The sequence below is a fragment of the Miniopterus natalensis genome, chromosome 10, assembly GCF_054644295.1.
Source record: "Miniopterus natalensis isolate mMinNat1 chromosome 10, mMinNat1.hap1, whole genome shotgun sequence".
Lineage (NCBI taxonomy): Eukaryota > Metazoa > Chordata > Mammalia > Chiroptera > Miniopteridae > Miniopterus > Miniopterus natalensis.
The window spans coordinates 71422914-71711271 of record NC_142090.1 but is presented as its reverse complement, the minus strand read 5'-3'; the positions used below and the strand labels follow the sequence as shown (position 1 = coordinate 71711271).

Sequence of the window (288358 nt, the reverse complement as noted above, 5' to 3'; positions counted from 1 at the left end):
ATGTTTCTCTCTCTCTCTCTCCCTCTCCCTTCCTCTCTCTGAAGTCAATAAAGATATATTTAAAAAAAAACAACAAACAAAACAAAAAACCCACTTAACAGAATTATCACTACAAACTCATTTGAAAATTGGTGGTGAAAGTTTTATCATTCAATACTAGAAAGATTACAAGGCTTCCTCATTTTTCTCTAACATAAGTGATTTCATTGTACACACTGAATCTCATTGGCCTAAAGTACATTTGTATAAAAATGATCTCCACCAATGACTAGGCAACATTCATGTTAAGTGTGGTTGAAAAACCTAAGGTGATCCCACCCCAACATGTACTACATTCTGCTGGATACAGCTAAATTTAGCTTTACTTAGAAAGCCTTATGCCATCCTTACCAATGTTGGCGTACTCCACCATCCTCCCCAGGACATTTGCACTGGCCACTCCCCCGTTCTGACATGCTCTTTCCTCAGATACTCACCTGGCTTGCTTCCTTACTTCTTTCAGTCTCTGTTTAAATATCCTTTCCTCAGAAAGACCCTTTTGGACCATCATAATATAGCAGCCCCAGCACTGGCTGTCAACTTATCCTGCTTTATTTTCCCCAATACCATTTATTACTACCTGGCCCATACTTAGTAATATCTGCTTCTACTTTCATGTCTCCTTCCAAATGTAGTTCCCATGAGGACAGGGACTTGTTTTATCCCAGTGCCTTCACCAGTGCCTGGAACATTGTAGGAAACATCTGATGAATGAATGAAACTGTATGTCTCTGAATCACTGCGACTCAGTTATCTCTTGTTCCAACATTGGCACTTGACACAGTTAATCACTAAGACATATACCCACTACACCTCCCTACATGAGTTTAGGTATCTCTAAAGAGGAAAGCATCATAACCTACAAAGTGGGTATTTTCTCCTGTTTCCCATTTGTTACCTGTTTTTGAAAACAGTGCTTTCCCTCTGCATCACGTGAATTGCTATTCTCTGAGCACCTTTTTCTCAAATATTTTATGTGATAGCTCGGTAAAGAAGATGTCAGTGTGTCATTCAAATCTCCTCTTTACAAGCATTAGTACAGAAAGAATTCCAGCCCCCAAACACACCCCATGATAGCACACTCCACCCTTCAGCTTTGGAAGGCTGGCCAGCTTCCGTCTTATCAGAACGTCATGCGAGAAAGCCAGGTGGTGAAAGAGAATGCCAAGAGAATTTCAATTCTTTTTCCGAAATGTGTTCACTTATATTTGCCTGTGCTGTGAACACATCGAGTCCCATTAAGGCAAAATATCAAGGATTCAATGACTAACTTCTCAGAAAATTGTTGACATGACGGCTACATTTTGAAAAATCAAGAGCCTCCTTCTAAAGAGCATATCAAGGAGCAGATTCAAAAGCATGTTCAGTGAAATGACCAACCTCTTTACCCTCCTCTGGAGCCCTTTCAGAGCAGCTCAGCTTATCAGTGAGCAGAGCCGCTAGGAACAAGCACACAGAGGGCAAAAGAGACAACTCATTTTCCTGCGAAAGTGGCGATAGTGCAGAAGTGACTCGCGCTCACTCACTCGTACTGTCATCCTGAGCTTGAGAAAATAACTTCTTTCTCCCTCAAAGATAATACTCTCTATGTGACAAGTTACAACTAGGCAGTGCTTTAGAAAATAGTATTCTGAGAATATTCAACGTACAGAGTCCTTGAACAGCTTAATATATGTAGAGATTACGAAAGATTTCTCGCACTGCTATGATACACCGTTCATTTGGGACAAGGCACGTGGAGGAGTCTGTGTTTTGCTGCAATGTAGCACATATTCCAGGATATGTTCTTCTAGACAAAGACAGAAAAATGTATAATCAACCAAGTAAATGTTTTAGAAGTTCCATTGGAAAAGGGAGAAGGCACACGTCAACCAAGTAGCACAGGCTTGTATGACATGCTGTGAACGGTCAGCAAGAGCTCAGTGGAAAGGAACGTTCGCCCGTCATGTTCCGTGTTGAACTCCTTGACATGCTGGCACGCAGACCAGGCGTTCTCCGAAACCTACACCTTGACACTTTAAAGTCCATCCTGGGCGGTGCCATCAGATAGAAGACAGCCTCGTGTCAAAGCACTGCCAAGTTAGAATTTCCAAAAACACCTCTCCTCCCCCTCCCCCATATCTTCTTTGGAAAATTTCTAATTGTAAGAATGTCTCTGGCAAGGAAATCATAAGAAGTTTGAAAATCTTTGAAATGACTGTAGTTGCTTGTGATGAAAATGGAATCATCACCTTACTGATTATTTCTCCAGATGACAGTTTGTATTCTGGGAACCCTGGGATATACACTATTACCGTAAATGCTCATCTGACATAAAAATACTTTGGGCCTTCTTCTGCATAATTTCTGTCCAGTAGCATGCACTTACTAGATGAGACATTTTAAATTATGCACACATGTCCACCCCAGGAACTGTGTAGGGAGACACAACATTTTTAAAAGTGAGATTAGCTGTCAGTTTTCAAGGGAAAGATTTTAAAACCTCTTGCTTGAGATAAGAGTATAAACCTTTGTAAGACTGGTAGCTTTTAGAAACCCTGAAGCCTAAGAAAGAAAAAAAAAAATACAACTATTAAAATGCACACACACTGCTGGCTGGCGCTGTTGTGACAGCCCGCAGTATCAGCGTCAGTCAATTATCTTCACAAATGCCTCTTGTGCTAATGAGCACTCACAAAAATCAGCAGACTTTTCTGGCAGGGAGAAAAGATCAGTTTCATTGCTTGCAGAACTAATTCAGGGTACAAAAGTGAAGGCTCCACCATCGCTGCCTCTTTTACTGCTCCTTTTGTAAGGGCTTTTGATGTGTGCTGAAGAGCTGGGCCTGTGTTGGGGCCTCTTCATCTCCAGTTCATTGCCTGCCATTAACATACATATCCATATGAAAAGTTCCGTAAGTCACCAACAGCTGTCCAGAGAGTTTGAGAAGAGGGGGAAAAAGGACCGATTCCTTCTCAAAATGCTGACAATACTATTTAGCTCCTTTTTGGCAATGATATACCTAACTTTTTAAAGCCGCCTTTCACTCCAAAAGGGACTAGGCATAATACAACATTGAAACACATAGTGGTGGTTGTTGTTTTTTTTATTTTGAAACAGTCATTTGCTGTTTTCGGGGAGGGGGGGGCAGTCTGCAGTTACCAGATGCAAAGGAAATCCATCATTCATGATACATATGTATATGGCGTGGACACACACACTCACTCTATATTGTTTTTGCAGGATACTAAATAACCTCACATATTCCATTTAACCCAGAGAAAAACTCCCTGCAGCAGATGCTCGTGAGAGGTTTTATGCCCACTGCCTTCTTCAATTTATGGCGCTGACAGTTATCTATGGTCGATTTGTTATCAATGGACACTGCGGTAGTAAAAGAAAATACTATCAAAATTGTGCCATACATCTTTTTAAAAGATTTAATAACTTTTCTCTAGACGATGTGATGAAAACTTTCAGGAAAAGAGAAAGACAAGTCAGAAGTGTATAGATCATGGTTTCGAACGTGAGGGATCTGCATTACACATTCTCAAGTTTGATGAGAATCGTTAAGACAGCTGCACAATCGATGATGTTGAGATATCACCCATGATAAACAATTTCTAAAGAAAGTGATAAAGGCCACATAATGCGCATCTTACAAGAGGGAAGCAGCCTTCCATTAAGAAGAGGTCCTAAAGGCCAGAGTCAGAACAAATAAATAGATTTTAAATTAATAAAAAGGGGTACTTCCTAATCATCTGGCCTGTGGTTTAATTTTGTCAAACTTAGAAAGAAAGAATGTGATGGATAAATGCGTCCCCCAACCTCTCCCGCCCCCCAGGCCCTGGAGTTCATGACCCTGGGGCCATCTCAAGGGACACATTGCACCCAACATTTGCTAGGCCTGAGCTGGAAAATGAGAATAGGCAAATGTGTCAGTTATCAAGGTTTGACATAGTTTATAAGGAGGATCCTTCCTTCCTTTCTTTCTTTCTTTCTTTCTTTCTTTCTTTCTTTCTTTCTTTCTTTCTTTCTTTCTTTCTTTCTTTCTTTCTTTCTTTCTCTCTCTCTCTCTCTCTCTCTCTCTCTCTCTCTCTCTCTCTCTCTCTCTCTCTTTCTTTCTTTCTTTCTTTCTTTCTTTTCTTTCTTCTTTCTTTCTCTCCCTCTCTCTTTCCTTCTTTCTAAATCACAATCAGAATGCTAGAAAAAGCTACTAGCTTTCAATTCTGTAAAGACAGTATTCGTGTCAGGACCCTCCCACCCTGCAGAAACAGCTTGTGCTATATAAAAACCAAGACTTTAATCCCACTTGTTGCTCCCCCCACCCTTTTTTCCCCCCTCTCCAGTTTCTATTCTCTTTTCAGCAGCATCTCTCCCAGATCAGTCTCTAAAAATCTTTACCTTTGCCTATTTTGATCTGGAAATTAAACTTTATTTATTATGCATCCTGTTTGTTGTCACTGAAGAACCCCAGCATTCATTTAAAGGGGTCCCGAATGACTTCTTAAACACATTTCTCTCTTTGCTGCAATTAAACAAAGTGGAGCTGTGATTAGTCCTCCACAGGGGGGAAAGAAAAAGACACCCTTGAATCAAAATGGGGGGACCTGGCTGGGCATTATTGCCTCACAATGCCCGAGTTTATTGCTGAAACCTGCTTATCCCCCAGCTCTGTCCTCCATGGGAACTTCAGTCAGGTGGAAAAGTTCTTCTCTTTGCCCCAGCAGCTTCAAGTATCGCAAGAGCCGCTGGAGCCCTAAAGCCCTTCCTGGTAACTGAGACCTTTAGGATCATCTTTAGGGGAATTTTGCACGGGCTTCTGCTTTTTGTTGCATTTAGAAGGAGAGTTAATGATGAGCTTTCACTGGTTTCTCCTTAAAAAAAAAAAATCTGAGCCAAACGTGCCTGTTTAAGTTAAGTGCCACCTCCCTCCAGCCCTTGGGAAACCACTCAAGAGGGCTTTGCTTGGCTCTGTGTTCATGACACATAATGAAAACAATTTGACGCTGTGGAGGGAAGCACTGGGCAATTACGGATGCAGCAGCCACCTGCAGCAGGCCCGGCTGGGCCGCGGGTTCATGAATATTGGATGCTGTGATGCTATTCTGAAAGGCCGGGCAGGTGAAGGGCGCCGGGGGGTAATGAGTAACTCTGCTGGAGGCTGTGTCGCCGGCCGCTCCCCGCAGAGCCCGCAGTGGAACACCAAGGAGCGCCCTGACCCGCTGCACCGCCCGGGGCAGCCGAGCCCGCGAGAGGCTCCGACAAGTCACGGTGGGCACCCTTTACAAGCCCTTGTCTGCCGATTTTACACACGATGTCCAGCTTGAAAAGCCCCGGCATCAATCTTGTCTGATTTAATTTGATGAATTAAGTGTGGATAAGTATTAAATGAGAATTTTGTAATGGAGGAAACTTGTCTCCACTCTTTAATCCAGTTAAGATAGTACGGGAGAAACTCTATAAACTATCAAGCAATGGCTAGAGAAAGCAAAGTGAAAAAAAAAAGAGAGAGAGAGAGAGAATTGTTTTTTTACTTTAGTGATCGTTCACACTTATGTAGAAGTTAAATGAAAATACTACTCATGTTTTGGGGTTTTTGCATGTGAAATATTCACAACCTTTGTACACAGATATAAATTCATATTTTATAGAGGGCCCAGAAATATAGGAAAGAAATAGGGATTGCAACATGTTTTACATAATAAAATCTGGTGTCTGAGAATTATTTATGGATAGGTGGGATATTTTGAGTATCATTTCCTTTTTCAAATGTTATTTTCCCAACAGGAAATGTCAAGATTTGAACTGAGTATCATAGCACAAAGAGCACATTGCCAGCATTTCAGACTTTATGATTCTTTCTGCTGGCATACTTAAGGTTTTAGGACAAAAATCATATTGTATGTGACCAAGATACAAACAGTGTAAAAATTATTTTATATGACAGTTATATTTCTATAGAATGAAGTGGTATGAACACACACTGGTTATCTTGACAGTTGATGGAAATTCAAAACAATGCCATCTGAGACTCTATTAAAATTCTTTTTTGGAAAATTTGTGTGTGTTTTTAGAATGGCAGAGTTTGCTTTTGAGGAAGAGCCTGGGAAGCTTGTACATTAGATTTCAGCCTGGCTAGCTTTGTCGTGGAGAACATGCTTAGAAAAAGATACAAAAGATTTGCAGAAACCCTGGCCACAAATTGGCACAGAGAACAGAAATCCTGAACAGAGCACAGAAAGAAAACGTAGCAGACTAGACATTCCAAGAATAAAGTGGGGCAACAGAGGACCTGCTGGAGTGACAATTTGAAAATTATAAAAGATACTCTTTAATTTTTGTAAGCGGTAGTTTCATATGTATGCTCATAACATTTCATAACATTAATTTAGAGCTTGTGCCAGAATGAAATAATGTGGTGATATGTTAAATTTTTCACTTTAACATTCACCTTGCAGTAGAATATTGAAGTACCACTGCTTCCAATTGTTGACAATCCCATTTGCACTTCAAAAATTACAGAAATAGCCCAGCCAGCGTGGCTCAGCAGTTGAGCATCGACCTACAGACCAGGAGATCGCAGTTCGATTCCCGGTCAGGGCACATGCCCGGGTTGCGGGCTCGATCCCCAGTAGGGGGCGTGCAGGAGGCAGCTGATCAATGGTTCTCTCTCATCACTGATGTTTCTATCTCTCTCCCTCTCCCTTCCTCTCTCTGAAATCAATAAAAAACACATTTAAAAAAATTACAAAATCAGAATCACAAAAATAAAATATTTATACAATCTGGGCCTGAGCCACTTCAGCAAATGGCAGTACATTACCTAAATTCTAATATTATTTAGTTTTGGCATTACTACTTCATGTGCCCACTGGAAGAGCTGGCTCAGCTTGCTTGAATATGCCATCTATCATCTATTCACATAAGGTATGATGGCAGTCCTTTTTAAAATACTGTTACTTTTCATTAACAGAGAGAAAATGATGACAGATGATCTTGATAAATCATGTCACTGTGAGCCACCTCTCTCCACAAACAGGTTGAATTGAAGACAAATACTATAAAATAGCAAATAGTGTTAATATAGCAATATTAATAGAAATTAACATATATTCAAGAAATTCCAAAATATTTAATTTTGCCTCACTAGGTATGTTTTTTCTGCTTCATAATGTATGTTAAAGGTGCCCTTATTTAGCAATTTTATAAAGACCAAATTATAAACATGCAGTAAATTTCAGATTCTTATAATTAGGTTTTTAGCTTAAGAGATGTTAAACTCTGTATGTAAACGGCATTATTTAAAAGCCTGTCTTCTAAAAGAAAATTGCTGTTTGACAATTCTATAGAATATCCAAGAAAGGTAATTACACCACTCTGGTTGTTAAAGATGCAGGTGTTGAATAAAGTCACTGCTCCAGCTTTTGCAGAAAACTCCAATGAGGAAGAGAAGAGACATGATGACATGACTTCATTGTCAAATCTTTGCACGCAGAGAATCAGAATATTGGTTCGCATTGCCTCCCTCTCCTCTCAGAGGTAATACAATAATGATCAGAAGAAAAAACTCCCAGCCAATCCACCCGTGCAGAGAAGCTGTGATGAAAGAAAGCAGACTGCTCTGCAAAATTCCTATGGACACTGCTATTTTCAAATCAGATGTTGAAATAAAATATCAACCACAAAATGAGGGGTCATTTCAAAAATAAATCAAAGGCCATATAATAACGCAGGGATGCCCAAAATGACCATAGTAAAATTTTTTCTTGGCTGTCTCAGTTTTACAGAAATGCTTAGGTCTTTTCATTCATTTATTTACTGAAATACAAGCAGCGCTCCTAGAACCAAATTTAATTTTGAGAATCACAAGTTTAATTAAAACCTTAACTAAGTTATTTAATTCCATTTTCATGTCTTTTAAAAAAAATATGTTTTTATTGATTCATTTAGAGAGAGAAGAAGGGAGAGGGTAAGAGAGAGAGAAACAGCAATGAGGGAAACAGCGATGGGCTGCCTCCTGCACGCTCCCTACTGGGGATCAAGCCTGCAACCCGGGCATGTGCTCTGATCCAGAATTGAACCCAGGACTTCTTGGTTCATTGGTCGATACTCTACCACTGAGCAATACCAGCCGGGGCCATTTTAATGTCTTTTAATATTAAGAAAAGTTGGGTTTGGGGAAGCCCTAGATGTCTTTTATTAAAGAGTCAGTCATGTTTTTACTGACAGTGGGCTGTAGGGCACACATGTGCATGCTCACAAGCGCACACAGACATGTACACACGCTGAGTGGTCAGTGTTATTGGACTGGCGTCCGAAGGGACATCGAACCCCTCGGTTTAACAGCAACCACAAGGTTTCTTCTGAGTTTGAACACATATAAAGACTGAAAGACATTTATGTCACCCTTTCGCATTTGGATGAAGAACAGAAATTAGCAAATTCTGGGTCAATAGAAAGACAAGGTGAGAAAGGACAAGGTGAACACAGAAATGTTAAGCGTTGGGCACTTTATTCTCTCCCTGGCCTTTCCCGGTGCTTTTAAAACAGATCTTTAGGGTGGCGTCTGAATTGGAAATGAAAAGGTGAATGCCACAACACATATTTTGAAGTCCCTAAACTATTCCTGTATTTCTAAAAGAAATTTAAGAACAAGAAAGTCACACCATTTTTCTCTTACTCCTGCAGAAATCATACCCAAGCAAAATTCTCATGCCGTTACTTTTACTAAAGCCTTTTGTCTCTATTGTCTTTCCCATCAGAATGTTTCCTCTTCTACCAAAAAGCTGAGGTCCCATCTCTTCTACTCATCTTTTCCCAATGCCGTCAGCCACTCAGCTCCTATAGAATTTACTGGTTATCTCTTCACTGATATGGATTTATCATTATTTCACTTAATGCAGACTGATTATTTAACTTTTTCAACCATATGCATAGAATACAGTGCAAATGGCGCCCCCGAGAGTTGTGCAGTACAGTGACCCCCCCGATTACATAGCTCTCTGCTCCTTAGTATAATTCCTAGTTCCTTAATGGCACAGGGTATATTTTTCACACTCCTAACCTGCTGGGCTTCCTTTGTGCTCTTCCCATAGCTGATGATCAATGGAAAGAAACTCACTAACTTGAAACTACTCCGTTTTCCCCCTTCTTTCCATTTTTATACAGCAGCCTAAGTCCACAAAGCCCTTTCCACAGATGGCAGCTACTGAATCCCACCACAGTGTCAGAGGCGCAGGGAAAGGCCCCCCCTCCCCGGCCCATTGCACACATTGGAAGACTGAGGCTCTGAAAGTGGCAGTATGTAAACTTGAACTCTGCTCTTGGCTCAAAATCCAGTGCTCTTGCTACTCTCACACCGCCTCTGTCTGTGATGCCTGTTTTCACAGGGCTGAGCCACAGGAGCTTGGCTCCAAGAAGCGGAGAGTGGCCACACACGGCCAAGGCAGGGCTGAGGGGGCTGCTTCTCCTAAGCCAGGCAGGGAGTCTGAGGCGAAGGCGGCTACGAAACGGCTGCTGCTCTGTTGTCTTTCTCGAAAACTGGCCCAAGGCTGGGCTGGGCAGGGTGGGAGGGAAGGAGGGAGTAGGACACCATTATGGTTGATGGGCTGGAGGCTTCAAGGGGCCTTTTGAAGCAAGTAGGTCTTAGAGTTCCCCAACTACCTCTTAGTGACACCTATTACTGAGACAGGAAAACTGCCAGGGGACTGTAGACATAATGGTGGTAACTTTAAACACTGGGCAGTTTACTTTCTCATGAATAGAAACGCTGTCTGAGAAACCTGATGGGCAGAAAATCTGAAGCTGCTTCTATGGTACTTACACAAAGGAAACTGGCTTTTGGCTAATGATGAAAACACGTTGGTTATGATTTCTCCTTTGAAGTCTAGCTTCCCGAAAGCAAGACTTCAGGAAATAGCATGTAGGTGTCATGGAGTTTTTATTAACCTGTGTAGGGCAGTTGGGCCCCAGGATTTACTCTAAATCTTTTTAGGACAGAGCAGCTGCACCATTTCATGTGAACAACATCCTTAGTCTATACCACACCAACATTCTAGAACATTCTTTGGGTTTTTGGAGAATACAAGTCCTACTTCCCTGAACTTATCTCGCCCCACCTTTGCCCTTGATAAGTATAAGTCAACCTCACAGATTATTTCTGTTCCTTACACATATGAAGTTGGTCCCTGCCTTTAGGGTCTTTGTACTCGATATTCCCATGGAGGGGAATGCTTTCCCTGGGTGACCTGGTTGGCACTATCTGTTTCTCCAGGTCTCAGATGGAAAATCACTCCTCAGAGAGGGCCAATTACAGTTGCCCCTCAATTGTCACAGCATCTTATTTCATATTTGTGGTAACAATCATGAGTACTTGAAATCTCTTGTTTACCTTTTTAATGTTTTTCTTCCCACTGCTCCACGGGAGTCTTGTCTACCTTCTTATTTTATTTTTTTTTAAAGATTTTAAAAATTGATTTTTAAGGAGAGAGGAAGGGAGAGAAAGGGGGGAGGGGGAGAGAGAGAGAAACACAGATGTGAGAGCAACATTGATCAGCTGCCTCCTGCACCCCTCCTACTGGATTGAGCCTGAAACCCAGGCACATGCCCTGACTGGGAACTGAATGGGCAACCCTTTGGTGCTCTGGATGATGCCCAACCAACTGAGCCACACTGGCCAGGGCTTGTCTGCCTTTTTAAAAGTAGATTTTATTTTCTTTAGAACAGTTTTAGATTCACTGAAAAATTCAGCAGATGGTACAGAGAGTTCCCATGTACCCTTCACCTTCCCTCTCCCTTCCTCATATATAATATCTCTTATTATCACCATCTTATATTAACATAACACACTTGTTACAATTAATGAACCAATCTTTTTTTTTTAATTTCACATTAAATTTATATCACATACTTCAAATGTAACCTCAACAATTCCCAGAAATCTCACTGTTGATGCCTTTATAGGCACTAAGTCCATATTCACCAAGTTGTCCAAGACAGAATCCTAAGAATTGTATTTGATGTCTACATTCAATACCTCACTGCTAATTTATCAGTATATCTACTTGGTTATTCTTCTAAAATTTGTAATGAACCAATATCGATACATTATTATCGACTAAAGTTTATAATTTATAGAGAGTTCCTTAGTTTTTCCCTCATGTCCTTTTCTGTTCCAGGACAGGACATTAGCGTTAGTCCTCATGAAAACACAGGCTGTGTTAGTTTCTCTGCTGTGACAGTTTCTCAGACTTGACTTATTGTCAGCCTTTCTGATTGCCCATGCTGAGAACAGTGCCTGCCACGTACCAGGGACTCAAAAATCTTTGTTGAGTGTGTGAGAATGGATTAACAGCTTGAATGAAGAAGTCACAGTTAGTATTACATTACCTTGCACTTGTTTAGCACTAAATAATTTATAGAATGCATTCACTTACCTGATTCATCCTCCTGATAATCCTGTGAGGGGGGCCAGGGATGGAGGTTATGCCCTCTGAGACCGAAGGTGCAGAGAGGTTAGTGAATTGCTGTTAGTGTAGAAAAGCTGAGATGGTCCTCTGGGTTTCTTGACGAGCCTGTCCTTTCTACTACCCCAGTGGAAAGGAAGGACCTAAAAAGAAAATAATAATTGAGTCCATTTTATCCCCGGTGGTGGGTAAATCCAGCCCAAAGCCTCTGTAATCTTCAATGAAAAATTATACAACAAAACTTGAATAAACACAGCAGACAACAGATAGATGGATAGATAGATACATAGATGATAGACAGACTCATGCTTGACTCAAAAATTTAGGTCAATTGACTTTATAGATGTACTTTTTAAATAAACAACTAAATTTGTATTTGTTGAGTGAATATTTAATGGTCCTTCATTGTAAGTACATTGCTGAGGTTTAATAATGGAAGATATAACTTATTAGCCTAAGGCAAAGCTTTAAGAAGAGGCACCATAGTAGAACTGGTAAAACATGGTATATTTTCTAGTCCCAGTAAAGGCAACAGTTAGTGGGATATCAGTTGTAGAATTACTTAATTTCTGTCACTGTAGAATAATCAAAAGTTCAAAAGCTGAAAATCTAATGTTTTTTAAAGGAATTACTTCTTTATTTTGAATGGTGGTATGGAGTCTTACAGCTGGTAGGGACTTCTGTAATTTAACCCTCTCATTTTACAAGTAGGGATGAAGAAATTGAAAGAGGTTGAATAATTTCCCAAGTCAACACCAGTTTGATGGTAAAAGTTGAATCTTGATCTCAAGTATTTTGGCTTCCATTCCAATATTCTTTCACTTTATCAAATTGTGTCTCTAATTCCTGAATCAAAGGATCTTGAACTGAGTTGTTATTCTAATAATAAAGCTTGGCTCTTTGATGTAAATGTAACCATTCATTTCCTTCTAAATAGTGGTAGATTGATCCTTAATGATGAGCGAATTCGTTTACTTCTACTTATCAAAGCTGTGTTGGATGAAAAAGGGCATGGTTTCCAATTTTTTATGGAAAACTATAAAGGAGGAGTAGCATACCTGTTCCAGCCAACCTTTCTATTGAATTTTCATTCTATTCCTCGTCAAGATTAAAATTAGCAACCTTTGTGGATGCTTCTGAAATAGAAAAAAAAATTCCAGAATAATGAAGTATTTTAGATACCGAATCAATACTTGCCATATTTGAATGACACCTTGATTAAAAACACCATTATAAATAAGTAAGGAACATGAAGGGTTCTCTAGGTGTTACCATCCTCCTGTATCGTAGGAATTTATATTGCAGTAGCCAAGCCTCTGTAGGGCTGGTGAGTGTTATTTTTCAGCTCCATGTGAGATGCATAATGCCTCCTGACCTGATTAAAAAAGCTTATTTAGAGGCAAATGCTATAGCTCAAAATGTTATATGGCATTTGGTGAGGGTGAACAGGTTTATGTCATAAAAATGGGAAAACCCTATTGATTCAGGGGAAAAAGACAGAGGGAAGATTTTTGTTGTTGTTAACAAATTAAGTTAGTTCAGTCTTCTGACTAAGCAGGTTATTGAAGACCAGTATGTCCAGCAGAGATGATAACCTGGAGAGAAAATAAGAAACTCCATACAGAAGAGCTGTGATAAGACTCCTGGGGTGATATCCCAGCTTTCTCTTACCCAATCAGCCAAGGTGAACATGAAGGATTATCAAGAGAGCCTAGGTCATGATTATGGGAAAGCAAACCCTCAATTATGTAAGGAAGTGGCAGCTATTGGGAGAGTTATGCTGTGACCTGCCTTCCTATTTAATGAGCTGATTTATTTATAGGTAATGTATGTTATTTTTTCCTCTAACTTACAAACACAGTCACAGATTTGTTCATTTTTGTTAAGAGACTACAAGATGCAATGTGAGGATATTTGTTCGAGGACAACATTTGAGCTGTCTACAGCCAGAATCCTGCAGAACCCCTGTGGTCAGATAAATTAGTCAGTTAGGGAGTCAGCATTTATTGAGCTTTTTCTGTCTGTGGTTTAGGAAGTAAAAAGTCGGAGGTATATTTATTGCTGACTAGAGTTTACAATTAAATCTTAGATTATAAACTAGGGAGCCATCTCTCATGTGACTTTAGGCAGAGCATTTAACCTTCAATCTTTATTTGTTGCAAAAATAAAATGAGAAAAGAGATTTGCCTTTAGAAAAATCATAGCATAAAATTCAGACCAAAGAACACTTGATTTTTGGTCAACATTTACTAGTTATGTGATATTGGGTAAGTGATTTAACCTTTCTATGGTGCCAGATATGTATAGGTGCTCCGCAAATGGTAGCTATTGTTAATAAGAACAGATTAGTTTTATCAAACATAAACTAATCATAGTTGTATATAAGATCTAAGAAATTTATGAGGTTGTTACTACAAAAAGTGTTTCCTAGAATGATTCATGAAAGCAATGCATTTTATGTAAGAAAGAAAGAAATTTGTCTTTATCTATGAAAAGTGTAAATATGCACATCTAAAAACAGAGCTGAGAAATAGTGTGGAGATAACAGTATGATGTATCCCAATGGTAGAGGGGTGTTCATGGCTGATTATTTGAAATAGCAAAGGTTTAGGAAAAAACTAAAATTTCTGTAATAAAAGTTATAATTACTAGTTTATTGAGTGTTAACTCTATTTCAAGTATTGTTGTAAGTTTTTAAAAAATTAATCATTTGTGCCCAGCTGGGCGTGGCTCAGCGGTTGAACTCCGACCTGGGATCCAGGCGATCTGGGTTCGATTCCCCGTCAGGGCACATGCCCAGGTTGTGGGCTAGATCAATGACTCTCTCATCATTGATGTTTCTATCTCTCTCTCTCCTTTCCTCTCTCTGAAATCAATAAAGATATATTTTAAAAATAAATAAATAAATAAAAATAAAAATTAATCATTTGTTTATCATAAAACCCCTGTGGAAGTAGGTACCATTATCATTCCTACTTAATATGTAGTCATATCAAAAAACTGTGTATACTTATACTTATATGTCTTGAAATATTGTTCAAGTAAAAGTAAGCATGATTCAAAACTCCATTACACATAAATATTGTAAGATTAGATTTTAAAAAATAACCCAACAATAGATTTCTTACAAGAGACTCAGTTTAAATATAAGGACATAGAAACAGTAAAAGTAAGAGAATAGAAAAATATATAATGTTCAGACACAATATATAAAAATCAATTGTATTGTTGGTATATCTATATAACAACAATAAAGACACAGAAAATGAAATATTAAAAATGATATTACCTATAGAAAATAAAATATATCAAGAGCTTGGTAGGAAATCAAACAAAAGATAGCTAGAAGTTCTACACTAAATATTACAAACCATTGTCAAGAGCAACTAAAGAACACCTAAATAAATGGAAGCTATACCATGTTGATGACTTAGAAGAGGGAATAATAGTATAAAAAGGTCATTTCTACCAGATTGACCCATACAGTCAACACAATCTCAATCACTATCCCAGCTGAGGTCTGTGTGCATGTGTGTGTACTCCTGTGTGTGAGCATGTGGGTGTGAGATTTGAAAAACTTATTCTAAAATGTATGCAGAACATAAAGAGTTAAGAACAGCCAACGTAATTTTACAGAAAAAGAATGCAACTTGAAGAACTACACTTCCAGACATTGTAATGACTAATAAGTTAGAGTTTGTGCAAGGATAGACAATACACCAATGGAATATATCAGAATTTAGAAACATTCAAACACATAGGGTCACCTGATATTTGACAAAGCTGACACTACAGTGTAATGGGGAAAGAATGACAATTATTTTGTTTTCAATAAATGGTGCTGGGTCAACTGGATATCCATTTGGAAACAAATGAATGTTGAACCTTTTATCTCACACCATCTACAAAATTCAATTCTAGTTGGATTGTAGAACTAAATGTGAAAGGTAAAGAAATAAAGCTTTTAGGAGAAAACTTAGGAGTATATGTCATGACCTTGGAACAGGCAATATTTCTTAAACAGGGCACAAAAAAACACTAATCATAAAAGAAAAAAAAGAATAAATTCAATTACATTAAAATTAAAAACTTCTGGTCATCAAAAGACACTATTAAGGAAAGGAAAAGGCAAGCCAAAGTTGAAAAAAATTATTAGCACTGCATATATCACATAAAGGATTCATACCTAGAATATAAAGGACTCCTACAAAGTAACAATCACAGAGTTATTGCAATTATATGAAATATCTATAAAAATTCCAAAACATAATGCAAATATTTGCATCAGAATTTTTTCATCCTGAACCAAATCGAGCCCCACTGCGGATGGACTAGCCTCTTAAATACTGGCTACAGAAGATATATCCTTTATATGCTCTCATTCACTATGAATTACCAATCAAGGAGAACTGACTGGCATCTTTAGATGAAGCCTCTGCCTCTGGCTTCTCTCTCCGTAAGGACAAATTAATTCTCAATTTCTTGTGTCAGGTGCTGTGTTTAGCCAGTGCATCATTCACACGTTCAGGGCATGATTCCATTCAGCTCTAAGTGATTCACATTAGAAATATGTGAGCCACACCTCTGTCCATTCACTTCTGTTTCGGATGGAGCCTGTGGCCTTTCTTGACTCATTCAGTGTCTTCAAGTGTAAGGGAGGAGAACTGTGGCAGGAATTCTTGTGATGGTGGCCAAAGACCATAGAACTCAATGTACTCACTGATAAATAGCCTTACTCTGGGGGGCATACTTTTCTGGTTGCCTATCTTCCTCTAAGCTTGCTTCGCTTTTCTTTTTTTCTTTTATCTTTTCTCCTCTTCTCTCCTCTTCTCTCCTCTTCTCTCCTCTTCTCGCCTCTTCTCTCCTCCCCTCCCCTCCCCTCCCCTCCCCTCCCCTCCCCTCCCCTCCCCTCCCCTCCCCTCCCCTCCCCTCCCCTCCCCTCCCCTCCCCTCCTCCTCTCCTCTCCTCTCCTCTCCTCTCCTCTCCTCTCCTCTCCTCTCCTCTCCTCTCCTCTCCTCTCCTCTCCTCTCCTCTCCTCTCCTCTCCTCTCCTCTTCTCCTCTCCTCTCCTCTTCTCTCCTCTCTCTTCCTTCCTCTCTCCCTCCCTCTCCCTCTCTTTTTGAGAATATGTGAGTTGCTACTTTCCAAAAAATAAAGCAAAGGCTACCCACTTCTGAAAGCAAGGTACCCATGGACAGTGCACCTTTATAATGAACTTTGCCCCTTTTGGTACAAAATGATTGAAATGCAAAGACTGGAACCTCTACATGAGGTTTAAACCAAGTATAAACCAACAGGGATTGCCAGGCCATGTGTGGTCTGCCCAGCTTTATAATAAGACTCATGATCTAATAGCAAAGCAAAAGGAGTCAGAGAGAAATGGCTCCCATGGGCTCCACATCATTCATAAGGAAGCTAGACATGTACCTTTCAGCCAGGTGGTAGCAGGGCTATTCCATCATGCACAGAGTTGGCCTGTGGCATCTGAGAAGTGGTGGCATTTGGCCTCACCATTCACCTGGTGTATTAGTTTCTTACTGCTGTTGTAACAAGTTACCATGTACTTAGAGGCTTAAAACAACACAAATTTATTATTTTACGGTTCTGAAGGTCAGAAGTTTAAAATGAGTCTTAAAGAGCTAAAATCAAGACGTTGGCAAGGCTGGTTCCTTATAGAGGATTCACAGAAAATCAATTCCCTGGCTCTTCCAGCTTCTAAAGGCTGCCAGCATTCCTTGGCTTATGGCACACCATTATAATCTCTCTTTCTGTGGTCACAACACCTTCTCCTTTTACCCACTCTTATCTCCTGCCTCTCTCTCATAAGGACCCTGGTGGTTACCTTGGGCCCACCCAGATAATTCAGGATAATCTTCCTATCTCAATATCTTTAATTTAATCACATCTGCAAAGTCCTTTTAGCCATATAAAGTAATATTCACAGATTCTTGAGATTAGGATGTGGATATCTTTGGGCACCATTATTCCCATGATTGGTTGCCTGATTCAAGCTGCCCTGTCTAATTGAGGATGAGAGAAATTGTCTAAACAGAGGAGAGGAAAGCTCAAACTGGCTTAAATTGACAAGAGGTAACCACATTTTCTTTCCTCTATTCCAATACCTTAACTAGTTCTTGACGTACAATAGGTACTCAAAATGACAAAGACTGCAGTTATCCCCCAATATGCATTTCACACTTTGTCCTATGTCAATAGAATGCCCTAGTTTAGTTGAGCACAAGGCTGCTTGTCATTAGGTGTTTTCAAGTTCTGGCTAATGGGAGCAGGAGAAATATGTATAACTTCCAGATTATGCTCCTGGAGTGAAACAATGAGCCCCTCCTCCCTTTCTCCTTCCCTTCCTGCTGGCTGTAATTGAAATGTGACAATGGGAACTGAAACCATTGGCTTCCTCCATGAGATGGAAGCCATGAGCAGAGAACCCACAAGGTAGACAGAGCCTGGGTCCTGGACATGGTGGAATTAATTGTCCTATCTGCCTGGGACTGTTTGTGCTCAGACTATTTACGGACAGTTAAAGACCAATAAACCTCTCTTGTTTGGGCCTTTGTTACAGGAGCCAAACTTGTGTCCTAACATAGTTTTCAATGCATGAACTTGATATTTACACAAACTAATTCTCTCCACAGCTTTGCCACTAAATGGATATATGATCTTGCACAGACCAGTTTGCCTTTCTGAACTTTAGTTCCTTTAGCTGAAAAATAAAAATGATAATAATATGTACCTCATGTGTTGCAAGTATTAAATGAGAGTGGACATGTGGCCATCATTTGTGAACTCTAAGGCACTTTATAAATATAAGGGTTGAAAGATTAAAATGTAATTTCTGATTCTTCCTCAAACGTGCTTGGCTTTTTAACATTTTATTGTCTAAAAGTCTCTACCAATTTTCTCATTGACTTTCACTTATTTAATAAGGTCAGCAATATAATTTGTAGAATATATGTATACTTTTTTTCTTCTAGGATTTAATAAAACTATTTGTATTTTGAAGAGAAAAAAATGAGACCCATTAATTTTTATTTTTCTGAATTACCCTTTGTAAACATGTTTTTCACCACTAACCTTTCCTTCTACCCTTTTAAGTTCTTAGCTGGGGCTTCTGTAACAAAAGGAAGATTAAAAGGAGAAAAGCATACAAATTTATTTAATAAAGTTTTATTTTAAAATAAATATGAGAAACGAGGACCCAAAGACCCAGTTCGAGTTGAACGTTTATATACTGAATTGGGGAAAGAGTAGTAAGTTATGAAAACGTGACAAACAATGGGCCAGGGCAGCTAACGATGGGAAAGTAATTAGGATAATTAGGGTTAGATTAACAAGCGCGTTTGTACAGGTTTTTCTCTATTTGACTTCCCATCTTTGGTGATAAGACCAGACGTCTTCCGTGGAAGAAAGATGAACGGGGAGGAGGTCAGAGCATCCATCTTGCATCTGTAGTTTTTTAAGCACCTTTAGCTCAAAATAATCTTTATGCCAAAGTGGCATATTTTGGGCTGGTGTATTCTGTCACCCTTCGCCAGGCTTAAACTATGCCCATTCCTCTGTCAGTGACTATGTGTAAGAGAGCATGGTTACCCAAGTTTGGATTTAAATGAAAACCTAGAAGAAGGAATGTGAAAGGCGGTGTGCTGGGTGGGATTAGAAGTCAAGTTACAGGAACCAGAACTGGTTGCCCAGAGTGGAAAAGTGGTAAAGAACCAACCCTTTCCAACACGAAGAAAGTCTAGAATACCCTGCCCGGGAAGCCAGGAGACCACAAATACTGATGTCCTCAGTGATGCCTTCTGTCCCCCAGCTTCAGATCTCTGAGTCGTGGATGAAGCCGGGGTTTAAATTCCACTTTCAGAATGTGCTTATAGCAGAGCTGGAAGGGCGCAGACGGGGCAGCGAGCAGTCTGGCTGCTAGACATGTTCTTCCAGGTCCCAGTGCCACTGGGTTTGGACCACGGACTGGCCTTGGCCAAGCAAGGGTCCCGCGTACCCCTCAGGTTGGCTTTTTGATTACTCTCTATGTATCCTTCATGTTCATTCTTTACCACTCTACCCTCTATGGGCCCAGAGATGTGGGGGCACAAAAGGAGCATTTGAAGCCAGAGAAATAGGGTGACACTGAACTCTTACATGGTGGCACTGGCAGTACTTAAGTAAAGGCGTCATCCGTGTTAATAGGACGGGAGGCTGAAGTGAACGCACGGTTCCTTTTGTTACACTTTGGTCCGCACGTAAGACTCACACTTGCATTTTTTATTTTCTTAACAAAGCTTCTCCACTGACAAATTTTACCATGCTTTCGTGCAAATTTGAAAACAACCCTTAAACGGAATTGAATTTCAAGTTTGCCATTCCGGGGCCAGCCAGAGCTTTCTACTTCTGCGGTTGGCGTACACTGGGCACCTCGTGGGAGCTGGTCCCCGCAAGGAATGATAAGCTGGTGCGTGCGAGCCGCCCGGCCCGCTGTAATTACAAACCGGGAGCTCGTAACGGGCGCATGAGCCACTTCCTTTACGAGTGCGCAGCTTTAGTCACAGCTTTTGTCATTGCAAGGGCCCTGTCTTCTGGCTCTACCTTTAATAATGGTGATAATCGTAATAACTGTAATAACGCAGCATTACTTTCTAATTACAAAGAAAACTTCTCTTAAAGAGCTCAGAGCACTTCACAGACATTACCTCATTCGTTCCCATAACCTCTGTGCTGCCTGCCGGTCGCCAGCAAGCTCATCCCAACGAGATGGCCGCGCTCCCCTTCGCAGTGCTCTCGCAAGGCCAAGGCGGCAAGGCGAGCCTTCGCACCTCCCAGGCTCTGGCAGACACTTCCAGCTGCTTCTCAGCAGTCTTTACGATTCAGTTTTAGATATCAGGAATGAGACACAAAGCATCACATGCCGGCTGCACCTTGAGAGAAGAGAGACTTTTCATGGTTTTGGAATATCCTTAGATGGTGCCCCTTCTAAGGACGCAGCGCTCTATATTCTGGATGAATGGAGAGCCTCGTTACACAAATCTCCTCGCTGCTAACGACTTGCCTTTGCCGCTCTTTCACGCAGTGGAGCCCAGTGTGTGGGTCAGCCTCCAAAACAGGGGTCAGCAAACTGCCCGCCAGGCCAAAACCGGCCAAGAATGGGTTTAAATGTTTTTAAATTGTCACACGTATAAAATGGTCATGTAAACCCCTATGTAAGATCTTGATGTTGCCTCTTAGATCCCAGTGTCTAAAATATTCACTCTGTGGTTCTCTACTTTAAAAGTTTGCCAACTCTTGCTCCAGAGAACAGGATTGAAACATAGCCCGGACACCAGGAGGTGAGCAGAATGGGTGGTTCCTGAGGAAGGTCAGGGCCCGGTCGGGAAAGATCCCGATGCTAAGATTCACAAGTCAGTAATTAACCTGAGAGAGAAAGGTAAGACCTGGCCATGATTTGCTGGTGCTTTATATGCCCTTTTAATTTCTCATAAGGATCATTTCTTGGGTCCTAACTACACTTTTTCCAGAAGAAGTTATCTCCAACGCGGCTACACTGAATGACAGTTCTTTGTTTCCTCTTGAGGTTCAGATCTTCAAGCCATTCTACTGTCACATAATTGCTGAGATAATGACACTCGTGTGTATTTTTAACTGTACGTATTGCTTGTATCTCAGCTATTTTTTTTACTAGAAAAAAGAATTAAAAGCATAGCTATGACACACCTTGGAGATGTTTACTAGTCTTCAAAGTCAGTGAGTGAGCAATGGGTGTGGTAGTTTTGACTTACTTATGGTGTTTTGCTTTCCTGATCTCTCAGCTTTGGATTATGTGACAGCCTAAATTTTAAGGCATTTAACATCCGAAACCTGCTTGGAGGCAGTTTGATGAGAACCCACAGGAAAGGCAGACTGGTTGATGGGCCCACTCTTCTGTTCCATTTGTTCTGTGTCTGAGGCTAGCACTGGCTTTTCTGGTCTCCTATGTACCCCCATATACCCCTCACCTTGGCATTTTTATTATTTTTTTCCTTCCTGTTCATTTCTTCCCATTATCCCCCCAAACAGAATAAAGTGACAATGTTTGAACAAGGTAATATTAGACACTGGTGTTTTCTGTTGGCTGCACCGTAAGTAGTAAAAGGAGTTGTCTCTGACAATGAAGGAACAAAGGCAAGGCTGAGTACACGTTTCCTGGGCACAGTGTTCTTAAAATGTGAGTACGTCATAACAACAAGCCCAGCCGTATGTGTGAGCCTGGATATTAAATATCATGGACAGACTTTACCTTGTCTTGTCCCATCTTGTAATACAGAGAAGAAAAGATGAGGTGATATGAGCAGTTGCTGGAAGAGTAGTCAACAGAACAGACCTACTGTATGTGACTTTGAAAATCACGTGGGCTGTAAAAGAGATTAGTCACCAGCCGTGGTACCTGTAAACCAAGAAAACATTTGATGGCAACAGATAACAGAAGATAAGAGGCAAGTTGTAAAATTAATTTTTGGAAGTCACTATTAAAGTTCTATTTGAAACACTGAAAAGTAACCTCTGGTGTGACTCCATAAGCATAGGAAACAAAAGAAAAAATAGATAAACTAGACTTCATAGAAATGAAAAGTTGTTGGCCATCAAAGGACATTATCAAGAAAGTAAAAAGACGATGTACAGAATAGGAGAAAATATTTGCAAATCATATCTGAAAAGCGATTAATATCCAGAGTGTATAAAGAACTCCTACAACTCAACAAGATGAAGAACAAAGAACTAAATTTAAAAATTGACAAAGGACTAATATACAAATGACCCATAAGCACATAAAAGGGTGCTCAGCACCATTAGTCATTAGGAAAATGCAAATCAAAGCCACAACGAGATGCCATTTTATACCTCCGAGGATGGCTATAATAATAATAATGATGATGATGATAATACTAGAAACTAACAAGCACTGGTGAGGATGTGTGGAAGCCAAACCCTAGTGCTGGGAAGAGTGTAGCCATTGTGAAAAACATTTTGGTGGTTCCTCAAATAGTTCAACATAGAACTGTAACATTGCCCAGCAATTTCATTCCTAGGTTTATATCTGAAAGAATTGAAAGCTGGGACTAAAACAGATATGTGTACACCTATGTTCACAGCAGCACTATTTGCAACAGCCAAAAGGTGGAAACAACTCAAGTGTCCATTGACAGATAAAGAGACAGACAAAATGTAGTATATACATGCAATGGAGTACTATCCAGCCATAAAAATGAACGAAATTTTGATATACATTACAACCTAGATGAACCTTCAAAACATCATGTTTACTGAAATAAGCCACATGTAGAAGAATAGATATGATTCCACTCACAGGGGGTACCTAGAATGAGCAAATTCATAGAGACAGAAATAGAGGTTACCAGGAACAGAGGGCGAGGGAGAAGAAATGGTTGATTAATGAGTACAGAGTTTACATTGACGATGGTGAAAAAGTTTGGGTATAAACAGTGGGGATGGTTACACATCACTGTGAATGTATTTAGTGCCACTGAACTGCATACTTACAAATGGTTAAAATGCAAATACTGTTATGTATATCTTACAGTTTTTAATAATAATCTTTGATATTCACTTTACTCCTTGATTTTTTGCTGAAGAGCTAACATTTTGTTCCTATTTTGCACTTTCCTTCTCATCATTGGGAAGGTGGTTTACTAACTTCAAACTGACAGCCAAGCTGCCCGAAACAGCAGCTATGATTCTGCATTCCTCTCCAGGAACCCGAATCGTGTCTGTCATTGTAATTTCAGCACACGTGGACGGAGCTTGTAATACACATATTATAGAGCAGAGCTACAATTCATCTTAATGATGGTATGAGAAAGAACATCTCGGCAGGGCACCTTAATGAAATGACAATTGGTTGAAGACTTAGAAGATTAAAAATACCCAAGACTTTCAGAAGCCATATCTATTCTCATTTGGATCCTTTAAGGGATAGTGTACAATGTTCTCAGCTAAATAACAAGAAAGCTTATAACAAATAGAGTAAAGATCTTTTAAATATATTTTTCAAGGATGCAGCCATTAGAAATGTCTAATCAAAAGAGCTAAAAATATGAACCAAATTCTCAAGTTGGAATATATCATATAGACACCTTCTGGTAGAAACTTCACAATGTATGGCGTAAAATACTGCAAAAATACTTAGATTTTCTTAAAATAAAATCTTATAATTTCCCCCATGGAGCAGATATTCTTGGTCAAGCTTATGTTAGACACAGTCCATATTCTATCTTTCAACTCAGAGCAGTCTTATGAGGCAGGTAGTAGTAAACCCACTACACTGATGAGAAAACTGAGGCTCAGGGGTGTTACATATATTAACTGAAGCTCATATTAGATAAGGATTCATTGTTATCAAGTCATGACTATTATTTAATAGCAAAAAACATGGCCATATTGTCCCATTTTATAATCACATTGATCATTACCACAAATAGTAAAAGTAAACTCAGGCAAAGCCTTCTTTTCTAGGTCCAACACATCAAAAAAAGGTGGGGGGGCAACATATTTGATGACAAGAATTCTAATTTCTTCCCCTGGCTCCAGAATGGCCTAGTTTAGTCCCTAGAACACGTTCCATAATTATAGCATTGCTGCTGGGTTTGTGTTGTCCTCTGAGTGGAATCTAGACATGCTCGATGTAAGTAGGATGTTGTTAGGCCAAGTTATCCTAAACTCAATAACAGAAGCTAAACAATTTGCTGTAAGTCAAACAGTAATTCTCCAAAGATCTTTCAAAGGGAACTTTTTGTGTGTGTATCTTATTAGTTATTTTGTCAATACACACACACACGCACACACACACACACACAGACTGACAGCAAGGTAAGAAACTGGATTTTGATGGCCATTATGTTGTCTGGTAGACCAGCTGAAAAATAATGAATCACTGTGGTCAAAGGGCTGAGTACAGTATCTATCTCAACTTGCTAAATGGCTGAAAGAGATCTTACTCAGGCCTTTAGCAATTTTGTAAAGATTATCTCTACAACATGGTTAGTAATAATAGTTAAGTGCGATGGTTATTTATAAATGTTTGGGACCAAAAGAGTCATCATACAAATTGAGAACTGAAGGGTTGGCAAGAGATGGTTTAAAGTAAACCTATAGCTGGTAAGTATAAACTTAAATAAATGTTGGTTAGATCTCAGCCAGTAGGAAGAAAACAAAAACCACACAGGCTGACCTAGACCAGTGGTTCTCAATCAGGGGTGATTTTTGTACCGCAGCAGACATCTGGCAAAGTCTGGAGACACTTTTGTTTGTCACAACTAGGGGAGTGTTGTATGTACCATCGGCATCTCATGGGTAGAGGCCGGAGATTCTGCCGAACATCCTACGATGCACATGACAACTGCTCACAACAAAAAATTATTTAGGCCTAAATTCCAACAATAGTGCCAGAACTGAGAAATCCTAATGCAGAGCAGAACATTCTGGAAGCAGCTGGCTGGTGTTTAATCAGGTGGTTGAAGAGAGAGCCACGTGTGAATACACCTTATGGAGTATAAGCATACCCGGGCCACGTACCAACTTTACCTCTGCTCTTTCCGTTCTCTCTGGCATCCTAAATCCGCTTATTAGGTACGGGGCTCTTTGTCATGTTTCTATTCACCTTTGGATCAAAACCTTACTCTAGAAAGTTTCTACAAAACATCAGCTCAATACAAGATGGCTTAGCATTTCATGAGCATTCTCTCCTAGAAGTGGACAGATTTTCACAGGGGATGAAACATGAAAATTCACAAAGAATAGCTCTCTAGTTATGGCTAACTGTGAAAGTGATGCTGGGTGTGGCATCACCAAGTGGTAACCAATAGAAGGGGTACATATCAAGGGACCACAGTCATTCACAGATTATAAACAGTCTTGGAGTAACTGACTTCTAAATAACAGTAACATCACCATTCTGATGAAAAGAGTAACTACGTCTTGTAAATGACTTTAAAAAAAATAATTATGGAATACTATTTATTTTCAAGATTTCTATCAAAATTAAAACACTGATTGGCTCCTTTAGCTCTATCAAGTGGACTACTGTTCAAAGCAAGTTACACCGAATCCTTGGGCTCTTATGCCTCAGGATGTCACTCTGTAATATAAAATAAATAACAAGGGATAAATATGCACATATATAACTACATAAACACATATACAAAATATATAAAGCATTAAAATTAGAATCAACATAACATTGGTACATAACAGAAAAGGGAACGACACATACATCAAGTATTTTGTGATCTCAGGGACAGAGGGTTTCAGCATGCCTCCTGCTGAGCCCTGGGGCAGAGGAGGGAGATGGAAGCTGGAGTGGCTCTGCCTTTAGGGTTCTGGATGTTGACTTTACACATAGAAGTTCTTTTGAAAAGGGAATTCAATAGAAAAAAAGGTGTGAGAATCACCGTTCTAGGGTGTTTCCAGTGCAAGCGATGTTTAAAAGAATTTGTAAAATATTTATTTATTCACTTGAATATTTAGAATAAACATGGTGTGAACTTCAGTCCGATGGAAGGCAACTAAGCAGCACAGTTTTGCATGTCTGGCTGGTTGATAATAACTGGAAAAGCCCCTAACAAAAGACTCAGCTGCTCCCTTATCTGTGTCATATTCCAAATGAGCTCAGTTATGTGTCTATGTATCTGTCTGTCCAAGACTTGGCTCCTGAAGGACCCCATCATATAGGGTTGTTTCTGGATTTCTAGCACGAGCACAGCAACAGATATATTGCCAAGTCTTCAGAGTATGTTTGCTGAACTAAATTGTTGAATGACATAAAATAATTCTGTAAGGCCATACTTCTGCCTACACATATAATCCAAACAGCATTAAACGATATAGCTATTTCCTCCTCTGTTTGAAAGACTTATTTATTGGCCAGGACCAAATATAATTTGTTTCTAGAAAGATATACTCCCTCCCCCCTCAAATTCTCAGTACTACACTACAAACATAACAATTTCGCTTTCCCTGGATTTAATAACTAACAAAACCAGAAACCACCATTCCTCAATATGAACAGCATACCTACTTCATACATACAAATTTGCATAGAATTATGCATGCAAACCCCAAGTAATGGGCAATATTCTGGACATCTCAGGCAGGTTAATGGGAAGCAAAGCAACTTCAAAATTTTAAGTGAAATCCGCACAGGCCTAGGTGATTTCAGGGAATTACAGGTCAAGTTTCAGATTCATGTGGGCTCAAGACCCTGATGCACAAGGCTCCGCAAAAGGAGAAAAGGACCACTGCCAACAAAATAAAAAATAGGTGGTACAAGTCTATACAAACCAAAACGAATGAGTTTCCCACAGTTCTAGAAATATGACTACTTCCTTTCCTTTTAATGTTTGTGAGAATCCAAGGCTGAAGTCAAAGTATCCCGAAAATGTATTTCTTTGAAAATAATGTTAATTAGAACTTATTATTGACTTATGTTATACGACCATAATTGTCTAAAACAGTAACCTGAAGTTTATATTAACAGCAACAGAGACGAAAACATTATGTAAAAAGGATCACGGAGACTAGCAACAAAAAAAAAATAAGTAATACAGAAGAGAAAGGATAGTCCTATTTTCTATTAGAAATACAGTGCAGCTGGCCTCCTGTAACTTGGGATTTCTGTAGCAGGCTCGGGAACGGGTAACCCTCCACTCCTCTGGGCTGTTGCTCCACGCTGCTTTCCTAGCCTTTGTCTGCGTTTCACTCATTCCCAGCTTCTTTCTCCACTCTCCCCTTTATATAGTTTCCTTCCATCTCTTTCTTGAACTAACCTGTTTTGTATTTCTGCTCATTCAAATTCCATCCTGTAGTCAACACACACACACACACACACACACACGCACACACACACACACACACACACACACACACACACACACACACACAAGACACACAAGCATTCCAAAGTGTTCCTACCCGGCTCGAGATCACTCATTCAGTCTCAGTGCAGATTTTAGTGTTTCTTTGCAGCGTGAGGAAGCTGATTTCCTTGTGAAAGTCAGGCAAGGATTTTAGTCCATGAATAAAATATGCAAAAGGGACACATGCCCAGATAGACAGGAAAACAAACACACAAAAAGACAGCACATTTTCAAAATAGGTAATGAAGATACATATAGGAGACATATTTTTCTCCTTATAAAAATTATATTCTTGTTGAAAATTTAGAAAATATAGAGAAGTATAATCAAATTTAATTCACCTGTAATCTTATCACAAGAGCTATAATCAATGTTCACCCTTTGTTATAGTTCCTTCCAACCTTTTTCTCATTTCTTCATATACATGTATAAACACATTAAAAATAACAAAATTGGAAGTTTACTATGTGTGTGTGTATATATATTCATACATACACATATATTTAATTATATATTTAAGTATTTAGTCAAAATTCTATAGACAGCAATTTTTAAACATTCTAGAATAATTTGGCTTAACAAATGAGATTTTTTAAAAAGAAAACCAAAATAAAGCACACTTCCCGAGGGAATTTGCTGCACACCCTCAAAGTAAAGACGTATCACTGCGATTGGTTGGGAAGGTAGAGCATCCACCTAGACTGGTGTCACTAACGAGATTAAGGCCATGACTTGAATCTCTGAACAGATGGGGTTAGGGGCACACTTACAGAAGCCCTACTCCATGGCTCCAGAATATCCCACAACTGTGACCAGTGGCTTCATACGTACGCACCGTGCTCAGGAGACGGGCATCCTGAGAGTGTGCGCGGCTGGGGGCACCCAGCATTTCATAAACTTGCCTGGCACCTCGGCCCTTAATTTAGAATGACTTACTTTTCACATCCTGGAGAATTACCATTCCACAGGATGCGCTTTAGGAAATACTGGACATAGCACTGAAACTTCCCAGGGTGATGTCGTGTGAGGAACATAGTGATCTGGCTCACACAGATTCAGAGACATAATGGGAAAGAGCCTGGGCTCCAGAATCAGATAATTTCAGTGAACCCTTAACCTTCGTGAGTCTCATTGTCCTCACCTATGAAGGACATTAACACCACTTTGCATGTAGTTGTGAGGATCAGAAATAATGTGAAGAAAGATTTATCATATTAGCCTCACTAGGTGGTGGATGCCTCCACTGTTATCGTCACTGACTTTTTCGCCACATCTGCTCTGTTCCCCCTTACGAGCCCTCTCCTCAAGTCCAGTCCTCAAGAGAGACTGTTTTACCAGAAGCTAACCTCTCAAGAATTTATCAAAGCCTAACCAACCAGAGGGAAGGGAATGCCCAACTCCAGCCCCCTTTAGCCATCCCGTCTCACTCTAGGGGTTGGGGACTGAAAAGCACTTGTGAGACCTAATCATAGGACTATCGAAGGCCTCCTCTCCTCCATGCCTCACCTCCATACCTCCAAAGGCCTGTTTAGTTCTTCTATCCAACATGCCATGCCCAGCCTTAAATAAAAAATTACAAGGTACACTAATAAGCCAAAAAAATGCACTTTATAGAGACAGAGTAACCATTAAAAACTAGAGTCAGATATGGCGAGGATGCTGGAATTATTAGGCTGGGAATTTAAAGCAACTATGATTAATATGCTAAGGGCTCTAATGGGTAGAGCAGACAGCATGTAAGAATGGATGGGCAGTGTGAGCAGAGAGATGGAAATTCTAAGGAAGAATAAGAGGTAAACATTAGAGATGAAAAACACTGCAATAGAAAAGAAGAATGCCTTCAATGGGCTCAATAGTAGACTGGACATGGCTGAGAAAAAAAATCTCTGAGCTTCAGGATACATCAGTGGAAACCTCCAAAACTAAAAAGGAAAAAAAGACCAAAAAATGGAACAGAATATCTAAGAACTGTGGGACAACTACAGAAGGCATAACATATGCACAATGGTAATCCAAAAAAGGAGACAAAAACAGAAGATATATTTGAAGCAACTATGACTGAAAATTTTCCTAAATTAATGTCAGACACTAATCCACAGATTCAGGAAACTCAAACACCAAGCAGGATAAATGCAGACAAAAAACAAAAAAAACAAAAAAGCCACACACACACACAAACAAAACAAAACAAGATGGATATTATTAAGTGAAAGAGGTCAATCTGAAGAAGCTACGTACTGCATGATTCCAATTATATGAGGTTCTAGAAAATGCAAAATCATAGACACAGTAAAAAGATCAGGAGCTGCTCTCTCCAGCTCCCCATTTCTTTATTATGCAGATGAAGCTAGCTTCTTCCTAAAGAATTCCTCATTTTTCGGAAAGAAAAACAAAGGAGCAATTGAACTAGAATTACAGGATTCCCTGTGGTTGGCAGTAAATATTGCTACATTCATAAGTTTTGTCCTGTCGTAGCACATACCTAATGAATGATGACTCATTACATATTACAAGCAACTTCTGTTGGAGAAGCCCTCAAGTCTCAGCCAAGGCAAGAGTGTTTCTCTTCTCCTGAGGAAGGTAGGGCACCAGCTTAAAGAATGAATGTAGCAACCTTCCTGCTTTAAGGACCTAGGGCCTTGTCTTAACAGCCCCCGTCTGCCTCTGTCCTTTTTGGCTTGACCTTTCAAAGAGTTCCTAATACCTTACTACCAGGACCAAATAGGTAAATGTCCATTGACCAGGTCAACCTTCTTTGCCTGGTTCCTCCATTCCAGTTGTAGCCAATACTGGGCCTCTAGCACACAGCCACTGGGGAAAACTCACTGGGGTCACCTGGGTAAGGGATGCAGCCAGCAGAGGCCATGGTTAGCTGACAATGTGCTGACAGTCCTTAGAAATTCTGGAATAAACACAATTAAATAATTTCCTTTACCATAGGCTTTAATGTGCTCTCTGTCTTGCCAAATGGAAAAATGTAGAGCCTGGAATCCAATGAGATAAGTGTTCCAGAGAACACATATCAGGGAATGAAACTGGAGAGATATCTGAAAGGCTTTTGCAAACTCAGGTTTGATACACAAAAGAACTTGGGTTAGAGACATTGATATGCTAGAGCCTATTCCAACTTTGCTAGATTTGATTGTTAAATATTCAGGAATTTTGTGGGCTGGTTGTTAAAACATTGTAGCTTAAAACCAACTAACGTGGGAGTATTTACACCATAGAAACTGGCAAAGGCTACAAATCAGGCTTTGTCTTATTCCCCTTCTGAGGTAGTCTACCAGTACAACATTGGTGACACAAAACCTGAGAGCTATCGAAAGGAAAGCAATGGGAATGGTTATAATTTCTGCATAAAGTTATTTACTTCAAGGTATATCAATATCAACTATTTATATATGTAAATTAACTTTAATCCATACCATAGGGGCAGTTAGTTAGCATTTAAAGCAACCTACTAGCTGTAGCAAGGGTTGTAACACTTTAGATATTATTGTAGAAATCTGCTCCAGAGGTTATTAGCATAAGAAACATTAGAAATAACTTCCCGGTGGTGGTGGTGGTAATGAAATAAGTCGTGCTCAAGATATGTGGTAGGCTAGAACAGATCATAAAAATCCAGCAAGCCCCAAAAGCCAAACACTGAACCGCCCTCCAAGACTAGAGTTCCATTTGGTCCACTGCTCTTCCTGCCATCCCACCAAAGGAACCAGTTACAAAGCTTAACCAGAAAATATTCTTGTCTCCATCTTGGAGTCAATCTTCCCTGCAAGGTGTGTGTGTTAGTGTTTGAAGATAGAAAGTAGAGATGTGGTCATTTTATAACAACAAAGTTTTTAAACTGTTTTTGTGCCTTCTTGTTAATAATGGATGTGTTTTTGGCATTGGACTAAGATCTGCTTTCATTGTAATACACCATCTGGTAACAATGGTATGAGGGGGACACCTTCTTTGAGCAGCTACCAATTTATACCAAAAAAATCTGATTGTTTCTGACATTCATTTTGCCTGAGGTCAGTTTGTGACAAAAGTGAATAGAATTGACAAGAAATTTGGGGTTTCAGCCCCTTATTTACGGGTTGATGCCAAGTTGCCCCCAAAGACCTTTGTTTCCATGATGCCTTATTTTGTTAACCTTATATATCACCTAAAGATTAATCCTGTTATTAATTAATCATGTTATTTTTCTACTCTAAAACTCTTAATCAGATTGATTCTCTTAATCAAATTTTCAAAATCAGTCATAATCTAGTTCCAATCTAAATTCGTAATTTAATGTCTCTTCTCCCTTCATTCTAGTCAGACTGCTTTAAACAGTCTTTGAAACATTTATGTGCTTTTCTTTGTATGTTCTTTTGTTTCAGGATGTGGCCAACTGAGTACACAGCCATGGTGGAATGGGTGCAGACAGACCTGAAACCTGAGGGCAGGAGAGGGGAGAATGGATGCTGAAAAGAGAGGTAGGATCAATCCAAGGAAAAAATTATGCTCTTCTCAATTTTTCTGCTTCATAAAGGAAACATCAAAATTTTCATATGAAATCCACACCGGGAGGAAACCATTGTAGATAAATTCTTACAGCTGGGGTCCCATTATGAACAATCATTTAGAATGTATGCTCCAATAAAAATGTTATGTAATTACAGTCGATCCTCATTATCCATAGATTCTGTATTTGTGAATTCTCCTGCTTTCTAACATTTATGTGTAACACCAAAATCAATACTCCTGCTGCTTCTGTGGTCACTCACAGACACGTGCATGTGCAGAGAAGCAAAAAACTCTAGTCCCCCAAAGTGCACACTCTCAGGTGAGTCTGACCAAGGCAACAATGCTGTTTTCTTGTTCCAGCTTTTGTATTCTAATGGAGTCACATTCGTGACCTCTTTAGTGTTTTTTTTCTGTTTTTGTTTTTTTGCATTTTTTGTTAGTGATTTCACTGTTTAAAATGGTCCCTAAGCCTAGAGCTGAAGTGCTGTCTAGTGTTCCTAAGCACAAGGCTGTGATGTGCCTTATAAAGAAAATACGTGTGTTAGATATGCTTCATTCAGACATGAGTTACAGTGCTACTGGCTGGGAGTTCAGTGTTAACGAGTCAACAATATACATTAAATAAAGTGTCTTTAAACAGAAACACACATTAAACAAGGTTATATATTGATAGGGTGATGGAAATGTGACCAGAGGCTTGCAGAAAACTAAGCCTGTATTTCTCCTAGGAGCAAAGGCTCAGTATTTGTTGGTTCCATGTTCCTGGTGACTATAGAACAGAGCTACCACAAATAACCAATAGCAGCTGTATTTCCACAGACAGCCTCTCCGTGTCCCTACAGAGTTCACAAAAACAATCACATTGAATGTTCCTGAGAACCCCAAAGGTCCTTTCACAGTCTACTAGGCTCGGAGTCCTACTTTTCCAGGTTTGGGACGCTGCTATGACTGAACTGTGTCCCTGCAAAATTCACATATTGAAGCTCTACCCACCAATATGCTGGTATTTGGAGATGGGGCCTTTGTGCAGTAATTAGGTTTAGATGAGGTCTACATCCCTCATTATGGGATTAATGCCTTCATAGGGAGAAATACCACGAAGCCTGCTCCCTTTCTCTTCACCAGCATGCATGCACCCAGGGAAGGCCACGTGAGGACACAGTGAGAAGGCAACCATCTGAAACCCAAGGAGAAAGCTCTCTCCAGGCATCAACCCAGCTGGCTCCTTGACTTTGGACTTCCAGTCTCCAGAACTGTGAGAAATAAGTTCCTGTTGTCTAGGCCACCCAGTCTGTGGCATTTTGTTATGGAACCTGAGCTATCTAAGAATGAAGCTGATCCGCACAAAAGCATCTTTACAAGCTCTGAATGCATATAAGAATTTATTCTATTATTTCACTAAACTGTGTAAATTCCTTCTCTTGTTCCTTCCCTGATCAGGGCCTAGGTGGTGGGGTCACCAGAGAGATAATCCAAGCCCAGCTAACAAATAACCATGTCAAAGTCCATGTAAGGTCCGGGCATAAATGCAAAGTGAAATCGTCAATGCATAAGGCAAGGAAGCCAGGATAGAAGGAATTGTAGGTGATAGGCAAAAACCAGTCCAGGACTTGAAGAGTGCTGGAGTTTCCCAGTTTGTCTTCTAGTGGAAAAGGTTAAACGTACAGAAAAATAAGTTTAAATGCTGAGCTAGATTCCAGGAGAGAGGATTCTAGGGGTGTAATATCCGTCTCTTTACCCCAAAGAAAATTCTCTTCACATTTCCACTGACCTAGGTTAAAACTACCCACTAAACAACAGAGGTACAGCTTTCTAAAATAATAAAATTCTTTTTTCCTGATTATAAAAATTAGATTCAATCATTTTGAAAATTCAAACAATACAGGGAATCACAGGTTATCACTCTAAATTCCACCCATAAGAGATAATTATTGTTTGCATATTAGTTGTCACCCTACAACTAATCTCAACAATATGTCCTAGTTATAGAGCAAGATAAACATTTTAAACATAGGAATAAGATTTACTGGCATTTATAAATCATAATTTGTGTTTAATCACTGTGGAAAAACAATTAGATTTTTCCCATGAGCAAGACTGCGGTCAATAACAGCATTTGTGCACCTATGCATGCTTGTTGAATTATCCTTTCTGATTAAATTCCCAAATGAATTTTTTCTGAGTCAAAGTGAAGAATTTTAGAGAGATATTAAAAAAACAAAAATAATCCTTTCATGAACCTGTCCAGTAGCATTAAGAAAATTTAATGTAGCGCAGATACTGAGTTTAAACAGGTTTTCCACACTTTTCACCTCTTTGGGTTTTCTGGCCAATACGAAGTCTGTTACGTTGGCTGTGGCAGTAAATTGACCAGCATTTACAGCGCAAGTCAATTTCTCTCGACAGTGTATGTGTCGATATTTTAAAGGGCTGAATTCCTACCAAGGGCTTATTTGATCAGCAATCAAGTTAATGCAGAAGCTGTAAATGCAGAAATTTTAGTAGCAATATGAAAATAGTGTCACAGGAGATGCCTTATACTCTTCTAAATTCTACCCGTAATTGCTTGTGAAAACAATAGTGTCTTAGCCAGTTTGGGCTGCTATAACAAGATACCTTAGGCCAGATAGCATAAACAACAAATATTTATTTCTCATGTTTCTGGAAGCTGGGGAGCCTAAAGTATAGGCGTCAGCAGATCCAGTCAGCATCTGGTACGTCCAAGATCAAGGTGCTATCAGACCCAGTGTTCGTCCTCACAGGACAGAGAGGGGGCTCCTCTCCTCCTTCCTTATAAGGACACTAATCCCATCATGAGGGCTCCACTCTCATGATCTAATTAATTTCCAAAGGCCCCACCTCCCAATACCATCATTAGGGCTTCAACATATGAAGGGGAGAGGGGGGGCAATAACATTCAGTCACAACAATATGTTCCAAATATTTACTTTATGTAATTAAAGTTTTAAAATTATGGATTGCTCTATTCTCTTAATTTCAACACCTTACCAAATATCTCCCCCTGGATATTATCTCCACTCTTTGGACCCAATAAAAAATAGTAATGATAATAAAGAATACTGAGTGTTTGAGATTTCTCAGGTGCTGTTACAAAAACACAATCTCACTCATCCTCTGCATGGTAGGAATTATTTCCTCATTTTTATAGATGAGAGGGCTGAGGTTCTTCAATAAGCGATTTGCCTAAGGCCACCACCCAACAAGTACATGAAGGAAAGAGGAGCTATCACTATTAAAACCCTACTATACTCTAGGAGTTTTATATACATTTTTTTCATGTAATCCTCAAAGTAATGCTGTGAGGTAGGTGTCATCTCTAGTGCAGATATGGAGAAATAGGCCTAGAGAGTTCCCCACCCATCCCCTGTTTTCTAGCACGTAAGAGAGTGCGAGGCTCTCAGATGCATGAGCTAATGAATGGATGAGCAGCAGTGCTCCTCAGCAAACCATGGGCTTCCGTATGGATATGAAATAGCCATTTAATTGTCTCATCAAACTTCTTATTTCCTTCAAGAAAAAACTCTAAGTCTAAGAAAATAAAATGCAGGTGATTCCTTCTGGTTGCTTTCAGGTCTCTGAAAGCAGTCTCCTTGGTAAAGAGTTACAACGGTGTTATATGGTGGTGGGAGGGGGGGTGCACATAGCAAATATATTACCTTGGATGTATCTTTCTCTCAAATTTGACCCCCAAATAATTACACATCATTTACAAATTTCAAATGTTATCTTACTGTATCGTGTCTCCATAATAAATAAAGACTAACGTTTAAAAGCAGATGAATAGGGCAAATAATTTCAAGGCCAAATACGTGTCGCTTGTAGATGAAATTTGCAAATCTATTCATTTAGTGTGCTCAATCAGGAGGACGGCGGATACAGAGTTAGTGCCCTAAGGGACCTTTTCCTGAGAAATAATTAATTGGCATGTGCTGTGCTTTGTTAAAGAAAGCAAACACCCCTCATGAATATAAATTTAACGTCTTTTTGAGCAAATAAGTCTAGATTTTTCAAAACTACCTCTCCCTTCTTGTTGGATTCTGCATTTTTGAGAAACATAAAATTCTAAAGAGTCTATGTAAGTTTTCGCAAACAAATGAAAAGCTTCCAGAACCAGCTTCTGTCCGTGGGGTTGCATGGTTAGAGACGTGACCACAGCATGTAACTCATGAGCAAGGTATCAGAACGTGTCAGAGACGAGCAGTGTCTGAAGGACATTTGATTCACCTCTTCCATTCACAGGAGCCAAAGGCGGAGCTACCCACAAAACTAGATGCTTAGTTTCTGCAGGGGAGGGAAACGCGGTGTTACAATGCTGATGTTGAACATGTTGAACGCAGGACACCAATGAGGGCAAAGGGACATCCCACCTGCTGTGTCCTCGGATGCTCTGGGAGCCTGTGATGGCAAACATAAAACCACGAAACCTCTAACTCTTAAATTCTGGGCATGCTCACATTTTATTAGAATACTTAGAACAGTTATTATTTTTCTCAACATCGTGGGAAAACTCATGATGTTCAAGAAGTTTTAAAGCTGAGAGAGTCTACAAAAACAACTTCTAAAATGCTCAAGGCTTAGATCAGAGAGAGGAAAGGCTTGGGAGGGTGGAGAGAGAGAGAGAGAGAGATAAGGAAATTAATCTTCAGAGTGTATTATATAAGGTAAAATGCTTGATAGTTATTATTTGCCCAAACTATTCAAGATGAATGAGTCTGTTTACTGATAGGGGGTGGGGCAGAGACAGAGGAGGAGAGGAGAGGAGATGGCTCCATCCGTTTTAAAGTTAATCAGTATCCACGGTGATATATTTCTCCAAAATATCCAATGGACTAAGCTGGGGCTAAGGGAGGAAAGAGGGCAGCCATTTTACCCCTGCACCCCCACGCCCCCCACCCCCATTCAGATGAAATATACAGAACATGAGAAAGGGCCGCTGGCAAGTAGCCACAGGAAGAGCACCTGGAAGATTAAAGCTGCGGCCGTAACATTAACAAAGTACAGACCACACTGAATTAATGAGCACTGGAGATGGACGTTCGGTGGAGTCTTAATTTATTTCCCTTTTCTAGCTCACCCTTTAAGAAAATGACAGTGTCTTCTTATCGATTTTACACTCAGAGATCAATCAGAATTGCCCTGACTCAGACAAAATTTACAGCAGTCTCTGACACCGCCCCGAGCATGTGGACCCAAACAGACATTACAAGGAAGCAATAGATCATGTTTGTATGTAGAGCTTGACGTGCTTAAAAATAAGCTAATCTGTAGTGGAATTTCCTTCTTTTTGACAAGTTGCTCTGCCCAGCTCTTCGGCCCCTTGTTATGAATCTCTCTCCAGGCTCCACTATTAATTATAACATGCGAAGAGGATTCATGTATTTAGGCCCTGAGGGAGGTCATCTGATCTGCAGTTTTAGATAAAATATAAACTAACAGATCACTCCTACTTAAACAATGTGAAATGTCACTCTGAGGTACTCCATAAAAAAAAGAAAAGCTGGAGGTGTTCCGTCAAGAGCTATGATCAATTCTGACAACCCAACAATATCAGGGCTAAATGATGGGCCTGTACATTCCTAAACAGTCCCCAGTGGAAATTGCTGTATCCGGAAGCTCTTTTGTGCAAGTAACTAGCTGCATTAAATGCAATAATTACAGAAAAGACACTGACTGGCGCTCAGGCGGGTGTTGGCTAAGCTGACTTGTTTCCACACCACCATTTATCTTGTAACTGGGGCTGCGTGTGCCCTGACGTGACACACTGGAGGGAATCTATGGGGCTTCCACTTCCAAGCCCACGAGAGGCTCTGGCTCATGGTATGCCAGTGGAGAGAATTATTCTGGGAGGCGTTTGCTCAACAGGGACAGAGGAAAAACATGAAAACAGTTGGTTGGGGGAAAATGCACTTTGTGTGTGGATTTGGCTGGGATGGGGCTGTGTCTGCCAACAGCTCAGCTACAGGGAAAGCCCTTGTTGGATGGATGAGAGACCTGCTTCCTTCCAAGGCACATGGTAGCTAAACCTCCAGCAGACCCAGGCACTGAATAAAAGATAATGGAATAGGTCAAGTGATATAGTTTCCTTACAACTAATTGACCAATAGCATATAAGACGACAATTTTCCTCCATGTTGCTACCAGGAAGGAAACGAAACCATTTAGATAGAAGAATATCAGAATAACAGAGTGATTTGGAGCAGTTTGGGAGACCTCTCTCAAATCACTGTTTGATGTATTTGAACATATTACAAAAGAATTAATGCTAACTTTAAAATGCATATGTCTGCTAAATGAAATAAGCCAGTCAGAGAGAGACAAGTACCATATGATTTCACTCATGTGTGGAAACTAATAACAAAATGAACTAACAGGCAAAACAGAGACAGAGTCAGAGGGCTGGCTGACAGTTCGGGGTGGGGGCACTGGGGGTTGGAGAGATTGAACAAAAAAGAAAAAATAGAAGAACACATGGACACGCACAACAGTGTGGTGATTGCGGGGTGGGGGAGGTGGAGGAAGGTATAGCAGGGATAACTTGTGATGGAAGGAGACTTGACTTGGGATGGTGAACACACAATACAGTGTACAGATGATGTGTTGTAGAATTATGCCCCCGAAACCTATAGAATTTTGTTAACCAGTGTCACCCCAGTAAATTCAATAAAAGGGAAAAACCACATATGGAAAGCAGCATAGTTTTCCTCTATAGAGAGGACTGTCACAATCCTCAGAGTTTGATTCTTAAAGTTATCTTTTTTGAAAAAAGAAATCTGCCCACTAGAACATATCAATATCTGAAATATTTAAGTTGTTAAGAAGGTAAGTCCACAAAGCGCTTCTCTACTTCCTATAAAAGAAAACTCCATTACATCAGGGGTGTTTCACAGATGGGATTTTTGTTTTTATTTTTGTTTTCTGTTGGTGGTGTTTTTCTCACCCACACATGGACCCTGACATTTTATTTTCCCAGGAGATAATAAATATCCATAAAATCATATCCAATAGCAGCGAATGTAATTAAAAATTATTTATTGAGAAACTCCTTCTATGCCAGGTTCTCATAGACCCTGGGATACAGATGAAAGTTATGGCCACTTCCTAAACTGAATCTAGTGGGAAAAAGAGACGTGTCAACAATTATCTTAATACAATGTGATGTGCTCCATAAAAGTGTGCAATACTATAGAAACACAGCTGAGAGGGACCAAAACAGCCCAGAGAAGAAAGAGGCACTTAGGAAAAATAATGAAGGGAAATAACATTTCATTTGAACGTTGAAGGATGAGCGGAAACTTTCCAAGGTGACCCGGGAAGAATGGAGACAAAAGGTATCCCTGTCGGTGGGAACAGCACGAGCGAAGGGAGGAATGGAGGCGTGCAAGTGTGTGCCCAGGTCCTGCAACACAGAGGGCTGGTAGAGGAGCAGCTGGAAGGGAGCTTAGGTCAGCTCAGAGGACTCAGAAGTAAGGCCGTGGAGAGCCCCTGTGTGCATGAGCGTGCGTGTGTGCACACGGACCTGTTCAGCAGGGCGTTAGTGTGACTGTTCCCTGCAATCCTGACTCTGGCCAAGTGCTGCAGCTGGATGGGTCCATCAGGCACCTCAATGCAGAGGCAGTGAGGACTGGGCCGTGATGGTTCAGGCACGGGGTGACCAAGCCTTCCATCTAGGTATGTTTAATATATTTATATGTGTCCAAAATTCTTTTTCTCAATCTGGGCAGATTTGTTTCTCCTGCTCAGAATTTTACAGATACCCATTTTCTCCCTGTGAGTAACTTGGCTGTGCTTGTTCAAGATGAAGATAACAGACCCTGGTCTCTGGGAGAGGCGAGGGAGTGCCGTGGCTGGGTACCCAGGCTCTGAAACCGTAGTGATCAATTCAGTGCTTAGCTCCAGCTCTTATCTGTGGTTTGATTTGGGGGCAAGTTACTTAGCCTTGCTGGGCTAGGGTGGCTGGCGTCCATTGGAAAATGGTGATAATAATAGTGCCTACCCTTTAGGTTTTTTGTGAGGATCCAATCAGTTAATGCATTATGTGCATTTAGAATAGCATCTGAATCTCTCTTGTCAAATTTGAAGAGGGATTTCAAAATTAGCATAATGGAAAAACTGTCTAGATCTAAATATTATAGTGTGGTCAAATATATTGATCAGTGATTTTAGGAGGGGGTTCTCTCAAACTGTTCCAAATAATTTTCTTTCTCAAGATGGATATTCTCATACTTATGGGTACCTTGCCGGTAGATCTAAATATCTTGACCTAAAGATTGCCCTACAAGATAATTCAGATCCATTTTAATACAGTTGACCCTTGAATAACGCGGGGACTAGGGGCACCAACTGCGAGTGCAATACCAAATCCACGTACAACTTAAGTCAACTCTCTGCATATGTGGACTCTCAGCCTCCAGTTGACCCTTGACAAGTGGGTTTGAGCAAGCAGGTCAATTGAAAAAGATCCACGTGGACCCTTGCATTTCAAACCTGTGTTGTTCAAGGGTCAACTGTACATATGAAAGGTGTTATAAAAGACCATAGATCTAAATGTGAGGTTGCTGAATCATAGCAAGGGAGACCCAAAGAAAAGAGGGGGGGTAGAAACCAGCAGGGCACACACAAGGCTCTTAGATGCCTCCCTCCACATCCAAGTCAGGGATGCAGTTGTAGAGAACACGAATCTCCAGAGACAAAATAGTCCAGAAGACAAGACAAGAACACAGAGAGTCAAAGTAGATCACTTTGGAAAGGCAAGAAAGACAGCTGGTTGCACAGTATCAGCAAAAAAATAACCTGAAGGTGGTATTTATTTAAACACTGAACTGTGACTTACTCATTGACAGTAAGGTGAGAAACTAAGGCCCATGCAGCACAAATCCTAAAAGGTTTCTCCATAGGAGAGGGTTAAGGAGTGGCCTTATTCACTCTTTGTCTTTAAGATTTTATCTTTTTCTTTTCTAGACTGAGAATTGTGATTTAACCAGATGTTATTTTATGCTTTTCACCTGACTAGGAGATCTGAAAGGTGTACCGGGCTAAATTTTTAGTCTCTACTCTGCACCCCAGTCTAGTGCTGTTTCCCATGCTGCATGCAGACCGTCTTTACTATTACCTACTTCTGCTCCCAGTCCCTTCTCTAGGCCAAAGACAACGCAGGAGCAGTCACACAGTGGCAACAAGGGTCTGTGAAAACACAGCCTGGAGGAGTTCACATTTCTTTGGCTGCAATAGTCTCTCACTTCCCTTGTTCTCTAGAATATTACAGATTATCCTACCTGGCTGTGAGTGAACTTGGATTTAGTTCCCAGGTATAAACTAAGATCATTTGAGAACCTCAAACTCTATTGTATACCTCTTATTGAGTATAGCATACAATAAAGTGATCTGTAAACTCTCAAACTCTAAATAAGCAGATGTAAGTCACATGGCACTTTCAAGGAAAGTTAAGTTGAAATCAAGAGACTTGCTTTCTAAATTAATTTTTATTTTGAAAACCAGCTGAACTAGAGGATTTCACATTTTGAAGTTTGGTTTGAGAGTGAAACTAAGAGATAATAGTTGTCTAGCTCTTAACACAGTGCTGGCACATGGCATGGATTCATTAAACATTTACTAAATGAAATGAGTCTAATATATAAAATAGCAACTAACTCTATTATGAATTATTATTTTACTTTTTATTGTTAGCATTAGGTCTCTAGTAGTATACTTGAAGATATGTCAATATCTACTATCATTTGGAATAAAACAAATGGTTATAAAAAGGATGACACAATGATATGGGTATTGGTCAGGCCCGAGACTCAGTTTCCTTTCTGTAGTGTTCGGTTGCAAATAATCAAACACTGTGGTTTCATGTTATCATTCCAAAGTGATGGCTAGTAACCATAACAACCATCTTTGTTATGATGTATCCCTCTGGCATGTAACTCACTGGTCTTGCTTTGGTTTTTTATATACTAGGACTGTCTTTTTTGTTTTGTTTTTTACCTCGGTGGTTTTCTTACATTCATTCATTCATTTATAGTTGTGATAAAAAAACACTTAACAAAATTTACTCTCTGAACTCTTTTTAAATGTATGGTTCAGTAGTGTTAAGTATAATCACACTGTTGTAATACCATCACCACCACCCATCTACAGAACTCTTTCATCTTGTCTAAATGAAACTCTACCCATTAAACACTAACTCCCCACACCCCCCTCCCTCCAGGCCCTGGCAACCACCATTCCACTTTCTCTCTCTATGATTTTGACTGTTCTAAGTATCTCACATAAGTGGACATATAGTATTTCTCTTGTTGTGACGGGCGTATGTTCACTTAGCATAATAGGATACCACACCCATTAGACGGACCACAATCAACAAAACAGAAAATAAGTGTTCGTGAGATGTAGAGAAATCAGCACCCTTGTGCCCTGCTGGTGAGAATGTAAAATGCAGCTGCCGTGGAAAACTATGATGGTTCCTCTAAAAATTAAAAACAGAATTATAGGGCCCAGCAATTCCACTTCTGAGTATATACCCAAAAGAACTGAAGGCAGAGAGTTGAACAGATATTTGTATAACTATGCTTACAGTAGCTAAAACATGGAAGCAAACCAGTGTCCATGAATGGATGAATGTATAAGAAAATGTGGTACATGCATACAGTGGGATATATTCAGCCTTAAAAAGGAGTCAGATTCTGACACATGGAGAAAACTTGAGGATGAAGATTGATTTTTACAGATAGTTGTGCCACTGCGCCCTCACCCATGGTTTAGGTGGTTGTGGATACCAAATGAATTGTACACTCATGAAATAGTGATAAGGCACAATCCAAGGATGTACAGGCTAATTAAGGCAAGTACTTATTTTACCTCTAACTGTTTTACTTTTGCAAAAGGACTACACAAATGTTTTCCTTTGCCCAGCCAAATGGTGAAGGAGTTATTCTTCTTGCCTCATGAGAAATAGTAAACTGCATTTCCTCAGTTAAAACCAATTCATGCTGTATTAACGAAAACTACAGTCTGTGGTGAACACTCTGAATAATAAATGCTTGACAGTTTCTCTTTTATTGTAATTTATGACTTTTTGGTTTTATCTTATATGTTTATGTACTCTATAGTGTATATATAAGTTTCATTTGTTAACTTCCGAATTTTATAAAGTTACACAGGAGAAAGAACTACTGAACAGATAAATTAGCATACAAAAGTGAACATAACTTGCTCCCAATCACAAATTTAATAGTTGTTACGTAGCATGTAACCATACCTAGTTTAACTTAACTCACTGCTACTGTGTTTAAATTGTAAGGATCCATAAAGTGATGAGATGAAGTTATATTAATTCATTCTTTTAAAAAAAATTTAACCCACAAATGTATATTGAGAACTTCATGTGCTCTCAATTTGAGTCAGCCACAGGAGCCTAAAATGTTCATAACCCTTCCCGGAAAATCCTATTTTCATTTATTTGTCTTACTATGTTCATTTGCCATAGGACATCGTTACTTCATCAATTTGTCTATATGCTATCTTTTCAGAATGAAGTTCTAATATTTTACTCTGCCCCTTGGCCATTAAAGCAGTCTTTCTGTGGCAAGAGATAGCAGGAGAAATAATGCTTCTGAAATATTTCCCAGATTAAGTTCAACTAACGTCATGTAATTTCCTCTCACGTGAAATGTTTCCTGCTTACCAATTACGTTTGTTTGCCTTCTTTAGCAACCTAATTGCTACTCGCTGGTACAAGGTAAATAACCCAATCGCATAGATTTAAAAGGCACAAAGGGTGAAGAAAATACTTTAAATGTACCAGTTTGCTCCAGCTCCCGTTCCCAGAGGTTTGCTTTCCATCTCTCTGCCCCCCTTTCATTTGTCCTGTGGTGATTCAGGCTCTTCTGGAATTTTAAGGGAAACTCCCATATGGACAACGTTCATTGACCTGGTCCGTGCTGACAGTCCTCCGTGATGCACACACTCAGGAATTGCTTTAACTTATGAATCAGATGTTTTAAAAAAAAACGAGTGGGGTAATAAAGTCTAACTATTCTTGGTATTGTTTTATTTTACATCTTCTTACTGTACAATTAATACGTATTTGTTGCAGAAAACACAAAAAAAGAAAAATAGGAACTCAAAATTACTTTTTATGCATGTGTTTGCATATGTTTAAATATATTTATCTTTGCTTATATCTATAACCCTGTTTTTAATGAGATAACAATATGAAGCTATTGAGCCCTTTCAAAAATAGTAAATCCTCTTTCTTATTTGATGAACACTTTATTTTTTATTATGGAAGGGCTACAATTTATTTAACCAAACTTACATTAAAATCTTTGATATTATAAACTATTAACATTGGAGGCTAAGTTTTGCACCTAAATCTTTACTATTTCCCAAGCCCGCTTTTCTCAAAAGTAAAAATATTTGGTTGAGGAAATTGTTGGTGATTTTTTCAGGGGACTCTCTGCATCTTTTTTTCAATAATAACTAAAGGACTGACCTGGCGATTGTGGCTCAGTGGATAGAGCAATGGTGCGCACTGGAGAGTTTGGGGTTCGATTCCAAGTCAAGGGCACATACCTGGGTTGCAGGTTCGATCCCCAGCCCCGGTCAGGGTGCTTGCGGGAGGCAACAATTGATGAGTCTCTCTCACAGGGATGTTTCTCTCTCTCTCTCTCTCTCTCTCTCTCTCTCTCTCTCGTTTCCTTCCCTCCCCTCTATTTTCTCTAAAAATCAATGGAAATAATATCCTCTGGTGAGGATTAACCAAAAAATAATAATAATAACTAAAGGACTGATAAACTGACCCACTAAGTGTCCTTTTGAGTGTTTTGTCTTCCTGTGAAGGCATAGTGAAACCCACTGAGAACTTTTTGACTCCTTCTCTGCTTCCGACTCAGGGGAGCCCCAACTTTCCTGGGAGATCAAAATGGCAGAGCAAACAACATGTGCTTTGAAATATAGATTAACTATGTAAAATTGCCATTTTGTAGGTCAAAATTGGTTGGAAATTGGCAATTTCATGTTGTTCAAAGTTAAGTCACTTTATCCAATAAAGCAAATGGCCTTTTCTCTGGCCCACCTTGCTTAGAGTATTTTGCTATTCTGATGCATTTTGGTGCCCTGAGCAATTTTTATTCAGAGGTTTGTGATGGAAAACATGGTTTGTCACATCAAAAGTAGTTAACTGACTTTTGAACAGTGTAGGCATTAAGCCAAATAAAATGCACCCCCCCCCCCAATTTAAATAGGTTCTGGGTGTGTTCTAAAAGATCCTAAGTTGTGTCAAAGGGGAGCAACAAAGATGCTCAAACTTAGTTTAAAGACGTGCATGTTAGTTGAGAGGATGTTCTCATTTCATTCCAAGGAAGAAACTATTTCAAAGCATCTGGGTGTTCCGAGCCACCTGAATAGACAGATGCCAGTGGTTATACCCTTGGTTCAGAATTTACAATTATGGAAATTCTACATTGGCATGCTGTGCAGGCCAACATAAAAGTACAGTAACATATGCCTATGAAGAAAATATAGAACTTTCATGCATCAAACGAGCAAGGGTTGACAGGCAGTTCCATTTTGATATGGGTCATGCTGCTGATAACTACAGCGCTTTTTAAAGGTTACATTTTAAAGGTTACATTAATGCTGAAGTTGTGCATGAAGATGAGAACCCTGTGTAACCATAAGCTTTATATTTCATTCATCTCTTGTCATCTTAAAAATACAGTTCGTGATACAAATGGGACATAACATTTTTAAGAGCTCACTTGGTATGATAAGGACTTACCCAACCAAAGCACCATTTTTTTCTGCGTAGTAATTCCATTAAGGGGGGGATTCATATGACCTTATTTCTTTCCTATCTGCTTTCAATCATACCACAATATTATGAAGCAAATTGCTGCTAACAGTGGGGCTGTCATATTCAGGAATGAAATGGGTAAGCCCACAGAGGCAAGTGATTGGCACACTGCAAGTTTCTTTTGATCAATTACACCACTCAACAAAATACTCATGTTTTAAAGGGCTCTACAAAGTCATGAACTCAAATGCGCCCCGTTTGTTCATTGAACGCAAGGATGTCCTCATGGAGATTCCTTCTAGAGCTTACGGAAAAAACAGATCAGAAACTCAATAGCTATGGATCATAATTCCTGCCTGCAAATAGCTAGGTCACTTTCAAGAAGACATTGAATCTCATAGGGCCCTGGTATTCTTATCTATAAAATAAAGATAAAATGTCCAACCTCACTAAAAATAGGTATTACTAACATCAACCTGATGAGGCATGAATCGTGAGCCTTAAAATCTGTATGTGTTAATAATTTAGAATTTTCATAAATTTCCTCCCCCTTTTTTACTTTGATAAATTTTTAAAAGTGATTCATTCAGTCAACAAACATGTTTTGAACATCTATTTTATACTAGGCTGTGCTAGGTTTTAAAGAGAAAGCAGGGAACTGGGCAGATATAGCCTCATTCTGATGAGCTTTCATTCTGATGAGGATAAGAGTAAAACATTGAACTAAGAGAAAAACAGAAAGACATTGAGTCTTTGGTTTCATTTCTGATGCCCATTACTCACCAGTAGTCCCCAGATCAAAGTTTAAGATTCAGTTATTGAGTTGCGTGGTTTTCAAACTCTGTTACTTGGGGTCCTACAGCTTTTCAAGTGGGAGTTGAGGGCAGGATTGGAGAGCAATGAGCAGGGTACATGAGACCCCTGGCCATCCACTTCAGACTCCACCATAGCAATTCCACTTTCAACAATTTCATATACTGTAAATGTTTTATTTGGGGGATAATAGCATTTTGCTATTTGTTAGAAAAAGAAACAAACTCTCTGGATTTTTTAAAAAAATTATCTTTCAGATAGGGCTATTGAGAAAGAGAGTAATAAGTAGACTTATTTACGGTGTTGAAATAGTAGCACAGCAAGTGTTCAAACCCAGGTCTCCTAAGAACTAGTCTACTTTGCCATTCAATTGCTTAGGCATCCACTCAGCTACCTGTGGAATAACTTGTAATTTTTAGCTTTTGAAAATTATAATGTTAGAGCTATAAAAATGTTAAGACTTATCCAAGGCAACCTCCATGCTATATAACAGACTTTTTCAAACTGTGGACTGTGAACCATTAGTTGGTCTAGAAATTGATTTAGTGGGTGGCAATCAGCATTTTTTTAAATGAAAGAGTAAAGAATAGAAAACATCAGAATACATACCATGTGGAATAAGGGTAAGAGTTATTTCATGAAACTTGTATATGATGTGCAAAAAAGATATATGCAATATACACGTATATGTATATGGGTATATGTATGCATACATATGTGTGTATATAAGGTCATGAATAAATGTATTTCTTATTGTGGGTCATGATCAACAAAGTTCAAACACCACTGATACATAGGAATGCTTTTACCATTATTCTAGGAAAAAGACCGATAACAGCCATGGAACTCTCATTTCATCCCTAGGCAACCATTCCTTGTCCTGCTACTCTGAGATAGCCATAAAGCATTATGTCTTGATCATGTTATATTTTGGCCCATTAACCATTCCTCATTTCTTCAACAGATCCCCCTGTGATAATTTCCAGACCTTCCTTCATCCTGGATGTTGTCAATGGCTTTCTTAGAATGACATGTCCTTAATCTAAACTAAACTAAACTGCTGGTTGGGATCAGCTACATAATGAAAATGAGGAGCCTCTTGTTCAAATATTATTAAGAATTTTAGAACAGCGGCTGCAGAACATTGAACTAAGCATGGATACTACAAGGTACCCTGGGTCTTTTGCTGCTGGTACTTTAAGGAGCACTCCTCTATTATTGCAGCTCTGACCACAGGAGCTTGTTATTTCCAGGGTGAGCAGTGACTGCAAAGGTCCCTTGCCTGCAGAAACTCCACCTGGGCTCCTAACACACTGGGGAGAACTCAGCATGCTTTGTACATTCTCTTTTGCCTGGGCCACCCCACCCCCTTGCATCTCTGCTCCTCAGGCATGGAGGTCTTTGATGTGAAATTTCATGCTGAATCTCATGGTAGCCAGACCCATGAGTTATGCGGTGCTCAGGGTTCCATCAGCAGCAGTGCTCAGCACGCCTGGCTATAAAGTTAGATTTAAAAGCACTCTGTTCAAATAGTGGGGTTGCTCATTAAAATGGCTCTAAGTTGCTGAGATATTCCTAAAATAGATACTTAACAAAAATCTCAGCAAGTCTGTGAAAACCCAACACTATATGAAAACTAAAATATGTTACTTAGAAAGAGTGCTGTGAGGAGTCTACTGCACATTTATAAATAAACCAAAATAAGATAATTTCACCCTAAAATAATAGCATTCAGGTTTTTATCTTAAAATGATATCATGAGTAAGAGTCTCAATCTTTTCTTTTAGAAATATTAATCTAAATTGCAAATACTTTAAAACACAGGCCAGTTGAAATTTTAGATTAAATATTCATTCAATGTCAAAATGTAATCTAGGGACCAAAGTCAAGTTAACTATATTCTTTTAAAAATCATTATTATAATATTTCCTTTATAACTATTAAAATGACAAGTAGAAGAATATTGGCATGTGAGATTTAATGTGTTAAATGCATTGGCACATTTTCTATAATGGACAATTCTAGGCCAAGCAAGTCTTCATTTAACATAAAATTCTGTTCTTTTGAATCTACAATTTTTTGTTTTCCATTATCATTTAAACATAGATTGCCCTCTAGTAGACTTATTCAATTAAAAGAAGATTCTTCTAAATAGCGCTGCATTCTCAAAGAAATCTCTGTTGTAGGTGACCTCAATAGATGCTACCAGACTATGAGGGTCTTAGAGAGGAGCTGTGACTCATTATGTGCCCCCAAAGTGTTGGACTCATAAAAGGTGCTCAGCAAATGTTTACCAAATGACTGGATAGATGCCTCCACCCAAACCTCCAGCACTGAAGATTCTTCTTGCTGGAAAATCATCCCTCTGGTTCACTCACATTTTTGGATATGAGAAAAGTAAATGTCCATTTTGGTTTTGGAATGGTGGCTTCCCAAATTACTAAACATGAGTAAATGGCATCACAAAAATTTCTCTCCTTAAAGATTCTCTTGTACAGTACATGTTAAACAGAAGGGCTGGCTGCATCATTCAGGTCCTAGGCAGAAGTAGTAAGTTCTATTTGTCTCTCCTGGCTCTTGCCATTTCTCTCTCTGCTGTTCAGCTAACTTAAGAAGAGCCATGGAAAAATCTACCTTGAGAGAGAGAAGGGAGGTGTTTAGGTGTTTCTACATGGGGGTCTCCATCAAAAGCCTCTTGTTGGGTGGAAATGTGCTTACGTTGAGATACAATACCACCTCCTACACCATTATTGACAATAACGTTTGCCGCCCAGAAGCCTAACTGTAAGGAATCCTTCATTGACCATCAAGAGTGAACTGAAAAAAAATTGTAAAAACATTTATACTGATTCCAAGGCAGGGATGTACAATAAACTTTGACCTCATAGAAAGCTCTGGAGAGGTCGAAACCCTATGGTACATGATCAAGCACTTGGGAATTTGTTAATGATCACACAGCTCCTTGTTGGTTTTAATTTTGAAAATACCTTCCCCTCCTCTCCCCCCCATCTCCCTCTCCCCTTTTTTCTCCTTTTTTCTTGTTCATTTGGAAACCAGTATATACTTCCAGAGTCTCTGCGTTAGAATCCCAGACCCACCACTTACCAACCATCTGATCTAAGAAATGTTGCTTAATCTTTTGGAACCTTAGATTCTTCATTTATTAAACAGAGATGATAATAGTATCTACCTCATAGAGTTATTATGACTATTAAATGAATTAATAAGTGCCAAGAACTTAGTGCAGTTCCTGGCTCATAATAAACCCTTAATAAATATTGAAAAGTTATTATTACTAGGATATCAAATAGTTACATTCTCCCTACAATACACAGAACCAATGAACTAACTCTTTACTTAGAATTGTTGATCCTTTCCTACAAACTTTATTGTCTTCTCTATGGAATACCATTTTGAAGTGCTCTTCAATTATAAGAACAAATAATTTTCTTTTATTTTTTTTAAATTTATCTTTATCATTTCAGAGAGAGGAAAGGAGAGAGAGAGAAACATCAATGATGAGAGAGTCATTGATCGGCTGCCCCCTGCACGCCCCCGACTGGGGATGGAGCCCACAACCCGGGCACATGCCCTGACCAGGAATCGAGCCCCAATCGCCTGGATCCTAGGCCAATGCTCAACTGCGGAGCCGTGCCTGGCCAGGCAGAACAAATAATTTTCTGAGGGTGCACCACAAAGAAAAGCCACTCATTAATTGGAAACAAGAGGTAAAAGTTATTTTTTTGCAGGTATGTTTTATAATTTATCTTCTTGTAGAGAAGTAGTGAAGGTCAAGTGAGCTCAGAGAATTTCTGTTTCCTTAGCAGCCATCGTCATTACCAATGATGAAAGCACATCGCATCATACACGTTAAAAAAAAGTTTAATATACAGAAGGGGTATGCATGATCAATCTAGTTTGTTCCTTCGTCCTGTTTGGGGTAAGTGGGTTCTATAAGTTATGAGGAGAAGGTGTTGAGGGAGCATAAATGGTCTTCATAGTTCAAGGAGTTGCGTAGTCATAGAGCACAATAGGACAGCCACATCGCAAGAGATGGGTTCCTAAAATTATAGGCAGTCTGAAGACTTTAAGTACATTATTTTTTGCTCATAAATGAAATAATGTATTAAATCCACTCAGAATATTTACTAAATAAAGATGTCATAAATTCTTAAACAAATTATCTTTTTCTAAGTGAATATTCTTCCTTACCATCCCCCCAGTCCAAGGCAGAGTGAGATTTGAGATATCAAGCAAGAAAATACCTCAGTTTTTGCTTAAATCAGTATAACAAATGTCTCATGTATAACCTCAAAGAATATTTCATTTATGTTTTAATTTACTTGCAGATTCCTTGAAATGGAATCAATAACTCCCATTTCCCCAATCTCATTCCAGTCACACACACACACACACACACACCCCTGCCCTGGAAAAAATGACTTCCGCTCATTACAGAAAGAAACCTGTTAATAATTCTTAGTGCATTGACTTTGAAAGACCATTGGACATCAGCAATCAGACTCCAATAACAAACTCAGAGTACATTATCCAGCAGAGGTGAGCAGATGGACTGGACATTTACTATGCCTATGGCATTCAAGAGTCTCTCTTTCCAAAGAAAGGAGAAACAGTGGTAGGACTCTTTGTGACCACTGGCATTCATAAGAATTCTTCCTTCTGCATGTAGAAACTGATTCTGAACATCTGAGTTTCTTAAGAGTTTGACATGTAAACATGAATGTAAGTGCCAAATCCATACCACATATAAAGAGATGAAAGAGTGGAAGATTAAATGACTACTGGTTACATTATTTCCTCAATAACTACTTAAAACATTCTGGGAAATTAGGTGTTTAGATTCTGTGTAAGTGTTTGTTACCCAACCAGCTTTCCTTCCTTAGTTCAGAAAAGAGATATTAGAAGCTGGAAAACCAAACTCTTCAGGGAGTAGAGTGCAGGCTCTGAAGGCAGACTGCCCAGGTTCAAATCCCAGATGCATCACTTATTAGCTGCATGACATTGTGTCAGCCTTTAAATCCCCTCAGCCTCAGTTGCCTCATTTATAAAATGGGAATAATAATTGTACCTTCCCAATAGGATTGTTGGGAGGGTTAAACGAGACGAGCCAGTTCAAAGTGCTTAGCACAGTGCCTGGCATGTCATAAGGCCAGGCTATGTTGTTAGCTGTTATTATTATCATTCATTTCACCATCCCGGGCTCAGTACTGGTCTAGAAAGACAAGTGATGAGAGTGGTAGCTCATGACCAACCTCTAACACTGGCATCAACAGCAATAAATGTAGTGTGTGCTAACCCCTGAGTTTTCCCCTTTTCCTAAATCTCCCTTGCCCCTTCCAACAAAAATAAAATTGTCTTAAAAGTCTTTCCACAAAAATTATTTAATAAAGTCCCTCCACAAAGTGAGAGTTTTTCTGGCTCATGCTCCCAATGAACAGGACACTCATTTAAAAAACTCTCATATTTTAACAAATTAAACACCCAAACAAATGTCATCCTCTTATCTATAAATACAGGGCTACATTTAAAGTCAGGACATTGAATCATGGGTCTAATTGTTCCAAAAGAATATATGTTGCTGATACAAAAAACAACTATATTAGACCTCAATATCACAGTGAAATTGGTTGATGCAAACAGTTTCATGAACAGCAGATAGTAAACACATTTCTTTGCTTTCAAAGAGTAAGAGGCTGTGCTGTAAATAAGTCATTACATTGCATCAAAGGTACTAAAATCAACAATCACCTGATCAACATTGGCAAGCCTCGTCTGAACTCCATTTTTTCCCTAATTAAATGAGAGGAGAGAGTGAAAGGAATCTTTGCAAAATGTCCCTCATACAATAGAGTTTCTAACTGTAGGGGGTAGAATGATGCATCCATTTCCACTTACTGTATTAGGGAATGACTAAATTACCTGCAGTCCCTTTCTGCACATACACTTATGAGTAATGATATAATTTTCTAAATCACATCAAAATACATAAACAGGGTTCAGCACAGTCCTATGCTTCATCTTTCTGAGAATTCATGTGGATGTTAATTTTATAGAACATTTCTTAAGAGAGTTTTAAAAAGGAGGCTACCTTGGCCCGTTTACAATGCAGGCTGAGGTTCTGTATTACCCACATTTTTAGCTTTGAACGTATAGCACAGGCATGTTTTGCTGTGTTTTGGCATCTACATTGAGAAGCTGAGATCTTAAAATTCATGATTTCTCAGCATGATCACAACTTCCTCTTATAAAAATTAAGCTGGCATTCCAAGTCCTAACACCGGAGTCACTTAAGGCTCCTTTTTAAAATGTTGAGTGACCCTAACACTAGCAATGTGAATTTTATTTAAATTGATTTCGTATCTTCATTGCCACTCCTTAAAAAGAGTCTTGTCTTATTACTGGAGATAATGTATGTGTCAAAAAAGAAGCCTCAAATGCACTTCCTGTGCACTTGACAGGGTGACAAAATATTTCTCCTATCCTTTCCTAATTGAGCTGCAGTACAAAGGAGGACATTATAATAATATTAATAATAGTTACATGGATATTTGTAGGTACTGTGTAACCCTTCAGTCCATTTTCCCAGACAATAGTGGCTACAAAGAGGCTTCAAAATAGAACATCGCACAATATGAATGCCACTTTTTTCTATCTTACATTTTAAAAACATCATTGAAATCAGAAAGTTCATTTACAAAGGACTGGCAGTTGCAATCACAGCAATAATGTAGTGCTGAGAAAAAAAGGGTAATTGGTTTGGTAAAGATCGCTTTCCATTACACCATAAAGCACTACACAATAGGAAAGGTCGCCAATTAAGCAATCATGAATACCAAGTACTGAAGCTGATGAAAATAGGGCAGTGGTTTAAATAGATTTGCAAGCAATTTACCTTTTCACAATGTTGGCAATCTGATGCAATTTGCTTGCAATTTTGTCTGCTTTCAGTAGCACTCGAAGCTGACACTACACAGACCAAATGGCAAAGAGGCCCTGCATAGAAAATGTAAAACTATCTTGGCTGCATCAGGAAACCAGAATGGTGGTTCATCAGGAAAATTACAACAATTAACATAAGTGCTGCAAAAATCAACATTTTAAATGTCACACTCACTAGTCTGTCCAAAGACTGTAAAAGTACCATCCCCATTGCCGGACTAACAGTAAATATGAAGCAATCACCACCAAACCTTGGGGCTGATGGCTTTACAATTGATGTGACATTCTCTGAGTGATAAAATAGCCTCTCATTTTACAAAAGTAAGTATTTTTCTTTTTTAGACTTAACCTGGATTATGTCAACACAAAATTTACGTGTTTTTTCCCCCAACTTTTTCGACAAAGCCATTTCATGCCAGTGTGGGTATAGTTGGTCTTGACATTTAAAAAAAATAACTTTATATTTCAGAGAATTAGAGCCAAGTTGATAAAAAATAATCCCTCCTCAAATATTGATCTGGTGCTTTTAAATGTAAATCATGCCCCAGATTTATGTCGAAAGCTGTTATTCTGTGGTGAGGTACAGTGTGTCTGACCAGAGCCTATTTTATTATCTTAGAGAGGGCTCCAAAAAAACATCCGTGGATACTCCCTTGAGGACCGCCTGGAATTACAGATGCCATCACATATCTATATCAATGTATTTCCAGCTAAAAGTTAGACACCTTGAAAATAATTGATAACTTCTGCTTTGGCGTTCATGTTTTGAGAAGCTATAAATTTGTCAGGCTTCGGGGAGAATTGGCTTATAGTGTAAACCTAATGATTTCTCAGTGAACTGGGAGGATCCAGTGGTGAGAGAACAAGAGTGGAGTGTCAGGAAATCTAAGTTTAATTTTCATCTCTATATTGGCTGACTGTGAGACTTATTTTAGGGCTGTCTCTACAGAGGGCCCATCTTCCAGTTTTGAATGAACAGACTGATCTTAAGCTTAAGAACAAAGTTTGATTTCCCCCCCTCCTGAACATCCCTGCTTTGCTCAAGTTTAAAAACCATGATTTACACACCAGTAAAAAAAGGAGGAATATCAGACATGCACGTGCGGGATATGCTCACAGTTAAGAACAAACAATTTCATTATGAGCTTTGTGAAAGGATCCATGGTGATAACAGCCATTCTATCCCTATTGGCTTTTGCAGCACAACAGGGCTCATCTCTTACTCCTTCCAGGCCTGTAGAAAGTAATTTCTTAAAAGGGAATTCAGAGTTCACCTATAGAGCCATATTTGTCCAAAATGATGGGACCTAGTGTATTGTGGTGACACATGACTCTGGGATTCTTCCCTAAATGACCCCTCATGTCATCACTAATGAGTCATTTTATTCTGCTGAGAGTCGCTTCCCCCAAGTACCTTACTTCCTACTACGTTGTACTAAGTATCAGTGTCAACTCCAGGGAAAAGTTTTATCAGCTGCCTCTCACCATGATCACCTTACTGAACATCAATGAGCAGAAATCTGCTGACAGGGTATCCAGGGCTGTCATCCAAGGACACTGAGGGTGCTGCCCAGAGGACTGGGGCTCCCAGTGTGGGCCACACTAGCTCTTCAGGAAGCCATTCATTGCTCAGTTGAAAGTTGAGCGTTAGCCTCCATGGAGCTGCACAATCCTCTTATGAGGAGTCACATTTTCTGCAAAGTGACCCTTGGGGAGGGAGGTCATCCTGACTCCCGCCCTGGTTTCAGGGGGCCAGTGAGCAACTGCTTTGTGAAAGAATGCATGCATCTGATATCTGTTCGCTGACAGTCTCAAAGAACAAGCCACCACAGGAAGGGAGTGACCTGTTGCCATCCGCAACAGGACAGAGATGATTCGACGGAAGGGTGGCATCCGCAGTCTCAAGAGGAAATTAAAGGCTGGGACTAGCAATGAAACGTTTGCGATCTCACCAATACAAAATATTCAAAAGTTTGTAAGATTGCTTTCAGAGAAACAAACATTGAGAAGAATTAGCTCTTTTTTCCCGTGTGTGCGTGCGTGCGTGTGTGTGTGTGTGTGCGCGTATGTAATTCAGCATGATCAAAGGAGAGGTATACAGGGGGTGAGAAGAAACTGTAATTTTGATAAATATAATGACCTGTGGGTTTTTTTCTCAGTTGTTGATTGGTACCACTGAAAACAATTATTACTGGTTAATTTAGTTGCTGGCATAGTGCATAGTAAATATTTTTGTTGTATCACTCTTTATTAACTGCAGAAAAAGCCTTTGGATTTTATCAAGTTAGTCAAAAATCACACACAGCAACGATCGGACCGTAAGCAGAAAGTGTCAGAATCACCTAAACTCTTTCAAAGTCACTATGATAGTCCACGTAATCTATCTCACAGAAAGAGAAGAACACAGTGGAATCCAGTCCTCAGAGACTTAGATCTAAAAGATAAAATTCCCCGAAGAGGAGGTTTCAGAATCTTTCTTTACTAGTTTGGGTTGAACTACACATCTGCAATGGTTAGACTTGCCCAATCAAATGGAATAACACGAATAAAATATCATGTAAATTCTTATAAAACTACTCAACTGGACTTGCCATCATTAAGTAAACAAAATGCACAAAAACCATAGCCCCCTTTCAGAAACAATGCCAATTATCCAAATAAATATACTTAGTCCTCAAAGTATTTTAAGAAGAAAATGAAATAAAAATATTTATAAATAAAATATGAAAAAAGATTTCCTGGAGTGGCTGTTAGGCAATCACTTTGAGCTGAGATATAGGTTGAATTTTGGCTCTGCTATTTACGAGCTGTATAGCCTTAGGAAAATCATGTAATTTCTCTGAATCCAAATTTGTCATCTGTAAAATGGAGACAATAAATCTTACAGAGTCTGTGAGCAGTAAGAATATTGCATGAGAAGTGGCATATACTAGACATTTAAATAAAGATCTTCAGCTTTAATAATTGTTTTTGTGGTGAATGATTAAGATGATGATGGTTGGGAATTTAACGTAGTAAGTATTCAAGAGCTTCTATTTTAGTATCTTTTCTATGCATTTCGAATGCAGGCAATATGTCCATGAATAAAAATGGGAAATAGCTGCTACAACCAAATGAGGTTACCTGGATTAAAATATATATTTTTAAAAATATATCTTTATTGATTTCAGAGAGAGGATGGGAGAGGAAGAGAGAGATAGAAACATCAATGATGAGGCTCATTGATCGGCTCCCTCCTGTACAGCCCTGACTGGGGATCAAGCCGGCAACCCGGGCATGTGCCCTGACCGGGAATCAAACCAGGAACTCCTGGATCCCAGGTCAATACTCAACCCTGAGCCACGCGTGGCCAGGCAAAAATACTTTTAATGTGCAGTAAAATTCAAGGAACTTTTATTATTTCTTTTTCAAAATGAAAAAAAATCCTCAAAAAGTATTTTTAAGTCAAAGTGAAATCACGTTGCAATTCTTTGTCTTTTGGTGAATTACTACAAAGTAGTTTTTAAGATTCCAAAAGCTTGGCATATGTTAAAAAGTGTAAATTGCTTCATATCTATAAAATACACAAAGTAAGCAGAAATTTGTGTTCTTAGAGTACTTTCCAGAAGCCAGTATGGAAGGTTCTAGAGAAAATCATTGGAAAACAACTTGGGGAGAGAGGAGAAAGTCAGACACAAAGTCCAGTATGCTCCAAAGCATCTCTGACTCTCCAAGCAGGGCTTCAGCACAAACTCAAAACCAGAACAAGCTAGGGCCATGCCTAGGTCAGCAGGACACACAGTGTCCTCCAGGGATCATTGCTCTATGGCCATTGGACAATTCTGAATGCTCTGGGAATTCTGGTTGGCTCTGTTAGGAGGAGTTCAACTATTCTTTACTTTAGTGAAATAGTGGTAGATGTTCCCAAGACCACCCCATCTCTCCAAGACACTGTAAATCTCTATAACCAGCCTCTCTCAGCTCCCAACTGGTCTCTGGTGGCTGTCTCAAGACAGCCAGAGACACAAGTGGGTCTTCATGGTTCATGGAGCTTAGTTCTAGTGCACACATTCACCCAAAGACCTATCACTGCTCTACAATATCTCTGATCTGAACCAAATTATATTCACTCAAAAAACATTTATTGAGCCCCTATTATGAACTAATACGTAAGTAATTCATTGCCTCTGTCTCCAAGGAGCTTACAGTCTAGTATGCTGTAAGAAAACTCTACCATATGCAAATGAAATGGCAAGTACCATGAAAGAAATGCAAAATAACATCTGTTAAAAATAGGTAGATAATACAAGCAAAACCATAGTATAGAATGTAGTAATTTCACTACATTTTCCCCTTTGTTTTAAAGTAGGTTGACTGTGTTATAGAAAAGTTGGTGTTGAAGACCATACTTAAATGCTTTATTAGGTAAGCTTCAGATGAATAGGGGAACTATTTCAAGATGAAAGAAAGAGCATAAGAAGGAAGGAAGGAAGGGAGGGAGGGAGGGAGGGAGGGAGGGAGGGAGGGAGGGAGGAAGGAAGGAAGGAAGGAAGGAAGGAAGGAAGGAAGGAAGGAAGGAAGGAAGGAAGGAAGGGGAAAGGAAGGGACCCCCCTGGGCCAGAAAACTCAAGTTCAGTTTGGCGAGAGCTCTATCATAAGAGCACTCAGAATTCTATATCTGATCCAGTTTGAGTTCACCTAAAAATCCTGCCTCCGGGGTAAGGAGTTTTCCCATTTAGAACTCCACACATCAAGCATTTCATAAAGCTTGTCCTCAATCACTGAATTCTAGCATGCATCATAATTGCACCTCACATATGCTTGGGAATAATATTCCTGTAGTTGAATTATCTTGAAAGGACAATTTTTAAAAGTCATAAAAGGGCTGATTTTTCATTCTTTCTAGGTCAAATCACACTCTACTAACATCTGATATTGTACCCCTGTATATTCTTAATCTGTTGGGTTGAATCTAAACTTGGCCCCAGAGAATCCACCTCATATAAAAGGCTGCCACACTGCAAATGAGGATTTCACCAGCTCAGGAAACTTCAAACTGCACTTTCCAGCTTTCTGCCAGTCCAAACAGGAAGTTACGCTTTGTGCCCATCCACAGGTCAATGAAAGTTTTTATTGACATTGGAAAACCCTGTGTGCACTGGACTAATCAACCAGGTAAAATCAGATCTTTTGGTTTCAATAGCCTCCTGTAGCTGTCTAGAGCCACCGGATATTCTGGCATGAAAATTCTACTTGTGGAACACTCAGTTCCTTTCTCTTTTTGCCCTTTTAATACCTGATCACGCAGTATCAGGCCACTTTACAGTGCACTGCCCTGTTTCAAAATCAGCTGAGAGCTACCCCTTATTTAAAGCAAACAAAACCAAGATCTGTTCTTTGGAAGCTATAGATTATTACCCTGCAGTCCCCACAGATGGTGACTTGAGGATTCTAAATCTTTCAAACGAAGATCTTGAGGCCAGGATTACCACATGTCATAGACCTAACAGTCCTAACGGCCTCACTGCTGTTGAACTACTTTCTCTCTCAGCTCCCCAGTTTGGTGGGAATAAAAATATTGCACAGATGGGACTATAACTGACCGTAGCCTGCTCCATTGTATGTCCAACCATCTCTAATTACAGCAGCACACAAGAGGAAGAGATTTGAGAGGGCAGGTGACGGGAGAGGAGAGGAACCTGGTTTGACTTAAACAGCACAGGATCCCTCACCATCAGGCCTGATGTACATCAGCCTGACAGCTAATTAGGGTAGACATGAATTTTTCCAATGTAACAGATGTTCGCTAATCAGGCCAGATTTGGAGCCCTTGCGCCAGCAACATTTCATGCACAATTTAACTATCTAAAAGGAATAAACTACTTAATGCATTGTACTGAAGGCACAGCTGTTTCACAATCAGAAAATTTGCTGTCAAAGATGTACTCTTTAAAACTGACATGTTTTTATATAACTCTGATGGGGTGTTTATAATGTATTAATAGTTGTCAGCAAGAGCTGCTGTCATCATCAAGAAGTAAAATATTTCTGAAGGTATATTAAAATGAACAGACTCCTTTCTTTTCCTCCAAAACCCATTCAGCTCATTTAACTAGGTTCAGTGTGGTCTGATGGGTTCCAAAATCTATTTGAAACAAAGAACATCAATGTGTTATTTCAATTTATTCTAAATTTAAGACAAAAACTATGCCTGTGCCTTGCTTTTGGTTTAAAGGTTTAACATAATCATAGGTCCATATTTGTTTACAAAACTGGATTTTTTTAGTCATTCTAGTTTTATGGAATTACACTGGGGGAATATCATTACCACACCAAAAATGTTTTATTGGGTAAAATGAAGGTTTGACATCTTCATAAACACAAACTAATTTGGTTAAGAATGAAATGGGATTTCTCTCTCTCTCTCTTTCTCCCTCTCTGGACCTCATGTAGTAACTGACCCTCTATTATAAGGAAAGACTCCTAAATATGAACTTGAAATTTTAACTCTTTTCTGTCTTTTCACAGTTTAGTTTTGCAATTTCTTACTCATATTTTTAAAATGGTAAAGGAAAACAGCATTTAATATTCTATAAATATTGAAAAGTTCCCATCATTTAAAATAGGGATTTGTACATCTTAAAAGTCTGTATTTGAAGTAAATGTTAATATATGCTGGTCACTTCAAATTCTACAATAAAAACAGGTTTTAGGGATCTAATAATCTGTACTGTCTACATAATTTAGCAAGTTGCTTATTTTAGTAACATTTTTAGCAGTCTTTTCCCACAATTTTGTGATACACAATTTGTGTTTATTATTTTCAACCAATAATGTTAGCAGCATCATGAACTATGCTTTACCTGGCAAGAGGGCTACAATAGGTTATGTTTCTATGGTGACTAGGTAACTATTGACCCTTTTTTTCATGTGTTGATCAAAAGGCTTTGTGGCTCCTGAAAGGTCCTATATTGAATTAATAGCATCAATAACTCATATCTCCTGGCATATTCCAGAATAATGTCTTTATATGTGGTCTCAATGAAAGAACTATTTTCAGGGCTGATAAGGGAGTCTAGAGTTCTCTGCTATGACTTGAGTATCCTGTTTTTATATGTTTTTGTAATGTGATGACTTATCCACTGGAATCTGGCTATAGACCAGCCGTTTAGAGAGTCACATTTCCAGGTGATGACACATCATGACACACCTAGAAAAGAGAGTTTTTATAGCTGTGTTGCAAAGCAAATTAGCCCTGAGAGATGTTACATACAAATGAACTTCACAAAAGAATAAACATGCAATGCCTTGATTTTATCACTCACCCTTTAGATATTCTGTGTAAGTAGGTTGTTTGCCATCATCAGTCCCAGTATCTTGAGGACACGAACCTCTGAATCTTTAAGACAATTTCGTAACCACCAGCAGTTTTTAAAAATGGGTACATGTAGAACTAAACTGTAGAAAAAGCTTTTAAAAATAATAAAGCTCCATATTAACACCCACTTAGTCTTTTAAATAATTCAACTTTGCATAGAAGTATTTTATAAAATAATTTAATTTTTAAAGATTATTTATAGATTTAGATTTCACTTAGAATAAAATCTGTAACCTTTACCACACCCTACAGAACGCCAAGTTACCTGGTCACTTCTACTTCCCAACACAATTGCATGTTGCTTGCTCCTTGCTCACCGCGATCTAACCAACACTGATCTGCTTTCTGAAACTTGAACACATAAGTCTTCCTCTTCACAGGGCTTTTCTACTTGCTTCTCTCAGTCTAGAATGTCCTCCTCACTGCTCTTGGCAAGTCTGACTCCTTGTCTTCACTCAGGAATCAGTTTAAATAAGACCTATTCAAAGAAACCTTCCCTGAAAACCTTAAATAATGTTGCCACTCCCCAGTCCCCACCATATCACCCTGCTTATTTCCTCCATAGCATTCATCAAAAAAATATTAACTTACTTGTTTATTTTCTGTCTCCCCACCTCCTCAAACCCTCTGGAACTGTGATGTCCAATAAAGTAACTATTAACCGCATGTGGCTATTTAAGTTTAAATCAATTAAAATTAAATAAAATTGCAAATTCCACTCCTCCATTGGTCTCAATAGCACAGGTAAAAAACATTATCATGGCACAGAAAGTTCTATTGGATAGTGCTGATCCTAGAATACTTGAGAGTTAAAAAGCTCTGATTAATGCCTAGAACAGCAATTAATCCATAATAATTCTCAATTAGTTAAATGGATGGATGGATGGATGGATGGATGGATGGATGGATGGATGGATGAAATGATTATACATAATCATTTAGAAGTATTATATTCTACCTAATTTAATTCTATGGTTTCCATTCAATCTTCTGTTTCTAACATTATTTTAATAGATGAGATGAGATGAAGTATATTGAGACTAAAGTATATCAAGCATGATTTCATCTATTTTGACAATACTCAAGAAAGGAATTTTCATGTTGACCAAACTAGAACCACAGGACCATAAAGGTCCCTTCAGAATGAAGGCCTTAGATCATAGCTATAGTAGAAAGAGCAGGAGTTTGGACTCGGGTAAATGCAAGTTCAAATTCTCTCATATTTATTAGCTCTTTGTTTGCTTTTTGTTTGTTTGGAGAATGTGCCTAGTCTCCTGAACCGCATTTCCCCCACGGGTAAAAAGGAAATAGAGTACCAGCTTCACAGGGCTATTCTGGGGTTAGATATCTTGTGAATGCTTGGCTTATGGTAGTCTCACACTAAATGGCAGCTATCGCCATACGTTTCCTTGAGTAAATGGCATGATGGCAATTAGATTTTAGGAAATTCTGGTCTACCTCTATCACCTCTTCTCTGACACTGTTCTTTCCCTTGGAAATTTTAGAACTGAAGCCCTACCTATAAACACTGTCAGGAACCTTAGAGGCTCAGCATCACACTCAGGATGCTTGGGGGCAGGGGGTCTGGAAAGTGTTAGAGCTGTGGATGAAGGTTGTGGTCAGTGGGGAACATGCTAAACATAGAAGCAGCTAATTACCAGACAGCTCCTGGAACAAAATGTCTCTTAAAAATTTTTTATTTTAATCCCTGAAAGTATGAAAGATTTTTTAAGGCTTAATAAATACATAATTTATATACAGTATCTACTTCATCACTTAATTTAGAGAACCAGGCAACTACTGTTAAGCTTAGGAAGCAGAAAAAATGAACCCTAAGGGAAAAACAGGGAGGAGGTCCCAGTTGTATGTTTTCTGTTGATAAAAAAGGTAGGGTAATTTACATCAAGGTTCTTCTTCTTAACCTATGGATGTCCAGCTGCTCCAGCAAGAAAATATTTTGAAAAGAATTAGTAAACAGATAGTCGTTCGTGCATTAAAAAGAAAACCGTGATAAACAAGAGCCAGAATGGGTCCACTGAAACCACGTCAGGCCAAACCAACTTCTTTTCTTTTTTAAACATTAACAGTGCCATGCTTGGCGATTTGGAGAACGGTGGCAAAGTAAAGCAAACTTACCCCACATACTCCTAGATGGAAATACAGTGCTCAGGACTATATTCAGCACTTGTCAGAGCATTTCTGAAATAGAGCTTTACCTGTGGGTTATGTATTTTGAGAGAGCATCAAAGCTCGTGTGAAGAAAGGTCAAATGATGAGAGGTTGCAACCATGACTTTTGAGGGCTGCTGAAGGGCCATGCATTGCTTATTCCACTTTCAATGGGTAGTGAGATAGTGGACAGTGAGCCTGGGAAACAGTACGCATGAAGAGGTCATGAAGGAAATCTGAAATGTTCGGCAGGCCAGCTCATGAAAGAAGTAGATCATTATTTACAGCTTTGGGGAGATGAAGCTAGAACAAAGGGGTGAATGTTATGGAAAGCCTGATTTCAGCTCAAGGTGAGGAAAATCTAATAATTTGTGGTAATCGCAAAGAATAATTTAGCTCAAAATATACACATGGAGTGATCTAGCCCAAGATATAGTGAACCGTAGATATAAATACATGAACTGTAATAAGAGGTTGATCCAGATGGCCCCACAAGTCCTTAACCAGGATTAGAGGCCTTGAATTTGAAGGAGGGTTTCCTTAGAGTCTGGAGAGGTAGGCAAGATTTCCCAGAGGGGCAAGTGCACTTGAGGTTTCTTAAATGGTTAGAGGTTTTGTGCTTTGAAGACATGCAGGTAAGGATCTTCACCAATGAAGAGACAGCAACCTGTTCACTTTGGTTTGAAGCAGAGATATTTTTGGTCAAAGCAGAGATTTTTTTTTTTAATTGAAGCTAGGTGCCTCCTAGCTCAGAAGCAATTATTAGGTCACATCTAGGCTGTGATTTTCTGAAGAAATGTTATTCCTAGACATAAGACTCAACCTAATGGTTGAGATGGGAACATATATGTGGAAGGCTGAAACCTCAAGTCTTTGTCTATAGAATCAACGTGCATGCACTCTTCCAGCTACATTTTAAATGAAATCACAAAATGCTAGAAATAAAAGGGGCCTTAGTTACCATCACTTCTAATCTACCCACTTTCTAAGGAAAAAATAAAAGAAAAAAAGTAGGTTCAGAGAAGTTTACATTTTTTACTCAAGGAGCTCCTGTATATCTGATTCATGATAGATACAAGCCCTCCTTATTCCAAAAAGTTGATATTTATGTGGTATTTTCTATGTCGAGAGCACTTCACATGGATTATGTAATTTAATCCTCACAATGAATCTATAATCTGGGCATTAGTATTAATGCCATTTTGCAGATGAGAAAACTGACACTCAGAGAAGAAAGGCTACTAGCTCCAATTGTACATCTAGAGTAGAGGAGCCAGGATTTAAAGCTGAGCTATCAGTTTCTGAGATGACATGTTTTGGAAAATGTTTCTATTTTATTATTAATTTTTTGTTACAAAGATAATTTGAGTCCTACAATACAGAAGAGTATTAACAAAATGTTAATCTGCCTCTGCTCTCCCCAGTCACTCTTCTTGGGGTAAATAAAGTTTCCAATTTGGTGCATAGGATCTTAGACTCTTCTCTAAGCAACACCCAAATGCTTGACCACTACGTCATGTGGCCTCCGTAGCTCAGTCTTCTTTCTAGTATACTAAACTCCCTCCAAATAAAGGAAAAAAGTGAGAAAGGGAAATTTTAGACATGGCATGGTAAATAGTATAATTGCTTGTAAGACCGATATTTAACAAAGTATACAAAACTCACCTGGCTCACGTACATGGGGATAAACACTTTTCTGGTAGGGTTTGCTCTGATGAATATGTGTAATTAAATTGAAGTGGGAAGTTTGTGTATGTGACTGTGCTAAGGAAAATCATTCCTTTTTCCCAATAACAAGCTATTGTCCTTGTGTGAGAGTCAGGTTTGGATGCTGAATTTTACTCTGGAAAATAAATGATCATGGGTAATTGTAGGAAACTCTGAAACTAAGTATTTTCTAGTGGGGATTCTAGGAGCTCATCTAACTTAGTATATAGTGTACAGCTCTCTCTCATCCTATCAAGAAGCAAGGTGCCCCTGTTACTTTTCAGGGGAAAGAAGTTTCCATTTGTCATGGCACAATTGTATTCAAATACCTGTTTCTCTTCTGAAGAAGTGACAGATTGAAAAGGAAGGAATTAGTTCATTGCATATAATCTGATGTTTAGGAAATAGTGCATAATATAATCTCATAAATAAAAACATATTTATCCAGAGATCTTCCTACTTTGATTTATCACCCCACATTGCTTTTAAAATCTTAAATAAAAATTGTCACAAAATTATTCTGTTGATACAGCACAATACCTGCAAATTGTGCAATTTCTAATCTTATTAGGTAAAAAGTTTTCCTGTAAAACTTTTTATAGAATAATGTCTCCCTTCACCATTTCAAACAGCTTAACAGCAGATCAAAATACAGGCTCAACATGAGCACATTGAGATGCATCCGAAATAGGAACATTTTTCTTGCATCTAAAAATAAACTGCAACGATTTCAATTTGTGGAACAAATAAAGTGGATCCAGGAGGGAGAGCCTGCAGCACTACCTACAGTGTGACTGACTATGCCTTTCATTTCTTCCTCATAAATTTAACAACGCAAATTTAGCAATGGTTTCGCCCAAGGACTGCCAATTTAGGCACCAACTTTCTCGAAGAAATAGCCTGATTAGAAAATAATTGTACTTTTTATCTCCTTACTGTGACCACACCTGCACTTTCCACTTCCTATAAGGTATGGTGACAAAACTGCATCTTTCAACTCGGCCTCTTTTATCTGATGTAGTGGATGACAGGTAATCTAGCTGAAAGTTCCGACAATTGCACCACCAGAAAAACACTGGCTGATGAAATCTGAGCAGTTATCACACTAACCATCACCTGTCAAGCCTCTTGCTTCAATTTAAGGGCGCATCAATTTTCTGAAGAGGAAATCAAGGGCAAAGAATAAAAGCGCTTCAGATAAACACTGACAAAGGCCCTTTCTGCCTCTTTTTTTTTTTTTTTAAATTTATGATGGGATGTACTATCATAGGTTGCTCTGCGAGGTTTTATCAACTGTCCTGATACATCCCAGATAGCTCAAGATTCTTTGGCCATTGATGAAGTGCTATACTTGCACTTACTGAAAGGGCAGAAGATTTCCAAATGAAAATTACTTTCACTAAATACCACAAAGATATAGAAGGCACAGAGAGCTAGGAGATGGAACAAATGACAGCTGCATATAACAATGAACCTCTCAGTTCTCCAGGCTGGCAGACAAGACTGATTAGAGTAAGAACATGAAATAATGTTTTCTTAAAGCCAGGGAGCATATTGTGTAAAGTGTCAGGCACAAAGAGTTCAGATGTTCTTTGTGGTGAGCTGGGAACACAGGGCTGCCACTTACACTTACAGTGTGTCCTGTCATAGCTCCCAGATCAAGATTTTTTTCTAAATGTACCTGCTTACTATGTGCAAAATACACACGCAAATAATGGTATTTGGTGAGAGGAAAGATAAGGGGTAGGGAAGTACAAGATGTAGTGAAATAGGTTTTGCAAGGGACTTGGAATTTGGCCCTTAGCAAAACAGATCTGTTTTCCTTTGGGGTTGAAAGTTGCAGAATCAAGGTGCTGGGCCTTGTCCACAGTTCTTCTGGGATATCAGGAGAGAGTCTTTTCAAGTGGGAAATAATATGCAGAACAAATACTAGTTTTGACTGGTCTTAGGGCCTAAGATTTGACTCAAGGCTAATTCTGTGACATTTTCTCACTACTGATGACTCTGGTAACTCTTCTCTTCAGTGGAAAGTATATACTTGGTGTGCGCTGGATGCTTGGAGTTCTTGAAGGGAGTGCCAATTGCACACTCTTTAGGTTTTGTCAAGGTGTGAACCATTTGGAAGATAGACAAAGCAGTCAGAGATGAAAAGATCAGCTTTATTAGCATAAGTGAGTTTGGAGAGCCTGGCTTTGACCCACCTGCCCCAGCAGGCTTACCAAGCAAAGGAGGGGAGAGTGGGCACAGCCTGCTGGCAGGCAAGTTCCCAGTAAAGGAGCCAAAGGGAGTATAGGCCACCTGTGTGCCACTGAACCTCTTTCCAATGTTCCTAATCAAATAAGTGGCCTCTCCTTCGGTGTGAAGTGAAAAAGAGGGCAAGGTATAAAAATGAGGATAATATTTCTGACAGGATGGAAATTTGAATTTTGTGGACCAAAGCCCTTGACTCCCCAGTGTGTTTATTTGTTTATTGATTTGTTGGTGGACTTGTTTAAGGTGGTGATAAAAGGAGAGTATTAGGAAGCCTATTTTGCCTTTGAGTTCAAGCCACATTTTCCAATCTGGTTTCATAAGTAGTAAAGATGATCCTTAGATATCTAAGTGTATTTCTGCTGTTAAATCTCAGAATAGAAAGTAATGTCATTGATTTGCCCAATAGTTCTGAATTCTGCAGATATCAACTGCACATTTCCCGGTGGCCTATGCGAGTGAATCTGTACAGTAGAGATTGAATCTATTAATGGGAAAATTTTACTTTTGAACAGGGGTGCTTCAGGTCTGGCTCAGCAATAGGTAGTCTTTTATAACAGTCATTGTACTATTGACCAGTGATGTACAATTGACTAATGATGGACGAAATCATAGAAATCACCTCATTTGTGAGTATGACCCATCAGAGGCAGTACTATTATTTCCTGTCATCTTAGAGAAATGTTTCTGGGGAAAATGAAAGAAAAGCAGGTAGATGAAGCAAAAGATGTGCAAAGGCCAGCCTTTCCCATTTACTACTAAGTTACCTGGAAAATGAAAAACAGCACAGTGTTTAAGAGCAGTGGTTCCAGAATCAGGCAGATCTGGGGTTAATCGCTGTCTCTGACTTTACTAGCTGTGTGGCCTTGGCAAGCCAGTGAACTACTTACACCTCAATCTCTCCATTCTGCAATGCAGGTAATAACGGTAACCAACTTGTAGGGCTGTCATAAGAATTGAATTTGATATTGTATTTTAAAAGTTTAACACAATATCCGGCATGACGTAGGCCTACAGCAAACGTCAGCTCTTATCACTCCTAGTTCCCAGTAATGTGTTGAGAGGACATCTGATCCTGAACTCATTTCTCCTCTAATAGAAATAATTCCTTTTCCCTTTTTAAATCTTGCAGTTTGTCCCCTAAATTATAAGCTCTCCCAAAACAAAAAAAAATTAAAAGGGGTACAGCCTAGACTCTGGTTTACCAGGAGAAAAACAATTTTTGCTTTTGACCTGTTTGTTCAACAAATTTCACATTTGCATTTTTCATGAATCTGAATCCAAACCACAAATACGTTTTGGTGTGTTCTCCGAAATACTGGCACTGTTTCATTATTATTCAAATACAAAAGGGAAGCATGAACTGCATAGGACCTCATAGTTATAATCTTACAGCATCCCTCCCTTCACAGCCTTCCCAGCTTAGGGTGCTGCCATAAAATGCTACTTCTTGTATTTATCTATTTCTTCTAAGAAGCTCGAAGCACTTGTAGGCATCTCAGTCTGTGCAGTATTCCTGTGACCAGTGCCTGAGAGAGTAAATAAAGTCGGAAATGAAAGGGGTGCGGAGACAGTTGACAGTGCCCAGGCCGCTCAGTGAAGCCAGGGCGCCGTGGGCCAGCTGCCGCTGAGCAATCGGCCTGAGCCCCACTGCTGCTGTGCTTCCCACATGTGCCCCAAACACGCAGCTCTCTGATTCCTATATTCCTGCAGCCCTAGGAAAGGGCTCTTCCTGCCTGTGCTTGTCACCTCGTCAGACTGACATTAAGCACTTCAAAGGCAGGAACTCATTTTACCTGTTATTTCCCCCAGTCCACCATCAGATTGGCGAGAAACATTTTTGGGTTTTGTTTTTTTTTTTTTTTGGTCTCTTTTTGCATGATAAAGAAAGCAAACTCACAAAGGTGTGAATTATTGGATAGACTTCATCATCTCTATGAAGATTAATTCTTGAGATTCTTGCCTGTTGTTTTATTTTTTTCAAAAAAGATAGGAAGGGAGACTTTTTTTCATTTTTCACTTTTTGTTGGAATTTTCTAAATATCTTTTGTACGGCAATCTTGCATTTCCTGCTTAACTCCAGTCTCCCTATCCCAGCCGTGCTAGACAAGAGTAAAGGGAGGAGGCAATTATGTTTAGACAGAACTGGACTCAGCTGCCACACCACTGGGCAACATTCCTAACAGCACTAACATTTGGTTTCTTGTCTGAAACTTAAGTTTGTTGGGGTGATTAAATAAGATAATATGATGCAAGTGCACCCTCCAAAAACATCTCAGGAGCGTGCCGGTCGTCTGATCATTTCCCCTGCATCTGCTCCTGTTCTGTCTCTAAGTCAGGTATCAGTGTTCATTCTGATTGCATTTACACTTGCCTGAATCCACCTGAAGGCAACATTTCCAGTTTTTTTTTGTTTTGCAGGGGGATGTTTTTTATTTATTTGAAGTGGCATTGCTTTCCTCCAGAAGTCATACAGAGGCCCAGTGACCCAGGGGTGAAACCTATTAAAGGGAAATATTTATTTTGGAACATGGTGTTTCAAGTATGACTTGACCCCAGGCAGTCTTTTATAACAGTCATTGTACTATTAATTTTGCCATAATTATTGACAGAAAAATAGGCATCATCTCATTTATGTGCATGAGCCATCAGAGGCAGTGCCATTCTTTCCCATCTTAGAGAAATATTTAGATGGTGGTAACTAAGGACAGGGTGGCAGAAGGTCTTTTGTCCTGTTGAATTTGCAAATTAACAAAGACTTGGGAATCATTGTTTTACAGCAATAAATACACACTCTTGGTCAAAGCCAGCAAACATGAAGATTCAAGTATTTCAGTTTCTCAGTTATGTAAGAGAGCAAATTGGCTAACTCCTCTCCCCTGGACAGTGTCCTCTTTGGCAGGTGTTAGCAATCCTAAAACAAGGGAGGAAAATTGTTCTTTTTATAGTGAACATAAAAAACAAGACAGCTTTTCTCTGTGGCTTTGCAGGACACTCCACCCAGTAGAAGTGGAAAGTAGAAGTATATATTTTTTTCCATTCTATTTCCAGCTATGTCAGGAGAACTGAAAATATAACCCAAGGTATTTCTTCCTATTACTTCCAATTGCTGGGCGTGCATGCCAGAAAAAAAGAATTAATCTGCATTTCCATTTGGAAAGTGCCTTTATTTTAATATAGTTAATTCCTCCATTTTTGAACCATAAATTTCCCATTGTTATTCAGGCAATTCTACTTTCCCTCCTACAAGTCATTGGGAGCTAAAAAATGTGGGTACAGACATGTACTGGGTTTCCTTCACTCAGTAAGAGGAACTGCTGTCCTGGAAATATGATGTGTATGATTTCTTATTTCTTCCTTAATCATAGAGGCTTCTGCTATGTTTGCACATGTGCCTGTCTCCCCCTGAGCCTGTTACACCTGCCTGCTTCTTATTTTTCACCTCAGGTTGCATAATTAGCTCTTTTTTATTATTCAGGGAAATTATTATATTTTTGTTTTCTAAAGCCCCATTTCAAATAAGAGATGCTAATGGTGCTCGGAATTGCCTAAGCTGAGCTCTTGAGCACTTTAACACAAGCGGTATAAAATGTGTACATAAAAGGGGTTTCTTGGCTACAGATACTATTTGAATAATCATTACCCAAATCATTATACTGAGTACTATTAAACTGCATTAATAACTGTCAAACAACTTTAAATGTTTAATACTAATATAGTCAACCAATCTATTAATACATGTTTAGAAACTTAAAGATTATGTTTTAAAATTTCACACATTTTATGACATTGATCAAAAGTTTCAGTTGCGTTTCCCCATAAAACTAAAAGATTTTTTTATGAAGAGAATCTGAAATGAAATTAGATACCTACAAATACAGGTTGCAATTGATTATTGGAGAACCATTTTTCTAAGCCCTCAATTAAAGACTCAGAAAGTTAGAGAGAATTTTTCAACACTAGTTACTGGTTGAATTATATTTCACTTAGTATCACAGCCTTGCTGTTCAGCTGGTGGAAGCCATCCACTGACTTTTAAATGCACAACATTATATGGTGGATATGAGGGAGACTGATTATTTGTGATTTAATTAAATCCCAAAGCTGTTGTGTTCCATTCTAAATAAATTCTTGAATTTACTTTAAGAAAAAGATTATTACAAAACATAAAAATTTTTTTTTTAAGTTCTTTAAGGGCTGAGTTTGTCTTCTACTGTGTTATCTTCTACCCACTCCTTCTTTGGCATGCAGCAGACACTTAATAAATGTTTCTTGAAAAAATGGAAACAAAAACCATAATAGCTCCTGATTCCATTATACAAAAATCTAAGGAATTAATATTTTAAAAAGAATAGCATTAGCCCTGGCCAGGTGGCTCAGTTGGTTGGAGCATTGCCCTATAAACCAAAAGATTGTAGGTTCAATTCATGGTCAGGGCACATACCCAGGTTGCAGGTTCGATCTCTGGTCGGGTGCTTACAGGAGGCAACCAATTGATGTTTCTCTCTCTCTCTCCCTTCCTTTCTTTCTAGAATCAATAAAAACATGTCCTTGAGTGAGGATTAAAAAATAAATAAATAAATAGCATTAAACTATATGCTTATGACTTTTCATTCATCTGAATGGGAGAAATGATACAACTTCCTTTTAAAATACAGAGTTAGTGAATTGCCTTCTTCTGGTTGAATGGAATGATACATCTAAGCTTTGATACTGATTTCATCATAAAAATCATTTGCACTATGAAGAAAGACATTTTTACCTAACACTTAGAGATTATTATTTTTAACTTAATAATAATAATTTTGAGTTCCAATATCCTGCTTTCAACTTATAAAATTCCTGTTCAAAGAGCAACCAGACATACAGAAAGTGGTACTAAGTAAAATTACAGTAGATATGAAATTAAAGAAAAAAATAGACAAAGCACCCTAGAGGAAAAAATAAGAGGTCTGGTTTTAATTTTTACTAGTTTATTGTTTTATGTCTGAACTAATTTCACGTTAGTCCCCCTTCCGCACACACACTCATCAAATTCATAGACAGTGAGAAAGTAGTTGGTAGTTTAACAGGAATTACTAACCAGTTTATTTTTTTCTGGGATGCTATTTGTACATATTGAGTTAAATGATGTAAGTTATGAACATGAAATTGCCTAGAAAGCACAAGAACCTTGGCAAATATTCAGAGTCAAGCACAATGCTTTAAAGTAAATGATTTAATGACAAGTAGGGAATTACTGTAAAATATAATGCTGGCAAAAGGCAGCGAACAGCACCTGCTGGCTGGGCTAAGAAATCCAAAATGGGTTCTGGGAAGAGGGGACAATGCCCGGCTGCCGTGGCGGTTGCCTGTTCCGCCTATACTGTTATTACTGTTCACCAGTCCTGAAATCTGAATGACAGTGGCCTGAGCCCTTTCAAACAACAGAAAGAAGGTCAATTTTTGTAATGAGGAAATGGAAGTGGTGGCGCCGAAGATCACTGACCCTTACAGCTTCTTGCGCGATGGAGGAGCAATGAAGTGCATGGGGAAATTATGGTGTAGGAAAACAGTGACACCGCCGTCACAAAGCCCAGGACCAAGGAACGGGTAACAAATGCACTGGAATGTGCATAAATCAAATACATGCCATCAACCCTGGGTTTATTCCTGTTCTCAAACTGTGAAAAATTGGGCCCAACAGTTCTCTGAAGAAAGGGAAAGGCAAAGGGCCAAAAACGAAGTTCAAGAGTCTGAAATAATACTTTTAACCAGGGAAAATACGTAAAATTTTTAGCAACTCGGACCAGCTGGGCGTGGCTCAGCAGTTGAGCATCAACCTATGATCCAGGAGATCTCGGTTGGATTCCTGGATAGGGCACATGCCCAGGTTGTGGGCTCGATCCCCATTAGGGGGCATGCAGGAGGCAGCCGATCAATGACTCATCATTGCTGTTTCTCTCTCTCTCTCCCTCTCCCTTCCTCTCTCTGAAATCAATAAAGATATATTTCTAAAAAAAATTGATTATAAAATTTTTAGCTTGATGATCTAGGTACTGACCAATTGGAGCAGATGGTGGTCAAGGTGTTGGAACAGGACCCATAAGGCCTGCTGCCTTGCGAGGGCTATCTTGTTCATTCCCAGGTCCAGGGTGGGTCTAGGGACGCAGAGAGAAGCCAAGTCAGCTCCCACAAAGAGGTGGGGGTGGGAGCTCTTAGGCCTGGACTAGTAGTAGTTGTTTACCAACTGGTGCTAAGTTATTACAATATTTTACATCCAATACAGGCCAGCAGAGCATCAGCACTACTCTTTATTTTATTTATTTATTTTTTAATATATCTTTATTGATTTCAGAGAGAGGAAGGGAGAGAGAGAGAGAGAAGCATCAGTGGTGAGAGAGTCGTCATTGATCGGCTGCCTCCTGTGCACCCCTGCTGGGGATCGAGCCCGCAATCCAGAAATGTGTCCTGACCGGGAATTGAACCCCGAACGCCTAGATCCTAGGTCGATGCTCAACCGCTGAGCCATGCCTGGCCAGGCAGCACTACTCTTAACCCTGCTTCAGCCCACCTTGGTGCCTATTCACCCAACACTTTTTGCTGTAAAGCAAGGGAACAATAGCTTGTCAGCAGGGCTCGCTGGAAACTATTTTTATATCTGATGGCCCTTTTGTATCTCCTGTCCTTTGGCATTATGTTGCCAGATCATCCTCAAATCCATAACCCAGGAGTTTCTTAATAAGGCAAGAGATGTGCCAAACTCACTAATATAATAAATGAAATTTATTTCACTGCATAATAATGATGCGTGATTATCTGGTGATTCAAGGAGCTCAGAAGATTTTTAAGACGGCATCCTAGACTTCCCTTTTGGCAATAAAGCAGAATTGCAATTCTGACCAGGTTAGACCAAGCCTAGTAACAACATTTATAGATTTGAAAGCTTTGCATTGTTATTTAACTTTTATCAATTTCGTAATGACAGTTATTTTAAAGGACAAAATGTGAAATATTAGCAAAGAGAATATAGAACAAAGATTTGAAAGTATCGAGACTTCAAAGGCACAAAAGACCAAATGTCAATTATCTTCTAATGATCTATCACGAAAAGATGGAGCTACAGACAGTGGCTAAGATCTTAAGAGGCACCTGAAAGGACAAAGAAGCAATAACAAAAACAGTGACTTCTCTGAATTTTTTCCCCCCACATGTGACAATGGAGGTAAAGAAAAGAAGACACCCAGTCACCAAGAGGAAGCCAGGATACATGGCAGCCAAAGAACATGACACACTCAGTTTGCACAACACAGGGGGCTGGAATATCATTCATAAGCATCTAGAAAATACTTAATGACACAAGTTGAGCTTCCAAGCAGGAAAGTTTTCATAGAAAAAAAGTTTTTCAGGCCATAAATAGATGAATATTTGAGCCAAATTTTCAAAATTAGTTACTAAAGCACTCTTAAAGTGGCACCATTGAGCTGGACTGTCTTTGACCTCAAGTGCTGTAGGAAGGGCAACAAGCAAATGCACAATGACAGGAGCTGGTGGCAGAAACAGGTGGAGAAATCATGTTTATCATTATTCTACCTTGCAATGTACCAAAAATTGAATTTTTTTAATAGTCAAAAGGAGATAAACGGAAGTCTAAACTTCTCTTAAGCATCAGCCTTCAAGGGGGGTCTTCTTTGAGGCTACACATATAAGGAGGCAGGAGAACATGTCCATAAATTTGAAAAACTGTATCCTTCATACATATCAAGTTGACATCTTGAATTAATCATAAGTGAAAATAGTTGTAAAGGAGGTAATATTGACATTTTAAAATACGACTTTACCTCACTCTTTCCAATGAATTCAATGGGACATAAATGCCATAGTAATTTTACACCCACCATCATCTATTGAAAAGTAGATTCAACTAAGTCTTCTTAAACAGTTGGAAATATTACATGATTCTTTTTTCCCATTGCAATTGTTTCCATTCCTCTTTCCCCATATAATTTTATCTAAATAAGTGTTTAGTATTTAAAAGTCTTTTATTGATTATGTTATCATAATTCTCTGCAACAATTTATTTACTTAAAATTTTTTTACTTATAAAGTTTCCTTTTATCATGAGGTCCTAAGCATTAAAAATCATTTTTCTGGATAGAGGTTGGGTTTTTTTTAAGTATTAGTACACAATTAACAAATGAATATAAATATTTCAAAAATATCTGATAAATGCCCAGCCAGGCGTGGCTCAGCGGTTGAGCGTTGACCTTTGATCGAAGAGATCGTGGTTAGATTCCCAGTCAGGGGCGTGCAGGAGGCAGCTGATCAATGACTCTCTCTCATCATTGATGTTTCTACCTCCCTTTCTCCCTCTCCTTTCCTTTCTCTGAAATCAATAAAATATATATTTTTTAAATCTGATATTATTAAATATAAAAAGTAAATTTTGTTGGAAATGCATTTAACGAGATGGGGGTGATAACTTGGTATCTTAATCAGAGGAGGCCTCTTCCACACACTAATAGATAAACTGTCCCTTGCAGTTGCACTCTGGGAGTTTTAAACACTGAATCTGTTGGGAACACTGTGATGATGTCCCTAACTTTTTGTGGAATATAACCCCAGCACTGTATAATTGAGCCTTCTACTCCCCAACACAGTTCCCAGCACCCAATAGGTGCTCAATGAACGTAATTGTCTTGGTCTTCTTTCTCATGCTTTCAGTTCTCAACCTTGCTGGGTGACTACTAGCCTAACAAAAAGCCATCCCACCTCCAAGAGCTTCGTTTTAACAGGAATCCTCTCAGACACACAAGGACATTAGAACCTTTCTTGATGTCACAACATTCCCTTCATAACAGGAAACAAAGGTGTTAAAAAACAGGCTTCTAGGTATAGATGCACATTTTATTAAATGGCTTAATGCAATATATATATATATATACATATAAATCTCTAAGCTCAATGTTATTGAGAAACGATGACGTTCTATGTAAGGGCATTTAAACTATGCCATTTAATGCAAAAATACGCTAACTTTAAAAGCTATATTTATTTTTCCAATGTTAAATGCTTACAGTATGTCAAGTAAGTAGAAACTGCTTTGGGCATACAATACCTGGAACACTTCAATCATTTTAAGAAACACAGATGGTGTTTTAGAAAGAGTCTACCTTCCTATTAGCATAAGTAGGCTGCGTTTTTTTTTACACGTAATGGCTTCTGTCTCTACCCCCTGCCCGAGTGTACCACCTACTACTGAACAGCCTGACTCTACACTTCCCCACTGGTCTCCCATACTCAGCTCACATGGAGAAAAGCACTCTCCCCAGTGGGTACTTTTTCTTTTAACAGATATTTATACACACACACACACACACATATATATATATATATAGCTCATTAGCTTTTTTAACCATAAATTATTTATCACTGTTGGTTTTTTTTGCTAGGATAATTCTGCTTCTCTTTCAAAGAAATGTGCAAATTGTTTAAAACTTATTTTAAAATAAATATAATCTTGTTTCAAAATAAAGATTTTAGAAGTCCTTGGTAAAAGCAAACTATTTCACTTTAAATGTTAGCAAGCCTTAATATAGCAACCTAGAAGCAATTGCTATTTTATAATCTCCTGAATATTGAACTATTTGTTATGCAAATTAATACTCATTACAATATGCCCACTCCTAACCATGGAGTTCTTTTCTGCTTACACATTTTACTTTTGCAGCTTTCACCAGTCAGTCTAAAGGGGCATCTTGATATTTACTAATCCCAGGCACAAACAGATTTCTGCCAGACACGTGGTACCTATGCTTCATGTCTTTGATTTTAAATTAAAGAGAGACATGGCAGATTTGCAAAACTAGAGGAAAAACATTTCAGTAACAGCTAGAAGTTTTCTGCAGAAGACTTTTATTCTCATCATGACCTGGGATCACGCTAGGACTCTGTCATCCACAGCAGAATGTGGTGGCATATGAAAATATATTAGGTTGAACCATATGGAATTGTCATTTTGTGGATCAAAAATGGTCAAATAGTGCAATTTCCCATGGTTCAGTGTAACAGTTGCTGCATATGGTCTCTTTCCTCAACAGAAGCTCTATTACGTAGAACCTCCATGGGAAAAGACTACAGCGATGCCCCCTCTCCCCAAAGGAACCATTTCCTAAACTTGGTAAAATTTCATAATACAATATTTTATGTAGTTTCAATATATTCTACCAAATCATTTCACACAGCACAAACTTGCTGAGCACACATTCTGTAGTTATTCAGTCCTGCACAGCCCTTCCTGTACCGGGAGGAACAGGCCCTTCCCAGACCCAGAAGCCTCACTGAGGGGTGAGGGATGCCCACCCTGGGCCAAAGTTTGAGGGAGTCAGCAAAGGAGAACAGGCTGAACATACAAAAATCTGTTGATCTGTCTTCAAGATTGGGTCATGATCGCTATACTGATCCAAAATAATTCTGCCTTAAATTTATATGAATATGCCCACAACGTGAGCAGGCTGTATTATTAATCCCATTTCACAGGTTAGGAAATTAAAGCTTCTATCAGATATTAATTTTTATTAATCAATTATTAAGATTAGAGATAGTGAGGCAACTAACTCAGGGTCGCTAGTGAAGAAATGACACACCTAGATTAGATCTCTGCTCTGTCTCATAGTCTATTTCCTTGGAAGACAGTATTTGAAAATTCAGGATATTTAACAGAATGTCCTTCCAATGTCTTGCCCTGGTCCCCTTCTCCTTCCCTCCTCTACTTAGTCCCGTGTCCACATGCTGATGGGGTAAGATGACCAGGTGGGGCAGGCTGGGTGTGACTCCACAAAGAGTCCTGCACTGCTTCACTTCTCCCATAAGGCAAGGGATAAAAATAGGGGAAAATGCATACTTCTCCGGAGAGAAGAGAGGGGCAAATAGAAAGTAAGCATGTCATAGATCTCGCAAGAATGATCTAGCATCTCTGTATCACTGTGGGGCAAAGAGAGGGGGAGGGAAAGACCCCTCCTCCTAGGCAGAGAGAGCTGTAGGGTGGTTTCTGGGCTTTATTTTCACCATAGCAACGGGAGTTGAGCATGCACTGTGGACAAAGTCTGCTGATATAAAAGCAATCTCTCTCTCTCTCTCTCTCACACACACACACACACACACACACACACACACACACACACTCATTGGCCTTAAGAAATTTACAATCTGCAGAACAATGGACAAACAAATGAGACAAATGCACGTCAAAGATATGGATGTTTGCAATGATAGATGTCATAGGAGATTAGCTCTAAAAATCTGGAGTAAAAATTGACCCTCAAGAAACCAGGAATCCTAAAGAGATGCTTAAAACTTCATATAATTGCCAAACGCTGGAGCCGAGTAAGATCGATACAGAGCACTTCACTTTGAGAAAAAGTGCTTACCTGTTTGAGGTGCCAAGTGGCCTGGAAATACCTAGCAACACTTGACTTTAAACTCTATTCATCTAGCTCCACTGTAATATTACAGTCAATATAAATAACTTGAGTTTGTGTAGCAATGCTCTTCTGTGGACTCAAAGAAAAATGCATGAGAAAGTGGAAGAATGTGTTTTAAGAGATAAAGTCCATTATCTCTTATCAAGAAAATGTTATGAAAGTGCTTTGAGATGTGGGGGTCGGACCGTGTTTGAGTCTGAAGGTAGTGGGGAAGGGTTTGAGGACTGTGATTTTGGAACCTCCCCTTCCAAGAAGCCAAGCATGAGTGTTTTCAAAGAAAAGAAGAGAAAAGATTCTCCATTTCGGTTTAACTGATTTGAAATAACGGGTGAAGCCAGACTAAGCTTTGAACAAAGAAAATTTATCTGCTAGACTTTTTTATGAGGATACATAAAAGATAAAGTTTATGGTACAAAACTGGCAACAGTTGATGAATTGAGGGTGCACAAATACCAAACGTAATGATTCTTGTTTGCGATTCCATTGCTTCGCTTTATCAGCAGCGCCTGGACCAGAACAGTCATCAGCTTGAAAACAGGCGTTGACCAAAAAATTATTCATTTTTGTAGATTCTTTTAAATTTTGAAAATGAACTTTATGTTAACAAACTCTGACTTTATAATTTTTTTAAATGTTGTGGTAAACATCTTCACTCCAAGTGACTTTTTATTTTTGCAACGTTGCATAAAATTTTTGTCATATGTCATACTTAATCAAGTTAATTTTTAAGCCTAAATCCTAAAACCAAAAGGCACATATCATAAGGTATAACTCTCTGTGTACATAATAGTTTTTGTTAGAAACCTCACTTATCCCCGAATCTTATGTCCCTGACTGTTCGCACTAAATCTCTTTCTCTGGAGAATATATATATATTGTATTTCTCTGGAGAACTCAGACTAATACAGTCATCTAAGAAAAATGGTAGACTATATATTCCAGGAAAAACACCTGGTACATTTGCCAGTCACACATGGGGAATGTGTCAGGAGGTGTTGAGCAGTTAAGCACCATGTGGCAGAGGAAACAGGTTTAAATGCCATGGTTGCCAGAAGAAAGAGACTTAACAACAGGGTGATTAAGTACTGCAACCAGATGACAAGGGTGGATGTAGGACCCAGATCTGACAGAACTTGGAGAACAGGCTAAACAGCTGCTTTTCTTGAAACCTGGAGAGAAGTTCTTGCCTGGAGGTCAAATTTGGGCTGAACCAATCCATGAATTTCCTTCTAATACCAAGATGGGTTTATCTGACCATGCAGAGGAACTTCTAGGAAGACTTCAGTGGGATTTAATATAAGCAGAAGGAGGAAACACTCGTATGAAGAAAAATCTAGGACTTGGACTAATTGAGAGCTCATTTCCTAGGAGCTGAAGCCCATTCATACAATGATTGACCATATACTCGACTGTTTTCTAAAATCTGCTGTTTGTGTCTTGTGCTTCACTTTCAGGGTCCTCTCAGATTGGCAGAGAATTGATACTGAATTGCTGTTCCTTGTGGAGAGGCAGGGTTAGCATTCCCCTCGGGTCTTCTAGAATTTGCATAGAATGGCAAAGCTGAGGATGAGAAATACCCTTGGCCCAGCAATTTCCAAGTTCTATTTGTAGGACAGTAGGGTTGTATTTTAAATTTTTCTAATAGACTAGCTCTCCTAACCACCTTTGTCCATTATTCTATTCATGCAATCCATCATCAATGAATATATGAATATTTATGCGTAGCTCTAATATGTATAGCACTTGAGCAGGCAATTCCCTTAAAGACTGCTGCAGTGTTCTGTGAACAAATATCAGTGTGTTCCCATGACCCTCTTCTAGGCCAACCTTTAACCTGATTCATTGAAATTATTAATTTCAGGCAAGAGATAGTAGGGAAACAAAATATAAGGCAGGCTACCAAGACAGTGAGTTAGAGACCCAAGTATGCCCCAGAATCCCAACTGCTGTAACCAAGAGAGCGAGGTTTGCAGACCCTGCTCGGTGGAGGGAGGGTAAAGGAAGGGGGTCGAGGTGGGTACAGCAAACTCAGCCTTGACAGTGACTGGTCATTCTAGGAAATTCTCAGGACTTCTTTTACAAGCTTAACATTGCCACAGCCCAAAAGCCTAAGGTTTATGACTCCCAACATTTTACTTACATACTTTAATCGGGTTTCCAACAATTATATGTCTTATTAAGAGTTACACGGAGACATCGGGAAGGGGTTATATGTGTGTGTTCTGGTCGTACCTTCCCTCTCCAATGCTGGGGAGCAAAACAGCAGTTCGAGGGAATGAATTAGAGCATGCTTGGTAAGGGGAGAAGTCCAATGAATTATTCCCCTTCCGCATGCCGGGTCAGAGGAAACAGGTTTAAATGCCATGGTTGCCAGAAGAAAGGGACAGGGTGCTTTAAATAATGCTTTAGTATAAGTTTGTCCCAAATATTTCTTGGATTATAATTATACTAAAAGTTTTTATTTGTTGGCTAGCTGATAGTCAAATTCCATGGACAACTGAAATTTCATGGACATTTCATGACTTTGCCTTTAATATATACTATCTCCTTGAGGAAACTGACATTCTTTTTTCAGTAAAATTACTACATAATTTTCTATTAGACTGAGAGCTAATATTTATATGGTATACACCAAAATAGCCACACTGTTTGCTAAAATATTAATATCTTCCATACGTAGAAGATAGGCAAGGGGGCACTGCTCTGAGCCTCCTAAGTGTCCTTCCAACCTCTCCTCCTTTCTCTTGAGTCAGCAACTAAGGGGTTAACGCTTGGGTGGGGTCATCAAGACCTGACATCTTTCTGACCAGTCAGTACCTGGATACACAGGCTGTTAAGTATTTTTCATATCAGCCCTTAGTAGGACTCACATTTTAAAGCACAGAAATGATTCCCCAAAGAATTGAAATATGGACCTAATTTCATTCGTGTATATATTTGAATAAGCATATTTTAAAAATCAAGAACATTTCGCCGCATTTTACAATCACGTCTTCTCCAGATCTTTCTCCTTCCTAAGTAAGCAGGGATGGTGCCTCTTTTTCCGAGGTTGCTTTTGCTACCATAACAATTCTGCAGCTTTCCCAAGGGATTAGCCATGGTGCGATTTACTTTTCAAGGAGGGCCCATTTATCTTCCCCCTGACAAATTTCAACACATGCACAGCTCTAGCATGAACATTTCTGCAGATTAATCCCTCACCCTTCTCAAAGAGAGAATTATTCTTAAACAATCTATTTCAATACGGACTTCCTGGTGTGAAGTTAATTTCCACAAACCCTGTGAGCGTGCAACCAAAACACCGTCTCAGTTATTCACTGGGGACAACAGAAGCCCTCTGGCTTGTAGGTTTTCATTCTCATTGTTTAAATGTAAACAGAAAAGAAAGATGGGTCAAAGCTTGCTTTTTAAAAAAATCTGTGTTTCCTGCAAGCTCTTGGAATGGTTTCTGTGTACAACAGTCTGCGGTCATTAACTATCGATAAATATTTATTCAGCATCCACTATACAATCACTACATATACGTAACATGCTGTTTTACATATACATGTAATCGGACATAATGTGCTTTTGAGAAAGAGCTGGGCAAAATCAGCTGTGTGTTCAGATCAGTATGCTAATGACCTAAAGGGACAATGGTGCTTTATAAAACATGCCCATACTTTATTGCAAGAATAAGCGAACACTTAATTATTAGGAGCAGCTCAAAAATATTTAATAGGGTGAGTAGAGAGTGATATACCTTGGAAAAATTATCAGGCACCTCAAATTCATGATGGGGAGAAGCAAGTCTGAACAAATCAAACAGAAAGAGAGCTAGGGGATGGCCACAAGCTGACTATGAATCAGCAATTCTGCGCTATTGTGATAAAAGCCGATATGATGCCGCACAGATCAATAGGAGCAGAGCAGGCAAGGCTGGACCATATTTCTTCCTCTCTTCTCCCCATTAGTCAGAGGGAGCAAAGTGCCCTGTTTTGGGTGGCGCTGAAAGGGCTGTGCCGAACCCTACCGCATGCAAAGAGAAAGTGGGATGGGAAGGGCTGGGGAAGGAGCCTGCCCAGGAAAGGCGAAAATGCCTTCAAGAAGGGGCCCCACATGATCCGAAGGCTGGTTTTAAGTATGTTCCCATTTTTAAGATAATTCAGGCCAGTGACTCTGATGATGGAAGTTCAAGTAAGAAAAAAATAGTCTAAAATAAAGCTCATAGATATTTCTGCACACCCTCTCAGCCTGGATCCCTTGAACTACATTATCAGTCTGAGTTTTTGTTTTTGTTTCTTTTCACGTAACAGTACAACATTATGAATCCTGGACCCAAACCCTTGGGACAGCGGGCTTCGGGGATCAATCCTCAGAGAAGACTCTGTTTCTTAACTCTGTACCCAGAGCCAGGGTGAATACAGACAAGTATCTGCATGCTCTCTCCCTGGGGGAAGCAGTTCCAAGTCACCCTCTGAGCATCCCTTTGGTGTCCCTCCATCAGCCTCCAAACTCCCACACTCTTCTGGCCTCCTGCTTTGCTCTCTGGCTCACTGCAGATGCAGCCCAAGCTCTAGGGTTCTGGTGTTTGTTTAACTCTCAGCATTCTCACCACCTTCTTTCTGGTCACCAAGGATGTTCCTTACTTTCCATTCAATTCAATCATGCATTTAATTTATTTTTTAAAAGTTTATCCAGCATTCTTAAAAGTTCTATACTGGGAAAATTTCTCTGAATATTTAGCTCACCTTAAATAGACCCCCTTACAACGAAATTTGAAGGAAGGGTCTTCAGACTTTAAAAAGCTCTTAACATGTTGAAAAGAATAGCAGATTTTTTAAACTGAGATATCCACAATTGTACAAAACAATTATAAATGTCATAAAGTTAAGCAGAATTACCTAAGGCAAATTAGGTTGTGTTTGTCTGTTTTTAGTTCTAAGAATGCTATAAAGATGAAGGAAGGAGGGAAGAAGGGAGGGAAGGAGAAAATACTCAAACAATTACATAGCCACTCAACAAGGGGCTCTGTTCTAAACAAACTGTTCAATAGATAAATTGATCACAAAGTAAACTTGTTTTAGAGCATATGGCTATTGGTAAATTGACAGAGTTGTTCTAGGCAGATGTCTCTGTTGCATCTCTTTCTATACTAACTTTCATCTTAGTTTATTTAAAAAAATACATTTGTACAATTAAGTTGGACTGAAAGATATGTGGGTCTGGCTCACCTTTCTATTAAATGTGTCATTTTCTTCATCAAATACAAAAGATACTTGGGAAACCCCACAAGAAGATGACTAATAAAAGAATTGAAATATTTTACTTTTATTTGGTTTATATATCTCATAATTATTACCTATTTGATATTTCAAACAAATCAGCTAACTTCTGTAATATTTAATTTGATTATAATATTGTTAGAAATACATGATTGCAGTAACCAGCATCATAAAACAACTGGCCAGGTTTCTATGCTGTTCAATGATTCTGGCTCCCTGATTTTGAAATTGCATTTGTGTCCTCATGTCGAAAGCCGATTGACCACTAGAGACTTTGAAATCTAAAAATACAGAATCCAGTTGTTTTCATAAAGCCAAGGTTGCCTGCCTATGAATTGACTATCATAAAGTTGAAGAAGGCACCTTAGGACAGCACATGGATTTTTTCACCCATAAAGTATATTTCATTAAATTGGACACTGCCTGGCACATTATGTATATTATAATTTAAACAAAACTATTATACTACCACAAAACTGTTTCTCGAGCCACTTAACCAGTCAGCACAAAATCCATGGAAACAAAACAGAAGTCATTACAATAGGAAATAAAAGAACTACTTAAAATGCCACAGTTGTGTGTCAAAATGTTTTTCCCCCAATGGCAATATTAGAGACCTAACATAATTTTCTCTAATTTGTTTAAAAAGACTTTAAAAAATAATTTCCTTCTTATCTACTCTGGTATAAATAAAAAATCATTTACAAGTAACATGCAGAAATCACATATTAGTTTAATAGGATATTCTTTTTTGTTCATTCATTAAGTATTGGTTTGTACAAGAAGTTATTCTTTTCTGCCAAAGGAAGCTATGTAGAGACGTGGAATTTCCAAGTTACAAGACACTTGCATAACTAGTGACTGTTCAAAACTATGCACTTCCAAATAAGCAACATAATTATTAGACTACAAGTAACTTAATGTAAAAGACAAGAACAGACCATAAAAATTCACAACACTATCAGATCCTTGAGGGCTAAGACTGGGCTTCCTTGGCCATCCTCGGCATAGTACCTTACACACATTGGACATGTAATGCATATATAATATTAACAAATTCTGTAATGTTTAATTACATTACAGAAGAACCAGTTCTTTAAAGCTCACCATGTACATACACATGAAAGTGTGTACATGCACGCACACACTCACACTCAATACACACACATGCCCGTTTTGAAGAGGAAATAAAATTGGATCCAGATATTTAAAAAATACACTCCCTACCTCAGCTTCAGCTATCCTTTCAAAGCTAAAGCAAGACTGAGGAACATCTCAGCAATTTCTAAAAGAAATGCAAACACCCCACATTCGTCTTTCAAAAAGTGAGTCTAGAATTCTTCTAGCAATAAATCCCCATTAAAATAGCCTCAGTGCAGCAAAAATCTTGATGTGATAAAAGTTTAATGGAGTCCATTTCATAGTGAACAGAATTCCTTATTTTTTCCTAAGGCAGAAGCACCTGTTGCTGCTCCATGTTTCACCTCACTGCTTTTTTATCTGGGGAGGGGTATGCAGTGATGACCACAGCCACAGGTCTAGGGACAAATCTAAGACATGTTACCCCTTTCTTACAGAAGACCTAGACATAGAAGATTTTAGCACTGTGTTGTGAGACTCTACTTTGAAAATGAAAGAATGTCTATTGAATCTTCAATGTGATAATTATGTTTTTTCTACCAGCTCCACAGCAGTGAGGAAGTGAGTACCTCTTAAATTCAATGCTTGTGTCCAAATGACTCATGAGTCTGGAGACAAGAATCTCAGTATCTTAAGAACCACTTTTTGAAAGTCTCCCTGAGGCTACCCAAGTGTATTAATAGCCAAGACATGTGCTGGGATACTGTCAAATGAGAATTTAAGGTGAAAGGGACCTTATTTATCTTACCTGAAAAATGATTTTAGAAGACTAGTATTTAGCTCCATTTATTGACTTTTTGAACTTTCTAACAGCTGGTAGACTTCTTGGGCCTAGTTTTGCAATCTTCTGCTCTTTCTTCCAACCTTCTAAACACTATATATTTGTAAGATTATTATTTCTTTGAACTGAGAGTGGGAAATATTTTATCAAGAAACATTTTCAGTTGCCTACAACTTGGTGAAAAAGTACTTATTCTTCTTGTTGAAATTTTGCACTGTTACGGTATTTGGAGAAATATTGATTAATATGAGTATATTTTAAAACTGCCTAAGGTTCACCAGTCAACTTCTAACCTTTCTTTAGTTTTCTGTCTTATAGCAAGATGTACTAAGGAGTGATTTTTGCCACTTCCCCATCTTTTCCTCCACTTTTTTAAACAGACAAACAAAAATTTCCTAAATTTTTTCTTTTGAGAAAAAACCCTTAAATTTTACATTTAAAGGCCCCAAGCGATTTGAAACAACTGCCAGCACCAAAACCACAGAAAAATAAGAACTGTGGGCAGCTTTAAATGTATTTCAATCAATTCAAGCACACCTTTCCGTAGTTAACAAATACACATAGTGAGCAATACCTGTATAAGTAGGGAAACTGAGGTGAATCATTCTTGGGTATAGGATCTCTAGAAATCCTAAGCGTTACTATTGCATTCATCAACTGATTTAATTCTCATCATTCCCAAATAAAATAATTTTAATTTCTACCACTAAAAAATACATTGTACACAATACATTTGCACAAACAAAATAGACAAGTAATAATGTATGAACTTTAATCTTGCATTTGTTTTTGTAATTACATTTAAATACTGTATTAATTAAAATATCTGACATTTACTACTAAGTCATTCATGTCACCCTCTATATATCAGGGAATGCATAGGATATGGAAATTAAGAACGCACCCTGCTCAGCCAGCATGGCTCAGTGGTTGAGCATCGACCTAGGATCCAGGAGATCGAGGTTTGATTCCCGGTCAGAACACATGCCCGGGTTGCGGGTTTGATCCTCAGTCGGGGGCGTGCAGGAGGCAGCTGATCAATGACTCTCTCTCATCATTGTTGTTTCTAACTCTCTCTCCCTCTCCCTTCCTGTCTCTTAAATCACTAAAAATATATTAAATTAAAAAAGAATGCACCTGTTTTTTCTCTTTCTATATGCTACCTCAACAATCTCACGTGAGAAGTTGTTTCCTTAGTGTCTCAGTTACCATTTGGTGCACAAAAACTACTACTACAAAACGTGGTGAATTTAAACAATTCTGGTTTTCCTGGTTTTGTCTGGGTTCGCCCATGTGACCACATTAGCTGGACAATCAGAGGGGCTAGAGGGTCCAAGATGACCTTACTTGCCTATCTGACACTTGGTTCTTGTTGCCACCTGTGAAGCCTCAGTTCACTAAATAACTTCCCATCCTCTAGTGAGGTTCTTCACTTGGAGGTCTCAAGATAGCTTTCCAGGAATGCAAAGGCAGTTACTGAGCACCTCTTAAGTCCTCACCCCAAGAATTCACACAATGTCTCTTCTGGCACACTCTATTGGTTAAACAAATTACATGATTAGCCCAGATTTAAGGTATAGAGAAGAAGACTCTGATTCTAGACAGAAGGAACAGCAAAGTCATATTGCAAAGAGGCCTGGAACAGAAATTGGAGGAATTTGTGGCCATTAAACAATCTATCACACCTGATTACAAAGGCCAGCTTCTCAATTCATAGGACAGGTGGATGTCTCATCCCAGGCAGTTGAAATGGCAAATGTCCAGTGTCTCTGTGTGTCAAGCATTTGAAAAATACCTTGTGCAATACTTTAAATATTAAATATTCCATTCAAATTTCAAGAAGAAAGAGTTGTCTAGAACTATGGTAAATAATTTTTCCTGATCAAACCAGAACTTAATGTCATTAGCCTCAAAATTCATGTTTCAGTCCATTAATTCCTGTTGTGTGGCAGCAACCTTGGTTTTTGTAAGAAAGGGGCTCAAATTTTGTTCAGGGGCTCAAAATTCAGCAAGAGCTCACCAAGGGCTTACTGGGCCACCATTTCTAAACAGTATTTAAATACTCTTTTGAACAAGTACCAAATGCCAAGAACTGCAGTACAGGCCTTGTGTGGAAAAAATAGGTAAGGGCATCCCGAAATAATAGAGATTTTCCCTGGATGCTTAGAGAGAACAGAGGAAATGAATCTTATCCACCCTGATCTGGAAGACAACAGAAATAATGATTTGACTGCCATAAAGATACATCTTCTTTTGCTGTTATCACCCTTTTTACTATATTTTTCAAATGTCAGATTATATCCTAGAGAACCTACAAGTAAAAGCATATATTTTCCTTTCAAAGCAATATAAACAGAGAAGGTTGGGTAAAATTCAGATCTACTTTATGTTATTAAAATTCCAGTGACAACATCTACATTTTATAGCCCAGTAAGCTTTCACTAGCTATGCCTCGATGTATGTAAGGATAGATAAATAACAGAATTAATGCCATTTATTTTATCTAATTCAAATATCTCTATTAGTTGTGTTATAAATAACACTGGTCATTAATACTTGTCTACAAACTGTAAGTATCTTTTAATTATAACTCATTATGGTAAACACCTACAAAGCATAGTTTCCTGTCCCCTTCTAGGTAGAGAACCTCTAGATTACAGAGAGGTTCATTTCCTTCACATATGCATATGTCTTTGTGCACTGAAAGTGAAAGATTCCTTTCAATTTTAAATGTTTCCCTTGGACAATGATCAGTTTTTTTGTGAGCAGTATTTTATCTTTTAATTTATTTTAACTGCTTGAAATGGACGAGCTGCAGAGTGGGAAGTGTGTTGACATTCATCTGAAGTCTTATCTTTATTAAATCACTTGTATTATTGCACTACATAAACAACTTAATAAACACAGCAAATACTTATCTAACTGGAGTCAGTAAGTCTATTGAGCCAGCCAATTTACTCTTAATTTTCTGAAAAAGATAAAACCTCCTGGATCAGTTGAGTCACTAGGGAAATTAAGTCTTCAGTTATCAAATCAGTTACCAAATCCAAAGTACCCCCCATGAGTACTTGGAGGGCTTTTGATTCTTTCTTTTCTATAGACGCCCAATGGAACCGGATAGTGACCTTTCTACTCATTCCACTTCACAAATGAAACACAGTCAGAAAGATTTCTGTTTCCACCCTCCCCCCTTACCCCAATAACTTTCAGTTGCCCTTTGCCATACTTGGTATTGTCAACAGATTATTGAGTTTTCTTCAATATTCATAATCACTTGCATAATGTAAGAACAATGAGATTGTGTCTTCCCCAAATGAAGTCAAGTGGAAGGCTTAGAATGTTCTTTGTTGCCTAAATTTGTGCTGTCAAATTTAGTAACCACTGACCACATTAAAATTAAAATTAACTTAAAATTTAGATTAACTTAAATGACATAAAATTTAAAATTCTGTTTCTCAGTCACATTAGCCACATCTCAAGTGCCCAGTAGCCATATGTGGCTAGTGGCTACCTAATTGGCCGTTACAGAAATAAACCATTTCCATTATCACAGGAAGTTCTATGAGACAATGCTGGTCTAAATAACATAAAAAATAACCAGTAGTCTCATCTAAACACCTCCTTAAAAAAAAAAAAAATCTAAGGCTATAACTTGCAATCTTATTTTAAAGTATGTTGTTTTGTGTGTTTTTTAAATAAAACTAAAGTACTTTTTATTACATATTTTTTAATGCAAAAAGTATATTGAAGCTTCATTTGACCCTTTCCTCAATAAAATTCCCTTCATCCCTTGAGGGAACCACTATCCTGAAGTTGATGAGCACCTCTCCCACCCATTTTAAAATATATATTTTCTAAAATAGGGTCTACTAACATTTTAAATATTTTATTAATAAAAACAATCTGATTAAAATTTTCACTCAACATTTTAATCTAGAAATGTTTGCATGTTAGTAGTTTAGTATTGCATTACAGGCAGGTCTCAGATCATTTTGTATTCCACTGCATGAATATACTTCATTTATTCAGGCATATTTGACCTCATACATATTTTTAAAATATTTTCCTTCACATAAATAGCCATTGATGTGGTTAGGTGATTAGTATAGAAAAAAAAAAAATGGAATAAACATTATTATTTCATTTGACAAATATATCCTTCGCTTCTATCCCTCACAGGCAAATCTCCACTACCAAATGAAGGCCTAGGTAATCAGTAATCAGGTGTTGTTAAACATAAAAGTTTTTCTATTTCTCTTCCCCAATACTGTTTATTTAAAGGACAGCAAACAATTGCAGAGATTAAAGGTATAAGATCATGAAAACTTCCATTGGAAATAAAGTCTTGATAATGTCACCTTCCCGTAGTTTTGCGTGCTTCTTACCCTCTTTGCTCCACTCAGGACAAGAATACGATCTCTGCCATGTGGTGAAAGGGGCGTGAATGAACCACAGGTGGCAGGCTGGAGGAGTAATCACCCAGTGACCAGTGATCCAACTCACCCTCTTAGAGAACAAAAAACTACAAAAAAAGCCACATATTTATTTTTAATATTCAAATTAGTCACCTGAGTCCTTGTACTATCCAGGTTAGGCTCTGCCTCCCAACTGTGACATCAGATGAACTTTCTTAGTTTGAAGAGGTGTCTCCCTGAGAGTACTGGAGAAAATACTGAGCCTATTCTGTTTCCAGGTGTCCCCCTGAGCGTACTGGGGAATATTCTGAGCCCACCCACCTCAGGACCTTGTTCACCTCCTCAGTTTCTGTCTCCAATATTTGGCAGCCAGATTAGAAATAGGCCATTCATACAATCAGAGGCTGTTTGAGTTATTGTATGCCAAGTACATTACATATCATATTTTATTTAATCATTATAAAAACCATCAGAGGAATATATTATTTTTATTTTGGTTCACTTATGACAAAATCAGTGCTCAAGAAATTGAGAAAATGGCAAAGATTGTGCATCTAGGAAATAAGAGGGCCTAAATTTGAGACGCTTGTTTGATGTCAAAGCTCTTTACGTGACACCAGTTTTTCAATAGTTATTGGATGAAATATTGTATTAAATAATCCAGAAAAATTAGATTCTAGCTCCAGTTTTGACCAAACTAGCTATGTGAACCTGGCAACAATATTCATAATCATAGCTCTTTCTAGTTTTTAATTTTAAAATGCCACTATCAGCTAGTACATCCATTGTCTCACTTATACAATTGGAAGATGAAATTCAATGATTTCTAAGGCATCTTCCAAGGCAAAAATTGTATGAGGCTAAATGACAAAATCATTAACAAGTGCTGATTGAGATACATTTGTTATTATAAGGCCTCTACCAAAGAGAGACAGAAAAAAATTCCCTATTCTCAAGGATCCAATAACCTAAAATACCAATAATTCACAAATATAGAAGATTAAAAAGACAAACAAATGTATGACATATCTTTAAAATCTAGTAAATGCTATATGTGCAAATAAAAATAGATACAAATTATAATTCAAAATTACAGTTTTAACTCACAAAAAAATGTTTTTAACTCCATGAAAGCAAGAGATTTTTTTTTCATTTGCTCCTCACAATTATATACCTAGAACTGATTCATGTCAAATGGTTATTTAAAAAATATTTGTTGCCTAACTGAATGAATGAGTGAATGAATGGGCATTATTTAATAAGTTGGGGCCCGGGGAGGAGCAGCAGCCACCGGACAGCCCAGCTTTCAAAGGCTCTCAGTGCCGGGCACCCAGCACATACCCTCCCGACCACCCAGATGCCCAAGTGGAAGGTCAGCTCAGCCAAAGGAGCAGCTCGAGAGGAAATCAGGAGGCTCTCAGCTAAACCTGCTCCAGCAAGAGTGGAAACAAAACCAAAAAATGGAAGCAGGAAAGGTTAAATCTTCAGGTAAAAGAGTGAAACAAAAGGGAATAAAGGAGCAGAGAAAGCAGGCCAAAGTGTCTAACCAAGAAACTAAAGATTAACCTGCAGATAATGAAAGAACTAAAACTGAGGAGAGTCAGCCTCTAACAGAGCAGGAGAAAAAGAAGCTAAGTCTGATTAATATCATGTGCCACGCATGTCTTATCGGTGCTTTCTAGCTCTCTTTTTCTACAACCCAGAGAAATATTTTTATCCACTATTTTGTAAATGTGAGTTTTTTAATAAAAGCACTTTTAATAAGAAGGGAATCCCACCTCATCCTATTTTTTGTTTAAATGCTTTTTTTTTTTTTTTTAAAGAGATGAAATCAATTGCTTGTTTATTTTTGGCACAAACAGAAAACGGTGAAATGTTGAATTATAGGAGGCTTTGACTATCTTGGGTGTCAGGTGAACATTCCATAGATCTGGGGGGATTAGTTTTTATACCCTAAAACACAAAGCATACTAAGTAGCAATCAGGTGTCACAGTTGTGCACGTAATATGTTTTGAACATCTTAAATTAATTCTATTCCCATGTTATTTTTAGTAGAATTGTTCCTTAAAGAAAACCACTCCTTGACCTCAGCTCTCCCTGTCAGAATTGTGTCCTCTGTCACATCACTGGTCATAGGAGTCCAGTTTTTCTAATAACTTTTAAAATGTGCTGTGAAAGATTGAAATTCTGGTTATGTATTATATATGATACTATATCGTGGATTAGTGGGATTCATAATATAACAGCTTATCAACATTTGAAGATATTGTTTCTTGATAGCCTCATAAGGAAAATTTGCCTCCACATTTGGAGCTGGAAAGTCACTGAAATAATTGTTTAGAAAGGAACCACAATTACAGGGCTTTTTAGATTTTCAGTGCATGCATTTATAATTGTGCATAAATTGAAATGCCTGTGCACTGACCCTCAATATAACCGATAGAATCTCATTTATGAAAGAAAAGAAAGAAACAAACAAGATCCTTTAAATCTCAGTTCAGTGCTTCTTAGGGCCCTTTGCAACAGGAAGAAATAGTCAATAAAAAGTATGAATTGTCAAGGTCAGTGTATAGAGGTTAAGAGACTGAGTTTCACATCTGTTCATTTACTTCCATAAGGGAGATAAGAATATCTACTTAGGCAGTTACGGCTTGTATGACAAAATATTACAGACTGGGCGGCTTAAACAGCAAACACACTTCTCATAGCTCTGGAGGCTGGAAGCCCAAGATCAAGGTCCTGGCAGATTCAGTTCTTGGTGACCGTCGCTACTCGAACTCAAACACACCCGTCTCCCCCTCTGAGTGCCCTTAGACGTGTCAGGCATTTTAAACCATAGAAAGCCCTTCAGAACTAAGCAAGTGGGTATAGGCTTTTCAGACGATTAGTTTCCCACTGCCTCTCAAGGGATTATTCGTTTGTAAAGATCAGGTTCAATTTGGATTTTCATAAATTGGGTTTTCTTAGAGCAGGTGACACGTGCACAGCAGCTGTGAGGAGAAATTGGGATGCTGTGCCAATCTAGCTCTTTCTGCTTATTAATGGAGCATCATGGATGTCATTAAAGAGGTCTAAGAACACATCTGGGGGCCAGCCGTTAAGTATTTATTCCTTTACTTTTCACAATTGACCATCGCACAGCCAGTAACCTCAGGCTGGGAGACTGAGTCAAGTTTGAATGCAGTATCCAAGGAGGCTCCAGGCAGCTCTGTTGGCCAGTTAACAAGATGGAACCTTTACCACATGGTCCCAAGAAAAACTACATGTGAGGAATCCAATGTTTTTCTCAACACAGTCTGTAAAAATCTGAGACTCCTTGGAAGCTAACTCACCTCTGGACTGACATCTCTCCTGCTAAGGTGAAAATCTGATTCAAGGCATCAGCTTTTTTTTTTCTGGAGGTGGGGGAGACAAAGTTCTAGCAAAGTACGTCAGCAGAGTGCTTTCGGTTAGAAGAACAGGAACACACTGGAATAGTAATATACATTCATCCCATTCCCCCCTTATCTACCCCTCCACAATGAAACTCACATTTATCTCACCTGCAGAACTCCCTTTACTTTAAAGGGAATCCCACCTTTTCTAGGAATAAAAGGAATGAGGCAAAGAGGCACGGTCATGATGAAAAACTGGCCTAGACACATGATTTAGTACCCAGAAATAATGCAAACTTGACAGCACTGGTCCATGCATTTCCAGTTTAGGCCAGAACAGCAAGATGAAGTTCTAATAGTGTTCCAATTCATTTTGACCTGTAACAGATTAGCAATTGGATTTTGCAAAATGTGTGCCACACTACATTGTTATATCACCGTAAATCAAGGGATGATGAACTAACCTGATGTTAATTGTGGATATTGCTACCAGGCCTCGCTTCTTTAACAATGTAGAACTATACTTTATTTTCAATAGCTTTTCCAATATGCTTAATTGCATATCATAACAGAGCTCTTTGTAAAATTCTAGGGCCTTACCTATTAAACGTTCTTTCATTATTATCTACATTCAGTTCTCACGCAGAAAATCTTCCCATTTACTACCCTCAAATAAAACTTTAGTAACTGTCAGTTTTCCTCATATAAAGATCTTTACAAAGCCCGATAAACTCCTCTCTCTCTTCCCTTTCATTCATAGAGAATTTAATCTGATAATACAACTCAGCAGCTATCCACTTTAATAAATACTGAATGTGAAACACAGAAACATTGGTTGCTAGAATATTCCTAAATCCTTTGATTAAATAGAACCTAATATGAAAAGCATTTTTGAAGAAAAAAGAGAAAGACACAATCCCATTATTACATTATTTCCAGGCATTCCAAAAAAAACAAAAGTCCCATGACCTACTTTATTAGCAGTTTTCCAAATCAAGCTTATAATGATTTCTGGCCTCTGCCCTTGGGTGCTTTCCAAGGTATTTAGAGGACTATATCACCTTGACTGCTATGTGATATAACTATTTAGCATGCCTATGAAATTAACTGTTCACTCCTTAGCCTGGGGCTTAATGGGATCTGGGCTTGATATCATGGGCATTATTTAATAACTCAACACTCACCCCCTCTGCTTTATAAAGTTCACACGTTAACAAATGCTGACCACTGGTTGTTTTTGCTGAGAAGTCCCTCTTTTAGCCTCACAAAGAACAGTCTTCCTATTCATGTAGCAAACATTTGTTGAGTATCTGCTGTCTGTCGGGAGCTAGGTGCTAGAATATGATGATGAACCAAACACACCCACTCCTTATGGGCCTTATAGTGAAAGCCTTTCCAGAAAATTGCATATCATTCATGTTCTTTTATTTATTATTATTATTTTGTAAATATGTCTTTATTGATTTTGTAGAGAGGAAGGGAGAGGGAGAGAGATAGAAACATCAGTGATGAGTCCTTGGTCGGCTGCCTCCTGCACGCCCCCTGCTGGGGATCGAGCCCACAACCCGGGCATGTGCCCCGACTGAGAGTCTAACCTCTATCTCCTGGGTCACAGGTCGATGCTCAACCGCTGAGCCACGCCGGCCAGGCTCATTCATGTTCTTTTAAAGTTTCTATATAAATTCACTACTACATTTAGCTCATTCTAATTCATCTGAAATACTGGGCTTTTTTTTTAGTCATCTCAAGTTGCTGTGTTTATAATTCAGTACTGTATTTCAGTGGGAGAAAGGCTCAAGAAGTCCAAATAATTCAGTTGTTGTGAAGATGTTGTATTATATGTGAAACCGTATGTCTAGATGACGCTTTTCCCAGACGACCTAAATTTATGAGACAGCACTGAATTCCGTGTTAACACCGTCGCGCTTTGGAACCATCATCCTGTCACATGGCTTTGCCTCATTGTGCCTTGTGAATTGGAGGTGGACGGGAGGCGGGAGAACATTAAGAAAGTTAGCAACTTTGTTTTAAGGTATCACACGCATGTTTTGCTATGTGTCCCCACAGCACTCAACGCATAAATCTATACGTTGCATATGATTTTCTATAACCTGCCTTTTCCTTTCCTATTTCCAGTTCCTACCCTGTAATTTCTAAGTACACATAATTACTACTTCAGGTGTTAAATTCTTCATTCGAAAGTATCTATACCCGAGCCTTCCAAAACAAAAGACATCAGCTAGTTAAATACAATTACCAGATTATAAAATGTGCACATTTTAGCAATAAGCATGGTCTAAGAATATTCAAACATAGACTCTCCTCCTCAAGGAACTGAATTAAAAGGCCTAGTGGTGAAATCGAGCTTTTGCTTCAATAATTTTGACTTCAGGATACACCTTTAATAAGTGACCGATCTCCAAATGTTAGAAAACAAAAAATAGATATAACAACAACAAAAAAGTGTTACTATGTGAATATTCACAACCTCTTCCCATCCTTGTAGGGAAGATTCTCTAGCTTCCTGATTCTCAGCTCAATATTCACTTAATCAAAGGGAAACACAGTTTTTGAACTTCAACTACCACTAGGATTTTTCTAGGTGTTGCAGATATTGTTGTAGGAAATAAAAATAGCTTCCTGCCCCCATGAAGAATCCTTCTAATGGAAGAGGCAGATAAACCCTATGCTCTAGTCACCCACTCAGCCACGTGAGCAGGGACCCCTGCATGGTCCTAATGTTGATAGGCAATGCTGAACTTGCCTTTGTTATGAATAGTACACATTTAACATATAGTCTGATATAGCACCTTTCTTACCACTGCATTCTACCGGTGGTCTCCAGGTAACATTTTATTGGCAATAATGTTCATACAAAAACCACCGAGATTTAGCAAATTCTGTAAATGAAAATAATAGTGAAAGAGCATGGTATCTATTCTCATAAAAATTATTTAGAGGAATCAATCAATTACATCTTTGGAGGGCAATTTGACAGTGTTCTCATCTGATATCCAGCCTTTACCAGTTGTCTACAGCGGGCATCCATTCTGACTGATTGGCATCTGTGCTGTCACGAATTGTTAAATATTCAAATATTACCCTGGACAAGCTTGCCAAATTTTTAGTTAAATATGCCCTTTGACCCAACAATTCCACTCATGAATATAACCAACAGATATACTTATACATGTAATAAATAATATATGTAAAAGGATATTAATTATATTATTCAATATAGTAAGGGATTAGAAATGACCTAAATATCCAACAATGGAGGTCAGGTTAAATAAATTATGATACATCATATAATGGATTGTTATGCAATTTTTTTAAAGTATGAGACAACTCTGTGTGTAAGGATATGGAAAACTCTTAAAAGCATTGTTAAATGAAAAAAAAAATCAAGGTGGAGGACACTGTGCAATGTGCTACCATTTGTATGTACATGTACACATACATATACACACATATAGTTGTAAGTCCATTGACTGTGCCTCTGAATATACAAAAATGGGTAACTGGTTGCCTGCAGAAGGGGGACTAGGTTGCTAGCTACTGGATAGTAGAAGGGAGGCTTACTTTTTATCTCAAATTTCTTCGCTATATTTTGAATTTTATACTATGTGCATGTGTAAATATAAACCTGCCTATACCATTTTTAAAAATAGATCATGTACTTTATTTTTTTAATCTCTTTTATAAACATTAAAAAAAATCTTAAATTACAGTTTACATTCACTATTATATTGTTTTAGTTTCAGGTATACGGCACAGTGGTTAAACAATCATATACTTTACAAAGTGTTCCTGCCCTTATTTCCTTTATATCAGAGAAACATTTAATTTTATTGTAGACATTAAAATGAAGGACATAAAAATCAAACATTCTCAAGTAACTTCCACTCCAATCAGGAAGTGCACCATGCATATATATGCGGTGGGTATTTTTTCCTCTTTGTCTTAGAATTCTAGTAAAATGTACTAACCTGTATATTTTACATTCTTCCATTATGTATATAATTCAGAAGACTGATAAACAGCCCACATGTAGTTTAGGACAAGTTCCCATTTTTTTGCCTTTGGGCTAAATGTTGTGAAATAGGTTGAAAAGCTGCTTGCAAAGCCAGTACCCTCTATAGTAAAAGCTGGTTCTTAGGGGCTCTGAGTTAAAATCAGGCTCATTATTCGTCCAACAGCACAGACATCACTTGTGAATTCCTACACACTCATGGGCATACAGAAAATACTCAAACCTGTTGAACTTGACCCTTTGTTTTAAAAAATTCAGAATTTCTTTAGAAGGTATGAAGGTAGATACTTGCACTGTGTTTTTGTTTTGTTTTTCTTTGGTTTGTTTTTCTTTTTAAGAAACTTAGTTCAATTATTTTAAGGGCAATGTCTTTAATTTTTCACTTATTGTCAACTGCTGATGTATATTGACGTAAGTACAAATAGATTATTTTCAAAGACTGTCAGGGAAGATTTTTAATCTATAATATACAAAGAAGAGTTTGCATCTCCAGAAAAGTAATGAAACTTTGGGTCAAGATAAATTTAGCATTTAACATCTGCTGAAGATTTAAATCAATGCAGATAGCACTAAATAAAACAAAACAAATGCAAGGGAAGATTCAGAAACATTGATCACGGCCAAAATACGCCCCAACACTGTTCAGAGGTTGACTTCAGTAATATCTGTGGTCATTGACTAGATCAATGAAACTCATTCTTTCAAGAGCATCCAATTATAGTTACTGTGGATTGAGCATTCTAATAAATCAGCATACTTTACATAGAATTAGACAAGGCCAACGTGCAAGTTAATAACAGCACGAAAAATCTAGGATCAACTCCAAGTACTAGAAAAATAGGCTTGTGATAAATTATTTCATTTAAGTTTGATTCATAGATGCAAACATTTCAAAGCCATGCCTTTCTGACATATAGTTTATGGCAGCTGTATTAATAGAGTTTGATTAAGCATTTAAGAGACGAGATCAATATACCTCTGTCATATTTACACAATAAAAAAATGGCATGTTCAGTGAGTGCAAATCAACATGAGTTGAGGTACTATATTATTCAGAAAGTTAACAGTAAGTTTTCACAACTACTTTGGTCATTTGGAAAATAGGCCTTTATAATAGAATTCAACAACTTAGATGAAATGTACTGAAACATGAGCAAAGTAAGAGAAATATCAGAAGCAAAATAAATCAAGTCAGTTAATACTGGCTTGAGAATTTTTTCCCCCAAGAAGTATACATTGATTATGGGTAACAAATATTTGGTTGACAGTTAAGCAAAATGCTAAAAATAACAAATGGCTTAGAGTTTTGGGGTCACTGGTGGTAAAAAAGGAATTCAGACATTGAACCAAATTTGCCCTGAAACAAAATGGGCTCTCTTCGAAGATGCATTAACAGTTATAGTTCATTACTGTGTTTTATTAAAATTGAAATCTGATTTTTATCCACTCAGACTGCTGAATGTAGACCACCAATCCTGATCCCACAGTGGACTGAGACACAATGTGCTGATAAACTTAATTCCTGATGATTTGTAGCAAACATTTCCTGAAGTAAAAAGCAGCTTCTAGAAGCTCATGGAAATCTCTGTTGCTCCTCTAGGATTGGAGGCACTGGAATGCTCTTAGGAGCTGAAGGGTTTGGACTTGAGGGCTTGAACTGATAGACACATTCTTGACCCCCAAACTCAAATTTGTCCAGTAAGGCTGGGTCATAACTACATTGAGTCTTAAACTTAGAAGCTGGAGCATTTGACTGGAGAGAGTTAGAAATGACAACATACTCTCTTGGCTTTGCCCTGTGTAAGCAGCAAGGCGGAATCAGATATTGGGAATTAGAAGAAAAGAGAAAGTTTTTAAAAAGCAGCGCAGTGAGTGCAAAGATTATGAACTTTGGAGCCCAAGGGTTTGACTCTACTGACTATATCCCTGACTAGCCTCAATATTCTCATCTATAAAATGGGGAATAACAATCATACTTTTCTAGTATTATAAGACTATAATGAAAGTGTATAGAAAATATCTATGAAAGGACTCAAAAATACAGGGTGTCCCCCAAAAATGTACACACACACTTTGAACAATTATAAAGGCAGTGTTTATTAAAATATATCTCATTTTCACCCTGGCCGGTTTTGTTCAGCGTTTAGAGCTTCAGCCCCCAGACTGAAGGGTCTGGGTTAGATTCCAGCCAAGGGCACGTACCTCAGTTGCAGGCTCCACCCAGCTGGGGTGAGAGCGGGAGGCAACCAGACAGTGTGTCCCTCTCACCGCGATGTCTCTCTCTCTCCCTCCCTTCCACTCTCTCTGAAAAAGCAATGGGAAAAATATCCTTAGGTGAGAATTAAAAAAACAAATTAAATTAAATACATTTCATTTTCAAAATTGAGCTATCATCTGGTAAAGTGTGTGTACATTTTTGGGGGGACATCCTGTAGGAATTATTTAGAAAGGGCCACATGTTTTCTCACACTACAGCTCACAGGTACAGGGGAAATGGGGTTTCATTACTTTGTCTTAAATATTCTTCTAGCAGGAAATGTGAAGGAGAGCTAAACATAGTCCAATTTGTTTTAAAATCTGGTGATTTCAAAATTTTAAACCAATGATTCTCATCCACAGCTATTTTTGAGCTTTTGCAAATGCCAGTGCTCTGTCTCACTCTACACCAATGAAATCAGTGTTTAGGGGGATAGGTCCCAGGCTTCAGTATTTTATTAAATCCTCACCTGAGGATATGTTTTTATTGATTTTTTTTTAAGAGAGAGAGGAAAATGGTGGGGGAGAGAGAGAAACATCAATGTGAGAAATATCAATTGGCTGCTTCCCATAGACGCTCTGACTGGGGATCCAACCCGCAATCCAGGCAAGTGCTTCCAGCAGGAATTGAACCTGCAACCTTCTGGTGTACAGGGCGATGCTCCAACCAACTGAGCCACCTGGCCAGGACTAGGCTTCAGAAGTTTTTTAGCTACTCAGTTGAATGTGATATGTCACCAAGATGGAGAACCATTGATTTATACAGTCTTTTGGGGGCACTTTTTAATCATTTTGAATTACTATGATTTACTTAAACTCTCAAGATTTAACCCTTGAGGATGGGCACAATGGGTGCCCCAAAGTCTGGATTTTGCTAGCAAGATTGCAAGGGGGCAATAGCTGTTGAGTAGGCAACCAACACTGTCTGCCACATTTGCTAAAGATATTTCCAGTGTCCTCTAGTCTCCAAACCTGGTTTTCAAGGCTATTACTAATCCTGCTCTCTCCTGCTTTGGAACAATTAACTTCATAACAGAGTCTTGGAGGTAAAAGTTTGCAAACATGAATTAAGGAGGAAGCTAAAGTGTATCAGTCTAATATTTGCAAAATGTATTCCCTACACAGTATTTTAACATCAGCCAAGGACATCTTTAGCCAAAACCATGACAGCTGGAGCCTGTGTGCTTGTGTACATGTTAAGTAAGCACACATAAGCACAACTTCGTCACATTTCTTCTTTATTCTGCTCTCATATTTCCTCTGACAGAGGGGCAGTGTGCTGTTTTAGCTGTAATAGTTGCTATAGAGTAATATGCATTTAGAATGGGAGTTAAAATTGCAGGGCATCAGACTCGAGTTGTTATTCTGTCAAGCATTAGGGAAGAATGCCAATTATTAAAAAAACCCGAACAATCAATTAAAATTGATCCTGGTTTGCTCTCCATTGATTCCCTGGCTGAAACTTGGACGAGAGGGAGTGCCTCTAGGAGACAATAACTATAAAGCAGAGTTCCTGATGTCCATATTCCTGGGTGCCGCAGTATATCGAACTCCTTTTGTAAGTGGCAGGTACTTCAAGATGCAAGATCATTTAAATGTAAAAAATTCTTATGTGGGGAAAAAAAGCAAGAAAAAACGATGTTTCCTGAGAGCCAATATTCCACAATAGCCCACTCTATTAGTAATCTATCACTATTATTCATATTTTCAGAGAAATCTAGAGGTAGCATTACTAGATGAGAAAGGTGCAAATTGATAGGAGCTAATATTTGACTAGATTAATGTATAACTGACATACAAATTTTTTTGTAAGGAGCCCATTGCTGCTGTCAGCTGAGCCTTTAACTCCGATGGCTTCTCTTAGGCTTAGCTCTTTCATCTCTGATCCCCAAATTCCACGAGGACCACTTTCAGATATTCTGCCTTAACTTCCACATTCTCTGTTGCACTACTCTGACTCTCCCTGGGTTGATCTCTGTAGAATATTTATTGCAGGCCCTACCTTTAGCCACCACCCTTCATCCCTCCTTATAAAAGCTACTTAACATCTTGTTGCTAGCTTACCTTTCATTCAAAAGGAAGGCGTCAGTGTGATTACAGTGAAGAGCCCTTCAAACCTAGTAGCTCAGGGATCCTTGAAGTGTGGTCTTTGGACCAGCATTATCAGCATATCCGGGACTTTGATAGAAATGCAAATTTTTGTGCCCCATCTTAGGCCTACTGAATCAGAAACACCAAGGATAGGCCCAGCAATATCTCTTTTAATGCATGGTTCTGGCGCCTGTTAAAATTGAGGCCCTCTGCAGTGTAACAGACTTTGCTCTGAGATCTATCAGTGGCCATCCCTTTCCACTTGGGGGTGAGTGCGGATGGCCTGGTAAGTATTGCTCTTGTGCTTAAGAGAGATGTTGTTGGCAGTTCCCCAATGTCATAGCCACATGATAATTTGGCTACAATTGCAACTCAGCAAATCTTTACCTTAGACTGAAGATCAATGGCAAATTAACAGTATATTCCTCTACCTCATGCTCCAAGCAACATTTGGAAGGTGATGCAGACGTGTCTTTGTCTATTAAGTATCATTTGTCATAGGATGGACAACAAGTGGTTAATGAGCTGGCTTTTGTGGAGAGCTGGTATTTCATGATTTGTGTGTCTCCAGAAGCTTCCAGATAATTGTCCCTAGAACTTTCCTTGAAGACTGCAATATATATGTAGAGCTGAAATAGTTGGCCAGAGGATGGGAATAAGACTCGAACAAGACTTTTAAGTAACTCAGTGGTTCCTCAAGTACATGCTCTATGAACTAAAACAACTAGGGCTGAGCCTGAAAACAAGTATACAGCTGTGCTCTCCTCATTTACAAATAAAGCATGACTTTGATGAAATGCTGACAACAGAAATCCAGCCAGCCACATCTTTAGATGGCAGCCTTTGGACCTGCACAGGCCACCTTAAATTTCCAAACATAATAATCAGAGAATTTGGGGACTAGAAGGAATCCTAGTAAATATAATACAATCCCTTTATTGCACAGACTAGGAAATCAAGGCACAGAGATGTTAATGTTGCTGAGGTCTTACAAGTAGATGGTGGAAAAGCTGATACTAGAAACCAGGAATCCTGTCTTCTACTCAGTATCCTTGTACCACCCCCTACCAAGCCATCTGAGACCTGCCAGGACTCAAATCTGCTCTGCTGAGGGATGCTCTTACTGACTAATGACTACTATTCTTGAAGGCAGCCTATCTATCATGATTGAAATTAGAATAAAAGTTCTATCTCCTATATTTCCTGATTAACGACCATCTTGAAGGGTGAAGGTGACAGACCAAACAGGGAGCCCACTGGACCTTAGTAATTTCACTTAGGAATAGAGCCTGAGGAAATTATCCAAAATGTGAACAATGGTTTATACTTTTAAAAATTATAAAGAGCACAATTGTTAGACAACAGAATAAATGATTGCATAAAGTTTTCAATTTCTGTATGATGAAATGCTATGAAAGTATTAAAATTATATTATAAAGAATTTTAATGATATAGCTTAACTATGCTCAAGAATAATCACAAGTGAAGAAAAGCAGGATATAAAATACTGTAATACATTTCCAATGATATTTTAAATTAGATACATTTCTATTTTATATTATATTTAGAAAAATCCTGGGGGGAAAAAATGAACATATTAATAGTGTTTGCTACACTGTTCAAGAAGAGAAAGATTTTATTCATTTCATTTTACTACATGAAATGTGTACATGGCCTATATTTTATCATCTGAACATGTATTATATTTATATTCAGAATAAAAAAACTTATAAGAAAGAAAATGTGAGCAATTATCTTTACATTGGAGTTTCCTTAAACTCCCTTACAGGGAAATAAAGCAAATGTATTTCCAACTTCCATGTCTATATCTCCACCATAAAGCAGCATCATTTGAAAAAATAAATTTAAATTACTTTCAAGAATGTCTTTTATAAGTTTACTGGAGAATTTAGTTAAAGTTTAGCTTTTGAGATAACTCAAATTCCCAAACGCAGATGGATGAGTAACTACGATAAGATAAAGATAGTCTACAGGAGCTTCTGATTAACTTTAGAAATTACATTCCTCTGAAGAGGCATGCAAAACTTTATTATTTTTAATTTAATTTAATTTTAATTTTTTTATCACCTTTTATCCCCTCTATGCCCTCTACCCCCTCTACCCATCCCCCTCCACCCCCACAATCACCACAATGTTGTCCATTTCCATGAGTTCTCTCTTTTTTTTGCTCAGTTCCTCCACCCACCTATCCCCACCGGAGCTGTCTGCCTGCTCTCTATCTATGAGTCTGTCAAAAGAGGCGCGTAAAATTTTAGAAGCCATACACTATAATTATCTATACTATTAAACATGATTTTTTAATTTAGTAAAACACCCACAGTATTTTAGCAGTTAGTTCAGTATCGAAATGCTACTGATAGGCTTGTCTGGTGAATATACAGGGGTGGGCAAACATAGGTTTACAGTTGTGAGTACATGAAACACAGAGTTTATTCTTGTATTATTATTTATTAATTATTGTATTTTTCCATATAAACAACTGTAAACCCACTTTTGCCCACCCCTGTATATGAGTTTTGTGTGTTTATAATTTAAAACCCTCCTGTAATATTTTAGCTGGCTACTAAATAACTATAATATAGCCAAGGTTAACTGCCTAGAATCACCTCTGGAATTAAGTAAAGCATAAACAAATTACAAAATCCTTTTTCTTCAGGTAGCCTCATGTAACTGAAAAGGGATTAGCTCCTGAGAAGGGTGATTCTGGAGAAGTGGGGAGACCATTCAGGATAGAAAAATCTTCATATCCTGAAACCCATTCCCATCCAGGAGTATGGGGAAATGGGATCAGATCGGTTAGTCTGGCGAGGAAGGGAGTTCAGAGAGAAGCTGGATTCAGAAAAAGGCAAACGTTAGAGCAGGAAAAGATCAGATTATGGTAAGGTCACCCTGACTGAAAAACAAGGGGCAGCTCAAGGAAGCAAAGGTGAGTCTTAACTTCAGGAACTCTGTGAGTAAAATACAGGAAACCTTGTTGCATACATTCCAGTCATCTAACACTGATTGAATGCCTACTCCGAGCAAGACCAAATGCTGATGCTGTGTGTGTGTGTGTGTGTGTGTGTGTGTGTGTGTGTGTGTGTGTGTGCAGGCAGTTTGGACAAGAAGTGGGGAGGTAGACCAGAAAGACTGCGCTTCCTCAGACGCTAAAAGTACTGAGCGCGAGAGGTCAAGTTGGAACTAAAGAACTAGGAGACTTAGCAGGCTGATGCCACTACCCACACTATGCCGAAGACCTGCAAAGACCGTGGCATGAGAGCCCCGAGGTAGGTGAAATCGTTAGGTGGAATAAGCAAGAGGCAGGAGAGTATGTGATCACAGGCTACCTTTGTGTAAGGAGGAGAGAGGGGCATTCTGTGTTGGGGGGGTTGTCATGCACCTATAGGTGTATTTGCTAAAAGAAACCATGGGAAAATAACCCCCAAAACAATTAAAAATAGTTACTTACATGGGAAGAGAAAGAAAAGGAGAGAAAGGAACTAAGACAAAAATTATATTCCTCTGAATTGTTTTATGGTTTTGACTTAGGAGCTATGTGACTGTTTTACATAATTTAAAGTAAATTTTTTAAAAAGGGAAATTCTTTAAAATTAAAAACTTAATAAAAATAAATCTAGTTATTTATTAATATGGTAGTATAGCCATATTATTTCAAATGACTTTAAAACCAAATATTTGACTGTACAGTTCTAGAAGTATTGATCAAACAGGCAAAAGGAACCACAATGAAATATTAAACTGCATTCAGTTGAAGAGTTCCTTATAACAGCTGTTAGCAAAAATGTTACATATGTAGATACATATTTACACACACACATGTATAAATACATATAAAAATGAAGAGAGAAGGGTAAAGCAAATAAATTATCACAGATTAGCCCAGCCGGGCGTGGCTCAGCGGTTGAGCATCGACCTAGGGTCCAGGACATCGGGGTTCGATTCCCCATCGGGGCACATGCCCTGGTTGTGGCCTTGATCCCCAGTCGGGGCGTGCAAGAGGCAGCTGATGTTTCTATCTCTCTCTCCCTCTCCGTTCCTCTCTGAAATCAATAAAGATATATTTAAAAACAAAAACAAACAATAACAACAAAAAAACCTTTAAAAAAAATTATTGACAAAATCCACAACCAGCAGTGATGTGGGAAGATGAGCAGTTTACAATCAACCACAGACTCCTTAGCTACCTGTCAGTCTGGACAAGAGAGCATGAGAGATTGGGGGATAAATCATAGAACATGGAACTTTTAATGGCAGAGAAAGGAAATGAAGTGGGAGGAGAGAGTGACAGAAAAAACACTAGTACAGGCTAGATTAGGGCATCCTCAGAAAGGTGTGGGGGGGCGCAGGATGGATGCAGTGGGTGACAGGGATCTGAAACAAACCTCGTGTTCTCCACAGCGCTACAAAGGGGCATGGGTTCCATCCACTCTAATTCTCGGCCAGAAGGTTACTTAAAACCGGAATCTCACACAAAATACAGCAGCCTGAATATGCTCAAGTAATGCATGAAAACACCCAGCCTGTAAATGAATAACCATCTTTGATGATCTTAACCACGAACACTGTCATTGCACAGTGATATCCAGAGGAAGGAGCAGCCCACACGCAGAAAGCACAGAGACACCCAGCACCACAGAACGCAATTCACATTGCGTGCTTCTTACTTAGCCAGCGTATTTCCGAAGTTTTTATTTACCCATCAGCATAGCTCCTCTATAGAACGTAGCTTGTCTCCACGTGATTGGTACCCTAAGTTTCACTATACTCCCAAATAGATTATTTCTTTTTATTTAGGCAGCTGCACAGGCTTTCTATTTTTGTTTTCAATCATACTCTAGTCCTTACCTCATCTTATGCATTAAAAGATTATGTGGAAACTATGAGTTTGTTGCATATGCATATTTTTATTTAAACAAATTAAATCTGAGTGAAAACTGGATTATTTTTATATGAGAAAAAGGTAATAGCCATTAATACGAGTGATTGCCTGATATATATGTTACCAGTGATCACTGCTGATTTCTTCTGTGGTTTGTTTTATATAACACTCTGTAGCATGTTAGGAAATGATCTAAAAAATGTCAGTTTTCTATAAGGAAGGCTGGCAACACCAAAGGAAGGCATATAGCAACTTGATAGTTCCCTGTGCATCATTAGCAAGAAGCAAGACACCATAGAACAATAACTAGGAAGAAAAAATTCAGATTAAATAATTAGTGTCAATTAGCTCCAGCAAAATCATTCTATAAACAATTGGTCTCCAGCGCCCTGCTTAATTATGTGAGACTTCCATGTTCCTTACCAAGCCTGCTTTGATTCATGTTGACTCTTGAGCCTCCCAGGGGTATAATTAATTATTGTCTTGTAAATAAACCCTTGGCAATTAATGGAGGCAGAAAACAATCAGTACCTTTTTAAAACTAAAGTATTCAAGGAGAGAACCTTGACTATGTAAAAAACCTTCGCAGTATTTTTTAGGGGAGACCCATCACACACTTACAATAAATGGCTGGGAGTTGTGACTGAAAGCTGACAAATGCAAACGCATCTCCTCTACTTTGCATATCAGGAAAGAAAACACTTCCTATTGTGTTGCTTTTGAAAATGTTTGGTATTCACTAGACACCATTCTAAATTGATCTGAGACCTAATTAAAATACATTTTCAAACACCCAATTTAAATAATCAAACAGGTTTTTTGGGTTTGTTTTGTTTTTTTTTGAGGGTATTGTAGCTAGTGTATTCACAACCCACCAGAAACAAAAAGAGACAAATAAAAATAGCATTATTCCTTTGAAAGGTATGTCTTTAAAAGCTAGCACCTGGTTTTGTCCACTCTTAAATGGTATTATAATCTCCTCCCAAGAATGGTAGATGCCAACAAGGTTATCACCCCCAACAAACACAGCTCAATATTTTGCACATCAGTTTCTTTCATACGCGTATTTAGGTCCTGTCATTATTTATGTGGTATTGTTTTGTCCTTAAAAGCATTATAATATCATATGGGAGTTCATTTTCAAAAGAACCCTTAACGCTTCCAATTTAATAGGACAGTAGGCATACAAATCCAAATATCGGGAAATTCCAGATCATTGTTATCAGTATACAACTGTGATGCTGAAATATTTTAGGAAGCTTTAGGTCCTGTCTATAAGACCTACTGGCATTTGTACTCATGGGCGCAACATAGAACCTAATCTCTAAATTCCTGCAGCCAAACTTTTTAATAGTAAGATTGTATTCAACACAGTCATATTTCCCTTGTCACGCCCTTCCTTGCAACAACCATTGATATTATGGCTGAGATCATGGCCTCTAGATCATTGCCTCCCATAAATCTTCAGTGACTGGGAGAGTCTACTTCTAAGTGAGAGTGATAAAGCATGATTATGTTGAATTCCATGTATCAGATAACAAATAAATAAGGTGAAATGATAAATCATAGTTTTTAGTCTTTTCCATGAAAATGTTTTATTTTTTAATAAGCTGTCAAATTCCATTCAGTACTAATGACATTAGCAAATTTAATTTTGTAAAGAAAATTAATGGAAAAAATAAGTAAAACCAGAAGCCAAAATGATAGCTCCTACACTTTTAGATAAAGGCTTACTCATGTCTAGAAAAATTAAGATCATTGAAAAATAAATCTGAGACATGTAAGTGATATTCTAACTAAAACACATAAATAAAAAAGAGTGGATTAAAAATTAACCATGTTAATTTCCAAAATATACAAAGAACTCATATAAATCAACAAAAGGAAGACAAACAATCCAATTTAAAAATGGGCAAAGGACCGAAATAGACATACGGTTTTGTCCAAAGAGGACATACAGATGGCCAATAGACATATGAAAAAATGCTAAATGTCACAAATCATCAGAGAGATGCAAATTAAAACCACAATGAGGTGTCATCTCACACCTGCCAGAACAGCTACCATCAACAAACCAACAAACAAGTGCTGGCGAGGGTGTGGAGAAAGGGGACCCTAGTACACTGCTGGTGGGAATGCAGACTGGTGCAGCCACTATGGAAAGCAGTGTGGCATTTCCTCAAAAGATTAAAAATTGACCTGTCATTTGACTCCACTTCTAGGAACATATCCTAAGAAACCCGAAACACCAATCGGAAAGAATATATGCCCCCCTATGTTCATAGCAGCGCTATTTACAATAGCTAAGATCTGGAAACAGCCCAAGTGCCCATCAGTAGATGAGTGGATAGGAAAGCTGTGGGGCATTCACACCCTGGAATACTATGGTATTCCAGCTATAAAAAAGAAGGATCTCTTACCCTTTCAGAAGCATGGATGGACCTGGAGAGTATTATGCTAAGTGAAATCAGCCAGGCAGAGAAAGACAAACATCACATGATCTCACCTATATGTGGAATCTAATGAACAAAATAAACTGGAAACAAAATAGGTCCAAGAGACACGAAAGCATGGAACAGACTGACAGATCTCAGAGGGGACTGGGGGGGAGGGGATGGAAAGAGATTAACCAAAGGACATATACACATATATTCATAACCCATGGGCACAGACAATAGTGTGGGGAAGGCCTGGGGTGGGGCAGGGGCTGGGTGGAGGGGGGCAAAGGGGAAAAATGGGGGGACATCTGTAATACGGTCAACAATAAATAAAAATAATATTTTAAAAAATTAACCATGGATTGAGTTAATGATTTCAATAGTTTTTTTCCATGTCAAATCAGATTTTAAAACATATATGATTGGGGGAAAATATTCCAAAAAAGAAGTTTCCTAATAAGTTGTATTATAGTGCATATTCCAAAAAAGAAGTTGTATTACAGTGTATATTCCAAAAAAGAATATAGTGTATAATAAGTTGTATTATAGTATATAATAAGAATTAGTGTATAATGTATAATAAGAATTAGTGTGTATAATAAGTTATATTATAGTGTATATTCCAAAAAAAGAAGTTTTCTAATAAGTTGCATTAAAAAGTCAAGATACATTTTTGTCCCAAAACACATTTAAAAATTTATGTGAAATGCTCAACATGTCTAATAAAATAAAGTATGCATAATGGAAAATATACTCCAAAAGAAGGAAGAGGGATGCTTCTGTGTAGAACTCCATGGTGTCAGAGGTACAACTTTGAAACTCAAGGCTGTGCACAGTCAAAGACAACAGCAGGCACAATGACATGTTAAATCATCCACGTGATGTATAGCTTAATGAACCCCCTTGTGTTGATCACGCTTGACATTAATCAAGAGCCATGAACAGATTCCCTTATTTTCTCAATGCTGCTCTGATAAACTGCAATTTCATTTAACCTTGGACAGCAACTTTAATAGCTTCCTCGGGACAACTGTCGATACCTTCCTGGGTATACAGTGATTAAACTGCAGCCCAAGATGCATGTCATGAATTTTCTTCATTTGAAATTAGAATTTTTATTCTTAACAACTATTTGCATAAACTATGCTGAAGACACCGAGATGTGTAAAGATTTGCATTTACCCAAAGTCTAGCTTTGCCACGCTGTATTATAAAATATTAATTAATATCATATTCATGAGCATGTTTACTGGTATGTTTGTTTTACTTCTTTCAAATAACCCTTGCCCTGTGCAGAAGCAACAGAAAGAAGAAATTCAGAGTCAAAGTTAACTTTGAAGCAAACCCCCTCAACTGTCTACTGCATGTACCCAAGATACACCCTCCAGGTACCTGGGAACAAATGGGCAAGATCTTCCCACCAGGTCCAACTGGGAAGTGAGTGATGCCTTCCCTTCATTAAAACTGTACATATAATGGCCACATAATAGAACAAGATCTGACTGAAGATGAATTGCTAGATAAAGCAAAACCATCCAGTTTCATGCTCCTTCCTTGCTCTTAAATGTATTTGTTTGCTAAACATACCTGATGGCTGGTCTATTTCCTAAATTTTAAAGACAACAGCTGGATGAAAAATACAATTATTTTATTTACACATAATGATCCATAATGCTAAAATACTTCTATCCAGCTAATTCTCTTGAAATCAGATTATATAGAGTTTTCAGATGTAGGTTTCATTTAAAAAATTCATAACATCTCTAACATCAGTAGGAGCATTGAATTAAGAGTAAGAGGTCAAGATTTGTCATAAGATAAACAATGTTAGACTTTCCTTCTGAGAGGAGAAAATTAATAAGCCAATGGGTACATAGAAAGAACAGAAAGAGGGGTGGCTGCGGGGGGAAGGTGCATAGGAAAGGTACAGATCTGGTCACAGAACATATGCAATCCTCTATTTTGTAAGTAAATACTCATGGCAATCAGTGTGATATGGCCAGTATTTTCAAAATTTGGAAATTGACATCAGTGTCTACAAATTGGTTTGCAGATGTTCACAATGATAAGTTTTTAATAAGGTACCCCAGATTATATATAATCTTATGAATTGGTTATTTGGGGGTCAAATAAGTCTTAGTGGAAAAAGCATTGGATTAAAAGTTAGGGAACTTGGTTCTAGATCTAAATCACCTCCAACTATCTATGTGACCTTAAGGAAGTCATTTAATCTCTATCCATAGATAATCACTTGATCTCTTTGGGACTAAATAGCTATAAAAAGAAGGAATTTAATTTTGTTATCTTTGAGCTTTCTTCTGGGATTCATAGTCTATGGTGTATGACTAATTTCTATGGAAGTGTTTGATTTTTAGTTTGGAGTTGCATTTCTTTACTGTGAAAGAGTTGAAGGCCTTAAGGTAGAATTCTAACTTCCCATTGGGGGTATGTGTGAATTCCACTGTTCAGTGTTTGATTTCACACATGCTCAAAATCTAGATCATTTGTGCCTCTGTTTAAGGCTATGGCTAGTTGGTTGGCAATATTTAGAAGACTGCAAAGAACTGAATTTAATACAAATTTCTTCTAAAGCTCAACTGCTATCCTAACCAGAGTTTGTTTGTTTGTTTCCTGTCATTTTTTTTTATGCAAAAAGACTAGAACTGTATCAAATGGATTCTTCACAGTTCTTTTGCTAATTTTTAATCTGTGCCTAAAATTCCTGTGCTGCTAATGAGAAAATGCAGCACCAGGGAATCCAGGGAGTTTATATTAGGATAACAAAGCTATTCTGTTGTAATATGATCAGCGCATATGCCAGTCGGACTCCCAGCAGAAATTCCCTAAGAACAGAAATCCCTGAGTCAAATGCTAAGGAACGGGGCCTATGCAAAGTGGCAGAAGAAGGGTTGTGTGCTTGGAAGACAATCAGGACTGCACACGAGACAAATCACGGCTTTTCAGGGCACGGGCAAACAGCCTATCATGAACCAGGCAGGTTTATGCATCAGCCTGGTCAGACTCCAATGTTCCTGGCTTTCATTCATGTCCTTGAATATACCAACCTTTGCCTGCCTTGGGTCCTTGCACATGCTTTGCCTCTGTCTTGGATTAACTCCTTCTCAATTTTCACATCTCAGCTTCAATGTCATGTCCCCAAAGAGGCCTCCGCCTGACAGCTTCTCCTCTCCCCCCAATCATGTGAATTAACTTACCAAACAAATAAGATGTATTTTAAAGAAACAAACCAATGAAGTGTTTTCCTAGAGCCCATATAATTATTTGAATAGGGTACTAAAGACTAGTATCTGTAAAATAAGGTCATCCATTTATAAAGGGATGATATTAAACCAACTCAACACATATTCACTGAGTGGAACATGTGAATTAGTCCTGCCTTTAGGATAATATATTATTATAAGTAGAACATTAATATGTTTTGGGATAGAGGAATGTGCTTTGTTCCCAACATAAAACAACAAAAAACAAAACACAGACCGGCCGGGCGTGGCTCAGTGGTTGAGTGTCGACCTAGGATCCAGGAGACCGGGGTTCGATTCTGGGTCAGGGCACATGCCCGGGTTGCGGGTTTGATCCTCAGTCGGGGGCGTGCAGGAGGCAGCTGATCAATGACTCTCTCATCATTGATGTTTCTATCTCTCTCTCTCCCTCCCCTTTCCTCTCTCTGAAATCAATAAAGATATATTAAAAAAAGATTAGGATTATCACTGCTTTATAGCATATTAAATTAAGAATTAAAAATTAGAGGTGAAATTCATAACCTACCAGTAAGAGGAGCTCATTGCAGGCTAGCAAAGTTTAAATGTCAACCACACCGTTAAAAGATCTGAAAGAAAACCTGCTGGAAAAGCTGTCTGCTGGTACAATTAAATTTCTTCAAGACACAATTTTTTTTCTACTATGATGTTTACCCAAAACCTATATTTACATTATTAGATGTGTTAACTTTTATTCTGTCCTTTCTTACTGTTGACACTATTGAGATTTTAGCATTACCTTAACTTTGTTAACAAAGGAAAAGCATTCTTTGTAGAGTGCTTACATTTCCATTCTTGCATGCTTAATTATAAGAATCCATCTATTCTTTCATGCTTTACTGTAAAAATAATTTGAAAATAATAATTTCAACTTATTTTTCCTTCGCTGGTTTTAAATCTTTTCATTTAAAATCTCTAATAAATTATGAGTTCTAAAAAAGGAATCTGACACCCAGAGAATGGGTGTTAAAAAAAGAAAAGAAAGTGATCTATCAAGCCACAAAGAGAAATGGAAGAACCTTAAATGCATTCTGCTAAATGAAAGAAGCCAGTCTGAAAAGGCTACCTACTATATGATTTCAACTATATGACATTCTAGAAAAGGCAAAATCATGGAGACAGTGCCAGAGATTACAAGAGAGGAAGAGATGAATAGACAGAGGACAGAAGACTTTTAGGGCAGTGAAACTACCCTGTATACTGTAATGGTAGGTTCATGTCAATATACATTTGCCAAAACCCATAGAATGTGAACTATGGACTTAGATCGATAATGATGTGTCAATGTGGGTTTATCCATTATAACAAATGGACCACTCTGGTGGGGATGTTCATAGTGGGGGAGTCTGTGGAAAGGAGGCAGAGGGGGTACATGGGAAATCTTTGCACTTTCCCTTCAATTTTGCTGCGAACTTAAAACTTCTCTATAAAGTCTATTTTTAAAAAATGTTAATGGGTGGAAAGAGGTAGAAGAGGGTATGGGGGGATAAATGGTGATGAAAGGAGACTTGACTTGGGGTAGTAAACACACAATACAATATACAGTTGATACATTGTAGAATCGTACACCTAAAACCTATATAATTTTATTAACCAATGTCACCCTAATAAATTCAATTTTTAAAATTTTAAGGAATCTCAAACAATCATTCTGTTCCTTGTTTAGAGGATTTATCTTACTTTTTACCTTTATATCTATCATATTATTTTATTAAAAGTGAATCAAAAATGGTTCTGCTTCTACACTACTCTCAACAGAGATATAATGAAACTGGACCCCTCCAAATCATTATGTATTTAGTGGAAAATAAAATAAATGAAAGGGAAGGAAAGAAAACCTACTATCCATCAAAGTAAATGTGTCGCTCACCTTTTAAGGTGCAATAATGTGGCCTGGTCACTAAGGATCCACTTAGTGTCCTGGAAGAAGTAATTAAGTAAATGGCCCTTTTGGCCCAAAGAAGCTAATAGAGCTGCCTTTTCAATAATAAAACGTACCATTTCATCCTGACAACATAGCAGTTAATTTCTAATCTGAAAAATAGGAGCTGCCAGACTTGGCTGTGTTGTTCCTTTCAGATACGCTGTTGATGACTCAGAATTATAGTTTTTTAGCCAACTTACCTGTATTCAATTTTAAACTCTTCACTGAGTTTAGATGAAATGGAAAACATGAAGACACAAGAGATCTGTTTTTCTAAACTTCCAACTCCATTCTCTTCATGTCCCACATAATAATTTTCTGCTATTATGTGTCCATGTAATGAATTCTGTTTTTAGGAGCAGCAGCCATCCCTGAGTTCTGGTTGTAACTAATGCAACTTTGGACAAATAACTTGAGCTTTGGGGGCCTCAGGCATACTAGATGAGTTATTTGGTTATTTTCAGATTTAAAATGATCATAAGTCATATTAAATCCTGAGGATTGTTTCTGGAACAACATTCTATACTTTTTCGGGTGATTGATTTCTTCTCATTCTTAAGGTTTGTCTCATGCCCTCCAGAGAAGACTTCCCCTGACTACCAATCGATAGTATCACACACATAAATACATACATAGGCACACACTGAAAATGTATATACATATACATACATACACAGGGGTGCACACAGACACACGCACACTTAATTGCCAACACCAATTACTCCTGGGTACTTTTCCTTCATGACACTCATCAAAATATCTAATTATGTTGCTTACCTGTTTACTTATTTCTTTTCTGCCTCTCCTACAAAAATATAAGCTTTCTGAAGGCTGAGAATCAACCCATCTTATCCACAGATGTATTACTGGTATAGTGCCTGGCTCATAAAAGGCCCTCAAATATTTAGTAAATACATGAAATAAACATAAAGCCATACTGCATATATTCTAAAAACAAATTTTAAATCTCAGTCTATGAGGAGTCTGTCAGCAATATATACATGCACATGTGTATGGCCCTGTATAAAACATTAAAACCATTATAATCACTGTTTATTGAACAGTTTTTATGTGTCAGCACTAAATGAGTGTTCTGGATGGATGGATGAATGAATGAATGAATGAATGACTCCCAGAATTTCAGTGTGCCACCATAATCAGGTAAACTGAAACACAATTCCAAAGACTAAGCTGTCATCAAATCTTGTTGCCTTAATTTAAGCTTAAGTTTCTTATCACAAACTCATCAATTTTTACTTTTGTTTCCTTTCATGTACATTATGGTATAAATATGAACAAAAATTTACAAGATACCTAATTAGATAGTTTTTCTTTTAATTTATCTTTATTGTTGAAAGTATTACAGATATCCTCCTTTTCCCTCCTATTTACCCCCCGACTCTCCAGTACAAATGGGCCATTCTCTTTGGTTGCATATTTAAGTCTAAAACTTCTATACTTCTAACATTTTTAAATTATGTAATAATTTTTTTTAAATATTCACAGTGTATGCATAAATGAGCAAACCAAAAATGTCATGAGGCCAAAAGTAATCTCAGAAATTATATGGAGACAATTACTATAGAACCATCAACATTATGTAATTTAATATTCCGAGCTCATTCTCATGTAGGTGCAAACAAAAAGAAAAAAATATAACAGTGCAATGATGAATAAAGCAGAGGGCACTCTCATTAATTCACTGATTTTTTCAGCCCATCACTAAACTGATCAATAGCTGAACACACAGATTCACTGGTTACTTTATGTGCACTTTAAAAAAATCATTAAAAATATTTTTATTGCCTTATATATCAGCACCATTTTGGAGAGTAAAGAGAGACACCTGGTTCTTATGCTTTTCATATCATTCTTCACAGGAACAAGTCTCTTTCTACCCTATTTTTGCTTCCAATGAGAACGCAGCTGTCTTTTATTAGAGATGTTTAACTTACTGGACCTATATATGTGGAGTTTTACATGCTTAACAGGAGATTTTAATACAGTTTTAGCTCCTGCTTGAGATAAATCAAACTCAAACTGACAAATAAGCAACTGTGTCTGCAAGAAGTGGGGGTTGTCTGATTTAAAGCCCCAAGAAGCTTTGAAAGCCTTCAATCTTAGGTTGCATGAAATACACATTTTATTCAGCAAGACATGATAGATATTTTATTGCAGGGTAGTTCTTTTTTAAATTCACTAGATGCAACTGAGAATAATTTAAAGCTATAGTATATTAATAAAATTAGCCAGAAATGGCCAAAGAAAAACTAGTAATATAAGTAGTATAATTTATCAATTGCTTTAGAAATTTTACCTAACCATTTTCCAATCTTAAACACTTTACCTGGTTCCCTTGTTTTCATATTTCTCTTCTATTATACTTGGTGTCAAGCTCTTTTTTTTAATACAGTCCAAACATTTTCCTGATTATTACTGTGCATGATTGTATATAAATGCAAAGCAGTTTAAGATTATGCAGGGGAAAATGGTTGATGCACGCATTTCACTTCATAAACCTAACTTATTACCATCCTGCTGCTTGATGAAAAATTCAGAGTATTTGTTGCAATAGCTTTGTTCTTCAATGGGGTTATTACTTTTGCCTTTCCAGATTAATTACCTGTAATAATATTGTACCCTTCTTGTTGTCTACAGATGTATTAATCCTCTATGATCATCTGTTTTACCCTCTTAAAAAAATCACTAGAAAAAATTTCTGCTTGACCAAAATTTTTAAAATATATTTGGTAGGTAACATAGTAATAACTGGATTTAGGCTAAAATTATCAGGTAATGTTACAATCTCCAGGCAAAAGTTAGTTGAGGAATAGTATCTAAGTATCTCCTCTTGGTTTACATGTTAATTATCTTTCAATAGAGAAAGTAGCAGACACCTCCTTAAGAAGTTGTCAAGTTAGCATCACTAGTGACGAGATAAACTGGCATCATGTGGCATGGAGTGATCTGCTCGAGAAGGACACACCACCACCTGGATAGTTCCCCTGACAAAACCGCACAACCTGAACCTAATCACAAGGACACAAACAATAATTTAGGGGTGTTGCACAAAGTAACTAGTCTGCTCTTTTCAAAATATCTTTAAAAAAATCATTAAGATTGATGGGCTGGTCCAGATTAAAGGAGACTAAAGAGGCATAGTATCTAAGCACAATATGTAATTCTGGATTGATGCACAGAGAGGACAAAGGCTTAATGTTTTGTTTTTCTTTAAAGGACATTATTGGAACAATTGGAAAAATCTGAACATGACCTGTATATTAGGGAATTTGTACTGTATTAATGTTGTTTCCTGAATTTGATAATTAAACTGAATTAAACTAGATTAATACTTAAGACTATAAGGACATATATGTTATAAGTATTTAGGGGTGAAGAGTCATAACATCTGTAACTTATCCTCAAAGAAGTCATCATGATAGACGATAAATGATAGATGATAGATAGATAGATAGATAGATAGATAGATAGATAGATGATAGATAGATAGATAGATAGATAGATAGATAGATAGATAGATAGATAGATAGATGATAGATAGATATAGATGATAGATAGATGATATAGATAGATAGATGATAGATAGATAGATAGATAGATAGATAGATAGATAGATAGATAGATGATAGATAGATAGATAGATAGATAGATAGATAGATAGATAGATAGATGATAGATAGATAGATATAGATGATAGATAGATGATATAGATAGATAGGTGATAGATGATAGATAGATAGATAGATAGATAGATAGATAGATAGATAGATAGATAGATAGATGATAGATAGATGATAGATAGATAGATAGATAGATGATAGATAGATAGATAGATAGATAGATAGATAGATAGATAGATAGATAGATAGATAGATGATAGATAGATAGATAGATGATAGATAGATAGATAGATAGATGATAGATTTTGTATAGTATCATGAAAAGAAAAAGCAAATGTGAGAAACTATTGATAAATGAGACTAGGTGAAATGTACATAGATGTTCTAAAATTCTGTAAAGTTTTCTATAACTTTTCTGAAGGTTTAAAAATTTTCAAAATTAAAAGTAAAACTAAGAAGAATTTATGCAGATCATGTCTCAGTGACAAATGCACCAGTATTCTTGAAGAAAAGGGGAAAAATCAAGGTTAAAAAACTTAAGTATTCTACAATCGATTGGATTTGCTGCCCTTCCTTCAGCATTATACTATATTGTCAATGCTGATTTATTTTTATGTATTTACTCTTCTGTAAGGGCCTCAGACTTTTCCATTTGTTCAGTATGGTATATGTGTCCACGAGTCTAAATTAAGGCACCTTCCTAACAGCTGATGTTCCTCACTTACTTTTGCCATAGTTAGCCAGCTATAGATTGTACTTTAGAGTCACAGACTTGAACATGAGACACTTTTCAGATTATCTTTTCTGACTTATAACTCAGCTTAAACATTTAAAAAACTTTTTCTTTTACAAAGGTATCACTTCCAAAATAATAAATTTTAATATAAAAATAAAGTTTGGTTATCAATTTTATGTCTTTACAGAATCTTCTTTCACCGCCACCCACCCACCTCTCCATCTCAATTGTGTGTGTTTCAGAGAATTTTAACATGATGAATTCTAACCATTTAGAGGGAAGCCAGTGACTATTCCTGGTCTGTTTCATTCTTCATCCTGAACCCTCACCCTGACGTAAGATGCCAAAGCAGAACACCTTTAATAATTCTACTTATTCACTCTTGTCTTCGAGTCTAACTATTGTCACTTCTTTGCTAACTTTCCTGTAAATCCCTATAAGTTGCCTTAATTATGAAATGCAAATATTTTATTCCAGCAAAATCTCTGTTATTTTCTTCTTTTGCATTTTAAGGTCAATAAAGAACAGATGAGAAATCTGCAAAGGGGATTAAAATATGTTCTCTCTTCCCAAGAGCTAATTATTATACTACGATGTTTTACTTGGTAAAGGCAAGGGGAAAGAGCTTCAGTTTGAGTTGATTTCATCATAAAGATGAAAACTGCCCCAAACAGTAATAGTAATGACAATTAGGAGACTCTGCAAATGACCAGTAAACCCCAAAGTAACCTACACTTTTCTATAAACTTCAATCTCCAACAACCAATGTTTGAAGAGATGCCCTAATCCTTAAAACACTACAACGCAACAGCTCTATTGTTACACTAAGTAGTTCATGCTCTATAGATCTTAAAAACAAAACAAAACAAAACAGTGTTTTTAATTATCTTAATGCTAATTTTTCAGATAATGACAAATCCAAGAAAAGTTATCAGCACAGTGTCTGGCACATGATCCCTGTTGATGTTAGATATTAACTTTTGCTATATTTCACTCTATATTTGCCCACCCTCATAAGCATTTCTCTTTCCATCCCCTTGCATTTTTGATAGCTCAAGCTCCAAATGCACATTGCAGAAATCTATGTAACCCTGATATTCAGCAAGTCCCATTTACCAAATTTAGAGTCATAACTTGGATTCCTCATGTTTGTATAAGCTAGCTGCATAACCAATCACTCAAAATTTGCAATTTGAGTGAACAGTGACCTTTTGGCAAGCTGGCAGCTCTTTTGCTAGTATAACTCCTCTAGAAACTTGGCAGGCTTTCTATGTGTCAGATTATAGTCTATTCTATTTGGCATAGGACTAGTAGATTGCTGTAACAATAGCCTCAATATGTTCACACCTTTCTGAATTCATCACCTCCTTCAATATAAGCCCTTGGATAATTCCCTCCCACTCACTCTGGTCTGGACTTGGCCATGTGATTTACTTTAACCAATGTGACATAGCAGAGACTTGGAAAGTGCTTGCACATTGGGACTTGCCTTCTCTGGCTGATCTCGGAACCCTGCCATCACCACTGTGGGAGCAAGCTCAGGCTAGCCAGCTTGATAATGAAAGACATGTGGCCCAGTCCCCTTGTCGTCCCTCTCTGCATAAAACCAACACCTGAAGCTGGGCCTCTTCTCTAACTGTCAAAGACCACAGATGCATGAGGAAGCCCAACCAAGAGCAGCAAAGTTCTGCCCTACTGAACCCAGCTTAAATTTTCCAATATACATGTGTCATGGGTCATAAGTGGTACAAATGATTGTTTTAAGCCACTGAGCATTGGGATGCCTTGTTTTATAGCAACAATAACAGATAAAGAAATTGGTACCTAGAAACAGGATGCTTTCTGTAACAAAAACCAAAAGCATGTGGCATTGGCTGTGGACTAGGCGGCTGATGAGAGGCTGGAAGAGCTCCAAAAGTCTTCATGAAAACTGGAGAAATGGTGAGCACACTGTTAGCAGAGGCTATGAAAGTGATAAAGAAACTGCGATAACAGGTTAGAAAAATAATGACCTGAGTTAGGTCATTGTGGAATAATTAGTAAAAATGTTGCCTGTATAACTGATAAACCTCTGGATTTGGCTAGGGAGATTGCCTCACAAAAAGTTAAACTGGTCAACAGACTTCTTTTAGGTGCCTATGATCAGGTACTGGAAAGGAGAGATGAACTCAAGAAAATTCTGTTTGTAAGCAGAACTTAGGGGAATTTAGAGGGGTCAGGACATACTGGAAAGAAAGCAAACTCTCCCTTATCTTCAATCTCCCCAGTCAGGGAAAATTGTCAAATTAATAATAAATGGCTTCAGGGTAAAGATCAAATCAAAGTGTGACTACAAGTCCCTTTTTAAGAACTCTAAAAATCTGAAGGGCACGCATAGGAGACACTCTGTTAGAAAAAAAGTGGCTTTTAAAAGTCTTAAGGGTGTTTCTCCCAGCAGCCTGAACTCCCAAGTCAAAAGAAGCCTGTCTCAATAAGAATTGTGAATGTAGCTTCTGGACCTAAGTCAGATTCATAGGAAGCTCTCAAAATGTTGAAGTCACTTGTGCATTCTGAGAAAAGCACCATCTTGGATTGAAAGAGACCACGTCAGCTCAAAACAAAACGAGGCCTCTGGGTCCCAACCCTCTGCAGGAATGAAGGTTGAGGAAGATATTCATCTGCATATGCAAGTATTTCTTATAAATAAGGAATGACATCTCAGAGGACAGAGCCAAGAACTGTGAGGAACAATGGACCAGGGTACCACTCCCAGAGAGCTGTAGAAAACAAGACTGAAGAAACACTCCCGGAAGCAGAGTGTCAGGCTAATCAAGGAAAATTTCCTGACCCTCAGGTATGGGGATCAGGCAACATATGCCTGGCAGGATTTCAGAACTTCTGTCGACTGCTATGTGTCCCCCAATCTTCCCCATCCAAATGGTTCTCTCTACTGTAGTTCTCACAGTCTTGTCTTATATTATAACTTATCTTTTTAGTACAACTGGATTAAGAGTAGCTGCATCCAAAAGTCACTTCCATACATGTTTATATATCAAGAAATCCTGGACTTGGAGCCTGATGTTGTGACTGGATGACATTCAGAGCATCTTAGAAAGTAGGAAACGTATTTTGCATGTGGGAGGAATATAAATCATCAGGGCAGAGGCCTTCTGTGGTGAGTTGCTGTAACAGGCTTTAATTATTCACACTTTACTGCATCCATGCCTTAGTTAACCCTCCCATGCCCTGGACTTGGCCATGTGACTTATTTCAGCCAGTGAGACAACAGCAGCATGGAACCAACAGAAGCTTGAAAGTACCCACGCATGGGAGCTTGCCTGTTCTGGCTCCTCCATGGGAACAAGCACAGGCTAGCCTGCTGCATGATCAAAGGCACGTCACCAAATCACCCCAATTGCCCCAGCCAATGGCCAGCAACCCCTGGAAGCAGAGCCAACTAGATGACCAACCGCTGACCATTGATATGTAAGTGAAACTAGTCAAGAACCAGTCAGTTGGGCCCGTCCCAGTTGCCAACCAACAAATGGCAAGCTAAATAAATAGCTGTTGCTCTAAACCACTAGATTTGCAGTGCATAATATAGTAGCAAAGAATAATGTTCCAGTTCACATCCGGCAAATTACAGCCTGCAGGCCAAATCAGGTCGCCCCTCTGCTTTTGGACAGCCTACAAATTAATAACAGTTTTTACATTTGCAAATGATTAAAAATAATAATATTTTATGACATGAGAAAGTTATATGACATTCAAATTTCAGTGTCCATAAATAAATTTAATGAACACAGCCACACCACGTGTTTACATATTAGCTATGGCTGCTTTTGCACTTCAATGGCAAAGTTGAATAGTGAGGACAGGGACTCTATTGCCTGCATGATTTACTACCTGGCCCTTTCCAGAAAAAGTTTGATAACCTCTGTATAGCTACAGTTCACAGTTGTTTACATGTGGTCAAAAATAGTGCAGCCAAAGCCCTGGCTGGGTGGCTCGGTTGGTTGGAGCATTGCCTCATACACCGTGTGTTCCATTCCCGGTCTGGGCACACACCTAGGTTTCGGGTTCGATCCCCAGTCGAAGTGCATACAGGAGGCTATCGGTGTTTCTCTCTCACATCCGTGTCTCTCTATGTCTCTCTACCCTTTCCTTTCTCTCTAAAAAAATCAACAAACATATCCTCAGGTGAGGATTAAAAAAAAAAAAAATAGCACAGCCAAAGTTTGGCATTAGGAGAGAAAGTGGGTGTTCCATCTCTTGGCAGCCCAGGCATAAGCTCTGGGCTACCGTCCACACCCATGTGAGGCCACCCACACGGGGAGTTCGGTGAAATCCTATCAGAAGCACAGGGGTGACCACCATGTCATACATCTGAAACCAATGCAGAGTAATATTGAAGGAAACTGTAATTGAAAAAAAAAACATTTAAAAAAAAGAGCAACGGTCCACTATGAATGACAGAGCCCTGCAGAAGCGAGTGAAAAATAGAGAGAAAGAAACGAGGCATAAATGACCTGTGCGACCATGAGAAAAATGTTTGCTGTCACTTGCTCTTGTCCCCTCTACAATATTGTAGCTGAACCAACTGAAGACCAGCAGAACTCCAGCTTCAGCAACTCAACAGTTATCTACTGCAAGAGGAAATCTCAGTGTATATCACAACAAGCAAGTAATAACTGTCTAATCTCATTGTAAACATTCTGCAAGTATAGGCCTGGTGCAAGAGAAGACAGTGAGTCAGAAACAGGTGACTCATGTAATCCTATGGCCTTGCTCTCATTATTTCCACGGTAGTGTCTTTGCTCACTCCTTTACCCTTCTGTTCCCTTTCTTCCTGACTCTTCCTTTGGATTGCCCCGAGGAAACAAAACTTATGATTGAAACCTCTGAAATTTGAGTTTGACCAGAGGTGAAGAAGACAGAAACCAGGATATTTACTTGTGGGTGCTCTGTGTCCCCTCATACGTTCACTGGACTCTGACAATCCAAAATTTTAGATATGAAAATGAGAGCCAGCGAGAAAGGACTGGTAGATATAAAATGAGAGAAAGGAAAAGAGGAGGGAGATGAGAGAAAAAAAGGCAAAAACTAAAAAACCCCACAAAACAACAACAAACGCCCCAAAACAAAAATTACCTATTCTGACCTCTTTACACATGATCAGAAATTGTACAAAGGAATGTCAGCGCTGAGGGGGAGGGCAGGAATGGCATTCTCCATATTCCCCGTTTGGGAACTGCCTCCAATCTGTAAGTACAACAGAATGGCTACAAATCACGGCTAAAGTCACCAGCAACTTGGAAGTACACTGACCACTTAGGTGCCTGCGATGTCTTTTAAATTGGTACAGAACATCTGTCAAAAAGTGATAAGCTTCTGACTGAAATTCCAATTAGAGCTGTTTGCTTATTTCTAATGACAGGCCAAGGTGGAAGAGTGGGAGAAGCAGTATGCCTGGGTTCCTGCAACCAGGGGGCACATTTGTAGAAAATCTAAGAATTAAAAAAAAAGTGAATAAAAACCAGTCTACTTTCTGTTATGACCATGCACAGAAAATTCCAAATGATGTCCATGATAAAATATTCCATCCTGCCCCAGAGAACCATCTGACCACATTCATCCTCTTACTTTACCATTGCTCATTTTAACCAAAATGCTAAAAGGTTTTCATCTTTTCATATCCATTGAAACTCTAAACCTAGCCTCACTCATACATCCAGAATCATATACAAATACGAACACTTCAAAGCATGGACCAACAACTGAATTTTACTTATGGCTTTGGGGGCGGGCGGGGAGCTGAGAGAGGAGTTAAACATGTTCCTAAAAAGGCATGAGGTAGGACAACGGTGTAAACAACTAATACTAATTTAATACATCTAGTTGATAAAATGATAATTAAAGGGGCTATATCTTAAAGTATGTATAGGGTGAACTCTAACATTTATTTAAATATATTATAAAAAACACAAAAGTAATGAAGTGTGAATGGGACGTGTTTTCTAAGGGTATTTCATTTTCTTCTAAATTTATTTTTTTTATTGTTGACAGTATTACAGATGTCTTCCATTCCCCCCCACGCCCCTCTTCACCCAGCCCCTGCCCCACCCTTTACACCTTCCACTATGAAGATAACATATTTCACCTCTTTAGCATCTGTGGTTTTCAATTTTATAATACCTATTATATCAAGGGAAAATTCATGATGGATTACAAAAGGCTTGCATTTCCAGACTACATATGCCATCTAAAGTGCTTACCGCGGCGTGTTTTTCTATAGGAACCCTCTTTGTGAAGTTGCTTACGGTGAACTTCTGCAATGGTGAAGTGGAATAAAAGGCCTAAATTGCTTCAGCACAATTCAGCGAGGCTTCATCCCACTTACTGAAGCGTACTTTTACCGACCGACAAGCCTGGGCCAGGGCTAAGTGATGCACTTACCACACTGCGTGGTGAAAGGTGCTTATACTGAAATGCTCCCTCTCTGCTTTCCCAGACAGCAAGGGTAAGAAACAAAAGCGGGCTCCTTTCCCGAAGGCTGAAATGACTGGGAAACTGCTGGATGAAGTTTTGCTTCTCCCTGATAATGCTTCCCCCAACATCAGGAGAGGGGAGGGCGGGGGGAGAGGAAAAAGAAGGAAAAAAGTAAAATAAAAAGAGTCAATTTTGTCAGGTTTTTATTGTCCCTTGATTCTACGTTCAAGACAGGGAACTAAACATCAATCCTAGACAATAGAAGAAGTAGCTGACCTGTTGAGAAACATGTTATTATTCGCAGTATATGTTAAGTAGAATTCTCAGCAGGTGCCATCTATGTGTATTTTGCTATTTTAGAATAGCTTCTGGAAGTATCGGATGCAAGCGATCTGCCAGAAGATAAATCTAAGCCAGGACCCTACCCTCTTATCTATGAAAGGCCTAAAATACTGTTCCAGCTCTGTAGACTTCTCATCAATGGACAGTCAGAAATACATTATTTTCCAAACAATAACATGCATGGAAGATACTATAGAATATCCTTGATATTCCAGAACTTTGGTTTCCAATTTTTTTTGGATAACACATTCCATCAATAAAAAATGTTCAAGTGTGAACTGCAAATAGTCATATGTTTATTTACTTTTAAATTACATACATGTACTCTATCACATTATATACGTCTAAAGCACAAAAATAGGAGTTTTGATAGAATAAGATAATGAAGAATAAAATATCTTAAGATATTTTATTGGTCAATGGTATTTTAAAAATCATGATTCTCACTAAAGGCATGATATTAATTAAGTTATTAACATAATAATGTGCTTCAACTTTTCAATCAGGATATGAAAGCCTGATTCTAAGTTCAGTTTATTTTGACACATTGTTTTTATATTGTAAGATTTCCCATAAACATATGTAGATCCCGAAGGAGAGAAGTGCATCGTTTGGCATCACTTACTAAATCATGACACTCACTTTTCAATCCCACTCAAAAATTATACAAAGATTTTGGCAAAATTCAGCTGGTAAATTCCCATCTTCTCTAATTTCCAACAGTTGTTGCAAACTAATCACAAATGTGTTCAAAGACATGGAAACTCTCAAGTTGACTTTAAAACAGATTTTCAAATTTGGTTTCCTAATTTTTAAAGTGTGCCAAAATAAGCATCTTCTTAGATGACACATTTTATGCAGGACCATATAACAGTGGAAACATTTCCCAATAACTGTTTTAAAAATACTCCTTAAAATAAAAAGAAAATTTTGCCCTGGCCACTGTGGTTCAGTAGTTGGAACGCCAATCTGTGCAGCTAAGTGTCTCGGGTTTGATTCCCGGTCAAGGGCATGTACCTGGGTTGTAGATACATCCCAAGCCCAGTTGGGGTGTGTGCGGGAGGCAACCAATCGATGTGTCTCTCTTAAATCCATGGTTTTTTCTCTCTCTCTGTCTCCCCCTCCCACCCTTCCACTGTCTCTAAAAATTAATGGAAAAAATATCCTCAGGTAAGGATAAAAAAGAAAAAGAAAATTTTTACTAAGTGTGAAAACTGCCTCTATTTTGTTGGAACAGAGTAAGTGAATGTGTGTATGTATGTTGATTTTCTACTCGGTAGCATCATAGTTATAGTTACTTATCACAGAAAGGTCAGCAAACCTGGAACCTTGTATTTGTAAATGAAAAATGCACTGTTTCACTTTCGTTTGACAACAACTCCAAGTGTTTTGTCTCAAAATAACTACTGAGCTTCTGTAAGGTGTGAGATGTCCACTCCCCATCTTAGTACTAAACATTGTGAAGATTCTACTACTTAGAAAGAATAGTACACAATACTTCTGCTTAGGAGAAACATGTGTAGACTGCCACGCTCTGGAAGAAATGAAAGAAGACAAATGACAACTCCTCCTTGTGTTGGAAGGTCCCCTTTATTGGAAAAATAGCACGCCCTGTGAATCATGTGACCCCCTAATATACAGGATATGAATAGTCAAGCTTAACTTCTTTATAAGTTTTAGAATAAGAAAATCTATAAACAAATACTCTAATATTTTCTTAATACTTGAAAACAAATTTCTTGAGCGTGTTTCAAAGTAATGCTTCTGAGCAGTGATTCTGAAAATACTACCTGGCATTTGAATTACACTAGGATCTTGTTGATATAGCAGATCCCTGGGCCTCATCTAAACCTACTGAGTTAGAAAGCCTGTGGAAGGTGCTAAGATATTAGCATTAGTAGCAGGTAGGTTGGTTGAGTTATTTATCTGTATAACCAGCCATCCCAAAACATCATGGCTTAAAAAAAAGATTGATTTTTTTTCTTACAGTCTGTGCTTGTGCTCCACATGTTGTCAGCAGATTTGACTTACATAGCTGCATTCAGCTGGGAGCTCTTCTAGGCTGAATTATCCAGGGGGTCTGCATTCCAGTCCTCCTCCGTGTGGCATCTCCCTCTCCCATGGTCCCTCGCCACTCAGTAAGCTAGCCTGAGCTTCTCAACAGGGCAATTGGTTTCCAAGACCATGGAAGCAAAAATACGCTGGGTCTCTTACAAACTACTTCCAAAAGTGACTGGGAGACTCTTCTGCTGTATTCTATTGGTCAACACAAATCACATGGGCTGCCCAGATTCAAGAGGAAGGGAAACAAGACTCAACCTTTTGATGGAAGGAACAGCATGCATGTACAGTGACAGAACTGTTGGCAGCCGCTATTGGAGACAAGCTTTTACACAGATGACCTTACAGTTAAAATTTGAGAATAGTTCTCATAAGGTGATAAATCCAGCAAAGACTGTTGGATTTAACCTAAGAGCAGTTTTCAGCATTCATAGTAAGTTGTTACATGGCTTTTGCATCAAACTAGCTATTACTGGTAATAGTAATAACCCTAGATAGAAACATTTGTACACACACACACACACACACACACACACACATATGATAGAATATTCTGGAAGTGGAATTTCTCATGATGCTAAATTATATTGTACTATTTAGTTTTTTAACTATTCTCTCCTAAGACATGGTTTTATCCTTGCAAAAAAATTAATTGTAAGTAAATAGAGTATTTTGGGGGGAAATTTTATTAGTGAAAGAAAATACAAACTATTTCAAGGTCATGGTTTTACCTTAACCAAATCAGCCATATGTATTGGTGAAGATGGCAGTGGCCACCTGCCCTCTGTGCAAAACCCTACCATTTATGGCCAAATAGCAGCTGAAATTCTACCATGAGAGGATTAATCTCTTTGGTTGACTTTTCAAAGACAGGACATGGGGCACTGGACAAGAATAGAAAAGACCAGAGAGAAGCCTCTAAATCAATAAGGGTTAACCCAGATTACAAATACAGGATATACTTGGCTTCAAGAATTTCATTCAAAGTTTGCCTTACAGATCTTGAGACCCGTGCTTATAAATTTGAATCACGTAGGTTATGGAGAGGAGTGTTAAAGACTGAGCCCGGCTGATTGTCTAGCATCTGCTCTCAATTGGTTTTTGTTGCCCTCTACTTGTCATGAATAAATTTTATAGGAGGAAATTAAATACATCAGATCAGATGTTAAAAACTGAAGACCCACAGGCCAGATTCAATGACAGCTGTGTTTAGTTTGGTCTGAACATTTTCTTTTTTAACTAGAACTAGTTGCAACTTTAAATTAAACAATAAAAACGCAGCACTTCAAATTCTTATTTGAAAAAATCATGAACTTGCAATAATGGACTCCCATTCCCACATGGCAATGCAGGACTGGAGCTGGTTATAGACCACCCCCTAAAGACTGGGTGTGTGCTTTCCAGTTTGCCATAGTCCCCACTGCTCTCTAGTAACCTCCTCCAAAATGCTTACCTCACTTACATTACCTACTTGGTCTTTGGAAGTAATTTAATTTTTTACCCCCATAGTGGTTTTTAAAAACTCAGGGACTTGAAAGTGAATGGAAGATACCATTTAAAAAGTTATAAATATAAAACATCTACTCTATGTAAGACTTCTCTGCTCTACATCCTCATACATTTTTGATACAGAATACGTGCACTACAAATTGAAACTTTTAATTTGTTCTTGTCACCAAAAAATAGCTAATATCACATTATGAATAGAATTTTTAGATTACAAAGTCAAGCTAATGAACCTTTTCATGTAGCATCATCTATTTTTTTCCAATTGAAGAGAGAAAAGGGGGAAAAATACCCTGAAATTATGCAAAGGGCAAAAGGTAGGAATGCAAAATACATGGAGTTTTTTAAATAAAATAACTATCCTACCTAGAGGTCACTATCATCATTATGAAATCTCAAACAAAAACTCAGGAATTTGTCCACTTCTATGATGGTTAATTTAAATATACCTGGGTGCCCAAATGTTTGTTTAAACATTATTCTCATGTGTCTGTGAGAATGTTTCTGGATGAGATTAGCATTTAAATTGGTAGACTGAATAAAGCAGATTGCCCTCTCCAGTGTAGCCCAGCCTCACCCAATCCACTGAAAGCCTCAATAGACCAAAAGGTGGAGTAAGAGAATTTGCTCTCTCTGCCTCACTATCTTCAAACTGGGACTTTGGGGTCTTTCCCTGCCTTCAGGCTCAGACTTGGACTGGTTCTCCTGGTCCTTAGGCCCTTGGACTCAGACTGAAACTATAACTTCAGCTCTCCCAGTTCTCCAGCTTGCTGACTGCAGATCATGAGTCTACTCAGCCTCCATAACTGTGTGAGCCAGTTCTTTATAATACATTTCTCTTTATATATAAAAATCTGTCTCCTACTGGTTCTTGCTAATACACTTTCTTATTATTTAATTGCTCCTATTGGCATTAATATAACTTCTGTGCTTGCCAGAACTGTCTTACCAACATACAATTAATATTTTATCTAAAGGATAGTAATAGCAGAAAGAGCACTCAAACTGGACTAATTAGGAAGACCTAGCTCTACCCCTTCCTGCCTGCAAGACCTTAGGTAAATCAATTTATCAGTGACAGGGCACAACTGGAAATTCAATATTTAACATCCAACAAAGGATTGTGTTTTAAGATTTTATAATTTATTATTATAAATAGAAACTTTCTCCCACTCTAATTTGTGTGTGAATCTTCAAAACACGTTTCACCCATACCTTTAAGGAACTCAAGGCACTTACTGATCTCTTCTGACTTCTTCTAGAACGAGATTTGAAAAGCATAGTCTGGGTGGAGGTTCCAGTGACTCTTAGCTGGAATAACCAGTCTTTAGTATTGTCAACTCTGTACTGCCTAAAGAGTCATTTGGCTACATGTGACTTTTACATGTCTGTCAACTAAATCAGAGCTCCAAATGAAAAATCTGGCTCCTAGAAACATTATGGGGATTTGTGAGTCACCCTGGAGAATTTTGGGTCCATAAACCAATGAAAGATTACTGTGACACATAAATAGAATACGTTCGTCTGTGACAGATATAATCTTGCTCTGGTATTCTTTGTGTCACACTGTAGAAAACGATACGCGTTGTTCTCAAACCAGCTTTAGGAAATGTTAAAAGATGAGCAACAAAATTAAATATGGAACAAATCTACAGGATAAATCACTGGGCCACATTCGGGAAGGCCTACACCCAATCTCTGTCAATATCACTAACTCTGATCTTTGAGTCAGTCCTAATGCAAGTACTTTGCAATGCAGATCACTTCAACAGTTCCCATCTCATTCACCCATCCAGCGACCTGTGACACAGTAGATTTTACTGGGAAGAAAACCAAGACTTACCGAGTCGAACAGATGACAAAGTTGCCTTTATCCAAATCCAGGTGTTCTTCCACTGTGCCATCTCTTTAATCTATAAAATAAGAACATGGCAACTCTTTTTAAAGTTTTGGATTGTTTATTCAGTTACAGACTGTATTATTTATAACTTGGATGGATCAAAACACGAGTATATAAAAAAGAGGAATTTATGTGTCTCTGGAAGACGAGGTAAAGACCGCAACGGAAATATTTAACGTATTTTGGAAAGCACATTGGTATCGAGCACCGCAGAAGCACTGCTGAGCATGGCGGTCCAGGCAAAGCATGTGGCATGCCACAGCCCTTGGGAATACTTTTTAGGGCATTTTTTGAGGTTTTTCTAAAAATTGTCAAGGAGAGTTTCTTGAACAAGATGGCGGTATAGATAGCAGCTGCCCCCGCCGCCTCCCGCAACCACATCAAAATCACCACTAAAATACAGAACCACCGTCACTCAGGGCCTCCTGCAGTCTGGCTGCACAGAAGCCCCACAGCCAGGGAGCTGAAGAAGCACCGAGACCGGGAGGGGGGGCGGAGATGCGGGCGGGTGGTGGCTGAATCCAGCAGATGCGGCCACGGGCCCACACCCGGTGCCGCGGGGTAAACCCGGGAGGGAATCTCGGCGGTGGGGGTTTCCCAGAGAAGTGAGGGTCCCAGCCCACAGCAGGCCCCCAGCCCATGGCTCCAGGGCCAGGAAGAGACGTCCCCACAACCTCGGGCTGTGAAACCAGCGGGGACTGTCCCTGAGGGTCGGAGGCTGCGGGAGCCCCAGCAGCTCCTCTAAAGGGCCCGGCGCGGACTCACTCGGACGCTCCCTCTGAGCCCAGCGCCGGGCAGCAGCCTGAAAGGACCTGGGACACTCGGGGAGGAACTAACCTGCCTGAGATCCGGGCGAGAGGCGGAGGGCGGCTTCCTCCCAGGCAGAAGGGCCGGCGGAGGCCGTGGCTCCTTTGGCGAGCCCTCCGCGCACACAGCCGGCAGGCAGGCGCCATGTTTGAGTCGCCAGCGCCTGATTCACACCTCTGGCCCCGCCCCGTGATTCCCAGAGGCCCCGCCCCTCCCCACCTGCAGCTCATCCAGGCCATTCCCAGGGGCTTTTCTGTGCAAGTGGCCTCTCAAGCCTCATGCTTAGGACTTTCCTAAAATCTCTCAAACAAGCAGCAGCTGCCCCGTACGGCTTGATAAGCGGCCCCAGGCCTGGCACTAGCGGCAGCTACATTGGCTCATAGCTTGGCCTCTCCTGGGGACCTCCAAGCCCAGCACAAGTAGCAGCCAACTATGGTTTGCTGTGTAGCTCATGCTGGGTGGCCCTGGGCAAGGCACTGGCACAGGCTGACTTTGCACCTCCTGGGAGGCCCCAGAGACAGTGCACCTGGTGGTCAGACTCGACCATGCTGGATTACAACCCTACCACATCCACGAGTGACACTCAAGGGGCACACTTTGTGAACACCAAAGCCCCACTGAAGTAAATCCTGCTCCATAGGGGTGTCTCCAGCACAGCAGCTCTCTGGCTGTAGTTGCAGCTGGTCCTCACAGCCGACTGGTCTGGGGGTCAGTTCCTCCCAGTGATGCCAACAGCAACCAAGGCTCAACTACAATAGGGCAGTGCACACAGCCCACACAGGGGAGCACCTAGAAGGCCCAGCTCAGGTGACTGGGGAGGCTGAGCCACTGGGCCCCATAGGACACCCACTACACAAAGCCACTCTACAAATTCCAGGAGACAGAGCAGCTCTACCTAATACATAGAAACAAACACCTGCGAGCAGCCAAAATGTGGAGGCAAAGAAACATGTCACAAAGGAAAGAACAGAAGAAATCTCTAGAGGAACTAAATGAAATAGATCCAAGCAAGCTAACAGATACAGAGTTCAGAATTATGGTTATAAGGATGCTCAAGGATATTAGTAAAACTATTGCGAAAACAAGTGAGACCATCAATGACATAATACAGGACCAATCAGAAATCAGAAGGCTACACAAACTGAAATGAAGAATAATTTACAGGGAATCAACAGTAGAGGATGCTGAGAATCAAATCAGCAATTTGGAACATGAAGAAACAAAAAACACCCAACCGGAAGAGCAAAAAGAGAGAAGAATCCAGTATGAAGATAGTATAAGGAGTCTCTGTGACAACTTCAAGTGGCCAAATATGGTATTTTTAGGATGCCAGAAGGAGAAGAAAGAAGGCAAGAAATTAAAAACCTATTTGAAAAAATAATTACAGAAAACTTCCCCTACCTGGTGAAAGAAATAGACTTACAAGTCCAGGAAGCACAGAGAGTCCCAAACAAGAGGAACCCAAAGAGGCCCACAGCAAGACACATCATCATTAAAATGCCAAAAGTTAAAGACAAAGAGAGAATCTTAAAAGCAGCAAGAGAAAAGCAGTTACCTACAAGGGAGCATCTATACGTCTGCCAGCTGATTTCTCAACAGAAACCTTGCAGGCCAGAAGGGAGTGGCAAGAAATACTCAAAGTGATGAAAAGCAAGAACCTGCAACCAAGATTACTCTACCCAGCAAAGCTATCATTTAGAATTGAAGGTCAGATAAAGAGCTTCTCAGACAAGGAAAGGCTAAAGGAGTTCATGACCACCACACCAGTACTATATGAAATGTTGAAGGGTCTTCTTTAAGAAGAAGCTAATGAACAAAAGAATCTGACAGACTAAATAGATCCAGAGACATTGACCCATGCAACAGGAGGTCCTATCTCAGAGGGAAGAGGGAAGGGGGGTGGAGGGCGGTAAGAGATTAACCAAAGAAGTTATATGCATATATGCATAACCCATGGACACAGACAATAACAGGGTGAAGGACTGGGGAGGGAGTGGGAGCGAGGTGGAGGGGGTCAACTGGGGGGTAAAATGGGACACCTGTAATACTTTCAACAATAAAGATAAATTTAAAAAACAGTAAAAATAAAAATAAATAAATAAGTAAAAATAAAAATTGTCAAGGAATTGCTTACATAACAGTAGCATACATAAGTGCCTGAAATGCTATCCATATTTTCTTATGTATTTCTGGAAAGTAATATTGAAATATTACATTAGTCTTTGGGGAAGTATTGTATATAATTCTAAGGTTTAATCAAATCAGCCTGGTGTCCCCCCTTTTTATTTGAATTAATGAGAGATTTGAAGTGTTGCCCATCTTCTATCTTGTCCAAACCCTAGGTCAGTGATCTGACTTGAAAGCCAAGCTCTCTGGGTCTGTAACCAAAGAAAGAAGCTTGTCACCTTGAATGAGATCAAATTGGCACCAGCTGCAGCCTCTTTCACATCCCACACTGCTCTGTCGGTGTATCGACGACTCCTGTGCACCACTCTTCATAGCATAATTTGTAGCTGCTGTGGCTTTTGACCATCACAGAGAAATATCAGAGCTGGCATATTTTGAAATGGTTTCTTTTTCCTCCTCATGCCAGAAGCACAAGGGGGGTTTTCTCCAATATTTACTATGGGAACCTGATGGAACACCTGGAGGTAGGTCTTGCAATATTTTGGGAGACCTTTTTTATGACAGAGTTTCCCTGGAGATTTTAAATCTCAGACTTTTCCATACTGAGATTTAATTTGTCAGTTAGTTTGGGTTTTCCTCCCCCAGCACTGGTTTCTCCTCGTGGATCTCCCTGGGAAACTGTTAGCTCCCTGTATTTGCCCGGCTGTCTCTCCATTCTTGGGAGCAGCAGTCTGACCTGTGTCCTCCCCTCTCTTATGGATCCATGAAGAGTTGTTAAATTTTCAGTCTGTTCAGCTTCTCACTTAGGACTGAGTGGCAACTTCCAAGTTCCTTACACGTGGAACCAGAACTCTCCTAGACATTTTAGTCAATTAGAAGAGCATGTATTTGAGGTACTGCCCTTTGATGGTGAAAATCCCATGACTACACGAAACAGTGAAGGTGGTCAAGGAAGACATATTTCATCATCTGCTTCTGTGCAGTCCTTGGGAAGTCTGGTCAGAAAACACCAGAAAACTCTAGAGGTCATGTGTCAGGTGGTTCTGAGTTCCGTGTGTCCCCGGAATGAATGCCTTGAGAGGGGGTTAACATGGCAACTTGGTTCCAGCACATCCGCTCTCTGCAGCTGGTGAGCCTCAGACCCTTCAATCACGGTGAGGGGACTTCCCAGCAAAAGCTGCCTTAATGTAAAATTCTTAAGAGCAGTATTCAGAGTGTCTGATCACTGAGTCCTGCCTCTGGACAAAGATGGTGAGAATGGAAGACAACTTGAAGTAGAGCCCCTGTAATTATTAAATGGGACAGGCTCCTGTGGGTAAGACATAGAAGGATATGAACCACACAAGGGCCTGGCAAATCTCCAGTGGTCACCTAGCAAACTCATGGCAGCTCCTACTTAATGGTCTGCACTATACTTGTATACTGATTAACATGAAAGTCAAAAGGCACAGTGGTGTTGGCTCAGGTAGGCCCTTGACCACAAGTTCATCAACTTGGTTGCAGTAATTGTCAGAAGCCACAGGACACTGTCATCAGTGGGTGTATTTGATGGGCACCTGGGCAGAGTGTTCCAGCTGGGGTTTGAGATGGAACTAGGAGCACTTTCAGCCCTTCCCATGGTAAGATCTGGCGCCAGCCTCTTACTTTGTTCATTTTATCTTGTATGATTTCTTCCTGGCTCAACTCTGCTCTAGCCTCACCACCTTCTTTCTATTCCTTAAATGGGCAGGCTACTTGGCACCAGCTGTTTGCAGCTCTCCCTGATTTCCGCGTGCATAATTCCCTTCAGGCAGTCAATAAATCTCAAGTCGCCTTCTCAGAAAGGTCTTCTGCAACTAGCACGATGGTGCTCCCATCTCCCATCTCCCATCTCCCATCTCCCATCTCCCATCTCCCATCTCCCATCTCCCATCTCCCATCCCCAGTTATGGTCAAATCACTCTTTTATTTTTTTCATAGCATTTGTCACTCTCTAGAAATTATCTCTATTATCTTTTTATTCCTTCTGTTTTCTTTGATGGCATTCCCTACCAGAATGTAAGTTCCACAAGAGCTGGCACTTAGGAGGAACCTGGTAAATGTGTGTTTGATGAATGAATAAAAAGAATTCCCACCCAGAGTAACCCTCTTTAACTCCGGGCCAATGCCCCATCCTTGCTTTTCTCAGCTATCACATTGGAACTTACATGCTCAAGCCATTCATTTCTCAGACAGAAATCTAAATTTAAACAGGTATAATGTAAATAGACTCCGGTTCTCTTTCCGATGGGGAATGCCATGGTCACTAGCCCAGCCCTGGGTTCTGTAGACCCTTCTCCTGATCAGGATAGAGAGTCTGGTAGGCTGCTCTGAGATCTGGAATTCTGTATCCTCAAATGACCTTGAGACTCATCAGTGGTCCCAGGCCACAGTTATGCCTTTCCCCCATTGATCCTAACTTTCAGGACTTTTTGCTACTTGTTTTCTAACCATTCCCCTCCCCCTGGTCTCTCTGGTTTTGATATTTATTATAGTTATGTAAGATGTTACCTTTGAGGGGAAATGGGTGAAAGGTACATAATTCCAACAATAGGACATTATTGAAAAGCCAAAGCTATAGAGATAGAAGTTCAATGGTTGCCAGGGGTTGGGGAAGAAGGAAGGGTAAATAGGCAGAGCACAGAGGATTTTTACACAGTGAAAATATTCTGTACGACAGCATACTGATGGGTATATGTGCATACATATGTCCAAACTCATAGATTGTACCAACACTAAGAGGGAATCGTAATGTAAACTATGGACTTTAGGTGATTACAATATGTTAATGTAGGTTCATCGACTGTAACAAATATGCCACACTAGCGGAAGATGCTGATAATGGGGAAACTATGCTTGTGTATCTTCTCAATTTTGCTGTGAACCTAAAAAAACTGCTCTAAAAAAACAAAGTCTTAATTAAAATTAAAAAATAAACCATCCTAGAAAAGATGGTCATGTCATACAGACATACATGTCTGTTGGTGCAATGGTCACAAATAAAGATTTTTCTTATGGATTCCTTTAGTCATTGGCTACTAGAGGAATTTTCTGTGCCCTTAAGGTCCACTGTTATGGAAGGACTATGTTTAACAGTTACCTTTTTGCTGCTGTCTCAGTCCTTCAAAATAATTTTGTAGGCCATTAAAATACCATATCTATGAATTGGCTTCCATTAAAGCATTTGGCACTATTCTTAAGGATATTCTAAGCAAATTTCTCCTGTTATTTAAGAAAAGAATAGAATTTCACCTCTGCAATCAGCAATTATACATATTTAGAATTTAGAATATTTTTGCCCATTTATCTAAATTATAGGCACTGGAAATAGACTCATGAGAGAAAATTACATGATCAGTAACAAGTCTAGTAATTTTTTAAAATTCAAAACTACAGTATTATCTAGCACTGAATATTTGCAACATGTTCTTGGGGAGGGAGACCTATACAACATAATATGATCAAAACACACTTCCAGATTAAAATCTTCATTTAAATGATCCATGTTGCCTGACCTTCCTTCAGAAAGTTCAAGGCTTTTTGTGGAAAAGCTCTTCTTAGAACGCCCTAAATTGAATAGCCACAGCTGAATAGCAGTTTTCTCCATTCCACTCGGAGTCATGTTGGCCTGCCTTCGCAGATGTCATCAGCTCGTGTGGCTAAGACTCATGCCTATCCTTCCCTACGCCATGAAAATGTAAAGCCAAAGCCACCTTTCCAGGACGCTTCCCTCTTTGGAGGGGCTGGCCTGGCCCCTTCCCTCCGGACGGGCAGGACCATCCTTCTCGGGAAGAAAGGTGGAAGGACACATGAGGAGGGAGACAGATTCCATGCCCAAGGCCTACATGCGGACGGGCAAGTTTCTCTTTTCTTAGCAATTCAAAGATCCTGACTGGCATCACCTCCCAGGACTCCAAATGCTTCCTTTCTTGTCATAATCCTCTTAAGTTCTTTTTTTCCATTCCCTCGGTGTTTCTCACTCTTTCTCTGCTGGGCTCGGTGCCCCTCCTCCACCCTGCAAGCCTCGCCCAGGCACAAGGAAAGCGGCCTAGAAGGCTTTCAAGTTTATGGCCCATTATAGGTGAATGCCGGGAGGTGTTTGCCAGGACTGCGGAACTAATCAGTTATCTTAACACTAAGGACAGTGGGGCTGGGGCCTGCAGATAGCTAAATGTCACTGCTGATTTTAATTGCAAGGAAAAAAGAAAATCAGTTTTATGAATCACTGGTCAGTGCTTTGAACACCCCTGCCCCTCTAAAAAAAAATTTCACAAAATCAACCACCAGAGCAGACCAATTAAGGAGTTGGGGGGAGGAATCTCTAAAGAAAATTCTTTGCTCAGTGAACAAAACTAAAGGCGAGGTAAATCAATGCTACTGCAGAAATTTTTCATGAAACAAAGAGACCTGCTCATGTTCAGATGAAGCTCATGAAATTGACGCTCAGGTTCCATATTCAGAGTTCATCACAAACCGTGGAATGTGGATTAAGCTGCTGTGAAAGGCAAATACAAAGCCACGCTGACGCAGAAATTTTAATCAGGAGCAAAGATTACCATAATCCCCAAACGGGCCTACTTTTGAAAGAAGAGACACTTGTAGGACAAACTTTCTTAAAACAATAGGAGTTATGTAAAATTAGCTAGGCTAATGTTTGGTGAGTCAGAACAAGCAGTTTGTGAAAGGAATGTGTTTTAACATGAGGGGCAAAACTAACTTTTTCTGTTCATCTGTTCAGCATGGTCCAGTTTTTTTTTTTAATTAGAATGTGAGCCTTTTGAAGGCAAGGGGTTCTTCATGCTTCAAGGCTTCTAATATGCAGGGATTACCTAATTAATAAAAAATTAAATAATTCACTCTCCTAATATATCCTTGGGCACTCTTTTTTTTCTTTTCTTTTTTTTAAACTTTTATTTATTGATTTTAGAGAAAGAAAGGAAGGAAGAGAGAGAGAAACATCGATTTGTTGTTCCACTTATTTATGCATTCATTGGTTGACTCTTGGGCACTCTTACAGTATGATTATTACTGTAAAGCTCCTCTTCCATCCATTTTTCCTGGAAATTGGGAGATATTCCACATAAAGAGAGCAAAAAATGAAATCATAGGCAATTATAGTAATTATTGATTAACAATAATCACACTATTCAACAATGATAACAGAGCATATTACAAGAAAAAATAAATTGGTTATTTTAAAAACATATGGGCTTTTTCTAAGAAGCAGCAAGATGTTTACAGGTTTCCCCCCTCGTACTAGAATAGGGGCACAGCCACAGGACAAACAAGCTTCTTCTGTTGGGAGCCCTGTATGGAATTGTAGGAACATTAAGGGGTACTCCTCCAAAGAACATCCCAAACAATTATGAGAATGTTCTTGGGTGAAAAAGGCAGTATCATAGCAAACAAAGGTAAATTTTAATAAAGCTTTTTCTAAAGGAGTAAGTAAGAGCAAATTGTAAGACATAATTTGTGAGCAACTAATACTGGAGGAAGTGGGGGGTCCTCCTCCCCCCTGGGTGCTCTTGGGGGTGGACTTCTTGTGATATCCTGAGAAAAGGAATTTTCTGAGACTCGCACAGGAGAGCCAGTGATTTTTATTTGCATGGAATGAAATCCCTGTGTTTCCAAAGTCCCATTTCCCTTAGTCCTGTCGTAGAAGTGTAGTGTAGAAGCAAAGGCAGGGTCCGGATTTCCTTTCCCTGCTGGAGCCGGGGCCAGTTCAGCATCAGGCTAGCTGCAGTCCATCAGTCCATTGCATGTGGGGGTGCACATGGCCATGCGCCATGTGGGCAAATGCCAGGAAGCCAAGCAGGAGCCATGAGCCTAGTGTGCCAAGAGGAACAAAGAGCCAAGAGCACCAAGAAAGTAAACTCCTTTGTTTAGGGCAGGGGTGGGGAACGTCTGGTCCTAGGGCTATGGCCTGCGAAATCATTTGTTCTGGCCCTGACAAGCCAACCGCAGGCGGAACTTGAAATTCAATAAATCTAGGACCTTTTTTCATAGCTAATTTTTAAGTTGATAATTTTGTATGGCCCTTAAATGAGGTTATAAATATTCAAATGGCCCTTGGCAGAAAAAAGGCTCCCCACTTCTGGTTTAGGGGGTTAAGTATCCCAAACCTTTGTGGGCTTGCAGTGGCCATGCCCATTCTGGCCAATGACCTTTGTTCCCAGGTGTGACTGACAGACAAGTACTTTCATTAGTCCCCCCAGCTTTACTGGGCATGCATCTATCTTCCTTTTGTCCAATCCCCCCCCCCCCCAGTGTTTTGCAGGGAACATGCCTATAAAGTCTGGACTTCCCCTTGCTCCTTTCCTGTTATTAATAATTAGCTAATTACAACGGTATCAAAACTAGTATATTACCAATACAGAACATGTTATGAGTTTGGACAAGAAGGTAATATTGCATAATTTTATAGGTTATAGTGATGATAATTTAGAATTTTGCTATTTTATTCATTTTTGTGACAATGTCTGCTATATTTATCAGCACATTTTAGTCACCTTTGCAGAGCACACGAGACTCTAGGATAGATGGAAAAGTGAACTGGAAAGTAAAGAACAAAGTGTCTTTAAATGGAACTTAATTCCTTGTTGAGCTAATACACATAATACACTATAAAGAGTAGACCACTAATACTTATGTGATAATAATACCTTACAAATAACAATCTTGCATTTATACAAGGCTTTCCACTTTCCAAAGTGATTTTACATTTATTATAGCTTCTTTGATATCCCCAAATAGCAAAAATTCATCTTTGGCCCCTGAGGAAAATGTATTATTCATTCAGAAGATTCCTGGGCTATCTGGCTTTGTTCCAGAAATCAGCCCAAATCAGCAAGTACTCCCAACTGTGAGTTTTGCTCTCCTCATAGCTTGATAAAATAGCAATCCGATGGAGTAGGAAAGCAGGTTTAAATTGCTATGAATCCATGAAAGAAAAAGTTTACTGAAATACATTTTCTTGGCTATATAATTCTGCAAATCAACAAAACAATGTATTTAGTGGAAACTGCTAGCAATCTACCAAAATCCACTTTCCTTCCTTTTCTGGGCACATGACTACTCAGCTAGACCACATTTCCCAGCATCCCTTGCGTTAGGTGTAGCCATAGAATGTGAGGAGAAGTGACAAATGCCATTGCTTGGCCTGAGCCTTAGAACAATGGGAATATTTTGTGTTTTCTTTCCTCTTTCCAGCTGAAGGAAACTGGGTAGGGGGCAACCCCCCTTGGACTGAGTGGATGGCAATAGTGCTCCAGGGGGTGCTTGTGCAAACTGGAGGAAAGTACAGTGGCTGGGTCCCCAAATGATCTCCTAGAGCCAAGCTGCCCTGAACTGCTCTTGTTGTCAGGGCCACAAATAAGCCTCATGTTCTTCAAGCTATCGTATTTAGCAAGTGTTTATTGTGTCACCTTATCTTTACTGATAACGAATATATTTTCATTGAAGATGTTGCTTTTTCTCATGATGATGAATGTCATATATTTGTGCAGACATAGGTAATGGATAGGGGATATAGGTCATAACTGTTACCTGGGGCAAAGTTCACACATCCATAATGGTATCCAATTGTGATTAATGTTAACCAATTAAGTTAACCATCCATGAATGTTAATAAATCTTAGTAATATTAATAAATGAATTTCAGTCATCAGGAGCAATTAAATACACAGTTCATTAAAGGAAACTAAGAAACAAAGGGAATAAAATGTCATCAGTGTTTCACGTATTGAAGAGATTTGGACCTTATCTGAAAATTGTTAACATTTGATGTGTTGTCAGAGTTAAATATTCAGTCTTGGGATTTTTACAATGACCTCCATGTTTATCCAGAAAATAGCTTTGGAAGATGTAAAGCATATTTTATATCTCATGTCTGACATGCACTCATTGAGGTCATTTTCAGCCTCATTCATTTATTAATGGGTCTGCAACAAATAACAACCCTGATTTTTGTGAAAATGCAAGTCTTTGAAGCTGCTCATCTACTAGAAATGTTTATATTTGCTTGTGAAATCTGCTTCCGGTTACTGGGGAGAGGGGAAATACTGTGAATTTGTTAAGCAGAGAGGGGTTTTGTGTAAAAAAGTAATAGAAGTTGAAAAGAGAAAGATTCTACTATATAAGCCTCGCTCATAACTGATGACTAATATTTATTGAGAGCTAATTATGTGCAAGGCACTCTTCTAAATATTTTACACGTATGAACTCTTCTCATCCTCACAACCACCTTGTGAGTAAGTAGCAAGTTTAAGATCCAGCTGAGAAAGTCCTGCCCTCTTCTCCACAACCCTGCTGTCTCATAGAGACCGGCATAGGAAAAAGAACAATAATTAGTAACTGGTTACGTATTACTAGATGTTTTCATGTGTATTATTAAACTGAATCCTCACAACCTCATGAGGTAGAAAATATTATATCTATTTCACAGATTAGAAACATTTGAAGGATTCCATCACTTGCCCAGTTTTACAAAACAAGAGATTGGCAGACTTAGGGTAATGACCTCACTGTTGTCTGTCTATGAGTGTGTATTTTTTCTTAATCCCTTTACCTTTTCCATGCAGCCCCCCACCTTCTCTCCTCTGACAGTTATGAGTCTGTCTCTATTTTGCTTATTAATTCCTGTTGTTTATTAGATTCTACATATAAATGAAATCATATGGTATTTGTCTTTCTCTGATAGGCTTATTTCACTTAGCATAATGCTCTCCGGGTCCATCCATATTGTCAAAAAGGGTAAGATTTCTTTCTTTTTTATGGCTTAATAGTATCTTAATAGTATTCTATAGTGAAAATGTCCCACAGCTTTTTTATCCACTCATCTACTGATGGGCACTTGGGCTGCTTCCAAACCTTGGCAATTGTAAATAATGCTGCAGTGAACATAGGGGTGCATATATTCTTTTGGATTAGTGTTTCAGGCTTCTTCAGGTAAATTCCCAGAAGTGGAATCACTGGGTCATAAGGCAGCTCCATTTTTAATTTTTTGAGGAATCTCCATACTGTTTTCCATGGTAGCTGCACCAGTCTGCATTCCCACCAGCAGTGCACGAGGGTTCCCTTTTCTCCACATCCTTTTCAACACTTGTTGTTTGGTGATGTATTGATTATAGCTATTCTGACAGGTGTGAGGTGGTATTTCATTGTGGTTTTAATTTGCATTTCCTTGATGGTTAGTGATGTTGAGCATCCTTTCATATGTCTATTGAGCATCTATATGTCCTCTTTGGAGAACTGTCTATTCAGGCCCTTTGCCCATTTTTTAATTGGATTGTTGTTGGTTTTTTGTTGTTGAGTTTTACAGGTTCTTTATAAATTTTGGATATTAACCCCTTATTACATGTATTAGTGAATATGTTTTACAATTCAGTGGATTGTCTTTTCACTTTGCTGATGGTTTCCTTTGCTGTGCAAAAGCTTTTTAGATTGATGTAGTCCCATTCTCAAACTATTTCAAAAATTCAAGAGGAGGAAAGGCTCCCAAGCTCATTTTATGAGGCCAGCATTATCCTACTTTCAAAACCAGATAAAGACACTACAAAGAAAGAAAATTATAGGCCAATTTCCCTGATGAACATAGGTGCTAAAATCCTCAACAAAATATTAAAAAACTGGATCCAGCAATACATTAAAAAGATCATACATCATGAATAGGTGAGGTTTATTCTGGGGATGCAAGGTTGGTACAATATTAGCAAATCAATTAATGTGATACTACATAAATAAAATGGACAAAAATCACATGATCATATCAATAGATACAGAAAAACCATTTGATAAAATCCAGCACACAATATGATAAAAACTCTCAGAAAATGGGAATAGAGGGAACATCACTCAACATAATAAAGGCTATATATGGCAAAACCACAGCCAACATCATACTCAGTGGGCAAAAACTAAAAGCTTTTCCCTTAAGATTGGGAACAAGACAAGGATGCCTGCTTTCACCACTCTTATTCAACACAGTACTAGAAGTCCTAGCCATAGCAATCAGACAAGAAGAAATAAAAAGCATCCAAGTTGGAAAGGAGGAAACAAAACTATCACTATTTGCAGATGACATGATACTGTATATAGAGAACCCTAAAGACTCCACCAAAAAAACTACTAGAATTGATAAATAAATTCAGTAAAGTAGCAGGATACAAAATAAATATTCAGAAATCAGATGCATTTCTATATACCAATAAGGAACTATCAGAAAGGGAAACTAAGAAAACAGTCCCATTTACAATTGCATCAAAAAGAATAAAATACCTTGGAATAATTTAACCAAGGATGTAAAAGACCTGTACTTGGAAAATTATAAGACACTAAAGAAAGGAACTGAAGAAGATACAAATAAGTGGAAGCATATACCATGTTCATGGATAGGCAGAATTAACATCATTAAAATAATGTCCATACTACCCAAAGCAATCTATAGATTCAATGCAATTCCTATAAAGATACCAATGACATATTTCACACAATTAGGACAAATATTCCAAAAATGTATGTGAAACCACAAAAGACCCCAAATAGCCAAAAGCAATCTTGAGAAAGAAGACAGCTGGAGGAATCATGCTACCTGATGTCAAAATATACTACAAGGCCTTAGTAATCAACACAGCATGATTCTGGCATAAAAACAGACATGTAGATCGATGGATCAGAATAGAAAGCCCAGAAATAAACCCAAACCTATATGGTCAATTAATATATGACAAAGGAGGCAAAAACATGCAATGGGGTAAAATAGTCTATTTAATAAGTGGTGTTGGGAAAATTGGACAGACACAGGGGGGGAAAAATTCAAACTGGTCCACCTTATTACACCAAACACAAGAACAAACTTAAAATGAATTAAAGTCTTAAATGTTAGATTTGGAACCATAAATATCCTAGAAGAAAACATAGGCAGTAAAATCTTGGACATTTCTCTTAGCAATATTTTTTCTGATATATCTCCTTGGGCAAGGGAAATGAAAGGAAAAAAACAACAAAGCTATTTTAAGTATCGATTCACTATAAGAATATTTATCATTGGTAGATTATGTGTTACCCACTGTGTTATACACTAAGATTATAAAGATAAGGTCTCTTCCTTAATGATATTTCAATTTAGAAAAGAAAGTAATCATGAACTAACTCTACATGCAGTATAAGAATCCAGAGAATAGGGCTGACAGTCCCCAGTCGAGGGAAGGGCAGGATGGGAGAAGAAAGAGACAAATTGAGGTGGGTACCAACCAGCAGGGCCTTAAGGATGTGCAGATTCCACTAAGTCAGAGAAGAAGTGAGGCATTCCAACATGAGAAGAGCACAGGTTAAGGCCTGGGGCTCTTGGCATGTTCCACTACAAGGTAACATAGGTTACCGATGGTTTAATGACCTCAACCACCCTCTTCCTTGGGTATCAACCCTGTTCATATTCTTCTCTTCTCAGCCTCATCCAGGTTGTCAAGGCCTTACCCTTCACCCCTTTATAAACAACTCAAAAAGGGAACTCAGTAAGGGGCTCAATGCTCTACTTCATGCTTCATGTGCTCCTAATTTTCATGCACCCACAATTCCATTTAAGAAGAATTCCATTCCTTCCATCTGTCAAGTTCCAGAGTAGGGGAATCAGAGAGGCAAAACTTTACTAGTGGTGATGCTTTGCCAATCAGCTCATAGGCTCTATAAGGGTCTCATAAAAACTTAAATGAGAAAGGCATTTGGTATGGGCCACAAGTTGGCCTACAAGGGTTGCTGGAAACCTGTAAAGGCAAGGCTGAGGCAGCTCTAAGCTCAGGCTGGATTCAGTGGAGTAGGGCCACTGCCTTTGCTCACACCCCAATTTAGGTAGTGATGGCATATGTTGGCTTCAATTCTACAGCAATAGATGCTCTCCACAAACATCCCTCAACATCATCAGTGCAATGAAATTGGATTACCTAAGGCCCCGAGGCCTCCATCTTTGGCTCTTTGGTAAACTTGCTGGCACTAGTTCTATTTACACTCTCCAGAAGATCTTCATCCTCACTTAAGAAAAATCACTTTCCTGATCACTGTGTGAAGCTTTGGATGCCTAGTTTAAACCCTCTATCTGAGCATCTTCTTATCAGCTACACTAATGGATCAGATGGTAGGTCCTTAACTAGTAATTACCTCATATATTTTAGATTCTTAAAATGTAACAGTGATTGAATATAATACAAAACCAATAATTATTAGTACTAATATTAAATGGACAATCTTGGAAGATTCTTCAATTTATTTTCTTTCTTATACTCTGTAAAAATGAACTTAATTCAAACATGCAAAATAATTATTTTTCCAATTATACCCCAATCAGGTTATTTATCATTCCTTCTATAGCATCATGTATAGAAGTCAAAGATTTATGGAATCTCTTTAAAAAATAAATAATTCATTGAATGCATTAACTGAAGTATTGTGAACTCCATAAAAATCAGCTGTACCAGTTTTTCCTCTTGCTCATATGATTTGAGATGCTTTTAGTTCTTGAAGTTTTATGCTTCTTCATCAATGGGACAGGTAAAGGGTCAAAAATGGAAGATACAAAAATGTAAGTGAGGAAGAAAATGACATAATATTGTGCTAAACTGGTAGTGAGATTGATTTTTAAATGATGTTTATTGAAAGATAAATTAATAAATTTATTACTTTAAATTTTAAAATGAATGACTGCAGAATAAATTGTGCTGTTTTTAAATGCTCTAATTTGTCTTTTCAAGATATTTCAAGTTCAGTGATAAAAGCATGACACAATGTACATAAGTCAAAGTCAACAGCCATTTACCTGACTACATAAACTGGCTTCCTGCTGCTTTGAGAACATAAAAGGGTTAAAGTGGATTGTGATGAAATTGTACATTCCATTTGAAATGACAGTATTGTGGTTAATGTGAAACCACAGTGTTCATTGACTTCTATGGGTCACTTTATAAATTCAAACTATTGGTCTCTCAGCAAAAGACAGATGGTAGAGTGAAAATAGATCAACACTCCCTCTGTGTCATTGCATGAGGCAGAAAGTTTCGATATTTTCCTCCAAAGGTCTTATGAGTTATTTGGCCAGGACTGCAAAATCATAGCCAGAGATCTGGCAGTAATTCAAAGTAGCTTTAAGAAGGATTATACATTGGGACCAGGCTGAATTTTTTGAAAGATTGTTTTTTGATCCTGAGATATGCTCAGTCACTTTAATCTAGTATCTGTGTCTTCGAATTTGATTGTTGTAGTTGTTGCCACTTCATTATAAATAAGAAAGGTATTCAGTCATGCTGAATGAGGATATTTATATGCAAATAGAAGATGTTTTGCTTTGGCAATACCACTATTCCTGGGATTGAAGTGTATATGATTTTCCAAGTGCTCTAGAAGCCACCAAAAAAAAAAAAAAAGTAAAAAGGGAAATCATGATTTTAAAAGAACAAAAGACACTATCTATTTTGAATATTAATTTCTTCCTCTTTTATGCCCAATATTTGATGTTCTAAAAGAAAATAATTAGAAGCAGTCTGCCTTACAAAAATGATTCCATATGTTCCCCCAAACCATTATTTTATGATTATTTATTTTAAATATCATCATCATAGTTCACCAAGCATATTTTATTCATGAACCTCATGTTTTATTAGATTGTTTTCTAAACAACATGATAAACCCTAACTAATGTTGCAAATTAACTCAAAATCTGATCTTCTAAAAACCTAACCAGAAGTGATAGTTAAAAGTGGTATGAAGCCCTGGCTGGCATGGCTCAGTGGGTTGGACCATCGTCCTGTGCACCAAAAGGTGGCAGGTTTGATTACTTTTGCACACACCCAGGTTGCGGGTTCAATCCCCGGTTGGAGCTCATGCAGGAGGCAGCTCATGTTTCTCTCTCTATTCCTTCCTCTCTCCAAAAAAATCAATATACATGATACAAATTATTAAACCACAATAAAAATTTAAATTGGAGTTCCTTCCAAGAATTTCAGATATCAAGTTCATCATGTTGGATGTTCATTTAATTCATCTGAGTATTCACTTAGTATTTTCTATGGAAGGAAAATAAAGAGGCCTAAGATTACTATCAAAGGATTTTCAAACCAATGCAGTAGACAGATAAAGTTCTAAGGGATGATTAACTTTAGCCTCCTAGTAATCCCGCAAACACCATGTTTTGTCTCATACTTGTATATGTCCCTTAGACCTCAAGTTGATTCCAGATCTACTTTCAAGGGAAGTAAATATTTCACATTTCCATCAAATATTCTTTCTTAAGAGTTATCCCATGACAAATTGTTTTAAAAATTCTTAAAGCTTAAAATCATGATGAGATATCACCTCATGCCTGTTAAAATTTCCATCATCAAAAAGACAAGAGGTAAATCCTGGGGTGGTTGTGGAGAAAAGGGAACCCTTGTGTACTGTTGGTGGGATTGTAAATTGGTACAGCCAATATGGAAAACAGTTGCTCAAAGTTAAAAACAGAACTACCACATGCTCCAGCAATTCAATTTCTTGGAATATACCCAAAGGGAATGAATATGTGAAATGTGATAAATATACATATACATACATACAGATATATACACACACATATATGTACATATAGATATATATATACACCATAATTTCTTTATCCAACATATATGTATATGTATAATATATATACACAGGCACAACACACATAATATGGACTATTATTAAGCCATAAAAAGGAAATTGTACCATTTGTGAGAACATGGATGAACTCTGAAGGCATTACGCTAAGTGAAATAAGTCAGACAAAGAAGGACAAATCCTGTACGATCCCACTCACATGAGGAATCTAAAAATACAAAACAAACAAAAACAACCCACCAAACTCATAGAAAAATAGATCAGATTTGTGGCTTCTAGAGGCAGGGGTGGGGAATGAATTGGATGAAGGTGGTCAAAGCTATAAATTTCCACTTATTCGATAAATAAGTACCAGGGGTGTAATGTACAACATGACGGCCATAGTCAATACTGCCATGTGCTATATAGGAAAGTTGTTAGGAGAGTAGCTCCTGAGAGTTCTCATCACAAGGAGAATTTCCTTTTCTTTTCTTTTTATTGTATTTACATAAGATGATGGCTATTAACTAACCTATTGTGGCAATCACATCACAATACATTCAGGTCGAACAATCATGCTGAACACCTTGAACTTAAACAATGATGTATGTCAGTTATTTCTCAATGAATCGGGGGGGGGGGGGGGCGGTTGTGCACACTAAGCAGACATTTAGGAAATTCTGCTTGCTGATTAAGGCTTTAATAAAATTGCATATTAAAAATTAAGTTTAAGAGAAAAAATTCTTAAAGCAAAGCAAAGTATCTATTTTGCAAATACAAGTAATCAAATGTTGATCTTTAGTAGCTGAAATTTTAGAGTTAAAATGTTGGAAACATCACATGATCTCGCTTATATGTGGAATCTAAAGAACTTAATAAACTGATGAACAGAATAGATTTGATGACATGGAAGCATAGATCAGACTGATGAATGTCAGAGGGATGGAGAGGGGCAGGTAGGTGGAGGGGGAGAGAGTAACCAAAGAATTTATATGCATATATGCACAACCCAAGGACATGGACAATGGTAGGGAGAGGGACCGGGGAGGGGGATGGGACAGAGTGGAGTGGGTCATTGGGGAGAAAAAGGGACATTTGTAATATTTTAAACAAAAATAAAATAAAATAAAAATAAATAAAAATTTTAAAATGTTGGGATTCTTATGGAATCTATCGTTAAGATATACATTTGCATTCAATGAAAATATCCCACATTCTATTTCCTTACTTGCAAAAAAAATTACTTTTGTACTTTCATAATCACAATAATCCATTACTCTGTTTATATAACAGAGAAAAAGCAATTGTTTGTCACACTCTTAATTACTAGGTGTTCCATACTGCATTAAAATGACAAATACACACTTTTGGGAATGATGTTACTAACCTATTTACAATTTTTGAGCCTCTGTATTAATTTTTGCTTGCTGCCTGCTACCATATATAGTAGCGGGTTGAAATAAAAACATAAAAGGACTCCTGGGAGGTAACCACCAAACAAATGAAATTCAGCCAGTTCCCAATGTCCCAATTAATGCATTCCCTAGACTTACTTATAAAACCTCATGGTAGCCCAGCTGGTCTGGCTCAGTGGATGGAGCATTGTCCCATGCACCAAAAGGTCGATGCTTCGATTCCCGGTCAGGACACATGCCTGGGTTGCCGGCTTGATCCCCAGGAGGCAGCCAATCAATGACTCTCTCATCATTGGTGTTTCTCTCTCTCTCCCTCTCCCTTTCTCTCTCTCAAATCAATAAAAAACATATTTTTAAAAAAACTCACAGTAGCTTCCATTTCAGAGATGGAAGGACAGTAGGAAAATTGTCATCTGAAGATCCAATCTCTGAAAGTGAGGCAAATATCAAAGTGAGACATGCTGGAGAAATAGTTCAATCCTCTGTAAGACCATGCTAGAGGCAAAATGCAGAGAAAGTGCTGGCAACCTGTGCCTGCTGGATTCTCTGCAAAAATTAATGCCCAGCATGTACAGAACAAACAATAAAGCCAGTCTGCCTTGGGTACTTATGATGGTTTATTCCTCTCAACCCCTGCATGAAATTGATACTACTGTGTTTTCCTTTTATAGATGAGAAAACTGAGTATTAGAGTAAAGTAACTCACCCAAGATGACTGTGAACAAGAGTCGATATTCAAATCACTCTACTCTTAGCCAGCACACTCCACCTTCAACGTTTCAGAGAGGCATTAGCCATTGTGGTCACAATATCCTCTCTGAGGCATTCCAGTGTAAGGAATCCACAAGAACAGTGGCTAGACCAGCTAATGAAGAATTACTATGGGATCATTTTGCAGATCCCATATGCCTCCTATTTACAGAGATACTAAAAATGTGTAGTCAGAGGGAGTAGTATAGTGTAGTGATGAAGCATGAATTTGCAGTCATGTTTCTCAAGTGCCTCTGGTGAACTGGACCCCAGATAATGAACCCCAGTCTGCTATTCACTTGAAAATTGGTATGCAAAGCCAACAAGCCAAGGCCCCTAGCAACTAGAGGCCCATTCATTACGATTAAGAATAATATTAGAATATTGTCCATGTGGTAGAAGAACCTAGAGACAGTGAGAGGCCTCAAAAGGGCTACCGCCAGAAATGGTGGGAAAATGTCATCGTGAGAAAATTCCAAAAGGGTAATGCCAAAGCAATCTGCCTGGGGTCACCTCTCAAAGAGAGTAGAGCAAGTTCCAGATGAGAAGTTTGCTCCTGGATAGTTTAGGATGAACTGGCCTAAACCAGGACTGAATTTCTCTGGATACTCCTAGGTGCTTTTCCTTCTGAGAGCCTTGTTCACATTTGCATTATGTCCTTGATAGCACTGTGTTATAAACGTGTACGGATTGATCTCCCCACTAGATTGCTGGAGGCTAAGGACCACACCTTTTCATTTATGGATGTTCAGCACCAAGCTGTGTGCCTATCACGAAGGGGTTCTCTGTAGTTATTGAATGAATAAATGTGTAAATAAACCAATCAGAGCAATTGAGGGGGAAAAGCTTTACTGACCCTGCCACAACCAAGGGTAGCCCCACAGTTTTTAAGGATTAAAATATGCCACCCAATTTGTGGCATAAAGTTATTACTGACTATATATTCAAGTTTTGAAACATTGTTTTACTTCCTATTCATCAGAACTTATGATAGTGCTAAAATGACGAAGTTAAAATTATACTAGAACAGAATGAAATGCCTATAGCCTATAACAAATTATATACTATCTTCAAACTTCAGTTTTCTCATCTGCCAAATGGGGATAATAAATTACCTGCACTTTATCAAAGGCTTAATTGGATTTTATTTATATAGCAATTTAAACTTGACAAACGAAAATCCTACATAATTATAATTATTACTAAATTTACTTCCTCAGAACATGAAAAACTAGTTACCTGTTATTGCATAATATATAATAAAGACACATTAAGAAACTAGCTCAGTTGTAGAGTATATAATGGCCCATAATTCATTTGTTTATACAAATAAATGTGGCTAGATATAACAAGATAATTATTTAATAGAACAAGTTTAAAAAAAAAAAAAAAAGCCCTAGTTACCCAGTGGTAGAAGACAACGAATATTAACAGAGCTAAATATCCTTTTTCTATGAAGAAGGAAAAGAAAGGAGAAAGGAAAGAAAGAAATAGTATTAGCATTTAAAAAATGCCTGTGACATTGCAAACATTTTGATAATATATTTCATTTCATTTCATCCTCACAATTACCCTATGAGGTGGAAACTCTTATCAGAAGAAACCGACGCTTAGAGAAGTTAAGCTACTGGTTCAAGATCACATATCATTAACCGATGGAGCTTACTCAAACCCGGGAACACTGCCTCTGTTGCATTCTGCCACTAAGAAGTCAAAGGTGGAATAAAACCCAAAACATGTAAATATTTCCTTTGTTGTTATAACTTGTTTTATTTACTTTTTCATAGTTTGATTGGAATTCTGAGCCCATAGAACTGAGTTTTTGACAATATTAGCTTTAGCAGTCCAAAAAGTAACAACTTGAAAATAATATTTATATTTGGGAAGCCTTTAAAAAAATCACACATGTACCTGTTAACTGCTTTGGACATGAAACAACAGTTTGAGGGTGTTTCCTCAAACCACATGTTTTTTTTAAGGTATATCTTCAAATTAATTTTAATTTTTATCATTATAATACACTCGAATGGTATAAAAAGTAAATACTATTAGAAGGCTCCCCATCCCATTCCCACATCTCTCCACCATTCCCCCCTCCCCAAACCCTATAGCTCAAAGCAACCACTTTTTAGTAGTTAAGTACATACCTTTAAATTGTAAATACATAATATATTACCTGTTGATTTCCTATTATGGATGATATAGATAATGACTGAGCTATATTATGCCACCTCACCTCTTTTCCAAAAAAATGCACATATATCTTCCTCATCTACCTTCATCTACATATACTATATTGATATAATATAGTATATCAAAATTTTTACTTAAAGGAATAATTGGTAAATATTGTTTACTATTGAGACAACAGTTATATTCTGATTATATTTCCCCTTTCCCTAAACTTTTTGGTTTTCCTAGAGTTATTAATTTCATTGATTTCACATTGGTTTAGTTCATTATGTACTTACGGCTATTTTTTCCCCAAATACTATAACAAATTTGTCAGAAACTCATCAATTTTTCTAAAGGTTTATGCACATTGAATAATCCATTACTTTTGCTTTTTTTTTCTTGAAGTCTTCTTTCCCATAGTTTCTTTCAGCCATTATTTCTTCAAATAGGTTCTCAATTCCTTGCTCTCTCTCTTCTCCTTCAGGTAGCCCTTATGATTCAGATGTCGTTACACTTGATGTTGTCCCAGAGGTCCCGTAGACTCTCCTCATTCTTTAAATTGTTTTTCTTTTTGCCTCTCTTATCAGGTGTTTTCTGCTACCTTGTCTTCCAAATCATTGATTCAGACCTCAGCTTCATCTTGCCTGATGTTGATTCCTTCTAGTGTATTCTTCATTTCAGATATTGTACTCTTTATTTCTGACTAGTTCTTTTTATGGTTTCTATGTCCTTTTTTATGGTTGCTTTTTCTTTGTTGAAGTTCTCACTAACTTCCTTGAGCATTCTTATAACAATTGCTTTGAACTCTGTATCTGGTAGCTTGCTTGCCTCCATTTCATTTAGTACTTTTTCTGCTCCTCTCATAGCTTCTTGTTTCAATTTGGATTGGTTGCTCTCTCTAAACCTAATACCCATTTGTCATTCTTTCCTTCACCTCTTCTCTTTGGTTGGATGGTTTCCTGGATTCCACGACTACTTGTTGCTTAGTTTACTTTCTGGTTCTACTTTGCTCCCTCATATTCTTTCATTATGATTTTGATAAGTTTCTAGAGAGAAGACAGAAAAGTACACATGCTCAATCTAATATATTTAACTAGAATTTTCTAAATGACTCTTCAGAGACTATTTACATTGAGGTAGCTTTTGACAGTAGAGTTGTCTTTATTACTTAAAAAAGCAACAACAAAACATAGTGAGTATAACTGCAACTTAAAATAATCACCACCAGCAGTTAACATGTAACTGAATAAATTATGTATATAATGTGATCATTATGGCTACCTACTATTCACTTACATAATTTCCCAGTGGCCCGCAGTTAGCTGAAACGAAGACAAAGTACTTTTAAAAATTTATCTTTATTGTTGAAAGTATTACAGATGTCCCCCTCCCCCCCCATTGACCCCCTCCACCCCACTCCTGCCCTCCCCCCAGGCCTTCATGACACTATTGTCTGGGTCCATGGGTTATCCATACATGAAAATAAGTTCTTTCGTTAATCTCTCCCCACATACTCCTTCACCCTCGTCTTCCTTCTGAAATCCCTCAGTCTGTTCCATGTTTCTATGTCTCTATATCGATTTTGTTCATCAGTTTATTTTGTTCATTAGGTCCCACATATGAGTGAGATCATGGATACTAATACAAAGTATTCCATGCTACTTTTCAGAGTCTATGTAAGAAATTTTATGTTTGTTTCTGTATAAAGCAAGCCCTAGTCAACTTTATTCTTTCCCATACAATTTTTTTCTTTCAACACATAAAGTTTTTGTTGCAATCAGTGGCTGTTTCCTCTGCTGAAGAAATATGGCAGAATCAACCTCATCATTACTAAAAGTAGAAAACTCAACTTCATCATCACTAAAAAAGAACATGATGACATATGTATTCATAAAATAGTTATAATTTTATTTTAGATTTTTGATCAAAAAAATTAAATAGGGAGTTAGACATTAAATATGACTATATAAAGAGGTCAAAAACTGAGCATATCAAGATAAAGCAATAAATATATTCCACATTTCTTTTTTTGATTCTGGGATTGGATGTATTACAGCATTTAGAAGTTTTCATATTTTAGAAAAGTTAATTTACTATATATGATGTAATAACAGAAACTGATCCAGCATTCTAATTATCAACATTTCTACATTAAAATGTATGACTATTAATACAAAATGGAAACATAAAGACTATAAACAGCCTCACATCCATTCAAGTCAGGTTTTAGTGCCAAACTTACAACTTTCCATTTTCAAATTGAATTGCAGATAAGAGATTGTGAACTATAATTACAGAAGAGATCAAATTATGATTACCTGTAGCTCTCTGCCTAGAAAATCGCAGAGAATTAACTAGAAAGTTATAATAGGAATTTATAAAAGTGATTTTGAAAAAAAGATAAAGCAAAATATAAGAATCACCAATACAAGAGGAGGCTTTTAGTTTTTATAGGTAAAAGTTTGAGGAAAGATTCCCTGTAACTACCAGCGAAGAACTATTGAACTTATGCCTCCCCCCCCCACCCCCAAATAACATTAGGTTGAGTCTACTGTACATGAACCAGGGGAGGGGTATGAAGCAAGGAGACTGAAATAACTATTACTTAAATAAATCTATCATGTGCTTCTAGGTACATGGTATTATATAAGGAAATAACAATGCCCTTTAAGAGTTTAAAATCTATTAGAGTAATGGTGACATTTAGTATAGGATAGTGAGGTAATTAAATGAGAAAAGACATTCTACACTACAGGGCTCTGAATCCAGTTTACTTTGGTCCCATTCAGGATTTATGTAACCTACCCTACTTGCTTCTTTCCTGTGGCTTTTTGATTGAGACTGTCACCCCTTACTGAAGACATGCAGGAAAGACCTGGAGAGGAACTGCTAAACTGTAAAATCTTGAGCATACTCGAAATAGTGCATCCTTGAGTCGACTGTTCTCTACCACAGCTGCAGGTTAGAATCATCTCTCAAAAGTCTTTTGGGGGAGCTTTCAAAATCCAAATGCCCAGGCCACACTCCAGACCAATTAAATCAATCTCTGAAGATTGGGCCCATATAACTGGATTTCTGAAACCTTCGCAAGAGAGTGTGAAAAGTACAGTCAAGGTTAAAAACAACTGAGACTCAAAGGAGAAGCCAAAGGATGCAATGGCCATGTGTCAAGATTATGCATTTAACTTCATGGCAACCGAGACGGCACCCTTAGAGATGCCTCATTACAATGCTTCCTGGGTATTTGGATAGAACATAATGGAGTAATTCAAGCATTTTTCTAATGTTCTATGCTGTGGAACATTTAGCAGTTTAGAATTAGAACAAAGCTGAAAGAAAAAGAATGGGCAAATCTAAGAATTACTTGAAGCTCAAGTTCTGACGTAAACACAGCTAGATTTAGGTTTATTAACTCCCATCGTTCTAAAATCTACAGTACAGTAATCATAGGTAACAGACGAATCTTCCAAATGACAAAAGGACTTCTAATTTTTCCCCCAACAATTAAAAATAATAAGTCTTCAATTTTTTTTCTTATTTAGTGTTTTATTTAGCTCTAATTCTAGCTACTCTGCTCAACCTCTGTTTATACGCACACGTAGAATCTTATATTCTTGGTTATTTATGTCACTAAGTTTCCTAAGGTGAGTTTAGTTGGGCATGGTGTTCTTTGGCAACATACTCTTAGATCTAGAAAATGAACCTGAATTTCCTAATGGAAACTGCCATCAGAATTCACCTGTCTCTCCCATCATTTGTGTTTGGCGTATCTTCCTTGGAACTTAGTTTGCTGTTTGTTGGCTCTAAAGTCTGTTTCTATGGAACTGCCCAACCCACCTGTGGAGTCACCTAAATTTCTGGAGCTAGAAATTAAAATTAGTACTTTTCCATCAGGACTATTGGGATGATTAAAGATTAATTCAAACACACACACACTCAAAAGCCATAAAATGAAAGCCTAAATGAACATTATTCTTGTCTCCACCAACCCCATCGAGCTCAAAGCTGCAAAGTTTAGCCAGAACCAGCCCAGTCACCAACCAATAGGAAAACCATTTGATTCTCTACATTCTAGTTCCTGTGACAGATGCAAGCCATTAATATCAAATTAATAAAATTTGCTACTTCCAAACACAAAAGACTCTTTGCTGTGTCCACATGTCTTATTTGGAAAGTCAACAGATTAGTCCTTATTTGGAAGGAAACCTAACCAGGACCTTCCAAGTGGATTCCCCTTTCCTCTTCCATTCACTAACTACTTCTCTCTATGCAAATGCTCACATGTGCGTGGCAGAACATAAATTACGGCGAACAGTTTGACACCATTGTTTTATTAACAAATACAATTCATAGCAAAATAGTTAAATAGGGACACACAGTAAAATAAACATTCCAGTGACCTTTTAAACTGAAAAGTTCTGCTCTACAAATAAAGGGAAGAGCAATGCAATTACACGATAGTGCTTGTACAGACTTGCTGAATATGCAATGAAGCCTTGACCAGCCAGCCAGTTGTCTCATCTCTTCCATCCCAGAAAATGTTGAAAGGAACAGGACAGCTGTAGTGTCCCGACTTTGAGACTATTGGTGAATGGAATGACAGATGTAGAGCCAGAGCCCCAAAGTGGGCAGGACCTCATCCCTGACAAACAAAAGAGGATGACAGACTTGGAGCCCCATTTACTTCAATAAAAAAAAGAAAAGAAATGAAGCCAGCTGTCTTTTTTATATATAAGATACTGGTATACAAGGCAGTATTTACTGATGAGGTCTCAGAACACCATTTTACCTGATAATCCAAGCAAAACACCAACAATTGTTTTTCTCTAACTTATTACTATTACCTTTTAATTCTATCTATGTCTTACTAGAAATGTATTGCATGCTATTGCTCCATTTTCAGCTCTATCAAATGTGTCAGATAATTGGGGCTGCTCTGGGTTTGTCTTAGGTTTACCCATCAAAAATCTGAAACATAAAATTTTGATCCTCAAAATGTTTCACGTTATGTGTATCTTCTTATAGTCCACCAAAGACCCCTAGTTGTGTATTCTTGCAACTCCCTACTGACCCAAAGTAATGATTTGTACAACTCATTAAACACATATTCCATGCTCAACCGTATGTTGTGCTGGTGAGTTCCTGCACTTTCGCTCTCCTACTCAGGAACTACAAATATTGTGAAATCGGCATCTATTGCTTATGTTTGCCTGGAGCATGTACTTGATAAATGGGATGATTCACATACCTTATCTCATTGGATCCTCAGGACTGTCTTGTGGAGTTGGCAGGGCAAGTAATATCCCTATTTTATAAATGAACAAACTGAGGTTCGACCAGCCTGAGTGATATGTCATCTAACCTAATACAGAGAGTCAGTCTAACTGAAAACAGAAACCAGTTTTCCCCCATTTGTAATTCAGTGTTCATTATATTTACAGCTTCTCCAAATGTATGGAAAGGCATATCAATTGTACAAGTATTTTTATCATCAATTTCTTTCAGTTATCAGTAATAACAAACATCCCAGGGACAGAGACAATAACTGTGAGTAGTTGTCAAAAAACATATAATTTCAGCCCTACATTTCTGAAGCTTAGGTTCTGATAACTATTCATATTGCACTTCTTTAATATAATTAACACAACCACCAACACTTTTGCTTTGCCTTGACAAATAGGTTTAGAAGATGAAGACTTTATTGAAATATTGTAGAAAGACATGTTTAAAAATGTGAACTACATAAGAATCAAGAAAAACATTAAATTACATTTAAATAGTCAAAGTAAAGTGATTCTGACCCAAGGAGGTAATTGTATGAATAAAATGTAATGTTCCCGTTAATTATTACATAAAACTGTATGAATTTCACACCTAAAATTCTGAAAAATTATCCACATTTATTTGTAAGATGGCTTTATGCTCCAGGAATTTCATGCAGTTAGCAGTTGACTTTCTATAGAAGAAAGAATAATACTAATGAGTGAATATTAAGTATAAGGCACTAATAACACTACAGAGGTAAATATGTAATTATATACATTTCTAAAAGTAGGATAAATCACACATTAAGTTATGTCATAATTCAAGGACTTGTAAGAGGCAAGAAGATGTACTTGACAGTCTTTGGATAATTAGTTTTAATTAACATGCCAATATTATTAAAATATGAGAATATTTTAAATTAGGAATGTAAAAATATTCAATACAGCAAAAATATGAATCTTTAAAGCTGGAGGAGGGCAACCGTCGGAAAAACGAGAGGTTTTAGTTCTTCTGCCTACCCATAAAAGCTAAGTCTAGACATTCATAATTACACCAATTAATTGGCCATTTTGGCTAAATTATGTAAATTGTCTACATACACTTCTCAAAGTACATAACTGCCAATGCTATTTTCACTTTGGTCAAGTCTACACTGGCTACTAAAATGAAGTGGATAATTAAGACAATTATTCTGATAATTTAGATCAAACATTAATTAAGGTAAAAGCAGATTAATGGGGGAGGGGAACTTGAATTGGAATATAAATGTTTCTCTTGTGTTCCATAAGCAAGTCAAAATGGTTTTCTGTTTCTTTTATTGTTTTTGAAATCTGATTTCAAAACACTTACTATATGTTATTTCTATAGCAGTTCCTTAATCAGAATCTCGGGTTCTTAAAATTCCCAAGATGCCACGTAACAGAATTGTTTATACCAGCATTGGTTTAAATCTCATTTCCTAAGTTCATAGACAATATTGATAAAATTTATGGACATTTCAAACTCAAAAAAAGTCATTGAAATGCTTTTTAAAAATGAACACTAAGAATAAATTCTTATAGGCATTATAGTTAGATAGAAGAATGCCCTTCAACCAGAAGTGTGCTGAAGCACTTAGGAGTGAAGTGCAATGATGTTCATAATTTACTTTAAATGAGTGGGGAGAGAAGTATACACATGTGGATGACTAAAAAAACAATTATATCCTTTATCTATCTACCTATCTATTTAGATATACTATGTCGATATCTTTCTTTCTGCCTATCATCTATCATCTATCTATCTATCTATCTATCTATCTATCTATCTATCTATCTATCTATCTATCTATATCTATCTATCATCATCTATCTATCTATCATCTATCTTCTATCCATCATCTATCTATCTATCTATCTATCTATCTATCTATCTATCTATCTATCTATCTATCTATCTATCTATCTATCATCTATCTATTGAAAGAGAACCTAAGTAATTGTCATAAAATGGGAACAATGTTAACATAGGTGAAAGGAATGTTGGTGTGTTCACTGAAATTAAATGTTTCATTGTACTTATTTCAACTTTTCTGTAGGTTTGAAATTTTCAAAGTAAATAGTTGGGGGAAATATACATTTTAAGCTTTACATAGAATAACTAATAAATGTTTAGTACCCATCAAACACCCATGAATTTGATATCCCTGAGACTGAAAGTTCTGCAGTACCTCATTTCTTAAAACCATACTGTGAAATCTATACTAAAGGTTCTTTCCAATAGGCCCTAAGTGAGCATTTTTAAAATATTCCCAAGGTTTCCCATGCAGGGTATAGTTAAAGAGCATTCCACTTGAGATCCTTGCCTGAAAGGCCCTATAGAATTGCAAAGTATCATTATTAAGCAAATGTTCCTGGGCCCTTGGGTGGTTCACTTAAAACACATTTCACTGTATTGAATATTCAGTGCCAAAAGCACACTGTTCAGTGTTAAGATTTGCAATTTAAACCCAATTGGGAAAAGCAAAAGGTTCTTGTAATTTGCCTATACTGCATTGCATTGATGTAGTAGCTTTCATTGATAATTAAGTTCCAAAAATATGAGTTAGACTGTGAACAATAAAGGAAAGCTAACCTTTCTATTATAGCCTTAGCTCTTGACTTCTTGTATTTAAGATTACAGATGCTCCATTAAATCGATTTTGTGTTTAATCTCCTCTTGAAAAACAGTGAATGCAAGTCCCCAACTTTCTTCCCTTTGAGAGAACCCGAGTATTTGACAATGAAAACGACAAAGCTCAAACCAGATGATTAACACCGCCCACCGAGGATAGGAGAAGTTTGGCCGGTCTCTTTTTGAGTATTTTTCCTCAACTCTCAACTTCCCTCAACTAACTGGACTGGAATGTTAAAATATATTTCACGCTAGATTTACAAATAATTTTTTTGAGGAACCCGATTTGAGAGGGCAGGGGGCACGTTTAAAGTGATAAGATTATGTTCTCTTTAAATACATAGATAGGTGGTGTTTTTTTTAAATCAGAGAGTTTTTCAACAGTAACGTGGCTTTAAAAAATAGTCTCCTTGCAATCTCTTCTCTACTTAAATCTAGTTTTTTGCCCTGCTTTAAAATTACTTACATCCCTCAGTAACATGTAAAACATGCAGAAATATTCAGAGCATTGCACAGGAAAAGTACCAAAAACTGCTAAAGACGGTAAGACAGGAGACTGTCACTATATCGCAAGGGAACTGCTCGATTCCCTTCGGCTCTGCGCCGCAGCGGCGGGCCCGGCTCCCGCGTCCGCCCCGCGCCGGAGGCAGCCTCCCTCTCGGGCGCCTCTCCGGGCCCGTCGCCAACTCAGGGCTTCTGGCCGGGAAACGCAGCCCGCACTCCATGCGGAGCTTGCCTACGAGGGAGGTAAAGCTACCTTGGCCAGGAGGGCGCAGCAGGGCCCCGGGGTCCCTGGGGGCCCCGGGAGTGGGGCGGGCGAGCGCGCGGCTGCGGTTCTGAGCGCGGCGCCCGCACCCGCCGCCTCGGCATCACGTGGGAACCAGTTAGGGGTGCAAATTGCCGCTCCCGCCCCAGACCAGCTTAAGCAGAAACCCGGGGGCGAGGGCCCGGCGATCTGCATTTTAACTAGCCCTCTGGGCGATTCTGGTGTTTTACCGCCGACAGAGAAACGAGAATATAAATTTTCTAAAGATTCTTTAACGGTCCGGCCCAGCCCTTACCTGGACGGGAGGCCAGCAGGGCGGGAGCTACAACTATGGCCGGGGGTGGTCCCAGGCCGCCTGACCTGCCCGCGACCCCTCCCGCACACACGCCCCGGCGCTCGCAGCCCCCGCCCCCCGCCCGCCCCGCCGCCCAGCGGGAGTCAGGCCCGCGGCCGGGCGCGGGTCCCTTTCGCCGCCGCAGCCCCGCCCGCCCCGCGGCCCCTCCGTCCGCCCCGAGGCGGCCCCTTCCCGCCCGCGGGGTGTGCGCGCCCTCGGGGGTGGGAGAGGAGGAGGGCCGGGGGAGGGGAGGGGAGGGGAGGGGAGGGGAGGGGAGGGGAGGGGAGGGGAGGGGAGGGGCGGGCGGCTGAGCGCGGGGGCGGGGAGCGGGCGCCGCGCGCCGGCCGCCGCCCCGCCCGGTCGGCTGAAAGGGGCTCCCGCGGCCCGCCCGGGAGTCCGCGCGGAACCTCCGCCCCGGGGCGGGGTGGCGCCTCCCCCTCGGCGGGAGCCGACGCACCTCCCAGGCCCGGCGCCGCGGCGGCCTGCGGGGTCCGGGCCGGGCGCGGAGCGGAGCCGGGGCGGCGCGGCGGGAGAGCGCGGCTAAGCGGAGGGGAGGGCCCGAGGGTGGGGCGGGGCGGGGCTGGGCCGGGCCGCGGCCGAGCAGGGCGCCCGCGCCTCCGCCTCCCGGGCCGCGCCTGCCGGACGGGGACGCGTGTGACCCCGCGCGGGCGGCCTGCGCCCGGGGCCGGGGTGCGAGGCGGCGCGGGCTGGCGCTCCCGGCCGGGCGGGGCGGGGGGGGCGCGAGCGGGGAGGAAGGGAGTGCAAATATTGTCACTGCGGGGCGCGGGAAGGCTCCGCGGAGCTGGGGGGCCCCCTCCGGGCTCGGGGGAGACGGCCTGCGGGACGCCCGCCGCCCCGGGCTTGGGAGGCCTCCCCGACCGCGACGCGGACGGACGCCCGTCGCCCAGCTTCTTCCCGGTCCTGCAACGAGCGGGGAGAGCCGGCCGCCCGCGCCCACCTCCTGTCCAGTCCCCGGGGCAGGGTATTAACTACGCGGACTTCTTGGGGCGCTTCCGCGGCGGGAGCGCGCGGGAGGCGGAGTGCGGGCGCCCGTCCCCGCTCTCCCTGCTCTGCGCCCACCCAGCCTCGGCTCTAGCCCTGCGGTTCTCGCTGCGCGTCCCCTGACCTGCCCCCTTAGACGGACCTAGAACGGACGCAAGGTCTTTGGTGAACTGCAGGACACAACGCCCCGGGGCGACGTGAATCCGAAAGCGGCCGCACCTCTGAAGGTGCGGGGCCAACAACGCGCGGGGCCGTGCGGGTCCCCCCGGCTCCCTGCGCGGGCGGCGGCCTCAGCCCGCCTGCTCCCGAGCGCAGCGCGGTGGGTGCTGATGCTTTAAGTGACTCTGGGCCAGGGGGCCCCCCAAGTTTCCCCTCCAGCTGTGTTAGGAACAGGGACATACCAGGGCTTTTCAAGTTAACAGCGGGCGGTCATTTCCTTCCGCAGACTTCTAAACCTACCATTTTCCCACCTATTTCTAACCGTTTTGGAATTTCTGTGCTTAAATATTAGGTAGCTAAAGGGGAAGGAAATTCCAGTCTCCGAAGCTTAAACTTAAATAGTTTTGACTTGTTGGTAAATCAACAGCAAATCGCCTAATAAAACTAGTGGTAAATATCTATCTGAGGCTTAGTTTGAAACTTTAAATACCATACGTTAATTGGCCTATTTTCAGTTAAATCTGCTAAAATCTATTAAAAGACTGAAATTGAGCCAAACACTCTTTTTAATGACCTAATACCAGCCAGTCAGTAATATCACTAGTGCAGGTGTCTTCTAGCAACAACAACATGCTTCTTTTGGTTCGACTTTGGCTCTTCATAGTCTGCTGCACACCTCTTCTTAGAGTTTTATTTGATTAGTGTTGCAAAATTGCGGAAAACACTTTTGTCTTCCTTTTGTTCTCTAAGCTCAGGGGATTTCTTGAACCAAGGGAGCAAAGGGTTTTTGAGGTGGGTTCATTAGTCCTTCCGACATTTTTATGTAGAAAGCTTCAACTAAACTGACCTTGGATGGTACTAGCAAATCGTTTCAGTTTGCAGCAACTGCTTTTTCCAGCGTTATGGGATGGGGGTGGATATTTGCCTATGTTAAAACGGACATAATCTAGAAAACTACTTGAAGCAGCATCTACAGAAAAATGAGAACTTTCTGTCCTGAATCGCTGGCCTCCGGAAGGTAATGGGCATTCCATTTCAGGGCTGTAAATGCTTAGGGTAGACTCCAAAGTAGCAGGCTTTGGTTCTTCCAATGTTTGCTTTCTGCAGTGTTGATCAAAGACCAACGTGTTTGCTTTACCAGGCCCCATTGGAAAATGTTTTTAGAGCAATTACAGACATGATAATAATCAGTTCATCTTGTTTCCTTTACTTTAAGGAGCATTGGAAAAAAAAAAATTAAAAAGGAATCCTTTAAATAAAGACAAAGGAGAGGGAAAGAGGCACTGCATTGGCTATTGGGGGTTAAGTGCAGACACTTCAAGAGGAAAAGGTTTGGTCCTTACTCTCCTGCTCCTGAAGTCCTGCAATCCTGGTTCTTGTTTTGAATTAAAATGGGGCAGCCTTCTTTGATGGCCAGCAGGGTCCTTGCTATTTAAGATGGGGAATCCTCAGGCAGCATTGGGGGAGGGGTGATGCTAAGGGCTGGGGAGAAACAATGTTCGGGTAGGAAATTGCCTTCTCGGTATCTGAGCAACATTTGTTACTTTTCCATAATCCATAAGCAAGAATCAAGATATTTCTTAAAAAGTAACCTCTGCTGAGTACTGGAGTAGATACTTGTCAACCCTGAAATAAAAACGTGCCCCCTTTACCGCCTCGATGGGCGTTTCTGTCTGGACTTGGAAGAGGGACTTCGCACAGAGTAGGGCAGACGCCTTTGAACCCAGTGATTAGCGCCTCACGTCAGGATTGCCCTAGAGCTGATGTAGATATTTCAACCACCGTCTAAAGTGGGGGTGGCGTCTGTTATGTGTCCCACTCTCTGTAGGCTTATATCCTGCCCCTTAACCCAGCAGCCCTGAGCTCCGGGAAAGAACCTAAGGTGGCCAGCGCCGGTCTATTTAAAGGGGAGAGGACTGCATAGACGTGACGCCGTAAACAGCAGTAATCCAGTGTGTAGCTTGGGTTGATGAAATTAATCACTGTGATCCCTTCTGTTTCCATCTAGAACTCCCCAGTCCCCAGCAAAATCCTCTGGTCTTTTCTGGAGAAGGAAACTGGGCATGTGCGGCCAGTCGGGCCAGGGCCATTTCGAAGTCTTGCAAAACCCACTGAAATCAGGATTGGAAGATATTTTAAAATGACCTGGCCGAAGCTTTCCTGTAGGGATGAGTGGGGTGGGGGGACCCTAATCCTAAACTAGGTGGGCTGCGGGGGCGGGACTCACGCGATGGCAGTGCTGGACTAAGCAGATGCCGGGTTCAAAGCACACCTTTTGCTGTGGCCAACACATGTCCAGTTCGGTTCCCAAGGAAGCTCTCCGGGCTGATTCAACTTGACCCAAACCTGTGACTCATTTTCGGGGGAGAGTGGGGCCCGTGACTCCCTTCATTTTGGAGGCACTGGAACGTGTGGAGCTGTGGGCAACAGCTTGTGTGTGTATGTGTGTGTAGGTGTCAGAGCACACATTCACTTTCCAAACATCTTTTGAAGCTGTCTTCTCATTTGTAACTTACGAACCCAGTAAATGACAAAGAGCTTGATAGTATTATCAGATACCTAAATGCACTGTCAGTTTCCCTCCAAAATTAGGTTTTCCCTTTACTCTTAAAGTCCTTTGCTAAGAAATGTGTGAACTCACCATCCAGATTCCCCTCTAGGAAACACTGCGTCAAGAGAAATGAGTTACATCTATAATATGAGTAACGTAGATTTTTTTTAAAAAAATAAAAAGTTAAAGTGAAGCTCACAAAGACATCCCCATATACTTTGCAACCTTTCAAGGAAGCAGATATCTTTCACCTCCCCACGAGAATTATTTACCCTAATGTCCTCAAAGTGGCTTCTGCTCTCTCCACTTCTTAAGGGGAAAAAAAAAAAAAAAAACAAACACAACAACCACCTAGTTAAAGCCCTGCACCTAAGTTTTGGTTGGGATTCAATATTCTAAGCAAAATATGCTCAACAGATGATAGTAGAGATGAAGCCAGAAAACAACTCCAGCTATTTAAACTGCCAAATGAGACATAAAGCTGCATTGTAAAAATCATCTGGAAAACAGGTTTTCCCATTGAAGGCGCTGCGTGTTAATTACTGGGAGCTGGGAGGCTGGAGACCCGACGCCGGCGTTCGCCCCGCCGACGTAGACGGAAAAGTGCTGAGCCGCAGCCAGAGGGCTCCTGCTCCGACGCATTGCCATGCATGCCTGGACATTAATATGTGTTCATGGAGGGCTCGTACAGTACGAGGTGTTATTTCCTTATAAAGAAACACCAGGTCTCGCTTTCCATTCTTCTTACAAAATTATTCGCATTATTTATGCTACATTGAGCGATCTAATTTCTTCGTGATAGTCAGCTAATTGCTCTGGCAGGTAATTAGAAGCGGTTTACCACGCAAAGGGCTTTTGCATTGCCCCTCGGATTATTAAATTGCGCTGTAAATTATACCATATTTGCTGGGGGAAAAAATTCTTTTGAGCAAGTTCCCTTCCTGCGATCCGAGGTGAAATCGGCTCCCCACCCCCCCCCCACAGACGCACCCCTCCCTCGCCACCCCCGCTGCCACCACACCCCCTGCTTTTCCTGGACTCAGAGTCGAATGATTCTAAAGCACGCGATTTTGTTCGTGTTCACTGGGCCGAAATAACGTGGCCATTATGGCCTGAAATGGGCCAGGTTTGAAGCGAGCTTCCTGCGCGCCTGCAATATCCAGCAGGCATGTGGGAAAAGAGCGGCTTAAATGGGGACATCTGTTCAGTGCTGCTCATCTTACTCTTACAGCCAGGTCAGGTTAAGAGAATAACCTGTTCGCCACCTTTTTTCTTGTTAATAAGACTATTAGAAAAAAAGCGAGCGCACACATACAAACAACACTAATTGAGCTGCCCTATAAGCAAAGAATGAGACACACGAAGGTAGCCGCTGAGTTACAGGAGGGACTGTAAAAAATAACCCATTGGGCTATTTCGGGGAAAATCTACACAACTTCCATCAGAATAAATAAAAAAAAAAATACGTGAGCTCAAAAGTGCTCTATACAAAAATGGGATTTTAAGAACTCAACAAAGAATGGTTTATTTTCAGGTTTTTAGTTTAATAAAATTGACCTGAAGGTATAAATGCCAGGGGTAATTTTTTTCCCTTAAGCTTTCAAGTACTCTTAGGCCCCACACTTTTCGTGGTTGGTGTTATTTTGATCTGTGTTACCTCTGAGGGTCCCTTGACAAAACCCAAGTGGGAGCATCCTAGTTTGTTCCCTGACTTTAGAAAAGCGAACCGTGTCCCCTTTTCAAAAATATCACCCATTTGTAAACCTTGTACAATGACATGAACACATGTGTGGTTAAAGCCAGAGACCCGGTGCAGCTCCTAGATTATTTGTAATTAAACACAATTCCCAAAGTAACATTTATCTTCCCCGAAACTGCGATTGCAATTGTCAACCGTCTGGAGGAGACCACGGGGTAATCTGGGAGCATTACCTCCTCTAGTAACAGAACAGAATGAAAAGAAATCAATAGCGTTGAGGATGAGAATTTTGTAGTTTTTAACTCTGCATGTTGGCTGTGAGAAAGTGATATATAATACCAAAAGAGAAAACAGCCTAAACAAATCCATTCTAGGAAAAAATCGGAGAGGATCTTGTCCGAGTGTCTAAGTCTCTCTCTCTTGCCTTACAAAACAATAGACACACACACACACACACACACACACACACACACACCATTCACCCCAAGTGAGCGAACTCTCTTCCTTACACGTTTCCTTCATTTACATGATGAAGGAGGGCTCTGAAGTGCTGTAGAATTAATTATCAATTTCATCTGTGGGCTGGTGGAGAGCTGAATATGAAATATACCGCAGAGGACACGCCTGCCTGTGGAGCTAGCACTCGATCATATCAACCTACTACGAGGGCATGACCACTGTGCATGTAGACAAAAAATAAATAGAATTTTTTCTCCCTTTTAATAGAGGGAGAAATACCAAGTTAGGTAAATATCTTCATATTTTTCCTACCTAGACCTATGAATTTACTGATATATTCATATGATTGATACCCGGAGAAAATCCGTGTCTTCTGAATATATTCAACTGGAATGCCCTCACTCAAGGGAGTCAAAGCCCGTAATATCCTAAGTTAGATGATAAAGTCTAAACCGTCTCTAACTTTGGAATGTTTTTCAAGTGGAGGGAAGAAAAAAATTAAAATTAAGCAGTGGGATACCGAAGAAAAACGTGGAGTCAATGAAGAAAAAGATATGAAATGCTTTTTCAAGTGGTCCTACGTATTAAAAAAAAAGGGGGGGGTCACCAAGGCAATGCTTTGCATCCACCAGGAGAGCTTGTGCGACAGATCAAGTCACTATTGCTGTGCTGTGGTCAACAAATGCATCCAATTAAGCAGTTCCAGGAAAGTAAGGACTCGGCTGTAAAAGTGGCCGGGCAGTTTGAAACCGAATAACCTCACTAATAGGGGCTATTGTTCAGCGTGGAAGTTCCCATTTTCCAATCAGGAAAATACAGCCTTCTCTGGGCTCCGGCCGACTGATCCCTTCCCACCTACGGCTCAACAATCTGCCACCAGCGAGAGGCTTTTATTACCTCCCTTCCCAGGAAATGTTAGGCAAATTCCTAGCAAAGCCGCCCCAAAGCAGGAGTGGACAGCGAAAGGGCACCCCCTCAGGAATCCACAGGTCGGGTTTTCTTCTCAGTAGGAAAGAAACTTTGTCCAGGGAGCTGCGGACCAAGGGACACCCCCATCCTGGCCCTGCCCGCTCCTCCCCGCAGCCGCCGGCGGCGCTGGGCTCCCTCCCCATCCTTCTTCAAGCTTTATTTAGTAGCCAAAGCAACCGCGCGCCGGGTCCCCGCACCGTGGCCAGGGGTTGGGGGCGTCCCTGCTTTTCCCGAGAGGCGCCCGCCGGGATGCGCGGCAGCGCGGGGTCCGCCCGCCCGCAGAGCTCGCGCGCCCCGGCCCGCGCTCGGGAACCCGCGACGCGCGGAGCCCGGCTTCGGCGTACCGGGCAGACGGCCGCGCCTATATAGTTCACGGGCATCCCCTCCCCCTCCCCCGAATTTGTTTTCTCCAGCGCTGCGCGTAGACCCGACCGCATTTACGTTGAAAACCGTATTTGGTGTAGATGGGATGCCAGACACTTGAAAGCCTGGATAACTTTGATGTTTTCGACTATAAATCCCTAATTGTACTTAATGGTTACAAATGGCTTTATTTACTCGTCGCTGTATCTACACATTTTAATCTATTTAACCAAACAGCAGAGGCATATTTCACTCCCCACTCCCTGAAAAGGAAAAGCAGGGACCGAGGCCTCTAATTTGCTTTTAGGACCTTTCATTTCTTCGGCTGCGAAAGCGTAAGAGCTCCAAAGCGCAACATTGATTAGTCTTCAAGCCTGCCTGGGGGGGGGGGGGGGGGGGGGGGGGAACCTCTCCTTTTCTGCTGCATCTAAGGAGATGTTGATGTATATTGTAGCTGCAAGGTGTTAGATATACTTGAGCAAGTTGTTCCCAGGATGTAAATTAGGTCCCAAAAGCTGTTGTCCAAATCGAAGAAACAGAGAAATTAATCTGGGAGACTATCCATCATCACGGGTAATAAAGAGAAGGACATGGATGAGACAGATGATATGATTAAGGGGCTGTGGTCGTTTTAATTAACTTTTTGCTGTCCTGTAATGATCAAACTGGTCACCAGACCCGGTCAATAAGCATGTTAATATCAAACAAATAAAACCAGGGATGATTAAAAACCTCCTGGTTTATTAAATTTGAAATTCAAATGAAATTTATGCTGCAGATGCATACAGAATGCTAATAGATTTTAGCTTTATGGAAAGGATCCCACAGGTTTGCAAGAAACGGCAGAGTATCCGTCTAGCCCCTCCCTGCCAGCACGTGAAACTTCATTTGGAGTGGGGGAAACTTGAATTGTTAGAAGGCCTGCCCTTCTTGCCTTCCTCCCCCTTTCCCTTCCAGAACCTCCCTATCGTCATGGTATAATACTCAGGGGTAATGATCAGTATCACAAAAGGTAAACTGAGCTCTGATGCAAGGGGAAGTGCTTTGCTAGACAGGCTGTATCTACGAAGAACTACAGATGCTCCCTTATGGGGGGGATTTAAAAAGAATGGAGTCACTTCTGGAAAGTGGAGAAAGAGGTGCCATTAAGACTAGTTTCATTGAAACCTGAAGCAACATTATTGCTGTTTTAATGTTTGGTCAATTATATAATTTTTCTTTGTCTTTCCTTTTTATCTCTGCTGTCTTGTCTTACGAGGTAGGACCAGTGCTAACCACTTACTGGGGGGTGGGAGTGGAGGGAGAGTAGTACAAGAAAAAAATGCTCTTTGACCCATACTAATACTATGAAATAAATAGCAAACTTTTTAAATGGAAGTGGAATAAATATTTATATAATCTTCTAATGAAGAAAGATCCACATACAACCCTCTGTGAAAATCCCCAAATGCTGCTGGCCAACTTTATGCAAACTGAAGAATCCAGTATATTCATTAAACCCCCACACACTCTGTGACCCATTGTCATAGGAAGAATTCATGAGATTCTAAAGTGAATTTATAGAAAAAAAAACTTATGAGTAGGTATCTCAAAATAGTAATTTTTCAAGAAACAGTGGTTAATGCTTCTACTTACTCTCAGAATCAGCATTTAACTTTTTACTAGTCCTACCTCACTTCCTTCCAGAAAAATAGGAAGATAAAATGATTAAATAACTATTCATAGAAGGGAGTCTTCCCTAGAAGCTTTTTTTCCTTCTGCACCTTTGAGGGTGACGGTATTGATTAGAATTAAACCCTAAATCTGAACAACTGTGTATTAGGTCCTTAAAATGAATATCATTATAGAAGGAGACCAAAGCAATGAAGTTAATTCCCTTTTATTTGTTAAACGGAGTTCCCTCCTTCCCCCACCCCTTCCTCCTTCTGGGCTGGCCTGTCACGCCTTCTCAACACGCTAAAATCATTCAGAGTGGCTTGCAGGGAGAAACACGACATTTATGGTAAGCGTCAGCCTTCAGAGAAAGAAAGCAGTTCATTAATTTACTTCACACTTACTTCAAAGTGGGAGAGTGTACCTTACCCCCTTAATCAATAGATATGATGTACAGTCAATATCCCAACAATGTTAAAAAGGGGTCAGAAACACGCACCCTCACACCACAACATCAGCCTCAACTCTGCTCAATGAAACTTACACAAATTGCTACCTGACTTTGGATTTCAGTAAACCCCAGGAGGATTTTTTTTTTTTTTTTTTTTTTACATATCTAGAAGCTGTGATACACTTGAGGAGTGTTAAAAACACACACACACAAATGTTTACCTAGTCAAAACAAAACAATTCTCCCAGCTAGTAACATTTTAATCAATTCTGCCTTAAAATTAGATTTCTGAGAACATTTATATCTGCTTAGAAATATGAATTACTTTTTTTTTTTTTTTTAACAAATGAATATTCAATAGGGCTCCAAGGGCTGTGGGCTTTTTTGCTACAGTGGTGTGGTGCTTTCTGTGGTTTAAGATGTTTCCTTGTGGTGGCAGTGAAATTGTAATGACATTTCTGAAGGCAACTAATAACAGAAATGGGAAGCAAGTGACTAAAACCCAATGAATTTGAACTGAGTGTATCTATTAACATGCACACACATTCATAGATATCTGGCCCAAACTCTGTTAGACACAGACGCCTCCATACATGTGGTCCAAGATTTGTCAAAACCTTGTCTCTATTCTCAGATAAATAAAACCCACACATATCAATCAAAATCCTAATTTTTCTCTCAGAAAGAGGCAGTGGGGATTTCCTGTGAGGGCTTCTAAATTCCACAAAACGCTCCTCAATTTCTCACCCAAAGAAAAAACAATGCTCTCTCACCCCCTTCTCTCTGTAATCCTTTTGTGTTGAAATTTACTCATCGCAACGGGACAACCTCCCCCCCCCCCCCCCCCCCCGAGTGAGACTGGCACTTCCAGAGACGAATCCCCCCTCAGGAGGAAAAAGAACAGAGAAGAAAAAGCCACCGCGTGAAAGTAGCAATGCGCTCACATGCCCTAACTCACCCCTAAAAATACCCTTCAGCCTCCCCCCTTTCCTGTCCCTCCGCTACAGAGGCCGCAAAGGAAAGGCGGGTATTAGTACGATTTTCTTCAGAAATGGAGTGACGATGTCCAGGAAGTTCAGAAAAAGGTTTCTCAAGATTTTAGGTACAAGGACGCAGAGGAGGGCGGCGACTGGGACGGCGTTTGGACAGTTATTGACTCAGCCTCGCTCAACTTCGCAGGTTCGTTCTTCGTATCTGACTTCACTGCACGGTTCCTGTCCTGCACCCCAGCTTCGCCTCCCCCGCCCCCCCTCACACACACACACACACACACACACACGCGCACGTTCAAACAGCCTTCCTCCCCACATCAAGGGCACACACACGCATGCACCCTCCCTCCTCTTTCACACAAACACGGATCCACACTCCTCCCTCTCCCCCTACAGCAAACACACTCACACACCCCTTCCCTGCCTGGGTTTGTCACTCACAGTTACACTACAGTACACTCACACCTCTCCCCTCAACACTTGACTGATCCGTCCCTCTACCCCCCCTTATCACTCGCAGTTACACTGGCACCCACCCCCCCTTCTCTGCCCTGTCCCTCCCCTCCCCCCTCCTCGCCACAGCCAGTGACACGGCCGCACTCCCATCCCCCCCGCTCTCACTGTCTCCCAGCTCCGGCACACACGCACGAGATTACATTGTTACACACTCACTCGCCGCCTGGTAGCACACCGCCCCCCCCGCGGCCCGCGGCGCGGATGACCTCACGGCGCGCGCGCGGCGCGGCCGGCGAGCCTGCAGATTGGCTGGCGGCGCCTCCGCGGCACTTCAAAGCCGAGAGGGAGCTACAATTGCGGTGGAATGGGCGGAACTGATCATTGTATTGCACACCTCTAAAAAAAACACTGCCTCCGATTTATCAATATAAAAAAGATCCTCTGAGAGGAGGAGGGCACTTTTGTGTGATGGCAACTTCACTTCTAGGGGTGAGTCTCAGGGTTTTCTCTTGCTGGTTTAATTAGTTTCCTTTTATTGCCGATCGGAGGGGGTTAAAGTCGCCCCGGCCAGGCCACGGGCTATCAGTCTCTATTGAGAGCTGTTTTTTTTTTTTTTTTTTCCTTCTTCTTCTTCTTTAAATACAAGTGAGTTTGGAGAAAAGAAAGAGGGGGAGAGGGGGGCAGAGTCACTTTTTTCAGCACGGGAAAGGTTCGAAGGGCACTCAGACGAGCCGCCTCGCCGCGCCCGGCCGCTCCCTGCCCGGGGCCGCGCGCCCTGCCCATTTTACACGCGACGATTTCGGGGGGAAAGAGAGCAAGTTTTTCTTCCTGGGCAAACTGCAGATTTTCCCTCTTCCCCTTAAAAAATTCCGCAGCCCGCCTGGTCTTGCAGGTACGTTGAACCCCTCTCATTTTTTATTTTATTTTATTTTTTTACTATTGTAAACAATTTAAAAAAAAAAAAAGAGAAAAGAAAATGAAAAGAACAGCAGAAAGAGCGAGCGAGCCAGCCGTATAGTTTGACCTCTTTTGGCCTGGGAGACACCGCCCAGGATGGGTGTCCGGGGACCGGAACAGGGTTTTCAAAGCTCTTTCTGGGTGACTCGAGAAGCGCTTTTAAAAGCAAATCCCATGGTTTTCCTCCCAGGCTTCTCGGCAAAGGAAACTTCCTTTCTCCCTAATCTGGACTTTTGCGTGCTTGTTTCGAAGTGCCTGGGGTCGTGCGTGCCAGAGGGTGTTGCTCTAGGTGAGACTATTTGTCACGCTCTTCTTTAGCATGGCGCTTTGCTCCCGAGCCAGACGCCGGCAGCCAAACTTGTCCCCTCCCGTAGAGTAGGAAGCGGCCGGGCGCCGGCGCTGTTGGGGGAGCCAGGTGAGTCGGTGGCGGGCACGCCGCAGCGAGAGATGGGGTGCAGCGGGGCGTCCGGAGGGCCACCAGAGGTCTGATGCCGATGTCTCTCCTCCCCCCCCCCGGCCCTCTGCCCCTCCCCTCCCCCACCCCGTCCCCGCTCCCCCTTCCCGCAGGAAGAACCCAGGCTGGGATCCACTCCTCTGGCCATGCTCGCCGCTACCTGCAATAAGATCGGCAGCCCCAGCCCGTCTCCCTCCTCCCTCTCGGACAGCTCCTCTTCCTTCGGCAAAGGCTTCCACCCCTGGAAACGCTCCTCGGCGGCCTCCGCCGGCAGCTGCAATGTAGTGGGCTCCGGCCTCTCGGGCTTCGGCGTGTCGGGGGCCTCGCGGGGCGGCGGCTCGTCCTCGGCGGCGGCGGCGGCCGCGGCGGCGGCGGCGGCGGCCGCGGCGCTGGTGTCCGACTCGTTCAGCTGCGGCGGCTCGCCGGGCTCCAGCGCCTTCTCCCTCACCTCCAGCAGCGCCGCCGCCGCCGCCGCCGCCGCCGCGGCCGCCGCCTCCACCGCGCCCTTCGCCAACGACTACTCGGTGTTCCAGGCCCCGGGCGTGTCGGGGGGCAGCGGCGGCGGCGGCGGCGGGGGCGGCGGCGGCGGCTCCTCGGCGCACTCGCAGGACGGCTCCCACCAGCCTGTGTTCATCTCCAAGGTGCACACGTCCGTGGACGGGTTGCAGGGCATCTACCCGCGCGTGGGCATGGCGCACCCGTACGAGTCGTGGTTCAAGCCCTCGCACCCGGGCCTGGGCGCCGCCGGCGACGTGGGCTCGGCCGGCGCCTCCAGCTGGTGGGACGTGGGCGCGGCCGGCTGGATCGACGTGCAGAACCCCAACGGCGCGGCGGCCTTGCCGGGGTCCCTGCACCCGGCCGCCGGGGGGCTCCAGACTTCGCTGCATTCGCCGCTCGGAGGCTACAACTCGGATTACTCGGGCCTGAGCCACTCCGCCTTCAGCAGCGGCGCCTCCTCGCACCTGCTCAGCCCCGCGGGGCAGCACCTCATGGACGGCTTCAAGCCGGTGCTGCCCGGCTCCTACCCGGACTCGGCCCCGTCGCCGCTGGCCGGCGCGGGGGGCTCCATGCTGAGCGCGGGGCCGTCGGCGCCGCTGGGGGGCTCCCCGCGCTCCTCCGCGCGCCGCTACTCGGGCCGCGCCACCTGCGACTGCCCCAACTGCCAGGAGGCGGAGCGCCTGGGCCCCGCGGGGGCGAGCCTGCGGCGCAAGGGCCTGCACAGCTGCCACATCCCGGGCTGCGGCAAGGTGTACGGCAAGACGTCGCACCTCAAGGCGCACCTGCGCTGGCACACGGGCGAGCGGCCCTTCGTGTGCAACTGGCTCTTCTGCGGCAAGCGCTTCACGCGCTCCGACGAGCTGCAGCGGCACCTGCGGACCCACACGGGCGAGAAGCGCTTCGCCTGTCCCGTGTGCAACAAGCGCTTCATGCGCAGCGACCACCTCAGCAAGCACGTGAAGACGCACAGCGGGGGCGGCGGCGGCTCCGCGGGCTCCGGCAGCGGGGGCAAGAAGGGCAGCGACACCGACAGCGAGCACAGCGCCGCGGGCAGCCCGCCCTGCCACTCCCCGGAGCTGCTGCAGCCGCCTGAGCCAGGGCACCGCAACGGCCTGGAGTGACGCGCGCGCCGAGCCTGCCCCCGCCTTCACCTCCGCCCACCCCGTCCGTCCCGGCCTCAGCTCCAGCCTGTCCCCTGCACAGCGCGCTGTCTGTCTCTGTTCCTCTCTTCTAACCCCCTGTGCGACTTGACTTTGTGTGGGGGATGTGGACTTGTAAGTACGCGCAGCAATGTCCCGGGCCCGGGCGTCCCCTCCCCACCCGCTTCCACCGTGGGAGCCCCGCGCCCCCGGGACTGGCGCCCCGCGGGCCTCAGCCGGCGCCCTCGTTCCTCCGCCGGCTGAGTGACGGGCCTTTCAGAGGGACGCGGCCCTGGGTGCGGAGCTGGCCGCTGGGCGCGAGCCCTCCGGCCGCGCGGGGCTGAGCTGCGCCTGGGAGGCGCCGGCGGAGGCGGGGCGCCGCGCAGGGTTTCCCGCCCGGGCTTCCAGGCCGGCCGGCCGCTGCCCGCCCCGCCCAGCTGCGGGAGCTTTGTGCGGGGGTCGTCTGCCCGCACGCAGATCTGGAGTTTGGGGAGTTGAGCTGCCCCGACGTCGGCTCGGCCTCTTTTTCTTTGTTCCCCGAGGTGGAACCGATGCAAGTCTCAGCTAAGGGCCGTCTTGGTGAATCGCTGCAGCAGCCTTCTTTTCATCTTTATAACTTTTTTTTTCTTTTTTAACTAAAAACCTAAAGAAAATTAAAAAAAAGGCATCCTTCTACTTGGTTTCCCATCTAGATAGCTTTTCCTCTAGCCGTGAGCAAGTCTTTCTCTCAAAACTATGCTAATATCGATCCCAAAGTTATTTTGGTCACATTAACTTAACTTATGGGGTGGGGGTGGGGGTGAGGGTAGGTGTCTTTCTTATGCAAAATCCCCTTTCCGGTGAGAGCAGATTCACTATCTCCGTGTTTGTCTTTTTCTACCTCGGTTTTCACCACTCCCGAGCCTAATCTCCATTTTTTTTTTTTTTTTTTTTTTTTTTTTTGGCTAGTCCAGGACATCAATTTGTATAGTACCCCTATCTGTAAATTCTTGCAATTCATTGAAGATTATTAGGGTGAAACTTTTTTTGTGTGATTTAAACTTATAAACAAGTGAAGAAGCTATCGTTTATTTCAGACGAGGCTGTAGTTTAAATGCCAAAAGAGGGAATATAGGGGGGAAGAAACCTTTGTAAAATATATCTGAACCTAATGGTTTGTACAACTGGAGAATCGTTCTAGATTAGTTACCAATTAACTATAACTCCACCAGTGTGTGGGTGCGAGGTGCAGTTGTCCAGGAGACGATTTTGTATAGTATTTTTCTTGTACATTACTTCCAGTAAATATTTGAAAATATATTGAAGTAAACTTGATTTTTTTTTTTTTTTGTTACAAGAAAATATTAAGAGTTATTGTTGCAGTTCTGATGAGCTGAGCTGCAGGTTTTTGGAACTCACTTCTGGAGGTGCAGAGCCACAAACGCACTTTCGGGGCCTAGTTTTGCTCGAATATTAATTAAGATAGGTATCAAACTGTAACTAAGACAATATTTGATAAATGTGGGATGACATTTAATTTAATGGAGCATGTACTTATTTGCATTTGCTGGCAGTTCAGGTATAGTTAAAGTGAGAGTTCTCCTATATTTCATAACTGGGTTTGCCAAAACCCATGTATTAAATAAATTGTCCAAGTGAAACTCAACTAACTTTGGCCTTTGTGTATTTCCTGAAGGTAATATTGTTAACTGTTAATAAACACTCCTGACACTACATTTAAATGTTTGCAAATTCTGCAAACTAATTGCTCATTGTAATGTTGAAATAATTTGGATATTTCACATTGAAATGAAAGCCTTTCTCTGGAACATTTTAGACTTGCATTTTAAATGCATGAAAATGTAATTGATTTATTTGTAATATTTTAAATGGTATTAATAAACTCAGATACAAGACTAGGCCAGCTAATTTGTATTGTTTCCTGTTTAAACTATGGACATTTGCATTTTATTTTCAGTTAAATGTCTAATTTAAACAAAATATAACCCTGTTTTGTGGTAATATTTAAATAACAGCCTTTAATATTACTTAGAATGACCTATTTGGCAAAACTGTTTTCTCTATTTACCAGGACAAAGATGATAGTGTCTAAGAAATGTAATTAATTATTTACCAGTAGATTTAGCTCAAAGCATCAGGATTTACTGACCTCTTAAAATTTGAACTTAAGTTACCAAACAATTCAAAGAAATTTCCTGTTTTGCTTCCTTCTCACTCTCCAGAAGGAGTTAGGTTGATTGCATTTGGTATTTAAAAGGGCAAGACTTACACTGGAAGATCAATACATCTAAAATAAAAACATGGGTTCGGGGATAACTTTTGTTGTTAGGGGTGAAGGAGGTCAAGCTAACAAAAGCTTGTTTTTGGCATTCCACGTCTTAGCTAAAGATTATGTAGAGGTAAATATCAGTAGTAGATTCCTGTTGAAATGAGTTATCTGTTCTTTTAAAGTCTCTAAACAGCCACCAAAGAAAAGGAAGGTTAAACCTTAATCTATTTACTAGGCTATTGTTCACAGGTGTCAATGATGCCAATAAAAAATATTGTCTTGTTATGTCGAAGTGCATTTAAGCAATGGGTTCCTTGAGCCATACTTTGAAACATAAAAAAAAATACTTTAAATGTTGATTGCTGTTATATCAAACTATTTCACTATTAGATTAACATTATTTTGAATCAAATTGAATAAAAAGTTAGTGTGTTCAGATTCTTTTAAGTTTAGCTTCTTTCTTTCTGATTGCATTCTCCCCCCACCCCAAGTTCAGCCTTGGCGTGTATCTCGAACTGAAAATCTTCCATTGAAATGTATATAAAGTCCTGATTATCCATATAAACAAGTGAAAATACAAGTGCTATGAATATTGTAAATTTAGAAGGAAAAAATCGATTAGGGGTAAAATATTTTAGGAAATGCAGTTCGTGCTTCAGTAGCAGACTGTCTTGATCTTGCTCTCTTGCAGATATTTGAGACCTCCAGTCCTTATGATCAGAGCAAGTTAGCTCTGATTCTTTGGTATATTGTAGCTCTAAATAATGGTTTTAAAAAGTAAAATGGTCTCTTTCTGTCACTTTCTTCCCAGGAGTAACGCACAGAACACAGTTTAAGTGTTGTTTCTTTTTTATTGAAAGTTGCAGTGCTGAGGAGGAAACGGTTCTGAAGGAGTTAAATGTAGTGGCAGGTAAGGAAAGCTGCTCGATACATTTGTAATACCAGTTGTGTTACATACAGATCACATTTGATTTAAGAGGCGGGTGATGACAGAGATATTGTCTAGAAGAAGATTTCTTGGGGGTGGCTGAAGGGGGGACAGGTTTTTCTGTAGTGTAAATTGCAAACTTTCGCTTTCTCCCGCTCCTCCCTCCCTCCCTCCCTCCCTCCCTCCCTCCCTCCCAGTGCTGTCGGTGTATTTCGTTGTGATGACTCCTGAGCAGTGTTTCTAGATTGCGGTTCTGCAGGGTGGGCCGGGTTCCCTCTTGGGGGTGGATGGTGGGTGAAGTGCACAATTGTGATTTCTCCCTGCCTTGTCTGTGATAAAGCACCCCTAGCAGTGCCTTGGAGGCTCATTCAGATGAAGCCAAATGCTGGGTTTCACTTTGAACCAAGGGACAAGCTTCCAGTCTTGCAGATCAAGGTAGAGTTAAACTAGTTGTTGACCCAGAGGTCAGGCCAGCGTAGGTCAGTCCAGCCTCACCCAGCCTTTCTGTTGACCTGTTTCATTTCCTCCCCCAAACTTCAGCGTTTCTTCCCTGTTCTGCTGGCTCCTCTTCTGGATGTTCTTTTTTCGCTTAGGGACATACGTGACTGTGATTTGTTGAGGTTGGGCTATCAGTGAAAATATTTTATGATAGAAATGTAATTTAAGGAAATGTGGTGCGTTACGTACTCTCGTATTAACAACTGATCTTCGAAAAAGTTCCTCATGGGTTTGCCTGCCTTCCGCTGTCCTCTTACCCCAATCTTGGTGTAACTTCTCAGCTGAGCTTTCCTTGGGGAGAGAATGCTGAAATTAAAAATGAAAGACAAGCAGGGGATGAGACTGGGCTCCTGAGTGGGCAGATTGATAATCCCGCCATGAAAATGTTCATCTCCCCTCAGGTCTTTTGGCGAGGTTATCGAATGCAGTGTTATAGCAGGCAGGCAGGTGGGGGAATTTCTTCCAAGTAAATATTTTATTTTTAGAAAATTAGCTAAAAGGTCAGATGATGGTTTAGGTTGGTAAATTAAGGCAGGGATTTTAGAGGGGAAAAGTATGGATTTGAATATTCTCCTCTCACCTGAAATGGTAGAGCAAAATATTATAATGAAAGAAGTTCTGCATTTTGCTAAATTTTTCATACAAAGAGCCTCAAAGGGGGATTGATTTTATGCAGTTATTTTGAATAAATTGGGGTTCTTCCCCCCCCCCCCCCCCCCCCCCCCGCTGACTTTTTGCAGCTTCTGTCCAAACGGGGCATTATTTCCCCCTACACCCTTAAGAAAAAATCAGGTATGATCAAGTCTTTTTCTTTTGAAAAATATGACTTCTACAGTTGTCTGCTTTTCTTAAAAAAAAAAAAAAATAGCCCAGTAGATTAATTCTATCAGTGCATCTAAAGAAAATCATGTTAAGTAAAGAGTCAAAAGGCGTGAAGTGCGGACTAAAGCTGTACCCGCTTTTAAGACTTGTTCTGGGTGGCATCTTTTGAAGACTTTGCTCCATATACAATCGTTGCTGTTGTTTAAAAAATAAGATTCCGAATTTGCTTGTGGCCCATTTATTCCCTGTTTCCGGATTAGAGGAAAGCCGGTAATTCCTTGCTCTCCTGGGCTCCGGCCGCTGCGGTTGAAGGCGACGCGCGCCAGTGGGCACCGCTTTGGGGTCGCCGCGCTCCCTGTGCGCGCAAGTGTTGATTCGCTATAGTCGGGGGGAGGGGGAATCTATTTTCTTTGGTCCCTGGGCGCGTGTTTAATTTAATTTAATTTTCTACGGAGTCTCCTGGCGGCGGGGAAGCAGCCATCTACATTTCGCTTTGGCTCCTAACGACGGTCGGTGGGGCTGTGAGAGCTCCAGGGACAGAGGAGAGCTTGGGGGGGGGGGGGGGGGCGCTCGCGACACCTGGACTTAAAGCGCCCGCTCCAAGCGGCCGATTTTCACGCCGGTCGTTCGAAGGCCATTCTTTGCAGTCCGTCTACGGGGCTTCTTTTAAGCCCATTCCCTAACTTTGCTTCTCGGGCAAGCACGTCTGGCTGTGCGGGAGGGGACGGGGCAGGCGCCCTCTGCTTCTCTTGCAGGGCTCTTAGCCGAGGTGCGTCGGGACTGCCCCGAGTTTCCCTCATTTTCCTTTTCAGTGAATTCCGGAGGAGCCTTTGAGCCTGGGGGAATTTCCCAGCCTTTATAAACGCTGCCTCCTCTTTTCTCTCCCGGCTGCTCCATGTGCCGTGCACGCTGCTCCCAGAAGGACCCCGGAGAACCCCGGGAAGGGCTCCGCGTGGGCGAGCCGCAGGGTCCGCACGCACCCCCCTCCGCAGGTTTGCAGTGAAGCGTGGGGCAGCGGTCTGGGGTCTTCGCCTCGAGCCCCCCGCCCCGCCCGCCGTCCACCTTGCGCTGCCCGGCCAGCTTCCTGCGCGCACAAAGGCACGGCGGACAGCGAGCGCCACCCTGTGCCCCGCGCCCGCTCTGCAGGCACCCTGGGCGGGCAACGCCGGCCGCCCTGTGCTTCCCCGAGCCCCGGGCCTGCGCGCACCCACCCTGGGCATCTCCGCAGGGAGCCGCCTCCTGCGTGTGCCTCCTGGCGCGCACTGGGCTGGAGGGGTTCCTTCCCTTCCAAGGGTCCAGATCCGCAGGACCCTCCCTCCCGCTGCCCTCAGCAGCCCAGCGAGCGCCGGGGCCTGGGGCCTCCGACGCGTCCCTTGCGGGTGGCGCGCCCCGCGCTGCATCCTGCGGGGCCATCGGGCGCAGACTGGCCATCCTTCTTCCCCAGCTTGTTCGGCTTCCTCTCTCCCGGCCTAGTGACCACTGCCTGCCCCCCTTTATAAATACAGATGTATGGCCGGCGTACCCGTTGAACAGAACCGGATGTTAGCACGCTCACCCCCAACCCCAATAACCTTCCTTGGGAAGCACTCTCCCCTCGTTCGCCTCTCGACCCCTGGGGAAGCTGGGCGCATTGGGAGTGCTAGCAGCGTCCTCTAGGCCCTGCAGCGGGGTGACATCGGAGAGGGCGGGGGTGGCCCGACCGGTCCGAAGGAAGCGCGCGCTCCCTTTGAAGGTTTTAGAGAACTGCCCGCAGCTCGGCTGGGAAGCGCAGGCAGGCAGCCAGCTCCTGGTAAACCTCTCGCCAAGCCCGTCTTGGGGCCTCTAGGACTCGGGCCCTCTGGTCTTGGAGCTCACCATCCAGGCTGGGCCCACGGCTCCACTCTGCGCTCTCGAGGCATGCCAGGGAGTAGGCTGGGCACTTAGCGATGGTGGTGCGCTCCCCATCGCGTGCACTTAGGGCACCCTGCGAGGAGGCTGGAGCATAAGCATCTTCCTCAACGCCTGCGTCCAGGGGGTTCTCAGGAGTTGCGCACCTGCGCGGGGTCCGGCTCCAGCCTTCGGGGCCTGCGGTTAAACCCACCGCCTCCCCTGACTGGAACCCCTGCAGCGGGGAGGGCAAGGGCACGGCCTGTCTGGTCTGCAGGGAGGGCCCCCTACGCCAAGCCTCTGCAGCTGCCCATAGAAGCGCTATGGCCGCCAGGACCCTCCTTCCTTAGTCTGGAGGTGACTTGAGCCCTGCCCCCCCCCCCCCCCAGTCGGGAGAGCGGGGCGAGCGCTGGAGCGCGGAGCTCTCGCCCCCTGGGCCCAGGTGCCGCAGACCACTGCAGGACAGAGTGTCCAGCTTTGATCTCCTGTCCCAGTCGTTCTTTAGCACCGAGGGGTGAGTTTAAATTAAATTTCTTTCTCCGCTGATAAGTCCTAATGGGCCTCAGAAGGTGAATAATTATGCAGTAACATTTCATGGGTGGTTGGAGTGGGAATTCCCGCCGCGCTGTCACTAGGAACAGAATCTCCCCGGAGCTCAATGCTAAATGAAGCTTCGCAAGTAAGCTACAAGTGTCTTTCAGATCTCGCTGCAGACGAGCCAGTCCTTCCCTGCTCTCACCTTTCTTGTCCCTGCAGAGCAGTTTGTCGTCACTTTTTTCATTTAAGTTTTATTTTGTGGTTTAAAAATACTTCAAAAATCTCTACTAAAGGATCTTGAGAGTAAAAAAATATTTGCTTTGGTGATTAAGTATGCATTGCCATCAGGACAAAGTGCACACTGATGCAAGCTGGGGCTGCATTTTCCCGGAAAAAGGCAGATTTCCTGGGATTTGCCTTAGAATACCTGGATTTAGTCTGGTCACCTCTCTTCACTTATTTTGGTGAATTCTACTCTTGCTCGATTCCTGGAGCTGCAGCCATCAGTGTTCTCAACCTACCTGGCTTGCAGCTCAGAAATGGACTTTCCATGGGGTGAGGTTAAAAGGAAAAAATGCATCTGCTGCTTCATTCAAAACAGTCCTCTATCTATTAGAAAAATGTAGACAATTATTTAAGGTTTTGGTTTATATTTAATTTCCCCCCAAGACAGGTAAGAAACAGCACCAACAGTTTGAATATTTCAATGGGTCATGACATCTTGAAACTCAAAAGGAAATCAGACTCCTAACCTAAATCAAAGAAACCTAAATTTGTAATTTAAAAGCACAATGGGACTCTTTATTGTTTTGTTTTTTAAAGAAAACCCTTTATATTCCATTTACATCAGTGTTTCATTGCATAGCATTTCCCTTGTTTATTTTTCTTCCCTTTAAATTTCTTCCATTAAATAAATTGAGCTCCCACAAGCTTTAAGATTTCTAAATCAACACATAGAAACTGGAGCCTGCTTATCAAGTTTTCACTCCTCTCTTGGCAACTAATTTGAAAGGACCCAAACAATGAGTTGATTTACAACATTATGCCCATTTCACCCTGTACTCTAAGAGAATGTTGGAAAAAACCTCACTAATTCAACCCAGGGTTATCTTCGCGTCCTTAAGGGGACCAGTCCTTCCAGTTTTGGTTTTTAGCCACTTCATTTTAAGCGCAGAAGAAGGTCGAGGTCCACCTCCCCCCAAGAGTTCAGGAGGTTGTCTAGTTCAGCTGAAGTGAAAGGATTTGTACGGCTCCATTTTGCACCCAATTTAATGTCCCTCATTACGCAGGTACCATAGCATCAGGTTTCCCGTCACTTCAGGAGGTTTTGTGCTCAGTCTTCTATGCCAGTCAACGCTGCGTTTCCCTTACCCACTTAGCCTTATTTTGGCTTGCTTTTTGCGCATAAGCAGTTTCTTTCCCCTTTCAATTTAAGGAACAATGGCCTTTGTAAGGGAGGAGAACCTAGTGGCAGGTGGGAATGTATCTGTAAGATATTCACATTGATTTAGTGATGTTTAAAAAAATATCAAGTTATATATGTTCTTTCACAAAATTTATAGATATATGAATTCTCTCTTTGGGAAAAATAATCATTTTATAATATTAAATTACATTTCTTTCCAAACTTTAAGAAATTAAGCTTTTGCAGGTGATGATTCAGTTGCCTTTATACTATTAAGCAAATTAAGTTTTGCTCTTTTTCTCAGTAAATAACTATTTGGGCTTAAAACGGCAATGGTTAAGTTCTAGTAAGGTACACATTTTCCCATGCCCTCAATAGCAACATATTTTAGTTTAGTGTTATAATCAAATGTTGTAATATGAATAGAGAGCAGTAAAACAACCTTGTAAATATTTTGGCAAAAGGACATTATATATTCTTCACTTGCATATACTTTGTAGAAAGCATATGATTTACTTATTTAGTATATGGTATAATTATGAAATGTGAACATATTCTGCATAGTGACATGTTGACTTGAATGTTTTACTATGTATACCCAGGAAAATCAGAATCAGTGAAGTGTTCCATTCTCATAATTTCACCTGTTTCGTGGAGAAAATTTTTGTTTCAAAAGATGGGTATAATAGTAAACCCTGTTATGCAGAAATGGCATTTATGTCTGTGAAGTGGTTTTGGAACTACTCTTGTTATTTTATACTCCAAAAGCAGTGGTATGTTTTTACTTCATTTTTTAATGTAAACTTTTCATTTTGGAATAATTTTAGAGTTACAGAAAAGTTGTAAAAATAGTACTGAGTTCCAGTTTTCCCTATTGTTAACGTCTTACATTACAATGGTATATTTGTCAAACCTAAGAAATCAATATTGGTATATAATTTTTAAAAAAGAAAAAAAGCAACAAATGTTGCATTGCACATGTCAGTGGTAGATTGTAGCTTAGCAAAATGACAACTTCTTTTTGGTCAGCTTCTCATGGTCAGCTTGCCCATGCAGAGACTACATACTAAGTACTAAGTTACTAGGAAGCTAGTCCTCAGGGATGGGTCTTTAAAATACAGTTTCTTATAATAAAAATTTTTAATTTTTTCATAGTTAATTAAAATCTAAGAAAATAGATCTTGTTCCGTTTTCATTTTTATTTCATGTATGGAAGCGTCAGATTAAATTTTGAATGGTTGATAGTTTCACTACAAATTATCAAAAATTTATTTTTAGTAATATTTTATTTGTAACCTAGGCCTGTTTTTTATTCTGCAATTTAAAATGACTTACTTATTATTATTGTCCTTAATATAGTAACCACAAAATACAAATAATCTAGTAATTCTACTTATTTCCTCCGTATTTTTGAAGTTAAGTTTTAGGGTCATTTTTTGCTAAGGAGCTGTTTCTCAGAGTATAGAAAGCTTTAAAACCTAACGGTTGCCCTTGCTGGTGTGGCTCACCGGTTCAATTTCCGGTCAGGGCACACGCCCAGGTTGTGGGCTCAGTCCCCAATAGGGGCCGTGCAGGAGGCAGCCGATGGATGTTTCTCTCTCATCCATGTTTCTCTCTCTCTCTCCTTCTCCCTTCCTCTCTCTCTAAGATCAACAATAACAGACTTTGAAAAACAAAGGTAATTAAAAAAAACATACCTGTTGGTTTTTTTGTTTTGTTTTTTTAAAGTACAGATAAATGTATCTCCTACACTCCATGGAACAATACATTTACCTGGGTTTTTGTCTTGCTTAAGATTGTAAGGAGTGTCATAAGAAAAGAAATATATTTTTTATTTAGAATGTACTTACATTCTACCTAGATAAAGTACAGGATACACAGTTAAACTTGAATTTTAGGTAAACCACAAATAATTTGTTAGTATAAGTATACCCCATGTAATATTTGGGACATACTTTTACTAAACATTACTTTTTTTAAAAAAAATTCAAATTTAACTGGATGTCCTGATTTTTAAAATGAAATTCATATATCTTTAAGGACAAAGCTTTAAAAAAAGGCACTATAAAAACAAAGTAACTCATGCCTGTTCATAAAAATGCTAGGGGTAGCATTCTGTACTATTTCAAAAGGGAAATGAAGGCCATAATGAAGTTAGGGTTTATCTGTAGGGTGAAAGTTGATTTTTCTATTACTCTTTTGTGCTTTTTATGTTTCAGCTTGCTTGGCTTCATTCTGGGCTATCCTTGCACATTTAGAATATAAGTAGGATCCTGCTGTAATTAGAAACTACATTTACCTTGCTTTCAAGAAAGTAATATTGTGCTGATGTTTGCTGGTTAGCATCTCCACACTTTATTATATTAATGCTGTTTAAAAAAAGAGGTATCTTTATCCCTGGCCACTTTGGCTCAGTTGGTTGGAGTGTTGTCCCGTACACCAAAAGGTGGCGGGTTTAATTCCTGGCCTTGATTCCTGGTTGGAGCACATACTCAGGTTTTAGGTTCGATTCCCCAGTTGGGCCTCATGTGGGAGGTAACCAGTCAGTGTCTCTCTCTCACATAGATGTTTCTCTCTCTCCCTTCCTTTCTGTAAAATCAATTAAAAAATTACAGATATTATAAAAAACAAAAACTGTAAACATTATTTTTTAAAAAGGAGATATCTTTCAAAACAACATCCTAATTTCTATTAATTAGATTAAGGCAGTTCAGACCCTATACTGAAATTTTGTTCCAGCAAATTCTATTCTCCAGGTACTTTACACCCACCCCTGGTTTAATTGCGCTTAAACTGTACAAACGTGGACTCCTATCTTCCTAGAAGTCATGTGTAAGTTGTAGCAGCAGTACTGCATATGGAATTCACTTGCTAGGTATTCCATTAATTATGACTAAATAATTGGACATTAAAATGCTCTATCCCAGGAGAGTTTGTTTTTCCTCTGTGGAAGTATCCCTATAGAAACAGAGGTAATAGCCACTCATTTATACATGGCATCTTCTCAAAAAGCAAGCCATTATTTACTTTAACAGTTTTCTCTTTTGTGGTTAACCTATGCCATTGATTTAATTTTTTCTAACAACTTCCTATCTCTTGATAATTATTGTGATTATTCCACAAGTAATGATTAAAATTATGTGTTGCTTATGCACAATATAGGCTAATAAGGGATGAAAGGGGAGAATGAACCTGGCACCTAAGGTTTATGCATCTTGCCTTCACATAGCTCAGAGAGTAAGTAAAAGCAATACTAACAGGCCACGCAGGCCAATCAGATCAATCATTAAGAACAATGGAGGCAGTGTTATACCCATAAATGGAATTTATTAAGGACCTAGGCTTAAAAGGTAGCCACCCCTTAGATCCCGCTTTCACCAGGCAATATAGCTATTACTGTGAGTTCAGAAGGAACTGGTAAGTGGGACGTTTAAAAACACTTATTTTGGAGGCTTGGCTTGGTGGTAGCAGTCCCTGGAAAATTAAAATTGGGACAGGTTCCCAAAAACTGCCATACTATTTTTTCCATTTTACTTTGTTTTATAAAACCAATTAGATATTCATTTGGATTAATAAATATTTAAAAAATAAAATGACCTCTGTGAATTCCAAGGGAGGCATTCACACTCAGGTACACATCTGTCAAATCATGTTACCTTCATCCTAATCCAAAGACTTTCCATTTCATTTCTAAAGTTCATTTTTTTTTTTTTTTTTTTGAGAAAGGTACTCACTGAAGATATTCTAGAAAGTATAAGAAATTGTGAAAAAGCAGAGAAAACAAATTACCTTAACCCCATTTCTGAGATACAACTGATTCTTTACTCATAATCTTTTTCTATGTGATTTTCTTGTTACATAAATATACAAGTGTGTAACCTGCTTTTACCCCTATTAATATTAAAATAAATTTCCCTATTAAAAATTCTCTGCAAACATAATTTTAAATGTTTATGAAATACTTATCAAGTGGTTTATAAAATACTTATCAACTTTTTATCTACTTCCCTAATACTGGGCATTTAGTTGTTTCCAAATGATTGACCATCCTATGCATCACTTTTTGTTCTAATTCCTGATTATTTCCTCAGGATACTAGAAAAGGAATTCTTGAAGGATAAGAACATTTTAGAGAGGCTCCAAACAGAGACAAGAGAAATGCTTAAATACAACCACTAAATAGTCTTAAACTCTGAGTAATTGGAGGGAAGGCGATGGTGAGCAGACTGGACTCATTAGAGTGTATCACATTACATCACATCTTCAATCTAGCCTCAGCTTGTAGTAGAGGTAAGAGTTTAACTTACAGTGATATTTTAAATAACTTGCTTTTGCTCAAAATTTTTAAAAATCAAGTCAACAAATACTGAATGTCTACTTTGTGTTCATATTTTGTGTTAAAAATAAGCCTTGAGCATGATCATGAATCACAATAATAATTTGAGAACTTACTCATAATTGTAAAATAGAAGTTATTTCTGGTGTTCTTTCTTTAAGGAAAAAATTATTTGAAAAAAATAAAAATAACCGCATCATCCTGCCCTTATGACTCTTAAAATTAACTACTTAAAAATTTAACAATATGTAGGCATTGTAGTATTATAATTTTAAAATGTTCAAAGTGTGTTAAAATGACTTAAACCTTGTTCTGCTAGTGTACATGTAATTATTGGAAATTAAGACCAATTTATTTTTATCTAAAATGTTACAAGGGGACTGAGGTTAACTCAGTTTGTCCTCCAAATAAAGTTACTTGATTATTAAGTAAACTTAAATATTCTATTGTGTATAACAAACTAAGAGAGCTCCCTGATGGCCCTGGCTGGTGTGGCTCAGTTGGTTGAGTGAAGTCCAGTATACCGAAAGGTTACCAGTTCCTGGCTTTGGGCTCAGTCCCATTCGGGGTGCATGGGAGGCAACTGATCCACGTTTCCTTCTCTCTCTCTCCCCCTCTCTCTTCCTTTCTCTCAAAATCAGTAAAACATTTTTTTTTTTTTTTTTTAAAAAGAGAGCTTACTGATGGCAGTAAATACACATTTAGAAAAGCTCTTTCTTCTTTTAACCGTATACAAGAAACTCTTAACAAACTGAAACTGAAGAGACCAAAAAAACCAAAACCAAAACAAACAAGCAAAAATGGAGAAGAGCCTATGACTTTTAAAAACTATACTGTGACAGAAAAGATAAGTTATAAATTACGACTTACTGATCTTAATATTTTTATCCATGCTCATGTTTACAACTTTTATTCATGAATTCTATATAAAGTGACTGGGTTTAGAGACAAGTTTTTTTATTCTGTCTAGAACAATACTTCTCAACCTTTATGTTGTTATTGTTAACAAATTCCCTTGAGACTGACACAGACTATGGATCTTATCTTAAAAATATATTCCTCTCAATCAACACCTCTCTGCCACCTATAAATGTACTCTAGATTTAGAGCTAGGGGTCCTTTGAGTCCTTAGTTTGTATTTCTACTAAAACATTACACATTTTAGAAGAATCTTACTGGAGTAAATCAAAGAAAGTATCTTATCTTTGGCTCTATAATCTACCTTGATAAAAGACTAACTTGGAGAAAGGAGAAGGGTTAATGCCTGTCTGACAGACTGGAGTTTTTGTGAAGATCCCAATTCTTATTGAAGGAGCAACCTGAAATATATAACGTAAAGGTGCTTGTTTTGTAGATGTTGGGTTTGTGATGGAGTTTACTAGTGGTCTCTCCAAATGTTTTAATTTTGTCTAGGTTAATGTCATAGGCTTTCTGCCAGTACACAGAACATAGTCAAATCAGTAAACACCCCAATTTTTAAAAATTTCATTACTTTACTTGAGGCGTTATTTTACAATATTTGGAAAGCTGTTTGTATGAAGAGGAGCCTTGGTATAGTTAAGTAAACCTGAACCATTTGTGATCACCTTAGTCAACATTTTACCCAGTGCGTATGTTACTACTTTTTTCCAGTTCCAGTGAATCTTTCTTTGTTTTAGCATGATACAGCTATCAAGATTTTAAAAATCTTAACCAGAGAGGAATGATACACGAGCAAGTGGGTTGCAAATAGAACAAAAGAGTTACGATAAACACCCTGAAAGTAAAGATAGCGGGGATGATTCAACAGTGAGACAATCTGCCTAGATACCTGGGCTAATCTTCCCCTACATTGGGAGTGTGTGTGTCTGAAGGAAGGGAAGACCGAAGAGTAGTGAGGAAAATGTGCTGTTGCCAGAGCAGCTGTATTTCTGACCCTTCCAAGTTGTAATTGGGTTTTGTATGAGAATTTTTTCAGAGTGTGGGTGGGCGGGCGGAAAAAGTCCAACTTCACACCAGCACGTTCACCAAAGAGGAGCTGTGTACACTGGCGTGTCTGCAGACAGCAAGCCGGCTCCTGAGTGAGTGACTCAGAGTGCCCTGCCATTTCCAGTTCCGTCCTCGGGATGATGGGCCAGCTGAGTGTGAGCAGGAGTCCGGTTTTCTGGGCTGTAGCACCAGTCTTTCATTTCCTTGGTGTTTGATCTTGGGACAGTTCCTTAATTATTCTGTGCCTCAGTTTTTCCATTTAGTAAACTTTGAACAATAGTAGGATGTATAATATTGTCATTAAGTTAATGCCTATAAGGCTCAATCACAGTGTCTGATAGATGAGTGCTCAATGAATATCAAGTTATTTTTAGCAGTTCTAGCTTATTTTATATTATTAATTTTATTATTGCTATGACTAAGACCAGAAAGATTCCACTTTATAATGGAAGGCATTTAACTTTGTTACTTTGGAGGTTTTCTCCTTTCTCAATTCTGGGGAGTCCTGTGGACCTCACTCTAATTCTCCATGACCTTCTCTTTCTTTTTGGCTAATACGTCACTCATTAACCCCTTTTTTCTCAGGGAACTCAGCTTTAGGAAATTGGGGACTAAAGGACTTTATGAAACTAATATATGCAAAGGTGTATTTCTACCTGAATTGGGGCCATGGGACTAGGATTTTAAATTTAAATTTGTATCTCTTTTCTTAGGTTTTCTGAGGATTTGATGGGATATTTTTTCCTTCCATACTAATCTGATTGATTGCTGGAGTGTATTACATTCTTTGTTTTAGTTTTTTATTTGTTTTCAAATAGTTTTTTTCTTTTTTTGTTTTGTTCTCTCTCTCTCTCTCTCTCTCTCTCTCTCTCTCTCTCCATATATATATTCACAATTGTCCAGAATGTTTTGGTAATTTAACAACTTCAATTTTTTTCATACAATCTCTTTTGACTTTCAACTAGGCAGAAAATATTTTAGCCATTTATTATATTACTGTGATGTAATAGAGTTGATGATCAAACAAAATGATGGAGTGCTATTCTTTATAAGCCAAGTAAAATTCACTAGTTCTTATGAATGAATTTCCCAATCAATCTATGATTCCATTTCACAAACCCATTAAAATAAAACCTGAAACTAAATCAGTGAATACATAGCTCAACACTAGCAGGAAATATTTTCATACTCTATGCATATGATGATACAATAGGCCACAGGTAAAGCACTCTATGCATACTATCAAAGTGAGCAGGCTAAAAACCCGGTTATTAGCTATAACCTAAGTTGACTTAACATGAAAACACACCACAGCTTGTCTTAAGGAGTGGCAAGATATAAAGTAGGCTGGCTGGGTTGCTTATAAAACAGGTGTGACATGGTAGGTGTGTTTTTTCTTTTCACTAACATCTGTGCCATACCTTATCCTTGCTAAATTGTTTCTATTCCACTGGAACTCTCATTGGTGTTGCAATTATTTTAAGACTCACTGAACAGCACTCTCTCCTAGGAAGGAAGGTGGTGAAAGGATCAGATGTGATGGCTCAAGGCTACGGTAACACACTAACATTAGAGGGTAACTCTGTGATAGATCCTGACATCTCTAGTGAGCTATTTTTCATTGTATTTAGGATTTCCTAGGCCAGGTTTTTTACAGGTCCCCTTACTCCTCCCACTTTCTTTTTGAACTGGTGCTTCATTAGTGTCTCTTGTTATTACTGTATATACAAACCCAAAGGCAAAGGAGCAGCAGAGGGCAAGAATGCTTGGGATGAGTTTGAATTGAGGTCATTCTGGATAAATATTAGTTTGTGAATCATGACTTGCAGAAATCAGTGTTTTCCTGAGACCAGGAAGTAGTCAAGACTAGGGGGTCATAAAGTCTGGGGGAAATTAGACAATGTATGAAATTTGGCAATGTATGCTCAAGTATCAAATTATTTCAAAAAGAAAACCAACTTGAACTATGATAACTCTAAAAATTAAATGAAAATTAATTAAAATTACATTTGCCATGTGAATGGAAAGAAGTTTTTATGGACTTAAGCTAACCAAGAATAGAAGTATATTATCCAGTGGGACTACAATGACTGATCATACCTCATGACCAGGAGATGGTAACGCAGGTATCCCTACCTCCTGAATTTTTGCACTAAACCACTTTTCTTTTAGGAAAGACCTACATTAGTAGCTGTTTTCTCTATCCAAAAGAAACCTGAAGAGGATTTTCAATTTTACAAAAGAAGGTTTAAAGTGAAATTCGTGTCCAGTGTTTGTTTTGCAGCTAGGGGTTATAGAGGCAGCATGCACCCTGAGCATCGAGAGTGGCACCGCCAAGCTCCAGAACCACACTCAGCTTGTCAGCATCAAGTCACCAAGGCTTTGACCTGTCTATGAGCATCTGGGCTTTATTTCGACTTATTTTGTACTTCTGTTAGCAAGATATGTCCTAAGGTACTAGAAAAGCCTAAAACTGAATGTAAATAAGCACATTTGGTATAATTTGGTACATTATTTTTGGGTCTGGGAATACTCAAAATATTTTCCATATAAATGAATGGTAATTGCTTCTTTGCTTTATGCCACTTCAGCTTAGCGGGATAGCGGAGGAAACCTGTATGTGATTGTTGAAGCAAAAACAATTTGCAGCTCACCAGGTCAGTTTTTCAGTAAATGTGTGTGCCTCATTTTAGTATCAATAATTTCACCTGCTATGATAGTTGTCTTTTTGAACTGAATTTCATAGTATTTATTGAACATCTAAGGCACTTTAAGTAAAGACAACATATCTTAAAGTTACTGATTTGGGGCCCTGAATAATCCGGCCTTCACTGCTTAATGCCCTTAAGGAAATACCAAGTTGTGAGCTACAAACCTAAATGTATTATTATTATTATTTAATAATTAACTTATAAGAACTTTAATGAGTGGTTTAAAATTTAAAACCTAGATTTAAATTTGTTATGGTAACTTTTTCTTTGTTTTTTTTAAAGGTAAAAATGTCAATCCTTAATTTAGATTCTTTTTTAGTTATAGAATACCCTGCTTTAAGAAAATGTATAAAGATTAAAAAGTCAGACTTATAAAACCAATAAGGTATGTGTAAGTGATTGTTCATTTTGAAAATATTACTATAGCCCAGCCGGGCATGGCTCAGTGGTTGAGCATCAACCTAGGATCCAGGTGATCAGGGTTCGATTCCTGGTCAGGGCACATGCCCGGGTTGCGGGCCCGATCCCCAGTTGGGGGTGTGCAGGAGGCAGCCAGTCAATGACTCTCTCATCATTGATGTTTCTCTCTCTCTCTCTCTCTCCTTTCCTCTCTCTGAAATCAATAAAGATATATTTTTGAAAAAAAAAGAAAAAAGAAAATATTACTATAAGTTTTCCTCAAACCCTGAGCTCATCAAAGCAAGTAATTCCATAGCTGATTGGAATAACTTTAGGGACAAGGTGCTTTGATTCTATTAAAATCACTGTTTAAATCAGAATATATTTAAAAACCATTTAAGAACAGTATAGCAATTTAAAGTTTTAAATTATGGCAGTCCCTAAAAAGCAGCTGGTCTCTACTTACTTTCTGCCTTTATCAGCTAATAGCCTCACAGACTCTTGTAAACTGTTTGGGACCCCAATTCTAAGCATGTTTGCTTATTCCAGTGAAGGCAGTGACTTCACTTGAGAATGTTTCCCGTAGAGCATCCTTTAAAAAATTTTAAAATAAAGTGCTAATAAAAATTAGGTAGGGCTATGAATTAGAAAGAAGAGTGTAGGGATTACAGAATTGGAGCCCAAGGCCCTCCTGATATGCACCATACCACACTGCCCCTTTCCTCCTGCCCACCCTGCTCTGGGAAGAAAAACCATCATGCCTGGCACAGTGACCACAAGGCTTTCAGTGCCAATGCTTGTAAACATTACACCTGGTTCTCAAATGCCCAATCCTATTTTTGTTTTGCATTAAAAAAAAGTGGCATGATACACATGTGGTTTTAATTTTTTTCACAAGATTGTAGGTTACTGGCTGAGTGCACTTTAGAGAGGCTGGCTGTAAGTGTCACTGTAAATGAAAGAAAATGTAATTAAGAATAGAAATAAAATCACTAGATGAAATTACATATTTAGGTAAATGGAAAATATGACTCAGATTACCAACATTGTCATTTACATAGAACTTTTAAATCATACATATATAAGGCACATATAAAATTTAAACAAATTACCTGATTCAATAATAACAGACATTTTTAATATTTCACTCATAATAACTTATTTTAAGTAAATAAGTGTTCATATACTGGTAGGCCTGTGACTTATTCTGCCAAACCCAAAGCTCAAACTAATGGAATTTTCAGGATGGATCATGTGAGGCATTTCATTTGCTGGTGAAGTGGAAGACAACTACCTAATTTGTCAGAAATGTTACATTTTAATCCTCCCTATCCCCCTAACAAAGAGAAATCATTTTTGGAAACAGTGGATATTCATTAAGAGAGAAACAGTGAGAGATATATGAGAGAAATTCCTAAGGTCTGGAGAAAATGAGTAGTTCAAAGTGCTCTAATATGTTACAAAATGCTGGAAGTTCCAAATTCAAGTCATTTTTCCTGTAATGCCACAGGCCCAGCTACATCTTATTCTCTCTTTGCTAATATCTTTCAACTTAGTTAACTTTATAAATTTTCCCTCTCGGAACATATTCCCAGTTTTATGCAGAAGTCGATGAGAAAATAGATTCACTTTGCAGAAAACTGCTTTACAAGCAAGCATGCTGGAACATTTTTATAAAGTGAAGGATACAGGCATTATCTCACTCAAATGAGTTTAGAAAAAAATTTTTTCCTTTAAAAAACCTGAAGGGAAGGTGGTGTGTAAACAGAACATGTCTGTGCTTGAAGAGCAAGATTCCAGATATTGATATATGCAGTAAAAGAGATCAAAGCATGCCAAATGATTAGCAAGTACTCTTTCTTTGCATTACACAAAGATCAAAACATGTGCTAACTCCAGTAGCGTCACTGCACTGACTGTGCTTTTACTAATTTAAAATATATGTCTTGATTTCTCAGGAGTTCTTGATGAGTTCCCCATTCCTTTATTTTTCCATTATGCAGAACCACTATCAAATCTGAGTTCTGTATTGTGGAGAGTCTGTGAGCCACCACTAGGCACGTCCTCCCCTTACTGGCCTCATCAAGGGCATGCTGAACCACCTGGAAGAGAGAAGAACTTGTGACCACTAGCTCAGGGTAGATGCTAATAAACTTGCCTAAATCAAATCAATTAAGGTCATCTAATAACATTCTTTGTTTATTTGCTTATTTCCAAGGAAGTTGCCCTACTTTGAGAAATATTCACCCTACTCAGCAGAAATCTAGAAAAATTAATTATGGACACTTTAAGTAAGACTTTTAATTGGACAAGCTTTTGTGACTGAATAAAAATGAAATGGTTATTTGTACATAAGTGGTTCCAAATTCAAAATTGGAAAGTAGTATTTACACACATAAGTAGAATTACCTAATTTAATTTCTTCTCAGTTTTTTTTTTTTTTTTTTTTTTGGTAGAATTTATCTGTAAAACTTTCCTGACTAAAACAGCACCTCGGCTATAATGAGGTTATAAGGCTGTATAAAGGAAATGAGACTGGAGGGTGAAAAGCGGTATTTGTTGAATATATAAAATGTTCCATTGATGGATGTCTCATTTAAATCTTTGCAGTAAACCTGTAAAGTGAGGGTATTTTTACTTTTCAGATGAGTAAATCAAGATTTGAAAAGCCCTGGTCGCTTGACCAAGGTCATACTCCTAGTAACTGATGAATCCAGGGTACAGACCAGATGTCTGATCGAAAAAAACAAAAAGGGTTTTTCTTTCATAGCACACTGTCTCCTTGGAAATCAAGAATGATAATAATCTGCAAATAGCAACTGAGTGGGGCTTAATCACATGAGCTCTTAGGTCAGACACCCTCTATGAGAATTTAGGGAAATTACTTAAATTTTCTAAGCCTCAGTGTTCTAATCTGTAAAATGAGCATGATGATAAAATAACCTAATTCACTGAATTGCTGTGAGGATTGAGATAATAGCATATGATGAACACTCAATAAATATAGGTGGGAGAAATGTAGATTTATAGTTGTGAGTATGCGAAACAGAATTTATTCTGTATTATTATTGATTATTGTATTATTTTCCATACGAACACCGGTAAACCTACTTTTATCCCTCCCTGTATTAATGATTATCACTTGGTTAAGCAATGCTCATTTAACAAATAAGTGCCTAACAGGCGTAAGAAACTACTAGGGGGTAAGGACAGGGCAAAGTGAAGCAGCTGAAGGGGTTTGCTGCTCGGGCCTACTGGCACACGTCTGGGTGCTTCCTTGTTTCCTTCTCAAACAGTTAATAGTCTGTAGAAAGTGGAGGAGCTACCAGGCTCCGATGCCAGTGTAGATCACTCTGCTACACAGGTAGATTGCCTTAATAATTTGTTTGGCTTTACTGGACTAATAACAAAATAGAAAAGTTAATTTTCTTGTGCTTTTTCCTTGAGTGGAGAAACATTTCAAGTATGGGGCCCCTTTTTTGATAATGAGACAAATTCAAGAAAGAACACTGTTCTAGAACATGAGATACCCTGTGTCCCAATTCTCTCCCATATCCCCACCATCCTCTAACCTTATTTTAAAGGCCAAATCCTTAATTAGAACTGGTGACCCTATGACTACAATTCTCTCCACGCCTTTCTCTAAACTGACCCTTAGTTCTTCCATGATACTCCACTCACATATTTGATATTATATTCTGAGATGAAAAAAAGAGGATGTTACCTTTTCATTTTCATTGTCAAGGGCTGAAGTGGCCTCATCCAACAATAAAATTTTTGGTTTTCGGAGAAGAGCCCTTGCAATAGCTAGTCTTTGTTTTTGGCCACCAGAAAGCTGTGCTCCTTTCAGTCCAACTTGTGTGTTGTATTTCTATTGCAGGAACATGCAATTAAGAAAGCAAGGCTTGGTTATTTAAATTAGCATGGCAACTGTGGGTGAGAACCATCTAAATATTTCAAATTTTGCTACTCTGCAAGATTTGTGTCCCAACAAGTGCTGAAATTAATGCTTGTGCTTTGTTGCAAATAAATGTTAAACCAGCAGTAAACACTAACATCTTATTTATATATCAAATCTGATCACACGCAGTGGACCTTTGCCATTATGCTCCTACAAAGGAATCGAATTAAAGCATAAGAGAAAAAATTATTGTCAAAAAAAAAAAAAGTTCCAAGTAAACACAAATCTTTTTCCATTAAGTTACATTACCTTCTACTTTCAGGTCAAAATGATTTAAAATATCTAAACACAAGGAAATTATTGGCCTTCATTTTGGCTCTTGTTAAATTTCTATATGCATATCTCTCCAGATGCCAGGATGCTGCGCTCAGTGTGCAGGTAACTGCTTGGCAGTAACTTAGGTTGGCATCTTGATAGTGACATTTAGTACTTCACAGTGTTTCCATAGCTCTCCTGCTTACTAATGAGCCCTTCTCCAGTGTTTCCTTCTGTAGAAGGGTAAAGGAAATTTCTCAGGTCCTGCAGCATTTGTAGTCTGCTAAATCATGATTGGTCAGTTCAGTTGGTGAAGGCAGTCTCCTGCTTGCTTTCTAGACTGTCCCACTGACTCTGCTTCCCTCCAGGGTTTCACACCACTTTCTAGCAGCAGTTGCCAGTTGTCTAACAAATACATGTCATTGGTACCCAGGCAAGAATGGGAAAATGGATCAGTTCCACTGGGAAGCAAGACCAAATGTACAACCTTCTAAAGGTGGATCCTCCAGTAGCATCACAGAGAAGATGCAGCATATGATTATATGCTGTTCATTTGGTCTTAGTACCCTGGAGACACTTGAATGAACTATCTTTCCCTTCACCTCTGACTGCCTTCAGGAGGTACCATTGGGGCAAAGCAGGTATTGAGAGAGCCTATGACACAGCCTTATGACAAATGTGTCTACTTCATTTAAAGTTCATTTTTTAATTTAAAATGCACAGTTGCTTGCTTTATGTAAAAAAATGGGTGTCTGAATTACTAAAGCCCAGTGAAAGTGTCTTTTCTGAAGTGAAATGCTCTACAAAGAAAACAGACTTCAACTATCTCCTCTGAGATTTTATCTGGGATTGCCAGCAGGCTGGGCCCCTACCTCCTAAAATGCATTTTATGAAATTTGGAATTATAGGGTAGGGTAATCTGAGAAAACTATGTCATTCATTTCCACACACTGAAAAAGTTCCCATCTAAATTAGAGACTCCAATCTTAAACCCAAAACAGAGAACACTGGGGAATGATAATAGGCTTGTGGCTCTTTCAGCTATCTCGCTTAAATTGTACATGGATTTTTCCATGTAGCTGAAGAAGGTATAAGACTAGCTTAGAAATCACTTTGCATTTCTTGGCCTTCTCTGGATTATAGGAAAATATAAACCTCAAGAATGAACTGGATGAAAATAAAATTCAGATGTTTTTTGACTATCATTAAACAGAATATTATAAATGTAGACAAAAAGGTAGATATACACATTGTCTCAATATCAACTTAAAAACATTTTCAGATACTTAAACTGAAGGTTTTTGTTTTTTAATGAAGAATCACAGAATTCCATTCTTTCCTGTTTAAACTGAAAATTTAAATCAATTTTCTGGCAAACACAGATGGTGAGTGCCCTGAAATCACCTGTTTTATGAGATGCCCATGGGGCAATGACTTCTTACTATGAACCTGGGGCTAAAAGCCAATTTGGTCGCGGAGGGAACATCAGAAAGATCTAATCCTGAACCAACTGCATTCTGGAAAATACTGCAGGGCCCTGGGGAGGAGTTGCAGGGTGGTTCCAGTTGTCAAAGTCCTACTCAAGGAGCCATGATGTGGCTTAACTGAGCTGCCACTACATGGTATTGTGGGGATTACAGGACATCTCTACCTGGTCTGTTTCTCAAGACCAAGGCGGTGTTGCAACTCACCTTCCATGCCCCAGGCTGATAGTTTCAAATGCCTGTAGGTCATCTCCATGGCACATATATGCCACAGATGCATTACCCTTAGCATGCTTCAAATTGATATTGGAATTCACCCTCCCGAAACCCAGAAGGTTGTATCTGTTTAAGAAATTCCTTTTTTTTTGCTTTAAAAGAAAATATACTATAAATTGTATATGCTATATATTACATACATTTGACATACAATATGTATATTTAAAACCCCCAGGAAGGTATGAGGAAGCAACTGGTAATCAAATACATGAGTATTTGTGAAGAAATATTCGATTATTCATTCTAAAGGGTTAATAAAGACTACATATAGCCTCATTTTGGCCACCAAATTTGCACCAAACATACAAAATTTGTGCATGTTGGGGGAGGGGTGGGCATGAATTTTAAGAGCTTTTGGAAATTAGAACTGGGAATTGGCTGCCTCTAATCTGGCCTTAGGGTGGGTAAATCTAAGCCTGTGGAACATTTAAGAACTGTCTCTCAGATTGCTACAATCTCGTGGGTCTTGGGATATAAGCCCTGTTGGTTTTCAAAGTTAGATGTTTTCAGGGGTCATCTTTCAGGTTCAGGTCCCCAAAGTTGAGGTGCCTGGTATGGGGTTTGGACTTTCGCTCTTTGGAGAAAAGCTCCAGGTTTTGAGTTTTCTCCCAGTTGTGGGTCAGTATGGGGTGGGTGGGGGTGGGGTTTATGGTGAAATTATGTCCCAACCTTTCCTGCCCACTTCAATGTGGTTTTCTTCTCATCTGCCCAAGGTATCGTCATTACTCAGGTTTTTTAAAAAGAGGAAACTGTTCCATATAAGCTATAGACTCAGTGTATTCATGGGAGGAGGTGAGTTCAGGATCTTCCTACATCGCCATCCTGAATCAAAAGATATTATTTTTAAGAAATAATATCTTTTGGCTCTCAAAGTTTATTGTAAAAAGGTCGCAGCATAAATCCCTGAAATACGTAGTTTGGGGTAAATTTGAGAAACAGTACAATGAAAAGAATGAAAGATAAACAATTTAAGAATAAAAGGAGTCCCGGCCGGTGTGACTCAGTGGTTGAGAATTGACCTATGATCCAGGAGATTGTAGTTCGATTCCAGGTCGGGGCACATGCCCGGGTTGTGGGCTCAATCCCCAGTGGAGGGCGTGGAGGAGGCAGCCGATCAATGGCTCTCTCATCATTGATGTTTTTTTCTCTCTCTCCCCCTCCCTTCCTATCTCTGAAATCAATAAAAATATATTTTAAAAAAAATACGAGGAAAATGGTACAAATATAAAATGGATAGCATTTACCATACTTAAATTAAAGAAACTATCAGGGTTAGGTAGATAACTCTGGACCATGACTCAACAATGCAATGAGTGCCTTGGTTAAAAAAGGGAATTACCATTGACAGACACAGGGTCACAATATTTCTAAAAAATATGTTAATCCTTCTGTTACAGTTAGTAGTGCAGAATGTTACTAATGGCCTGTTTGTAGTTATAGGCACCATTTACTGTGGACAGGAGATCTAGTAAGTATATAAGTTATAGAACATGGTGACTATTATCCTCCCTCAGAGAACAGGGAATTAGGTTAGTTCTTCTACGTAATAGTTATTAAACTTTGGCATTTCCTTTTAAAGTGAGCTAGAAAATCACATTATAAAAATTTGCTCCTAATTTAAAGTAGTTATAGAGGTTTATTTGTGTGGGTGTGCATGTAAGCATAAAAACTCATGTTACAAGCACTTTAAATTACAATTACCTATCTCAGTGTGCTATTCCTGAATTTGTATCAATGCTTGCTATGCTAAAGTCTTCTCTATGGTTAGCCAACATTTTTAACTTTTCTGAGATTTTGTGTCAGCTGTCACAGCCAATACAGAGAGGTGACAGAAATGGCAGGCACTAGACCTAATACTCTAGTGGGGAGAGGAGACACTCAACAAGTCAATAAGCACTCAGGGTTCTTTTAGGCTGTGCTAAGCACCCTGAAGACTATGTGATAGGTGATAGGCGTGGTGGGGACTCTTAAATAAAGTGTCCAGGAAGGCCCCTGCAAAGGTGACATTTCAAAGAGCCTGGAAGTTAAGCAGCTGGTTCTACAAAGATCCAGAAGAAGGGAGGTCCCAGCTGAAGAAAGAACAAATGCAAATGCCCTGAGGTATGGAAGAACTTGGTATGTTTGTAAGATAGAAAAGAGGCCAGTGTGGCTGTGAGGAAGGAACTGGAGAGGTGTGCAGGGCCAGGTCACAAAAGGCCTTGCCAGCTACATGAAGAGTTTGGACTTTATTCTAAGTACAAAGGGATGCCATTAGGAAGTTTTAAACCAGGAGGCATATGAACTAATTTATGTTTCTAAAGGATCCCTCCAGTTGCTGTGAGGAAGAAGAATTATAAAGGGGCAAGACTAAAAGCAGGAAGACAGATTAAGAGGCTACTGGGATCATCCAGAGGGGCATAGTGGTGGTATAGACAAAAATAAAGTGTAACTGGATAGAAGTTGAAGAATCAAAATATGAAATTTAATTTAGTGAATATTAAAATAGTTTGGTCTTGGAAAAAATAGTCACATAAAATCTCAAACTTTGCTTTTTACATCTAACTGTACATTAGATCCTGGTAATAAAGTGTATAATACAAGGAGCAAGTAAAACAACCACTTAGGCCCATTGAACTACCTAGGCTAACTTGGCAGCTTTGTAGTTCAAGGTTTCAAATATTTTCTTACCTCAGGAAGATCCTCAATAAAAGAATGGATATTTGCTGCATTTGCTACTTCTTTTATCTCATCTAATGGCACAACACGGCTGTTATCACCATAGGCGATGTTCTCAGCAATGCTACAGTTGAAGAGCACAGGCTCTTGAGAAACGATTGCTATTTGGGAACGGAGCCACTGTACGTTCAATTCCTTTGCATCCACACCATCAAAAAGCTGCCAAAACCAGAATGGAGAATGGTATGTGAAGATCCAACACTATATCATGTTACAGTTCACTGTATTCAAACATATACAAATCATAACAAGAAAGTCAGGCATTCAAACTATTTAGTAGCATAATGTTACCCAAGGAAGGCTCATAAATCATGTCTCAGAAGCAGACAGTGAGTAAATGACTAAAATATCAACTCCTAAACTGACCTGACATTTCTAGGAATGCCCACATATTCTAGAGACCTGCCCAGAGTCTAGAGTAAAGCCTGCTGCTCTGCACTTAAGTCACATGGAAAATGACCAACCTCCACTGTAACAGGTCCCTACTTTATTAAAGCTCAGAGACTATATTAGTAGCCCACATGTAGAAACATGTCATTTTTTTTTTTTTTAAATGTATCTTTATGAATTTCTGAGAGAGGAGGGGAAAGGGAGAGAGAGAGAGAAACATCAGTGATGGGAGAGTCGTCACTGATCAGCTACCTCAGGCACATCTCCGACTGGGGATTGAGCCCACAACCCGGGCATGTGCCCTGTCCGGGAACTGAATTGTGATCTCCTGGATCCTAGGTCGATGCTTAACTGCTGAGCCACGCCGGGCTAGAAACATGTCATTTTGCACATAGCCATGCTTATTTACATGTTCATATAATAACATTCAACCTACTGTGTGAAGGGGCTTGGGCATGGGGGAAATAGTGGTAAACAAGACAAAGCTCTTGCACACCTGCAGCTTATATTCTAGTGGAGAGAGGCAGGCAATAAACACACTAACAAAGAACTCAAACTTAGAAAAAGTGTCATGAAGACAGGATAATGGGAGAGAAAGTGATTGAGGATGTGGGGATGCGGGAAGGGGGTGGGTAGATGCATTATTTTTTATAGAGTTATGTAAGAAGTCCTACCTAAGAAAGTAGCATTGATTGAGACATAAATGATGAGAAGGAACCAGCAAAGAAGAGTGAAAACATTCTAACCAGGCTAATAGCAAAATCAAAGGCCTATACATGAATTTATAGAATATAAAGAAGCCAGTTAGACTGACACAGTGCACAACAATCTGGGGGAGGGGAGGGCATGGTGATAGGAAAGGAGTTTGGAGAGAGAGGCAGGTGCCAGATCATGAAGGACCTTGACTGATGGTATGGACTATGGGTAACTCTGTGATGGAAAACCACTGGAGAGTTTAAAGGAGGGAGTGTCATATGCTATGTGCCAACAGATGAGTGGTACCTAATTTTGTTACTCATTATGGACTTATTGGTAAAAAGGGAGCCATTTTGGACTGTTCCATTTTGCAAACAGTCACTGAGAATCCGTGATGGGGAAAAGACTAAATTGCAGGAGAATAGGACTAATAAGGACTAATAAAAGTTTTTGACTTTTAGAGGCTTCTACTTTTTTGTGTGAGAAGGATGAGGCAGAACAGGAGGCTGTGTTTGTATATATGTGTAATGTGGTGGTTGGGGGGGAGAGGATTAGTGAAAGCCTGAATATAATGTAAAGTAAGAAAAGTGCTAGGTGAGAAAAACAGTCTTTGGAGTTCAAAGGAGGGAAAGGTTCCATTTCTTTGAGATCAGGATGCAGGACGTAATAGAGCTGATTCAGATAAGCCCTAATCATGTATAATAAGGTTTTAGGAGTTGGGGGTGGAGGGGTTGAAGATGGCCAGTGGAAACAGCAGAAAACCTGAACCAAGGAGGCAGAGGAAACTATTATCTCTGTCTTAAACCAGAACAGAATAAAGAGTGAGCCCAGATATGGATATTAGACTGGTCCTCCAAACACCTGTATTTTAAAAGAATCCCATGGCTTATGAGATCAAAATTTCTACTGCCATAATGGAGGAAGAATCTTTGGGTCTTTATACTTAGTGTCAAAGTCCTACCCATCATTTCTGTCATCGGTTTGTTTATCCTCTTAGTTAAGGGATAGTTCTTTTTTCTCTTTCTTTTAACTACTGTACTTTTCGCCCTACCCAAACCAGTGAGGGTGCTTAAGCCCAAGAGAATGTTTAAGAATAGCACTGCTAATCCCCAGGTAAATTGTATTTAAATTAAGTCTTACTAGTTGTCCTTTCATGGGGTCATAAAATCTCTGCAGAAGTTGGACAGAGGTGCTCTTCCCACAGCCACTGCTCCCAACAAATGCTACTGTCTTCCCTTTCTCAATACTGAGGCATAAGCCACGAAGGATGAGAACATCTGGGCGACATGGATAGAAGAAAGAGATGTCTCGAAACTCAATATTCCCTTCACATGTGTCCTGTGAAAGAAAGTTGGCAGCATTTAGAGTAGAAGGATGACTTTGAAAGGTTGTAACACATTATAGCACATTGGCTGCGCACTTTCTGAAAACTGTGCACGTCCCACACTATTTTAATTTTAAACATCATATTCCTCTCTGTAGAGCTGCTCATTGCACATTGGTTTGTTACTTTCATTTAGATTTTTTTATCTGTACTTCTTGTTGTCTTCACTACTGGACTTCACAAAGTTGCTTAAAAGCCCTGGTTTCCTTCAGCTTCACTATACAGACACAGTCCAACCTGCAGACAAGCTGTTAATATGGACAATTAACAATAAGTGGACATATAAAATCATAGTTGTGCTTACTGGTTTTTTCCCTTCTTGACTATAGCTGTCTATAGTTGGTTTCTTTTCCAACAAAGCAAACAGTTGTGCAGCCCCAGATTTGGCTCTTGAATATTCAGGTGCCAAAGCAAGTGTTTCTCCAATGGCCATAGCTCCGTATGCAATTGCAGTAAAAACTCTATCAGAAGAGAAATCAGGTGAATCTTAGGTGCAATTCAAACAATCGAGCTCTAAAAGTAAAGGAGAAAGCAGGCACAGAAATATAATCTTTTGATCCAGACAACACCGCCAATGCTGAAGGCCCAACAATGACATATCCTTTGTAATTTTCTGCTACACAGTGATCATCCTTTGCTCTGGACACCACAATAACCTTTGAAGCTCAGGTAATCTTAAAAATTTCTCTTCCAATTAGAGACACAGATCAAAGGCCCTAACTAGTGAATATAAGACTTTTTAGCCACCTTGATATAAGGCTCACTTGCTTGGAGATATGAGAGAGAATTTAACTGACAACAGGAAGGATGAGTCTCCAGAAGAGAGATCTGAATTCACACCTTAGATATGAATTTTTTTCCTGTTTTTGCATATACTATAATGTAGTTAGAATAGATAATTGATGATTTAAAGAAAGTAAAGCATACAGAGTTTGTTAAACTCCCCACCAAATCTGACTAAAATATACCTTAACAAGACTGGAAGAAGAGCTTTGATGTTTTAAGTTTGCTATAGATTATGATCTCAGTTTCAAAATATGTCAATTATAAAATGGTAAGCATGCAGATTTACCTGGAAGCATACAGAGCCTTCAGGGAAATGTGGCATACTATATGATCATGGTTAAATATTATTCTTTTTTTTTCATTTTAGACATGAAAACATTTTACTGGAATGAAACATAATGCATCTCAGTAGCATGCTAAACATATAATTCAACTAAGACTGGATAAATTTCACTGATAATATTTAAACATTAGTCAGTAAAAGGATATCGCAGAACCCAGTTGCTTGTTTTCTCTGCTGGATCACAGAAAAGTAAACAGGTGTGAGCTACTGATGAATTTCTCCAGAGATGGCATCTACCAAGGGGTGGATGTTGATGCAGTCTCTTCAGTGACCCAGACCTCAGGTCCTGAATCTTGTCTTTACAAATGTCAAGCATAGTATAAAACATAAAAACAGCCGGTTTGCTTAGATGTTGGATGCTAAAATTATTGTAGCCACTGTGATGTCAAGGCATTTTTAGTACTAATATTTACAGAAATTGTTTAAAGTTCAAAATGCCATTCACAATACCTAATACCCAACTATAAATATTAGAAGTGGTTACTGAATTTAGGTAACATATCAGAGGTTTTTCTTTTTTTCTTAATGCAAGAAAAACATCAAACTAAATCAGAATTAAGCCTCAGTCTAATCCAAGTGTCAGCAGGTGAGATGGGAAGATAATTGGATTATTAGTCAGGAGACCTGGATTCTAGTTCCACAGGAAGAGAGGCTTCTCAGAACACTAGAAAAAATACCTCCTCTTCTGTTTTGACATGTCCCAGAATATCTACCTGTCCTAAAATTTCCACCATTAGAAGTCAGTTAAAGCATTAGGCATAGACTACAGAGGCTAATGTCTTTGTCAGGTCCCTCATAAAATGGAAATTTACCGAGATGGGAAGAGGAGTCTTCCATTCAGAACTTGTGTCTGTGTGAGGTGAATGAACAACAGAGCAAGAAGAGGAGTTTCAGCAGAGGAGGCAGAATACCAGTTCAAAGTCCTGACGCTGTCTTTACTGTGTGTGTGTTGAGGGAAGGGTGAGTGGGATGGTGGTTGATGGTGATGAGGACTATACTGAGTGATCTGGATGTTGAGTTAGGGACATTCACCTTCTTTATATTTTTCCCCCCAGGTGGGAAAAAGACAGGCCAAGACTAGTCTGCAACAGAATCTGTCCTAACCCAGTCTGGCCCAATTAGCTAGAGTGAACTAAATTGCAATTCACCTCTACTCAAAAAGTATGTTTTGCACAACCAGTGCTGTAACTCTATGCCAGAGTTAAACCACATCCTTCAAATCTGGTCCAAACGCCTGTGGGCATTTGAACCAAGAGCTTACTCCAGAGAAATGTTCAGGCCAGCATCCCATGTCATTGTTTGTCTGGGAAATTTCACCTATTTGGGAATTTATAAAGGGGAATGATTTGCTATAATGACAAAAGTTTTAAAGTCACTAATAACTCATTTTTTAAAGTATTAATCTATAATAATTGCTTATATATTCCTTCATGCATATAAGATTATAAGAAACATTACATAGTTCAGAAATTATTTTCATGTTGAACAAACTCCTGATGCCTAAGTACCTGAAAATCCTTCCCAGGCTTCTTCCTGCTCAATATTCTTCTCCCTCAACCCCTATCAACCCAAAGATTTTTGCTATACATTCAATATAGCAGTATAAATTCAGTATATATACATATAAGGATAAACTGTAGATAAGATTTCTTCTTCCATGCACAATTTAAGCTTAAGAAAGTTATGGAAGTTACATTAAAAAAAATATTATAAAGTGCTTAGTATAATGCTCAACAGATGTTTAAGTTATTATTCTCATAGAACTGAAAGTTAATGGCATACTTCCTATTGGAAAATAAGCTCTCACACTTCTATAGATATAGATTAGCACAGCAGATCAAATCACAACTTTTGAAGTCCCCACTTAATTTCCTTTTTTTGACTGGAAGGCAGAAAATCTTTCTTCACAGAGGTGGCCATTGCAATTATTCCAGTACTCATACTCTTTCCTCCTAACATCCATATAATAACCCCCAAATTCTTTTTTTCCCATCCTAACTTCCTTCCTCAACAAATGACAAAAAGAATACAATTTATATTTATTTGGTACTTTGGGTTTTATAGAATGTTTTCATATACACGGTGCCATTTGATCATGTAGGAGATAAGGAGGGCAGGAACTCCATTGCTTCTTAACAAATGAGGACTCCAGCCCACAGAAATCAGGCCATTTGCCTAGGGTCACATAACTGTGAAAGTGTAGGACTGGAACTTGAACATCCTTGCTCACTGTTTTTCCTTACATGGTGCTCTTTCCAGTGGAAAGCTGGCTTGAGCTCTCATTCTCTGCATGTTGAGGTTTGTTACCACTTGTTTCCTGTATTAGAATCTTCAGAGGACCTGTGATACCAAATCTCCCTTGATTTGTCTCCTTTAGATCCCTTCAGTCATTGACCCCTCTATTCAGATTTCTCATCCTGTCCTCCTCCCTCTGGATAATCTCTGGAGAGCTGGCTCAGGAGTTGGGTGGGTGCCACTGCAGTGAGCATAAAAAGACTTTCCTTGTTTTGGCTAAGTGAGGTTGCTTTCCTGATTACAATGATGACACATCTTCCACGGCTTCCCAGCCTAGAGCAAAGATGGTGGTGGTGGCCTAGCTTGCTTCTTTCTATCCCTAATTACTTCAGGCTATCAACCAACTATCAATATTTACTGAAAACCTACCTCTATTGCTCTTTTGCTCTGTAATTACACTGAATATTCAAAGTCCTATATGATTTCCTGTCAAGAACTGCACTTGGGTTTCTAGGGGATGAGGCCACAACACAAAAGCTGCCTGGCTCTGCTTCTCAGGCAGTTTTCACGGCGGTGGCCTTATTATTACTGTACTGAAGGCTGTCGTGCTTTGATTCTTTCTTAGCATGTGCCCTACTTCGCTTCCTGCTAATAGGTATAGCAAAGAAGGAAAAAACAGAGAGGAAAGCTATGAAGTGGGGGTATGAAGAGTTACAGAAACCTCTGCAGGGCAATAGTGGTTTCTGGACTATACTGCAAGAGGCAAGTGAGCCAGAAACTAACTTAAAGGCACTAAAAATCAGAGAGGAGAAAATGATTTTGTAATTTTCAAAGTGTGCACATTTATAATGAAGTGAATCAAAGGTGTTGCCAGGGCTAACAGAGGTAGAGGGGGAGAGTTTTACTAAACGTGTATAAGAACCTAAACAAGAGATTTTCCAAATGCTATGCATTCATTGCAAGGCAGCAGAGTGAAAATGTTATCATCTTTTAAAAAATACTCATTTCAGAGAAACTTCTATAATAACAGATGGATGGAGACAGTTCCTACAATAAGAAATACATGTTGCCTTTTTTAAAGAGGAACAAATTAAGGCTAATAGTAGCCATGCTGATAAACTGATATTAGGAGCACATCAAGGGATTCTGCTGTTAAAACTCCCTTTGTGCATATCCCTTTCTAAGGCACACTGTCATTTCTAAAAAACAGACAGCCTACCCATCCCTGTAGCTATAAATCATGAAAATACATTCACATTTTGTTGGGTGAATAAAACATCTTTATTTTTAACAATAAACTAAACTATGATTTCCCCAATTTTTATATAATTCTAGGAGGTTTCTGGTAGCGGCCAAAAGAAAACCCTAACATTTAAAGCAACTATGGACAGCAGCCTGGGATCCAGTCCCCATGCTCTTATTTCTTAAAGAAAGTGTGATTCTCAGATTCTGTGCCTCAGAATAATCTAGGATGTTTGGTAAACTGTAGATTCCCTGCCCTGTACCAGATCTACAAATATCTGAGTTATATTTGTGAGGTGAGCTTCGGATAGCTGCATTTTTAACCAGCTCCTTGACTGGTGAGTTAGGAAACCACTGATTTTTAGAGAATGACACTAGGTTTTTTTTATCTAAGGAGAGTTATAGTAGGAGGGAGTATGTTTGTAAAACTCTTCCATTCAGTTAGTTGATTAGATAGAAAGCTGTCTATCACCCTAGATGCTGGAAGGCACAGAACCTAGGCCAGGTGTAATGTAGTGTGTCTAAAGGGACACTTGTGACATGGTAGTTGGGCGCTATATTGGGTTTCCAAGCAGGCTGGAGAATTTGATGTTAAAGACAGATCTCATCTATTCATATCCCTGTACCCATATTTCCCAGAGACTCCTTTGCCCATACTATAAAAGTATGGGTATCCTTATTTCGTCTGTAGTCTGGTTGAATAAAACTCACAATGTGCTATTAGTTGCCTTAGCTCAGATAGCTCCCTGTTTCTTCCTTTCCTCAGGACACTGCAAAACACCAATGTGATATTGTTTTTTAATCATTACTCTTAATGTTAATATTCTACATATGTTCTGACAGCTAAAATGCTTATCTCCAGAAATGACCCTTTTTATGAATTTAATGAAAAGTAATTCAGGAAGTGTGGTACACCAGTAAGAGAAGGACTTGTATTGCGGCTTTTTGATTCTCTTATACTTTAAGGTCATAAAGTAACATTGAACAAGTTATTTGTTCCATTTATGTTAAGAATCAGCACAGTTCTAAATAATCAAATGTTCAAAAAACTAAGCAAGTAGTTTTTAAAAAAATAATTTTACAGATAGATTTTGTGAAAGTTTGTCTACAGAATTAGTAACAATAGTAATCATAATGACAATAATAATTAAAAAAATGTCTACCAAGCAAAGCCTCTGCCATATTGAATCATGAGCTAAAATCTGTGCTCCGCCACTTGCTAATGAAGTGACTTTGTGCAAGTTAGGTAACTTCCTTGAGTCTTAATTTTCCCCATCTATAAAATGGGAATCATAACCTTTCACAAGGTGGTTGAGAGGATTAATCAGATAATGCATGAAAAATCTTTAATATTTGAGTAAGGTTTGTTGTTATAGTGATTATCATATGAACAGAATGGTTGGCAGTCTTGAAAGGTCCTTTTTAAGAAACATCTTGCCTGATTTCACTTGCAGGCATGATAGTGATCAGTATGATATTGAGGTTGTATCATTTTTTTGTTTTGTTTTGTTAATCCTCACCCGAGGATATTTTTTCCATTGATTTTTTCTTTCTTTTTTTTTTTAGAGAGAGTGGAAGGGAGGAGAGAGGGGGAGAGAGAGAGAGAAACATCAATAGAGAGAGACACATCAATTGGTTGCCTCCTGAACAAGCCCCTACTAGGGCCAGGGATGGAACCTGCAACCCAAGTATGCGTCTTTGACTGGGAATTGAACCTGTGACCTTTTGGTGGTGGGTTGAAGCTCCAACCAGTGAGCCACATTGGCCAGGGCAAGGTTGTATCATTCACTAAGAAAATTCTTTACTTAGCTTTAATCTAAACAAATCTCAGTATGTAGAAGTAGATTCCTGATTATAAACATCCCATTTTTATATAAATGGTTGTCTTTGACTTAGACCCAGTCCTGCTACCAAAGTACCTGGTGTTAGACATGTGGCTGTAAAAGGGGAGAAAACTGGAAGAATCTGTGAAAAACAGGAGTAATGTGAAAAAGTCGACTCTGGAAGCACATTTCCAGGAATGACTAGACCGCTTAATTACGCAGTTCAAATTTCCCCCTTTATTTTTGATTCAGACATTCATTCAATAAATATTTATTATGTGCCTACTACGTGCCGAGCTTCTGTTTCTGGTTCTAGGGAAACATTAGTGACCAAAACAGGTTAAGCTCTGCCCTCCCTGAGCTTGCAGTCTATGAGCTCAATACAAAAGATAATTTTATATAATGGTAAGTGTTATACATAAAAAATGGTAATAGAATAGAGAGTGATGATGAGGAGCGGCAAGGGGACTACTTAGGGCCATCAGCAAAAATCCCTCTGAGAAGCAGAGGCCTGGATGGTGAGAAAGAGGCAACTCAGCAAAGACCTGGGGAATGATTGTACTAGGAAGAAAGAAGAGCAAGTGCAAAGAGATGGAAGTTCCAGGGACAGAAATGGCAAGTGTGGGGCTGACATGCAGGTCACAAAAAAGGCACTGGTGGATAAGGTTGGAAAAGGAAGGCAGAGATGCAAAATTCATAACTATGTGAACAGAATTCCAAGAGAAGTTCTAACAAATTGGGATGCCATAATCAATTCCAAATGTCACTTTTCTGAAGGGAAATACTCATTTGTGTGTGTTTCTTCTGGAATATTTGCTTAGCAAAGAACTCACTGGTTTACAGTCATATTTGATAAAGTCACCTCCACCTTGAGAGTTTCATGAAGCCTCACAAATTCCAGAAGGAATGGATGACCAGGAGGTACAGTTTACCCCCAACACTCCCAAATTCTAATAAACTAAAACAAGGAGCAATTTGCTTAGGAATTTAACTGAGATTACCTGTATTATATCACTACCAGTATTTTACCAGCTAGGCTGTACTTACAGATATTAAAAAACTTTTAGACACTTAAAAAAAAAAAAAGCAAAAAGATTTAAAAATTTCCCAGCATACCTTTCCCACATATATGATTCAAATGATAATGCCTATAAACTAGACATCTTTCCAGTCAATTTAAGTACATGACTCATTTATAGGTTTTATATTTTTGTACAACTTACATGAACATGCCCTCTGGGGTCATTCGTCCAGCTTGAATTAAATAGACTCCAAATCGAAACCCCACTGCATAGGCAAAATATACAAAAGCATGGCTGAATGCATAACAGATTCCAATGATCTGTGCTTTCTTCAAGGTATTTCTGAAATGCACAAAATTTACTAAGTAATGGGTCATAAGGTATACCAAGAACATTTAAATAAATCTAGAGTAATCAATGGAAGATTAGACTTGTAATTTAGGGGATATGCATTTTTCTAAGAATTAGAGAGAACGTTATTTTTTAACTACTGAAAATTATTAGAGAGAAAACAGAAAATGTAATGATTTTCTCTATAGCTATAGACTTAATTTTTTAAAAAAAATTGATTTTAGAGAGAGAGAAACATCTATTTGTTGTTCTACTTATTTATGCATTCATTGACTGTTTCTTGTATGTGCCCTGGCTGGGGATCAAACCCACAACCTTGTATATTGGGACGATGCTCTAACCAACTGAGCTACCCAGCCAGGGCCTATAGCTTTACACTTAATTCAGTTTAACAAAGTTGCCTCTATTTACTTTCAAATGAATGGATAAGTCTGTGAAAGGACAGTTTATGAAAAAGTTAAAGAGATTTTGTTTAGAAGTATTTAGAAATATTTTATCTTTTAATCTTTCACTAGGAGAATAAATAGTGAAATTAAAGGTCAGTACCAACCACAAGCATGTGTGTAAAAGCGTACAAAACTATCTCTCTGATAAAGTAATATAAAGAGGATCACTGAGTAAATGTGATAAGAATGAATATTTTAAAATTAAAAGGGGTGGTCACACTTATTGAGTATAGTCATTTCAGAGATTCAGTTTAAAAGGCTCAGCAGTCCTGTGTTTTTTTCTTGAGTATATTTCCTCAGCCATACTTCAGGAAAATGAGAAAAAGGTGCACACTTAGTAAAAGCACTTGGCAAAGTGGGAGGACCTAAAACATATTCTAACGGTGCTTGCTCCCGATTCCTCTTCTAGTCTTCTCTTGGCGACGTCAAATGAGAAATTATGATATGCCATTATTAGGAAAGATTCCAGAGCAAATGAATTGACAGGCAAATCACTGGGGTCATCAGGGACAGCCTTTACAGGAACAAACAATCGTTAATGGGGTCAGTATGAATCTACAGTCACCTGTGCTGAGTCTGAAGCATCTCCTCATAGGTTTGTTCAAAAGCTTTTTCTCTTGTCAATGACACTATAGTACGTATATTCTCCACAGCTTCAGTTGCTACCTTATAAAACAGGACAATAAAAGATAGAAATAAAATTAATAATGGTTAAAATTCTCCTGGTTGTGCATTTCAGTCACTTACACAGGGGACATACTAAGTACACCAAGGCAGTAAGTTTTCCTAATACGTTTTCTTAGCTTTCTTTCTTCTTTCCCCAAAATAAGATAAGAAAATAACAGTGTGGGATAATAGGCTCAAGGAAAATTTCTTTTGAAAGGATTTAGTCCACTGACCTAAATTTAGCCCCCTTCAAGTCTTCACTGAATTTCTATAGGCAGAAGGATCAAACATTACTGAGCCTTATGTTCATATGTAATTATGTAAAGGAATTGTCCTATGAATTACAAGATAATTCAAGGAGAAGACAGCTGAGAATCAAATAAATAACTATTTCATTCTAGCACAGAAAGACATATGGCAACCAAAAGGCTCAGGAACATTGCAGTAAGGTAACATGGGGTGTAGCTATAGAATTCTGTATAGCTATAACAGTTTCTCATTTTGATGTCTGTGAACTTAAAAAAGATATTTAATTTAAATACAATTAATGTTTTCATATTTTACATAGTTTTTAAAAAGGAGTAAACACATGGGATCCAAAATGGTGGAGACTTTTGGCTTAGAATAGCTTATTGAACATGAGAACACATGTTGACTTGAAAGAGAACCTTCCTGTTTTCACATTCTGTTTCCAGATTGGCAGAGCAGGTTATGGGACAGAGAAAAACCTAAGTGGACACCAGGTGGTCTCTGAAAGAGAACTTGGGTTACAGGAAAGGACTAGGTTTCTGGACTGTGGTAAGGAAACCTGGATTCTACTCTCAATTTTGATGTTTTGTTTGAAATTCTCATTAATTTAAAAATGAACTAAAAGAAACCTCAATTTGTAACATTCTGTGGTATAAAAGGAAAATGGGTAAGAATACTAAGGCCTTGAGGAAAAACAGAAATGAACAAAAAAAATTCTGTGACCATTTTTCACAATGGAGAAATTTAAAACTTTAGAAAACAGTCATTTAAAAAAAATTAATATGGCCACTTTAAGTCTAAACAATAAAACATTTGGCCCAGCCGGGCGTGGCTCAGCGGTTGAGCATTGACCTGGGATCCAGGTGATCAGGGTTCGATTCCTGGTCAGGGCACATGCCCGGGTTGCGGGCTCGATCAATGACTCTCTCATCATTGATGTTTCTATCTCTCTCTCTCCCTCTCCCTTCCTTTCTCTGAAGTCAATAAAGATATATTTAAAAATAAATAAATTAATTAAAAAATAAAAAATAAAACATTTGATGATTTGTCAAAATCTACATATGCAACCAAAGAAGGAGCAATATGTTTTATTGGCTTAGAATAGTTATGGTGTTTGGTAAATTGATTTAAAACTACTGGGAAAGCTACTGCCTATTTGATTGGAATTACTGATTGTATATTCTGTGGTTACTCTAATAATACAAAAAGGAAAAAAATCAAAGGGCACATATACAACTAAAGCTCATAACATAAAATTCAGATGAGTAAAACATAATTAATTAGGGCCCCATTAATTTGGAAGTTGTGATAATCTGCATACAGGGAGAGTTAAGCAACTTTTCACTGTGGCTGAGGCAGATACATACTAAGTGGTTCAGTCTGTAGTGCCCAAGCAGACCTTCCAAGGGTCTAGATCTAGTGCGAGAGGTGGAAAGATCCAAGGGTCTGGAAACCAGATTTTAATGAGTCATGTGCTTGGCATCCCTCTTCATGAGTATTCATGCTATTTATAATGTGCCAACTGTGATAGTCACTGTCTTACAAACCAAAAGAAATATTAAAATAATTTTCATATTCAGAGGATGTTTACCGGTGTGATAAAGATCTCTGAAACTATATCCTGAGAACAGCTTAAAGACCTGGGGATGGATGGCCAACACAAGACTCGGTGTTTACATAATGCAACTTCCTAAAAGCTGTCATGAGAAACAGGCTTTGGACCAAGATGAAAGCTAAGAAAAGTAAGATAGATGGCCACCAAAAAAAAAGAAAAGGAAAAAAAAGCAAAAGAACTCGGAAAGTAATGCACTGCCTGCCATTGGAAAGAAAGGGTGGGTAGAGATGGATGGACACTTGACAGGTTGACAGGGATGTTGTACAAGGGAGTCCTACTTTGAGCACCAGATTAGATCAAATGACCTCTCTTTCAATTACTAGATGTTATTATACAATACTAATGTTTCCCTAAATTTCCAACACAATGATTATTTTTATGGTTATGATTGATCCTGAGAAGCTTAAGTATGTGAAAGCATTTTCCAAGAAATTAAATAAACTGTTCATATTTATCAACATAAAAATGGTTCTTATCTAAAATCTTGTTTTAGGCACTATCACTAAAAAAGTGTACCACTTTGTATTCAGTAACTACTATATTTCTTCTTTCTCTTGAAAAATAAAATACCCAGAATTGTTCAAGAAAATGTAATTATTCAATATCTGAGAATGGGGAATCACGTTAGCAAATTCCCCCATGATACTGTAACAGTAATAATGGCTGACATTACTGAGTACTTCTTGTCCCGACACTATTCTAAGTGTTTTGCATATAATAATGCTCAGTGTTGTTTTGTGTAATTCAAAACTGTACAAGTGGACACTATTATTCCCACTTTACAGATGAAGAAATTGAAGTCCAGAAATGTTGACATGCTTGCTCATATCATACATTTTTTAGTGATAGAATATGGATTCTCATTCAGCCAATTTGACTCCAGAGTCCATGATCAAAATCATGTACCCTACTGCTAGAACAGATCTATACCTCATCTTTAGCTTGTCTGTGTGCACTTAAATACATATACACCACTTTATAGACATTTCTAAGAAAGAAGTTAACATATGTAAAGATGGGAGCTCTGATTTTCTCTTAAAATGTTATGGTGATAATAACAGTCTGTATTTTACCTTTCCAGCATGCTTAAGTTCTTGTTTATCCTTGTTGGCAAATCCAGTCATTGCTGAGGTTTCAATCATTCCTGTCAGAGCAAGTACCGGAGCAATACTCAGAATCAAGAGTGTCATCTCCCATCCATATATGAGGGAAATGATAACTGACAGTCCCATATTAGTTGCATTTTGTGTTAAGACACCAATCCTCGAACCTGTTGCCTATAGTCAGAAATATTTTGGAAAAAAAGTCAGTTAATTTAAAATTTATAAGAATTGCTGCTATAGTTTCTTGCAAAACAAGGTAGCCTTTTTTAGGATTTATACTTAGATTTTAACTTCGAATTTATATTTAGAGATTAAATAATACCCATATTTAAAAAATGTCCTGTACTATGGAGTCATTATGCTTTATCTGTCTACCTTATGTCTGATACTGTTATCCTTTGACATGTTCCTATCATTCTTTAAATAAGTCCTTACTTTCTGATACAAAAAGATTTTCCAGACCCTGCTCCTGGTATCTGTTTTTCTCCAAGGAGTCTTGATTCCTTGTAGTGGAGAATGTTATTTCAAAGTCAATATATGGTGCCAGTTGTGCTCATTATTAGTTAGTTAAATGACAGTAGACAGAACTTCGGAGTGTGTGTGTGTGTGTGTGTGTGTGTGTGTAGATGCATGCACGCATTGAAATCTTCATTTATTTCTCTAGTTATATTTCTTGAAATGCATTAGTTCACATCAATACCTACTTCCAATCCAACACCACAAGGTTATTTCCAGCTTTCTCCCAACATTTGTTATCCCTTCTTCAATAGTGAGAAACCTGGCTCTCATTTTCTTTAATAGATTCATGTGATTAATCTCTGTATGTAATCAGTTTGCCATCATGGCCCCTGCCTCTCCCCTGCATGGATATCTTCTTCACTCTGCTCTGGTTTGGCATTTCCACATCAGGCTGCTGCTACACACGTGTGCCCATTCAGGGTATGTGCGCTCCAAATCCAGCCCCACCCCTTCCTCCAGCACTGATGGAAGGCTGGCACACTCAGCCACTATGCCATGGTAGAGTTGGATTGAATAATTGAGGATATTCATTAAAATGTACATTTTAGATATGACATCTTGCATTCCCTTTCTGCACTGTATAACCTGGTTTCACTAAGCAAAGTCTAAAGAAACAATATCAAAGTAGAAAAGGAGTTGGAAACATCATGGTGTAAGGTAGCAAAGGAAAATTTTAAAACATTTAAATAAGTAGAAATAAGTTTAAGACTATTTTACAAGAACTACATACCTTATGAATCAACTTTCAGTAGGACATGTGAAATGTAATAAACAAAATGTTATTCTTTTGGTACTGGGATGAAAAAATGAGAACCTTATTTACCTAGAAACACAGCTATAATCAACCAAAATATCAATGCACTTTTTTTTCTTTTTTCCTTTTTTTGGTGCCCTGACCAAGGGATTGAATCCACAACCTTGGCATATTGGGACAATGCTCTAACCAACTGAGCTACCAGCCAGGGCACAATTCACATTTTAAAACATATTTTGGTCTGATCATGAAAGTACAACAGTTGGAAAAGGTTTAGATAATGCTAAAATTTACATCCTTCCAGGCATAGATATATATACATATTCAAGTTAGGGTTATTATGTGCATGTAGCCTTTTCTACCCTGCTTTGATCCTTTTACATTATACTATAAGCTTTTTCCAGGGTCATTATAAGTAGTCTTCAAAAATATTTAGATTGCTTCCTATGTTTCACTATTAATAACAAAGATGTAGTGAGTGTCTCTGTGTGAAATCTTTGTGCTTATATTTTATTTCCTAATGTTAAATTCTTAGTCTAGAGTTATATGTTAAACGGTATACGCTCTTACATTCTTGGTAGCTATTGTCAAATTGCTTCTCTAAAAGATGATGTCAGTTTTCACTAAAGTACTCCCAAATTAGTATACTCATTACAATAACAACAATAAAAAGCCCTTTCTGCCCCCAGGGCTCTGCCTCATTCCTAAGAAAAACTTTTGTGGCTTCAGTTGCATTTGGCAATAATCATCAATTTCCCAATAAGTTACCAAAGAAAACTCCAAGAAAGTAAAAACAAACAACAGCAAACACCAAACCAACCACTAAATACTGAAAATTAAGGTGGACAGAAACCTATTGTAAGTGTCTTAGGGTATTACAGACGGACTCTAATAAGACTTCTGAGGCTGAAGGAGGAATGTCATTTGGTAGTTAATGCTGACTTACACTCTGTCTCTTGAGAGTCCAAGGATGAGGAGAGAAATGTTTTTAGGTATAAAGTTATGCAGTGTGTTAGAGAAAGAGGTAGAGATGCCTAACTGAGCCACAGTACATAAACATTTGAGTCACTTAAAATTAGTCTAAGGACCATACACATCAACCTCATTTCTCAAAACATTTAAGTGTAAACTTGCCAATTTTTTGGTGAGACAGTCTTCTATTTGAATGTTTCTTGGCACGTACTTTTCTATAAAGTTACCTGCATTTGCATATCCTTGTTTACCCAATGTGTGACTAATCTGCTGCTTGAAAAGAAGATTATATACCTATTTATATGGTATTTTAGTTTAAGCTACCAGAAACTTATTGAAATATTCAGTCATTTCAGCCAAGAACAGGCCACAAACCTTGCCTTTTGGTGATGGTGGTAGAATAAGAAAAGTCTGAATATATATTTTCCTGTTCCATGAAGAATGAACAGAAAATAACAGACATCCGGCTTTGAAAAATGCGGTAAGAATGAAAGGAAAATGGTCTTAAAGATATAAGAACAGTGTACCTCTGGAATGAATTTAGAACTGGAATCAGAAAATTTAATGAAACTTCCTTAGATCCTTTAGGAACATGCTCAAAGATACAGTTGGTTTTTTCTTGGAGACAAAGAGCAGAAAATCATGATTAAATAATTCTTTAGGTAACAATTATTTATGGAGTGTCTCTGCCTACCAAGTCTAAGGCACTATGCTAAATGTGATGAATACAACTTGTATAAGAAAATTACAGCATACAAAGAGGAATGGCTAGCATAAGAAAATAAAGGGAAGGAAACTCAGTACACAATTGTAGAAAGAAAATTCCATATGGTAGGATTTCTGTTTCTGGCTAACTCGGAGGAATGGAGTAGTTTTATGCTCCTATCTAAAACAAACAAAAAAATAGACAAAACACATGAACCAACTGTTTTCAAGGTAATGAACTTAAGGCAACGAAGGGAAGAGATGGGAAACAAATAAGGTGAGCCCTATAATTTCCCCAGCTTACTCCCTGAAAATTTAAAATGAAGTATCTCATCTTAATATAATTTCTTCATAAAAAAAAAAAAAAAGGGCAAATGAGGCTAAAATTAAGTTTCTAAGTGGCTCATTTATTAGCTAAGCAAAGAATGTCATTATTATGGATAGTGAGTTAATTAAATCATTTTATTGCAGCAGTAGAAGAAATGTGTTTAGAAAGCATAAATTTGCATCAGACCATTAGTGTTTTGGTGAGAATAGTTGCTCAAAAAGTTGAAAACCTTGAGAGCAATAATAGTCAATTACAAACCAAGGTAGATTATTTTGATTAGCTTTATCTGGCCCTTGATGGGTTGACATATATTACTGATGCTGCTCAACTGTAGGTTTTTTGAGGAGCCAATGCTGAGTTTGAAGTGACTGAAAAGTTAGCTGCTATGAAGAGTCTGCATCGAACAAATACAGGTGAGAATATTTTCAAAGAAGTTGAGAAAAAGCTAAGTCAGTACAACCCGAAGTGGAATCTGCTAAGAAGTATTATAACTGATGATGGTGAAAAATATTTGGAGAGCAGAAAAAAGGCTTAATTGGACAAATTTATGTGAAAATGTAATAAAATTATTATTAATTGTATTATTCATCAGTAAGTATTTTGTGGAAAATAATTGAATTTATCACACATTATTGGACCAGTATGGTGAATGGTAAAGTTCATTTGCTCTTATAAACTTAACCATCTTTATTTCAATTTTTGTCAAAAATGGAAGCTGACTATCTTGACTTGCCTTGCCACACAAAAGTTTGAGAGGTTAGCAGTGATAGTTTCATTGCAATATTTTGAGTTCAGAGCTGAGATTAAAATTTTTCTTTACAAGAAGAACCATCTTTAACCATTTTAGCTTCTGCTGCTGTAGACTTGGTAATGTCTCTAAATGAATTCAACCTAAAATTGTAAGGCAAAACAGAAATTATATGCCAAATTTACACTATGGTAAAGTCATTTTGATTATATGCCAAACTTATACTATGCCAAACTTATACTATGGTAAAGTCATTTTGATGGCTACTAACATTGTTTGAATCACAAGTAATGACTAGATATTTTATACATTTCCCATGTCAAAAAGTTAAATAAAGAAATGAGGTCACCGTTGTCCAGATAATGACAACCTAGTTATACCTAATCAATTCATTGGGCCTTTGGAATTCATAACTGAGTTTTTAAAAATTATTTCTTTGGGCAATATAATTATAGTTATGATGAGAAGAATTCTTGTAACTAACATTTGGGTCTATCAGTATTACATCAAGTATACACTATAGTGGTCGATAACACACTTTCTTGTGGACAAAAATGAAGTAAGACTTTTGGTTGATGAAAAGGGGTTGCTAAAATATATAGCAAAAATATCTTTGTAATTTTGTGGAATCTAGTCTTCCAAAGAATCTAAAATGGCCTTATACCTTTAGTAAAACTACATATTACACAGAAAATAGTCTGTTGGACAGATATACTGGCAATACACCATTACTTCAGACTGCTAAATTAGTTGTATTCAATCAACTATTTCAGGAATCATGTTGTCCTATGACTTTATTTCACTAACATGGCTCTCAAAGTATCAAAGTTTTTAAAAAATGGCCAGGAGCATATATTTTTGGTCATTAATAAAGTTTTCAAAATAATGCTTATTGTTATTAAGGAGCTATTTTATCAACATTCACCCTAATACATTTGATAAAATGAAATTAACTGAAATTACATAATGAAGAAACTGAGATGAAATAGGTCTTAAATTGCTATGATAGGAAATATGACCCTGAATTATTTCATGATTCATTGCTAGTGTGGTATGTCTTTGTGAGAAAAGAAATAGTGGACAAATAAGACTGGTAAATAATTCTTCCTTCAATAAAAAGAGCATTCATTCAAGTTCTATATGAATTTATCTTTACATGGGAAAGCAAGGGTTTATGTGAATTCCATGCTAGTAGACATAGTCTCACTCATGAAATCCTTCTTTGGTTATTTTGCTTTTTAAATCCAACAACTTTAAAAATCTGCCATCAGTATTACAACTTTTTTTTTTTTTTTTTTTTTAGCTATTACTTCTCATTCAATGAAAATGATTTGACCTGTCCTGAAGTTATTATGAGATCAACATTTACTAACTGCAACAATAAAGTTTCAAGTGATCAAACTGTATTAGTCTGCTTATAAGGAATCAGGCTCACAAATATTCTTATTAATTTCTCTTGATGAGAGACAACACTATTTATTAGAAACAACAAATGAATTTAAAGTAATGTTGGTCTTTCAATCCTAATTTGTTCTTGTTAAAGTAAATACTTGCTAAAAGATGGCTCACATGTAAAATACAGCTGCCAGTAAGAACGCCTTTTCACTGAATTCTTGTAAGATCTAAATGGTAGGTAGTAAGAAAAACATTCCCACAGTAAATTCTGTAGAATGGGGATTCAAATGGAATTATAGGAATTAATTTTTCTGCCTAAAGTAGTGAAACCTGGAATTCCTAAATAAAGATGTTGTCATTCACATAATTCTATTTGTGCAATGGAAGATTAATACTATGCTCATTACTTTATTAAGTGAAATTCCATCACTTTTTTTCCTACTTACACCAGTGAAATTTAGTTCCTCAGCCCTATTTTAAAATTTAAATACTATCTAATGAAATTTAGAGCCTTGCCTTCAAAATTATCAATAAGAGTTTCAGGAAGAGATAAAGGCGATGCCCCTTTCCTCTTGAGATCTTTCTGTACGATAAAATTAGTTTTCCAAACCAATATGGATGTGTGTGAATATTTACAGCTATAACCAACTTGTTTTACTCTCTGGTAATATAAATCTATCCTTGGATGTATATATTGAACAAAGAGGTCTTAGAGAAGTTACAGAAGTTAGAATAGTGGCTATGTCCTGTGGAAGTAGCCTCCAAAATAAAATGCAATTTTGATGGGCTGTTTCAGCTGATAATTTGTTGCTCTAGTAGCAATGCTGTAATTGACATTTTAATATTTGTAAATAAAAAATACTTTTAAGATTTTTCTGTCATACCAAGGTACATCACTGACTTTCCTTTTCTCCCACATTCATAAGGAAAAAGGAGAGTCTATAACTGCTAGAGTTCTTATTTTAACAAAGAGATTAGAAGCTTTATCTCATTTAAATCAAAAGTATGAAAGCTTGTTTTACACTCATTTTCTCAATCATAGTTGAAGTCCCATTTGTGATAAAAAGGTTAATTTTCTTAAAATAATTGGAAGAAAATTAATAAATTATTCTTATCTCTTCTGTACTACCCGAATCCCTACACTTATTTAAGCATCACTTTGAAATACTGGTCATTCTGTCATCAATCTTGAATTTAACGCCTAAACATTCTGTTTGTGCACAACGTGATTAGCCATTATTACACATATCTCTAACTTGATCTGTATAACAACTAGCACAGGATCCTTTCCAGATGTACACATGAATCTGACTGGTTAGACATGATTGTAAATGAGATTTCATTTTCTAGGGGAAGAAAAAAAAATTAACTTTCTTTTTTTATTAAAACTTCCTTACATCTTTTACTAAGACCTCTCAGTTAGACCTGGGACTTACCTGATCTTAAAGATGTGAGTCATCTCAGTACAGTTAACATATATGTACAGACATTTGTGTCTGTGCACACAGGCATACCACATACATATACTATTTAAAAATAAAAGCAGTATACATACTCCTTGAATTTGTGCTATATCTGTGGCTAATATTGTTGTCAAGGCGCCTGTGCTGTTTTCCTTATCATCAAACCAGGAAATATCCTAGAGAAAAATAGGAATTAACATACGATTATCAAAAAGATTCTCTGAGTTATTTTGCTGTACTATGTCACAGGGCATTTACCTGCCTCCTCACACACACTTAATTTTTGTAAATATCATGGATCAAATTACTTATGTTTCCTATTTCACAAAGATCTATACTTAAATATAAACTGAAACTTAAGTTCAACAGCTTGGACTCATTGCTGTGCCACAATATTGTTATAATAATCAATGTTAAAAATGGTCAGTTTGAACTACCAAGTAATTTGTAATTTTACTCCACAAGTAATTTGTGGAGAGCAGACCCTATTTAAAAAGGGAATGCACAATAGAACTTAGAAATATTTCCAAAATTTCTACCTAAACCAATTAATAATAAAAGGTCCATCTCCTTCTTAGGACCCACAGAGGCAAGATTTTCCCTGACACTTCATATTACCCTCTAGATTTTACAAGCCTGGCCATTGTGAGAAGCTAAGAAGGAAGAAGGCTACTGTAAGGCCCCTGCAGCCAAGAAGCATGCAATCTGAAGGAGACAGGTCAAAGACAGGCAGTAGGAACATCATCTTACACCCAATTTCATTTTCAACAGCAAACACACACAGCACTTAGCACTTCTCAACCCAAGGAATACTGATTTCCTTTTATTAGCTATTGAATGTTTCCTCCCACTCACTCAAACCACTTATGTCTCTTGTGGATTCAAACTATGTAGAGACTGTCTCTGAAAAATGACATTTTTTTAGTGAATGAAATAACTGTGGACTTACACCAACCCAACCAGGAACCTGATGCCCAGGTTACATACAGATTTCTGCCAACTAAGGAAGCAAAAGCTTAACATATGAGGGCTGTGCATTAATCATGAAGTCATGTGAGAAAAACTCCCGTGAAGGAATAAGGCAACCCTGGCTTGACAGCACTACTTTCTAAGCCCATGAATTGGGAAAATGTCCCAAAGAGTTTAGGGTCCCAGATACCCAAAGGGCATCCTATAGAGAACACAATGTACACTACACAGTCACTGTGAAACACAACCCCAATCAAGAGCCTAACATATTGTGAACTGACATTAGCAACAATAATACTATAGTACTCTTGAACTGGAAGACACTGCCTGTTTTTTATTGTATATACAAAAAAATATACTATAAATGTTCTAATTGTTTCTATACTGCAATATGACATGAATTGCATAAAGAATTATTAGACGCAATGGAATGTTAAAATGTAGAAAGAGAATTCATTATTGAATATTACGTTCTTGATTCTATAGTAACACACAAAGCATAGGATACATATGTGACTAGTCTTAGTTATTATCTGATGTTCAATCAACAAGTTGTACAGAACTGCTTTTCAAGTCAGCAATTGTATACTCTAGGGATTGTTTCTCAGCATAAGCAATATATGCTCAAACACTTAGCAGAGTTTCTAGAACATAACTTGTGTTGAGTAAAAATTAGCTTGTCTCTTCTATTCCTGGTGGTAAAATGACTATACATAAGGCTATCAGGTTTTTTGATACTAGTAAATTCACTTTTCCCCCTGCCAATAATTTTACTAGAAATAAATTTCATTGTAATTCTGTGAGGTAGATATGATTATCCATATTTTAAAATGAGGAAACTGAGGTACTGAGAGATTAAATAACTTGCCCAAGGTTACACAGCTGGCAAGTGCTGAGGCCAAGATTTGAATTTAGGTAACTAGATGCCAGAGATTTTAATCAACTATCCTACCTCTCATCTAACTGAAGTATTATAGTTAAGTTTCACTACCTGTTTCTCCTGCTTCAGTACTTGTTACCTAAAATCATTTTGGAAGTAGCTTTTTTGAGATCTCTTAGTGATCACCATTTAATGCCATCATCATGATTTAGAGACCCTCTCACAGAAGACTTAGTCAATCTAATTTAAAGAGTAATGGGCAAAAATAAAGTTCAAATCTGTTCAAAAGCCCAGTAGATCTATAGGTCCATATTTATCATTAAAATATATAAATTTAGCTTTGAGACACAATTAGCAATGAGTTATTACAACCACTAAAGTCAGCAACAATTAGAACATTCTTTTCAACTGGAAGGAGCTCAAGTAATCAAATAAAAAAAATATATATTTTTACCTACAAAAAGACCACACCTGATTCCACAAATACTTCTACCTCAAATGATGTTTCAAAATGGTTATAAAAAGCACTGCAAGTCTCAGCATGCTTTCTAAGCTTTAAAAAGCCTTATTGTAGGACAAAAACCAGGTAATAAGAGTTAGGCAAAACTGAACATTAAGAGCTTCCCTTACTACAGACAAAAGTGAAATTGGGAAGATATTTATAAAGAAAGACTAAATTACTATTATTTTATTTTCCTCCAATTAAAAAAAGCAAAACAAAGATAAGCAAAAAAAGAATGCTCTAGGATGAAAAGGGAAAACAAACAATAAGCAGAGAGGGCTGAGTTACATTTATGAGGCAATTTAAAAACATGAATAGCATACAGTTTCTGTGTGTGACTTTGTACATGTGTGTTTTTTGAAGGACCAGAGTTTATGGCTTATAGATTGGTGCATTCTTATGGGCAGAAGCTACTTTATCCACGAATGTTACTGTCCTGATGTTCACAAGGCTAATGCTAGGCAGAGTGTGTTAATGTCCATTATTATCGGGATATTGGATTAATTATATCTATGCGTTAAACTGGCTTGTGACCTTGAGACTCTTCCACCAAAAGCATGCTGTGAACCTCTACAGAGGAATTCCAAAGTAATGCTTTACAGTTACAATGTATACTCCTTTGTTTAAAGCATTCAGACAATCAGGGAACATTTTCAGAAATTCCCAGAAATTGAAAATCCTAGAACATGAAAAAACATAAATCACAAAGAAAAGCAAAAATGAGCAAATATTGTCAACTAGTGTGAAATATAGTATTAGTTAATTAAAACTCCACCTTATTTCATCAGAGATTTGCAGTAAAGACATAAAGTGTTCATAAATAACAAAACAAAAGCAAAACTAAAGTACTAAGTTTAACATGAGTGAGATGTGCAGGCACTAAATCGGTTATGATCCCTCAAGCAGATTTTTCTTTTTCTGGATTAAGGAGTGTCTGCAGTTGTCTCTGAACCTTTTTGAGCAGAGGGCACAAACTGCTTTGGAGCATTAGGTTGCTATGGGAAACCTCCCATTTGTTTTACTGCATTTGGTATCTCCTAGTTCCCTAAGCCACAAAAGCAACGTTTTGTTACACAGTAGTCCTCCGAATGCTACTGCTAAAAGTCACAAGATGTAAAATTGGTTTTGATGAGTTGGATGGAGTGACAGGAACTCTATTTCTGAAAAGAAATGACCTGGCAGGAAGCTATTTGTTCCTGCACAGTGAGCTCTGGTGACAGAAAGTGTGGTGAAGGGCTCGAAATGATCACTGCCTTTCAGGGAAACCCAATACAACTCAGCCTCCTGAAAGAATTTTTGAGTTGCCAAACTGAGACATTCCTGCCGTTTGCCCCCAAGACTCACTTCTCAAGATTATTACTTAATCTACCTAGTTTCATTTATTTCACAAGTGTAATCGATCATCTGTGTTCAGCAGGCTGACCTGCCAGCTAGACTGATGTTATCTGAATTCAGAACTCTTCCGATGAGGGAAGAGAGATTGGCTGCTTTAAGAAGTATGAAGTGAAAAAAACTTAAGCTGTGCACATGGATGAGAACAAGGGAAATTAATTCCTTTTAAAATATGTTCTTCAAGATATTATAGCTCTTACTTTTCCTTTTTAATTTGATCTTTCATTCTGATCCCAGAATACTACATTATACATTAAAGAAAGATTTGTCAAGAAATATGCAAGGAATGAGGAACAGACCCTAAGCCTGCTTTCTATAAGTTGTATTTTTGAATATAATTTTGGACTTGCTTCTTTTAGAAAACTATAAGAATTCTGACATCAGATGCTGCTTGGAACACAAAAAGTATGTTTTTCAATGAGCAAAAGATTATGTCAAGAAATTGACTTGAAGAAATACTCAAAGCTCAAATATTTAAAAGCACATTTTAAATAAAATAAGAAAAAAAATCACCTAAACACTGACCTGATATAACATGGCTTTAAATGCCAAGTGTCTTAATCTCATGGTCAAAATTTCCCCTGCTCTGCCATAAAATAATCCCTGGAAAACAAAAAGAAAATCTACATTTATTCTTAACTCTCTCTTTTCTATTTCTTTGTAACAGTTACTATATTTACTTATTTATATTTTATTTAGTTATTATATTTAACTCAAATTGAGAAGGTAACACAAACAAGTAATCACGTTCAAGCTTGTTTAATTCATTGAAAGCTTACCTGAATGAAATAAGTAACAAAGCAAATAACACCCAAAATGACAAATACCATGGAATAAATTTCTGCATCATGCTTTAATGTGGTTCTATCATCATTTTCAAACATCTGAAAAGGAATAGACTTTTTAAAATTAGGTGATTGGAAGAGAATATGAAAGACAGAGGAAAAAACTAAAATGTTTATTCATCAGGATTTTTAAAATGAATTGCAAGCCTGGCCGGGCGTGGCTCAGCAGTTGAGCATCGACCCAGGATCCAGGCGATTGGGGTTCGATTCCCGGTCAGGGCACATGCCCAGGTTGCGGGCTCGATCCCCAGTCGGGGGCCTGCAGGAGGCGGCCGATCAATGACTCTCTCATCATTGATGTTTCTATCTCTCTCTCTTTCTCTCCTTTCCTCTCTCTGAAATCAATAAAAAGATATATTTAAAAAAATAAAAAATAAAAATAAAATGATTTTCAACATAATAAGATTATATACATCTTTCTGAGGGAAAAGTGCACCATTGTTCTATCCTGTTTATTAAATGATAAAAGCATAATTTGCTGTTAATTCTCTCACTTAAGCTATGTAAATATTAAATCAGATCAATAAGTCCTCTACTTGTTACTATTTTCACAATATATTTTCAAAGAAACCACCAGTTTGGATTATTTCCAATAACTTTCAATAACTCAGGTTTTTTAGTATTCCTCTATTTAGAGCACTACCTGCAATATGAGAACTTTGCAGGTGTCCCTAGAAATTGCTCCTAAAATTAATAACTATACATGTATGAATTGGCATCTATGTTGACAAAGCATAGCTGTGTGAATCTGGAAGACTAAAAACTTAACATAGCTTTAGTAAAATCCTTGCATCCATCACCTTTCCTGGGTCCCTCAGCACAATCTAAAACTCTCCCTGATTTGGCTGTTAAAAAATGGCCATTGTTCAGACTAGCTGAAAAAAGAGCAGCCGGTTGTTTTTGTCTATTTTATTGCTTCAATGCTTTGGAATGCTGATGCAGCACTGGAGTCAAAATTAGAAAACAAAGCAATTTCTTTACTGATTGCCAGTCAACAAGTCCCAGCCAAAGACTTCACAATAGAGACTGGCTTATTCCCTGAGAACATTAGTTAACCTTTCTATCATGGATCCCATAGTAGAGGTGACCCTACCACAAGTCCCAGTTTCCCCCCTGCTGCATCAGAGTACATAGGTCTGTTCTCTCAGCCAACACTTTGTTTGCACTTGTTAAACATATTAGCAAATTAGTTTTACTTACGGTTATGATTTTTGCAAAGATGATGGAAAATATTGGATGAACAGTTCCATTTAGAACAGAAGCCAATGTCCCCAGAACCACAGAAGGCCATTCAGATTTGTTTAATTTAAAAATTTTTAATAGTGAAACTTCAGGAAGACTTGTCTATAAATAAAGTACTTTGGTTAACACTCCAGTTAGAGAGCATACTGGAACCTAGAGAAGTTAGTCATCTTAAACAGATCTATAATGTAAAATATAAAATATAATAATAGGTGATACATAGAAAGAATTTTTCTTAGAGATATTTCATTGCCTATATTACTGATGATGACCTCAAAACATAAAGGAATCTTGCCCCAATGTGACTATTTGTGTGACTTCTCCTTTTGGCATTTCACTCAGTTGCTATCATTAAAAAGTACAAATTAACCCACATGTTCTGATAGCTACGACTCACAGAAGAAATGACAGGCATATTTTTCTTTACTCCTATTAAACTGGATGAAATACGCTCTAGGACAGGACAAAATCTAGGTAGGAACTAAGCAGAGACAAAAGGTAAAAGTTTTACTAACATGTTAAGCTTGAACGTTTTCCAGTTTCATGACTTAATTTACAGGAACATTTTCTAATACTTTTGTTAAAAACTTGTGTTGGAGTTCCCATTTACAAGTAAATTGCAGAAATATCTGAGCATATTACTTATACTTGCCAAGCCTGTTTCCTCATCTTTCCAAGGGGATGATATTAGTTCCTATTTTATTGGACTGTTTATATTTTTTATTTTTAAAAAATATGTTTTTATTGATTTTAGAGAGAGAGGAAGGGAGAGGGATAGAGAGATAGAAACATCGATGAGAAAGAAGCACTGATTGGCTTCTTCAATTGATTGGTTAATTTGTACTTTTTAATGATAGCAACTGAGAGAAATGCCAAAAGGAGAAGTTGCACACCTACTGGAGATCGAGCCCACAATCCTGGCATGCGCACTCACCAGGAATTGAACCAGTAACCTCTTAGGTTCATGGGTTGATGCTCAACCACTGAACCACACTGGTTGGGTTTATAGGATTGTTTTTAGAATTAAGTTTAACTCAGTATTTGCAAACAGTAAGTACCCAATGAATGTTAGCTGTTGCTGATGTTATTATTACAGAGAAAGGATTACATTATGCAAAATCCCAGGTCTTATACAGAGAAATGCAAGTAGCTGTTCTGGTATCTGCCAGCCCTTCCAATGGGATGTGTGGGGGGTGACATGGAGATAAACTTTAAAAATCTTGTGAACAGCTTTGTGGTGACTTATTATTTTGAACAGGAAAGTAGACAGCAAACTACTAGGCATTTCATATGTTAAAACATCCTCATGGTAGTCCCTCTTGAAATAATGGCATTTATAAGCCTAATAACTAGATAATTCTTCAGGAAAGATTATGAAATAGTTTATAATTCTTGCTTTAATTTTAGTCTGGCAATATAATGTACACTCTATTGTTTGAACAATAGAACTTTTCAAATTCTAAAGCCTTTAAAGTCTATTTTCAGAGTAGCTAAACCACAATTATATTTGGTTACTTAATTTGACTATTCTTTTGGAGTTTTCTGAAGAACACTGTCATAAGGAGCCTCACTTTTCAGTTATATGGCTATTCAAAAAAACATACAAAAATTTAGAAAGGTTCCATACCAATTCTTTGTTGAACACTGAGCATGACTTTAAAAAATTTTTTTTAAATTAAGTTCTTTATAAAATCACCTCATTTTGTAGTCAAACTAAGGCTTAGTATGTCCCAGGACATAACACCAGTACATTACAGAACCAGTAAGTGTAAGAGGGCTATTGCTTCTATAGAATAATGTATCCTTTTGCCTCTGGGAAAATATATAACAGGTTAAAACTAAGTATTACCTAAATAATGTTATCAAGATAGAAAAGAATAAAATGAAATAAGACAAAAATAATAAAAATTTTCAGTAAAATCATGAAAGGCTCCATGCTACCCAAATATGCTACAGGTTATAGAATATTTTAAGGGATTCTGGTATAAAAATATATGAAATTATAGGCATTCTGTAAAAACAGAGGAGGGTTTTAAAAGGTTATAAAACAAACTATCTTAAAGAATTTAAAATTTTATCTGATATTTTAGAGCATTATTGGGTTATAATTTTCATACAACAAGCTGTATATATTTAAAATGTACAATTTGATAAGTTTAGACATAACTAACACTTATAAAACCATTGCCACAATCAGGATAATGAACATATCCATTAGCTGCAGAATATACCCGTTACCTGCAAAATTGCCTTTTGTAACTCTTTTCTCCCACATGTCTTAGCTTCCAGTCCTCCTCCCCTACAACCGCAGATATGTTTTTCATCACTATAGATTATTTTGCATTTTCTAGATTTTATGTAAACGGGATCCTACAGGACATATTAATCTGGCTTCTTTTGTTCAACATAATTACTTTGAGATTTTTCATACTGTTGCATGGATGAACATTTCATTTATTTTTATTGCAGAGTTATATTCCTCTGTATGGATATACCACCATTTAGGTATCCATCCACCTGGTTACATAAATGTGCGTCATTCGCTGTTTTGGGATATTACAAATAAAACTGTTATTAACATTTATATACAAGATTTTGTGTGTACATATGCTTTCATTTCTCTTGAGTAAATACCTAGAAATGGAATGACTGGATCACACAGTAGGTATATATTTAACTTTTCAGGAAACTGCCAAACTGTTTTCCAAAGCGGGTTTACCATATTGTATTCCCATCAGCAAAATGTGGAGTTCCAGTCGTTTCACACCATCACCAACACTTGGTACAGTTAGTCTTTTTAGATTTAACTATTCTAATAGGTATGTTTTAACATCTCAATTATTATTTTAGTTTGTATTTCTCTAATGACTAATGATATTAGGCATCTTTTGTGTACTTATTTCCCATATGCACATCTTATGTCTAATTCAGATCTTTTGACCATTTTTTCAATTGGGTTGTTGATATTCTTATTGTGCTTTGGAAGTTCTTTATATATTCTGAACACTAGTCCTTTATCAGGTATGTGTCTTAACAAATATTTTCTCCTAGTTTATGGCCTATTTTTTCATCTTTTAAAAGTGTTTTAGCCCTGGCCACTGTTGCGCAGTGATTAGAGTGTTCACTCGCACACCTAAGGGTCGAGGGTTCAATTCCCGGTCAAGGGCACATACCCGGGTTGCAGGTTTGATCCCCAGCCCTGGTAGGTCAGGGCGTGTGTGGGGGGCAACCAATCAATGTGTCTCTCTCACATCACTGTTCCTCTCTCTCTCTCCCCCCCTCCTTTCCACTCTCTCTAAAAATCAAAGGAAAAAATACCTTTGGGTGAGAGTTAACAAAAAAACAAACAAAAAAAATGTATCTTACAAATAGTGAAATTCTTGATTTTCTTTTTTTAAAAATGAATTGTGCATTTGGTGTTGCATCTAGGAAATCTTTGCTAAACTCAAAGTCACAAAGATTTTCTACTGGACTATCTTATGGAAGTTTTCTAATTTAAGGGTTTTTTGTAAGATCTGTAATCCATTTTGAGTTGATTTTCATCTGTGCTGAGGCATGAATTCGGGATGATTATTTTGTATACAGATATCTAATTGATTCAGCATTATATCTTGAAAAGATATCCTCTACTGAATTGTCTTTGCACTTTTATTTAAATACAACTGACCAAGGCTTTGTGATCTATTGACAAGATTATTGTGTGAGTCTATTTCTTGATTCTACTCTGCTCTGTTGATCTATTTATCTATTTTTGTGCTAACAGCACATTATTTTAACCACTATTACTTTATGCTAAGAATTGAAATTAGGTTGTATAAATCTTCCAGTTTTGTTCTTTTTCAAATTTGTTTTATTTTCTCTCTTTGAATTTTCACTTAGAATCAGTTTGTCAAATTCTACAAAAAATCCTTCCAAGATGTTGACTGGGATTACTCTGAATCTATAGTTCAATTTGGGGAGAATTGACATTTTAATAATATTGAATCTTCTCATTCATGTACATGGTATATCTCTCAATTTATTTAAGTCCCCTTTCATTTTTCTTAGTATTATTTCATATATTTCAGTGTGTGTATCTTGATATTTTTATCAATTTTATTCCTAAGTATTTAATATTTTTTATATCATTGTATATGACATTAGTTTTTAAATTTCAATTTCCTATTTTTAGCTTTTAGTATACAGAATTAGAGTAGATTTTTGTATATTGATCATGTATTGTGCAACCTTGCTAAACTCAAAGATAAGTTTTAGTACCTTTTCCCCCCATAAAACGGTTTACATAGATGACAGTTTTACATCTTTCTTTCTTATATGGATGCCTTTTATTTTCTAGCCTTATTGTACAGGCTGGAATTTCTAGTGCAATGCTGAATAGAAGTGGTGAGAGTCTACACCCTTGTTTTGTTCCAGATCTTAGTCTTTCACCATTTAGTATGATGCTAACTGTAGATTTTTTTGTTTTGATGCCCTTTAATCAGGTGAGGTAATTTCTTTCCATTTCTAGTTTGTTGAGAGTTATCGGGAATGGGTGGTCTCAAGAAAGCCAATTATACTGAAATATAGTATTAAAAAAATTTAACAAAAAATTCAAAGTTGTGACATAGTTATGCATATGTTTCATTATTAGCACATTAAATAACAAGATCTAATAGTGATGAATGTAAATTTATTCTCAGGTATCCAGAATAACTGTAATGTGATATGAAAATTTCTGTAATTTTCATTGGTGACATCACAGGCACTGGCAATACTGTTATAGTTTGTTGTTTATATTAATAATAAAAGTAAATTAAATTTCTATAAAGAATAGGTAGGGAAAAAGTTGCAATTTCCCCCCATTTAGGTTCATTGCCTTTGAGTTCTATCCAGAGATTCCTTGTGGATCATAAACTATTAATAAAAACCTCAATGGCTTTCTGTTTGAGTAAGAAGAGGATTCAAAACTGCTGTTATGGCCTACAAGGCACTACTTGATTTAGTCCCTGAGTATCTCACACACACTCTGCCCACCTCTCTCTTCCTGAGTCACTTTGACCCCTAACTCCAGGCCCTTATGTTTACTGTTCCCATATTTAAGATAATACCACCTCTGTCCTGGTTATTTATTTATTGCCTCTCAGGTCCAAATTCACCCTTTTGCCTGACAAATATTTCTCCTTTACCAGGTGGTAAGATGTCAAGTCCTGTCTGTAGAGTCCTGGAAAGACATTGCAGGAGGAAATTTTTCTTTCTGCTCTTTCTCGTGGCTCACTGGGAAAGCCATGCAGGGTGTTCTTTTCTCCCGTTCTGCCTACAGTTTTTTTCAGAGCTAGGTGCCTGCAGGGTACAGTTTGCTCATGTGTTTGGTCACCAAGTGCTTTCTCTAGCTCTTGGTTTGGCCAGTAAAGGTGCAACCATGGGGCCCAGACAGCATGGGCCTATGTGTCAGACAGGTCACTGATGCTTGCACCTCCTACACACAGCTTTGTTTGTACCCCCAGGATCTTCCCTAGTCCCGACCAACCTGCTTTAACCCTCTTTACATCCCACACCCCTCAGAACTACTCTCTTCAATCGCCACTTTTACCTCGTCTCATTTCTGTATCCACATTCAGCCTCCCTTCCCTTGACATGCCCAGAACCGGCTCTGGGCCTCAACCCACATGCTGAACATTTTCCACAGCACTCTCTCTAGTTGTGCCTGGAATTAGAGGACTCGATCCCGTATATGCTGGTGCTGATCTGTGTCCTGGTAGCGGAGTGGATAGCGGAGTGACCCAAGTTGATCTTGAGTATCACTGTAGTATCTGTACTACACTTCCTGAGCCACTGTCTTAATCCACAGTTTGCCTCACAGGAAAGAATAATACAACATTCCCATGAGATTTCTTGTCCACACAATGGCTTCTGACAAAAATGCCGTCTTATTTGAGGGCCTCTTTCTTACAGTGTCACAGTGACGTTAGAGTGAAGTTTGGGAAAGACTTAGGTTTTTATAAATTTAGTGCAACAGTAACATTTTATCATAAATAAATTCTAAATATTGTAAGGATTAAATCAAAATTCATTGAAGAACATGTCGGTAAAACTTGATAGTTGAACTATTACCTCTTTATGTTGAGCAGATTCCTCAGACTTGTCAGGAAAGTCTGACTTGATTCTCTTCATGGAGTACAGAGGAGTTGAGCTGGCATTTTTTTCAGAATATGCCATTGATTCCATCTGTTTATCAGCTTTTTTAATATCCTTAAATGATGAGTATACAAGTTACCATGATAATAATGCCTTAAAAATTCAAAGGAATTTTATTAAACAGACCTCTAAACAATATTGCCTCTGATATTGAAAGTGGTTTATTCTTGTGCAGGTCTTGCTAAAGTTTTCAGGCTTCACAGAAAGCAAGTGTCACTCATATTAAAATGTGAGTGACAGTAACTTATCATGCCTTCCCTGACCTCCACTCCCCACCCCACCCCAAAGATCTGTATAATTAACTGGAGAAAACAATGCCTTAATCCAAAAACAATTATTCCACCAGCAGAGACAGATCTTAGTTAAAGGAGCTTTGTGAGGGAGATGACTCAAAGATACTGTTTCTGACCCCTCTTCCTAGCTTTCTGGGTAGCTTATAAATTTACAACATGTAGCTAGGCACTTAAATGTGAGGCTAGTCCTATGCCTGAGGGAGGTCTCAGGAGAATAATACTTCCCAGGCCTGCCAATGCTGCCCATTCCACACTGATTAAAAAGCAAAACTGCTGCAGCCAGCTCATAAACAATAAAGAATTCCAAAAATATCAAGTTGAACTTAATGTAACTGTTTAAATCATAGGATAGGATGAAGTTCTAAACCAGAATGCTCTAAATCCAGTTTTGTTTTTCTTGCTACTCAGGGAAATGAGGCCAGTTTTAGTGAAATAAAGGAGATACATAGTCTCTGCTCATCTGAGTGGTGTAAGTAAATAAATTTGACTTCCCCATGAAGGGAGGAAGGGGATGAGACAGAAATGTGGAGCCCAGTGAAGATGATTGTGGCCGAGACCAGGGTGGGGAGTAGAGATGAAAGACATAGGTGGATTTAGGTACAAAGGAGAATACGCACATGAAAGGCTTCCCAGGGACACTGATTCTTTGACAAGCTTAACAGCTGTTATTCAGTCATTTCAAAGCACAGTGAACTTTAACCAGTCCTATACTATCCTAACATCTTTAATCACACATTCCTTTATGCTATCACTTTTTTTTTCTTATACATTTCTCTACTGAGGAAGAAATCTTTTATTTGACTTTTTTCAGGAGATATTTACTTTGTGAAAAGTTTAAAATAACATTTTGACCTCTTTTTATAATAAATTTTTCTAAGAAGGTGCTCTAACAGGACAAAGACAATGCCATTTCCTGAGAAGGCTGCTAGACAAAATAACAAGTTTTGGTATGTATATATCTCTACCTGTTTTTATTTCATTTTCATGTGGACACTAAAGGAATATGTCTGTAAATAATTATGCATGTTCAAGACAAATAATTACAGCATTAATCTCCATGGTTTGAACTTTTCTGAAAAGTTTCATTGGGTAATACTAATGCTAATAACAGTAATATAATAGGATTTATGTCGATGATAATTCAAAGCACTTACATGAACGAACTAATTTAATATTCACAGGAATTCATGACTAGATTACTATTATTTTCCCCATTAGACATTAGAAAACTGAGGCAAAAAAAATTTAAATGACTTGACCAAGGTCCTAAAACTATTAAGTGGCAGAGTTGGGATTCCAGTGAAAAAACCCCCTGCTAACATAAAGTTATATCAGGTAAACATTACCTGTGACATTGCAAGTGAATAATATAGACTTTGTTTTGCCATTAATTCAGCATGTGTTCCTTTTTCCACTACCATCCCATCTTTTATGGTCACAATCAGATCTGCACTTCGAATAGTGGAAACTCGGTGTGCTACCACAATTGTAGTCCGACCTTTGCTTGCCTACAAAACATTAAGTACAGAAAAAAATATAAAATTAGGAGAAATAACAAACTCTTCTATTTAAGACAACTACTCGTCATATATTTTAAATGTAAACGAGTGTTATCTTTGGATATAGAAACTTGGAAACATTGATACATTAGGAAGGCCAATGAAAATTAAAATGAAAAGAAAGTCAGACAGTTAATTAGATTCCAAATTGGTGGATTTATAAAACCACAGTATTTTAGAACTAGGAAGGAAACTAAAACCCATTCAGTCTGAGCCACCTAACAGCTCTCTGGTTATTAGTAACTAAAAGTAACTAACATACTCACTATTTCTCATTTTCTTCATCTTTAAAATGGGGATATCTCTTAACTAGGTAGGTAAAGATTCAAAGTAATGTATGTTTTTAACTTTTTTATAAGTATCATATACATATAGAAAAGTACATGTAAGTGTAAAGATCAATGCAATTTCACAAACCAAAAATACCCAAATGCATAGTACCCAGGTTAAGATACAGATCATTATCAGAACCCTTAGACTCTTTCAGGCTCCCTTCTAATCACTGTTGCCCAGCTCACACACACCAATGGTAACCACTATCCTGACTTCTAACAGCACAGATTAGTTTTGATATTTTGGGGGTATATTATGTAAACGGAATCATGTAGTATATGTCCTTCTACGTCTGGGCATTTTTGTTAAACATTGTGTTCTTTACATTCATCTATTTTGTTGTATATAATTGTGAATCATTCACTCTTAATGCTGAACAGCATTCCATTGTGCAAATATACCACAATTTATTTACCTATCCTACAGCTGATTGACATTTGGGTAGTTTCAGGGTTTTTCCTATAATGACTAGATTCTTATACATGTTTATTGGGTGAACATATGGACACAATTCTACTAGTTATATACCTAGGAGAGGAATTAATGAGTCATATGTCCAGCTTTTTTAGATTCTGCCAAATAGCTTTTCAAAGTGGTTGTCTCAATTTATAAACTTTTGGAGAAAAGTAGAGAGCTTTGGTTACTCTATATTCTCACCAACACTTGGTAATTTCTGTCTTTGTCTGGTAAGTGAGTACTATTGTGGATTTCATTTGCATTCCCCTGATAACTAATAAAGTTGAACAACTTTTTATATGGTTAGTGACAATCTGGATATTCTTTCCTGTAAATTGTAGATTTTTGCTCATTTTTCTATTGGACCTGTCTTTTTCTCATCAGTTTTCAGGAGTTGTTATATATTCTATATATGAGAACTTTGTCAGATACTATGTGTTACAATTATTTTTTCCTTCTAAATGGTTGTCTTTTCACTCTCTTAATGGTACCTTTTGATGAATATAATTTAAACATTTTAGTGGTGTCTAATTGATCAGCTTTTCTCTTAGTTTATGATTTTTTGTGCCCTATTTAAGAAATCTTTACTCCAATGTCATATGGATGTTTTCTATCGTTTACCTTACAATCTTTATCATTTGCCTTTCATATTTAGATCTATACTTCACTGGAAATTGTGTATGATGTTAAGTAGGGGTTAATGTATATTTTCTCCATACAGCAGTACCCCTTATCCAAGGTTTCACTTTTCATGGTTTCAGTTACCTTCAGTCAACCTTGGTCTAAAAATATTAAATGTTAAATTCCAGAAATAAACAATTCAAAAGACATTCTGAGAGAGACAGCATTCATATAACTTTTATTACAGTATCTTGTTATAACTGACCTATTTCATTATTAGTTATTGCCTTTAATCTCTTACCATGCCTAACATAAATTAAACTTTATCATAGGTATGTATGAATGTATCGGAAAAAAATAGTATGTATAGGGTTTTGTACTATCCACAGTTTCCGGCATCCACAAGGGGTCTTGGAATGTACCCCCTGCAGATAAGTGGACCAATGTATAAGTTAACCAGTTGTCCCAGCAGCATTTTTTGAAAAGACCATCCTTTCTCTGTTGCACTGCAGAGCTCTTTGTCATTAAATCAGGTGACTGTTATTTTGTGTCCGTTTTTGTATTCTGTATACTGTTCTGTTCAGCTTGTCTATTATTGTGCCGATACCACACTGTCTTAGCTACCACAGATTTAAACTACCCCTTCATATCTATTAATACAAGTCTTTTAGCTTCACTGTTCCTCTACAAGACTGTTTTGATTATTCTTGAGGTAATGCAGTTTTGAAAATGCCTAGCACAATATCTGATACTTCTGGCATATTGTAGGCATACTAAAAACTTTCTGGGTATTTAATAGCTGATAGCTAGTTTTATTAATACTACAGTACTGATATATTGCTGACATTTATTTTTATTGTTCATATTTTTATTCTTATTTATTACAGAGAAGGAAGCTGGAGCTCAGAGAAGTTAAGAGGCTTGCTCAAGGCTTCACCTAGTCACTGGATGGACTAGTACTAGAATCTGGTATGGTGTCCTCTATTCTCTGAAAAAGCTCTCTCCATTGCAGTATAAATTCTCGATGAAGTAGATGAGTATTTCTTTCAAACTCTTCTATTCCAAATCTATAAGAAAACTTTTTTAATGAAACTTTTCAAAATAATAGAATAGAATTTATTGGAGGTATCTGAACAGGGGAATAGTGTATATAAATGAAATTTGTTCTTTAAAAATTACCCATCACTCTGCATTTACATATAGATACAGAATCTTTAAGGTCTATTTCTATTAAATTCTATTTTTTTAATATAGGCAGATCTTATGTTTTTGTGATTTAAGAGGTTGTAAAATGATCAAGGTAAAAATGACTGATGCTGTAATAAATAACTATAGACGTAATAGTTTGAACTGCTTTTATTGCTGCTTTTCTCTTTTTGCTCCTTAAGACATATATATAAATTTTAATTTCAGGTGATGCACTCAAGTCAGTTCTGTTATCTTTAAAAAAGAAGTAGGAAGGCCATAGAAATAGTCATCCATCAATAAGCCAAGCAATATTACAGGTTAATTATTAACTACAGCTGGCAAAAATAATTCATACTTTTGAGAATATCTTACATTTTAAAGAATGTTAGATTTTTAAAGGTTCTATAGCTAACATTTTTCTATGTGGTTTTGCTTATTAGGAAAGTATGCTTATTTCCTTCTGAGAGACAGGGAAACTGCAGCTCACAGAAGTTAAGCAGTGGATGCCAGTCGACATAGCAGTCATGTGGCAATGCTAAAACACAAACTCAGGTTCTTTGAATACTTCAAGTCCACAAACCCAGTGCATCTCTGTGAGGTCTTCCTGTTAAAGTGACAAAAGCACTTTGCATTGACTACTTAGACCTTGTAAGTTTTCTCTTCCTGTGCCTTATACAGCACTAAGGACATGTTGGTACCTGAGATACTTGAAATACAGAAGATGAGTACAACTGCTTACAGCTCCACCACATCATAAATGTGACCTAAAACTGATGTGCTAGCCACAGGGAACCAAAAATTCAACACTAATTGTTTCAGACTAAGACAGAAGAGATGTTGAAAGCCAAAGTCTCCTAGAAAACTGAAGAAATCTGAGCTGATGCTTTGTCTTTTAGCAAGAATTGCTGTAAAGATAAGAGAAGTCGTACAATTCATTCCACTGTTTTTTTGTTTTGTTTTGTTTTGTTTTTATGCCTCAAAGTAGGTGTGCTACATTTTCAATAAGCTTTTGTTGCTATTATTTCAATAAAATACCAATTTGAAAGAATTTCCTAGCATCTCCTCTTTTCCTTCATAGTTCATACAAAGCTAAAGCCAAACAATAAGGTATTTGACCAAAGAAAGGTCAACAGGAAGATAGGTCTCTACTTGACACCTTGCTGGCATTTTTCAGATTACTTCACAATTCCATGCACAACCATAAATCACCAGGTAATTAGTGTGGACTCTAAAATAGAGGGTGCTTTAAAACTTGCCTCCAAGAATTGCTAGGGCAGAGATAAGAGCCTGAAGAGACCAGCTAGCTTCTCACCAGTGGTGGTAATGGGCCTTGAATAAAGATGGGCAACAGGAAAAGAACAATGCAAAGCTGTGAGCATTTGAGAGGGCCTGCATTTGACCGCTTTGTCAATTAACAAGGATATTATACTCTCTGAAGCCTGTAAACACAGTTCTGGTGCCCCACAACAAATGTGGGGGTGGGAAACCCATGAGAGCACAAATTCCCACTGACTGTCACTTAAAAGTGGATTGGGGGTCCAATGACAATATATGCCTATGGTCTTCAAACTCTCTCTCTTTTTTTTTTTTTAGTTTTTTAAAGGATTTTAAGCAAAATCCTTTCACAGAGTGAAAGCACATGTGGAAACTTGATATATTTAAATAAACTGTACCAATTAATGGTGGCTGCTCTGATTGAACTGATGGTGGGGGAACCCTACCTGTGCATCCACCCCACTCCCCACCTTCTTTTACTCCCCAAGAGGCTCCTAGAAAATCCCAGTCCCCAGTATTCCAAGAATACAGTCTGAAAAATCTCTTACTACTCTTTTACAAATTTCCACTTCTTTTAGCTACAAATTTTAATTGACCACGTGCTATGATAAGGTCTCTATGGTAGTTATATGGGAAACATGGATTTCTGGTGTCTTAACTACCTCACTATGATGTCAAAAGCTAATTGGCTTGGCATTCTTCTGCAGCAACACTGGTTCCATAACTGAACAATGTCATATGACAGTCAGGTCACTTCACCTGTCCAAGAATACTTTCTCTTTTGTAAAATGAGATGACCAATAGCAGAATATCAGGCATATTTAATAAGTGACTCATCTACTCCTTAACCCCTTCCTTTCAACTTGTAGGAATCCACTCATGTGAATATATATATGCTTAGGTTAAGAGCCTAGAAAGGGAAACACATTCAACATCTAAACTCTTTGCTGAGATGAGAGCATTTGTGCTATCTAATTAGTAACAAGGAATAATACTCTACTACGAAGTTTTCTTTTTAAAGACTGAAATCTTTTTATTCTCCCTTCTAAATAAGTTAACAAGTTAACAGCTGGCAATAATAAAATGATTATAGTCATTTAATACCTTTCTACTTCATTTAACTTTGTTAACAGATTAATTATTTGTGGATACATTTACAAAAAAAAGTAAATGAAGAAGTGATGGGCAAGAAGAGAAAAATGCTAAAATAATTAGCTCATCTTTCTTTTGGGAGGGAGTAGTATCTTATCTATGTCAGAATACTGACTGATAAACAATACACTACAGAGTCTCATTTGGCAGCAATTAGGACAATCAGTATCTATGCACAGGAGCTTTCCTTATTTGTGAGGGAGGGCAAAGCTTAGGAATAATTTCAATTTACAGAAGTAACTAAGATACTTATCAGTATAATGAAAAAATTACTATATTTTTAAAGCTTTTTATTATATTTTAAAACTTTGAAATATCTTGCTAAGTAATAATGATTTAAATTCATTTGTAAAAGAAAAATCCAGTACCTACATATATACAATAGGATCAAAATAAGCAGCTTAAGGGGACAAGAGTGAGTGTATTATAAGCCTACAGGAGTGCCTCAATTTGGGGTATGGTTTGAGTTTCTCTCCCAAGAGGGCATAGTGGTTTTGGGAAGAGGCTAGATTGTTTTTTTATATTTATTTATTTATTTATTTAATTTTATTTATTTATTTATTTATTTATTTATTTATTTATTTATTTATTTATTTAAATATCTTTATTGATTTCAGAGAGAGGAAAGGAGAGGGAGAGAGAGAGATACGAACATCAATGATGAGAGAGTCATTGATCGAGCCCACAACCTGGGCATGTGCCCTGACTGGGAATCGAGCCCCAATCGCCTGGATCCCAGGTCGACGTTCAACCGCTGAGCCACGCCCGGCCAGGCTAGATTGTTTTTTTAAAAATGCTGGTAAAATATGTATAACATGAAGTTTATCATTCTAACCTTTTTAAGGGAAGGGTCCTGGATATGAAAGGCTAATTTCTTTTGTATCACTATTCTTTTATATAGAGGCTTAGACAGCTATTACTTTTTGGTAATAAAATATAAACAACATTTTAACCATTTTTAAGTGTATAATTAAGTGGTATTAAGGACATTCACATTGTTGTGCAACCATAACCACTACTATCTTAAGAACTTTTTCTTCATCCCATACTGAAACTCTGTACCCTTTATACCAATAACTCTTTATGCCCCTTTTCTCTCAGGCTCAGTCACCTCTATTTTATTTTCTGTCTATAAATTTGACTATTCTAGGTATCTCATATAAGTGTAATTATATAAACTTGTCTTTCTGCTTCCACTTTACTTCAGTTAGCACAATGCTCTCAGAGTCATCTGTGTTGTAGCATGTGTCAGAATTTCATTCCATTGTATGTCTATACCAAACTTTGTTAATCCATTCATCTGTTGATGGGCATTGGATTGTTTCTACCTTTTGGCTATTGTGAATGGTGCTATTGTGAACATTGGTACACAGATACCTGTTTGAGTCCCTACTTTCAATTTTTTTGAGTATATACCCAGAAATGGAATTGCTGGATCATGTGGTAATTCTGTTTAATGAGGCTAGTTTTGAAGAATGATCTGGATTCAGATTTTGCTTTAGTCCCTGGCAGATGTGTAATCTTGATGCAGTACAGCATGGTGGTTATGTGAATGAGCTATAGGGCTGATAGTCTGGGTCCAGGTTCTGTCTTGTTACTCAACTGCTACTTAACCTCCCTGTGCTTTTGTGTGTACATCAATAAAGTAGAGAATAAGTGTTGTTATCTCACTGGGTTCTTGAAAGGACTAGCTATTATTATCATTTATTCCTTTATTACACCTAAAACAATGGTTTATGAATGACTTCAATATTATTTGTAAATCTTTGTGTACAAGTAAAGTGCATTTGTAGTTTTCTGAAGAGTTACAGAGTCTCAATGGGGCTCTGATCTATTAAAAGGAGAGAAGCACTACCCTAAAAGAAGTTAGTGGCCTATAATTTAACACTAAGCCTTACAAATGTGAGCACAATTGATCAGGCTTATAAAATGTCCCATGATGCCCGGGGAATGAGGTAGTTTCTGTGTTACCTTTGTTCTCCTGGCTAAATTCCAGCCAAGGAAATCCCCTTGCAGAAAAACTCCTTTCTGTTCCCAATAATTAAATGTCTCTACAAATGGTTAAAAAAAAGAAAAAGAAAAAAAATCTAAAAAATCCCCAATATCACAGAGAACAAGATATGTAACTGACATAGACACACCAAAATATGTGTGTGTGTGTGCAATAATGAAGTTATTCATTATTCAACCCACGATAACTTCAACTCTGGATAACCACTTCTTGGGGCTTAATTTAATGAAGCTACTGTAATATACTGATTTTCTTATTGTTTAGTTCTCCAGGTGGTATAAATATAATGTAAGGGGTCTCGGAGGAAGACCAACAGAATGCATCATAGTGGGAAAGAACAGTGATGATAAAGAAAAGCCCAAGAAGGTTGCAAGAGAAGCAGTTCTGTCTTTTGTGATAGAAACACTTCCCTTATAATTAATAAATGGCCTTTTTAAAGGTTCTCCATTGATGTGGTATAGCTGTACCTCCCTTAATAATAATTATTCCTTAGATCTGCATACCACTTTTAACATTTCAAAGAGATTTTACAGGCTTTATTCCAAATCAGTGTGGGATTCCTCTGCTTCCCCAGTGACCTGGAGATGTTCATTGCCATGCCTCCTCACAGTAGGACAGCCTGGAAGCCTGCTGCATTGGCATGCCAGGTCCAAACCAGTAGCTGAGTGGAAATCCATAGCTTGTGACATTAATCTGTATCCACTGACCCTAGGTTCTCCTCTTGAACAAGATTAATGAAGCAAAACTAGTTTTTGGCAAGCCTAAATTAAGAAATTCAGAGAAGAGCACTTCAGGCCTTGGAACTATTCTGTATCTCACTCATCCAAAATCCATTCAACAAATATTTATTGGCTGTCTACTAATGGCCAGGCATCGTTCTACTGCTGTGGACACCACAGTTAATCAATCAAAGCCTTTGCCACCAGACAGGTGACATTCCAGTGGGAAAAAGAGAGACAACAAAATAAACACACAGTATGTTAGCTGATGAAAAGTGTTACGGTATGTTTAAGGAGCAGCCAATGTTGGGGAGAGTAGTGGGATGTGTTTCCTGAGGAGTCTGGTACTAACTCCAGAGAACCTTGGAGCTTACTGCAAGGAATTTGGCTTTTATTTAGAGTGAAGAGTGAGGTAAGGGGTCACTGGAGGATCTGATGCTGAAGTAGGTCATGATCCAATTTACATGTTAATAACATTACCTGGCTGCTGTGTTGAGAAAAGACTGAAGTGGGCATGGGCTGAAGCAGGGAGTTAGCTATTGCAATAATCCAAGTGAGGACAAGAGTGATAGTTCCCATGTGTCCCTTTTAAATCAAAACCCACCTCCTGCTCCAGGAAACTACTGACTTGATATTTTAAAATCACTATAGATTAGTTTTACTGGTTCTAGAACTTCATATACAAGGAAGACAATAGGGTAATGGAGAGAAGGGGTTGGGAGGAATATGTGATGGCTGGGCATGGAGAGATGCACCAGGAAGGAGGAATACTTTTTACTCTTCCCTTTTTGGTTGGCCAGTGGCTTACATGATATTTTGAGTTGTAAAAATCTGTCATGAGTTACAAGGTATCACGCAGCAGGTCCTGAGGTTCTTAGATGAGTACAAACGAAACCTGCTGGATGCCATACTCTCCATATGTACGGACCTTCTCCAAAGGCTTGATTCTATAACTGCTGTATCTGTGGTGGGGGTATAGGACTCATGGCACTGGAGCTTTTGCTATCTTGCCTATATTTTAACCCTCTTCTTCGCCATGAGTCACTTTCCAATAAATTGAGGCATATATAATTAATTCAAGTTACTGTGCTACATCACCCCACTTGTTACCATTTACTCTCACCCCCCAAAAAGACAAACATTGCTTAAAGCAGTTTCATGCATATATACCTCTACAATGTTGACTTAATCCCCCACTTTATAAATTGAAAAACAATAGTAAATGTATTTTTAAAAACTTAAAAGCCCCCATAACTCTTCCACACAATTGTTATTATTTTCATATATGTTGCCTTCATTTTTGTTCACATGTACAACTATTTTATATAATTGGAATAATAGTTTACAAATATTTTGCATTGTTCTTGTTTAACTTATGATGTAGATTTCATTTTAACCAGTAGGAAAAATAAATTGTGTATTAGTTTATCATGTTGCCAAGCAACTATTCATTTTTAAGGTTCGAACAATTTTTGATTGCCTGAAGTGATTAACATACTGGATGAAAAGACAATGGGGACAATATTTAACCTTTAAGCAACTCTGGAGACTATAACAATATGCTTTTAAAAATCTTATATATATATATATATGTCAGTTATACCTCAACAAACCTGGAAAAATTCTTATGTAATTTAAGATATGGTTATGTTAAGCGTAATAATTTTTCAGTACATTGAAGCCTTAAGGAACAAAATATCAACAATTTTAAACACAATTTGAGTGCATTCTATAGATAGAGCCCTGTCCTAGATATTAAATATAAAAAAGTGAATAAGCATTAGTTATGCCCTTGAGGCATGACTATTTCTTGAGGGATCACTGTTTCTTCTTCACCCAAATGAACAAGTTAGCAGTGTCCACAATAAACATGCATTTTCTTATCACTTGTTTATTTTATGAAATTAAGAAATATCACGTGCAACATGTGACACATTCACCAAGGGATGGGAACAAGGGTAAAAAACTTACACGATCTGATTTGCCAGTTGATAGTAGTAAGTAATGAATTTTTCAATAAGCAGTGCGCACTCTGACTGCCAGTAACCATTTCTGGTCTTAAAAGTCAGCATTTGAAAAGAAAAGCCTATATTTTCCTTGAGAAAAAAACAGCACATTTTCAAACAAAGTCAAAGTAAAATGTGTCATTTAGCCTTCGGAAGGGTTTGGAGGCCATGATTAAGAAGAGGGGTTGGTCGCCCTAGCTGGTTTGGCTTGGTGGTTATAGCATCGGCCCGTAGACTGAAGGGTCTCCGGTCCGATTCCAGTCAAGGGCATGTACCAGGCTGGGTCCCCGGCCCTGGTCAGAGACAGTGTGGGAGGCAACCAATTGATGTGTCTCTTTCACATCGATGTTTCTTTCTCTCTCTCTCCACTTCCCCCACTTCCACTCTCTCTGAAAAGCAATGGGAAAAATATCCTCGGATGAGGATTTAAAAAAAACATAGAAGAGGCTTTGGCCATTGAAAAAAGTATCTGATGGCTTCATACCACCACTGCCAGCTATCCTCCCAAATGCAGTGCAATTTGGTAGAGTCACGATGGCACTGTGGCCATGACGCATGTGCGGCAGCTTGCAGTAAGCAGAAGGTCAATGTGAGGTTAGAGGGCCCAGGGCTGTTGGGATAGGATGGTTCAAGTTCAGGTTAAACCACACTATATGCTTCTCTACGTGAGGTGAAATTAAGTTAAAATGAGTACTCCAGGGTTACCCTAAGGAAGAAAAGTTGTCAAAGAGAATCCTACAGGTGTGTATGGAAAAGGCAAAGGTGAATGTAGTTATAGTCATGATGATGGCACTGGTGTGGGGTTAATATGGGGAGGTGGAAATTGCAGACCTCCCCATATTAAGGTTTATATAGGATGATCAACTTCAAATACATTTTTTGCATCAATTAAAGCATCTTCTCCAAATCATTTCCTATAACCATCACATAAATGTTTACAAGGGTGAACAAACTGCATCCATATGTTAAGGAGGACAGTAAACTTAATAAGTAATCCACTATGGCACTATACTTTCTTGTATTTAAAAACAATGCTGAACTAAGAATCTGAGAATAAGAAATGTGTCCGCTCACTTACCTTTTCCAGTGCAGCTTGAACAATGGATTCGCTTTCTGTATCTAGGGCAGAGGTAGCCTCATCTAAGATCAGTATCTTTGGGTTTCGAACTAAAGCTCTAGCAATCGCGATCCTCTGTTTCTGTCCTCCACTCATTTGAGCTCCTTTTTCCCCTACTAAGGTATTAAATTTCTAATGAAAAATAGGAAAGGGCAAAGAAACAGAAGACAGGGTGATCAAATGATTAGAAAAGAAAATGACAAATAATCATAGTTTTATTTCAATACTGTAAGCTTACTCGCTAGTTCAGCCTGGCTGGTTTTGACCTTTGATTGGTTCTTTGTAAAAACAAACAACTATTTTTAAGTCTAGTAAAGAGAGGACCTAAGGAAAATGTGGCTAAGGATAAAAGAAATGAGAATATATGATAATAGAGATTTTAAAGAGGATTAATAATAATTTGAACCAATTTTCAAAGTTGTTAGAAAATTTTTAGAACACATTGATATCTTTAAAAGAACACTGTAAGTTGGAAAAAGGAATCTGAGAGATGTAAGATTGAGTCCCGCCCAATCATTTTAGTTATCTGCCTGGAAACACTAGCAAATCTGTATTGTTCTTTCTTAAGTACAGAAAATTGCTACGGTTGTTACTGAGATTGAGTCCTTAAACCAGGAAAGCTATACCTGCTACATGGAAATCACCTTGAATACAGGAGGAGGGAGACCTGGGAGCTGGTATCATATCTATAATGTGATCCTAAGTAATGATGGAAAAATACAAAATAAATTGGCCTGCGTACTGAAAATAAGAAAAAGAACAACAAAAAAAGAACATTGTAATACAAACACATACTTAACTATTATTCAAAATGTTTATTAGTGTCCAGCTGGCTCAGAGGTTGAGCATTGATCTGGGAGGTCTTGGTTTGATTCTTGGTCAGGGCTCATGCCTAGGTTTCGGGCTCGATCCCCAATGGGGGGTGTGCAGGAGGCAGCCAATCAATGACTCTCATGATTGATGTTTCTATCTCTCTCTCTCTCCCTTCCTCTCTCTGAAATCAATAAAAAAAAAAAACAAAACAAAAAACCAAAATATTTATTAGCAATTTAATGTATTATACACAATCTCCTTCCTAGATATTCCAAAAAAGAGTATGAAAAAAAATTACTGCAAAAATAAACTTCCCCTCAAAACTTTTTTCAATTTTGGAAGACTTTTTAGGTCTTGTTTTACCTTTTTTTGGTATATGCATCATTAACAAAGTAGATATCTTTAGATATTTGAGGTTAGAGGTAACTTCTAGAACTAAATGAAACATAGTAATGTTCTATTGTATTATGTCCCTGATCCAAAGTTGATTTCTTCAAAGATATAGATTTAAATATCTTTTCTAAACCTTTAATTTCTAGAGTTTGACCTTCAAATTTGTTTTTTAAAAAATAGAAGCCTTATTTAGGAATAATTTAATAATTATGTATCCATAAACATTATGCACTCGAAAATGCACTCAATTTAAGGATACAGTTCTATGAGTTTTGACAAATGAGTATAACCATGCTATCACCACCCCAATAAAGATATAGAACATTTCTATCTATTGACCTAGAAAGTTTCCTTATGACCATTTCCAGTTGAAAGCCACACCCTGCCTCAGCTATGACAGCACTGATTTGATTTTAATCACTATCTTTCATTAAATTTATTCTATTTTATGTTTTGTGATCCTATTGAGAATGCCACTTTTAATTTTAGTTTCACTTGTAACTATTACTATTATTTAGAAGTCTAGTTGAATTTTTTCAGTTACAGGTCTTACCTAGTTACAGATTATCTACATCTTATTGAGTGACTTTGGTTGTTTGTGTCTTTCAAGGAACTGACCCTCATCAAGTTGTCAAATTCATAGGCATAGCTTTATTCATAATATTCCTTTTAATGTCTTTGGGATCAATAGTGATGTACCTTTCTCTCCTGATGCTGGTAATTACTCTTCTTTTTTATTGTTTCTTCAACAGCTCAGCTATAGTTTTAATGATTTTAGTGATCTTTTCAAAGGCTTTTGGTTTCAATGATTGCTTCTAATGTTTCTCCATTTTTTATTTTACTAGTTGCTGCTCTAATCTCTATTATTTCTCTCCTTCTGCTTGCTTTGGGTTTGATTTGCTCTTTTTACTCTAGTTTCTTAAGGTGAAAACTTAGTTTACAGACTTTAGGTCTTTTTACTTTTCTAAAATAAGTATTTAATGTTATAAGTTTCTCTTAAGGCAGTGCTTTAACTGTATCCCACAACTATTGATACATTTCATTTTTATTTCTATTTAGTTCAAAAGATCTTTTAATTTTCCTTGAAATTTCCTCTTTGAGCTATAGATTATTTAGGAATGGGCTATTTAAATTTCAAATATTTGTGGATTTCTACTATTTAATTCTATTATGGACTGATAACATATTTGATATATTCTTTGACATTGAAAAGCTATTAATTTTTATTTTAATGGCCCAGAATATTGTTTATCTCAGTGAACATTTCATACGCAGTTGAGAAGAATGTATTCTGTAGCTATTGGGTATTCTATAAATGTCAGCTCTAGTTGGTTGACAGTATTGTTCTGGTCATTCTATATCCTTACTTTCTGCCTATTTGTTCTCTCAGGTACTGGAGACTTCAAATAAAATTGTGGATTTGTCTATTTCTCCTTTCAGATGTATCATTGTCTTTTTTCCCCTCATTCATTTTGAAGCTTTTCTGAAGTGTATAAATATTTAAATTGTTTTCTTGCCTGTGGTTCATAGTTTCCTATTTCTTTGCATGTCTAGTTATTTTAGAACATGTGCTCAATTCTGTGCACTGATATTCTGGAGAGACTCTGAATTTGTTTCCTTTTGAAAAAAGTGCTGATTTTTGTTCTAGTAGGCAATTCAATTATTGACTTATCACCTTGAACTTGTGTAATCTTGGTTTTATGATTTGTTGGGAGTGAATCTGTAGAAAGTCTTGAAACTTGGCAGGGCCCAACCTCCAAGTTATGTCTACTCTGGGAATCTTGTTATGGCTTGGTTTTTGAATTTGTTAGGGCAGGTCTAGAGTCAGCCTTACTCTAAGGTGTGGTCTTTACTCCTAAGGTGTAGCTTTTATTGGTGTCTGAGCTATATGCCTGAGGTATTAAAAAGGTGTTAATGTGATCTCTCCACTCTGGCTGTGCTGTGCTTTCAACATCCCCACTATCCTGCTTGACCTCTAGTATCTCTGTTCTACTCTCAGCTTTGCAGCAGCTGCTCACTGGTAAGCCCTGGGTAGTTTTATTCTCAAAGATTCCCAAGGGATGATGACTACAGGGACCTCTGCCCCTCCCCCACCTCAACTCCATAGCTCGCTCACTGCCTCTGCATTTGCTTAAGCTGCTCTGAAATTCTCTCTTTCAGTTCAGTGGGACTGCTATGTTCTGTATGGATTCCACTGCCCAGAAATGTGGTAAGAAGTTTGTTCCCAGGCAGAATGATACAAATTCATGGACTTTCTTCATGAGCTTCCTTTATCTCAGGAATCACAGTTTTATGTTCCCTTTCATCCAGTGCTTAGAAGAAATTGTCCTATTTCAGCTAGACTTATGGTTGTTTATTGAAAAAGACTATCAAGTATTAGTTAAACCTAATAAATTGATTTTAAAATACATGTATGTCATAGAATTATCATAAAAATAATGTATGCTTGTTTGTTTTAGCATAGCTTTCCCTGATTTTTCATCTTTATGAATTAACCGCTTTTGAAATTTTTATTTATTATTGTATTTATCCTTATTTCTCTGGGTAAAAATGGCTGTGGAATTGTTTCCATCATCATAAGCTGGTGTCTTTAATTTGTTCTTTGGATGATATCTTTAAGATTTGCTATTCTATTTATACAGCAAGGGACATTTTTGTATAAATGAGACTTTTAGTAAAAACAAATAGTAACTTACAGGGTATAATTTAAGAGGCTGCAGAAAGCCCCTAATTCCAAGTGGGAAACTGAAGATTGCTGGTGTTTTGAGAAAAAGAAGTCAATGTAAGTGTCAAAAGGTCAAAGAAAGGAAGTCTGTGTTTTCCCGAACCATAAGGCAAAGATGACTTCAAGTATTTAATGAGTTTGCTGTCCTAATTATGACATTAAATAATGGAAATAGAGGTATTTATTATTAAAAGAAAAAGAAAGAACAAAATTATTATGACCCCATGGAGGGCAGCTTGTAAAACATACCCATTAAAATAAACTTTTTTGTTATTGTTGACTTCAGGGATGGTGGAAATTTGTATTTTAATTACAAATCTTATCCTTTCATTTTTACAGGGTACTCCTCACAGCAATTTCAGGTAATACTGATGAACAAATATTTTGGAAAATGTAAATAAATGGTTTTACAGCAATTGATTCTAAATACCTATTAGGATATGTCCTAATACCAAGAATTTTAGTTTATTTTATCTATTTCCAAGTATGACTTCACATCCAATATTAGCTCCACCTGCTTCCAAAAAATCATCATAGTTTTTCTTTTGCCTAATCACAGAACCAATCTAAACATTTTGTGACATTCCCACTCTTAGCCACAAGATGGCCTTACAAACCAACATTTTAGAGCCATTATTTCTCTGCTTGTAATGATGATTTTGTCTCATGTAATCTTTGTTATTTTTTTCTTTTTCATTTACAGTGAGAACCAATTAGAACCAAATAGGATTTTTAAGATTTATCTTTCAATGATGCATTTCTTTTGGTTGTTAGATGCTCTCTCATTTATAGATGTTTCATCTAGGATAACTCAAAAATTAATCACATCCTCCTATTCTGTAGAAGTTATTGCTTTGTTATTTCATTTTGTAATATTGGAGTGCTTTTGCTCTAAGCTAAGGACATAGGCTACATAGTGTACTTACATTGGGAAATTCCATTATAAAATCATAAGCATTTGCTTCCTTTGCTGCTTTCTCAATCTCTTCATCAGTCACGTCTTCTCGTCCATATTTAATATTGTTATTAATTGTAGTCCCAAACAAAACAGGCTCTTGGCTGACTACTCCAATATATTCTCGATAATGCCGCACATTTAAAGTTCTGATGTCAATTCCATCTACTGTGATCTGCCAATCCAAAGGAATGAACCATGTTGTGATGCATTTCACTGTACTGTGTTTAGTCTTTTCTTTAGTCCAAAACATAAGCTGAGAAGCATAGTTTTTCAGGAATCAAAGACTGACTATATTTTGATAAAATATTTATAGTATTTATATTAAGAGACTTTTTTTGGCATATAGGAACCAACAGAACTTCAAAAAAATTGGTTTAAAATCTCACCACATCACCTAAGTATCTTTATTCTAAGATTCACAAATTAGGTATTATAAATATATGTACCCTAGGTGCCACAATGCTATTGTGTAGATAAGGTGACACAGGTTTTAAGACTGATGTGATCTTTGCATTTTTTCTAAGAAATATCCTTCCTTACTTCTCTTCAACATCTCACTACCCTGCAAAAGGCAAAGTGTTTTCTATTCATTGCTATAAATAATAGTAAATAAATGCTGTCTCCTCCACAGATAGTGCCATTACCAATTACCCCAACATATTCCAATGAGAGAAGCCAATATTTCATAATTATAACTCATAAAGTCTCTCTTTCTCACCAACTGTGGTATTCTGTTTATGCAAGTGTATTTTATGCAACTGCTTTATATATGGAATGGTTATAAAATAATTTATTCAATATTACCATGGATGCATGAGTATAGGAGACTAAATAAAACCTCACTTAAGAAGTCAAATTTCAGTGATATCAGGCTATTGGAGAGTAGATTTTCTTTTAAAAATAACAGTTGAAAAACTGAATAGAAGCATTAAAAGTTATGCTTCTGTGACTATCACAGTCTCATTCTCTATGCCACGTACAAGGGTAAGAAAATTAAGTGCAACATTTTAAGTGACAGAAATGAAAGAATATATTCTTTACAGATGTCATTCTACTGGGATGTTTTGAGAAACTGAAATCTTGGTAAGTTCTGGGTACTACAAATTACGATGTTATTTTTATCTACAACATTTAATACCTTCTGACCTACTATATAACTTACTTATTTTATTTATTGTCTGTCTCTACTTATTAGAATGTAAACTTGATGAGGGCAGAGGTTTTTGTGCTTTGTTCACCAATGTATTTCCAGCAACTAGAACAGTGCCTGGTGCATAGTAGGTGCTCAAGAAATATTTGTTGAATGAATGAATATGCTGGAAAGAAAACAATATTGCTTCTCTCCGAGCTCCACTGTTAAAAATTAAAAATTGCCATAGCTGTAAGATCTTTGTAATAGGTGGTATTTCCAAATTTCATTGTGTAGACTGTGCATAATATTGCTCGGTGTACTTACAAAGCCGTCTTTGGGATCATATAACCTCTGCAGAAGTTGGACTGCTGTACTCTTCCCACTGCCATTGGGACCAACCAAGGCTACTGTCTCTCCAGACTTAATTTTGAGATTCAGACCTTTCAGAATCTATTGGAATGTATGGGAAGGAATTACATAAAACTAGGATAAGTGAGAATATGGTTTACATATTTTCAGAAATTTAATGTAATTAACATAAAACAAATTCTGTGACTCTTAAAAAAAAAATTTAGATCTTGTTATGTTTGTTTCACATACATGTAAAACAATAACCTGCATAATTTTGGAAAATAATAGTAAAAGAATCTCTCATCATCTCTCTATAAAGAAGAAATCTAAATTTAGAGTATTCATTAAATATTAACTAACCACAGCAAACTGTATTTTCAGCTGAAATACTTTATATGAATTTCATGACTACCAAGTTAGTGAAAATTTTGCCTTTTAATTTGCAACTGTATGAAAGCTTGCCAGATATCTCTGTGAGCTATTTAAGAAAGTTCTCTTTTAGAATATATTCAGCATTATAGCAAAATATGTTCTAAAGTAAAACAATTGCTAAAACTTCTTAGGGAAAATGAGACTTCACCAATAGAAACCCTCCCTCTTCTAGTGGTAGATCTCTTGGGGACATTTCAACTTAGGGGAAGCACATTAAAATGTTCTCAATAACTGGGGATTGCTACTGGCATTTAGTATTCCAGGGACAAGTGAGAAATTCTCACTTATCTTTGCTTGCATTTGTATGTATTTAGCCCTATACATATGGGAATCTTTCCTTGGATTCTCTCACTTTGATCTGCCCATTTGTAAAGAAACAAACCCTTTAAATAGCCAAACATAAAATCTTCAAAGGGCCAAGCAGAGAAAAATTCTCTAAAGGAGGTGAGAAATCAGGAAACCCAGTGGGAGGACCTCCTCTCCCACCTGCTCTTTTACTCTCGAGTCGATTTCTGTACTTTCCTTAGAAGAATTTGTGTTTTATTTAAAGTGAGTGACCTTTTTCTTTTTAAAAATTCTTCAGCTTAACAAACAGAGCTAGGTTTCAAAAGTTCATTTAAAAAATAGATGTTTAAAACCCAGAGAGCGCCCGGCTGGGTGTGGCTCAGCAGTTGAGCATCGACCTAGGATCCAGGCGATCGGGGTTCGATTCCCGGCCAGGGCACATGCCTGGGTTGTGGGCTAGGCAGCCGGTCAATGACTCTCTCATCATTGATGTTTCTATCTCTCCCTTCTTCTCCTTTCCTCTCTCTGAAATCAATAAAGATATATTAAAAAAAAAAAAAAAATAGCAGTTTTCCCTTTAAAAAACAACAAACAACAACAACAACAACAAAAAACCCAGAGAGCACTTTACTATGCAATATAATAGCACAACTGGTGCTTAAGTTTCCAGGAAGCCAACCCAAATGTAGTTGCAAAGTGGAGCTGAAATACTCTATTTATGTTAAGAAAAATGGAAGAAGACTACTGTAATAAAGGTAGTTAAGTAACAAGAAATTTTTTAAAAATAAAGAGCTTTGAAAAGAGAATTTCAATCAAAGACTTAGAGAAAAATAAGGAAGAAGAAGTAGGTACGTCTTTTTTGATGCAAATGATGCAGGGGACATTTGTTTGCATACTTTAAAAGGCATTAAAGGTTGATAACATTAGCAATTTTATTAATTTCACTTGAAATCATGTCCTTTTTCTAGGAACCGGGTATTTTTTGGTAGTTACTCTTTGCAATCTTTAACTACTTTTTTGGATGAATAACAATAAAATGAAAGGAGGAAGACAATAGAAGACACATTTTCTGAAGAACTTGTCAAAGGCTGAATGACAGAGGAAGGAGGGTAAACTGCTGCGTGTGCATGTGAGAGTGTGTTTGTATGTGTGTAAAAATGAAAGGGGAAGTAACTGAGGCACAAATGCTGGTGGCAGTAAAAGCCCTAGAAAAGGGAGAAGAGAAAGGCACAACCTATGCGTAATTCTCCCAGGTTAGAAACTAGGTTAAAATGAGTTATGCTGAGTGGGATAACATCCAGGGACCACCAATAGGTGGCACCATCAACCCAAGACACTTTGTTCTGCTCCCAAATCCAGAATGAAGGAATTGCAGGGAGGTGAAAATGCTTTAGTCAGTTGAATGTAGAAAAGAGGCTACAAATTGTAACTAGCTCATCCAGAGTTATCTGTCCATTACTGATCTTTCTTTCCTTCCTCCCCCCACCCCCTTTCTCTCTGTCTCTATTTTCAAGTCTCTGAGCAAAGCTGCTAAATCTTGGCCAAAATGATCCCAGATTATTGAATAAGAGATCTTAGCCAGTAGATGATAATATCAGAAAACTGTACAATTCTATGATTAATTTTAACCTACCTTGACAGATGGTCTTGATGGATAACTGAAAAAAACATTTTTAAATTCCACAGTTCCTTCTATGCATGCCGGTTTATAACCTGTTGTTGAAAAGTTACCTATAGCAGGTTTCTTGGAAAAACAAAAAGAACATTATAAATTTTCAAAGGAATAAGCTGACAATCACTACATTCTACAAAAATAGTTTAAAGATGGTTTTCTTTTACAATGATTTCCTTTTGGCTAGAAGGGCACTGATTTATATACATGAAGGTTTTAATAAAACACAGTCTCCTTGTAGAAGAATGAAAACAATCTCTCTTTCCATAGCCACCTGCCCAACATGGATTTTGCCCATCTTTTTGTCTTAGGGAAATGATTGTGCCTGTTTTTTGGTTTCCTTCTTACAGCAATGCTAGTCATCTTTCAAAGCAATTAGAAGTCTTACCTTATCAATAACCTGGAAAACATTAAAGGCAGCTCCTCGGGCTATAGTGAAGTTTTCAAAGTTAGGGGCTGCTGTTCCAATGCAATAACTACTATGGATTACACTAAAGAAAACCTACAAGAACAAAAAATATATAATATTTATCCTTTCTCAGCTATATAAGAGAGACAACAGAACAAAGTATATACTTGGTTAAGACTCAGACAGATACTAGAAAAATTAGGTAGGAGAGAATAGAAGCTGCTGCCAAATATAAAGGAAATATAATGCAAGTATATTTGACCTTTTCCTAATGTGGAACAACTTTTGATTGTCCCATAGTCCTGTTGTTATTACCTTTAGCAGGAAAACTGGCTTATGGAGGAGTGCCTGCCATATGTGAACCTGGTTGAGTGAGTGAGTTGCACTCCCCTCCTTGCTGGTCAACCCCTTGATCTCTAAAGAGAAGGATGTGTTAAATTTCACTAACTTAGAGACATTGTACTATTCCTGTCCAAACTTTTATGAACTCTTGTCTTACTGGACTCTTGTCCATTTTCAGACAGACACATCTCTGCAAAAATTCAAATAAGAAAACCCCACAAGCAAGGTGCTCTTTTCCCTACTTATAGATAAGGAACCTGACATTTGCCCAAGTCACACATAAACTGAGGAGTAAGGATGTGCCCCAAATTCCTCATGCTCAAGTTTCATTTATATGAAATAAATGGTTTAAAGTCTTAACTATGAAAGTTGCAAATTCAAAAGATGACTTTAGTTGGGAAAAAAAGAAATCTACTTGGAATGGGAGAGCCAGACATAAATTGAAGTATATAGACCAGATTAATTTAGTTCAGCAAGGCAAATAGTTCTTAATCCTGAAATGATCTGTTGATTGTTGAAACTTGGGAGGATAATTGTTCAAATTTAATGCATAACCTCTAAGAGTTTAAATAACTCTAAATTGTGATGCTGGACAGAGCTTATATAGTCTATTTTTTGTTTTTATTTTATTTTTTTATAGCTTCACAGATATATTCATTGATTTTGGAGAGGAAGGGAGGGGGAGAGAGAAAAACATTGATCAGTTGCCTCCTGTACATTCCCTGACGGGATCAAACCAAAGCCTTCTTGGCATATGGGACAATGCTCCAACCAACTGAGCCACCTGGCAGGAGCTAGTTTGTTTTAAACATTCTTATATGCTGAAAGGACACAGGAAGGGCAGGAGAGTCCACTCTATAGGATATTTCCAGAGGGAAGACATTTAGCAAGGTGAATGTAGAGTGCTATTTTATCTCAGCAAGACTGAAAGGAAGAAGTCTCATCAGAGACTGGCCTTTTTGACTGCTGGATTAAGAAAACTCTGTCTCTCAGAGGAAAATTAAATTATGATTCTTTTAAAAGTGTGATGCTTTTAGAAGATGGGCTGAATGAATATATCCTGTCATTCATAACTATAATTTAAAGGTGTATACAAATTATTTGAAGGAAACAAATATTTATTTATTAAAAACATTCATCTTTGAATTTTTAGTGTTATTCAAAGAGAAATTTTTACTATACTCTAAGTAAGAAAAAAAATTATCTAGACCAATTACTTTGTTCTCAAACAAGACTTACAGCAAGGACAGTTCCAATCGTATAACCAGGTTCTCCACTCAGAATCAAGGAGGTTCCATACCAGAAAGTGAGTCCATAGGTTCCATTCATAAAGAAGTACACAGCACCAAGAGAGAGTTTTGAAGCTATAGTCTTTTTAATGCCAACATCTTTTGCATCTTTTAGATTGTGTGTATACCTTAAAAAGACAAAACATAATGTAATAGCTCTTGGGGGGAAAAATAAAACCAAGCATATATGGTCATAATTTAAGGAACAGACCTTTGAATTTCTTTCTCTTGGGCCCCAAAGGCTACGACTGTTCGGATTGATGACAAAACTTCTTCTGCCACAGCTCCAGCTTTGGAATAGGCATTTAATTCCTTCCTGGTCAATGAGATGACTATCTGTAATAAACCATGACTGCAGTTAAACAAAGAATGACCCTGGGATAGTAACAATGTAGAGAGAATCTAATTCAGGTAGAATTTAAAATAACATAATTTTATTATTGCAAAGGTACTTAATATCACTTAATCTAACCTTGTCAGTTTGCAAATGAGGAAACCAGTGACCAGAATATTGACTTTTTAAAGTCTCACAGCAGTAAAAGAGCTTAGCCTACCATAACCTACAATCTAAATCTCAATTTTTGCCTTCTACCAGTAGAGTTTCACTGTTTTCTCTCTGTATTTTTAAAAACTTAGAAAACGGGTGTTTATATTAATACAATTGGTAAAGACTGGATTTGGAGAAGGATATTAGGGATACAGTTCTTTTGGGTGCACTCTGGGAATTAGTAAGCCTAATTTAACTTGATTTAATTTGTTATTATGTAAAAAGCAAAGCTTCCAGAGAATACTGGTCACAGGGATGTGGCAGAAAGAGAAAGATGATTCTGCATATGCCTGGGGTATGACCCCAGAAGCTATTACTATAATGCTGCCTTCCTAGTAAATGCTGTATCTCCAAACAGGTGAGATTCCAGAGACAGAGAGAGGAGAATATCATTCTTGGTGTTAGGGAGGTTTATGTGATTTCTCAAAGTTTTAAAATCAGAATGGGCCTTTTTTTCTATCATATGCATGTACTACTCCTTTAATTAGTAGAGGATTTAATTTAGTAATTAGCACACAGTTCAATGAAAGGGAACAGGACAAAAATTGTCCTCTGAGCTGTGAGTCTAACTACTGCCTACTCACATAACAGATCTATCCACTTTAAAAGTACATTTCACATCATTGGAGATGATTTTATGTAAGACATACCCGGACAGTTGTTGAACTCAGAAGGTAGCATAAGCTGAATAATATCCATTATTTTCTGAATTATTTTAAAAGATAATCATTTCTATAATATATCACTAGAAGGGAAGAAGCACCTAGCAAAAAACCTTGTACATAGTGAGTATTTAATAAATGTTTGACAAATTAAATTAAATTGAAGGAAGCTAGCAACAATCCACCCTGACTTCTTTAGCCATATGGGTAACTTTGACTTTTACTTCCTTCCTTTTCACAATCAGTTAATACAACAATAGCAGAACTTAGATTCCCCACTGCTGTGACTTTCAAACAACTTGTCTACTTCACCTCCCTGGGCAGTTAAGATCTGATCTTAGTAACATACTGTGGGTAATCTTCCTCCTGATAGGTCCTCATTTCAAATAAGCTAGGGATGAACATTTTGACAAGGTTTACCAGGTCAACACTAGAAGTCACGCTAAATAAAGATCTGCTGTCTAAACATTCAAGTCTATTGTTAAGGAATTATTCAACCACAAAATATTTTCATTGCTAAAAATTCTTGTTTGGTTGACTTTGTATATTGCTAGCAAATAAACTCAGTGAATTTTATGGGTTTGATTTTCATAAAGAACAATTAGCTTTGCAAAATGAAAACTCTATCCATCCCTCAAGAATACACTGTGCCTTAAATCTAGGAGATGGGTATATACATTGATAGAGTTTCCAAAAACTTGATTTAGAGAGAGGATATATTGGCTGTTTTTAGATTTCACAAAGAGCATTGGTTTCAAAATCAGGCTGTAAATAGATTAATATCTTGTGGTATAATCACAGTATAACAGTGCTAAAATGTAATTTAAAATGCACATACGTATTTTGTTAAAAAATTAAAAGAGATTTACATAGTACATTAAAATAGACATTAGCAAACATTCTATATATAATTCAGAGTCTTATTAAAAATTTAAAGTTTAAATGGCTGGCATAAAAAAGTGTTTAAGTATTTACTGTTTTAGGATTTTCTCATTCTGTTCTAGTGAAATAAACCACAACACATTTATCTGGGAATTTAGAACACACAACGTACTCCCAGCATCCAATGTATCCATGCACAATACTTTATCCATGCTATCATTTGAAGTTGCATTAGGCTACTAAATGAAGAGGAATATTTTTTAATGTTAATATAATACTAAAACCAGCCTCACCATAGCCTAATAACTTGAAGATAGAAAAGTGATTAACAGTGAACAAAATCAAAAGTAATTCTGGTCTATGTCCCTATTTGGGGACATAAAAAGTGAAAAGAAATGCCCTTCTGACAAACTCAGTAAAACACCCAGTTCACATTCCCACTTCTAGTCAATACCGCATTAGCCATCTTACCCACCCTAGAAAACAAGGCTGCCGAAGCGATTATAAGAGGAGATGTAGACAGAGTCACCAGGGTGAGTTTCCAGCCCTTCACCAAACCAATCACCAGGCCAATAGAAAATGTAGACACGTTTTGAAACAACAGAGCAATCTTGTCTCCAATACCATCATTGATTTTGTTGATGTCACTGAAACAAATAAATGCAGGGAAGTCATTTATATGTCATATATGAAAACAAAGTTGATATGCTACACATGCATCCTCTTACTCAGTCATTCGAGTGTTCAGTTCTCCAATGCCACAGCCATCAAACCAGCTGATGTCCTGTGCCAAAACGGCATGAAAAAACTCTTTTCGAATTCTCTTGGTTTGTCGTGCTGCAGTCATAACCCAAAAGGAAATCTGCATGTAGCCAAAAACCAAGGCAGTAACTCCTATTCCAACATAATACAGGGTCAACCTGAAAAAAGATTAGAAATGTGAGACTGGAGAGCAACTTTTCCCGTGTTACCACAAAACCCCCAACACCTACCCCCCAAAAGACACCCAAAAAAGAACCTATCACAATATTTGACTGAGGGAATTTTTGCCAAAACCTATAAAATAACTAAAAATAAACCTCCATGAGAAAAAGTGAAGTGAATTGAATGTAAAAATCTAGGTTTCCCTAGTAAGACATGTAGAGTATATCTCTCTTACATAATTAGCAGAAATAAGTGTTTTTTTATCCTCAAGCACGGATATGTTTTCTTCATTTTGGAGAAGGGGAAGGGGGAGAGAGAAAGGAAGAAAGAGAGAGAGACATTGGTGTGAGAAAACATCGATTGGTTGCCTCTCATAGGTGCCTCACCTGGGATGGAGCCCACAACCTAGGTCTGTGCTCTGATCGGGACTTTAGCCCGCAACCTTTTGGTGCACAGGACAATGCTCTAATCAACTGAACCACCTCAACCAGGACAGAAATTAGTATTTTAAAACAAATTTGCTATTTATATCTGCTTTTGGAATTTTTTAATACTTTCCGTTGAAAAAGTTACACTGGCACTCCAGAGATGGAGATGGAGACAGAGTGGTAATATGTCTGGCTAAATCAGATATGGTCATATGACTAGCAGAAAGACAGAAGGATCCAGAGTCCCTGATAACATGAGTCATATTTCATCTTTAGACTGTCTACTTACAGATTTTTATGTGTGAGAGAAATAAGTTTCTATCATGCTTAAGCAACTATTATGATGGGTTTTACATGAAATGCAGTAGAACTAAGTCTAACACTGTCGTGGTCATCTAGTTTGCCCTTCCTTTTCAAGTAGATTATAGTAGATATATTCAAAGTAGCAAAAAGCAGGAAACAAGCTGCTTAGAAATTCATATAGGATTAATTAACTCTTGACTGCACAAGGGGAGGCATCATATTCACCAACAATCATCTTGGGACTATTAAATAGTCCCTATTCAATAAGAAAAGATTCAATTATTTTCAGAATAAGTGTTTGATAAATAAAAACAAAGGCACAGACCTAACATTAAAACATGACATTTATATAAGACTATGAGTCATTGTCTTTGGTCTTCAGTTCCTGATGACTGTAGATGAAAGGGTATTATTACCTCATCCTAATAAAAAAGTTATATAAAGCAATAATTCCCAGCAATGTGTTAATCAGAACATTAGTTCCACAGAATGTTACTAAATGTCAGGGGAAATAATTAGGTTCCATAGTCAAATAGGCTTGGAAAACCTGGATTAAACGGAGTCTTTACCTTGCTTCTCTGTCTTGCGTGTATCCAAGAGGGTGCTGTCATATATACAGCATATTCCAAAACAATTTGACCACGCAACCTTTTAAAATCATGTATCTTAAATATTTCCAAAACAGAGCACTGGTTTGAGAAACAGTACCATAACAAATATTACATTATAAATGTTAAAAATGTCTCTATAAATTTAGTAACCTTTCAATAGCTGTACAGAGACATATCTTTTCAGCCTATTCTCCCTTTTGTTAGTTCTTTAAATGGATGCCCCTATTTTTAAAAGTTCCAAACTTTTTGTTGGAAATTCACACTTCACAATTGTACATTAGAATCCTGCTTTAATACCCTAAGAACAGAATTTAGTAGAAGGCAATACCCTGGATCCTAATCAGGAATTTTCAAAAGATCCATTGTAAAAAAATGTTATGCAAAAGTTTCACACACAAAAAAAGACTTTTCCCTCAGGGAGAGTTGAAGTTGCAGCAAAGCACGACTTGAGAGGTACCATTCACATGGTACTGAACAGCACTGTGTAAAAGAACTTCCTGTGATGAAAAAAATACTCCATGTCTGTACTATGCAACAGCCAGTAATATGTGGCTACTGAACTTGGAATGTGGCTGAGGATGAGAAACGGAATATTTAATTTTATTTAATTCAAATTTAAAGAGCCATATGGGGCTGCAGCTAAAATACTGGACTGTGCAGGTCAAGAATTATGGCCTAGAAGATGTGACTGTGATGTGATAGGTGTCCCTTGGGGTTGTGCAACATGGAGGCTTCACTTTTGGTTGAAAACATGAGAAACCACTTAGTCTATAGCAAATACTCATAGTTTTAGTGAGAAACTACTGAAATCCATTGAATACACTCAGTAAAGTAACATCTCTCGAACTAACAATCTCAATATATGTGACAGAGGAAAGCACACTGTCTAATACATAAAACTACTAACAGAGAATGTCCTTAAAAATTACTTACTTCAGACTTTACAATTTTTAGTCTAAATAGAACTGATAGTATGAATAATTAGTCTCTAAAATTAATCAATAAAATTTTATCATTTTATTATTATTTTACAATTTGTTGCATACCTCTTTTTATTTTTCAAAATCCATAGAACTGACATATTTCTATAAGATTTGTAAGGAAAATAATTTGAAAAAAAGGAACAATAAGTCCTTTAGTCTCTAGGATGGGTACCTTCAGTTCTAGGAGGAAAAATTGGTATAAAAATGCAAATCCCAAAACAACTTTTCTGTTGACCATAATTTTGTCAAATAAAACTTAAAGCATGTGAACCTACATACCTTTCGAATAGGAAGATATATGTAATAATTATATTTTGCATACCTAATGAAAGAAGAGGATATGTCTGCTTTAATCACTTCTAAGTAATATTTATGATCAAACCCTTCAGTTTTTCCTTGTAAGTACTGAATAAAACAGCATGCAATGTATATGACATTAACATTTCATTTTGACTTACACAATCATATCTTCATTCAGCTTTTCTTGAGACTGAGTACAGTTCCGATAATTTGCTGTAAAAAAGTTTTTTAAATTATAAAGGCAATTAATTTATAATTGGCTATACTGTTTCATACATAGCTCTCCAAACCAAATATAGTGCATTCTCAAGAAAAAAACTTAATGCCTTTAATGTAACATTTGAAATAATTATCTCTGGTTTCAAGAAGTGCTCATGCAATGTGAAAAATTACATGTTAATATTAACTATGAAGCTCATACCTGGAAAGAATTCTTTAGGACATCTTTTATTTCAGGCAACAGTTGTGTAATTTAATAGAACTCTCCTTTCCTGCTGAGATTATGCATTTAGAATTCAGTTTGAGATACCCCAGGGAATAATTTAGAAAGTTCAAGAAAAGAAAGAACATGTGCAAGTTCCAGAAGCGGTAGTCATGGGAAAAATGTAAATAAAGTTCATTGAAATATGTTGAGTATAATAAGAATAGAACAACATAAATAAAACAGTATTTAAAATACTCCTTGTATTACAAGTTTTCTATGTAAACTTTTCTATATATCATCTGGTAAAAAATATATCAAACATTAATTAGTATAGCAAGATCATGATTTTACCAACAGCACAAAACAGTGGTCAATATTCACTATCATAATATTCTTTCTTAAACCTCTATAATAAACATTTAAAATCAATTACAAACATCATGACTCTTCATATCTTACATAACCACAACATTTCACAGATGATAATGTCTATGGTCATTATTTATATGCAAACAAACATTTTCCTCTTATTCTATTATGAAATTATGGCAGGAAAAAAATTTAAAGCAGCTTATTCCAAATATCAGAATTGACATAGAAGTATCAAAACCTAGTAAAAAATTTTAATGGGATTAACTGAGTTAATAAAAATAATAAGTATTTCTAAAAGTGTTACAATCTCACTTTTGAGGCTATATTAATAGAAGTAGCATATGCAAAAGTATTGGCACAAAAATGGGCCCCTGATCAATAATAGCTATATTCATATTTTTATTTGTAGGAGCAAATAATCCTCCTCTATTATCCTCCAGAAAATCAATATTAGAAGGTTTACTGTATACTCCACAATAAAACTCAGAAAAATTGGAGAAGCCTTAAAGAGAAACAAAAATTCAAATTCAAAGCAATATCAATCTGATGTTTGGCCTATTCTATCTAAAGCTGGTAAGGCAATCAATTATCAAGTAGCTCCAACAAAAGGAATACTCCCAAGGATACTGCTTTAGGTTGCTATGTTTTTCTCTCCTTTCCTCCTTCATTCACTCATTTGAAGAGACATTGTTGGCAATCAATAAACATTTGCTCGGTGAACTGGTGGTTCCTTTTGTTTAACAAACAGAATGACATACTTACTTTAGTTTCTATCATTAAAATATCAAAAAATTAGTAACTGTGTAGACAGGAGGTCATCACATGCAAGGACATAGAGGTGGAAGCAATGGCTTTATTCCACTCAAACAAGATTGGGACACTAGAAAGATAGTCTTTAGGTGGAAAACAAGAGGGTATAAATTAGTATTAAAGTCAAATAGAACACAGAAGGAGATACACCATATAAAGCCAGGCTTATATATAAAAAAGTCAGATTTTAATGAGACATTTATCCTAGTTATAATAAACAGCTATAAGGATACTTCCTACTGTGTAATTTGGGGAAAATGTAATATTAGGGAATTATTAATATTTATACTATCAGATTTTTTTAAAAAGTGGATATTTACTATGTTAGCAAATAGGATAAGTGATGGGATTTACATCTAAAGAATGTCACCTTGAGGGACATGGCCCTAAAAGAGGATGCTATATGAAGGACATCTATAATTATGGGAAGCACAAAAATACTTTTTTCCACACCCGATTGCTAGATTCCCCTCCTATCTTTATTCAGGCTATTTGTCTCTATAATTTTCTTCATGTTCTTTCCAGCTTTGCTACACTGTGTGCTACAGTGCCACGCATGTCTATGTACTATTAATGAAACTCTAAATGGCTCTCTGAAAGATCTAGCCATTCTTGATTTCTTCTTCTTAAAGGGTAAATTACAGATAAATGGCCTGGAATAGCCCAACCGTTTGATTAAATCCTGACATAATCACTTTTTTCCCCCTTTTAAATAATTTCTATTTTTCAGTTACAGTGGACATAAAATTATATTAGTTTCAGGTGTATAACTCAGTGACTGGACATTATGTAAGTTACTAAGTGATCACCTCAATAAATCGAGTACCCATCTGACACCATACATAGTTATTGCAACATTATTGACTATATTCCCTATGCTATACTTTAGAGAGAAAATTATTTGAATTCCTAGAGAGACAAGCTGAACTATACTGGTTGTCAGACGATTTTTATATATCATGAGCAGACACCCATTGGACTTGAGTTGCAACACTGGTTCTCTCATGAGTCTCCAGCCTGCAGGCCCACCCTGCAGATTTTGGATCAGCCAGATTCCATTACTGAGTGAACCAATTCCTTAAAATCTCTCTCTTTCTTCATATATATTATATATATATATATATATATATATATATATATATATATATATACACACACACACATACACACACACATCCTATTGGTTCTGTTTCTTCAAAAAATGCTGGTGAATACAGATTTTGGTTCTTTAATCCCTGGCAATATAGAAAAATAAATGACTTAAATACATACTATATAGATATTGTTTGACAATATAATCTGTATTATGAGATGACTGTTTTATTTAACACTTTTGAGTCTCCAGCAACAAAGATAAGTAAATATTGTACTTACTTGTGTTGGTTTTGACTAGACATCCAGTAAGAAGGTTATCACTCATCTCTCCTAAAATCAGTGACATTACAGGAAGACAGGCTCCATTTACCAGCGATGCCAGTAATCCCAGGATCATGAGTATAATGTCCAGTCCATCAGCAAAGCGAAACTGAGGAAAGTAAACAAAACAAGGTAGCATTATAGTTGTAAAAAATTAAAACCAAACACCAAACTACAGTTTTTGGCTACCAAGCAAATGTGATTTTATAAATTAATCAGGAGACTAAATAAATGTATAAAATCATGGACAAGTATTTATAAAGCACAAAAATGTATCACCAATCCTAAGGATTTACAATGTACTTGGAAGAAATTGTTAAAAAACATAACGTAGCAAAATCAGTACAAATTATAGACCTGTGACACAAGTCAGGTCAGATGTGGGTATGAATCAGAAAGTTCCTTCCATTTGGTTGATTCTGGAATAAATTAAGATATTTCAAAAAACTGCAATGATAATATCTTGGTTGACTGACAATCTCAAACTTTCAATTCCCTAGGCTTATCAACATCATAACAATGAAACTAAGTGCAATGAACAGTAACTATCTAGTAAAAGTTAGTTACTTTTATTAATAAAAGTAATAAAATGTAATAAATTTTATTTTTCATTCTTATTTTAAATTTTTCAGATTTTTTTCTACCTAGGACAACATCTATTCTGTAAATTAAGGCCTATAATAATTTGCAAAACTGTTTAGAATAAGAAAGAACTGAAAGTCAAATACCGAATGCTTCACATTTTATTCTATAGCAGGTCCCCACAACACTATTCCAAAACCAAAACATAAACTTGAAAATGTTGGATTATCTTACTGAGAGAGGTCAAGGTAAAATGTATAATGGTATTAAAATGAAATTAGATGTGAATAACAGCAAGAGGAACTTAGTACATAGACGTGGAAACTGAAATTAATGTTTTTCCACTCATTCATGCACTAGCTAATAAATATTTATGAATTAACTGCCATAGCATTATACTTGATACTACAGATGATAACAGCGTATCTGCTCCTCCGCCATCCCCAGACTAGTGTGTTGTCTCCTTGATAAAGTTTCTCATGTTCAACTACTTCCCAGGTTTTTAAAAAATTGACTTTTGAAAAAACAGGTACTATTTCAAGTGTATTTTTAGTGATATTGATAGCCAGGCTGATTTAGAGATTAGAGTAGGTGGAGGGGCTGTTTTGAGAATGCATTTCTGAAAATTGTCCTTAAACATAGTGCCAAAGAATTGTGGTGATACACACTCTGATGCATATATAGCCTTTACAAAATATTTAGATAATTATTTATTTAAATAGGATTTATATCACTTTAAAAATAATAAAAGCAACTTTTATCAATGTATTATTATTGGAAAATACTGAAATGTAAGCAAAATAGTAAAAGTCACTCATAATTCTATACCACTCAGAAATAACCTCTGATAACACTTTTGCATCACATACACACTCCTCCAGCCCCCTGCCAAAATTGGAATCACTGTCTAGATATTGCATCATTTTTTTTCTTATCCTTTATTGTGGACCTGTTGGGTTGATTATATTTTTTTCTATTGGAAATAATACTTTGATGAATTATTTTTTAAATTCCCCTTCCCCCCTCAAATAGATGTAAACTACCAAACAAATATTCTATGCACTGCTGACAATTCCCTGAAATTTTCTGATATGCATACTTTCTACCTGATTTCACTTACTATCTCAAAAGCTCCAACGACTTGGTTTCTTACTTTGGGCAGTTGTTCTTGCAGTTTTCTGGAAAGTAAATGTTTAAAATGTAAAGGTTACAATGTGAATGTAATTTGCAACATTTTCTAATTATAATTGTGCTGAAGTGTCAAATTTTGCCCATGGTAGAAAATTTATGTTAATACTGCAATTTAAAAAACAAATTTAATGACAGACAATACAAAGATTTTTAGTATGATCACTGGAAAAGGAAGCTGTCACTGGCTGTCCACATTAAGTTAGAGTAACAACTGAAGATATACATCAGGAGTAAAATTTTTTTATTGTGGTAAAATACACATAAACACAGAATTTTCCATCTTAACTCTTTTTAAGTGTACTGTTCAGTGGCATTAAATACATTCATACTGTTGTGTTACCATCACCACCATCCATCCACGGAACACCATAAATTAAAAAAACGGAAATTCTGCCGTTCTGTAGGCTCTGGCCACTACATCCTACTTTTTGTCTCTTGAACCTGACTACTCCCGGAATTTCACGTGAGTGGAACCATGCGGTATTTTGTCCTTTCTCACAGGCTTATTTCACTTAGCATGTCATCAGGGTTTATTTGAGTTGTAGCAAATGTCAGAATTTTCCTCCTTTTTAAGGCTGAATGTTATTCCATTGCATGTATATACCACCTTTTCAATCCACTCATCCATTCCTTAATTGATTCTTCTGATATGTATGAGTGAAACTGCTAGATCACATGGTAATTCTATTTTTAACGTCTTGAGGAACCACACACTGTTTCCCATCGCAGCTGCTGCATTATGTTACATTCCTACCAACCATGCACAAGGAGGTTTCTTCACATCCTCACCAATGCTTATTATTTTTATTTTTATTTTATTATTATTAATTTTAATAGTAGTCATCCTAATGGGTATGAAGTGGTGAATTAGAATTTTTAATCCTTTGCAACAAATTGCTCAAGAAAAACCATGAGCTTTAAATGAAAGTTCTATTAATTACACACTAAACAATATACTGTGCATTTTGTCCCCTATTGAAAATTTCACTTCATAGCTCACATTTCAAGTAGGTCTAGATGAAAACTGTAAATTTTATCTATTTATTTCAGGGAAATCTGTCAATTACATACATGATTCTTAAACATTAACAGAAGACTACAGACGATCAATTTAAGTTTTCTAAAAAAGACATCACAGGACAAACTTCTAACTCTTCTCTCCAGCTTTACAACATGTTGTTCCATCAGCTTTGATAAATGATAAGTCACTTAATTTTGTTCCATCTGAGGTTAATAAGTTACTTATGTACGGGGCCAATTTGCTCTGTGATGATTCATAGATGACAAAAAGTGCTTGCAAAGCCCTTTCCTGACTCCAAACACAGATTTTAAAGCCTAAGACCCAGTAAGCTCTCTTTTGATAAATTTTGTTTCAGGAAAACATTTCTGTCTCCCATTGACCTTCATGGAAAGCCCTGGAAGGAGAGACTGGGTAGTCTTTTAAGAGTCTCATGCTCTAGCGACTGAGCTAGCTGGGTGTCCCTTGGGTGGTCTTTTAAAAGTCTCTTTCTGCCCTGGCCACTGGCTAGAGCGTTGGTCCGCAGACTGAAGGGCACCAGGTTCGATTCCGGCCAAGGGCACATACCTGGGTTGCAGGTTTGATCCCCAACCCCCGTCAGGGCACGTGCGGCGGGGCAATGGATTGACATGTCTCTCACATCAATATTTCTCTCTCTCTCCCTTCCACTCTCTCTGAAATACAATGGAAAATATCCTTGGGTGAGGATTAAAAAAAAAAAGTCTCTTTCCTACCAGAGTTGAAAGTGAACTCATAGAGAACAGCTCTGTCAGAGGGGAGAGGGAGTTTCGGGGCTGTGTGAAAAAGACGAAGAGATTAAGCAAAACAAAAAACAAAAACCTCACAGACACACACAACAGTATGGTAATTACCAGAGGTGAAGGTGGGTGTGGGAGGTGGAAGAGGCAATGGGCAGGAAAATGGTGAAGGAAAGAGACTTGACTTGACTTGGGTGAGGAACACACAATACAATATACAGATGATGTGTTATAGAATTGTACGCCTGAAACCTATAGAATTTACCAACCATTGTCACCTCAATAAATTCAATAAAAATAAGTATTGTACAGTAATAATTTTTGAAAAAGTGAAGAGAGCACAGGGGCCGGTCTGGCAGGAGCTCCTTTTCTGGCTATTGCAGCCCTGTGTTACTGAACCACGTAATCTAGAGAGGTTCACTTGAGGTTCACAGTTTATACATTGAAATATAACCCAATTATTATGGTAAAAGTGGAAATAAAATATATTTTAAACCATTTCAACTTTAAATCTCTAAATTAATGGATTATAGGTGAAGAAAATTTTTATAACTTATATACACAGAGACCCCATTCAGTGAAAAAATAATAAAAATCTAATATTTTCTTTTATTAAATGTACCATTGGAATGAAGGATCCATAGAGAACTAAAATGGAATTCTCTGTATCTGGTAAGCTATAACAAATTACAAGTATAAGAAGAGGTGATATCTGAAGTGCTAAATCAATAAATCCTGTAGCTATTACATTTCCTAAAATTGCCATTAAACCAGCTGTAACACTGATTATGCTGAAGTCCAGCAAAATGCAAATAGCATTGCTATTTTGGGAAAAAATTATAAACTTTTTGCTATAGCTGTGAAAAGGATAAGGGATATTTGAAGTTACAGAACACTTTTTTGTAGAATTTAGGCAAAACTTACCTAGTTCTCTGGTAATTTTCTTGCATCTCTTCAGCTCTTTCAGAATCTGCCATCTTATTTACAATTTAATTATTCTGAAATAAAGTATTAACAAATATATGACTATGTGAAATTTTATTACATAGTTGATATAAAGCATTCTTTATATCCCTAACAGTTTCTGAAAAATCATGTTGAGTTTCACACTGCCTCTCTACTCCCACTCCAACTGAAGCTTCTGGTTAGGTATCTTCAGATTTTACCACTGAATTTATGACTTCTTTGTCTCATTCTGGGCTTAGATTTGAAACTAACGAAAATTCTAGAAATGGAATAAAAGAAGGGATGCCAGAGTCCATAGCAATGCATAGGTTTTTAGGACACTGGATTTTATTTCTACTCTGCCAGTGATTTAACTTTAATTGATGAAAGCTTTGAACTGCCTCACGCTTAGTTTTCTCTGTAAAAAATTGATGTAGTTTCTGCGAGCAGTTTGAGGGAGTAGGGCTCTCTAGTTAACCAAATATAAGCAAGTTAGAGATTCTACCATATATAAATAGTTACAAAAAAATAGGATAGTTTGAAAACCCACTCATCATTAAAATTATATTAAGCATAATGTATCTTCCTTTGGATGACACTTCAGAATCTTAGCTTGTCTTAAGATGGAAATTATTTACATAAATTATCATTTAAGTGCAAATGTAATAGAGATGTTTTGACTCAATCTCATTTGTTAGGCCATACAACATATTACCTATATTAAGATGATTATACAGAATATGGATTTAAACTCTAGAGTAAGATTACTAATTAATTAAACCTTACCTGAACATCTGAAAAACAAACACTTTGAAATAGTAAGTTTCTCCATGAAGAAATAAGTCCTAATGGGTCAGTTTTTAGTGCCTGAAAAAGAAGGCATGTTCTTCCTTTTTCAGAAATCAAAAGTGGTAACTCCATATAGGAAATCTTTACCATTCCTATACTGACTTTACCCCATTTCATTATTTTGACATACATGTAGGAAAGATAATAAAACATACTCTATCAATCATTGGCATTTTATGGAAATTAGCAAGTATATAATAAAAGTCATTCATAAAAAGAAATCAAAACAACTGAGACTTACCTTGTTAAGTGCATGATCTGTTTATTTACATCAAAATCATGTGTAGCTTCTCTTCTCAACAACTAACAAACTGCGCTTTCATAACTATGGTTTAAAAAACTTATTTTCTGATCACGTTGTAATATCTGATTACGACAATGGTTAATTTCCAGGGCAAGCACATTGTGTTCTTCATGTCATACTGCATTCGTGAAACAAGGTAAGAAAAGAAAGTTCATTGAGCCAAATAAACACTCCTTTTTAAAGATCTGTAGTGCTTATATATACCCAGTTTTCTATTTAGTTCCATAATATTTTTAGTTAGCTGAATTAGTAATTATAACTAAAATAAATCTCTTTGATATGTCCATGGCACACTGACATAATAAATAATCATTGAGTAATACTATATGCAAGGCATTCATTCAATTACCTCATTATTGCTATCTGAAAATAATCACCTCCTTTTGCGCTTTGCTCATATCTGTATTATGTTCATTGACACATTTTGCCTTACATTACAATTCCTAGTTACTCTGTTATATTTATTTCTTCATGAGTTCATTGAAAAAGTATTGAGCTTATATGATGTGTCAGCCATTAGTTTATAAAAATAAAAATATACATTTCTTTCTCCTGTTCAGTCAAGGAAAACCTCTTCTAGAAGGTAGTGTTTAAGGTGAAAGCTGAACTACAAGAAGGAAGTTGACATAGAAAGATCAAGGAGAGTATCCCAGGCAGAGTTATATGGTGGAGAAAAAAAGTACATGAGACAAAGGGACACAAGATGAAATAACATGGGACAGTGAGGGGGTCATCATTATATGAGGAGATATAGGTTGGCAATGACAGACCCCTTGTTCCTCTGTATCAGCCAATGTTTTGGAAGGAAAATAAATTTGGTTTGAAACATGTTAAATGTGAGATATCAGTCAGATAGTAATATCTAACAATAAGTGGGTAGGTAATATGAGAACAAAACTCTGAACATCTTACTTGGCCTAAGTAAAATCTATCAGCCAGCCAATCCTTACTGACTGGTAACTATGCAGAGATTATTGCAGCAAATACTATAGAGAATACAAATAAATACAAACTTGAAAGAATATTTTGCTTAAAAAATAATTTTGGGTTCATGTGCCAAGAGGGGAAGTCAGATGAGAAACTGTGGGAAGAAATTTTGAGTGGCACTTAATCCTGAAACATGGTTAATAAGAATAATATGATAGGCTGGATGGAAAGCATGGGATTTTTAATTAGACGAATAAAGATATAAATTTTATAGGAGCTCCAAAAGGAACAAACTAGGAAGATCATTGTTGAGTATAAATAAATTTCATAAAAAAATTTGTATTCTCCATAAAGCTATTCTCTCTGAAATGAAGAGTTTTATACACTTCACAAGCTCCAATTGTTTTTGAATCTTCTAATATTTGACTTACTGCAATTCCTCAGATGCTGTTTCCTTCTTCCTTCCACATGTCCAGCAAGATTGCAGAGTTGAGAATTATATATAAGAGCTCTAAAAAATCTACGTACCCATGTGGTTGATTTTATGTATCAGTTTGGCTAGGCAATGACAGTTGTTTGATTAAACACCAGTCTACATGTTGTTGTGAAGGTATTTTTTAGATATGGTTAACATTTAAATCAGTCGATTTTGAGTAAGGCAGGTTACCCTTCATAATGTACATAGGCCTCATCCAATTAGTTAAAACCTTAAGAGAAAAGACTGAGGTCCTACAATGAAGAAAAAATTCTGCCTCCAGACTGCCTTAAGACTCAAGACATCAATTTCTTGCCAGAACATTCTAGCCTGCCCTGAGGATTTTGGTCTTGTCAGCCACAACACTCATGAGCGCGATTTCCTTAAGATCAATCAATCAATCAATCAAAATCAATCAATCTATCTACTTATCAATCATCAATCTATCATCTCTCCATTCTCTCTCTTACATCTATATCTCTATATATACATACATATAAGAACAATAGGAGATATATGAAACAATAGATCTATGTACATCTATCTATCTATCTATCTATCTATCTATCTATCTATCTATCTATCTATCTATCTATCTATCTATCTATCTATCTCCTATTGTTTCTTTTTCTGTGGAGAACCTTGACTAACACACCTAGCAAGATGGAAATTATGTGCTGAATAGCACACAGAGTGACTGACTACTCTAGCATCTGAAAAGAACATTATGACCTAAAATGGTTTCACCCCACAGATAAGGAAGGCCCTGAGGTTGGTCCTTGAGGGATGGTTAATATTTCAGTAAGTGGAGATGAGTGGAGGAGGAATGAGAACATAATTTCAGGAATGCAAAGGTAAATTATCTCACAGTAGAGGAGTAAGACCAGTCTGGTTGGAACAAACAGTTCATGCAGAAATGGAGAAAGAGATAAGGTAGGTAAGAGTGTAGAAGGCATTAACTAATTTTTTTTTGAAACTACTGTAATTTTATGAGAATGAGAGGGGCAGGGGCATTAGTATTTGGTAAAATTAACCTGATGTCATGGGTAGACTGGAAGGACTTGGGAAAAGATAAGATTCAGGTAGACCCATCATGGTCTAGTTTGATAGCACTAAGAAAGTCATAGTTGAGAGACATTTTAAGGGAAGGTTGACAGGATACAGATTCAGAGGACAAAAAGAGGAAATAAAAAGTTTATTGACTATACTTCAGAAAGTAGAAATGAAAGACTAGCAAAGATGAAAATGGAGAAGTTGGAAGAGAAAGTTGGTTCTGGAGATAAGGTGGCATTCAGTTTAAAAATACATGTTTGAGTTGCTATTAGACTGTCCAAGTGAACATATCTGGCATACAGGTAAAATGTGGCCCTGATAATTAAGAAAGCTAGAGATATACTTGCAATGGTCACCTGCACAAAAAGAATAATTAAAACTTTGAGAATAAATTTGCTTTAATAATCTAACAACATTATATAAAAGCACAGGTGAAGTGGTATAGTATAGAGGCTACGAGTTTTGCTTCTATAGCAGTGCTGTCCAATAGAACTTTCTATAAAAATGTAGATGTTTTCTGTACTGACCGATCTGGTAGCCACTAGGCATGTGTAGGTATTGAATACTTCCAGTGTGGCAAGTGAGGGAACTAAATTTCTAGTTTTATGTAATTCAATTAGTTTAAATATAAGTAGCCATATGTGGCTAATGGCTATCTTTACTGGAAAGCACAGTTTTTAGAGTCAAACTGTTTATAGACTCAAATTCTGGATTCCCCACTTATTACACATATAATTTTGGGCAAGCCATTTGATCCTCACTGTATAGTACTAAGCACAGTGACTACAATGCAATAATGCTTGTTTTCCTTTTTTGAATTATGTAACTACTTGCTTCATTTTGTCATTTTAGGGCAAATGAGCTATATCGAGTAACACAAGATATGAGTACAACACATCACTATTTAAAAAAAAAAAGAATAGGCAAAGTCAGAGCTAGATAGGGTGAAATAGTAGCTTTCTACCTTTTCCCCACAAACAACACTGATTTAAACAATCACTCATAGCCTTTGTGAAAGTCCAGGAGTCTAGAAAGAAGTTTGAACACTCTATTGGAGCAAAAAATTCCAATTTGAATGGACTGAAAAGGGTAAGAGGAACAGTTTCACTTTCTTAGCTGGGTGGGAAGCCACTAAAGATACCTATTTTTTCTCAACCCACCAGTATAATGAGGTGTACTGTGATTGGTGGGCAGGGGACAACTGGGAGATCAGCCAGGGCTCAGAATGGAACATACCAAAGGAATACAGATCCTGTTAACCTTATGGTGGTCTCTACCAGAAAACCTGCTCATGAGCTGCTGGGGATGCCTTGCCTGAAGATCTCCCCCAGTTGGTAAATGGACACTCCCAATGTTCTGCATGCCTCACTCCCCCCCTCAACCCATGGTCTTTTCCCTGTGTGCACCCCTGAGGGAAGTAGAAGCAAGCCTTTGCAGATAGCTAGTGAGCATGCACATGCACAGAAAGCTAGCCCAACTCTGTGGGATTGGGAGAAAGCACACAAAACTGAGCTGTAGGAAAAGCAAGGAAATGAGAAGCCATCAGCACATGGCATGGCTTTGCAGGATGGAGAGAAGGAATTCAATCTTAAGAATATCCTTCCAAGAGGAAACAAGAAATATGGAGTAACATAGTCATAGAAAAGGTCTGAGAATGCCTCAGAAACCCTCACAGGATTGATGGAAGGTATTGATCTCCCTAATCCAATCAGTAAAAACTAGAGGAGTCTGCTTCTTCAGATGCAATGACAGCACTGAAAGACTTCAAGAAATAGAAAAAAACACAGAAAAAAAATGACACCACTAAAGAATCATAATACTTTACTAGTAACTGATCTCAAAGAGAAGGAGATCTGCAATTTGCCTGACAGAGAATTAAAAATATTTGTTTTAAGGAAGCTCAAAGAGCTACTAGAAAACAGAAAGAGAATTCAACAAAATTGTGAAAACAATACATGAACAAAATGAGAAGCATAACAGAGATTATACAAAAGAACCAAACAAATCCTGGAGCTGAAGAACACAATTTGAAAAATGCAACAGAAAGCACCAACAGCCCACTGGATTAAGCAGAAGAACCTATAAAGTAGAAGATAGTTCATTTGACATGACTAGTCAGAGGAGAACAAAGAAAAAAAATAATGAAAGAGACTAAAGAAAGCCTACATGAACTATGGGATACTATTTAAGAGACATAATCTATGTATTATTGGTTCCTAGGAGAAGAGAGAAAGGAATAGAAAGCTTATTTAAAGGAACTTCCCAAATATGGGGAGAAATTTGGACATGTAAGTTCATAAAGCTATAGGTCTCTAAACAATTTCTAACCAAAGTGATCTTTTCCAATACACATTATAATAATATGGTCTAAAATCAAAGACAAAGAATTTAAAAAGTATCAAGACAAAAAAATATCGTTGTATACATGGAAACTCCTGTTTATTGCAGCATTGCTCACAACAGCCAAGATATGAAAATAATTTAAGTCTTCATCAATGAATGAATATATAAAGAAAATGCATTATATGTATAAAGTGGAATATTATTCAGCCATGAAAAAAGGAAATATTGCCATCTGTGACAACATAGATTGACCTTGAGAGCTTTATGCTAAGTGAGATAAGTCAGAGAAAGACAAATGCTGTATGATCTCACTAATATGCAGAATCTAAAACAACTGAACCCATAGAAACAAAGAGTAGAATGGTTGTTTCCAGGGACTGGGAGGTGGGGGAATTTGGGAGATGTTGGTTAAAGTATACAAACTTGTAGTTAGAAAATAAATAAGTTCTAGAGATCAAATGCATAGCATTGTGATTATAGTTAACAATGCTGTATTATATACTTCAAAGTTGCTCAGAGGCTAGATGCTAAATGTTCTTACCACAAAATGAAATTATAATTATGTGATGTGATGGAGGTGTTAGCTAATGCTACATTGGTAATCATATCGCAGCATATAAATATATCAAAACAGCACATGTATACCTTAAACTTACACAATGTTATATGTCAATTATACCTCTATAAAAATGATCGAATAGTTAACAAAATAATAAATTTGAATGTTAATGGGAGTAACTTTAGCTAGACAGATTTAGGAAGATTATTAAAAATAATTACTACATGATTCAAAAGATAGAATACAATCAAAATAAAGTGGAATTATTTCAGTCTTCATAGAATTTCTGGATACTAACATCTATCATAATACTAAACAATGTCACTATTATATTATATACAGTGTTTAATTTAAAATTTTAAAATATATTTGAGCCATGAGTTCTCTTGAGAAAAAGTTTCATTTGAAATTCGTCACAACTTATGAGAAAGAATTAAAAGCAGAATATCCATTTTCCCTCCTCAAATAATCCTGAGGATTAAAAGCTCAAAGTCATACACAATTTTCAGACAGAATAAAAACTATAAAAATTATGAAGTACAGAAAAAAACTATTGTGGAGAAATATTTTTGTCTTTCACTTATCTCAGATAAATGTCTATTTAGTAAGACAACTGTGCTGTGTAGTGATTTGTAGAAGCTATTAGCAGCTGTTTGGAAAATTATGTTTCTTCACTGTCATGTTAGACTTAAAAATTTTTACTACAATTATCAGTAAACATTTTAGAGCTATTCTTTTATATTGGAAGCTATTATATGATTTGATATTCACCAAAGTGTCAATTTTATCACTCAACCTTTGGCATTGATACAAAGTATATGTATGTGTGTATATGCATATATGTATGTATTAGAAAATACCTCTACTATTATGAAGACATAACATAGTAGAAAGTTTTTGTGAGAAACTTTCTTTTAGTGACACCATGGTCTTTCTTCTGCTTTATGGCCCAAACTATCAACCAAATTCTCAGTAGGCTTGGTTACCACATTTCCCCTGAATTCTAACCCTTGTTCCTCTGAAATCCATGGGAATAGAGTGGTCAGTTTACTTTGGTTTGAGCCTAAATGAATGCTTTAAAGTGACTCTTTAAAGAAACCCATTAAAAATCCACCCACTCTGTAAGTGTTCTGCCAAGACTAACTCAAAGCCACAAAAGATTTAGAATTGGTTCCAAGTTGGAACCTGTAAGAACTGTGTAGGCCTTCAACTCAGCAAAAATTCCATCTTTAACAAAACTCAGAATATTAAACATAAGAATACAAAGTAATTTTCCAGACTTAAGAGCATTTGGGATAAAACTATGGAACTCTAGAAGGAAATTCCCCAAATGGAAGTGCTTCTTTTGAATGAAATGAATTGCAGCGATCTCTGGAGAAAAGACAAGGTCTTGGACAGAGCAGAAATTTGACCCTGCCACGGCGTCATTTTGTGATCTGGGCCTAGCTACACAGTCTCTTCATGTTTACTCTGTTTCCTAATAAAGTAAGTGATTATAATGGTGGCAAATAATTTGTCCATTAGCTATCTCTTCACATTAGGAAAAATCTATTACTTTACTCTTTAAGTTAGCAATAGTAATAATAGCTCTCATACATTAGTAGTAATTGTAGCACATGTAGGTGGATGGTTTCTTATATACTAACTCTATTCTGAGCAGTACTCTGCTATACATAGAAAAATATTATATGGAGGCTCCAATAAAAATTAAATATTACTATTATGCAAAGAGGCAATTGAGGCCTAAAAGACTTAAATAGCATTGTCAAGTTGACATAACAATTAAAGTGACAAAGTCAAATTTGTCTACTCCAAAACCTATTGCTCTTAGCCACTGTATTACTCTGCCATCCTACAAACTGGAAACTCACTGTGAGCTCTCAAGTTTACAGGAGCATTTTAGGGTACACTAATTCCTTGGTTACAAAGACAAAAGAAACTCCTACCTTCTCAGCTGCTTTGAGGCTCATCTCCCCCTTCCCCCGAGTCTCTGAGCAAATGATCATGGTGGCTGACTGAGGTTGAACCTCATTTTTAAAGTGGACAATAGCCTGTACCCTCTAATGCATATGCATTGTCAGGATATAATAAAACAATGTGTGTGAAAGAGCACTGGAAACTGCATAGTAATTTCCTTACAAATATAAGGCATCAGTGGGTTGTAGTGCCTCCACCCCTATCTTTTAATAACAAAACCTACTATTTACTGAACCCTAACTCTTTGCTAGCTATTGGGCTAAATGCATTATATATAATTTCCCCTTCAATCCTCACCATAATTCTGTGAAGGGGCATTGTAATCCCATTGTACAGATGAGAAAACACATTCAAAGTTTTTAACTTGCCCTAGCTAAGATAGTCAATCAGTGACTGACCTGAAATTTTTACCCATTTATGTCTGGATCTAAAAAGGGGGGAACAATAATAATAATGATAATATATAAATATATATCTTGATATCTACCTAGATATATTTATATACAAATGTATATATAATGTATATAAAATTAATATCAGCTCAATGTTTAGAGAGAAGCTGCTACTAGGAGATACTTTAGGGCTAAAGCTCACCACTGATTCCACACATGTCTCAACAATGAGTCTTTAGAAGCAGGGAATGTAGGCCACTGGTTTCTCTCTGTTTATTAAATTGTGATTCTTGGCCCTGCCGGGTGTGGCTCAGCAATTGAGTGTCAACCTAGGATCCAGGCAATCAGGGTTCGATTCCCGGTCAGGGCACATGTCTGGGTTGCAGGCTCGATCCCCTGCAAGTCAGGGAGGCAACCGATCAATGATGACTCTCTCATCATTGATGCTTCTCTCTCTCTCTCTCTCTCCCCCCCCTCCCTTCCTCTCTCTGAAATCAATGAAGATATATTTTTTAAAAAAATTGTGATTCTTGGAACCCCTGTGTCAGGATGCAGACTGCTTAAAAAAAATGCAGATTCTTGAGCCTCTCCTCAGACTACTGAATCAGAATATCTAGAGAGTATGATCTAAAAACATGCATTTTTAACAAGCACTACAAGTTGTTTTATTCAAATTAGAATTTGAGATCACTGCTTAAAGTAATGTACACTGGCTCTATCCCTGGTTGTTTTTATTTAATTAAATTAATTAATTAATTTTCAGGGCAACACCCTGGTTGTTTTATATACAGAATCTTTTTAAGGTTCCTCCTCTAAATGAAGGAAAAATAACTTCTCAGGGACAGTGTTGTTTTTATTTCATAATATGAATTATGAAAAATTACATTAATATGGCTCTGATGTGTAAAATCTCCCAGTTAGGCAGGCAACATTCATAAATCTATTTTGTCCACCAAGAGGCCATCAATTCCATTCAAATTTAAATATCAATTAAAAGAAAAGGTATAATTTGTTACCTGATTAATTACTTTCAGGCAAAGAAACACCAGCCAGTCACATGTGGGGGCCTCTTGCTAGTTAATAGCTCATCCTGTAAATAAATGACAAGATTAAATCACCAGATCTAAATGAACAATTAGGCAAGTTGTTAGAAGCAATGCCTTTCCCCTTTGAGTTTTATAAAGGTTTCTGAAATCATTTCTAATTCAGAGAGGGAAAATTACTTTTCCTTTGATGACTCACAGTATTTTATTCATATCAAAAACAGATTACAGAGACGTCTGCAAACCACAAATCCAACTTTATGGACTTTATTACTGAAGTTTTCCTAAAAAATATGGAAATGATTCATTCCAAAATACTCTCAATAGAGTTGAATTTTCCTCTCTCCTTAAGTCTTGCTTAAAAAAATATATATATCTCAAGGAAACCTTTGAATATTATAAAATATTAGATAATAGTACATTAAGAAAAACTATTTTGCCAAACAGTTAATAATAAGATATTAGATTAATAATATATTTACTAATAGAAACTATTTTGGTAAATAGTTCATAAAATTGCCAAAGTTTTAAAATGTACTCAGGACTTGTTTTTATCTGTATGGTACGACATATAGATATGGAAATAACTGTCATGAAGGAAGAAGTTTATACTCTCAGGTCCCTAGGAATATGAAGTATGCCACTCTACACAGGGCCACACAAGGAAGCACCAGGGGTTGGCCAGGAAATAGAGGAAGCAGGGAAAATTGTGTGCAAGAATCTTTATTGTGGTTTCCATAGGAAAGACATAGCAACGCAGGATAAGCAGGCTTAGAATTGGCTAGTTTAAATAATTTTAGTGGACTTGGGTGTAGGGGCTGTCTCTAGTTGTCTGTCACCTAATCTTGGACTGATTAGGGCAGGGGGTAAGTTGCTTGCTTAGCATGTAATAGCCCAATAAAGGAGATGGAGGAAGGAATTGGCTCTGGATTGACCAGTTTTGAAGAAGCACTCCAGGATGAATTGTTTGCTGTCTCTAGGAATTAGCTAACCCTGGGAGGAGCATTCCCTCCATAATCAGCAAGGCCTCAAGATGTTAAAGTATCATAAAGTACAGAATATGAAAAATATGATCAATACTGGGGAAGATCTTGTGCTGTTACTATAAAACAGGACAGTCTTGATTGATTTCATACATTAGATATACTTGTAGCATATGTGGGTGGGTGGTTTTTTATATACTATTCTGAGGTCGTGTTAATGTTTTATCAATTCTGAAGAAGTGAAAGTGTATTTTTAAAAAACAACACCTTTAAATTCTTAGTAAACTAAGTATTATAATGACTTTTATTTATTATTTTTTTATTTTTAAAAAATATATCTTTATTGATTTCAGAGAAAGGAAAGAAGAGGGAGAGAGAGAGAGAGAAACATCAATGATGAGAGTCATTGATTGAGCCCACAACCCGGGCATGTGCCCTGACCGGGAATCGAACCCTGATCGCCTGGATCCCAGGTCGATGCTCAACCGCTGAGCCATGCCTGGCCGGGCTATAATGACTTTTAATTTAGAGCAAGAAAAAATATTAAACTCTACAGCCACATTTGGCATCCAGGTACATCTGTTCTGAAATGCTGTGTGTGGCCAAAGAAAGTAGTAATTGGTTTTCTTCCTTGGAACACCTAACATTTATCCCGAGTTAGGGATGGAGAACTGAGAAAACCTATAAATGTGAACTGCTACATCTCAACAGTTGCCACTATAGGCAGAGAAGCAGGGGTTAGCTAAGATTCCATCTTTTTTTTGATGAAAGGAATATTTTCCCATACATAGCTAATGCTCTCTAAAGAACCTCTGAGAAAAGTGAAGCTGGGTAAAGGGCCCAGCTATGGAGTAGAAGTGATCAGAATGTAGACAAAGGAACAAGGGGAGGGTTGGGGAATGCGTAGAAGGAAGGCTCTTTGAGCATAACATTACCCCATTTTCCCAATGCCTTAATCTGGAGAGGAAGGTGGTTTTCCTTTTTACCTTCCTGGAACATCTTTGACAGATTTTATGTCAGAAGTCTGTACCACAAAAAATTTGTAGGTGACTGAAAGGCCTCAACAGGAAGGGTTGCAGTGTCATGGCATGAATTGTTTTAGTACTAGTACTCTGAACAAGGTTACCTACCTGGTTATTCTTCAGATTTTATGTATTAAACAGCAACAGCAACAACAACAGCAAAATTGACTATCCCTGAGGGTAGTGAATTAATTAGAACTCTTTAGGTTACAAGTGACAGAAATCCAACGGCAAATAGCTATAAATGAAAAGTCTTAGGGCTCTGCTATAGCTTTAGGCACCGCCAGACTCAAGGACTAGAATTATGTCGCCCCAGGTCTCTCTCAATCCTGGAGCACTAAAAAAATACAGACCTACTGGACAGAATCTCTGGTAAAAGATATAATAGCATTAATATAAAATATAATGTAATAATATAATATGATACAATATAATAATCTTAGTCTTACTTGATCTTTACTGCAATCCTGAGTTTAGACTTTGAGTCATCTCACAGGTCAATTTATTTTTTCCCCTCTGCTACTGGCATGTCCCTGTTAGTGACTGCTACTACAGCCTGAAGTGAAGATCTGGAACAGAGATAGGGCCAACCTGCAAAGATCATTTACATGAGTGCAAAACAGACCTTTGCTTAACCCTGAGATTTTGGAATGACTAACCCCCAGCCCCCACTCCCTCTTCTGTAACAGATGGAAGAGTGAGAATTAGAACCCAGGTCTGCCCATGCCTTGCTGTTTCTATAATACTGATTGGAGAAGTCAGCTACATCTGTCCTAGGTGGAGAGGGGATTATTGGCTCCCATTGCTAGGACTGAAACTGGGGGAGAGTGTGTTTTTGGTATGCTCCGATGGAATTTAGAATAGAGATCTCAAATTTCTCCCAACCCCAAAATTCGATTGTTCTTTGATATTCCCAAAGAAATCACTGTCCATTGATGCTATTTGGGCTAGTCCTGTTTGTGGGGTCATATATTTGAGGCCTAACTGTGGTATTAATAAGAGGGACTGACTGGGAAATAAACCACAGTATATAGCATTCCTTATATAGAAAAAAGTTTGCTAACTTACAAATAATAGGCAAAAAAGGTCAACTTTTGAAACAAGCTCTCACTTTACCTTAGGGTTCAGATAAAACTAAGAACATTTAGATGATGTTCTCTAACACATTATATGCAATTCAAAAGGGTTACTGTGATTCATATTCTGTCCACAGGAGGGCCACAAAAATCAGTACTTCACAATCTTTTCTTGTGATAAATTTGTTTACATATTTGTTCCTAGTGCTTTTTTCCCCCCTTCACAAATCCAGATTATCTTCACAATTTATTATAGAGTTAAAGAGGTAATTTATCAAGTTCTCTACATAAAGATAATATCAGTCTGCTCTGGTTCATCTAAACCCTTGATTACTATTCAAATTTTGATGTCTACAGTAGATTAGAATTCCTATTTCATTTTCAGAGATTTAAAGTAGTTTTCCCAAACTCATTATTTTGCAGTTTAAGCACCTGAAACCAAGAGAGATGAAGTAATTTTAATCAGGATCAAAGTTAGTTATTGACAATAGAAAATTTAAAAACCACCATTTTGGTGTTTTAAAATATCAAACTGTAAACATGAGGATAATTATTCTTAGTAAAATGTAAATAATAATAGCTGTCCTTTACTGACTACCTACTCTGGGCCAGAATTTTATTGTACATGATTCTATTTATTCCTTTCTAAAGCAGCCTGGCAAGATATATGTCATCCTCATTGGGACAAGGAAATTGAGTCCCAGGGACAATACTCTGTCATAACTGCCATGTGACTTTAATGGGAAGAACTGGCTTCTGATCTGAAGTCCCTTGGATCTTGCCAAAGTCCACAGCTTTCCTCTATACCACACTGCCTTTCTCCCATTTGGATTTGAAATGAGTTTCTACTCTGGCTATCAAATTTATCATCTCAAGTTTCTTTCTAAATTACATATTTTATTTCCAAAATAAATATTTATGTACATAAACCTCATCTTAACAGGAAACGGAGAATTAAAAATCGCATAATCACCATGAAAGCTTCTGGTGATCTTCCTACGGGAAAAGGAAGTTGTGGTTTATAAGGAGCACACACAGGGACCCCTAAGCAGCAGTTTTCCGGCGGATGGACCACAAGATGGGGGGGCAGGGGGCATTGGGAGGAAGGCAGAGCACATAAGCACATAAATTAACATGTAAAATCTCAAAAGCAAGCATAATTGATGGGAATAATTTGGATTCATTAAATATTCTGCAACATTCTCTTTGAGAATGCCTTTTCCAAAGTATTGGCAAGTCAGAAGGCATACAACCTTCCAACCACTAGATGTCACTCTAGCTCATGAAATAGAATTGCCCAGTCTCAGGCCAACTCAGCCTTTAAGCTAATCTGTTGATGGCTTCCTGTCTTCTTGCCTGAAGTTTAACCCTTCAGCTAAGAGCTATGAGGTATGTATAAGTGATCAAACACATGGGTCCTGACAAAGAACCTGCGTTTTTCTTGCAAGAGACAAGACAAACCTATGTGAATAGTTACAGAGTGCTTCCAGAGTGTGCATTCATTTGTGATTAGTTGCAAATATGAAGGGTAGAGGTAACAGGAACTATAAAATACTAGAGAGGGAAATAATTGTAAACTGGAGTGGCTGTGGAAGGTTCCACCGATGTGGGACTTGGGTGGTGTTCTACTGGGTGAATGAGAAATGGCCAAGATAGGAAGAGAGCAAGGTCATTCCAGGGAGGAATGACATGAGCACAAGTATGGATGTGGACATAAACACAGTCCGGATGAAATGGAAGATTCCTTTAGGAAAGAGTGGAGGTTGGTTGTGGAGGAGCTAGATTTCACTGGACAAGAAATAGCACAGAAGAGCGTTGGAACTTACCCTCCCTCCTGAATTTGCCTCTCAATTTTTGAACAGGGGAGTGACATGACAAAAATTTCATTGTAGGAAGATTAACTGGGTATCGGGGTCCGGTACCAATGACGAATCACGACTTATTTTGCTCCCTTGTAAGCCATTATTTGAGCTTTCTTCCGTGTAGTTGCTTTATCCTTCTATTTCTGAGAAACTGATCTTTTTGTCATTTGCCGTATCCCCCTCCTACCAAATCTTGATGTGGAAATACTGGCGATACCCACCCCTTCCCCGACATAAAACTGGCCCCTGTTTGTCTTCATGCAGAGCAGGGGCATCGGCTTCTGCTCTGGTCTTGTCCCCAGAGACCCGCCTTCCTCTGGCTGACCAATTTTAAAATAATCTGAATTTGCGTTCTCAGAGGTTCAGCCATTCAGCTTCCCTTAAGCAATGCTTTCACCTCGGTGAGAACACATCTCCAAGCAACTCTCCTCTGCTCCAGTTGGCATGATGCAGGTGGACGACTGCTTCGGGGTTTTCTGTTTTGCCCAAAACTCCACCTAATAAAGTTCTGACAGACTAAAAAACCATCACCACCACCACCCAAACCTTTCAGACTCCCAGTCCCCTTTTAGGTGCTCTGAGGTGAAGGCAGATTGGCAGGCGGGGGTGGAGAAGGTGGCCTTTCTCGAGCAGCATTCAGAAACCCGTCAGCCCCTGTCTGGCGGCTGGATCTTGCTGGGCCCAAGCAGGCGGGACTCACGGCCTCAAGGAATTTCACCAGCTTCTGAGCTTCGGCCTCTCGGTGCTTCACAGGCCTCGCAGCTTCCGGGTGGGCCCACTCCCGCATCCTGTCGCAGGCAGACAGGGCACAAAGGTGCAGTCAAGGACCAAAGACCCGGAGAAGCCAACGAAGTCGACGCCTCGGATGTCCCAGAGAGCCACACCGGGGTCCCCGCGGCACGCTGTGGGGGCCAGGGTTCTTCTCACAGCGGCTTCCGGCCTCCAGATCCGGGTCCTCCTGAGGCGTCGAGGCGTTTCCGGCGGCGGGCACGGGCACTTCCGGCAGGGTCCGCTTTCCCGCCATGCTGGTGGGGCTCGCGCACCGGGGAGGCCTGGGTTCTCCACAGCTGTATGGAGGATGACAACACCCGGGAGAGGGGTTGCAGGTAAGGAGAACGTGCACAGTGCTTTTCCATCCGTGGCTGGGAGTCTGCGGGGGTGGAGGGCTGACTGAAACCATGCGGATTTTTCAGTTTGTGGGCAGTGGGCGCCCTTCACCCCCGCGGCAACGAGGCGCAACCTGTTGCTAAAGAAAGCGGACAAGAGCTGCAGCGCCCCGGGACCAAGCTTTGGCAGACGCGAAAACTCCCGCCCCGCGCGCTCTTGGTTTTTCCTGGTTGTATGTTACACGGTTCTGAATGGAACGAGCTTAAAAATCTAAAGGCTTAAAGCTTGCGAATCAGGACAAGGGCTGTCCAGCTTCACCCAGCCCCTCCTTCCGGGGTGCCCGTGCGCT

The 288358-nt window shown here is 38.3% G+C and overlaps 2 protein-coding genes and 1 pseudogene across 4 annotated transcripts; 2 read left to right on the top strand and 1 right to left on the bottom strand.

Annotated features, from left to right (window-relative positions):
* The first annotated feature begins 91383 nt into the window (after positions 1 to 91383).
* Positions 91384 to 91671, top strand: LOC107540304 (non-histone chromosomal protein HMG-14 pseudogene; annotated as a pseudogene).
* An 81362-nt stretch (positions 91672 to 173033) lies between these two features.
* Positions 173034 to 175663, top strand: SP8 (Sp8 transcription factor). Of its 3 annotated transcripts, XM_087821197.1 has the most exons (3): positions 173050 to 173122; positions 173909 to 174005; positions 174158 to 175663. In XM_087821197.1, exon 3 carries the CDS (start codon positions 174191 to 174193, stop codon positions 175661 to 175663), a length of 1473 nt encoding a protein of 490 aa, XP_087677323.1. In that variant the 5' UTR covers positions 173050 to 173122; positions 173909 to 174005; positions 174158 to 174190. The 3 variants fall into 3 exon arrangements, with proteins under 3 accessions (XP_087677322.1, XP_087677323.1, XP_087677324.1); XM_087821196.1 differs by lacking the exon at positions 173909 to 174005 and having other exon boundaries at positions 173034 to 173122; XM_087821198.1 differs by lacking the exons at positions 173050 to 173122; positions 173909 to 174005 and adding an exon at positions 173391 to 173525.
* A 19066-nt stretch (positions 175664 to 194729) lies between these two features.
* Positions 194730 to 272069, bottom strand: ABCB5 (ATP binding cassette subfamily B member 5). Its single transcript, XM_016217003.2, has 27 exons — positions 272017 to 272069; positions 269246 to 269303; positions 267502 to 267652; positions 264680 to 264734; positions 261701 to 261892; positions 261448 to 261619; positions 259093 to 259217; positions 258832 to 259009; positions 257230 to 257343; positions 256803 to 256913; positions 254426 to 254551; positions 252938 to 253141; positions 248042 to 248212; positions 236990 to 237151; positions 235267 to 235404; positions 229135 to 229278; positions 227869 to 227973; positions 227615 to 227692; positions 223439 to 223522; positions 216433 to 216636; positions 213395 to 213495; positions 212234 to 212374; positions 204886 to 205042; positions 204338 to 204535; positions 202064 to 202270; positions 197145 to 197291; positions 194730 to 195522 (listed from the first exon to the last, which is right to left on the bottom strand). Exons 1-27 carry the CDS (start codon positions 272067 to 272069, stop codon positions 195325 to 195327), a joined length of 3774 nt encoding a protein of 1257 aa, XP_016072489.2. The 3' UTR covers positions 194730 to 195324.
* Positions 272070 to 288358: the final 16289 nt, after the last annotated feature.

What these genes read in the sequence shown, in the direction of transcription:
- ABCB5 (XM_016217003.2), bottom strand. Translation starts at nt 272,069, where the DNA reads ATGGCAGATTCTGAAAGAGCTGAAGAGATGCAAGAAAATTACCAGAGA. An exon ending in ATGATCCCAAAGACGGCTTT is followed by an intron (nt 253,142 to 254,425) that starts GTAAGTACACCG and finishes TTGGATTGGCAG; the next exon opens with ATCACAGTAGATGGAATTGA. An exon ending in TTATAATGGAATTTCCCAAT is followed by an intron (nt 248,213 to 252,937) that starts GTAAGTACACTA and finishes ATTTTTCATTAG; the next exon opens with AAATTTAATACCTTAGTAGG.
- SP8 (XM_087821196.1), top strand. Translation starts at nt 173,102, where the DNA reads ATGGCAACTTCACTTCTAGGG. An exon ending in TGGCAACTTCACTTCTAGGG is followed by an intron (nt 173,123 to 174,157) that starts GTGAGTCTCAGG and finishes CCCTTCCCGCAG; the next exon opens with GAAGAACCCAGGCTGGGATC.